This window comes from Crotalus tigris, unplaced genomic scaffold (assembly GCF_016545835.1).
Source record: "Crotalus tigris isolate CLP2741 ecotype Arizona unplaced genomic scaffold, ASM1654583v1 scf7180000018585.330925593:3314079, whole genome shotgun sequence".
NCBI lineage: Eukaryota > Metazoa > Chordata > Lepidosauria > Squamata > Viperidae > Crotalus > Crotalus tigris.
The window spans coordinates 306,193-586,920 of record NW_024097088.1 but is presented as its reverse complement, the minus strand read 5'-3'; the positions used below and the strand labels follow the sequence as shown (position 1 = coordinate 586,920).

General features: G+C 44.4%; 5 protein-coding genes and 3 long non-coding RNA genes across 18 annotated transcripts; 5 read left to right on the top strand and 3 right to left on the bottom strand.

Moving 5' to 3' along the window:
* Positions 1-56,371: 56,371 nt before the first annotated feature.
* On the bottom strand, positions 56,372-61,226 carry LOC120313146. Its single transcript, XR_005558067.1, has 3 exons — positions 61,178-61,226; positions 57,801-57,986; positions 56,372-56,525 (listed from the first exon to the last, which is right to left on the bottom strand). It is a non-coding gene; the product is annotated as an uncharacterized LOC120313146 (long non-coding RNA).
* Positions 61,227-88,532: 27,306 nt separating this feature from the next.
* On the top strand, positions 88,533-170,758 carry MAMLD1 (mastermind like domain containing 1). 3 transcript variants are annotated; one of them, XM_039354697.1, is made up of 5 exons: positions 88,533-88,715; positions 140,192-141,802; positions 166,206-166,409; positions 166,659-166,740; positions 167,679-170,758. In XM_039354697.1, exons 2-5 carry the CDS (start codon positions 140,249-140,251, stop codon positions 168,692-168,694), a joined length of 2,856 nt encoding a protein of 951 aa, XP_039210631.1. In that variant the 5' UTR covers positions 88,533-88,715; positions 140,192-140,248; the 3' UTR covers positions 168,695-170,758. The 3 variants fall into 3 exon arrangements, with proteins under 3 accessions (XP_039210631.1, XP_039210630.1, XP_039210629.1); XM_039354696.1 differs by lacking the exon at positions 88,533-88,715 and adding an exon at positions 89,120-89,418 and having other exon boundaries at positions 167,682-170,758; XM_039354695.1 differs by lacking the exon at positions 88,533-88,715 and adding an exon at positions 89,120-89,418.
* Positions 170,759-171,250: 492 nt separating this feature from the next.
* Positions 171,251-195,057, top strand: MTM1 (myotubularin 1). 3 transcript variants are annotated; one of them, XM_039354694.1, is made up of 15 exons: positions 171,251-171,390; positions 176,832-176,919; positions 177,068-177,140; positions 178,461-178,555; positions 180,308-180,418; positions 180,774-180,875; positions 181,419-181,502; positions 183,116-183,265; positions 184,748-184,936; positions 187,353-187,538; positions 187,678-187,884; positions 188,694-188,786; positions 189,867-189,980; positions 190,852-191,028; positions 192,803-195,057. In XM_039354694.1, exons 2-15 carry the CDS (start codon positions 176,854-176,856, stop codon positions 192,986-192,988), a joined length of 1,833 nt encoding a protein of 610 aa, XP_039210628.1. In that variant the 5' UTR covers positions 171,251-171,390; positions 176,832-176,853; the 3' UTR covers positions 192,989-195,057. The 3 variants fall into 3 exon arrangements, with proteins under 3 accessions (XP_039210628.1, XP_039210625.1, XP_039210627.1); XM_039354691.1 differs by having other exon boundaries at positions 192,800-195,057; XM_039354693.1 differs by having other exon boundaries at positions 171,295-171,390; positions 176,829-176,919; positions 192,800-195,057.
* Positions 195,058-196,029: 972 nt separating this feature from the next.
* Positions 196,030-220,561, top strand: MTMR1 (myotubularin related protein 1). 4 transcript variants are annotated; one of them, XM_039354687.1, is made up of 17 exons: positions 196,030-196,291; positions 197,160-197,265; positions 198,094-198,117; positions 200,548-200,598; positions 202,129-202,204; positions 203,469-203,563; positions 204,212-204,319; positions 204,783-204,881; positions 206,091-206,174; positions 207,723-207,872; positions 208,657-208,845; positions 209,345-209,530; positions 210,221-210,427; positions 211,306-211,398; positions 212,477-212,590; positions 214,963-215,139; positions 219,820-220,561. In XM_039354687.1, exons 1-17 carry the CDS (start codon positions 196,149-196,151, stop codon positions 219,976-219,978), a joined length of 2,061 nt encoding a protein of 686 aa, XP_039210621.1. In that variant the 5' UTR covers positions 196,030-196,148; the 3' UTR covers positions 219,979-220,561. The 4 variants fall into 4 exon arrangements, with proteins under 4 accessions (XP_039210621.1, XP_039210622.1, XP_039210623.1 ...); XM_039354688.1 differs by lacking the exon at positions 198,094-198,117; XM_039354689.1 differs by lacking the exon at positions 200,548-200,598.
* Positions 220,562-221,550: 989 nt separating this feature from the next.
* LOC120313136 lies at positions 221,551-225,679 on the top strand. Its single transcript, XR_005558066.1, has 2 exons — positions 221,551-222,426; positions 223,734-225,679. It is a non-coding gene; the product is annotated as an uncharacterized LOC120313136 (long non-coding RNA).
* Positions 223,402-251,385, bottom strand: CD99L2 (CD99 molecule like 2). Of its 4 annotated transcripts, none has more exons than XM_039354684.1 (12): positions 251,046-251,385; positions 243,843-243,908; positions 241,944-241,982; positions 240,960-241,052; positions 240,308-240,388; positions 238,452-238,547; positions 237,156-237,191; positions 235,642-235,707; positions 233,042-233,068; positions 232,018-232,137; positions 230,576-230,641; positions 223,402-229,177 (listed from the first exon to the last, which is right to left on the bottom strand). In XM_039354684.1, the coding sequence occupies exons 1-12, from the start codon at positions 251,110-251,112 to the stop codon at positions 229,110-229,112; spliced, it is 825 nt and encodes a 274-aa protein (XP_039210618.1). In that variant the 5' UTR covers positions 251,113-251,385; the 3' UTR covers positions 223,402-229,109. The 4 variants fall into 4 exon arrangements, with proteins under 4 accessions (XP_039210618.1, XP_039210617.1, XP_039210619.1 ...); XM_039354683.1 differs by having other exon boundaries at positions 240,960-241,055; positions 251,046-251,384; XM_039354685.1 differs by lacking the exon at positions 237,156-237,191 and having other exon boundaries at positions 240,960-241,055.
* A 9,923-nt stretch (positions 251,386-261,308) lies between these two features.
* LOC120313134 lies at positions 261,309-265,165 on the bottom strand. Its single transcript, XR_005558065.1, has 2 exons — positions 264,221-265,165; positions 261,309-261,903 (listed from the first exon to the last, which is right to left on the bottom strand). It is a non-coding gene; the product is annotated as an uncharacterized LOC120313134 (long non-coding RNA).
* HMGB3 (high mobility group box 3) lies at positions 263,138-273,924 on the top strand. The gene is given in 5 exon segments (XM_039354682.1): positions 263,138-263,296; positions 266,804-266,967; positions 268,224-268,363; positions 269,274-269,448; positions 272,286-273,924. Coding segments are annotated over 4 exon segments (618 nt in total). The 5' UTR covers positions 263,138-263,296; positions 266,804-266,817; the 3' UTR covers positions 272,439-273,924.
* Positions 273,925-280,728: the final 6,804 nt, after the last annotated feature.

Genomic DNA, 280,728 nt, shown 5'->3' with positions numbered 1-280,728 from the left:
TTTTAAAAAAATTGTTAACACTGAAATAGAGTGTGTGTGTCCTTTGCAAACCAACATACAAATAAAATAGAATTCATCCATAATTAAAATTGCACCGGTTTAAACATGTATTATATTTGCATACTTCCTGCTACAGCTTGTAAGTGTCTACAGTATTAGGATATGCGAATGCCAGTGCTGTTAACCAACACTTTTCTTTACAAATGTTAAAAGCAGTGGAATTCTTTTGTATTCTAATGACAAATTCTTCAAGGACAAGGAAGTCCAGTAAACACAGCCTTCTCTCTCAGTTGCAACGAGTCAATCTCCTAGGAGAATCCTGACAGTTTAGTAGATGTTTATCCTATTTTTGAGCTGGGGCCAGATGTTATCAAGGCATTTGGAGAAAGGGGTTCACCTTCATGTCAGATACATTTTTTATAGTCAACACCTCCATCTGGGCACCTTCCAGATGTGGTTCTTACTTCTGGAGATCTTCCAAATATAGAATAATAAGGTTGGAAGGGACCTTGGAGGTCTTCTAGTCCAACCCCCTGCTCAAGCAGGAGACCCTATACTATTCCAGACAAATGGCTGTCCAATAGCTTCTTGAAAACTTCCAGTGATGGAGCACCCACAACTTCTGGAGGCAAGCTGTTCCACTGGTTGATTGTTCTCACTGTCAGGAAATTTCTCCTTAGTTCTAGGTTGCTTCTCTCCTTGATTAGTTTCCATCCATTGCTTCTTGTCCTACCCTAAGGTGCTTTGGTGAATAAGTTGACCTTCTCTTCTTATGGCAGCCCCTCAAGTATTGGAACATTGCTATCATCTCTCTCCTAGTCCTTCTCTTTGTTAGACTAGACATGCCTAGTTCCTGCAATTGTTCATTGTATGGTTTAACCTCCTGATCCTTTATCATCTTTGTTGCTCTTCTCTGCACCCTTCCTAGGCTCTCCACATCTTTTTTGTATTGTGACCAGAACTGGACACAATATTCCAAGATTGGTCTCACCAGAGCAGTATAAAGCAGTACTATATTTCAAAGGCTACAATTCCTTGTTCTTGGTGAGACAAAAAACAAACCCAAAACCTTTATTATCCATAGTGATCTTCTGTCTGTCTCTAAGAAGTCTGGAATATATTGTCAGCATCGTCAATGGACAAAAGTATTCTTATGCAAGTAGGAAACAAGATATCTTTGCAGTTCCCTTACAGGTAGTTTGGCTGCGACTTGTAATAACCACTCATAGTAACCAGATTTTGAAGCTCCCAAGAAACTTTGTGTTACTGTATCCTCAAAGGAATTCTTCTTCAGGGGCAAGATGGAATATATTAAAACTGCGGCATAGGATGCAATCATTTTTATGTAATGGGAATTTTGGTTGAAATATATATTTAATCGTAACTACATGATCTAGAGAGCCACATACAAAACTTATTTTTTAAAGGTTATTGTATGTCTGTTTCTCTTCATCTTAGTTTATAGGGAGGGCTGTTAACCCGGAGGAAATGTCACTACTTATTCAACTAGCCTTTAATTGATTTTACTTTTAGATAGAAGAAAAGAAAAGGCAGATTGAAGGTGGTTTATTTTAAGTTGCACAAAAAGGCTAAGGTGATGTAATCCAAAGCGTGCTTCAAAAAAAACCAGCCACATTCTTTTAAATCTGGATTATGTTTTTGTGAACTGAATACCTCTTTGATCATTCTGTGCAAAATATGTAGTTGTTTTTCAGAAATGGTATATGGACTCTCCCAAATCATGAAAATATTTAGCTAAATGAATAGATGAACAAATGTAAATCAGTTTTGCCTTGAAATAGCATGTATCTTATTCACATGAATTCAATAGAATAAGGCCTATTGAATTCAATATAATATGCCTCTGAATTGTTAAGCTTAAAGTGTTAATTCTGTTTTATAGTAATATAATTTGCTAATGAAAACCAAATCTATGCTACATGGCAAAAACTGCTCATTATTTCCACATGTTGCTGTTAAAGGTTGATGGTAAGTGAGGTTCTTAAATATATTTTGGAAAACTTGTGATGCTGTTAATTTTCAAGAAGGTCACTCAAATTTAAGGAGATATCCATCCAATATCGCAAGAGATTATGAAATGAAGCCAGGATGGAGAAGGAACTACATTTTATGGGAAACTGTTGCATCTACCAAGATTTAATGAAGGTTACTCACCTGAATGACTTCATAAGATTGAATACATTGATGAAGATGTGGCTATCATTAATTGTAGTTCTAAAATATTACTTCTCCTGTAAGAGACAGTAAATATTTCAGTACCACTTGCCAGGAACCCAAATAGAAGATGGTTGCACATGTTCTTGTTGGGGATTTTCTGTGATCGTTTGGTTGATCATCATTGAAGAAAGACAATGGGTTTGATGAGTTTTGAATCTGAGACATCTTGTACTTTTTATCCAGATCATGTCATTTGCATTTATCCAAAAAGCAGAAGTGATAGACACCATGGATGGTGGCATTCGGTTTCAAGATAATGCTGCCCATTCAAAGACCCATATAGGTATCTAGGACGATTGCACTAATGATGTTCCTATTAACCTGGTAGTGAAACATCTTCAGGAAAACAACTAAGCTCCAAGACCACCAAAAAGCCAACATCTGGACCAATTTATATCTCCTGGATGAAGGGGAAGCTAAAATTTAGCTCCATCAATAAACAAGATTGCATAACGTAAGCTGAGATTTAGGATTCCTTATGGAAGACTGAGATGGATTGCAGTGGAACCTTCTTATCTCTGCTTAGTTTTTTTTTCCTTTTTTCATCTTTTCATCCCTCTAAATTCCTGTAAATTCTCTTCCTCCTTTTCCAGCTGAACTGAACATCGAATATAAGAGAGAAACGTTTAGAACGCAGGTCTGCCACAGACCTAATAAACATGAATTTGCCTGTTTTTGAATCTCTTCAGTGCAATCCTCACATTCCTGGAGATGCCAATGTGTTTGCTCACAAACATGTCGCATCTGTTGGAATGCCTGCTGAATTATTGACAGCTTAATGTTAGCATTAGTCACTAAAGCTTTCAAAAGAAGGCACAAAACAGTAATCTTCCCACCTCGTGCACACATTTTCTTGTTTTGGTTTTAAAAACAGTTATGTTTTTTTCCTGGGCATCTTGTTTGGAGACAGATGTATTTAAGGTTGCAAATTTGGCTACTGAAGATGAATTGGCCTTCAGATAGGATTGGCAAAGGTTGAATAGCTGCAATGGGTCAACCTTTCAATATCTGAGTTTTGATTCATTGTTTCTTGGAGTAGCAGCTGGTGTATAGACATAATAAGGTGGATGATGGTTAAAGTGGTGGATGAGAGCATTGGGTAGATTTTAAGCCTCTCTCCTTGCTGTTAAGAGACCATGCCACCATCTTGGTTTATATGGAGCAGAAAAACCAATATTGATCTCCTGGAGACATGTGTATCTGCTTAGCTGATGGTCTGCTTTTTGAAGTTGGCAAGGAAGAGAGTTGTTGGCGATGAACTCTGAAAATCCCATTTTAGCAAAAGGAGGAACAAGACGCTCCCAGAAGCCAATGAAAGCAAGAGGTTAGCATTTCATGCCATTCAACCCCCCCCCCAATTGTTTGATTTTCCTTTTCCCTATTCCTGGAATTGTAGCCTCTGGCAATAAATCATGGGGCTATTTTTTGTTGAGTACACAGGGTCTCTTATTCACTTTCCTGGCCTTCAAATAGCAGGCCAGTATTTCTTTCTCACGGATACTAGGAAATATAAGGCTACACGATTTGCAATTTGCTCAGGACCGCCAAAGGATCCCAGAATTGAGGAGGAGAGAGAAAGAAAAAGAACCTGATTTACATCAGAGTTTCCTGCAAAATCCCATCATTGATTAAGTACCATATTGGTATAAGCTTTTCCTATCAGTTCCTTCAGCAGGATAACTTATTTCTATTCTATTCTATTCTATTCTATTCTATTCTATTCTATTTTATTCTATTCTATTCTATTCTATTCTATTCTATTCATTTGCCAGTCCTGCAGTTAAAGTCTCAAACCGTTAGATGGTGCCCTTCTGTAGCTGTACTTTTTTGTTGGAATTTAAGCCTAGAGGTGTTGTATCTGGCCGGTCCTTCAACTGCTCAGCTTCTTCTCCTACCTTATGAGAAGCTGCTCAGCTCCACTCCTTAAGCACCATCTTCACATTACTGGAAACATTCCAAGTGAACTAAGGATGTGAAACACACAGCTTCCTTTTCAGTGACAATAAATGTAAGATAGCAGCCATGGACATGTCTGCAAGACCTGCACATTCCTTTGCATGCTGGCTTTAATGTATAGCACTGTATAACGTAATCAATATGTTGGTTTCCAGATGTTGGGCAAATACATATGAAAGGAAAAGAGAACCAACATGAAGAACCATAGAGAACTATAGAGAACCCAAAAGAGTGGTTACGATGTTGGGCTAAGACTGATCTTATTGGATCAATCCTACTTGTAGGTGGGTTAATACACATTATAAATGTCCGACATAAAACAGCTTTGCAAAAATGAACATTGGTTAATTCTCACTTAGCTTCTTCATTCTGAAGACCTCAATTGTACACCAGCCAGGATACTGTTCCCAAAGAAGTAGATTTCTCCTCCTCCGAAAGTAATAAACATGAACACAACCATTCTCTGTGTGCATCTTACTTTTTTGTGGTGGTGGTTGTTTTTACTTTTTGTGACCTACGTTATTTTACTCATATTTAATGCACACGGTCTCTGTCGCCACCTTCCTTCCTTCCATCCATCTGTCCTTCCTTATTTGCTTCCTTCTGTTATCCCTGCAGATGTTGTAAAAACCACAACTCCTGAATTCTCAGCTACAATTGGTTACTGGAGCTGGGATACTGAAAGTGGGCTGTACACCTGGGACTATCTCTTATTTTCTGATCGGATCACCTCTTCAGTTTCTCTTCCTGCTTCTTGGAAGACCCTGAAGTCTGTTTTGCTCTGAATGAAGTGATGGAAAGAAGAGTTAAAGAGACCAGTCAAAGCTGGACTCGTTCAGTCGCTTGAACGGCTCAGAAATTGAGTCTAACCATCTCAGCTTCAGTCACTTTTTGCTTCCAATTCATTTAGATTCAGATAATGTTCCGGCTTCTACGTTGGGTAAACATTAAATCCAGCAGGGTGTTCTTCGCCTTGTAAGAGTCCTGTTGTTGTTGTTGCCATTCTCAGCCTAACTCAATGGGCTGAGGAGTCGAGTGTTTGTATTCAGTTATTATCTTGAGGAACATTTCACTGTGACACAGCTGTCTCTCCCTCTCAGCCTGGGCCTGCGTGATACAATAGCTTAGCATCTACTTGGCTCTGAGGACATCCAGAGAATGAAGATGGAGACTGGAGTGGCATTGAGGCTGGCACTGTCTGTCCCTGGAGCGGATGCTGGATTGCAGGTGATGGGATTTGGACCCCTCTTTTCCTGTCTTTCTTTCTTAACGTCCAGCTTCTTTGGGGGAAAATTGATCACACATCTGGATGTCTTTTGCAGACCAAGTGGGGCATCCTTAAGAACAGAGATGGTTTTCTCTCAGCAATTTAGTTTTCATTGACATACTATGCTCTCTCCACCCTCTTGATTGCGTCTTACAAATTATATTAGTTAGGGCCCTCTTCCCCCCCCCCCCCGTTGTGTAGCTCTTTGTGGGATGTATTGTTAAGATGCTTGTTTTGCTTCTGAGGATACGTGGTTAACCTTTGGACAACCTGTGGCAAATCCCAGAGGATCATCTCTTGTCGTTCAGACAGATTAAAAGGTAGATTTGGAGAAAGGTCATTAAGTTTATATCAAATTATTAAAGCTGAACTAAAGTTTTATCCGGATTGGTATGTTCCCAGGCTAAAAAGGTATTTTAGCTAACTTTAGGGGATGATGAAATGAAGGAATGCAGCCAGAGGTTTGGGGAAAGGGAATATAGAACATAGAATCATAGGCTTGAAGGGATCTTTGAGGTCTTCTAGTCCAGCCCTTACTCAAGCAGAAAACCCTACACTGAGCTGTGGTGGCGCAGGGGGTAGAATGCAGTGTTGTAGGCTAACTCTGCCCATTGCCAGGAGTTCGATCCTGACCGGCTCAAGGTTGACTCAGTCTTCCATTCTTCCGAGGTCAGTAAAATGAGGACCCGGATTGTCAGGAGCAAAACTGCTTAGAGAGGGCTGTGAAGCACCGTGAAGCGGTATATATAAGTCTAAGTGCTACTGCTATGACTAACTCTGCCCACTGCCTGGAGTTCGAGCCTGACTGGCTCAAGATTGACTCAGCCTTCCGTCCTTCCGAGGTTGGTAAAATGAGGACCCAGATTGTTGGGGGGCAACATGTTGACTCTGTAAACTGCTTAGAGAGGGCTGTAAAACACTATGGAGTGGTATATAAGTCTAAGTGCTCATTGGTATTCCAGACAAGTGGCTGTCCGATCTCTTCTTGAAAAGATCCAGTGATGGAGACATGGACAGCAGCTAGCCCAGGGCCTTGCCCAACCTGTCTCTCACAAATGGGGATCACGTGATCCCAGGCGCCCACATTCCAATCACATGACCAGAAGATGTTGCAATGGTCATAAATGGGAGGACCAATTGTCAGACTTTTTTTTTCAGGGCTGTTGTAATACTGAGGTGGTAGTAAGTAAACAGGTGGAAAGTCATTTATAAGGTCATTGTAATTATATCATATATCTATAAGTATATATTATATAGTTATAATGCAACGTAACCTGTAGTGAATTTCCCTTTTAAACCCGTTTTGTGGCTTAGTGTTTTTATAAGGGAGCTGGTACTAAGCATATTCATTTACAATTTTCGCCTGCACTCTAAATACAAATGTGTCGCAGTTCTGTACACATTTAGAATAGTAAATATCCCCCCCATTTCCTATAAGTGTTCAAAGCAGTCAACTGCAAGAACCACATAATACAATATAATATAAACTCCAGACTCTTCACATTGGAGATAATGAGATTTATTATAAAACTAGACACGCAGCTAAGGAATTGGCTGATTATGCTGAATAAATGGGTCCATTTCGGAGCGCCTGGATTTCCATATGACTTGCTAATAAGAATCCTGCTTTTTCAAGGCTTTTCGAGCGACTCAAGCTAGTTAGGCTGATTTTCGTGGGTGGAGTTCAAAAGGGGAGCCTCTTTTTAGCATCCAAAATCTTGGTTAATATTATGAGCGAACAGAGGGGGTTTAAAAAATGGTTGGGGTGAGGGGTCAGTAGATATATAGACACCTTGGGAAAGGATTGGAAATTGATGATGGTTAAACTTCCAGCCCAGCAACCTGGTCATTATGGAAGATTCTTAGAAGTAACATGACCTTACATATTCTGATTACAGCTTCTTTTTTTCCTTTCTTCCTCCCTCCCTCTCTCTCCCTCTCTCTTTTCCTCATCCATCCATCCATCCTTCCCTCCCTCATCCTCCTTCCTTCCTTCCTTCCTTCCTTCCTTCCTTCCTTCCTTCCTTCCTTGCCACTTTGTTTTAGCATGCAGATTCTTCTTCATCCCTCAGGATAGCTGAACAACTGAGGTCAATTATTTTTTAGACTCTGCCACTTGCAGAGCAATTAGTCACCCATATTAATAATACAAGCAAGCACTTGTATTTTTGTGGAAAAGAGGTCTCTTTTGTAAATAAATTTGCTGGATATTCACCCGCTTTTCCAGAGTTCTCACTTGAGGCACAAATGACCAGGCTGTGAAGGGCCTAGCTCTCTTAATAAGTCCATAATGCTAGAGACGTAAAGAGACGAGCAGAAGAGGATGACAAAAATCAAGGTGCTTTTATTGAATACTCCATAGGAAGACTTCAAGTACCAGGTTGGGGACAAATCATGCTGGAGAACATCTGTTTGGTCATAAGGGCACATAAATAGTCCCCCCAAATGGTTTTGCCCATGGCTGTTGGCTTTTGGTGGTCTGGTCCTCCAGCTTCACACACCATTTGCAAAACTTAAAGGAAAAACAGATAATATTTAACCTTACAGTAAGGATTAGAGGTAGGAGAAGAAGAGGCAGAGTTAAACAGGTCATTAGCCTAGCATCATTAGTCCACAAGTCTTAAAAGTTGTCAGCTTTGGAGACCCCTGTTTTATAGGAAACCTTTGGTAACATTCCTGGTAAGCCATAATCCAGCCACCTTATCTATTTAACTAATTTCAAAAATTTTAGTCACCTTGTAGTTTCAGGACTCAGAAACCACATACGGTTAAAATTCAAACCATTATAAAGCATAATAATCCATTAAAAAGGTGGACTGAAAGCAGCAGAGGCAAAACCTTGCTCATAAAATTAGCCAAACCCCACATCGTGACAGGTGTGTTGAATTTCCTAAGAACGGCTAAATTAAGCAGGCTCTGCTTTTTTATGACTCTAAGAAGAGCCACATATGCCATTCATTTATCACGCAACACTGAAAGTTAGAAAAGTATATTATTAAATGGAAACTTCTATGGGTGAAGTCCATATACTAACGGAGGATGCAAACGGAGCCTTGGTGGGCTTAATTATTTCTCCAGTCCTGCTTGTTGACATTTTCATCTGCCATCAAAATAACAATTCTGTTTATTGCTTACTCTGACCGAATCCTTGTTGTCTGTCTTGTCCTATTTTTAAACAAGGTTTAATTACTGTTTTGTGCAAGGACTTCCAAGCATAACTCGATCCAGGACGTCCTCATTTAGCAATCGCTCACAGTTAGGACAATGATGGGGGGGGAAGTAACTTGGCTAGCAGCCCTCGCAGTTCAGAAGTGAAGAAGCTTCTTGGATGAGAAGGAAAATGCAAAGAAAATTCAGTTGCCTTTTGGAAAAAGCACCTTCGGTACAACCATGACCTGGATGACTTAAAATCTCCATAGATATTCCAAACTGGTTGAATGGGCAGCTGTCAATCAAAAGTATTTCACCTTCTCTTCTCTGATGGCCTATGGTGGTAATTTCATAGGACCAACACAGAAGAGGCCAAGAGGTCAACTGGTACCCTGAAGCTATCTGAAACTTCAGCTACAAGATTAACCTGCACTCCAGTGGTGGGATTCAAATAGGTGAACAACCAGTCCTCTGTGTGGATGCCGCTTCTGGAAGACCATTCTGGGCCTGGGCCACAAAAAATTAGCTACCAGTTCTGCCGAAGTGGTGCGAACCGGATGAATCCCACCACTGCTCCAGACCCATGGACCTCAGAGGCCAGACAGACCTATCCTTCAGGCCATCGGTGTTGTTCTACTTCCTCAGGATGCTGGCCACCTAGAACATCTGCTGTTCTTCTCCAGGGAGATGTCACATTTTGGTGATATTGCCTCTTCTTAGCTGGAGAACCCCCAACCAGCATTCAAGCTTGCCTGTTGCCTTTGGCCACACCAACATACCCACTTCCACAGACCAGGGAGTTGGGGGCAACATGCTCTGTCCTCACCAGCACATGCCAGAAATGCCCCATTGCATACACGCTTCACCCACGCGCTCCTATTGCAACCCCACAATCAAAAAAAAAAAAAAAAGGGAGAGAGCTGATAGGATACCAAAACAATGTGCTTCTTCTCACCGCTGGACATTTTCCCACTCCAGTTTTGCAGGTTTGAAGGGTAAGTGATTGTATATTATTTTCTCACCGAGGAAAAGAACATGCTTTTAGAAAAAATCTCACTTCTCTCCGTGTCTGGTAATGATACCACACAGTGCGCCTACCCTGACCTCAAGCAGAGCAGACAGATAGGTTACCCGCTGCCAGGGGCAAGGAAGCCTACTAGCACCGCATGTGCTCTTCAGACATTGATTACATATTGGTGTCTCTTTAGCGGTAAGTAGGCAGCCCTTCTAACCCGTAGAAGGACCCATAATGGTTAACTACGGTATATTGCAGGGAAGGGCCGTTATTGAAAGATGATGGAGAGTTTTCTGCAGTGGCTTGGCAGACACCAGGTCTTTTGGGAAGATCCTAGCATGTCAAGCGTAGGAATTGGTGGATAAGGAAGTGGAAGTTTAAGAAATCTGGGGAATTGACTTCCCGTTGATTTCCACAAAGGAAAGTTCGGTATCTTGAAATGGATATTTATACACGGGCACCCAGTGGAAGTGAGCGGAGAGGAGAAAAGGAGAAGGTGCCATGAGATATGCTGTAACCAAGACCTCTAAAAGGACAGATAAATAAAACATCTTCAAATATCTTCCTAGTGTTTCTCAATCTTGGCAATTGTAAGATGTGTGAACTTCAACTCTCAGAGTTTCCCAGTCATCTTAAAGTTACTAAGCTTGAGAAATGCTACTTTAAACCTTTTTTCCTTCCTTCCTTCCTTCCTTCCTTCCTTCCTTCCTTCTTTCCTTCCTTCCTTCCTTCCTTCCTGGCAACAATAATCTCAGGTTATATTCCAAATTAGTATGTAAATCCTGGACTTTTGTTCTTCACAATCATGTGTCACTCCTGCTAGTCTGAAGAACTAATTCATATTTTTCAGTCTATACTTTACGAGAGACAGGAATAAAAACATCAGGGTTTTGTTGTTGTATTTTTAGTTAGAGTGGCATTGGTCATTTCTTGTGAATTTTGATTTGCTTCCTTTTATTTTTTTTTCCCATTTGTAGACAAAATAGGCCTACACAGAGACACACTTTTTTCTCAAAAGAAAAGCTTTTTTCCTCACTTTGAAAAGTCTCAGTCACTGGAAATGACCGTTTCGTGTATATTAATAGTAATAACGTGTGTGTGGAAACACCTATTGAAATCTTGTTCCACAGGCGTAAATGTTATTTGTAGGATACTTGCAAAGCATCTGTCCTCTGGTTATTTTAGGATTGTCAGGATAGCAAGAAAGTAGAGGTTTACAAATCAGCTTTTTCTAAGTGAGACTTGAACAGGTTTTAACTATTTATTAATCTCTTTCTTATGCTTCACATTAAACAATAACTATCCAACATCTCTGAGGACTGGATAAGCATATAAATTTGAACAATAATAATAATAACATTTTAGAACTCAATCAGAGAAGAATCTCCCCCACAACAACCTAGAAGTAGCGATTGTCAATAAGAAAGACAAAAAAGTCTGGATAGTGGACATCGCAGTACACGGAGATAGCAGAAGAGAAGAGAAAGAGCTGGAGAAAATTGTGAAACACAAAGACCTGCAAATAGAAGTAGGACAGCTGTGGCCAAAGAAAGCAAAAATAAGACCAATAGTAACAGGTGCTTTGGGTGCAAATGGAGAACCATTTAAACACTATCGGTATTAACAAAAAATCACCATCAATCAATTGCAAAAGGTAGCGTTACTCAGCACGGCTTACATCCTACACAAAATCTTTAACACCAGACGACAACATCTGCATATCCCAAATCCTTGGCAAGGACTTGCCAAATACAATCTAAACATCTGGCTGACTTTGCAACCAACCATAATAATATGGCCTCCGTGAGATGACATGTGCTCTGTTCTTTAGCGCAGCAGCCCCCAAACTTTTGGGCACCAGGAATGTGTCAGCAATTTAATTGAATAAAAGACTTTGAGTCATCTCCACTGTCTTGGACAAGACTATAATTTCCAACAAAGTTTCAAGATGTCCTTCTTCGTATCTCTGCATGGCATCCATAGACCGCTTAACAAATGTCTCGCTTTGCAACCGAAACGTCGAGCTCAATTGTGGCCGTACGTCTAGGGCTACCGATGTGCACTTACTCTGCTAACGTAAAATGGCAAGGAGGAGGTAATAGCGTCCTCTTTATAACCTGCAATAGCTATTATTTGGGACAGCGATAAAAATCTCTTGTGGTTGAAAGAGAGTATAAGGTTGACTAAAGAACGGGCATGTTAAACTTGGAATGCAATCAAGGGAAGGCTTGTGGCCTTCCAGAAGATCATCAGCTGACTAGACCAAAGACAGAAGAGTTGGAAGGAGACTAGTCCTTCAAAAGCAGAGGTCCCCAACCTTTTGGGCACCAGGGACCGGTTACATGGGGAGAGGTTTTTCCGCAGACTGGAGGGGGGGTGGTTTCACCTGCCTGCATCTCACGGATGGGACTTTGCTTGTTTGTGCGGATCGCCTGCTGGCATGCCACGGCCTGGTGCTGGTCCACGGCCCGGTGCTGGTTTGGAGACCCCTGCTTTAGAGGGTAAATGCACGATTCACCAGTTTAAGAAGAAGACAATCCCCTCGTTCCTCGGTAACTACATCGACGCCTCAATATGTCCAAGCCGCTCTTGACCTCAACGATAGGGACTGCATCACATTTGCAACCCTGTTCGCTCTTGCTTTCTTTTAGTTTATGAGCCATTGCAAAGATGAAGGGCTGCTTGTTCCAAAACATGGGATAATAAAGCTGGGAAGTAATTTGTTCTCAGCCGTATCTGTGTGCTTGGGGGCAAAACGCAAGCCGACATCTTTGGCTGCCCTAAAACGCAGAGTAATGCCAGACAGCACTTAACAAGCAAAATCAATATGCACGGGGAAAAGGCAAGTTTATTAGCAGCAGCTAAAATGGAGGAAAGGATCCGAGATGATGCGGAGAGATGCAGGCCCCCATCCCCGTGGAAGGGTGCCATCTCAAGGCACGCACTCACCTCCCCCACCCCACCCCAAGTGAAATTAATTATTATTCAAGTCTCAAAATAATCTGCCTGAAGATTTGGCGGAGAGGATGGGGTGAAACACTAGAGGGAATCAAAGGGAGACCACTGCCAAAGAGAATCCACCCAGAGAAGATCAAAGGCGTCGGAAAGGTTAGCCTACCTGGAAGTCGCATTTTTAATTCTGCTTAAAATTTGTTTAAGGCAGCATTCTAGAGAAATGATCTATGCATAATTAAAGGTACAGCCTGAATTGTTTGGGCATCTTTGCCTGTGGCAGATCCTGGAATGAAAACTCTTTGCCTTTTGAGGAGAAGAGATATTTCCAGGGTTTTTTAGGTGCCTACATTTGGGAAGTAAAAGAAGCTGAATCCAGGAGGACCTGTTTTTCCATACATGTGAAATATATGTACATATTAAGATACACATAAAGGATGTAAAACACACACATGATTCTCTTGCCACGTGGACTTCAGAACCAGGCAGAGTGCCAGACCAGAGGTCCAGACTATGCAGGAAAGCCTCAGAGAAAACCCAATATATAGTGGCAGGGTGTCAGATCTAAGGGCTTCATACCCTGAACGGCACAGCCAAATAGCCGGCATTGTGCACAGGAACATCTGTACAGTGTATGGGCTAGAACCCTATCCCCGCAAGTACAGTCGGGATTCCACCGAAGGGTGTGGAGAATAACAGGACTAAGATTCTAGAGACTTCCAGATCGAGACAGACAGATGCTGGCCAATCAATCAGACATCGTGATAGTTGACAAGAAGCAGAAGAGACAGAGGTGAGGATAGATGTAGCAATGCCAAGTGACAGCAACGTCAAGAAGAAGGAGGGAGAGAAGCTGAAGGAGGAACTGGAGAGAATGTGGAAAGTCAAGGCCAAAGCGGTCCCTGTGGTGATGGGAGCATCAGGGCCTGTGCCTTCTAAGTTGGGACAGGGGCTCCAACAGATCCCAGGAAAGACATTGCAAAAGAAACCCCAGCATCCTTTCGGCTGATTGTCAAATTTTCCCATCTACAACTGAATTCCTTCCTTCCTTCCTTCCTTCCTTCCTTCCTTCCTTCCTTCCTTCCTTCCTTCCTTCCTTCCTTCCTTCCTTCCTTCCCTGCAGTTGGAGAGTTGGAAGTCTCTATTGGTACATACTCCTTCCTTGTTTGCATTACTCTCTCTTTGTGTCCAGAGGAACACAATCAAATCTCTCCTGTCCACCCAAGCACCAGAGCTACTACAGATATGAGTGAATGGCTTTTAATCTCAGGTGGAGCCCTTTTGGGGGTCTCCAGTTTATACCTGTTCCTGGTAGGTGTCATTTATGGATGAGGTGAGCCGTCAGCTATAAGAGGTGATGTTAGTTTATCGGATGCCAGCTCTCTTTTCCTGCACTGCATCTGTCAACTACCCATACTCTGGGCTCGGTGGAGACAAACATATCGGATTGTCATTCTTCTGCTTAGCCAACATTGATCTTTCGGCATGGTTAATGGGGACCATGTATCTTTTCTCACTGTTCTGTCTCCCTTCTCTAACCAGTTTGATCCGAGCAATTCATATCTGGCCTGAGTTGCAGTTAACATTCGGCATGATTTTTCATCCGTTGTGGCTTTGTTTACTGATGCTGGGCAAATGCCGTTGCTTTGTATTTCCTGCTAGCTGATCATATGTAAAGATAGGATGGCTGTTGACCTCGTTTTAAAAGCTCTCTAGTGGAAGAGACTGAAAAAGCTGATAATAAGCCGGCCCCATTATTCATTATGAATGGCAAAGGGCAGCGCCCTTATTTTCATGAATTTTACATCGAAATCAGCAACAATGATATTATCTCACTTTGATTCCAGAGGCAAATTCGTTTGGCGATTCCAAAACGAAAGGGTTTCTTATTCTTCTTGCCCTCAAGTTTGCTCACCAAACAATTAAAGGATTGTGGGGTCCTTGGTGCTCTCTGAGCTGGGTTGTTTTCTTGCAGATGTTTCATGACCCAACTAGGTAACATCATCAGTGCTAAAGAAAGAGGGGTGTGGGGGCGGGGAGGAACAGGAGGAAAATAATAACTGGAGTCCTTGGTGCTCTCTAAGTCAAGGACTACCTGTAAATCTTTTTGAATCAATTTGAAGTTGCAACTCGTTCTTCTTCCAGGATCATCTCCCTGACACCGGGATTGGTGAGGACTTCTCCTCTTCTCTTGAAATATGGACTCAGGATGGATGCTCATGTGAATTCACAATAGGAATTTTAACTCTCTGCCACTCCCCCGTCAGTGTGCATACCATAATAGTCTCTTGACTGCTGGGCTCTTGCCATCTGTTGGATGGCAAACAGCCCACTCTCCCAGCTTTTTTTTTTTTTCCCTCCTAATGTTTAGAATGTCCTCCAGACCATTTGGAGAAGTCATTTTTAAATAAAAAGCAGGAAAATGCCGAGAAAACAGAAGGGAATGTAAAATTATTCTCAGTAATGTGTATGTTTCACTTATGCTTAGTTGAGAAATCAAGAAAAGGAGAGCGTCTTTTTCCCCTGTGCTGAAAAAAATAGGTTAATTATTCGTGTTTGTGGGCTGGTCTTTGTCTTCTGTAGCTCAGCACAGGATGATCTCCAAAATATTTAGCATGATACCAAATCCATAGGTTTCCAGAGGACACATATTTTGTGATTTATAGTCTATTGTGGTATATATGAATGTATATAGAAGCCTAAATTGTCTCAAGGAACGTGCATCAAAAAGTGTGTTTTTTTATCAAGTTTGACTAAGCTATGTAGCTTCTTAATATAGCCACCAGATTAAATCTTGCTGGGTTCCATCAACAGAATCTGTCAGTACAATATGCTTCCATTATTCTGAGTTTATTATTCTCTCCTATAGATAAGAATCTAAAAGACACTTTGGATATTTGAACTTCTTGGCTATAATGGCTAGCCATTTTTCCTGGTCTTATTCATTTTTAAAAAATTTTGGGGAATTTATTTCCTAGTCCACATCTTAACCATGTTTGATCATGGCTTTGGAATCTTCCCAGGCAGATTTTAACTGAGGTTCAATCTTAACTATAGCATTTTTAATTTTCTTCTCCTTCTAACTGTTCAAGACAGGATTCAGTATTCATGTTCTCAAAGGACCACGCAACCTGAAGCATACGAGTGGATCTGAAAAATTGTACAGAGCTCATATACCATAGGGCTGTCGGGAATCTGCATAAAAGTAGCGCCTCTAAAATCTTACACAAGTTAAGATCTGATCCCAAAAACATACCTGGCTAATTCAGGAAGAGCGTGGTGGTAGCCAAGGTGTATTCGAGGTTTTACATAAAGAATAAAACCCCATGAAATGTGGGCTTAATTTTCAGAAGTATGTCCAAACGTCTTCTAAGCTTGTAATGCATTTCTTTAGCACCACACTAGAGACTAGATAAAGGAGATGACAGCTCATGACAAAACAGAATGGATGCATTTTATAATACCCATTTTTGTCCAGAAGACAATTGGGCTAACTTTAGATTGGTGCTTATTTTTCATCATCACAGCTTTTTTTTTTTTTTTAACACAACTGCTTTACATGGCAAGTATTTTTTGGGGGAATGCATGTTCACATGGAATATTGTTGACCATAAAAGGAAAAAAAACATGACTGAAAACTAGAATTCACCTTGACCCAGTAAGAACATACCAAGAGCCCTTCCATAGAAGGTTACTTCCCTGGTTTGGTCTTGATCCCTTGTTCCTATGACATCAGAAATGATGGAGACCTAAACTAGTTGACATTTCAGCTCAGTTGCAGTTGCATACACACACACAAACACACACACACACACTTTTCTTTTTGATACAGTTGTGTTCACTGTTTCATTTGGAGGATTATCTTTTGATATGAGTCCTTCTCCTGCTGACTGAGTTTTGGATCCTGTAAGGAATAAATTGGCATGGTGGCTTTCCAGCACTTTGCTTCACTTTCTTCCTCTTTGTCCCAAGTGAGGATGAGCAGATAGAGTGGGTAGCTGCTGTGGCATATTTAACGTCACTGCATCGTATAGTGATTTTTCACTTCACAATCTTTGCCTTTTCGATTAAAAGAAATGAAGAGGATCACAGATCGCCTTCTAGCTCTTTCTGAGGACTAGAAAGGGAAGTCAGCGTGGGGCGCAAAGGTGAATGTGAATTCAGATGAAACACGAATCCAAAATGCAACTAGTTAATGAACTGTGTGTAGGAGATGATCCAGCTAAACCGGAGGGAGGAGTCAAATGCGCTATAAGTCATGAGTCCCTTTGTACCCACAAGAGATCTCAGTCCAGCCCACCTTGAATGCCTTTCTTATCTCCCACTCATTTCTCTTGCCTGTTAGTTGGCCAGATTCTTGTAGAGAGCTTAAGCTTACAATAAATCTTTATGCCCATTTGAACTGCCTGACTGTCCTAATTTCCCCAGCCCTTGACACAATCTTTTTTAAAAAATAAAAAACCCAAACACCTGATTTACTATTATGCAAGAACCAAGGCTGTTTCAATATTATTTAAATTATTTAAATTATTTATATTCCATTTTTCTGAGCACCAATAATCCTAGGTGACAGACACAAGTAGGCTTCAAGTCACTTATCAAGCATTCAGAGTTATAATGGATTTCCTCAGAGGACATACTGTCTTCCCCTGTCTGAGTCCAGAATGTGTGTTTTTTTTCACAGAGGAGGGAAATATTTCCATTTTGCCACAACTTTGTACGGATGTTTGACGATTGATGTTTAAGCTGGGTTTTCGTCATCTGTTGCATCTACGGTTGCACAACATCTGGATGTGCTCATGTGTACAGGCTGAGCGTGGCCTTCAAGAGAATCCTTAGATCTTCAGCAGGAGGAGAGGAACTCCTTTCCCTCATCACCTTTCAGTGCTGAGACAGGATGGATTCTTCTTATTGATCAAAGACAGTTTGCAATGTCTCAAGGAGTCAGAAGTTAGAAATGGATAGAACTGGGACTTGGAGACTTGAATCTTTTCACCGCTTGTCTTTTCTGTCAAGTGAGTTCTGACGGCAAAATTGCCCTGGCTACGTGGTATTCTTAGAACTCAAGAAGGAAAGATTAAACATTTCTTTTAAAGCCTGTCACTAATGGAAGAAATGTTTACGAAGGGATTCACTTAGCTGAAGAAACTTCATTGTGCAAGTAAAGCCGTAAGTGTGATTGGTTGTTCTTTTAAGCAAAGGACTTGGGAACTAAGAGAAGTTTGGCTGTTTGGATACACCTGCAGGTTGGGTTTAAGAATGTGCTTTGTATTAGGGCCCCGTTCCACCACTCTGCAACCCCCCAACCCCACCACCACCTCCCTTCTTCTGATGATATTACCTATAGTAGTTGGGTCATGAAACCTACGGACGAAAACTGCCAAGCTCAGAGCACTCCGAGAAACCCACAAACCTTGGGCTTCCAATCGCTTGCCTGTCGTTCCCCTTGCTCTAACCATCCTTAGTTACAATTTGCATGGCTGCAAGTCCTTCTATGAAAGGGGGGGGGGCAGGCCACCAGCATGCTTGAACGAAGCTGACACGATGGCCCACGTTAGGGAAAAAACCATCCAGTCTCTCTGTCCTCGCGATTTATCATCCATTAGCCTAGTTTCGCACCACGGCGACGGTGGGTAGCCATGCCTGAGTATCAGAGGAGTTCAGGAATCCATCAAGCCCTCCTCTTGATGATCCGGGCCATAAATCAAGCGTAGCTGTGTCTGAAATCATTTTCTGCCCAAGCTAATACAGGTGTTTCATCCTTGTGTCGTATCAGGAGGGATGCGCAACCCGTGACTTTCTGCGTGCTGGATTGCCTCCCTCTGTTCTCCTTTCTGTGCCAAGATGGCAAAGCGTAATCTAAGCCGTCTGTTGGGTTCTCTTGAAGCCCCTTAAGTGGAGAAATCGATAAGGCCTGAGTAAGCATTGTACAATCAGACGGAGAAGGGTGCTCTTGGGCTGACAATGTCTTACTAGGGGTATCATCCACCAACATGGATTAGAAGCGGAAATAAAAAGCTTTTAGTTCTCCTTTGTCCACCCCTTCCTCTCCCTTCTTTCCCGCCTTCCACAAATAACTAGAAGGTTGTCTAGTTTCATGTCTTCTCTCCTTAATGTATATTTTCACCTTGGGGAATAGCTGCCTGTTATTGATTTAGCTAGGAAAAATATAACCCGGAATATATTAAACATGGTCGGTCCTATCTGAACTGGCAGTGCGTGTAAATTTCTAGCTTTTTAGCAGGGGAAGCAGGCCGTAACTGCCTTCGGTTTTCATCTTTACCGATAGATTTCTTTAAAAAGGAAGACATTGTTAGATGACTATTGATTTCTCCCTGCGCACAATTGTACCCGTGACGTGCCTTGTTCCAGCTTTTATGAGAAGGCTGTGAATGGGGGCGCAGGAGGGAGAGTCCAACGTCTGTGGCCAAATGTTGGGCTTTTACTTCCTCCCCACCCACTTTTTAATTAAATCACTTTCAGCCTCACTTGCTCACTGCCATTTTCCTGTGAAAGGCAGCTGCACGAGCCAGTGGTCACTCCAATATATATATATATATATATATATATATATATATATATATATATATATTGTTTCATTTAGGGGTTGGCTTGATAAGGTAAAAGATGGAGGGAAGATAGGCAGGTGGATGGATGGATGGATGGATGGGTGGGTGGATGGATAGTTAGAGATGAGAGAGAGAAAGAGAGAGATGATACATGGATGGATGGATGGACGGATGGATGGATGATTCGATAGATTAGATAAATAGAGACAGATGGAGAGAGAGAGAGGGGGGCAGGCAGGCATACGACAGATAGATAGAGAGAAGAGAGACAGATGGAGAGAGAAAATGGATGGATAAATAGAGATACTATGGATAGATAGATAGATAGATAGATAGATAATAGACAGATGAAGAAAAAGAAGGCAGGCAGGTAGAAAGACAGATAAAGAGAAAGAGACAGAAGAGAGATGATGGATGGTTAAATAGAGATAATAGATAGATAGACAGACAGACAGACAGACAGATATATACAGTAACAGCTTTTCAATATAGATCTTATTGGCATTAACTGTAAGAAAGGAAAAGCATGTTCAGATAATAGAAAGAAGTGAGGTTGCAAAGAGAAGTAGCGCTTTGAAGCTCGATAAGAAAGACTGCAGTCAGAGGGTGGAGCCCTGGAACTGAGTGGACTTGATGGGTCAACTTTAGAATCTGAGCCAGGAACTTCGTAACCTCGAGGCTACTACATAAACCAACTGATGTTGCTCCAGCTGGGGTCCTGAAAGTCTCTTTTTTCCTTAATTTCCAGTTATTCTTGGCTACGGAAGAGACCACGGCCACATTAAGGGAATAGCACGGTGTGTTCTTAATCATCTCACACATGCAAAGGCTGCCGGCACTCTCTGTTTATTTTTGTCATGTAACTGTCACCTGCGTTAGTCATAGAAACAAAAAGAAGCTGGCTTTTTTTTTCAGTCCTGAATCATCCGTTATTAATATTGCTTTCTGAAAATTTATTAGCACTCTTGGGTGGGTTAAACTGAGCAAAGGGCAGGCCTCAAGTCTGTATGTTTTAAAGGGGCTGCACGTTGATTTTTAGCATCAAGAATTCTTTTGACACAAGATTGGGGGGGGGTATTTCTTTTTGTGTGTGTGTGCCTTGAGAGTTGAGTTCGTTAAGTCTCCAAAATAGTATTCCTAAAGAGGGGAGATTTGGGTCCCATCTGGAAAGCCCAAAAGCTGCGGGAAAACCAGGCTGGAGATGTTAAATAAAACCAAGGCAACAGAAACAAGGATCCTGGCTCAGCAAATATCCTACTGTTTCTAAACCTGTTCTGAAGCCCTCTATCATCCCTCAAACCAAATAACGCAACTTTTCTCTTTTCGTTTTGTCCAACCTTTCAAGATGTTTACAATGCAGTTACAATAGTATAACCTGAAAACAAACCCAAGGGGTTTATTTCTTCCAGATTCATATTCATTTGGAAAGAAACTCCAGAAAGGATCCATAGCCCTTCAAGTAGGCGATAACTTTTTTTTATTATTATTAAGTACAGATGGTCCTCAACTTTCAAGCATTCATTTAGTGTCCATTGGAAGTCACAACGGCACTGCAAAAAGTGACTTAATGACCATTTTTAATACTTAACAAATATTGCAGCATCCCATTGTTCACATGATCAGAACCTGGCAACTGGTTCATATTTGTGACAATTGCAGGTGTCCCGGGATCATGTGACCCCCTTTTGTGACCTCGTGCTATGCCAAGGCAATGGGAAAGCCAGATTTAACGACTGACTTAACAACTGCAGTGATTCACTTAAAAATAAGGAACGGTTGCTGGAATTGGGTCTGTCCAATTTAATGAAGAGAAGGACGAGGGGGGACATGATAGCAGTGTTCCAATGTCTCGGGGGCTGCCCCAAAGAAGAGGGAGTCAAGCTATTCTCCAAAGTGCCTGAAGGCAGGACAAAAAGCAACAGATGGAAACTAATCAAGCAGAAAACTAACCTAGAACTAAGGAGAAACTTCCTGACAGTGAGAACAATTAACCAGTGGAACAACCTGCCTCCAGAAGTGATGAATGCTCCAACACTGGAAGTTGTAAGCAGTTAGATTGTGCTGGACACACTGTTGTAGTCATCAACTGGTGGAAAGAGGTCATCCTTGCAAAACTGGAAGCACGATCATCTCATCCATGGAGCAATCATTGACTTTCATATTCAACCACAGCAAGTTTAGAACATTGATGGAAGGATAGTTGCAATTCAAAGTCTGGCACCCAAGAAGAAATAACTTGAGTTTATACAAAAAGCAAGGAAACTTAGCTGAGGACTATTGGGAAGCTAGGACTGGGCTACTGATTTCTGAACCAAGGATGACAGAAGGAAAAAACTAGGAATAATGTCCAACCGAGAATGTTTGCATTGTACACTACCCTTTCTGCACGTTCAAAGGTAAGTCATTGATAGTTGTCTACCTTTGCTTTCCTGTTTAATCTAAAAGTCAATGTATCTAACCACAATAGTCTTTAATTGCTAAACTGTCTTCTCTATGAATGTTACAACTATTCCCTCATGATATATTTTCTCCTAGAGGTGTAACCTTTGTTCCATCAGTCAATGGCCTTTGATTCACAAACTGTATGTCTCCATTAACTGCAACATTCTCGGGGATGCTGATAATAGATATGTTTACACCTGTCCCCATTGGAAGGGGGATGTAGGGTGAAAGTGTTAGAAGAACACTCAGTTCCATTGCCATTCATACTTCTCAAAGGCTAAGTTCCCTGCATTATAAAGAGTCCTCTTTTGAGACATGGATATGCAATTTGGTCTAGTGGTTAAAGCACCAGGCTAGAAACCAGGAGATGGTGAGTTCTAGTTCCACCCTAGGCATAACAACTGGCTGGGTGGCTTTAGGCCAATGACTAGGAGATGGTGAGTTCTAGTCCTGCCTTAGGCATGGAAGCTGACTGGGTGACTTTGGGCCAATCACCAGGAGATGGTGAGTTCTAGTCCTGCCTTAGGCATGGAAGCTGGCCGAATGACTTTGGGGCAATCACCAGGAGATGCTGAGTTCTAGTCCTGCCTTAGGCATGGAAGATGACTGGGTGACTTTGGGCCAGTAACTCTCCCTCAACCTAACCCGCCTCGCAGGCTTGTTGCAGTTGTGGGGAAAATAAGAAGAGGAAAGAATACTAGGTATGTTCTCCACCTTGAGTTATTTATAAAATTAATAAAGGCAGGATTAAAAAAGTCAAAAAAATAAATATGCCCAGATTCGTTTGTACTCCTCTCTGAATTCCTTCTCATTTGCCAAACAATTCTTTGGCCAATTGTCCAATGGACCCCTAGCTCACCTTCGGTCTCTTACAGCCCTACCCAGAAGCTCAGATTGTCCCGCCTCTGGTCTTCTTCACTCTTAATAGCAGGAAACCCCTGGCTTGCTGTCGCTTGCCAGCTTTAATAGAACTGTCATTGGATCCTCTCCAGCTGTTGGTCTGCTCCCAGGTGTGTTTCCACCATGCTTTTAAGTGGGAAAATTTCTCCCAGCCTCTGTTCTTTTGCTTTGTACAAGTCATTAGAGAATCTTGGAAATTAGAACATTGTTCGTAATGATAGTTTCCATTTTCAGCCTGTAGTGAAGTAAATTGTCTCGGTCCCCTTGCAGCCTACACATTGACGCAGCAGTCTCTCTCTCTCTCTCTCTTTCTCTCTCCCCCTCTTTCTCTTTTTGCCTTTTTAAGTTCTAATTCTGATGTGTCACATCGAAGTAAAGCCCTAAAAATAATCCATACAATGCATGCAAACATGACGGAAAAGGAGAGACGCAAACACCAGGCTAACTTTGTTACACAACAGGGGGAAAAAAAATAGAGGCTTCCTATGGCCCCAGCTGACAAAGCAGAGGAAGACTCCTAGAAGATATGATAGACAGATAATCCTCACTTTACGATCGGTCGCTTAACCATTCAAAGTTAGGATGGGCGGAAAAAAAGCTATCCTCCAAGTTACAACGGCCACACCCTTCTGCAGTCACAGTGTCCTATTTCAGACAGTTGGCAACCAGCTCATGTTGACAACCAGTTGCAGCATTCCAAGGTCACAGGATCCTGATTTGTGACATATATTGTCAGTTTCCAGTGTCTTTTTCTTCCAGCGAAAAACACCCATTCCCAAAAAAATGGATTCCTTTAACAACTACATGGCTTGCTTAACTTGCTTTACGACTGCTGCAAAAGCCGTCATAAAATCAAGTCAGGTCACATCATGACCCACTTGATGATTGCAATGACTTACGACCAAAATTCTGGGCTCCGTTGTAGTAATTAAGTGAAGGCTATCTGGACATGGGTTTCGGGAGGTGGGGACTAGACTTCCGCTACTTTTGCTATGGTTCCACATATTTCGCTATTTTTCAAATATAGCCCATACACACCAATCTGAATGGCCAGCAATGCAGCCGGTCCTGAAGGTCAGAGATTGCACAATGCAGGGGATGTTATTGTAGGGGAAGGAATAGCCGAGCCTGGGGCTGGAGTTAAAAGAGGGATCAGCCTAGAATCCCTACATAGCCATAAGCGGACTAAATCCCATCATCTTGAATTCTGTAGACCTTGAATGTGAGTTGAGAAGCTCCCTGTGCTTCAGCTTTTAGCAATAAATCAGTTTAATTAGACATTCATGTATAGACCTGTTTTTTTTGCCCCAAATGATTATAAAGTCAATGGCAGGCTTAATATGGAGTCTAGAGTAATTTTATGGCTTTACGGTCTATTTGGAACTGTACCTGGAAAGAAATCCCAAACCAGAATAATATGGGGATAGGGAAGCTGTCTTTCAGAACTTGTGGGTGCTCCATCCCTGGAGGTTTTTAAGAAGAGACTGGACAGCTATTTGTCTGAAATGGTATAGGGTCTCCTGCTTGAGGTTGGACTAGACGGCCTCCAACTCGGTCTGTTATTCCGCTAATATGACAAAATGGATGCCCTTGGTCTTCTCCAGTTGTTTCTGCCTGATGTTTAGGGAGTTGCAACTGGCAACTCCGTTTAGGGAGAAGATAAAGCATGAGTTTGGTCTGCAAAAATTGAACAGAAATGCAGAGAAAGCTCTCTTTTCCCCCCTTCTTGCTTTGCTTTCCCTCTCTTCTTTTGATCTCAATCATCTTCCACTTGTTTGTCTATAATTATGTAGAAAAGAGGAATCTGGAAGGATTGCAGATAGTGCTCCCCCCTCCCCCTTCCTCTGGAGCTCAACCAATAAGCCGGTGGAAACACAATCCAGCTTCAAAAGATTCTACAAAGCAAAAGATGACATATGTTGCCAAAGGGTTCCCACCTACTCATTCAGGCATGAAAATATTTTGGAAGCCAGGATCAGCTTCAGGTTGGGAAAGTTAATTTTATTTTGCTGGAGAAGAGAAGGCACCACGAGCTCAATATCTTAGGTCAGTAGGGCAATAAGTGGTCTAGAGCTGAAGAAATAACCAATAACCCCAGTATCCAATTCCCGAAGATAGGATCTCAGATGAACTGAATTTTGATCCATTGGTTGCAACAGGAATTGCCCAAGTCTGATGTTGTGGACTGAGAGAGAGGAACTGGCCAAAATGATTCATTTGGCTTTCATACCTAAGACAAGACTAGAACTCCCAGTCTCCTGGTGATTGGCCCAAAGTCAACCAACTGGCTTTCATGACTAAGGTGGACTAGAACTCCCAGTTTCCTGGCGATTGGCCCAAAGTCAACCAGCTGGCTTTCATGCCTAAGGTCAGACTAGAATTCCCAGTCGCCTGGTGATTGGCCCAAATTCACTCAGTTGGCTTTCATGCCTAAGGTGGGACTAGAACTTCCAGTCACCTGGCGATTGGCCCAAAGTCAACCAGCTGGCTTTCATGCCTAAGGCAGGACTAGAATTCACCATCTCCTGATGATTGCCCAAAGTCACCTCACCAGCTTTTTTAGGCCTAAAGCAGAACTAGAACTCACCATCTTCTGGTTTTCTAGCCTAATGTCTCAACCATTAGACCAAACTGGTCTAGTTATTATGTGACATCAAATCATTGTGCAGTCTTAGCAACCACACAGACATTGTGGCCGGTCTCCAGGGTTACCTAGATATTCTGCAGATACAAGTTTGTTATTAGATGGATTTTCTTAATTACATTTGGGAATTCTACTTCTGCTTTCAAGCTGTAAATTAATGTTTGATACCCTTGTGTTCTGTATGAAAATGGAGAAAAAAGAAAAAAAACAGTATAATTGGATTACAATATGAAAATAAAAATTAGGTTACCTTCGCTGCAAAATTTGTCATGGTAAGGGGACATCTATCTATCTATCTATCTATCTATCTATCTATCTATCTACCTACCTACCTACCTAGCTATCTAGCTATCTATCTAGCTATCTATTACATTTATATGCCACCCTTTTTGCAGTTTGAGGCGACTTTTTGTGAGTGTCTAGTTTGCTGAGGATTGATAGCATTGTAATAAATTTGCTTGCCCCTTTCTGCTAGGAAAAAAAAAACCGAACTCGCCTTTTGATTTATCCATACCAATAAGTTTAAGGAAAATTATGTGGTCCCATTTACTGAAGCTTGAGGCTTCTGGAGTTTAGGATCAATCCTGTGTCTTGTTGCTAACCATCATCCACCTTCCTGAGAAACACTTAACCAAGCAGCAGTGAGACTTCAAGCACATCAATAAATAGCAGAGAATGGTAATGTTCAAAGGGTTTCATTTAGTCCGTTCTGAGAAACTCAGGGTCTGGTCTACTTGTAAGTTTTTGTGTGGGAGAAAGGAAGAATCTGTCTTAATGAGCAAAATCCTTCCCCCCCTTCCCCCCCCCAAAAAAGATAAAAAGTATATTTGCCTTAGATCTCAGAAGAGAGAAGGCAGCTGCCAGTTTTTCTTAGTCAACAGCCAAGTCACAGCAGATTTAGAGTATGTTTTTTGTTGCATATTTGTCACTGTACCATCTTGGAAAAAGATGATGTGGAAGGTATTTTTACAGCCTGGACAAATATTCGTGCTGTTCGAACCAGCCTGTTTTCTTGTAGATTCTTTAAAGAAAAAGAAAGAAAGAAATCTGTGCAAATGGCAAGGCAGGCAGGTGGTTATCTGTAGCATCTCTGTCGACTCTCCCCACCCCAATTTCCCTGAGAGAGAAGACCCATATTTCTCAAGATGAAAACGTGGGAGGCTGCTCCTTGCAGAGCGTGTTATGGTGCAGAGCCTCATCCGGGCCCTTCCATCTATCCTAATCCCCGTTTGCTTCCAAATAAGCAACATGAAATCCGAGAAGAAAAATATACTTAGAAATTTGCTTTAGTGTACTGCTTTCTGGCATGCTTCCCTACACCATTTGTAAAGGCTGAGGAATGTGTCCATAAAAACAGAAACTCAAGGGTGTCGTAGCTAAGGTCCATTGCAAGCTTCCAAGAAAAAATAAGAAAAGAAAAGAAAAAAAATCAGGAAAAAAAAATAAGAAGAGAGCAGTGCTGATCAGATCAGGGTATCAAGAGAAGACAATATTTCTAGCTCAGGGCTGAACTGTGGAGTCCTTGGTGCTCTCTGGGCTTGGTGGTTTTCTTGCAGAAGTTTCATTCCCCACCTCCGGAGATCATCAGTGCTACTGATGTTACCTAGTAAGGTAATGAAATGTCTGCAAGAAAATAGCCAAGATCAGCAGCTGTCCTGGTTTCTCCCATGGAATTTTGGAATTACATTTCTCTAATTAGTCCTCTAATTAGGAAGAAGACCTTCCAAAGCTAACGTCTTCCACACATGCTGAGCATCAGAATTCTCGTCCAACATCCAGAGATACTTCAAAGCAGGTCCTATGCACTTGACCACCTATATAGGCATATAAGGATTCTGGATGGTGAGAAATTGATATGTGTGTTAGAGACAAGGTTGTGTTCTCTTACAGGTCAAAGTCTCTTTCAAGCAGTCAGGATTGTGTTTAGCTAGTGAGTCCTGACTAATTTTCCCAGGCTCTTATCTGTAATGTTCCAGTCCAGAGGTGATATTTGTTCAAGAGAAAATTACACAGAGGGGATTTAAAGATCATCCTGGCGAAAATCCGTCAAAACAGCCAGCCGAAGGATTGTCTTCTGAGCATGAAGCTCAGGGGGACTGTTCCCTTTGCTCCATTTGCACTAGAAGTACAGGTATTGTCACAAATCTGGCACCAGATTCTCCAAGCAAAAATGGTTGCACAACACTAAAGCAATGGTTGTCCTGTCTTTCCTGGGAAATGACATTTATAATTTAATATATGTGGGACAAGCAAGCTCGGGGTGCTGCTGCCAAATTCAGCTTTGATCACAAACTTCCTTGAAAGCCAACATAAGAATTGTGGAATCATAGGACTGGAAAGGGACCTTGGAGATCTTCTAGTCCAGCCCCCTACCCAAGGCAGGATTCTTTATTCCATCCCAAATAATTATCAGAACCTTCTACGCAGAAATGCCAAACCTTTAATACATTTCAGTTCCCATACACCTAGAAGTGATTTAAGATTGCGATCATTTTCAGGGAGTAAACCTGTAAACCAACATAATCTATTGACTTAGAACTGGGTTTAATAAGGTTATTCATAGGCTCCTGTGTACAGATAATGAGAGGGGCAAATAACATCCATGCACTGTAACATCAGGCAAAGTGATGCATCTTCCTCACTTCTGATGTTATGGTGCTTATTGCATAATTGCAACATTTGTGCAGTCCTAAGAAAATACACCTGTCATTTGATGTCATTGTGGCTTGTAACAGATAGTTGCATCTCAGCCTCTAGGCTTCAAATAACATGCTTGATATTTCCTAAGAGTTGAATGATGCATATTTTTCAACACGTGGCTTAACCTCCAATAGGTGAATAGTCCTTTTTGGTGGTAGAGTCAAAATCAGAATTAATTCTATAACAATCTCGTTATGATCCTGCCCTAGCTGTCATTTATGATTGTCCTTCTTTGAACCATCCTCTAGCTATTTCTTGTCTGCAAAAGCAATTGTTCCAACTCTCTTCTGTTTTTGCTAGAAACCATTTCCCCCCCCCCTTATATCGCATTATTTATTTGAAGGAAATAACGGCAGTTCAGAACAAATCCTTAGACTAGCCTACTTCAATTGAGGTGCTCCAGAATTGAAAGGGTAAGACGTCCAGAGGGCTCAGCCCACACAAGGAACAAATTCTTGGAATGCTAGAAGACTAATTTTTAGGTATGTGGTGGTTTCTGAGCCGGAGAAAGCCTCTCTAGAACTGGTTTGCGCTTTGCACGAGCCGCGGTGTAAAATTTGGTCATGCTCCCTGAATCCGCTCGGTCATTTCGCAAGACGCGTTGAAATGTTTTCTTTGTAGACTTTCTTGTAAAGCTTTCCAATGCATGTTCTTTTTTTTTTCTCTCCCCCAGGTGTGGCTTTCGATGTACATTTGACATCGTGCCTTTGCTTTTTATAATGTTACCACCCAAGTCATGATGCAACTGCATCGTTCAAGTTAAACAAACATCTCCCTTATAAATCCTGATTGATCTGAAATGGCAGGGACGTCCAATCTCAACAAGCTGCCGTGCCAGGAAATGATTTAAATTCATTAACCCGTTTCTAATATACTGAGGGGAGGCACAATACAGCTAGTGGGAAAGCTCTCACTTTTCGACAAGGTTTAGACAGGGGAAGAGCCCAGGACATCAGAAACACATTTGGAAGGACTGGATTCAGGTCTACTTGGGCTATATTTTTGTTGTCTCGTGTGATTTATCCTTAGCTCTGATCCTGGAGACTACATCAGCCACCATATGGTTCATTGTATTTGCCTTCTTATGGCTTTTGATCATGGAGCAAATCTATCTGTCCGGTTGCTAAGAGTCAACAATGACTCGGTGGCCTGGTACCATCACATCATCAATGACTTTTGAATTCATCCTTCCCTGTTTTGCTTAACCTGTGGCTCCGTTTTGGCATCAATGTGCCTGGAGGGGATTCAGCAAGGTGGGAGGTTAAAAAAAAAGACAAACTGGTAGCCCCAAGAGGCTATAAAATGGGAAGGCTGTAAAAATGAAGCATGTTAATGTGACCTGTGATGTCCTTGATGCTCTTTGTGTTCGTAGTTTTCTTGCAGATGTTTCATTACCCAACTAGGTAACATCATCAGTGCTAGAAGGGAGTGTGGGTTCTAGCACTGATGATGTTACCTGGATGGGTCATGAAACGTCTGGAAGAAAACAGCCCAGCTCAGAGAGCACCAAGGACTCCACAGTCCTCCTCCTCCGCCGCCGCCTCCGCCTCCACTGCCTCCTCCTCTCCACACACCTCTCTCCCTTTTAGCACTAATGATGTTACTTAGATGGGTCATGAAACATCTGGAAGAAAACCAGGCTCAGAAAGCACCAAGGACCCCACAATTCAACCCTGAGTTACAAAGATTCTCTTCTATTGTTAACATGACCTTCAAACATTAAAACATCTTTGGAGGCATTTTTTTTTTTTTTTGGCCACTCCATGGGCTGTCCCAGCTCTCCATTCAAGTAAGTGCAAACACATCTGTTTTATTCGATGGCCATGGAGATTCTCAGTCATCCAGATCACGGTTGTCCCAGAGGTGCTTTCAAAAAGGCAACTGGACATTTTTCTTGAAGACATTTCCCTTCTCATCCAAGAAGCTTCTTCAGCTATAACTAGTAGGGAATGGGAAGGATTTACACTGTTTGCAGTCAGCCAGTCACGATGACTCTTACAGTCCCTAGTATTTGTTACCCTTTCTCTGAACTGAGACGGTTCCTGAAACACATTTGCAAGACTCCTGGTTCACTGGAATTCTCCCCTCTCTTTTTGAATTGACCAGAAAACCATAACTTGCTGGCAACCAAAGTCAACAGCAACTTTCTTTCTTCTGTTCTTGTTCTTCAATCCTTTATTATTAGTCTGTGACTAATTTCTACTTTCTTGATGGAAAATTGAAATGGAGAGTCTATATTCTAAAGACACTGTCGAGGATTTGCTGAGCAATTCTCTGTGATTTAACAAAAAGAATGGAACGAGCTCTTATTAGTATTATCCAGAATAGACTCTTTACCTAGGTGGAAGTAAGCTTAGAGTAAGGCCATCTGAACTAGCCTCCTCTTGTTGAGTATTAATTCCCTATGTGGTTTTAAAAGTACTTTTATTCCCTCCAGCCTCCCTGCTTCCCCTTTTGGCTAGCTTTGAGGCGCTCTGATCTCTTAAATGTAGGAAGGTATTAATAAAAGATGATTTAAGCAACATGATCTGAGTTTTCTTGACTGATTGTGTGAGGCAATGGAAAGTTTTCATTCTGGTGCTGACAACTTTGAAACTACTTAAAGGACTGAAGCAACACAGTTTTGGGGGAGTAGCTGAGTTCGGGTATCTTATTCCAAAGTGTTTATCTGTGAGGTTTTCTCTCCTTCTGCTAGACAAAATGCTTTGTGTCAATATACCCAAAATAAAAAGAATTCTTAAATGCTCTGGAATCCTAGTTGTTTTTCCTCCCATTACAGCATTATTCAGAATAACAGAGTTGGAAGAGACCTAGAGGTCATTTAGTCCAACCCCCTGCTCAGGCAGGAAACCCTACACCATTTCGGACAAATGGCTGTCCAGTCTCTTCTTAAAAACTTCCAGTGTTGGAGCATTCACCGTTTCTGGAGGCAGGTTGTTCCACTGGTTAATTGTTCTCACTGTCAGGAAGCTTCTCCTTAGTTCTAGGTTGCTTCTCTCCTTGATTAGTTTCCATCCGTTGCTTCTTGTCCTGCCTTCAGGCGCTTTGGAGAATAGCTTGACTCCCTCTTCTTTGGGGCAGCCCCTGAGATATTGGAACACTGCTATCATATCACATTCAACTAATTGTCTGGATTAGCCACTGAACTGATCCCCGAACACAAGCCCATTTCGGTCCACGTGCTTCCTCTCCGTGCCAGGTCAAAATCCATCCTGAAATATTTCCCCCTTCACTTTGATGGAAAAGAGATCGTGTTCAAATGTTGCTTCAAGAAAGAAAAGGGCCGGCTGGCGAAATTTGCATTGGCCGCCGAGTCCGTGCCTCTGCCAGACTTAAAAGATGCCTTTGGGAGAGTGTTTTGTGTGTGTGTGTCCTATCACTGCACAAGTGTCACTTCAGTTGACTGCAGTCTCTGGCTGAAAACATCTCAGATAAATCCCAGGAGAACCGAGGGCACAGTTTTTCCATGGTGTGTAAACGAGGAGGCTGAAATAGGAAGGAGTGAAACACCTTGTCGTCTACAGCGAGAAACACAGCTCCAAATATTATTCAAAAACAATCTAAAAACGTTCTCTGGAAGCCCTGAAACCTCCCTCTCAAAGGGAGAGAGAGCTGATCAGGAATTGGAGAAGAGGCAAACAACAGGCAAATCGCCAGCCTCCCAGTCTTGACTGTAAAACCGGATGTTGATACAGGATTGACGTTCTCTGTTCTCAAGACCAAAGTGTCCCATTCTCTGGCTGGGTGACTGTATTTCAGAGATATGCCCAGGCCATCAGCAACTCTTGCACTGCCTCAATCAGTAATCACATATTTGAAAAGTGATTTCACTCCTTTTTGATGGAAAAACGGTAGGTAGAATCAAACAGAAGACCACCTAGAGCACAACACCTAGAGGCAAACAAAGTCATTACTAAAAGCCAACATGAGTTTGTCAAAAATAGATCATGCCAGACAAATCTTATTGCATTCTTTGACCAAGTGACAAAATTAGTGGATCAGAGGAATGCTGTGGACATAATTTACTTGGACTTCAGTAAGGCATTTGATAAAGTAGATCACAACCTACTACTTGACAAGATAGAAAAATGTGGGGTAGACAGAATCACCACCAGATGGATTCGTAGCTGGCTGACCGGCCGTACTCAGCGAGTGGTCCTCAATGGAACTGCATCTATATGGAGGGAAGTGTGTAGGAAATTTGCAATCTTTGCTGCTAAGAGCACTACAAGTCCCAGATTTGTTGTTTCTTTGGGACTTTTAGTCGGTTTCAAAATTACACGAGCCGTTGCATCTTCTTACAAGGACTTTCTAAAGACGGAGTGAACTCTGTTGATGTTTCCTTAATATCTACAGAAAATTCTTTTGGGGGGGGGGCATTTCTATAACAGCTGCAAAGGCAGCAAGGCAAGGACTTGGAAGTAACTTAGGTGAGAGAGGTAGCCATAATGAGAAACGATTAAAATGAACTACGGTGAGCATTCTTGATTAAAGCTGGCTCGTTTCCCTGGTGGGTGAGATTTTGAAGGAGTTTCTTTTCAAAGGTGTTAGCTAAGCATCTGCACGGCCAGAGAAAGAAATCTGAAGTCCCCTGTATGAGGCGACCTAAACATATTCTATCTCTTTCAATGACGTTGCTTTTAAGAAAAGGAGCAGGCACACAAACCTGTTGCCCTTAGCGTTTACAAAACTTCGAGCACGCCAAAATCTCTCGGTCTCTGCCCATTTTGAATGAGGAATTGTTGTTGGTGGGAGATGAGATCACTTTGCAAAGCAAACCCGTTTCAATGGGATCCTGACAATGGAGAAAGAAAGGGAGTTTCCCTATTTGCATTGTGTGTTTTTCCCCCCCCCCCGTGCCCACTTCAGATAGACGGCAGGGTGGGGGGGGCGAGAAGGGGCTGAAAAAAATTCCATGTCTTGTCCTGTGCAAGAAAACATCCATTTAGAAAGATGGTGTGGATTCTAAAATGACAACAAGTGTCTCTTTTGTTGATTACTTAATTGGCCTGGGTTCCACCCAATGCTACTTTGCTTTGTCACTTTCAAGTATTTGCTGCATATGCTGGAGGTCTCCTTGTCTGCTAAACAAGCAAGAGGCAACGGACAACAAGGCACTCACACTGACAACTGAAGTCCCTTGTCTCGTCTCTTTTATCCTTCTACACTTCTTTCTTTTCTTCCTTCCTTCTTCCTCCTTCCTTCTCTTCTCTTTCCTTCCTTCTCTCCTCTCCTCTCCTCTTTTCTCCTCTCCCTTCCTTCCTTCCTCCCTCCCTCCCTCCCTTCCTTCTTCTTTCTTCTCCTCTCCTCTCCTCTTCTCTTTCCTTCCTTCGTTCCTCCTCTCCCTCCCTCCCTCCCTCCCTCCCTTCCTTTCGTGGTCAATTACAAGAAGATTTTTCTTAAGTATGAATAAAGCAAGCTATTTCCTCTTCTAGGAAAAAGGGGAGGGGGGAAGGAAGAGAACGCCAGCAGGAAGGAATTGATGATTCTGCACAAATCCCCCGCTGATCACCACTGCAGACTGCTGAGTCACTGATATTGTTTCTTGCTGATCTGTTTTTGCTGCAACCTGCTTGAAAACGTGGCTAAGGTTTAGGGAGTGAAGGGTGATATCACACACACACACCATCCTCCTCCTTATCTCCAAATTCCTGACCATTACGACTCTGTGGAGATTAAATTTTCCTTTTTTCACTCAGGGCACCTTTGTACTTAGCTACCTTCCTTCTCGCTGACTGCTGGGGAGAGTTTTATTGATGGAAATAACTCTGGGATGTAGAGACAAGTACCAATACAAGAGAATATTTGTATTGATCTGTGAGGTCCTTGGCGTTCTCTTGGGGATGATGGTTTTCCTGCGGACATTTCATTACCCAACTAGGTAACATCATCAGTGGGCCTTGTTCTTTTGGTGAAGGAGCAGCGGAGGGAGGCAGAACAGAGACGAGGGTAAGGAGGGTGTCACAATGTAAGTAGAAAGAGTTATCTTCTTATTCTTGCCCATTGGTATGGCCTTTCTCGACCTGGTGCCCTCAACACACAGGGTGGGCTTGTATTTCCACCGGCTTGATTGGCTGGAAATTTTGAGACTTATTCTCAACATAGTGGGAGAACATCAGGTTAGCTAACAGAGCAATGTGTTAGGCATTGTATGCTCATCCTAGGTACGCCCCTTGGGACAGGAGGGAATTATGTATGAGTCATGGTGCATAGTGGCTGAGCTGACTGCTGCAGCAAGAAGGAGCAATGAAGTCATGAGACCAAGATAGAATGTAGATTGCTTAGATAAGTGGTTTATCGTCAGCTCAGGCCCAGAAAGAACCCAGGTAAAATTCAGATAAGAGTCAGAAAAGCAGAGTTGAAAGGGATGTTTGAGGTCTTCTAGATCAACCCCCAATTAAGCAGGAGACCCTACACTATTTCAGACAAATGGCTGTCCAGTCTCTTCTTAAAAACGTCCAGTGTTGGAGCATCCACAGCTTCTGGAGGCAGGTTGTTCCACTGATTAATTGTTCTCACTGTCAGGAAATTTCTCCTTAGTTCCAGGTTGCTTCTCTCCTTGATCAGCTTCCATCTGTTGCTTCTTGTCCTGCCTTCAGGTGCTTTGGAGAAGAAGTTGACCCCCTCTCCTTTGTGGCAGCCCCTCAAATATTGGAAGACTGCTATCATGTCACCCCGAGTTCTTCTTTTCGTTAAACTGGATGTTCCCAATTCCTGCAGCCGTTCATCATCCACTGGTTTGCTTCCATCCACGCAGGAGGCTAATGATCAGGAAGCAAGCAGCTCATCAAGGAAGAGCGGGAGTGCAGAGGGAAAAGATCCCAGCAGAGGTTGTGAGCATGAGAAGAAAGCCAAACCAGGTTAGAGAAGTGAAGCTACACTAGACAAGATATTTTCCCCCGAGGGATGGTTTAGACAGGAAAAAGAAGCAAGCCCAGAAACATTTCATCTTGGGGGGAAAAAAAAGCCTTGCTGGAGAACCTACTGTGAGCTTAAAGACTGTCCTTTTCACCATGTGTTATTCCATATGAATTACCAAAATAGGATAAGAAAAGCTGTCTTGCAAAGCGAGGGGCAAACTCACTCTCTCTCTCTCTCTCTCTCTCTCTCTCTCTCTCTCTCTCTCTCTCTCTCTCTCTCTCTCTCTCTCTCTCTCTCTCTCTCTCTCTCTCTCTTTGCTTTGCTTTTTAACTTGGTTCTGGGGAGGGGAAGGAGAATTTTTCTTCCTCACTCTGTACCAAGGAATAGATGAAAGTTACAGATATGGGGTCTCTTGGGTGTGCAGAAAGCTGTAAAAGAGGAGTCAGGAGCATTTATTGTCCGTCCTCATTATGCAGTACAAGGGTACATCTACCTTTGGAGTCGTTGGTGCTCTCTGAGCTTGCTGGCTTGCTGGCAGACGTTTCATTACCTGACTAGGTAAGGTCATCAGTGCTGGTTAGTGTGGGGTTTGTTCCCTGTTGATATAGAGTAGCTTGCCTGGACAATGCTGGTGGTTTTGTTCCTGGATTAGAGTATTGTTAGAGCATTATCTCCTACTTAATGGTTTATCTGCTTATCTGGCTTTTGGCTATCAGAAAGAATGCGTTCTGGTCTTAAACAGGGAGGAAACTGTAGCCCCATCAGCCCTGATGAGGTTACCTACTCAGGCAATGAGATGTCCATAAGCAAACAACCAAGCTGAGAGTTTACCAAAGAGTCCATAGTTCAATCCTCAGCTACAGATATTCTCTTGTATTCATACATAACGATAAACCCAAAATGCACAATTATTTGTGGGCCAAGACAACACTCCAAGGCTAATGTAGGCCAGGAACAAAATTAAATTTTGTTTCATTTACATGGTCCTTCAAGATAGAGAAGCCTACAGTTATACCCCAATCGTGGATTTTCGTAATTTCTTCCTTCTACCTTCCGCAAGAATTGCAGAAGCCTTGACAGATCCTGGGGAGATATCTCCAAGACTTTTTGAAGCCAAGCACAACTTGGGACTTGAAGGCTTGCCTCTCCACAACGGACTTGTCTAGAATTTACAGTATAGCTTTGTTACTAAAAAAAAAAAAAAATCACTTCAGTATTGAGCATTGAATTCGATAAGAATCCATGGAAGTAGCACACCTTTTTCCCTTTCTGTGGATTCCTACGTCAGTCAACAGGGAATGACGTTGCTCCAAACTGTTGGAAGAAACTTCACAGTCATCCCTTCTCCAGTCAACATGGAAAGTTCTTCAGAAGAGCAGGAGGAAGAATATCTGACAAAGTCAAGACAGAGACAAGAAGGATTGTGCACGTGGCCACTATAAAATATGGTGAGAGTCGCCACTCAATTAGAGTGTTAAACTGAGGTGAGGCAGTTCTAGTGAGCCCGTAATAAAGAGCCATGCTATTTGAAATCCAGAAGGATACCCTGTTTGGCCAATGTTGGATGCTAGCAGATGAGAAGAGAAGCTGGACTCCCAAGAGGAACAGTAAGAATGTTCTGGCACTTGTGTCTTCCCTTGTCTGTCTTTTTAGTCTCTTTGTTTCCTAGAATCGCCACCCAAGCAAGCAAGCAACCCTACCACAGAAGCTGTTGACGCTGCTTCTGAAGTAGCAAAGTTCTAATTAATACTTCCCCATGCTATCATTAAAAAGGCTTCCATGTCAGCCATCTCTGGATCATCATCCTTATCAGAAACAGGAGAGGGGAAATGCAAATGTGTTGTTATTTATAATACATAACAGTCAGATGCATTTGTAGAATAATTACATCTGCTAGCTAACTTGACCTTAGTCAAGTCAGCTAGCATGAAAAATCAAAACAGCACCAGACTGAGTTAAGGGGGAGGGGAAGGAGAGAGAATTAAATTTTAATCTAAATGTTAATTTTTAAAATGGATGTGCAGTTAGGAACTACTCTAACAAACATTTCCACTGCAGAGTATAACTATTCTGGTCTAGATCTGTATTTTAGAGCTTCTAGTATTTAGCCTACCAGCTAGGGGACCAATCAGGAAAACATATCTGTGTGGTTGCTAAAGGGGCGACATCAATAGCATACAATTCACCCAAAAATATAGTATTTATCCTATAGAAAATGTCTTCATTGCTGTCTATTTTTATTGCTGTTCCAGCGTACCGTGCTCCATAATCTGTTGGGAAACTGTTACCAGTTAATGAACTTTTACAAAGCATTTTATATAAACCCTATGAATTGGATTTGATCTTGTTTACGCAGTTGTTCCATAAAGACACACCTCTGAATTAACTCCTGGGCTAAAGAACTATAATCTAATGTTCTCCCAACAGATGCCCTCCAGAAATAGATCCTTGTCTATGACCTGTACCACCACTCAAATTAGAATCATAGCATCCCAGAATCGTAGGACTGGATGGGACCTTAGAGGTCTCCTAGTCCAGCCTCCTGCCCCTGATCAATATGGCAGTACTCGGGTTTGGTGTATTTCTAAAATTAATTTTCTAAAATCATAGGTGGAGTTGTAATTGTGTTCACAATGTCTCTTCGTATTTAGAGGTTGTAATTTGTGCATTTGGTTCATTATGTTTTGTATGAGATGCTCGGTGTGAAAGTATGGATTTTCAATCAAAAAGAAATGAAGCATTAGCCATAGTTTATTTTATGTTAGCATCTTTGATATCACGAAATCAGTAGGAGTGAAAGAAGAAGAAAGAAAGAATCTCTGGTGGGTTTCCTTCACGTCCAAATATAGTGTGCCATAAGCCTCGTAATCATGGCCAGTATGTAGCGAGCACATTCAACATTGGGAAAACTGGTCAACATGAAGCTTACAGTATGTAGGCTTCCCACATCTGGGAAAGCTGGTTTCTAAAAAACAGTTGGGTTGCGTTCACTTTCTGTAATTTATCCAACTCATAAATTAGGACAGAAGAGCTGAAGAAGCTGAAGCTCAACTGAAGAAGCTTCTTGGACGAGAAGTGAAATGTTTTCAAGGAAAAAAAAACCTCAAGAAAGTCCAGCTGCCTTTTGGAAAAGCATCTTTGGGACAACCGTTCTCAACCATTGAGAATCTCTGTAGACCTTGAACTTCTTCTCTTTTCTGTTCCCTTGTCTCATTCACCTCCAGGGGTCTTCATGGGTAAGCTCACAAGAGCTCATCCTGAGATGATTCCTCCATCTCAAAAGTTCTTCCGAACTTGGTTGAGATGAAGGAGATCCAGGAGAATCTTCGTGTTGTAAGCTGAACCAGACCACACCAGATTATACAGCCTGTGCTGGATAATTGTTAAATGGGACAAGAGGGCCGGAAAGTGCTTACTTTTCTGTTTGACCCCCTCCTGCCTCCCTGTTGGTTGTAGGATTTTGCCGTCTTATCAAAAGCAAAATAAGCTACGCAAATCTCAGAGAGAGATGAATGCAATCACCTTGGCAATCTAATTAATAGATTCCACTCTTCATCCTTTATAATCAGAGCATGGACTAGGTAACTATCAAGCTGTGGGGGAAATAAGTTCTATCTTCTAAGTAGGGTGGGGTTTTGGGGGGGGTTGTCATTTCTGTGCAGGATAATTCACACAAGCATGTGCTTATTATCTGGTGGGTGACTTAATAAGGTCATTACGGATTACATGTTATGGGAGAGACTGTTAGTAAGGAAGGACTAGAGGAGCTTTGATAGCAGTGTTCCAGTATCTCAGGGGCTGCCACAAAGAAGAGGGAGTCAAGCTATTCTCCAAAGTGCCTGAAGGCAAGACAAGAAGCAATGGATGGAAACTAATCAAGGAGAGAAACAATTTGGAGTTAAGGAGAAAATTCCTGACAGTGAGAACAATTCATCAGTGGAACAACCTGCCTCCAGAAGCTATTAATGTTCCAGCAGAAGTTTTTAAGAAGAGATTGGACAGCTATTTGTCTGAAATGGTATAGACTCTCCTGTTCCAGCAGGGGTTGGACTAGATGACCTCCAACGTCTTTTCCAACTCTGTGTTCTTGTAAGCACCCCCTGCTTAGTCCAAAGTATCCTTCACATCCTCTACACCATTCAGTCCAAGAAGAATCCAGATTGGTTGGCAGCATCATGGTTTAAATACAAGCCACATAAAGCCGTTACTTGACACACAACAAGCAGACTGCCTTAAGCTTCCTTTCACCCTTCACCAGAATGTTCTCATAAGAAGCGCATCATGTTGATTTTGGTCAAATGAATTTTTTTTAAAAAACCGTCTTTGCTGGCAAATGTAGTTGTGCCCAATGAATTATATGAAGTGTTGCAACATGTCCTGCACTGGTGTGGCTGTTTTGATGGGCTGCAGTTGTTTTCCTGGGCTTGGCAGGTCAGTCCGTCTGCTTTCCAACTGTGTGTTTGTGTGAGAGAGAGACAGAAACAGAGACAGACAGAGAAAGACAGAGAAAGAGAGAAAGAGAAAGAAAGAGAGAAAAAGAGAAAGAGGAAGAAAGAGAGAGAGAAGGGAAACACAAGGTAACTGCAGAACTAGATGAAGCCATGCATTGGTGCATCGTTGTCAGCCAAATATAACATAAATGTGTCATTGTAGTAAAGGATAGACATTTCTTTCTCACAATACTCAGGACTGTTCACCCAGAGATGAGTCATAACTTTTCAGTGGACCATCAAAACAAGTTGTTCAGCGTTGTGAGCCAACAGCATTCTAGCCAGGCCAGAGAGACTTTGTTCTGGTTGGGTCATTGCTGGTGCATTTGGCTCAGTGTGGTGGTTTTTGTTTTTGTTTTTAACCGTGCACACAGTTTTCCTTTCCTTGAAAATCCATGAAGCCCCAATACTAAATTCTCCATAGCACCCGAGGGCAATTTTTGAATCAAACGTGGTCATAGGTGGGGATGAACTGTTTATAACTTTGTCTATAATTCCAATCCAGGACCTTTCAGAAATTTCAGGGGGGGGGGGAAGTAGGCAACATTTTCTGAAGAATAACAACCGATCAACCGTCTGCCTGTCCAGATCCCTCGATAATGTTTATTCTTTTCCTTTGCACGGAATTTAAATGTATATACGGGCCCTTTTTAAATACCCCATCATAGCATACGCCAACACATTCAGGCTTAATACTGTGGCTGATAAAGAAGCTACAATCATATTTGCAGAGTCTGATGCCTCCACGGAGGCGATCAAGCAAGTCTCTTGAGAAAATATAAGTCCCATATCAGATTATGTTGTGAAAGGGCTGAAACTGGTAAGCTGAACTCAATTAGAGCCCCCATTCGCTCTGGGTGTGCGTGTGTGTGTGTGTGTGTGTGTGTGTGTGTGTGTGTGTGTGTGTTAGTCAGAAGGAACCGGTCCAGCTTTTCATCACACAATTGTTTCCTTAAGCCCATGAATATAAGAAACATTAAAATGTAAGAAAAATGTCATTTGGTACAAAACACGCCTCTGTTAGAAACAGAAACTTTGGATTATCATTAGAAGGGATTTAGCCACACAATCAGCTAATAACACACAATAGGGACTTGTGTGGTGATGCCAGGGAGAGGGCCAAGGGCTGATTAAATTTGAGTGAGAAATGTTGAACATCTGAATACATCGCTGGTTGATGTCGATGCTTCAGTTCCTACCTAATTCTGTAGCATGATCGTACTTTGAGAATTCTTTGCTATTTAAGAAAAGTAATGGACTAACTCTCTAGCAGCCAGGATCAAAATCCTACACCAGTTTTTCCTTTATGGAAATGAGCCCTGAACTTTGAAGAAGCAGGATAGAAAGAGGATAGATGTGCTGAAGCTTTGGTGTTGGACAGCAACGAGCTGCAGGGACTTGGAGGTAGTGTTGAAGCTGGACCATTGGAAGATCTGAAGATCATCTGGAGAAGGTCTGTCGGTGTGGTTGTAAGGTTAGAATTAATGGCACATAAATGTCCAGGAAGATTCTCAGATACCCAGGTCATGGTTGTCCCAAAGGTGCTTTTTTTCAAAAGGCAACTGGACTGTCTTGTTTTTCTTTGAAGACGTTTCACTTCTCATCCAAGGAGCTTTTTCAGTTCTTGAGTCCAGTTGCCTCAGTCTAATGTCTTAAACATGACATTCTGCTACTCTCAGCTCCAGTATCTTTCTATACAGTTAGTGTGGGTAAGTCTCAATTGCAGAAGGGCTGGGGAATATGAAAAAGATAATTTCACATCCACCACAACCACACTCAGTTGCAACAAATTAGCAACATTTTGCACTTCTGTCCGGTTCTTTTTATGAGTGTAAAGAGTTTAAGCAGGGGGAAAAAAAATTCGCAATATGTAGATTAATTAGACAGTTCCTTTATTAAAAAAAAAAATACATGGGAAAACGAGTTGGAGAATATAATATAAAACACAGCAGGCTTTGACTTTCTGCCTGAAAGCAGTTTTTAAAAAATAATAATTAAGACAGAAAGGAACAGCACATGATATTCGGTGCATAAATCAGAGACATTAAAGGCAAATATTTGCGAGAAGATTATGATGAACTGAGAGTTAGCTATAAAAATGAATTTGAGATGTTAATTTAGCTGAACGTGAGCACTAATCACTCATTCGGCCTGCATCTAACTCTATGGCTATGCATAATGCCAGTGAGAGGTGATTGTATTATAACAACCTTTTTTTTCCCCCTCCAACACAGAACTGGAAAACTTCTGCATCTTCTTATCTCCAAATTCCCTTCCACGCCTTTATGTTTATTAGAAGAAGCGTTCAAGAGCTATATGGAATATAATAAATTCATCTGGGCTCAGTGGATGGATAGAAATCTGCAGGGGATTGCTACAGTCCTGAAGGATCAAAAGAAGAAGAATGGTACATTGAGGGAATATATTAGGAAGACCAATGATTGCAGAGAAGATGAGCTGGAAGAAGAAGGGAGTCTGTATTTAGAAGAGTAGCAATAAACAGGGAAAGAAGCCCTCAGCTTGAGTGCCAGAAGGTAGAAGGACCCCACCTTCTCTTCAAGGACTCATTAAAGGAAGTGTTTTGTCCCTTGCTGCCCCATTTTATACCAGTTGAAGCTTCTGGATAGTCTTCAAGGGAAGCCCCATGTAGCGAAGGATTCATGAAGATTAGCTCCTTTTTTGAAAAGTGTCTTTTGGAAGAGCAACCTAGACTGATCAAGGGAATTCTGGGAAGATTATTGTCACAACAAACTTAGTAGCTACAGCTATTTAAGACCCGTTGCCCTGGATTTTGGAGGAAACTTGTAACCATCCTGTCAATCTCTCTTCTCTTTTATCTGGAAAATATTTTAATTGTTTAGAAAAAATGAACTGCGTTAAATAGTTAAATAGAAACTGGTCATTCCTGTCAAACGTATTAGTCCTCTCTTGAAATGAAAGAGCTGGTCAATAAGGTTTCCCCTATGCTGACAGGAGACTACAATTCGGATTCATAATTAGTATGCATCTTCCTCTAGTAGCGATGATTTCATCTATTTGTACTTGATCATTTTGACCAGCAGAGCTCCTTGCAATGTTCACCTCTTATCCTCCACCGTATGTTAAAAGAAATAAAATCCACATTTATTTATTTTTTTTTTACCATATGGAATCCTGGGCATTTTTTTGAGCAGCCATCGATGACAAACAAAAGCTTCATTAGCAGCCAATTAATGTCTCCCTTTGTGCAGAAGACAGCAAAAAGGAAAATAAAGGGGTCAGCTCTACAGTCGGCCTCCCCCTTGAGATTCTCCATGGCTTCAAAACTCCTGAGACACTAAGTAAGTCAGACACTTAAAAATGTCTCCGGGACATGGAAGCAGAGTTCACTGAGAAGTCACTGACTGTTTTCATGGTGGTGGCTCACGGAATTACAGAAGTAGACATAGGCGCTCCTATCAGCATGTCACAATCAAGACTCTGCTCCACTTTCTGTGTCGAACTACATTTTTCTATTTGCAATCAAGTAGGAGAATAAGAAGGAAGAACAGGGTTAGTGTTTAAATGTGCTTTTTCCTTTCGTAATGTATTTTAAACATTCAGATTGCCTCGTTACAAAAACACACACCCTCCCCCCAAAAAAACGAGGCAAGCTGTTCACAATCTGCCAAATCTGGAGCAGCTTTGAAAGAGTGATGGTTTTCAGCCCAAAGGGGGAGGCAGAATCCAGCTCTTGTGTCCTAGCCTGGCATTGATTTACCGATGAAGTAGCTATGAACCGACATGTTGGATTTAACCAGGCTCAAAAGAAACAATGGCTTGTTTGGGTTCAGATGGTGGGTTGGGAAGAGGTTTTGATGGCCTTGTCTCCAGAACAGGCAGTCTTTGACTGATAAGCACCAGAATTCCCGTTGTTAAGCTGTGGGAAGTCAGCCCCCCCCCAGAGAAGGAAATATTAAAAGGGCAGAAAAATATATTTCCTCGAGGGATCTTAAAGAGGCAGAAGAGCATGCTCAGTTTTCTTAATAGCCCCAGGTCTCCCTCCCCCAAGCAGAAGCCAGCTTTGTACAAATGCAGATGTAAACCATCCAGGAAGGTTGGAAGCCCCAGCTAGAAGATGAAGAAGACAAAGACACCTAAAATCTACATACCCCACCCAAAGTCTAAGACAGGACATAATAGGATTAACCCACAGATGCCAAAGGGCACACCCAGACACAGGTCAAAATACATGACACAGGAAATACAAAGCCTCCAAACAGGAACAGGAAGCAACTCCAAACAAAAGGCTCCAGAGGGTATAAAAACCCACTCCCTACATGTGCTCAGCCCTTTTTTTCCTCTTCTCTGCCAGAGCCATCTTTGTGTCTGGCTCTCCTCTTCAATAAACTGCAACCTTCTTCCTAACGCAGTTGCCATGTTTATTCCCAGCTTGGACTGAACCACGATGAAGACTTTTCTTCCAACAAAGCAAAGTGATTTTATGATCTTTTTGGCAGAGTTATTAAGCTGATCCCTGCAACTGTTTAAGTGACTCACATGGTCAATCAATGAATCTGGCTCTCCCCATTGACTTTATTTGTCAAAAGCGAGCTGAGGAGGCTGTGAATGGTGATCACGTGACCCTGGGACACTGCAATGGTCATAAATACATAACCAATGCCAAGTGCTTGAATTTGGATCATCTGAGCCTGTGGATTCTGCAACAGTCTTAAGTGTGAGGTCCTCCTCTCTTTGGTAAGGGGGGTGCTTTGTTTCTCTGTTCCCATATTTGATGTTTAAGAGGATTTAGAAGAAGGAAGATGGAAAGAAAATGCCAGGTGGTTCTTGGTAGATGGACCAACGGTGGGTCTCAACTGGAGATTAGGAAAATCCAACTATCTATGGACATCAGTGGAAAATTCAAGGGAAAGTGTCTTCTTTCCCTCCTAAGTTCATAATCAGCTTTGTGGGGAAAGTGTTTAACAATAACAGTATAATGAATTATAGCAGTAGATTATTTTTTCCCCCCTGAATGGGACTTTATCAAGAGATTTACAGAAAACACTAACTGATCCTTCGGGTTTTGAAAACTTGGCATTTGGTTTCTTGCTTGTGTTCAAAAGCAATTTAGGAAATATTACCATTGGTAAGAAAGAAGCCCCCAGAGTAGTCATACGTGAAGACTCACTGGGACTTGCTTATTTGCCAAGGGAACTCTTGCAGTAAAAAATATTATAAATCTTAAATAAGTCTCCAAATGGTGAAGAGGAAGAAAAAAAAATAATTATCAAGCTAATATGTAAAATCCTTAAAGCATTGAGCGATTGGCAGTCTTTGAAAAGAATTCCTTTACCTATACTGCGATAACCCTGAAGGATATTTAATTCGCTTGGTTCAGCAAATTCTGACTGAGGCAGAATCCAGTAAATATCTCTGCGTTATCGCACCATGTTATAAAATTATAGCGTGTTTCAAGACAAACAATAATAAGAATACATATTGCTGTAGATAGTTCTCCAGAAGACCTTCCTTCCAATTGTACACCCTAACCAATTTTTATTCAGTCTAACAGCTATTATAGTCGCGCCCAGAGTAAGATAATAATTTCTGGTTGATGATCTATAATGTTCCCAAATATTCTGGCTGACAGATTTTATAGTGCCATAAAATTATATGTTTGATCTGGGTTTAAGGCATTGGGTGATTTGGGTTTGTAATCTGGGGTTATGGCTTGCTACCTTGCATGAATCTTGGCACTGTGTATCCGTTTATTTTAACCATGGCTTTAGCTATGATTGGCTCAGTACCGAACACACATCAGAGCCAGCTTTGCATGTCAGCAAAGAAACTGTGGCTTGTTTGGCTAACTCCTCTTTTCTTGGATAGGGGATTCTGGGAGTTGAAGTCTACAGGTCTTAAAGTTGCCAAGATTGGACACCCTTGGTTTAAACTATATTCAGGGGGTATGTACAATCTGCAAAGGTATGGAGACCTTGCTTACAGAATGTTTTATTTGTATTTATTTATTTATTACATTTGTGTGCTGCCCACCTCACCTATGTTGCTTTATGTGGGGAAAAGCACCTGATTTCTAATATTTTCCCCCTTAGGCTGTGAAAGCAGGCCCCACATTTTTTCTGTTTCCATCCCAGAAGATCCAAAGATCCCCAGAAAGAGCTCCGCCTGCATTTATTTCTGAAATGTTAATGTATCGTAGAAGCTCATGCTTTTGTTTATGCCAAATCACATATGGCCAAGAGGTGAAATGTTGGCTAATTGCAAATTCTGATGTGTCCTATAAAACTCGGAGACAAGGTCACTTTGAATTAAAACTTGTAATATTTTTTCAGGTGGTGCCTTCCATTGCGTTCCGTGTAAACAGTTGATATTAAACCAAACCAGATGTCCTCTTTTCCTAAGTATTTTTGCAAACTCCAGTGCAAACAGGCAAATTGAGCCAACTCTGTTATTAAAAAGAGAGATCCTTACCCTGGATATAGGGTGTTCCCTAGTGAAGAAGTACTGAAACGACAAAATTTTCCGTTTTGCCCTTCTTTCAGGAGTTCAGATCTTCCTAGAAGTAAGATGCTATCAAACGAGTAAATGTTTCCTAAATCTGTTGCTTGGTAACACATCATACTAATGTGGTATATTTATTTGTGGCTATTGTGTCTAAAAACTGATCGTAAGTCAATCATGACTCGAATATCCATGTTTTACTGCTCTCAAGGTCACAATCAACTAAATGTGTCTTCCCCCAGCACATAGATCAGAGCATTGCTGGCTGTGGAATTCTGGGAGTTGAAGTCCACATGCCTTAAAATTGTCAAGATTGAGAAACATTGACATAGATCCTTGACTTGACAATCATAATAGAGCTCAGAATTACATTTCTATGTTGTGGCGATCATTAAGCAGATCACTAAGTATTAAGTGTTTCAACACATGGAACTATAATAGTCTAATGCAGGGGTAGGCAACCTTGGCTCTTTTATGACTCGTGGACTTCAACTCCCAGAATTCCTCAGCGTCCTTCCTTCAAAGAAGTCTCAAACTCACTGGGGAGGAATTGTGGCTTTCCAGAGCGGTTGATGGACTTCAACTCTCTCAGGCAGTGTTTCTCAACCTTGACAATTTTAAGGCATGTGGACTTCAACTCCCAGAATTCCACAGCCAGCATTGCTGGCTGTGGAATTCTGGGAGTTGAAGTCCACTGGCTGTGGAATTCTGGGAGTTGAAGTCCACATGCCTTAAAATTGTCAAGGTTGAGAAACACTGCTTGAAGTCTGACTTCTTCTCTGTCAATCTGCCAGCTCAGATTGTTAATTAGTTCCCCAACCTCTGGCGAACCATAGGGCCTCATCACCTCTGCCTTCTTGTCATAAATCTCCAGCTTTGATCCCGCTAATTATAACACCAGAATCTTCACAGGATACCCAAATATCTCTACTTGGGTTGGAAACTTGAGGGGAAAAAATAGTGTGTTTGCACTAACTATGTTTGCACTAACTGAAATCTTAATAGTGCTTAACACTGGTGGTTAGTTCGGACAGCATTCCAGAGTAGATCAAATGGAGGAACTTAAAAAAAAAAAAATCAAGTATTGCACAGAGTCATGTTTTGAAGTCTGATTAACACTTTATTGTCAGCATAAGCTAGGCTGTTTGGTGAAAGTATAAAAACATTTGTTACTATTTCGTAACATCTTTTGCAATGTTTTCTCTCTCTTCTTGATATATTTCCCTGTTGTTAGACAGTGAGTTTGCTTTACCTTTTCCTTCATGGCTTTAAAATTTCAAGCATCCCAGATGTGGTGCCTCACAAGACTTGAATATGCCCCTGACAGAAGTGTAAAACATCACCATTCATAAAGCATTGTACAAAGGGACTGGTTGCAGAAACCCCGTTTCTTTTCCCAAATTGTTTGAGGGAATTTATTCTTCAGCTTGACAAGCTAGCTTTTTACACCAGCGTTCTTAAAATACCTTGTGTTTGTCAGAGTGCCCAAATACATCTTATGTATCTCATTTTGCAAACCAGCCCCGTTCGAACATTTAGGTCCTAGGGCAGAGTAGCCCCCAGTGGGTTATAAATCACAGCTGGAATGTTGTGATTTGTTTCATTTCCTCCTCTTTATGTGTATGTGCTGCACTTCTGATCCTTATCATTCTTCCTTTCCCACCCACCCACCCCCAAGTAGTTATTTCTAGTCCTAAAAAAGAGATCTGGATTCCCATCTTGGATCAGCTATGGTTGGCTAAAAAGACACAAAGCACCAAAAGGAGAACTGAACCGCATCGTGGTTTAATCCAGCCGGTACTTTCAGATCTCTTCTAAAATATTTTAGGAACCCAGAAATTACCTTACATTGAATGGTGGACCATCTCAGGTCTTAGATTTTGCGATCCTAGTTTTCCCTTTGATAAGCGGTGTGTGTGTGTGTGTGTTGGCTTATTTTTTTCCCAATTCAAAACAGGAAGAATGAACGAGAAAGGAAAATACACTTGAATTTCAGCTTCGCAGTTTTGCAAAGTCAACTTGATCCGCCGACTTTCTTCCACGGAGTTTACAAAAGGGTTGCTCAGAAGAGGAAGTTTACAAACTGTCCCATTCAGGGGTTGTTTGTATAGTGGCATTCTTGATCTTTTCGATCCTGGGGATCTGTTTTCCTCCAACTGGCAGTTGCAAGGAATTCCACAAAACAAACCAGCCTCACTTTAAAAAAACAACAGCAGCCCTCAGATAGTAAACACTTCTGCCCTCCTGACAAAAAGATTTCTCCCGGTCACTGAAAACTATGTTCTCATAACAGAACACCACAAATATGTGCGTATTTGTGATTGCATGTGTGTGTGTGTGTGTGTGTGTGCTTATTTTTTCCACCACCGGAGGATTTCTCAAACTCCATAGGTCTTTTAGAAAATTGATAGAAGTCCTTTAGATCAGAATACAATACAGACGATCCCCGAATGGCCAAAATTGGCAACTAGGTTGTTAAGTAAAGCAGTCACTAAGAGAATCTGCTTATGATCTTACTTCAGCCTCCCTTTGCTTTGCAGGCCAGCCGAGGGTCATAAAGGTGAGGACTGGTTCTAACGATTCTTTTTCATCATCGTTGTACTTCTGAAGAGCTGCCAAACGGGGCAGTCACTAAACGGGGCAGTCGCTAAACGAGGACTGTTCCCCTTTGTGCCCTTGTATGCATGAAATATGGGGTGGTTTGTAAACAAAACTCATTTTTATCTGAATGCAATCGTATTAAAAGGGTTGGTCTGACAAAGATCGTGACAAGACATAAATGAGGAAATTACCTCATGTGATGAAGGATAAACGAAGGTCCTGTTTGCTGAGGCTTAAGGCTGAGGCTCCCATCCTTTCATTCTTTCCACAATTGCTCTCCCTTCTCTTATTATTATTATTTTTTTTTGTTCAACTCCCCTTAAAGCTATTTATTTTATAGCCTTGGAGACAGAGTATCTTGGGAGATGGAGCTGCCAAATGCTTCTATATTAAATGCCCATCTCCTCAGCGGATCTGGAGAGCTGCTTCCTTCGTCTCCTCGAAAATTGAAATTTCTCCTCATCTCTGTAGTGGGGCAGGCTGAAAGCTTTGACTTGGTGGGGATGAAAAGTAGCCATTATACTTGACAATTCCTGATTAGGGAGGAATTTCACTCCCTATCCAGGGATTTGAAACAACTCAGAGTGGTCCTCTTGCTTTTTATCAGCACCATTCGCCGGCTACATTCCGCTCAGAAACTGTGTGTGGAAATGTCCAAGACATGCTTGAATGGGCTATTTTTTTTTTCCTCCCTGTTTCTTGTTTCATTTAGAAAATATAAAAAAAACATATCTGGCAAAGAAGACCCATCCTGCTCTTTAATCATCTCTCCTCCAAATGGCAAACTCAGTACAATAGCTTGGCACCAAAAACATAAATTTAAATTACCCAGGTAATTCACCAGGATGGAAAATATTTGATTTGCTCCCGTCTTAGTGCTTATTCATAATTTTTTACATATGCTCGCATGCACCATCCCATACATAGGTAATCCTCGACTTACAACAGTGGCTGTGACCATTTTATATACTTACGACCATTGGAGCAAGTCCTTGGTCCTGTGATTCACATTCAGATGGGAACAGGTAGTATATCCTTTTTTCTTTTTTTTTAAGAACTAAAAGGATTTGAATGAGGGATCCTTCCACGTGGTTTTGACAATTCTGCCCACTCCGGAAATGTCCCTCCCACTGTGGGCTTCCCCCCAATAATCACTGGATAATTTGAATGACTCGGTTTTAGTTTTTGACACTTGGGAGTTTTGTCGACTGTGTTTTATTCCCACAGTCTCTTTCCCCCTCTGTGTTTGCCACTGAAACGAACTCTCCTTTTTTTGAGTGCTAATTTAAACATTTCATCTGCCAGGGCTGGTTCTTCTTCTTCTTCTTCTTCTTCTTCTTCTTCTTCTTCTTCTTCTTCTTCTTCTTCTTCTTCTTCTTCTTCTTCTTCTTCTTCTTCTTCTTCTTCTTCTTCTTCTTCTTCTTCTTCTTCTTCTTCTTCTTCTTCTTCTTCTTCTTCTTCTTCTTCTTCTTCTTCTTCTTCTTCTTCTTCTTCTTCTTCTTCTTCTTCTTCTTCCTCTTCTTCTTCTTCTTCTTCTTCTTAGCTGGCATTTCTAAATTGGCTCATTTATCTTCCATAAATTAATGTAGGGTCAGGATTAATTAGGATGAAAAATGTGAGGAGCCACCGTGTAGCATGGTTGGAACAATAAATAACCAATTGCAAGCATCATTTTTCTGCATTATCACTGGGGTGCAAAATCTGCTTGGTGGAAATATCAGATTGTAGGTAGCTTTCTGTCTCTGTTTTGTCTGACAGATTTTTCACCCGTTGCTCTTTGCCTGAATGTCTTAGTTTGGGTGGCGGAAGGACAGGCCTGTTTTGTGATGGTAGGAAATAAACCATGTTCTACCGTCACCGTCTCCTGTCTCACACATGTAGTCCCTCCCTGACAACCATTCATTTAGCACTTGTTCAAAATTGCAACAGTACTGAAAATAGTGACTTATGTCTCTCCTCGCACCGAAGACCGTTGAAGTATCATCTTAGTCATGTGATCAAAATTTAGGCACTTGGCAGCTGCTGATGTTATCTAGTTTAAGTATTGAAACATCTGCAAGAAACAACCAAGCTCAGAAAGCACCAAGGACCCCACAGTTCTCTTCCTATTCCTCCTATTCCTCTTCTTCTTCCTCCTCTTCCTCCTCCCCCTCTCTTCCTCCTCCTTCTCCCCACTAACACTGATGATGTTACCTAGTTTGAGTATTGAAACATCTGCAAGAAACAGCCAAGCTCAGAAAGCACCAAGGACCTCTTGGTTGGCAATTGGCATAGATTTATGGGAGTGGAAGTCAATCTAATCTAATCTAATCATCTAATCTCTATTGGACAAAACTATTGTTAGAGACCAAATCTTGGATGGTTTGAAGCAGCTGAAGAACACACAAGGGTTTCCCCACTCCACCCATCCCTGAATCGGTGCAAAAAAAAAAAAATGTTGCTGTCCCTAGGATCTCTCATTTCGAAAAAGAGTGCCCCAAACACCAGAAACTTGTCTGCTCCATTTCTTGGTCAACAAGGTTGCAGTGAAAGATGTGATCATCCAATATCTCTAGTGAGTTTGTTTGCTCTAAACTTACATTTTGGTCTCCGTATTCCTAATCTAACCCCCATCAAATACCTTGAATGTTAACCGTTATATGGATAATAGAGCTGTTATTTATCTATCACAAAGATCACCCTGGCTATCTAATTTTAGAAGCTCCAAAGGTACTTAACTCCCAGGCTCCCAGGAGAACGCTGTTCAAATACTCAAATAATGGAGCAAAAATAGGCAATGTTCATCCTTCTGGTCCTATTTGACTAAAAGGTGGGCTAACTGCCTCTTAATTAAGTGATTAACTAAATGTATAGCTTAACCTTAGTCCAACTAACCCATTTTTCCTAAGGTGATATATTCTCTTCTTTATTCTGCATCCGTGTGCCAAGTCATAAGCAATGATTCTTTCGGCTGTGAATTCAAGGATTTTTAATCAAATACTTCTGGAGCACAAGGTTAGAGAAACTTATCTTCTTTTTCATGTTCTCTCTCTCTCTCTCTCTTTTTTTTTTTTTAAAGTCTGCCTCGCCTCCCGTAGCAGAAATGATACCTCTCTGAAAGCCACAGATTATTCTTTCATGTTCTACTTGTGAGAAGAGTTAGAAAACATACAGCATATTTTGTTCATTGGGAGGACTTCTTGTTGACCTCTGCTGTGTATTTATACAAAAGATCCCTGGAGGATTCTCCTCTTACTTCCCTGCACAAGCATTTCTAGAGTGGAGCAGAAAAATCCTGCTGATGGAGCTAGGGACTCAAGAAGCTCTTTAAAGCAACAACAATAACAACAAACAAATAAAAAATGGCATTAGCATCTGCAAGTCGTCCCGAAATAAAGGCAAAAAGACAGTAGATGCCTTCTCTAATTGCAAGAAATGTTACAAATAAAAAACACAGTTTTTCCGAAAATTGCCGGGGCCCTCGACCTGGCAATCAATTTACTCCCTTTTCAATGCAGAATTTGACAAGGATGATTTGTTTATGCTGTCACATAAATCACTCTGAGTAAATTAGGCCTGCCAAAGTTACTTTTTCAGCGCAAGACCGTCTGCTGCGTTTTCCCTACACCTGTGCCTTGCAGGGAGCTGTTGGAAAGAGTTTGGGAATCCAAAGGAGAGTGTGATCTTTGCAACGATGAAATAACTCCGTCACTGAGCGGGACATTCCCTGAAATTCATCGAAACGTAGGCAAGGAAACATTTTATTTTCTTCGTGCGAAAAAAAAAAAACAACCAGCGTGGAGCTGGTGCTAGGGTTAGGGGAGAAGCACAAAGATCCTTTAGCCCTTCAGATGTTGCTGCACCACAAATTCCTACATTTTGGAAGTTATTAAAGATGGAGCAACAACAACCCTGTGAGGTGGGTTGGGCTGGGAGAGAGGGACTGGCCCAAAGTCGCCCATCTGGATTTCATGCTTAAGGAAGGACTAGAACTCACCGTCTCCTGGTGATTGGCCCAAAGTCGCCCATCTGGATTTCATGCCTAAGGAAGGACTAGAACTCACCGTCTCCTGGTGATTGGCCCAAAGTCGCCCATCTGGATTTCATGCCTAAGGCAGGACTAGAACTCACCGTCTCCTGGTGATTGGCCCAAAGTCACCCATCTGGGTTTCATGCCTAAGGCAGGACTAGAACTCACCGTCTCCTGGTTTCTGGTCCAGCACCTTCACCACTACACCGCACTGGCTCTTTTGTCTGCCCAGTTTTTATTGTTTTTATGGCAGTTACACCGGGTATATTTTAACTGGTGAGTCTCTGAGAGTCTTCGATCGCAACAGGATAAAAAAGCGAAAAAGAAATTTTGCAAACGGGTCTCAGAACCAGCCAGGCTGCTGGGAGTTGTAGTTCAGCAATTGGGAAGCATCAGCTTTGGGACTCTTCGTGCCTACGGAGGCTGGAGTCAGGTGGCGGATAGCAGCCGGCCCATGATGGATTCTTCCTGCCAAAAAGAAAAAAAAGGAAAACTTTTCCTTCGCCATCCAAGGTTACAGCCTGTGCTTTCGGCCACCGTCCTTGGAACGAGGCATTAAATAAAGCGAGGCTTTCCTGCTAGGGTTGAATCTGGAGGTCAACCGGCAGCCCCGGCGCCTGATTTCAGAAACCTGCAAAAGGATCAGGGCAGGATGGAGAGCTGCTGCCTTCTCTTCTTCCTCGTCTGGGTTGTTTGCAAAGGGGAAAAGAAGGCGGTGGTTCGACCCTGCCCGCCACGAAGGAAAGGTGGGCGAAGAGGGTGGGAATCGCAGAGACGGCTAAAATTTATTTGTTTATCTATTAATCCATATGCTCTCCCTCCCCCATCTCGCTAGAATGTAATCTGACCCCAGAATTAACTTGGATCAGATGCACGGGTTCCCTTAGCGAGCGCGAGATTCACTCAGCCACCGCAGCGATTCACACGGAAAAGTTCGTAAAAATTGGGCCCGGCTCACTTGACGACCGCCTTGCTTAACAACAAAAAATGGTGGCCTCGGTTAGGGTTGTTAGTCTTGGACTCCCTGTGCTTTAGTGGGTGGACATAAATAGATTGCCAGTGCACAAACACCATTTGGTTCAGGCTCAGTGAATGGGGTGACCTGATCAAGCAGATCCAAGTCAACTTAAAGCACTAACTCAAAAGAAGAAATAATGCTAGGGATGGCTCCAGACCCAGCCTCTTGCTTCGTCTCTCTCTCTCTCCCCATCCCAGGCTTTCATTTGCTGCTTTCCAATCCACCCCTCCTACCTCTGCCTATTTCCTTCCTTTCTCCCTCCCTCCTCCCCTCCCTCTCCCTTTCTCCTTCCTTCCTAATCCTTTCTCCTTTCTTTCTTTCTTCCTTCCTCTCTCCCTCCCTCCCTTCCATCCTTCCTTCCTATCTTCCTGTTTCTTCCTTCTTTTCTTCCTTCCTAATCCTTTCTTCTTCCTTTCTCCCTCCCTTCTTTCCTTCCCCCCTTTCATCCTTCCTTCCGTCCTCCCTCCCTCTCCCTTTCTTCCTTCCTTTCTTCCTAATCCTTTCTCTTTCTTAACCCTTTTTCCTTCCTTCCTTCCTCCCACTCCCTTCCTTCCTTCCTTCTTTTCTTTCTTCCTAATCCTTTCTCTTTCCTCCCTCCCTCCCTCCCTCCCTCCCTCCCTCCCTCCCCCTTCCTTCCTTCTTTTCTTTCTTCCTAATCCTTCCTTCCTTTCTCCTTCCTTGCTTGCTTCCTTCCTCCAACGGATGGCATTCAGCACTTAAGAGACCTTCATGATGGAGTTCATTTGATCAAAGCAGGCCCAATTTATGGCTCCTGCTCCCTGGAGCCTATTTACTTTGCTAGGATTATGATTTGCTGTTGTAATATTGGAATGTCAACAGAGAAGCCAACGAAAAAGGGATTTGATCGATGGTGTGCCAGGCCTCTGGAAGAGCATCACTTTATCAACTTCACCGAAGATCTTCTCTGACCCCCGTCCTCCCTAGTCAAAGGGATCGTTTTTGAAGTCAGGGACACAGTGCAAACAAAAGATTTTTATTGTTGTTGTTGTTGGTTAATATTGACCCTTAAATGCATTTTTGGTCATTAAACCCACAGTAAAATTCTGAGTTGAAATAGCTTGTTATTCACACTATATTTCTTTTTACCCCCGAGACCCAAAATATTTGCATACATTCTTTTACAGTCAAACACTGGAAAGAATGAAACAGAAACATCTTAAAAATAATTCAGAAGCGATGGGCAGGCGCTGAATAAAGCAATGGATTGGATGCCTGGAAAGAAGCAATTTTGGTCTAAAAGGCTAATTAGTGTCCGTTTCCGATCGCAGGCAGGGTGGGGAACCAATGGGGCCAGTTCGCAAAATTGCAAAAAGTTCAGATTCCGTAATATCTATTGGCGAAAAGTTAGAAAGTCCTCATTTTATTTATTAAATAAGTTTATGTGGCTGCCCAGCTCATACCTAGATATCCCTGGGTGACTTACAATATTTTAAAAATCCACAGCATAATAAAAACCCACACTCCACCTGCCATGGCAGCAACAATACAATCACATCTGTCTCCATTCAGGATCCGCAGCCCCCCTGGCAAAACCACATTTTCAGAGCCTTACATAAATTCAACGGGGGGGGGGGGCAACCATGCTTCAGGAGAATGATATTGCATAAAGAAGGAGCCACCACTAATAAGGCCTTTTTTGTGATACTATCAGATGTATATCCTTAATTAATGGAGCCCATAACATACCCTGTCTTCTCAACCTAGTAGACCGGGTGGATGTAATAGGGGTTTTTAAGAAGAGTGATAGGAATAATTCCAGACAATATGCTGCATTGTATGAGCAGTCCTTATTTATAGCACCACTCTGCAAATCCTTTCTCATCCTAGATAACAAATACCTGGCTTCTGAGATTTAGTTACTATCTGTCCCTTGTTTTGATGGTGGTGAAGTCTTCTTCCATGTTATTGTTCCTCCAACGATGCGGGAGTTGATTCTCAGACTCACCGGTGCATTAACAAAGGTTTTCAAGGATGGACTCACACAGGTCCTAAGGTGGCCATTGCTATCTTAGGGGTTAATAATCCTGCCTCAATGCCTCATTATTATTAACACTCCATGCAAACCCTACCAAATAAACACCCAGGAAATCTTAATAGCCTCAACCAACACCAGGAAATAACTCAGCTAAGTAACTCGTTTGCAAAAGAAATGTCCAACTGTTGCTTAGAAAATCTGAACTCTTTGGCATGATAAAAAAATCAGCTCTCCTGATTCAGCTGCTGGGGAACTTTGAAAATTGCAACCTGGTCCATCTATTGAGTGAAGTTGGAGGACGTCGGCTTAGGACAGAGAAATTTATTTATTTATTTATTTATGAGACTTATATACCGCTTTAAGTGCAAGCACTCTCTAAGCGGTGTACACCAGTAAGCAATGTATATATATATTTACATTGCCCCCAACAATCTGGTCCTCATTTTACCTACTCCGGAAGGATGGAAGGCTGAGTCAACCTTGAGCCGGTGAGATTTGAACCGCTGACCTGCTGAACACAGTCAGCTAAAGTGGCCTGCAGTACTGCAGTACTGCACTCTAACTGCTGCGCCACCTCGGCTCAAATGCAAAAGTGAAAAGGGAGCTTGGAACAAATACATTCGTGTGGTGATGCATAAATGATCTAGAAATGACCATGAGCGGTTTTAATCTTCCTGGGGACTGATGAGAGAGCAGCATATAAAATGTTGTGGGAACTGATCCTCAAATATATCAATGCCTCAGCCCAGTTCTTGAGAAGATTTCAGAGCAGTTTGGAGACAAATGCCTGTGGCGATCCTCCATCGTCCAGGTTGTCCCAAAGGTGCTTTTCAAAGGGCAACTGGACTTTCTTTGTTTTTTCTTGAAAACATTTCACTTCTCGTCCAAAAACTTTCTTCAGTTCTGGAGCTGAACTGAAGAAGCTTCTTGAATGAGAAGCGAAACTTTTTCAAGAAAAAAATAAAGGAAGCCCAGTTGCCTTTTGAAAAGCACCTTTGGGGCCTGGAGACCAAGTAGATCTGGTTGTCCAGATCCATCAGAACGGAAGATGATGCTCGAAGCAATCTTCTCCTCCGTGTAGGTTTGCGGAGACTCAGTGAACAGATTTTGCTCGGTGAACGGCTCCTCGTGTGTGACTAATCCACCTCCTCACAGAGATTTCACACTTTATTCCAACTGGATTCTTCTGTTCCGTATCAAACAACAACAGCCAGCGCTCATAATTCACCCCGGTTTTCTGAAGTGGTGAGAAAAGCAAATGATTCAATAAACATGTTCCTTTTATCGATAGCACGGTGTCCAAATGTCCTATTTCAGAATGACAACTGACTTTAGCATTATCTACATATCCGTGTGTGTGTATGCATGTCTGTGTGTCTGTGCCAATTCTACAGAAATGTCATAATGCAAAGCAAGTGAGTATAATTTTAGCCCAAACCCCACTCTTTTGCTCTCGCCCAGTCACCTAGCATCCATTACCAATAAATATTGACCCTAACAGACTCAGTTGTCGGCAGCCACTCGCTGCCAAAGGGTTCCTCCCAATCGCTGCCAGGTGTGGAATTAATTTATCCCGTGGACCCGCCCACAGAGACGCTGCCGATTGAATTTAAATTAAGATTTATTCTAAACGGGCCCCTGCCAGTCATAACAAAACAGTGACAAATTAGCTTATTCCACAGTTGACATATCATATGGAATTAACATAAGCTACAAACCTGCCCGAAGTGAAATTTTCAAAGGTCACGGATTTAACATCGCACCTTGCTTATAAACACCACACACATCGTCTTACAGGTAAGGGGAATTCAACCGTTTGGTATATTTTATTATAAGAGAGTTTGTTATATACAGCACTGAACAGACTGGCAAGGAGAATATTTATACAAATCTTCCTGTTTGGGGAAAATCAGAGTCTTTTCATCAAGGAGAAGCTTCTCCAAGGTGTGAAGCTCTTAACATGTTAGGAAGTTGCCTGAAATACGTTGCGTTGGCAAATTTTGATGAGCTCACCGCCGAAGCAAATTTAGTGAGAATGCAAAATTGCCGTTTTCATTTTTGAAAAGCGCAACTTATCATTTGGGGAGCAAAGCTTAACCTGGAAAGATTTAGGAATGAAAATCTAAAAATAAAATATCATCCATTTGTTCATTGGACTGTATATTTATTCGATTGGCAGATTGCCCCTGCATTGGCTTACTGATTTGAGTTGGGTTTATACGCTTCTCTCTCTCTCTCTCTCTAGTTGTTTGGGGATAATATATAGACATAATGCCAAACATTTGTTTATTTAAACCATCTTCCTTCCTTATGGTCAGTTGGGTGTTGCATAATTAAAATTCCATCCAGTACAGTAGAAACATGACAGCCACTCTATAAAATCCTAATAAGAGAACTTAAAGGGGTTACAGGTATCACGAAACAGATCAATCCATTTCAATGCTGCTTAAAGAACAGAAAAGCTACTCAATTTGGCTTAGGGCTTGGGGAAAAGATTAGAAGGCTTGTAAACCTTTCTTATGTAATCCAGATTTAGGGCAAACGGGGGAAAAGCGTGCAATTTCCTGCTTTCGGCCTCAAAAATGCTTTCAGCACCAATGGGTCATTTGGGGTTGAATCTCCTCCAGCTTCAAACCTTGATCTTCTCTGCTTCCCTCTTCCAGTTTCCCAACCTTGTTGTAGGCATTGCTTGGTCCTTCTGCGAGGAGAGACAGAGCAAAGATGAGTTTTTAAGACTTGCAGGAGGAACCAACTCCACCTCTTTCGTTTTAGGGAAGGAGTAATGGAATAGTTTGAGGAGGCTCCTTCAACGACACAGTAATGTTCTCCTTCCAACTCTTGTGTTCTTCTCTATGATTTCTGTCAGCTGGAAGACTCTGAGGTAAAAGATACGCTAATCTGGAGTGTTTGGGGGTTATTTCAGTTAGGCCTTGATGGAGCTGGCAAGGCTGCCCCTGCCCCCTCCTCATAAATCCCAGTAACATTGCCCTAAAGTTCTGTTCGAGTGTAAATAACATTAGGAATGAAAGATTGGAGACACAAAAATGGAGGTAAACTTGGCCATTCTGCCTTATCTGACCTGACTTGACCTTACTAAGATTGAGACTACAACACAGCAAGATAAAAGTGATGAGGTACTGTGATTTATGTCAGTTGTGCTACTAATGAAGTCAGCTGCTCTCTCCAAGTTTTCTTTTCCCATTTTTCTTCTCCTGTCTGGCTCAGGTTTTCAACGGTTCCCCCAGTTCTACAAGGAGAAGGCTGCAGACCAATCTGCCAGCAACCTCTCCATGAAATGTCCATTTTGCTAAGAAGAAAACGCAGTCAAGAAGTTTTCCAAGATAAGCGTGTCCCTGTGGGATTATCCCTGCCACCTCCCTGGCTTCCCACACTCAATCCTAAAGGGAGACTCTGGGAAGGGGCTGTCCCCACTGACCTATTTCCAGGAAATGGAAATGGCAAAATGAATGAGAAACAAGAACAGCAGCCAACTCCAGGACATTTCGCCATAAACAAATAAGCTCAAAAATCAGCACACCTTTCAAGCAGCTAAGAGTTAGACAACTCAGCCATGTTTTATTGCAAGAGGGGGAAAAAAAGGTTTGGGGAAATGAATGTGGGAGATTAAGGACAGAATGGCACCGGCTGTAAGGGGCCAATGGGGTATAGCTAGAAAGTTAAGGGTCCCCTGTTTGTCTGTCATTCTGCCTCCTCTGTATAATAATAATAATAATAATAATAATAATAATAATAATAATAATAGGCTCCTTGGGTGCAATCCCAAAACAACTGGAGCACCACTTGAACACCATTGGCATTGACAAATTCTCTATTAGTCAATTGCAAAAGGCGGCCTTACTAGGAACTGCTTCCATCCTGCAACGATATCTGTAATACCATCAAACATCCACATCTGTCTATCCCAGGTCCTGGGTAAGGACTCGATAGGTAGACAAAATGCCAGATCCAGTCTGAACATCTGGCTGACTGTGTGATGATCCAAAATAATAATAATAATAATAACAACAACAACATCTTGACGTTGAATTTTAGCAGTGCCATCCAGCAAGGCCCAGAGATCCATGGGGCAGTTTTGGTGGTCATTGAGGTCAACAGCTAAGATTGCCCTCTGCTCTTTCTGGCAGCCAATGGCCATTTCCTTTCATTTGAGAACAAGAAGCCCCAAATGACGCAAGCTGTGTCTTTAAACCTGGTGCTGTTCTTTGTGTTTGCTGTTGTAAGGCAGCCTAATCATAAATTTCACTCCCTGGAAGAATCCTAATTTGTATGCACCGCAACCCATAGAGTAAAAATCAATTCAGATTGCAATGACTCTTGTCAGGCCTTGTTAAAGTGTATCAAAATTGCTGCGTGAAGACAATAAATAATCCAGAGGACATTATTTGGGATGGGGCTGGGGGGGCTGGGGACACAAACAGGATAATTAGGATTAAAAATCCAGCTGTGGATTTGGGGCCAGGGACCACCGTGAACAATGAATGGCTATTGTGTCATGGAAGGCAGCAGAGAGTTTCCGAGCAACGTGTCTATGGAGATCCTCAGTCATCACGATGGTCCCAAAGGTGCTTTCTCAAAAGGCAACTGAACTTGAGCCATTGCTGACCTTGAGCTGGGATTGGCTTGGCTTGGCAAAATTTACCGGCCATTTTCAAAAGTAGCATCTCCTTTGCGCCAACTTGAGTTTCTAATGGCCATCTAGGTAGGTGCATGCATCTTTGGGTACAGGAGGGGTGTCTCGTGGTCTTTTTTTCCGGGATGGTTTTTGGACTTTCCACATTAATATTAGCCAACAATCAAGAAGTAAACAATACAACAATCGTGGAACTACCAAGTCAGACAAGAAGCAACAGCCTAATCAAGGAACTACCAAGATCTCTACCAGCAGCCACTTGCATATAAGCAAGGAGCAAACTGACTCCCTTCTAGCACTGATGATGTTACTTAGTTGGATAATGAAACACCTGCAAGAGAACTACCAAGTTCAGAGAGTACCAAGGACCCCTCAGTCCTCTTCCTCCTCCCCCCTTCCTCCATCCCCACCACCATGCAAACCCTACTCCCTTCTAGCACCAATGATGTTACCTACTTGGGTCATAAAACATCTGCAAGAAAAGCACCAAGCTCAGAGAGCACCAAGAACAGTCCTCCTTCCTCCTCTTCCTCCATCTCCTTCTCCTCCCTGCACACTCCACTCCTTTCTAGCAATGATGATGTTACCTAGTTGGATCATAAAACATCTACAAGAAAACCACCAAGCTCAGAGAGCACCAAGGACAGTTCTCCTCCTCTTCCTCCATCTCCTTCTCTTCCTCCTCCCTGCACATTCCACCCACTTCTAGCACTGATGATGTTACCTAGTTGGGTCATAAAACATCTGCAAGAAAACCACCAAGCTCAGAGAGCAGCAAGGACCCCACGCTTCCCGGTCCCACCTACAAACCTATCCCTTAGGACCCCCTGCCCACCTGCTCACAACCTCCCACCGAACCTGCTTAGCTCTCAGACTCAACCACGTTCCACTAGGTGCTGCCCTCCCCCAAGATTAATCACGGTTGAATTAATTTAATTCCGCCAGCTTCAGCCAACATCCCCTCTGCATTTAACCACTCTCCCCACTCCTGTGACAAGGCACAGTTTCACACAGTGGCTGCAGCGGGGGGGGGGGAGTCAGGAAAGGAGAGGATGGTGCTCCACGAAGCCCATTATCCAGAGAGACTGCAATTAAGTGCTACAGGAATCTGCCACGAACAAGCCCAGCTTACTACTATATATCAGAATGTAAATACAAGTCTGGGCATTAATAAAACAATAAGTGGAATGAATAATTTACCAAGGCTTGCCTTTTAAAGAGAAAAAGACCAAGATTACCATTCCAATTGGGCTGCATTTTTTTCCCCTCCTTCTACCTCCAGCCATGCTCCAAAGAATGGCACACTTACCTGGCCCTCCCCTCGCCATAGCCAATTAACACGTTTCCCAAACCGAATTTAGGCGCGCCTCCCTGCCTCCCTGCCTCCCTCCTTCCTTCCTAATGAGGTTTTTCTCTCCCTGCTGTCTTGATGCAAAGCTTTATACAGTATGAGTGTATTCATATGGTGCTTGAGTGTGTTATCTGACCTTGATTGGTGTTTTGGGAGCCAGTTAAATAGATTACATAGAGGTTACCTTGACAACTGCCTTTGCTGATTTAGCAACGCTGTTCGGTCCTGGGCGCAAGATTCTCACGGTGGAATTCCACTGACTTCGTATTAATCATTAACACGATCTTCTGCAGAGATTCTGCCCAACTGGCGAAAGGAGGGTTGCAATTTTTATTTTTATTTTTTTTTCCAGCAGCAGTAAGAGGAGGAGGGTAAATACCACACATCCTCCAATGCTTACAAAATCCTGAAAAGTTCATTTATCGACTTAAAAATGGAGGTGCTCTTTGTGTGTGTGTGTGTGTGTGTGTGTGTGTGTGTGTGTGTGTCTTCTCAATCACTAACCTGCTTTTGAAAGGAAATCAGAAGGATCAACCCGAAGTGTTGACATTAGAGCTTCTTTTCAAGTCTACCATGAGCTCTTTTCAGGTTGTGACAAAGGGACACAACCGCAGATAGGCCCAGGAGCGGAGACCCACTGAGTCTTTTGCTTACATGTCAAGCAAAGTTTAGAGCAAAGATCAGAAGGTTGCAGTCCTTAAGCCCATCCATTTTCCACCTGAATAGAGCAGATGAGACACTGCCAGCTCTGTCCAGATGTTGTGGATACCTGCTTCCACAATTGTCAGTCAAGTCAGCATGCTAACTAAGAATTCTGGGATCTGTAGTCACAACTTCTCAAAAGATATCCCCGAAAGATAAGTTTCCAGTGGGAACAAAATGAGAGGAACAGAAGGAGCAGGTGAGGAGAGCTTTTCTCCACCTGATATCTTGAAGAAGCTAGCATAGCTCTTGACCAACTGGAAGAGACATCAGATAGATGGAGATTGGCCAGTGACACAAATTACAACAGCAGCTGCCAATTCATCACTTGTCACCAGACATTTTGCTCCAAGTGAGCTAGATTTTGGGGAAGAGAGGGTGCAGAAAGAGAGATTTTTGTCCTCTGGTGATCCTTTCAGGCTGTTAGAATTCTAACAAGACAATTATTCCCTGTTTTAGAACAGCAAGAGTTCAAATGCATGTTAACCATTACTGAACGAATGTATGGGGACCACCTATGTTTCCAGAGGTTGCAAGGCTGCGATGGGCTGCAGATTTCCAGCTCCTGAGCCAGAGTTAAATACCGTGTACAGAAGCAACGGGTAATACCACGATATTTGCTTTGGTGACTGAAGACTCTGCTCAGCAGATCCAGCAATTGTGTTTGCTTAGAGAGTGATTTATCTCACTTCCCTCTCGGTTAGCAGAGAGTTCTCCTTCTGGGTCAAGGTTGAACACCGTGCAGTGCAGACAAGCCAAGTTGGCACTTTGATATTCTACATAACGGCCAGGCCCAAGGATAAACAAACAAGTCAATTTTTTTTTAGTGCTTCAGAATAGGATTTATTGGCATTTGGGGAGGGTAATAATCTTCCCGAGAACAAAGAAAGAGGACAGCTGAGAAAAAGAAAAAAAAAGGAAGCCCAGCAAAAGAGAAATCGGCAAGTCTTCTGTTCGTGGGAATGAGCACCCAGGCATACTAGATGAGATTTTTAAAAGGGGGTTTTCCGATGCTTTGGCTGGAAAATAAAGATCACTGAGAAGAGACTTTAGAGCAGTGGTTCTCAACCTGTGGGTCGGGACCCCATTTGGGGTCGAACGACCATTTCACGGGGGTCGCCAAACAACGCAGTCCGCCATTTTCCCCCCTTTTTCTTAGCTGTGCTACTCCCTTTTATTCTATTGGCTTTTGAAAGCCAATAGAATAGACTCTCTTGAATAGAGTCTAATTCTATTGGCTTTCCAAAGCCAATAGGAATTGTCCAGGCTGTCTCCGCCAAAGTCCCATTCTGCAAACGGTGCTGCACCAGTTGAGTAGTCCTCGACTTACGACCGGTTGAGTAGTCTTCGACTTACGACCGGTTTGGGGTCACGGCATTAAAAAGGTTGAGAACCACTGCGTTAGAGCAATACACTCCTTCCTAATGAGGCTCTAGGAATCAGCTCTGCGGTCTCCCTTTACGCTGGAGGATGCCCACCTTATCTCACTCGCCAGAACTGATGGGCTCAAAATCATCCTTGATTGCATGATTAGGTGCTGTCAAATCAGGGTTGACTCTCAGCCACCCCATATAGGAAGTCCTCGGCTTACAACCATTCATTTAGCGACTGTTCCAAGTGGAGAGAAAAAAACACCACTTATGAAAGTCACAGCATCCCACGGTCATATGCATAAAATGTGTGCACTTGGCAATCGGCATGCATTTAGGACAAGTGCAGTATCAGGGGGAGGGCACTAGATCTCCATCTGCAATCTTCCCAGTTGGCTTCCAATAAGACATGAGAGAGGCTGGATTTGCTTAATGACTGTGCGATTTACAGCCAGGATGATGTACTTAATAATGTGGCAAAAAAGGTAATTGAATCGTGCTTAGCAATGGAAGTGCTGGTCCCAATATCCCAAATTCTGCCCACATCCTGGAGTCTGATCTTGATGGGGCTCAAGGTTGACTCAGCCTTCCATCCTTCTGAGGTTGATAAAATGAGAACTCGGCTTGTTAGAGGCAAGATGCTGACATTGTGAACTGCCCAAAGAATGCTGTAAAGTCTAAGTCTATGTAAGTCTAAATGCTATTGCTATGGCTAAATGTGGCTATAAGTTGGGGATTACCTAAAGATAGATTTTCTCCAGGACAATCTGTCCTTAACATGATCGTTCAAGTCTTCCAGTAGTCTTCCACCACCATTACAAATGAGTCATCCACCTTGGCATTTGTTGGTCATCCTCTTCTCTTTCTTTCCAACTTTCCCAGCATTAGAAATTTCTCCAGAAAGCTAGGTCTTTCACTGGTCACCAAGGCTGTCTTCAACAGTAGGTAGGAAATAAGCACAATGAGTACCAAGATCCATGTCAAGCCAGGAAGACAAGAATTAGTGGCCCACATTCAGGGGACAGGAGATACACGGGATCATTCCCCATACTTGCCGTTAAAATAATAGACAGTATTCTCTACAAAAAGGATCACAGGATCCATGTCAGGAGGAAGCTGATGTATCCCCAAAGCTGGTTTGGGATTCAAAACATGTTTGTAAGTAAATATTACCCCATCAGTTGTTTTGACAATTGCATAAAGCCTTGAAGGACACATTTGTGTAACTCATAGCTTCAGGAACAAATGCCCCACTTTTCAAACCAGCCATCAGCTACATAAAACTCAGAAAGCCAAACTGTCCATTCGTGGAACTTCAAGTTACAGATCTGAATTTCACGAGAGTTGCCAATTATTTTAGATCCTGTATCAAACCGGATGACCGAGAAGCTTGAAGACCATCCCATGTTTTCTTTCGGAACGGTGATGTCCTATGCTGCATTAATGGAGTAAACTACGCAGGTTTGTCCAAATACAGGAATGATTGCAGGAGTATTCCTTTTGGAGGGGGGGTGTCACAAAATTTGGTCGTGTACCTTTGCAAGCCACAATTTTTGGCTAATTCTTATTATTTGACATGTCAGGGATGGGATAAATATCATGGCGATATTTTCACGGAGAGACCCTTTTCCTTCCCCCACTGTACTTATTTCCTTCCTTTGTTTTCTCAACGTGACCTTTTAGGTAGAATAAACATGTTTTGATGGGAACTTTGCTGTAGTAGGCGTACAATGATCTTTGGCCCTTCGTATGGTGTGTACTGCATAACCTTTGGGGAAAGTGTTGCCCAAAGTAATCCATCATGAGTCAGTCTTCCAGATTTAATGGCTGTGACTCTCCAGCAAGCATGCAGTTAAAGGTGCTTCAGCAATGTTGGGTTCACTAGAGACCACAGTCTGGTTTCTGGGGAAGGGGAAGTGAAATATCTCAGAGGAGTAGCTGAGAGAGGCATTTCGCACGGCTAAACATGACAGTGTGAGAAAGCAATATGGAACAATCATGTTCCATCAAAATAGTTATTCCCCAACAGATCCAGGCAAGATTCCTTGGGCATCTAAGCCAGCAGTGTAGAGGGCATAAAGAACGGGAACTCAAAGGACAGGCAGTTCTACAATAAAGGTAGATCTACACCTACATGGCCTTGGTTTCTTAGTCTGGTCTACTTTATAGGGCTGACAAGCATGAAGGAGACTGTAGCCATCTTGACCTCCTAGGTGATGTGGAAGGACGTAGTATAGAGTTACAGGAGAGAGGGTTTTCCCCCCCCCCCAGGAGCAAAGAGGCAAATCAGCTTAGAATCTTTCATATGCAGAAAGAGATCCAAGGCAGACTCTCCCTAATGGAGTATATCTACTAATTAGGTAGATTTGTACTTTAGTCTGGCAAGATTCCTGTCTGTAGGTGAGCAACAATGAAGAAACTGCTCTGAATGTCTATGGAGATTCAATCATCCAGGTCACGGTTGTCTCAAAGCTGCTTTTTTCCAAAAGGAAACTGGCCTTTCTTGATTTTTTTTTCTTTGAAAATGTTTCGCTTCTCATCCAAGAAGCTTCTTCAGTTCTGATGCTTTCAGTCCTGAATGCCATCTTGAGAACCGAAGAAGATTCTTGAATGAGAAACAAAACATTTTCAAAGAAAAAAAAAAAACCCAAGAAATCCAGTTGCTTTTTGGAAAAAGCGACTTTGGGAAAGCTATTCTGAAATAACTCCTTGTGTTGGTCTGAATTCCTTGTGCTTTGATTCCATGGCGGACCTTTTTATTGTCCCTCTTCTTCTCCTAGTACAGCCAAACAATCCCATCTTTCAAAGCATCTCTGGTGCCTTTGTCTAGGACTGGTGCGCTTTTGTTTGAAGAAAGTGTTACATGGGTCCTAGTTTGAAGAATAAATTATCTTTTAATAGCATGCTCTTCCTGCCCAGTATTGGTCAATATGCAACTTCAAGGCTAAAGTTCATCCAGAGCCAATAATTGCTCTGAATTGTAATGTTTAATGTGACAGAAGAGTAGCATGAAGGACTGGCTATGCTACCTGTATGGACTTTCCAACTTAAATGAATGTGAACTTGAGTGACAGGCTGTTCAACGACCAAGGATGTTCCTTGGTCCAGGAGAAGGTTGTGCATCTTTCTCCAAGGAGAACCCTTGATTTTCTACATCATTTAAACATCTGCTGCTCCCCAATAAGCTTGGGACTTGGACATATCACAATACGGAAGAGAAAGGGATCTGACAGTTGTAACAGCAGCTGAGAAGAGCAGAGAGAAGGAGAAGGGAGAAGGGAAAGGAGGAAACACCAAAATTAGATGGTTCTGATCTAGTCCATAATAAGTTTATAATTATTCTTCTAACGCTTTTCCTATAGAATAAATGGAGCCTCTTTCCCTTGACATATTGGAAAGCAGGTTGTGTTGCTTACAGGCGACGCTTTTGGGCAGATTTTCAGCACAACATTTTGGAAGCATCTAAGAACGTGCCTTCAATCTTCTCCAGCTTTTCAGCAGAATATAAACATCATCCAGTGCCTGGACATTTTGAGGATCAATCCCCAATGCTCCTAGATGATCCACATCATTCTTGACTACCAAGAAGCAAGTATGCTGTGGACCGTTGCACTACGGCCTTCACCGCATCTAATTTTATGAACGCTCCTTCTCCCTATTTCAGTGATTATATCCTGAACATCTCTGCAGAGCCAAGCAAAATTAGAAACAGTCTCTCTCTCTCTTCTGACTAGCAGCTGTCAGGAATTCTGAATCGCAGAAGCAAATCTAGGGCTAAAAAAAAAATCCGCATTTTCCCATGAAATCTTGTTCTCTTTGGTGGGTTGTCCATAGTATTCCTGCTTTGGTACAGTCTCTGCTGTAAACCCGTAGGCTGCCAATCTGATTACGTTTTATGACTTTGCTTTCTTATTCAGCATGATTTATTCTCAAATTAGGAAGTAGGCAGTTCTCAGGAGAAAAGAGATGTCCTTTGACCCCTTTGCCAAGTGTGGATTCTAGAGAGCAAATGTAGGCTTCTGTGAAATCTTTAATTATCTGGAGCTGGCTGGTTCCATAATCTGGAGACGGTAGGTAGCTTCCTCCCAACGAGACTATTTGATTCTGGTGATTCACAAACATTGTTTACTGGGCATCCATTCAAAACATGTCACTATTTCTTATTCACCCACAAAACTGCAGAGGTGGGTCTGTACTTGCTGCAGCTGTGATCTAACCAGCTCTGTTTTCTTTGAAATAATGCTTGTTGAAACCATTACTCACTCCCGCTCAGCTGCTCTCGCAGTTCTTGCTATCCCAGGGCAATGCCGGAAGTTTTAGTCTTCTGCAACTGAGCACCACAAGGCTGTCCCGACTTCTTCTAAGACCACATCCATATGTAACCTCAACAACATGTTAAATGCATAATTTCTCCATCACATTTGTCTTTATTAAGCCAATTGCATTCCCGGTGTTAATTCCCTAAGTTGCTGGCTGCCAAGCTGTGCGTCTTTTTGTTTGCAGATGCGAACTTTTGCCAAAGCTGTCCCTCCTTAAAGACTGAATCTTCTTTATCTTAATGTCTCTTTAATAAGATCAGCCCCACCGGTGGTTTCATAAGCCTGCTAGTTTACCTGTCCTTTGGTTTATGACGGTTTCTTAATCTTGCTTTTCGAAGCAGTTTGCCCGAAGGATCCACCGCAAGACTTAACAGACCCACGTTCATCATCAAACTGGTGTTGGAAAAGATTCCTGAGAATATCATGGATGGCCAAGAAAACAAATCAATGGATCTTGAAACAAATCAGTGCCAAGTTTTCACTCAAGGCATTAATGAACAGAATGTCTCTGAGAGGAAGGTATATTTGTTTGATTTCCTACTCCTCAATCATCTGATCATTTCATCCTTCACATCTACCTCTTTGTCCAGAGTAGTGACGTGATAGCCATGTTCCAATATCTAAAGGGCTGCCACAAAGAAGCAAGGCCAACCTGTTCTCCAAAACAGGCAAGAAGCAACGGATGGAAACTAATCAAGGAGAGAAACAACCTAGAGCTAAGGAGGAATTTCCTGAGAACAATTAACCAGTGGAACGACTTGCCTCCAGAAGTTTTGGGTGCTCCAACATTGGAGGTTTTTAAGAAGAGACTGGACAGCCACTTGTCTGGAATGGTAGAGGGTCTCCTGCTTTAGCGGGGGGTTGGACTAGAAGACCTCCAAGATCCCTTCCAACTCTGTTATTCTATTAGTTTGCCCTTTCTTTTAAAAAAGGTCCTACTTTGAGTAATTCTGCAAGCTCATGCACACCATTTTTTTAGACCTTCCAGAGTCTGCTAGTGAGATCCTACATTTCTCTTGCTTGCCTCATTTAGGGCAGAACCTCACCAACTAAAGTCACAGACCGGTTCCAAATTGTCTATACAAACTTGTAAGTAATGTGGGGGGTGGAGAGGAGGGAATTAATAAGTAGAAAAGAAATAGTATCATTCATAGTGAAAAATATTCTTTTCCTTTCCCAGGAGGGATGGTTGTGTAAGGTGTGGAGCCGTGCACTGGGAAATTAAAAAATGCAAATTAAAGAAATGCAAATGTCGAACCAGAGCAAAAACCACTTGCTATGTTGCTCAAAGAGCTGTCTCAAAGAGCAGCAAATTAAAGATTGCTATGTAATCACATTTTATATCTCGCCTAAAGAAAGCAAATAACCTCTTCTCTAAATGGACTGCTGGAACCATCCATCTGCTTTTGATACTGGGGGCCAATTACTGGTGAATAACTAATATTGGGCTTCATGGTCCTAACCAGAATAATAAAAAATATATATATTAGCTTCCCCTCTTCAATCATGTTAGCTCCTTAGCTCCTGACAATTTGCAGGGATACACTGAGGACATGAATATTTTCATTTAAAAGGCTAAGTTGCTTGATGCACACATTATGGTCTAATGATTTAGGAGAAGTTCTCCTGCTTTCTGCATTGGGAGCTTTTGAAAGCTTTCTGCCACTAAAACCAATAATGGTCCTGGCCCTCATTAAAACGGTCGCAACCGGAGGTGCAGTACAATCATTGGAGGATCTGAAGTTCATCTTTTAGCATCTCCTCTGCCCTCCGGCTGCAGAGAGGGATATCAATTAAGTAATCCCCCCCAAAAAAAATTAAAAAAAAAAGATCTCAGAAATTTTTGAAAGTGGTCACTAAAACCACAGGATCCATTCTCCAGTTCACGAATCCAATTTCAAGCATCCTCAACAATTGTTAATTGTTAGAGCAATTAACCAGTGGAACAACTTGCCTCCAGAAGCAGTGAATGCTCCAACACTGGAAGTTTTTAAGAAGAGACTGGACAGCCATTTGTCTGAAATGGTGTAGGGTTTCCTGCCTGAGCAGGGGGGTGGGACTAGATGACCTCCAAGATCCCTCCCAACTCTATTATTATTATTATTATTATTATTATTATTATTATTATTATCATCATCATCATTATCATCATTATCATTGTCATCATCATCATCATCATTATTTTGAAATATGACGAGGCCCATTTCTTGCATCTGGGATCTTTCTCATTCCTTCCGTCCAGAAAACTCCTGTCGTAATCCTCAACTTACGATCACAGCTGGGGCGAGGATTTGTTGTTAAGCAAGGCGGTTCTTAAGTCAGTCACACTGGATTCAATAACTTTTTACCACGGTTGTTAAGTAAATCACAGCTATTAAGCGGCTCATGTAGTCATTAAATGAATCCAGATTCCTCCATTGATTTTGCTTATCAGAAGCCATCTGGGAAGATTGCAAATGGAGATCGGGTGACCTTGAGGCACTGCAACCATCGTAAATCCAGGCTAGTTGCCAAGCACCCAAATTTTGATCGTGTGACTGCGGCAGTCGTAAGTGTGAGGACGAGTCATAAATCATTTTTTTCACTCCCGTTATGAACAGTCACTAAACGAACGGCTATAAGGACTAAGACGAGGGCTGCTTGTATTAATGGCTTGATGAACAGCTATATCAACAGCCAGAAGGGAACGGGGCTGGCATCCAAGAAAGGCAGATTTTTTTATTTGTCTGTCACCAAAATCAGCTTCTCCTTTGGGGGGAGAAAAAAAAACATCAAAAGCAATTTCTTTCCCATCATATTGAAGGAGTTTGATAGCAAGAAAGAGGGGAGAGAGAAGCAAGAGAGATTTACTGGCCCAACGCTACTTTAGTCTCTTCCAGGACTGTAATAACAGGATCTGCTTGGATCTTCAGCCTCGAGTTGAAAACGATCCCTTTTGAAAGATCTACTACCGTGACCAGAAAATGTAATTTCTTACATCCACGTTTTAATTAAAAGGAAAGAAAACTGCCCCACCGTGGCTGCGTTACAAGTTTACAGTCCACTCTTTATTTTAATTAATCAGTCCAAGCTGATAAATCAACAAAGAGGGTCTAAAAAGTGTGGGCAAGTCTGGCAAATTAAAAGAGCTGAAGTAGGAAACTTAGCAAAATAGATAGCCAATAAATGCAGCATTTAAACCATTCCCCGAATGCCCATATGGATGAGCGATGCTAATCGTCTCCAAAAGAAACAGGAAAGAAAGAAAGAAAGAAAGAAAGAAAGAAAGAAAGAAAGAAAGAAAGAAAGAAAGAAAGAAAGAAAGAAAGAAAGAAAGAAAGAACAATTGGCTGTAGGGGTATTTGCCTGTATTTGCCATTCTTTAACTTGGAGCTGAGAAAAAGAGAGACAGATCCCTGACTGACATCTGACATCTTTGGAGTCCATGACTTATCAGCAATAAACGGAAGGTGCACGCTGCTCTTTGTCCGTAGCATTATTGGTTTATTTGCATTCTGCTTTTGTGGTTTTTACAAATCACACAAGACAGGGAACATATCCAACATGTTTTTTTCTCTTCCTGTTTTCCCCACTTCAACAACCCTCTTAGGTGGGTTGGGCTGAAAGAGGCAGACTAGCCCAAGCCAGCTTCCATATCTAAGGAAGGACTGGAACTCACAGTCTCCTGGTTGATTGGCCCCAAACCACCCAGCTGGCTTTCATGGCTAAGACAGGACTAGAACTCACCTCTCATTTTGGCAAAGAGTTCCGTCTTCCTCAAATTCCTCAGAAGCATAGATCTTTTTCTTGCCTTGGATGAGCTTGAGGACCTCCCGCGTTTTCATTAAAGGAGGCTCATCAAATTTCCTATCGGTATTCTCGACAGCTCTTTGTCCTCCTATTTATGTAGAACTGGAGTCTAAGTTCCCTTTGACATTTTAATAACTAAATGGGGGAGGCCACTTGCATTTTTAATGATACCTCTGATGTACACGCTGCAGACTTGAAACCGATCCAAATTGTTTCCCCTCAGAAGCTCCCTACACCATTCCATTCCTCTGAACTTCAAACACTTCTCATTAAAACACACACAGTTGTAGTCACTTACAAGCATGCCAGCTTCACCAGCAAAGCAGACTTCATTCACACTTTTAATGTCTGGGGTCGGGGATGCGTTCCTTAAACAGGTTGTGTCTTTTCTTAAGGCTAAACCAGGGTATGTGCAGAAGAGGGGTGTATTTTATCCACTTAGAAACAACGCTGCATTCCTATTCCTTTTTTTTGGGGGGGCAGTTCTGCTGCAAGTGATCTGTCTACATTTTGGAGAAAGAGGAGTTAGTGTTTGAGGGGAAGTGAAGGGAAGGGAGGGAGAAAAGAAGGGAGGAAGGAAGGGAGGGAGGGAGGAGAGGAGAGGAGAGGAGAGGAGAGGAGAGGCAATTATATTTTTTCAAAAAACTGTTCCAGAAATTGGGAAATTGGAAAGATGAACTTGTAACAACTTGCTACTAGTCGATCAATGACGTACATAACATCTTTTTGTACCTCAATACTGAATAAATCTAGGTTTGTTGATGAAAAGTAACAGCAACTTTGCAGACGTATAAATAGTTTTCTCTTTTAGTTTTTTATTTACAGTAGATTTATTTTAGGTTTTTATTTAGATTTGTTTTGGGTTGTCACTACAGTAATTTGCACTGGGAAAGTCCAGCGGGTACTAGACAAAGACCAAAGAGGCTGGATTAGATACTCTGCTGTTAACAGTGGTGATAAAATGAAGGGAGATTTCCATACAGGCTACTTTGAGCTCCTGGGGAAAAAGTGAGAGAATATTTTTCTGAGACTTGTTCCTCAAATTTTCAAGTTTTCTTTTGCTTCTTTGGGGAAAGAAGCTTCAAAGCAGTCACTTTATTTTTAGGGGCTGAGCAGGACAAAAAGGGGCTCCCCCCCAAAAAAAAAGTATGACCATTTATCAATTTTAAAAATAATTAAGTAGAAGCTAAAAGAATTAAGGCTGTAATGTGTAACCTTCCTCCAATGTGGACTGAAATCTTTCCAAATATCAATTAATCGCTAATCTAACATGAATTTCTTCGCGGCTTCTAGTGCATTATTAATGGGCTGGTCACCCTGAGATGAAAGTAGAAAAGCAATTAAATCTTTTTTCTGCCCTTGCAGATATGGCTGACCTAGTGCATCAAAGTAAAAGAAGAATAAAAATGATAAAAAGATTTAAGAATTAAAAAAAAAGAAAAGAATCCCACAAGGAAGCAGAGATATACCTTCTCTGGATTGTGAGGCGACCTTTAGATTTGCAACAGGTGTACAGAAACCCAAATATATATTTTTCTCCATTCAATAATATATTTTGCCGATTTGATTTTGGTGTCCCCTTCCTACAGGTAATCCCCGATTTACAACTGTTCATTTAGTGACTGTTTGAAATGACAACAGCACTGAAAAAAGAGAGGTATGATCATTTCTCACACAAAGATTGCAACATCCCCGTGGTCATGTGATCAAAATTCAGACGCTTGGCAACTGGCATGTATTTATGACTGTTGCAGGGTCCCGGGGGATCACATTATCCCCTTTTGTGACCTTCTGAAAAGCAAAGTCAGTAGGGAAGCTGGATTCATTTAGCGACCGTGTTACAAACTTAAAAACTGCAGTGACTGACTTAACAACTCTGGCAAGGAAAGTTGTAAAATGGGGCAGCACAAATTTGGGGTTCAGTCGTGACCATAAGTTGAGGACTACCTGTATTTAGCGAGCAGTGCTTGGCTTCCCTGCTTCTTAAAGAGAAGATTATCCGATATCTCTTAAGAGAAATTGATCCGGTTGTAAAGTCAAAGAAGAATTTAACCTTGATGGCATTTTGCTATTTTTACATGAAACGTTTAAATTATGTTCAAGGTTGTTGCTTGGTTGTCGTTGCTGGTTTTTTTTTTTTTTTTGCTTGTGTTGTTTAACTCATCCACTGTATTGCCCCATACGATGGGCGAGAAAAGTCTGACTTGATTAATATTTCAGAAAGCGAAGAAATCCTATTAAATCCATAGGGCGAAGCTATTTCAGTTCACAGCTAATTATGGCTCCGCTCAGAAGTTTTACAAACAAAGAAGAAGTTAGAGAAGAATTGACACAGCCTTAACTATAGTCCTGTGAATGGAGCTAGTGTGAAATTGTTTGGAAATAGTCCTCCCAAAAGAGAATCTTTCATGAAAAGAGATGCCAGCTGCTCCCTTTGGAAATGTTTATTTCACCGGCCTACAATAAAAGTAGCTGTGGAAGAAATTCTACTCGTCTTTATCAAAGAAACAAAAAAATAAATAAAAATCTTAAATCCTCACCAGTCCCGAAACCAACATGGAGGGCAAAACTTTGGTTATTTTGCTGATATTAGTGTCATTCATTTTAATTGTTTGTTTGTTTGTTTTTTGCTTAAAACTTCATGATCAGGACATAATTCATAAGTTATCACTGACGATGTTACCTAACTGGGTCATGAAAACTCTGCAAGAAAGCCACCAAGCTCAGAGAGCACCAAGAACAGTTGTTGTCATCTTCCTCCTCCTCCTCCTCCTCCTCCTCCTCCTCCTCGTCCTCCTCCTCCTCTCCACACACCCCACTTTCTTCTAGCAGGGATGTTGTTACCCAGTTGGGTCATGAAACGTCTGCAAGAAAACAACCCAGTTCAGAGCATTAATTGAACACTGCAGGTATTAATTTAGTAACACGGCTGTTAAGTAGATCTGTGACACTGCGACCGTCATAAGTATGAACCAGCTGCCAAGCATCTGAATTTTGATCACATGACCGTGGGGGATGCTGCTGCAACGGGCGAGTGAAAAAACGTCCTGAATGGCTGTAACTTGACAACGACTTGAAGTTCTTGGTTTTTGCACTCAGAACTGGGTGAAGCCACTGAGTAAGTCATAACTTCCACTTAGAGGTTGTGATGGAGACCTCTGTGAATCTTTGGCATCAATTCGAATTCACAATTCTGTTGTGCCAGTGAGTCATTGTCCACTTAGTTTGCGGCTTGTCCTTTTGCTCTTAGCCTGGATGTTCCTTTGCACTCGCTGAATCTGAAATCTCTCTATTTTGTGCCGCCATTGAACCGCCATCGTCTCTGGATTCATTATCTACCACCGTTTTGGTGCAAAATATAAATCGTGGGCTGGGCATTTCGGCCTGACCCGAGGCCGTCCTCTAACGTTCCCATGTGGCTCTTCCAACGATCGTCCATCAACGTGCGTAGAAAATCTCCTTTGTCCCACGACAATCTCCAACGGAGCTGTGGAAATGTTTCAAAAGCAGTTATAGGGCTGGCATTTAAAAGGTTTGATTGAAAAACCTTAACACCGCGGTGACTGAAGTGACCTTAAACTCGGCAAAAGGCATCCCATTAAAAAGGGGAATTTGATTAAAAAAAGATCACACGGAAGATCAGGCACCTGTTTTCTTTTTTTTCTTTTTCTTTTTTTTCCAGCACCACCACCGGCCTGGACCTCAGCAAGAAAGAGATCCTGTCGCTAGATAATTTTGGAGCAAATCTTTCATGATGTTTATGTCATGGGCAATTTCTGCGCTGCTGACAGCTGTTTTGGAGGGTCTGATCCACGGTCACATTCGTGTCCCCCTCATGAATTCTTGTATCCTTGTTTCATTCACACAACACACACACACACACACACACACACACACACACACACACACACACCTGTGCGCACCTGGTTAAAGAATTGGGGAGAAGTGGTTTTGCTGCCTTTCAGAGGCTGAGACCCCTGGGAGGATGAGAAAGAATGCACAATTGCAGCTAGGAATCTAACTCATTATATCAGCTGGTTAACTGGCCAGCTCTTTAAACCTGACAATCTGTTATGTCAGCTGTCAATCAGTTGTGGCTCAACATATGTTCCATTTGTTTGCTTTCGTTTTCTGAAAATTGATTATTTGGAAGACTGTCTTGTCCTGGGGTGCAAATTACATGCCCACCATGTATTTATTTGACTTGTTGCATGATTAAGGGAGAGCACCCATTCTCTAGTTTTCCCTGTAGATTGATTGATTAATTGATTACATATCTAGATTTGGTGTCAGGTGGCCAAGGCCTCCTCTGACCTCATTTTATCCACATGACAATCCTGAAAACATTGTGTTCACTTTGTGTTGCTAAACCTTTAGAACGTTTTACAACCTGTGTGCAAAAGGAAGTTTGGAAGAAAGATCTTCCATGATGCACATCTGGAACTTTCTTTCTTTCTTTCTTTCTTTCTTTCTTTCTTTCTTTCTTTCTTTCTTTCTCCTTTTCCTCCCTTTCTCCCCCAAGGACATCCCAGTTCCTTTGGGGCAGAGTGAAAAACAATATTTTCCACAATACTCCAGGGCTGGGAAGCTGAAGAGAAAGCTGAAAATAGTAAACAAGGACATCTGAAATGCAGTTGAGCAAATGAAAAATGGGGAGGGGGGGAGAGACCTCTATTCCTATAATAATTTAGACAGATCAGCCATCGATAAACTCATAGAAATAACCGCCATCTACTTACCATTTAAAAAATACAAGCCAAAATCAAGGAAGGATACCAACAACCCTGAGTTACCCCTCTTTAAAGCCAACATCCAGGCAAGGTATTAACTAGTTTGTTTCTGGTTTGTTTACCAGCCAAGACTGGCAGAGCAAAGAACCAGCCAGGAAACCTCACTCCTCCATCACTGATGCTATTACCTAACTCTTCCTGGCCTATTAATTTTACTCAGCCTACTGAGTTATTCTCTCTCTCTCTCTCTTTCTCTCAAATCTCCTGGGCTCAGGAACAAGCAGAACAAATGAGTTCCAAATCCTACAGGGAAGACACTGCTTGGGAAGGGACTAGCTGTTGTCCCCAGCTGGTTCATAAAGGTATAAACAAAGGTAGGAAAGGAACAGCAGGGAAAATGTTGACTTCATGATCAGGCTGTCATAAAGATGTTTGGGATCATCCAGGGTGACCAGCAGCTCTTAGGACGACATCTACTTAGAAGTAAACCCAACAAAGGTCAAGAAGTCTTCTTCTAGGTAAATGAAGGTGGATGTACAGCTTGTTTCCTCTAGGATTATAATATTCCCAGAGCTACAGAAGGTTTATGAGTCATAGTAGCCTGAAAGGTGTCCTTTTTCAATTTCCCAATACCTGAGCTAGAACGGCCAGTGTGAGAATTTGGGGAAGTTTTATCCAATACACCTGTATGAGGCCAGCTTGAGAAAAGCTGAACAAGAAGGTGGGTAGAGTTCAAAATCAACCACCAGGGATGACTGCAAAAGGCTGCCAGACTCTGAGCAGAAAATTCTGAACTGGGAAGTCCATCTGCTGGCGCAAGGTATCTTCTGAGATGTTCTCATTATGTTTTAATGGAGGTCTTCAGCAAAACACATGTTTGGCATGCCAAAGATTACCAGGGTTGAACTCCAGCCTGAAATCGCACAGCTCGTTTGACAACGAGTGATCACAGCCTTGAACGCCAGGTCCAAGGGTCCTTCTCAGTTGAAGCCAGCCTCCTTCACTCTCCTCTTCTCAGCAATGAGGCAAACGCTTTGGTGGGAGTGGTAAATATCCTTTTGGGAATGGAACCGATTGAACTCAGTGACACAGAATTCTCAAATAAACATGGTCAGGATAGTGTGGCCAAAACTCTTTAAATTCTTTCCGAAAGGTATGCACGGCTGTTTAATAATGATTAAAACACTAATAATTTGTTCAACTTGGATGGATGGAACATGGGTCCACACCTCACCATTTCTCGCTTGGTCATCCAGGTCGCCTTGCAGCCAAACTAATTAATAATAGTAATAATAAAGTTGGAAGGGACTTTGGAAGTCATCTAGTCCAACCCCCTGCTCAGGCAGGAGGCCCTTTATCATCCTAGACAAATGGTTGTCCAATCTCTTCTTTAAAAACTTCCAGTGTTGGAGCAGTCATAGCTTCTGGAGGCAGGTTGTTCCATTCATTAATTGTTCTCACTGTCAGGAAGTTTCTCCGTAGTTCTAGGTTGCTTCTCTCCTTGATTAGTTTCCACCCCTTGCTTTTTGTCCTGCCTTCAGGCGCTTTGGAGAACAGCTTGACTCCCTCTTCTTTGGGGCAACCCCTGAGATACTGGAACACTGCTATCATGTGCTCCCTCATCCTTCTCTTCATTAAACTAGAGAGACCCAATTCCAGCAACTGTTCCTTATATGTTTTAGCCTCCAGTCCCCTGATCATCTTTGTTGCTCTTAGTTGTGGATCATGGATTATCATGCGTCTTGAGTTAATGTTCCCCTGACAAGGAAGATGGAGTCCCTGGTCTGCAGGTAGTCTTTGACTTACAGTCATAATTCAACCCAAACATTCTGTTACTAAGCAAGAGAGTTAAATGAGTTTTGCCCCATTTTATGACTTTTCTGGACATAGCTGATAAATGGACCACTGCTGTTGTGAATTGAATCTGGCTTCCCCATTGGCTTTGCTGTTCGAAAGATCCCAAAAGGGGATCACATGATCCCAGGACACTGCAATGGTCCTAAATACGACCCTGGAAGTGCTACGAGGGTCCTAAGTGTGAAAAACGGGGTCATAGCTCACTTTTTTTCCCCCAGTATCTTCAGACAGTCACTGAACGAAAGGACTGCCTGTATTTAAGTTATAATGATAATTCTAATTCTTCCTCTGATAAGAAGTCCCTCAAGCCATCAGCGTGCTGGAGAAACAGAAGCTGCCTCTCGCTTCTCCTGCTCAGTTAGCTGCATCCTATGGGGTTCTCCTGACTTGATCTACCAGATCAGAGAGAACCCTTTTGATTTTCCAGTGGAAATACTTTTGTTCCGAGCCAGCCTCCTTCTGAGAGATTTAATCTGCATCGTTCACTCGGCTTCCTCTGCTGCATTCAAATCGCGGCCCCGATGAATGCATTTAACAGATATTTCCTCTGTGGGAGTGCACACACGGTGGAAGATTAACAGGGAGGACTTCTGATGTTTCTCTTCCTGCCCAACCGCCCTGCTTTATTCCTCTCCCCAGCTCCACCCAGCAGAGATGGTTGGCATCCATCAACTCAAAGGGATCAAGGTGTCCCCGTCTGCCAGCTCTCTACTCCATAAACAGACACAGGCACACACACACATACACACACACACACACACACACACAGTGGCAAAACTTCAGTTTATTCTTTTAAAACCCTCAGCCGTAGAGAAAGCAAAGAATAGAACAGAAAGAAATTTTAGAATAAACAGCAGTGAAAAAAAGCTATTCTGCGCCCAGGAGCAGGGATTCAGAACGCAGAATGGCAGAGTTGGAAGGGACCTTGAAGGCCTTCTAGTCCATCCCTTTGATCAAGCAAGGGACCCTTCCAAAAAAAAAAACCACACACACAAGGTGGTCATTTATTACCTTTGGTCCAGCAAAGAGGTTGACGACAGATTAAGTTTAATTAAGATTAAGTTCCAATGTCCACATCTGGAGCAATGCAAGCAACCAAAATAAGGCAATGATTACAATTAGGAGGGATTTCTCTCCCCCCCTTGCCCCCCTCCCCATCAGAAAGGATACCGAACAAAGCTAGGCAATGCAAGAAGCCAATCTATATTTAGATTTAGGAAAATGAGATCACATGGAGATATTTTGGATACCGAATCTCAACATTATCTTGCAGACCTTCAAAGCCACTGGACGGGGTTGGCATTTGCACCCAGAGATGCTCTGAAATCAATCTCTCCATTCATCGCCCGAACATCTGCTGAGCTTGCAAATGAATCCAACTTTGTCCGGCCCTTTCACAGAGCCCTGTTTTTGCCAAACAAATTATTTCTCTCTTTCCTTGCTGGAGAGATGTTGTGGACCCAGCTTCCTTGGGACTCAAGCTGAGTTCTGTTCCTTCCCTCTGACCTCAGTGTCTGTGAACGTGGTGCCACCAACTGCCTCCGTGCCCCATTGAGCAGCCCTTTGGGGAGTGGGAGGCCGAGACGGACTTGGAGACTGGGGATCCACAGCACCTAAGCAGGTGAAGCTGCTGAAACCTGGGGCAGGGTGGAGAAGGGAACTGATGGGTATTAGGGACACCGCGAAAGGAGGGAGCCCCAAAAGCTTGAGGTGTGTTTCAGTACCGTTGAACTGCAAGGAAGTCACAAGACATGGAGATCATATTCTTATGCATATTTTCTCCTTCTCCTTCCTCTCCTTCTCCTTCTTTCTCCTCTTCCTCCTTCTGCTTCTCCTTTTCCTTCTTCTCCTCTTCCTCCTCCTCTTCCTCCTCCTTCTTCTTCTTCCTCCTCCTCCTCCTTCTCCTCCTCTTCCTCCTCCTCCTCCTTATCCTTCTTCCTCCTCCTTCTCCTGCTTCTCCTTCTCCATCTCCTCCTCCTCCTCCTCCTTCTCCTTCTTCTTCTTCCTTCTCCTTCTGCTTCTTCTCCCCTCCTCCTCCTCCTCCTCTTCCTCCTCCTTAGCCCTTGGAAATGTAGAACTTCACTGGCATTTGAAGACAAAACCTTTTCCTTTGTTCCTTTCCTTGTTAGCTTTGCATTTCATCAAACTCAGCAGCAGACTAGCAGCCAACCCTGGCCCCCAGTAATCAACCCATCTGGGGCTAACTAACTTCTTGACCCACATACCTGGGCACATAGGTTAGAACCATTTCTCAAAAGGCCAACAGGCTCTCGGCTCAGATCTTAATCCAGGCAAAAGAACCCTGTGCCCCTCCCATCTCAAGCACACCAAGATATAGATAGATCTTCTACACATCTGCTTGAATTCCCACTCTAAGATAGATCTGCCTCCCCCCCCCCTTCCCCCAGGTTGTTCTATTTCTATTGTGGCTTTTGTGAAATGTGAACACAGCTTCTTCTTCAGCTGATGCCAAAGGCAGGCGGTGGTTCTCCTGACACGGACAACTGACCCAGTGCAAGGTGCGTGAGCATCAAAGAAGAGCAGTTGATTTTTGAGATATTACCCCCTTTTTTTGGGACTGGTGGGGGGCTAGCTCCCAGCCCACACCTTCCTCAAATACACAATAAGGACTTGTCAAAGACTGAAAGCATAAATTTTATTAGCACCCCTTCCCTGTAGCTGGAGCAGCCGGAATAATCTCCTTCCAAGCGGGTCAAGCCAATTAGCGATATAACGTAGGACAGGTTTTATTTAAAAGGGGCTCTAATTAAAGTTTTGATACAAGGCCCCTGCAAACCAAACAATCTGTCTTTGAGGGATGCGTATTATCTAGAAATTGATTTTTAACTTAAGCTCTAATTTATAGGCTGTCCCCTTCAATAAGCGTGATTCCTTGGGAGATATTAAAATCTCTTTGCCCCAGATAATTTAGCCCCCCTGTTTCACTAGGGGGGAAAGATGCTTAAAACAAAGCAGATGAGAGTCCTTACCCAAGGATTCCAACAGGCACGTCGATCCATTTGGGGGCAGGAATACGACACCTATAGAAAATCTGGATCTGTGCATGAAATCCTTGGCAGATTTCCTTGTGCCTGGAGTTGGATATGCAAAATGAACCTCATGGATCTATAAAAACTGGGGGCTTTCTTTTTCTTATGGTGATGAACTCAGTAACCCTTCTAAGAACAATCAGGATGTGCTTTCTTGCAAATATTCAAACTGGGTGCGAAATAAGAATTCGGTGTTCACTTGCACATACCATCTTAAATAAGCATGAATTACTTAATTTAATTTGGGAATCCAAGAACTGCGCATCGGTCCTTGCGTTAGCAAAGTCGTTATTTGTTTAAAACATTTATCTACCGATTTGGGTCCCCCAAAATCTCAATAAAAAAGGAAGTTAGCCACGAATAAAAATGAAAGATGAACTCGCGAAATGAACCATACAAGAATTGCGTAGAGAGGGGGAAAGGCACTGGCAAAAAATAAATAAAAATTCACAGCACCATGAATAAATAGTTATGAATATTTGCAGAAATCAAGGTTGAATATTCTTCACAGCTCACTTGTCCTTTAGGAGAAAAATAGGTCAGTTCAATAGGATTTCACTGGATCGTGGCTGGAAGGAGGAGAGAGAGAGACACACGGAGAGACAAAACGATGCTGCATAAAACCTGAAGGGCAAATTGTAGGAGGAAGGAGTTCCTAGGAATGAAATAGTAAGCTGTCATTTCCAAAGAGATGTCAAAGAGGGCTCTCTCTCCCAGATCCAGGAGGTCGGCTTAAGTTGTGGCTTGCCGCACTGATTAAAACCGGGAGCTGAGTGCTAATAATGTCTTAGCAAAGGGCAAATGACTCTGGTCTTTTTCCAGGGACATCACAACCCATAACTTGATTTGGAAGTCCAGAGGCTTCACAAAACACTTAACCAGCACTGTGATAAAGTGGGGGAAGGAGGTAGATAATTAAAATAGGAGGGAGGGAGGGAGAGAGGAAGAAAGGGAGGAAAGGGAGGGAGGGAGGGAGGGGAGGGAGGGAGGAAAGAAAGAAAGAAAGAAATGGAGGGAGGGAAGAAAGAAAGAAAGAAAGAAAGAAAGAAAGAAAGAGAAAGAGAAAGAAAGAAAGAAAGAAAGAAAGAAAGAAAGAAAGAAAGAAATGGAGGGAAGAAAGAAAGAAAGAAAGAAAGAAAGAAAGAAAGAAAAAGAAAGAGAAAGAAAGAAAGAAAGAAAGAAAGAAAGAAAGAAAGAAAGAAAGAAGGAAGGAAATGGAGGGAGGGAGGAAAGACAGAAGGATGGAAGGAAGGAAGGTATGGTTTTCATACATGATTGCTACATATACGACCGTGTGCATATAGTACACATCATGACCATGTCGTTCCCCGTGTGCTGTTGCTCCCCAACCAGAATTCACCCGCATTTTCCTTCTGTGCTCAAACACGAAACTTTGACTGCCCTACACAATGTCGAGAGCATTACACAAGAGGATCGATGAAGCGGCCTGTTGCTGGCCAGTCGGTCTTAATGGAAGTTTGCTACGATTGCCTTGCAAGTTATTTTACACGTGGCATTAATAATTAACTTCGCTCTGGACCTAACCCAGGGCAGAGTAAAGTGCATTTAAGTGTCATTGATTTCTTTGGGATCCTTTCCACTCGCCACTTCCCCTGCCCTTTTCCGGAAGTTGGCTGCCTGGGCTGGGGAGGGAAAAACAAAGGAAAGAAATGGGTGTGTTTCTCTTTTCCTTGCTCCAAATTCTTGAACCGACTGAGCAATTACCGTCAGTTTTCCCGGGGTTGTGATTCATGTGGCTGCGTGCTGTTTCTTTGCCCTCCTGAATTTAGCAACCACCAAATAAACACTACGCAAAGTGAAAACAGACGGCACAACTTGTCCACCCACAGGCGTCCAGGTTGCCAAATGTCACAAGGGCAGCTCACCCGCCGAGCCTGAGTTTTGACTGAGGTCTGGTTACCCAGAGGACGTGGAAAAGATCATTTCACAGAGGTTGCAGTTTGGCTTCCCTTGGATGTCCCTGTGAAGACGTTCGATAGAAGAATATCTTTTTTTTCCCCCTTCTGCAAATGTTTACACTGAGGGGGAGGGGGATTCGAATTCAGACCACAGTACAAACTCTTCACCCCAATTTAAATTCTTCCTGTAACTCAGAGAAGGTTCTATCCCCACAACAGCCTGGCGAGGTAGGCAGAGAAAAAACTGGGTCAGCAGGATTGGTATTAAAAAAGGCGTTCCCCCAATTTACATTTAGTCCTTGAATTACAACCATTATAGAGCCTGCCCGACACCCTTATAACTCGTGACCGTCATAAATTGGGTCACCCATGTGACCAACTGACGTTCATGACCTTTTTTGTTGCAGCTGTTAAGCAAATCAATGGTTTACCGTGGGCCGTTTTTGCGGAAAAGTAACATGTTGCTGGTTTTCTGCAGAACGGTCATTAAAAAGAGCAGTCATGTTCCTGCGGGATGTTGCAAACAGCCATTATTCAGCTTGGTGACTCAGTGCCCAAAGTGTGATCATGTGACTACAGGAGGGGGTCAGCCGTCATAACTTTGAATCTAGGTCGTAAGTATCTCTCCCCTCCAGGGAGGTTTTTTTTCATAACTTTGAACAGTCTGCCAAACAATGGGGTCGTAAGTCCAGAACTGCCTGCACTGTAATTTAATTCTTCCAGCGCGGCCCTTTTCCGTTGGGTGCAAATGAAAAAATCCCCACCGATTCGGCCGTAAGCTGCTCAAACTAGATTATGCTTTTTGGTCCGGTGCTTTTAAAGGCGAGGTGTGTGGCCATTTGGGAAAAAAAAAAAACACCGACCACTTTTTAAAAAATTGTTTTATTATTACCCATAGAGGAAGTAGGCCGACAATAGCCAGGAGACTTTAAATCTCTGGAAATGTTTGGAAAGTTAGAAATCATTTAGAAATCATTCTTTGTGAGCCCATCTCTCTTGGAAAGGGGGTGGGAAAAAAGGTCAAATGACAAGATTTCCCCGGCTTCCTGGAATTCTTGCATTTTTTCACTGTGAGAACATGGTATGTGCGCCTGTGCTGCCTCGGTTTGTGTGTGTGTGTGTGTGTTTGTGTGTGTGTGTGTTTCAAAGCTTTCTGCTGGATGCTTCCTCTCTGACATGATCCCGGGAGAATGCCTCAAGCATGAGCTAAAATAATTCACCCGGCACCTTAGAATAGAATAGAGCTGGAAGGGACCTTGGAGGTCTTCTAGTCCAGCCCCCTGCTCCAGCAGGAGAACCTATACCATTTCATACAAATGGTTATCCAATCTTTTCTCTAAAAACTTCCAGTGCTGGAGACCCACAACTTCTGGAGGCAGGCTGTTCCTATGACGGCTGCAGTGCCCTGGGCTCCGCTGGACACAATGCAATCTCCTGGAAAGGTAATTAAATACTCTTATCTGAGCATACATGATGTATCTCAGGCTCCTTTGCATCTGCAGCAGCACACAAGGACTTTTGTTGCGCTGATAGGATTAGAGTTGGTCTCGTCCCCCCACTGCAGTTTAAAAGGGGGAAACACAATCGGCAACGGTTGTGAATAAGAGGAAGCCAGAAGCTTTATCTAATTGGGAGACACTTGCAAAATGATTGTTTTGGGTTGTTCTGCACTTTCTAAAAACAGAGGGGACCACATCTTCAACATCTTGCATTGCTGATAAAAAAAAAATAACATTGGCCTTTGCAGGTGTCACAATTACTCTAGGTCAGACATGTCAAACACAAGGCCCGGGGACCGGATGCGGCCCACGAAGTGGTTTCATGTGGCCCACGAAGCCATTCTGGAAACAGTGAGGGCACGGCCCCCTCTTCATTAAACTAGACATACCCAATTCCAGCAGCCGTTCCTGATATGCTTTATTTCCTCTCACCCATCGAAAAGAGGAAAGGAAGGGGACAGCTAAGCCCCCAAAGTAGGAAATTCCAGATCCAGCTGCCCTTGAGAAGGTCCTTCTTCCTTGCGTAGTTCCAAAGCTGACCTCAGCTATTTGAGGAACATAGAACAGACATTCTTCTAAAGTCTTTGGCTGGTAGATTGTATCTCAGATACAGTATTGATCTGCTTTCGAGACTGAAGGGTAGAAACCAGCAGTTTAAATTGAGCCTTAAGCATCAGCCAGGTGCCAACGAAGACCTGGAAACAATAATATCCAACCGACTTCCTGGTTGTGTAAATAACCAGCAACAACCAAAAACCCTGGCTGTGATTTTGTTCTGCCTGCGGTCTTTTGGCTTAGCCAGTTGAACACAGCCAGTTCATTGCAGTTTATGAAATCAGTGGAAGAGAACAACTGTGGGTTAAAACTGAATTGTGGAATCCTTGGTAGCTCTCTGAACTGGGTTGTTGGCTTGCAAACGTTTCATAACCCAGCTAAATAACATCATCCATTCTTCTACCAGCATTGATGATGTTACCTAGTTGGATAATGAAACATTGCTAAGCCAACCACGAAGCTCAGACAGCACCTAGGATTCCCCTGTTTGTGAAATACGCCAGGGTCAAATAAACCATGATTTAGCCCAAGGATAGGCAACCTTGGCTCTTTTATGATTCGTGGACTTCAACTCCAGAATTCCTGAGCCAGCTATGCTGGGATACCACCCAGGAGTTGAAGTCCACGAGTCATAAAAGAGCCAAGGTTGCCTACCCCTGCTTTAGCAGAATGGGTGATCCAGACATAAAAGGCTGCTTAGGATCCCATTATTTCTTTGGGGCTGGGGGTTGGAAATGAATGAAAGAAAGATGGCTGAAGCAGCAACTAGCAACCATGATACAACAGTAGCCCAGGAGTTGCAACTGAGCTCCGATCAAAGATCCCAGCAAGCTAATCTAACTGACGGGCTTTCATCGTGTCCCTGGCAATTAAATCACAGGTAACCAAACTACCCCACTTGCTTTGAAGAAATTGCTGCGTATTGTTTTCAAAATGGCTTTCTTCCAGCTAAGATAACATTCCATCAGAATGACGGAAGCAGCATACCAAGATGCTGGCGCAGTATATTGCTGTTTGCTTCCCGCACGGGACTGGCCCTGAGCTCAGCCAAATTTGCATTTTTAGGTCACGTGCTCAACTTTGGGGAAGCAAAGGTGGGTGGGTGGGTGCGCAGAACAGAATGAACCCGTCCTAGACTGTTTCCGTTTTCATTTATTGTTAAATTTTATTTTATTATTTTTATAAATGACTCGGGGGGGGGGTGAATATATCTAATACTCCTTCTATTTTCCCCATAACCAGCCCAGCAAGGTGGGTTGCGTTGAGTGAGCGATAGGCCCAAAGTCCCCCAGCCAGCTTTCATGCTTAAAGCAGGACTAGAACTCATTTTGTCCTGGGGATTGGCCTCAATTCACCCAGCCAGCTTTCAAGCCTAAGGCAGGACTAGAATTCACTGTCTCCTGGTGATTGGCCCAAAATCATCCAGCTGGCTTTCATGTCTAAGGTGGGATTAGAACTCACACTCTCCGGAATTTATTTATTTATTTATGAGACTTATATACCGCTTTAAGTGCAAGCACTCTCTAAGCAGTGTACACCAGTAAGCAATGTATATATATATATATATTTACATTGCCCCCAACAATCTGGGTCCTCATTTTACCTACCTCGGAAGGATGGAAGGCTGAGTCAACCTTGAGCCGGTGAGATTTGAACTGCTGACCTGCTGAACACAGTCAGCTAAAGTGGCCTGCAGTACTGCACTCTAACTGCTGCGCCAAATTCTAGCCTTAACCCAGGTGCCTTAACCCAGGGCTCTTCAAACTTGGCCCTTTGATGAGTTGTGGACTTCAACTCCCAGAATTCCTCAGCCAGGCATGCTGGCTGGGGGATTCTGGGAGTTGAAGTCCACAAGTCATCAAAGGGCCAAGTTTGAAGAGCCCTGCCTTAACCCATCTCTCTCTTCCTCCTCTCCCTCCTTCTTCCTCCTCCCTCTCTCCCCCCCTCTCTCCCTCTCCTTCCCTCCCTCCCACTGTCAGATGATGGTGGTGGTATCCATTCAGCTGTGTGTGACTCTTGGTGATCCTAGCAATCCCGTCTACAGGGCTAAGCAGAGACGTCCAGGGCTAAAGGTTCTGCCCTGTTCAACCTGAGCAAAGTAAATGTTCCTAACCTTGTTTTGGGTGTGAGAATTTGCTGCTTGAACAGGGCATAGAAAACCCTCTGCCATGCCTCGTATGTGAAAGATGCAGTGGGGAGTCTGCATGTTTAAAAAAAAATGTTTTGGCGGGGTCTAAACGAAGCCCAGCCAATCCTGGCTGATCCTAAAGGTTAAGCAGGGTTGATCTGGGTTAATTCCTGAATGGGGAACTTTGAGAACATCTGCAAGACAGGAAGAAACTTGAATGGAGAGTCCAGAAGCAGGGACGAGCAAATACTTTTGTCTCATCCAGAAAACCACACGGAGATGTCCGTGAAATCTCCAAAAGCTCCATTTGACCCAAGGGAGAGTTTACTTCTAATGAGGAGAGATTAAAATGAGCGGAAATCGTTTGGTTGGCGTCTTTTTTCCCTTTCGTCTACAGCTCTCCAGTCACAGACGGCTTAAACGGTGATAGTACTGCTCAAAAATAGTTCTTAATGAAAAATCTTAACGCCAAAAGAGGAGGGTGACAATATTATCCTTAAAACCACAGCATGAGCTTCAGCGGTGCAGACTTTCCAGAAAACGGATCACTTTGGGAGAGAGGACACAAAGATTTTAACAGCGTCATGGCACCAGTCCCTGGTAAAGGATCTGAGCAACCGGAGCTGCCTTTTTTAAACTGGTGAGAAGAATCATTTATTTATTATTATATAATGACTTACAGCACTGATGTTACCTAGTTTGGGGAATGAAACATCTGAAAGGAAACAAGCAAGCTCAGAGAGCACCAAGGACCCTTTGTATAATTATTTGTTTATTTGGAGGACTTAGATAAATAGATAGACAGCCCGGTGACTGAGTTGGCACCCAGCATTCAACCCTAACTCGCAGTTCACAGACTGTCAACCGACCCAGCACACTAACGCTGTAGAGTTGTGTGCCTGCTATTATCACAGCGAAGGTTGCTCTCACTGGTGTTCTGGCCCTTGAACCCTTTGCCACTGCTTTGGCCTTGAGAGTTGATCTTCTCCAACCAAGTTGGAGATCCATCTCCTGCAAACGCCCCCCAAAAGTCCCAGATCCAGGTAGGCCATGTCCCATGTGCCACAGCATCCCATGGACAGTTCCTCTTTCTTCTACCGGGCTGGCTGTTGGGCAGACATCCACCAGGGAGGGAGCCATACCTAGGACAGCAATTACAACCAGACAGGGGTCAAAGGCTTGGTTTTCTTGTCAACCTCCTCGGGCAAGGCTTATGGGAGCTGGAGTCCCAGGGCGCTGTCCAGCCGGTCAGGATGGGATCCTCTCCTCCCAGGGTCCTCAGCCCAGGCCTCCTGGAGTTGCAGGCACAGCGTAGCCCGCAGGGGACGCGCTTCCCCTTTCGCTCTCGGCGCCCCCGGGTTGCGTCCAGGAAAAGGTCCGGCTCTCCACCGAGGAGGAGGCGGCGGCGGCAGCGGCGGCCGGATCCAGAGGGAGGCGAGAGGCCAGGCTGGCGCAGCCGGTCCGGGGAGTTCGCCCGGGTCCGCCCGGGCAGACCGTGAGTAAGCGAGTGAGTCGGCGCTCGCCCAGCCAGGAGGAAAGGGGGTCGCGGGCTGGCTGGCTGGCTGGCTCGCTCTCGGCCGGCTGCGCGGACTTTGCGCCGAGATCCCTTAAAAATCCCTCGCTCAGGATGGCGGGTCGGCGCAGGCCGGGAGTTGCGCGGAGGAGGAGGAGGAGGAGGAGGAGGAGGGGAGCGGGGGAAACCAGGCGCAGCATCCCACCTCCGCTAGCAGCCGGCCGGTCCTCGCTGGTCCAGCCGGCCGGTCGGCGGGGCGCAGCGTCGCCTTTAAGGCGGGCGGGGGGCGGGGGCGCGGGCAGGGCAGGGGGCGGGGGCGCCGGCCCCGCCCCGCCAGCTGACGTCGCCCAATGGGCTGCCGCGCCGCTCGCCCACTCCGCCCCCCCCGGCCAGGAAACGGGGGCCGGCGGGGAGCGCCGAGCGCCGAGCCAGACAGCGGCTCATTAGCCAAGCCGCCGCCGGGATGAACTTGTCGGGGACCTGAGGCCGGAGCCGCGCCGAGCCGAGCCAGGGAGGGCCACGCCGGAGCCGGGAAGGAGGCAGGCAGGCAAGCGGCAGGGCCCGCGCCTCGCGCCCCTCCGCCGCCCGCCCGCCCGCCGCGCTTCCAAGTGGATGTCAAGCGCTGGGCGAGCGCCGCTCCAAGATGCTCCTAGTTTCCCCGCGGGTCGAAGCACCACGCATGGAGCCGCACCTCACGGTGAGCGCGGGGGGAGAGGGAGGGAGGGAGGGCGGGGGGGCGCGGCGGCCGCTCTGCCTTCTCTCGTCCCGGAGTTTCATTGTATCTTCGCAAGACAGGCGCCCCGCGGGGGAGGACGAGAACCGGGGGGGGGGCTCGGCCAGCGGTCTCCACGGCCTGCCTCCCTCCCTCCCTCCCTCCCTCCCTTCCTTCCTTCCTTCCCTCCTTCCTCTCTTTCTTTCCCTTCCTTTCCTCCCTCCAGCCCTCCCTTCCTCTCTTCCTTTCACCTTCCCTCCTTCCTCTTTTTTTCCCTTCCTTTCCTCCCTTTCTCCCGCCCTCCTTTCCTCTCTTCCTTTCTCCTTCCTTCCTTCCTTCCTTCCTCTCTCCCTTTTCCTTCTCTCCTTCCCTCCCTCCCTCCCTTCCCTTCCCTCTTGCCCCGGGGTCTCTGGCTGCCGGCGGGCTGTTTCTTCGCTCCGGGCCGCGGCGGGGGCTCGGAGACGAGAGGGAAGCCACCGGGCGGCTTCTCGGAAAGCAGGCTCGTTCCGGAGCGGGGGAAGGGCAGGGCCGGCGGGCGGGCGCGCTCGCTCGCTCGGCGGAGGCAGACAAAGTGTCGCTGTCTCGGCGGCGGGGCCGGTTGGGGAGCAGCGGCAGCAGCTGCCGGCGGCGGCGGCGGCGGAGGCGACCGAGCGGGGGAGACGCGCTCCTGACTCGCTCGTCCTCACCCGCCTCCCCACGCAGGAACAGGGGTGCCACCGCCCCCCCACGCATTCCCCCCGCGGGGCACCCGGGGCAGAGACGGTGGGCTCGACCTCCCCCCACCCCGCAGTTCTGGAGCCCCCCCCCACCTTCGCCCCCGCTCCCCCTCCCTTCAGCCTGTCACGAAGCTGCGTGGGGGGGGCGAGAGGGTGGAGAGAGGGGCAGAGATGCGAAGGCGGCTCTCAATGGTGCGCGGGGCTTTGAAACGCGGAGCCCGATGGGTCCGGGCTCCCCTTTGGTGGGGCGGGTGGTGGGGGGGGTCCCGCAGCCCTTCCCCGCGAAGCGAGGGGGGGGGGAAAAGCCCGGTTCCCTTTATTCCGGAGGAAAGGCTGGCTGCGCAGAAGGGGCTTAACGGGCTTCGCGGGAAGGGGGAAAAAAAGGTGTGTGGGGGGGTCGGTAGAAGTCGCGCGCCGAGCCGAGACTTTTTTTACCATGAGCCTTTTGCAGCCGAAGAAAGAAAAAAGAAAGAAAAAAAAAGGGGGGGGTAAAGCTTCCTTCTGTGTATGAGGATGCCCCTCCCCCCCCTTGGCTGCTTCTGAAATCTTGGTGGGTCTCTATCTTTAAAAGGGTTCTTGCCCCCCCCTCCCCACGCGATCAGGACCCATCCTGAAATCCCCACGGGGCTGTTCCCCCCCCCCGTCCTTTTCTAAAGGGTGAAAAGGTCTGAATCAGAAAACACACACACACACACACACCCCACTGCCATCCTGGTAAACTGCTTGTAGGGGTCCACATCTGTTTTCTGTTCCTTCTGCTTGCCCATCTTCCACCTCCACGCGGGTGGTGGTGTGGGGAGGGGGGGGGTTGAAAATAAAAAATAAATCAAACTTCTTTTACAACTCGATTGGAAACGCTTCTCCCAAAGTTCCTTAGTTGGCTGCTTTTTTTTTTAATTTTTTTTTTTTTTGCGTTGTGGTGAATTTGTCCTCCTCCTCCTCCTCCGTCTCTTTCCACCCATGCTGACTCATTTCTTTAACAACCCCCCCTCCCCCCAAAAAAAGTATTTTGATTTCTCAGCCAGTGATTAAGAGGTAAGGTTGAAGGAGCCACTTTGCAGAATTAACAAGGGCCGCGTTGTTGACTGGAGACTTCAGCTGTCTCTCTTGTTTAACCCACGGGGGGGGGGGAGGAGGAGGCAGGCAGGCAGCCAGTCAGTCAGTCAGTCAGTCGGTGGCCGCTTTGCTGGTTCTCCTCCTGATTGATTAATTGCAGGGGATCTCTCTTCTCTTCCCCCCCCCCCGAATTTGCCACCCTGTCTGCAGATGACCCCTCCCCAGTTGAGACTTTTGGAGAGGGGGAAGGGGAGGGGAACAGTGACTCTGCTTTGGGTGCCTCCCCCCCCCAGGCTGGTATCACACAGCCCTGTTTTTTGTTATCCCTGCTAAGGGTTGTGTGTATTTAGGGGTGGCTGTGTAACCAGGGTGATCAGGAGGAGAGTAATCCCAGAAGGAGGGGGGGGGACACGAGAGGAGAAAGAGGATGACAGTTCCCCCCCCTCCCTCTTTCTTTTCAGAGTGCTCCTCCTGCCTGGAATAATACATTTTAAAAGCCGCTTTCTCTCAGATGCTCCTTCCTGCAGGCTGGAGTGAGGAGAGAGGGAGGGCAGTGTGTGTCTTCATCCTGGCATTGGGACCGGGAGATTAATAGGTTGTGGGGAAGGAGGGGGGGGTCTCTCCATTGCCAGCCTCAGCTTGTGGGTTTTCCCTCTCGCCAACTTGCCGAGGTGTGTGGGGGGAGGGCTCCGACTCCTTCCCAATTCTCTCTTTTTTTTTTTTACAATTGCAAAGAAAGGGAGCAAATTCTTTCAAGAGTAATTTGTCAATACAGGTAGTCCTCCCAGTTACAGCTATTCGTTTAGTGACCGTTCAGCGTTATAACAGCACAGGAAAAAAAGAGCTTTGGGATAGTTTTTCACACCTACAGCCATTGCTGCAGCATTTCCCAGGGTCACGCGGTCAAAAATCCAGCCGCTGGGCAAATGGCTCATATTTATGACGGTGGCAGTGTCACCTGATCCCCTTTCCTGGGAAGCAAAGGCCACGGGGAAGGCAGTTTCCCTTCACAGCCACGTTCCTGACTTAACCGCTGCAATGATTCACTTAGCATCCGTGGCAAGAAAAGGGGGCCAGACAATTGTCTTGCTTAGCCATGGAAATGCTGAACTCGGTTGTCATAAGTTGAGGATTACCTGTAAATAACCTTCCCCACCCCCCCCACCCCCCTTACTCACCAGAGATAAACTGTAGCCCTGGACACGGCCCACCTGAGTATATTAAGGGTAGGTGAGATCTTCTGTCTGTGGGGTCTGCAAGATTAGAAATTAGCAAAGGGCCTCTGTGTGGTAGAGTTGCTCAACTGACCTGTGTGTATTGGCAGGATGGGGGGGAGTTTGGCTTACCTGTCCAATAACCTGTTCAGAAACAGGTTATTGGACAGGTGTGGAGAAGGGCAGGTGTGTCTGGGTTCCAGCGGCCAGGTAGTTCTGGGTGTCAACAGAGAAGACCAAGTCAACACAGAAGTGATTCTTTCATTTGGCACCAGTAAGAAGGGAATTGTCCAAGGGACTGCTCGGACTCCAAAAAACTAGCCAAGCGTGTCGCAGGGAAGGAAGGTGGGTGAGCCACTTCAGCATCCTGGGCTAAACAAGCAGCTATCTATTCCAAAGAATTAGAAGCTTCATAAGAGATGGAAGTGCCTCCTTTTCCTGGAGAGCAGTGTGTATCTCAACCTTGGCGACTCGAAGATGGGTGGACTTCAACTCCCAGAATTCCCCAGCCAAAATGGATTCTGGGAGTTGAAGTCTTACACCATCAAGGTTGAACTAAAACACATTGGTTTAGTTAGGGCAATCCTGAAGCTCAACAGAGACTCCAGCCTGGTTTCTATTCCTTGATCCCAAAATATGGATTTTCTGTCGAGAGGATCATTAAAAATGAGGGCCGGTGGTGCCTCTTCTAATATGGGCTGTTTTTAGACTGTCCTCCACCCACAAGATAATTCCTGTGAGTGGAGATGTAGCTGATCTGAACAGCTACTGCTCAGAAACTTGGCTTTTCCCCCTCGTAAGGAAATATGTTGTTTTCCTATTATATAATTCTTTCATTTTTCTATGTTTAGCTCTTTAATCTCTGATTAACTCCTAATGCATGTTAGTTTTGGAACTCCTTTAGAGGTGGGAGAAACAGAACAGTCAAACAGTAAGTGGCCTACTAAAACAGGTTTGCAGGTTGAAATAGTTCCTCAGTCTTTATATAAGTGACTACCTCAAATCTTGATATAAAAGAGAGGATAGGAAAGCAATGTTGGGTGTAAACTCACTATCCTTGATAAGTAGTAAAGAGGGCGCATGATAAAGTTGCTGGATTTGGCCCCCAGAACGGAGTGAGAAGGTATGGTTGACTTTACATGGAAGGTTGAGCCATTATAGGATTGGCCAAATGTTAGCTTAGAATGCTGGGTTAAACTAACTGTGGACCAGGACTGGGGGGTGTGTGTGAAACCAGGGCTGTATGGAATAGGTGGATCCATTTATCAAGGAAGGCAGTCTTCGAATTATGACTACAATTAAGCCCAAAATTTCTGTTCTTAAGCGAGACAGCTGCTAAGTGAGTCTTGCCCCTTTTTACGACCTTTCTTGTCGCAGTTGTTAAGTGAATCACTGCAGTTAAGGTTGTTAAGCAAATCGGGCTTCCCCCAATGACTTTGCTCATTAGAAAGTCACAAAAGGGGATCACATCACACACACACACACACACACACACACACACACTGGGACACAGCGACCATCATAAATAATGAAGCAGTTGCCAAGCATCCGAATTTTGATCACGGGGAGGCTGCAACGATTGTTAAGTGTGAGAAATGGCAATAAGTCACTTTTTTTCAGTGTTCTCGTAACTCCAAACCGTCACTCAATGAAGTGTTTGTAAATCGAGGACTAACTGTAGTTTTCAAAGGAGTGTGTGATTTCTAGCGACAAGTTTAACTCTTCCGAGAAAAACTGATTGCATGAGCCAAGACAGATGAAGGCGGTGAAAGAATCAGATAATAAATGGAACCTGTCCAGGTTTTAGGATGGGTTCCCCTGAGAAGGACATGACAAGCTTAAAGTTGGGGAGGAATTCTAAGAAAGCTTCAGGATCTCTTTTATCTCCTGTATTCACCAACTTTAAGGATTTATATCCCTGTTTCCTGGACTGATGGCTTGATTTGATCCGATTCTTATTCAAGCAAGTTGATCCGGCATCTCCTTCAGAGATGTCTGGGATAGACAGTTCACCAAAGGCAAGATTTCTTGCAGTGGTTGAAGGCTTTCAAGAAGAGACTGGATTGCCATTGATCAGATATGGTGTAAGGTCTCCTGCGTGGGCAGAGGGTTGGACTAGATGACCTGCAAGGTCCCTTCCAACTCTGTTCTTCTGTTAGTTGGTCTATTTCAGTGTTTCCCAAACTTGACAATTTTAAGGCATGTGGACTTCAACTCCCAGAATTCCACAGCCAGCGTTGCTGCTGTGGAATTCTGGGAGTTGAAGTCCTCATGCCTTAAAATTGTCAAGTTTGGGAAACACTGGTCTATTTGGTCCCATACCACGTTAGAGAGCTCATCATTTAGAACAGGGGTCTTCAAACTTGGCCCTTTTCTGACTTGTGGACTTCAACTCCCAGAATTCCTCAGCCAGGCACATGTGTCTGGCTGAGGAATTCTGGGAGTTGAAGTCCACAAGTCAGAAAAGGGCCAAGTTTGAAGACCCCTGATTTAGAAGAACTCCCCAGGATGACCCAGTGCTCATTAAGCTCTGAAAACAGAAGCGCTAGAAAGCTTGTTGAAGAATGTGTGGAAAGATCTCGGGCATCTTCAGTCCAGCTCTGTTTGGACGCTGAGATGAAAGTGCCAATCATTCTTGGGGGTGCCCCGTTTGGAAAGGCAACAGATCATGATTGGGTACACATGAGTTTTGAGTTTGGAATTCCTCCAGCGACAGGAAGGCTTTGGTTGGCAACCACGGTGTGCAGATGAGCGATTGGAAAAAACTGGGTGGTGGAACGTTGCACCTCCAGAAGGCTGTGCTTGTCTTGTTCCTTAACATAAAAATCCCGTGGGTGTTCAGAAGACCACGATATCTTTCCTTCCTGTTGATTGCCTGAGCGGTTCCTCCCTCCCCCCAAAATTCTTCAGCTCCAGAATCCCCCAAGGGTGGACTCAGAAGACAATTCCCAACCGCTTGTCTTTGGGGCTGTTTACTTTGGCTGCTTCTTACGCTAAAGCCTAGCTGGTTTAACCATGGTTTGCTGACTAAACCACAGGGACAGCTTACTCAAGACCAATCAAAGGCAAAGCCATGATCATTTTCCTGCGATGTCACCGTCAGCCTCCATGTGGAGAGGACAGCCCTTTGATGGATCCCAAAAGTTTGCTTAAGCTGAAGGCCACCGTTCTTCTCAAGAACTTGAGAGAGCGCTGGTTAGCTTAGGCACTTGGGTGCAGCAAGCCTTCATAACTGTGACTCCACAATCCATCAAGTGCAAATCAGGGTCTCTCCCTTCACCCCTCCCCCCTTTTTAAGTTCCCCCTCCTCTTTTTCTTTGTGCTTCTCTTCTGGAGCAAGATTATTGGAAACTAAAGCTGCTGAACAGAGAGATGGAACATATGGTGCCTCCATAAGAGAGGCAACTAAAATGGTCTTGAATCTGGTGGAGTGACCAGCTGTTGGTTGCCAGCTAATCAGCTCATCCCTTAAAGAAACAGTGCTCGCTCTCTTTTTCCCCTCCCCCACCTTCTCCCCTTCCCCCCCAGAGCTAGATGATTTCTCGTTTGCATACTAAAAAGATCCCCCCCAAGAACAGGAAGGTAGTGACCTTGCCTCCTTCTTTGCATGCCTTTCTTCTGCTTTGCACCCTCCTCTCCCCCCTGCCTCATCCCGCCCCAGATATTTGGGTGCAGAAGAGGGCAAAGGCTGAAGGCTGGTAATGGATCCTCTGATGCAGAGGTCCTCAACCTTTGGGGCACCAGGTACCAGTTCCACGGAGAAAGATTTTTTCCATGGACTAGAGGGGGTGTGGTTTTGTGTGCTGCCTGCATCCCGCAGATGGGGCTTTGCTTGTTTGTGCAGACCGGTGCTGGCATGCCGTGGCCCGATACCGGTCCACAGTCCAGGGGTTGGGGACCCCTTCCCTGATGCTTAGGAGTCAAATTGGTAGGTTTTTCCACAGGGGCAAAAGGCAACGGGGTTTGCGTCAAGGAAAAGGGAGGATCTTTTTTGAACACTTTATTGAATCGAATACTTTACTTGGCCGGGTTTGATTAGATCAGGGGTCTGCAACCTGGACAACTTTAAGACTTGTGGACTTCAGCTCCCAGAATTCCTCAGCCAGCTCTGGCTGAGGAATTCTGGGAGCTGAAGTCCACAAGTCTTAAAGTTGTCCAGGTTGCAGACCCCTGGATTAGACACACAAAAAATTTGTCTCTGGTATAGAAGCACTCGGTGCAATGCAAAGCAACAGAGAGAATATACTACAGCCACACTGTAGGGGTTAATATACAGGTCGCTCTTGATTTCTCACAGATTGTTTAGTGACCGTTTGATGGCACTGGAAAAAAAAAGTGACCTGGGATCATTTTTTCATACTTAACGACCGTCGCAGCCTCCCCCGCGGTCACGTGATCCAAATTCGGATGCTTGGCAACCAACTCGTATTTATGACGCCGCACCGTTCTGACAAGCAAAGTTGACGGGATTCACTTAACGAAACACTCCCCCCAGTTACTAACTTAGCACCTGCAATGATTCCTTTCCAATGATAACCGGGGCGAGAGCAGTCGTAAAACGGGACAAAACTCACTTAGCGACAGAAACGTTGGACTCCGTTGTGGTCGTACATTGAGGACTACCTGGGCTTTAACGTAATAGAGAGGGTTTGCGTCAGGGAAAAGGAAGATCTGCTTTTGGGAGGCAAGTGAATGAAACACCTGTAATTTTGGCTCTTTGCACCGTCCGGTCGGTCTGTTCTCACTCACTCACCCCCCCCCTTCACGGTGCAAGGATTATTTCAGCCATAATAAGTGAAGACAGCTGTTTCTTGTAGTTAGTCCTCCCAGTGCCCCAGACGGGGGAGAGAGAGTTGCTACTCAGCAGCCTTGACTGCTCCAAGGTGCAAACCTTACTTTTAAAAGTGCAAAAGCTCACGGCCACTTCCCCCCCCCCCTCAGCCAAGCCTTGCAATTAGCCCCTTGTCAATAGCAGAGATCGGCTTTTATCCAGCCATCTTGTCTGCCTGCCAAGCCACACACACAGAGAGAGAGAGAGAGAGAGAGAGAGAGAGAGAGAGAGAGCTGCATACGCCTTGAGAAATCAATTGCTCAAACTCTCAAGAGGGTTAACCCAGGAAAACCAGGCTGGCTGGACCCGAGATGAAGCCAACTTCCTCCAGCTTTTGGCAGGGACCATCCCCACCGCCCCTCCTTTTCCACCTCGATATGTTTGTAGGGAAATAACAGTGACTCCCTCTTTTTGGTCTGTGTGTGTGTGTGTGTGTGTGTGCGCGCGCAGGGGGGGGAATCAATTTAGAGAAATTAATGGGTTCAGAAGCAAGAGAGGAGCAGAAGTGACAAGGATATTCCATGTTAGGAAAACACGAGCAAAGGGCAATTCTGATGTTTTCCATGCTGCTGCTGACGTTGGTGGTGACACAGCTGTGTAGGCTTGCAGCCGGTCGCAACGCTTTTTACACTCAACCAGGAAGTTGTTTGATTGCTCAGGGTTGAAAAACAAGCATTAAGGCGGTAGACATGAAGAACGACAGAACTCCGAGCAATGTTGGCATTCCCCCCCCCCTCTTTTTTTATTTCAACTTTGGGAAAGGAAAATAAAACTCTTTTTTTTTGAGCTGCTAAAAGAGAGAGGGGGGGAGGGAGGGAGGAACAGAGGCAACTTTCAAACTCTACTTGAGTCATGGTGACCCATGGAATGCAAGGAGGTCAACGTGATGCTTCTCTTCCACCTTCAGATGACCACACGGGTTCAACTGTTAAAATGAGTAGTACAGCTAAAAACAAGACACACAACCAATCGGGAATTTATGTGTGTTTTTAGGTTTTGGTCCTTTATCCCTTGAGCATCCTCCAGTCGTTTGGGTCATGAGTTGCCCTCCGTTGGGCTTGGGAGAAAAATCACTCAACTAGATATTAAGGTCGAGCTGTTGAAATCTAACCGGTGTCTGTACTCCGTGGACTTTTCCCAGGCTAGTTTGTAATACCTTGTCCATTCATTTCAAGCTGGCATAATTGACCTACAGAGAGTCCTCCATTTACAACTATTCCTTTAGTGACCATTTGAAGGTACAACGGCATGGGAAAAAACAGGGTCTTACGAGCATTTGTCATACTTAACAGCCATTGCAGCATCTTCATATGGTCACCGGGCCAAAATTTGGTGGCTTGCCAAATACTGATGACGGTTGCAATGTTCCCAGTTCATGTGACCCCCTTTTGTTGACCTGACAAGCCAAGCCAATGGGAAGCCAGATTCATTTTAACAACCATGTTACTAATTTAACGGCAGTGATCCCCTTAATGACTGTGGCAAGAAAGGTCATAAAACGGGGGCAAAGCGTCACCTGACAACTCTGTTTGTTTAGCAACAGAAACGTTAGGCTCAGTTGCCACGTCAAAGCCAGTTCCTTGAATTCTCAAAATAAACATGGAGATTCAAACGTTGGGGTCCCCCAGCTTCAGGTGTTTGTCTCTGTTGGAAAACGTCTGTGGTTTTCTGTTGCGAACCTCTGCAGATTCTGAATTCATTTGTTTATCCTCTGGAGTGGAGAAGTGCTGAATTTCCTCTGGCGTCTTCTAGGGCAGAGCAGCACCCGCTGTTTGGAAACAGGTCTGTCTTGACTGGGATTGCAAAAGAGCAGGAGAGGAAGTCCATCTGCATTTAAAAAGAATCTCCCGATTCCAATTATGTTGCTGTTTCCTCTCTGGCTGCTATCGGGAGAACTATGAACCTTGAAAAGTGTGCAAAGACCAGGGACGTGAAAATTACCCATTCTTGGCTAACTCGTTGGTAGGTCAGATCTATACAACAGTTCATTTATTGACCCTTCGAAGTTACAGCAGCACTGAAAAAAGGGACTTAGGACCAGTTTTTACACTTGGGACCCTTGCAGCGTCCCCGTGGTCATGTGATCAAAATTCAGGTGCTTGGCCACTGACTCACATTTAAGATGGTTGCAGCGTTCCTGGGGGGGGGGTGGTCACGTGATCTCCCTTGGCCATCTTCTGAAAAGCAAAGTCAACGGAGGAAGCCAGATTCAACTTAACAACTGCAGTGTTTTACTGACTTAACAACCGTGTCAAGAAAGGTCACCAAATAGGGCAAAACTCACTTAGCAAAGTTTTCACTTAGGAACAGAAATTTTGAGTTCCTTTGTGGTCGTAAGTCAAGGATTGCCTGTACTATAGTTAGATCTATTCAAAGAAGGCAGTGGTATTCTTGCAAAACAGTATTTCTCAAACATTAAAGATGTGTGGATTTTAAGTCCCAGAATTCTACACTGTCTGAGGGAATTCTGGGAGTTGCAGTCCACGGGCCTTGAATTTTGCCAAGACTGACCAATTCTGTTCAAGAGACTTCTAGCTGGCCGCTGGTTTATTTAAGGAATGAATAACATCCTACTGCTAACTTTTTCTTTCCTCTCCTTTCCATAAAGACCATTATTCCTTAATTAGTCATTAGCAATCATGGTTACCTGGTTTTCCAGAATAACCTGATAGAAAAATAATAACAAATACATTTCAGATGAAAAGGCTTCCAACTATTTTATATCAATAATGATTTTTTTTTTTTAAAGAGAGAGAAGAGCTTACATTATAAGGAACATGCTTTCTAGCCCCCAGGCTCTGGAGCAATTATTTTGGTGCCATAAATGTTGATATGGACGTAATGGATCTTACTAAAAAAAAAAAAAAATCTTATCCAAGCAAAAAAACGCCGGGTGTTTGTTGAAGCAGATAGAATGCTGAGTCTGAATAGACAGTCCCATATGTCGACGGACGACGCCAAGTTGGTTACCGTAGTTCAGCACAATGCCACCCAATTCTCTTAATAATAATATACGCCAGTGCTATTGACAGATAACCAAGGCAGCGCCAGTCAGCTGTAAAAAAAAGGGGTGGTCTCTTTCCTTCCCAGTGTTTTTATATGGCTCTTTAAAAACCTGTGGGGTCCACGTTGCTGGGAAATTCTTCCCTGGTGCCGTTCGGAAACGTGCATCTTAAATTTAAAGGAGGCTGGCAAAGATATCTGATAGAATTCTGCAGCTGGGATCCAAACACCAAGTGGTTGTCCATCTGTGGTGGAGAAGCAGGGCTGAATTAGGTAGAATCCTTTAGCTCTTCTTTTAAATGGGACAATGGGGTGTCTGCGGGTGCCAAAGTGTCTTTTTGGCAGTGGAGAGATAGAGGGGTCCTGGCAACGTTTGAAAGCATGTTGGTTTGGCGTCTACGTTGCCCTACACTGGATTGCGGTGGCTTTGTATCCTTCATCAAAGTTATCCAGATACCTGAGGGGAGAGGGAGGAAGGAGGAGGAGAAGATCTTTTTTTTAGTTGAGAAAGTACCATTATCATTGAGAAGATAGCCTTGGGTGTCGGGGAAGTGGGAATCCAGAAGAATGATAGGTAGATAAAGGAAGAACTTGGCTTGAAATGAGAGGTTGAAATGACTCCCTGTTGCCATATTTGGGTGAAGGAGAAGATGAGTGGAGGAGAGGGAGGAGGAGGAGGAGGATTATGGGGTCCTTGGGGGGGTCTCTGAGCTTGATGGTTTTCTTGCAGACATTTCATGACCCAACTAGGGAACATCATCAGTGCTAGAAGGGAGAGGGGTGTGCAGAAAGAAGGAGAAAAAGGAGGAGTATTGTGGAGTCGTTGGTGCTCTCTGAGCTTGGTGGTTTGCTTGCCGACCTTTCGTGACCAAACTAGGGAACACCATCAGTGCTAGAAGGGGATGAGGTTTGCTCTCCATTTGTATGCAAACCCCTTCTAGCACTGATGATGTTGCCTTGTTGGGTCCTGAAACATTTGCAAGAAAACAACCAAGACCCCGACGGTTCAACCCTCAGCTACAAATACCCTCTTCTGTTGGTGCAATCTTACCTACCAGTGGGTGATTGAATATGGCCGTTTCTGAATGCTAGCAATCCTAGACAGAAGGCAAAGGATACTCGGAGTTGCAGCCAGGAACTCTGGGGATGGCTGCAGATTCCCCCATGCTTGCTCAAAGCAATGTCTGCATGTTTCCTTTTGAAAAGAAGGGACAGAGTTTTCGGGTTTTCCCTCCCTCCTTAAACCACAGTCTAGCCAGTGCTCATCTCAAATGTCAAAGATTTGTGGTTAACCCAAATGGAGACATGGTTTGGCTCAATTCATTTGGTGAGAATTAGAAGGGGATAGGAGTTGCCTGTGATCGTTGCTAAGGCCAACATGCTAAACTCTGGCCTGTTTAACCATTGCCTGTTGGTTAAGCCACGGCTGGCTCGATTAATGCAACACAACAAGACTAAACCAAGCAAATCCCATTCAGAGTGAAAGCAGGGGTGAACCCAACCCTGCCATGTGAAAGGGGATGTTAAATAGTGTTCCTAAGATACCCCAAATTGGTAGGGTTTTTTCCCCCTTTGAATAATGACACACAGAAACCTCGTTGCCTATGAGAACAGGGTCCCCTAAATTGACTTGAAGATTTCCACGGGCATTAAAATATTTTCAGAAATCTCCCAAAGGATGCCTATTAAGTGGAAACTCATTGAAATTACCAATAGCGACTGGTTGAAATGCCATTAACATCATTTTTATTATATTTTATTAAATTTGTATGCCCCCCATTTCCCCTACAAGGTGAATCCGGGCAGCATAGAAATAGTATCATTCCACGGTATTGCTTTTAAATAACTCAGGTAGCCCTTGAGTTAAGTCCGTTTGTTCAACAACTCTGTGGAAGCAAGGGAATCTATAACCAGTCCTCAAAATTCAATAAGATTTTCTCATAAGTGGTTTTGGGTTAACGAAGGAAAAAATTTGGAAAAGCACCAAGTTGGAGGCAGTTTCTGATCTAAGAAAGCTGAGCAGGGTTGTGATGGTCAAAGGACAAAATAGTGGGGGCCCAATACTGAATATTTACACAAAAGTCCACAGTACAAGTAGTCTTCAACTTACAACCACAATTGAGCCCAGAAGGTATGTTGCAAAATAGTGGGGGCCCAATACTGAATTTTAGGACGTCCCTTGCCGAAGCGGTGAATGCTCCAGCCCTGGAAGTTTTTAAGAAGAGACTGGACAGCCATCTGTCCGAAATGGTGTAGGGCAGGGGTAGGCAACCCAAAACACTCAAAGAGCCACTTGGACCCGTTTCCCACCAAAAACAAAACACTGGGAGCCGCAAAACCCTTTTGATATCTAAAATGAAGATAACACATATATCCTTTTTTACCTTTATTATAGGTGTGTGTATGTGTATGTGTGTGTGTGTGTGTGTATGTGTATATGTGTGTATACACACACACACAAACATATACACATTAAAAATAAAAGTAAAAATATGACTCTTGGGAATATCCATACTATTAAAACAATGATCACCAAGAGAATGCTTTAAGAGAATAAAATTACATACACACACAGTTAAAAAAAGGATATATGCAGTGTTATCTTCATTTTAGATGTCAAAAGGGTCTCTCTCTCCCTCCCTCTCTATCTTGGTCTGCCACTCCTCTTCCCCCTCTCTCTCTCTCTCCCTCTCTCTCTCTTTCTCTCTCTCTCTTTCTCCCCCCCCCTATCTGCTGCTCACCTGGCAAGCTTCAAGCTGTTGTCCAACAACCTCCTGAGTAGGCAACCTCGTCTCTTTTATGACTCATGGACTTCAACTCCCAGAATTCCTGAGTCAGCCTAGCTGGGCTAGCTAGCTCTCTCCTGCCCTTCCTACTTCCTGCTTCCTTCAGAGACGCAGCAAAGGGAGGAGCTCCGCCCAGAAAGTTTTTCAGCTCCTCGGAGAACACTGTGAGTGCACTCTCTTTTACACATACACACACATACATATAGAGAAGCAGGGAAGTGCAATTGCCTCTCTCTGTCTCTGTCTCTTTCTGCAAAGGCAGAGGAGGCTGGGAGCCACAGGGGAAGGCTCAAAGAGCCGCATGCGGCTCCAGAGCCGCAGGTTGCCGACCTGTGGTGTAGGGTTTCCTGCCTGAGCAGGGGGTTGGACTCTATGACCTCCAAGATCCCTTCCAACTTTATTATTATTATTATAAAACCCTGTAGTTGTTAAACTAGTGAACCTGGTTGTTACGCGATTCTGGTTTCCCCGTTGACGTTGCTTGTCAGAAAGTCACAAAAGAGGAACACTGCAACCATCACAAATATGAATCAGTTGTCAAGCATCTGAATGTAAACCACTTGGTGGGATTCGTAAGTGTGAAAAATGGGCCCAAATCATATTTTCCACTGTAACTTTGAACGGTCACCATCCAATCTGTTGGAAGCCGAGAACTACCTATAGTTGAGCCCAGTTTGAAGAAGACCTGTTTCTCCTCATCCCAGGTGCCCACTTCCCTTCTTTAAAAGGCTGCTATTAGGCGGCCAGCCTACAGAACCAAGGGGGGGGGGTGTTGTTGTATAACCTTCCCATCATCGTCGTGCAACTTAAAGCAGAGCTTCCGTGTTTCTGTAACTCGTGTGTGTGTGTGTGTGTGTGTGTGTGTGTGTGTGTGTGTGTGTGTGTGGCTTGGTTGCATCTGCTAGGAACAGCAGGATTTTTGCTTGCCAGCAAAACAGGAAGCAGGCTACAAACGCACCAGGATGGAGGTCAGAATTGATCGCTTGCTTAAAGGCGCGTGCATTTTATGATCGCTTTCAGCCGATGCCCCATAAGTTGTTTCAATGAGATTCGGTGGGGTTTTCATTCTGCCACAATATGGGGGTCTCCTGGCATGGACTCTCCAGGCTGAATTGGGGATTGCCTTGCATTGTCAAGCAGGCCCGGCGAGGGGCTGGAGGCGAGAAGAGGAATCCTTTTGGATTCCAGTGCTGGATCTCTGGATGTTGGGCTTCAACCTGAGATGGAGAACTAGACTTGGCTGTCTGGATCAGTGCGTTCTCTGAAGCTTGCCTCAAACTAGTTTGGATAAGGCTGTTACCCGGAGTCTTGTCTCACCTGTCAAGGACACATGAAGAGGTGCTTTTCCAAAAGGCAATTGGACTTTCTTATTTTTTTTTCCTGGAAGACCTTTCGCCTCTCATCCAAAAAGCTGCTTCAGTTTTGAAGAAGCTTCTTGGTTGAGAAGGCAAAACATCTTCAGAGAGCGGAAGGAGGGGAAACTAGCAAACAAACAAAGATTGTTTGAACCCTAACATTAGTTTCTTTGCTCCTTTGCCATGAAGCCTTTCAAGATTTTTTCAGGTGAATTGCTTTAAAGATCTGCAGAAGTTCTCCACATCAAGAGAAGCCCATATGAAAATAATAGAAGGCACCTATCACGCATCTGCAATTTAAAGTTTAGCCAGTAGAATATGAACAGTAGCAGGGACAGATAATTTAACCAGTTAAATTAGCAGCCTGTCTTCTCTTCTGCCTCCTTCCTAGAGCAGCTCACTTAGCCAAGAAAGTCAAATCAACACTTTTAACCACCAGGGATGTGTTTACACAATCAGTTATCTTGGGTTAACGATGCTTGAACTTGCTTCGGCCTCTACTCTAATCGGTGTACATGTTTATGGGGTGAATCAGAGGTGAAGAGAAGGGTTCTCTTTTGCCAAGATCAGCACCTCAACACGCTTTTCATCTAACCTGGCCTATTATAGTCCTGTAAATATTATCACAAGGCTCTTTGCTCCCGTTGCAGTGCCGAGATAATTTGTGAATGAGTGTAAATGATCCAGAAGGTTGGCAATTGAAATATCTTGTTTGAGAAGAAAAAAAACAACAAAGGTGGACTCAGTAGATACCATATCCCCCCCCCCCAATAAGACCGGGTCTTATATTAATTTTTGCTCCAAAAGATGCATTATTTTTCAGTTAGGTCTTATTTGGGGGAAAATACAATACTAAATGTGCCTGTCTATCTGATGATTTTAACGGGTTTATTTTGGGGGTAGGGCTTATATTACGAGCATCCTGACAAATCATGCTAGGGCTTATTTTTAGGGAAATACGGTAGTTGCAGTTGAACGGCATGAATGGGTTCTCCACTGAGCTTAAGCCATGATTTGGGGAGGCTCTGGCTTGTATATTAAGCTATAATGAGCTAACGAGTGAGTACACATATTGAGCTTAGTCATAAATAAACCAAATGCAGGATGGCTTAGCAAAAGAAGCCAGTGCCCAAACAGTGGTCCAACTATCTTGTTACACCGTGATTGCTTTTGTTTGGCTTTGCCTTGCTGTGTTCTGTGCACCAAGCCAGTGGTGATTCACCAACAAACCTCAATTAGGCAAGATATGGATTAGCATAATATGTGACCTTGGTAGCTATGTCCTTTGATATCCTGAGGTTCCTCAGAAGCATACATTGAATTCCATCTGCTTGATGACAGAGGAGATATTTTGATTAAGCAAGGTCATAGACGAAGTTCCGTGCCTACCAGCATCTCCAGAAACAAGCCTATACAGTTCCCAATGATACTTGCAGACCAACTTTTCCTAATACAATGGACCTCAGCTCCCATCATCTGTAGGAAAGTTTGCTGATGTATTTTGGGGGCAGCAGTGGATAAAGATAGACAGAGCATTATTCACTGGTCGTGATGGCTCAAGAATTCTAGGCATGGACCATTATGGACTGTAAGGAGCTCTGAAGATCAAGAGGTGGTCTTGATCTGGCTTCACAACTCATATTGAGCTTTAATATGGGAAGGGGTCAACTGCATTCACATGTTATGGTATGCCATAATGTTGTTTTTCTTGTTTGGGGTTTAGCTATGGTATACTCAACTATCTGGTTATACAACAAATCATGGTTAACAAAATTGTGGCTTTGTGTTCTCCTGAGAACACGGGCATTGCTGTTTGGGCATGTCTAGCATCATACACACATAGGGAAGTGCTCTGTTGTACACATAGGATGCTAAACCAGATATTTTTAAAAAACAAAATCTCCATTCTGTATTATATAATGAAGGTAAACTCATTTAAAAATAAAACTTTTTAAAAGTCCCCCAGGAACAAGAGATTTGGGCCTCTAATCTAAATATATATAGCAACATGCATGTATGGCAACAGCAATATACAGCATTCTATAATTATACCAGTAGTTTTTCTGGTTTGACTTTTTCAGATTATAATATAGTTAAGTGCCTGCTCTTATCGAGAATATAGTGAAGACGTCAGCATTTCAAAAGAAAGTTTGGAAATATTTGTTAAAGGCTTAACATATTTGATTATTAGAAAGGTCCCTAGCATTTTTAACAAACAACAGAACAGGTGTCTCAAAAGAAGAAAGAAAAATACAATATACAGTTGAATTTGAAGTTAGGCACTTTTTTTGAAGTCAAGGTTGTCATGGTCTCTGGTCAAGTCAACTGAATCCACTTGAAAGCAGTTTTACTGAACGGTTCTTATTGGTTGCTCAATTTTAAGGTCGTTCCTGATCTCTGGGGTACCCCAGTCTCACCATCTGGGGTTTAAACCAGGAACCATGGAAGAGAACACACACATCTTTGTTTTAGATTTAGTGTCTTCTTCTTCTCCAGTGTCCAGAATGTATGAAGACCATCTGCTCCTCCTCTTTCTCCGGCCTCCAGTGGCATCTGCAGCTATGAAGTTTAGAAGCAAACTTACTGAAGAAGTAAATAAATAAAACAGCAAAGTTATTTAAGAGGTGAATGAATAAAACTGGAATGCTTGATAACTCTAGGCTAGGCCAACAAATCTCAGGATAGTTAACTGCCAACTGTTATGATGAAGGTGTCTTAGGAGGTTACCAGCCATTTAAGGCTTGGGTGCTGCTTTGTTGCAATTTAGCTGATGGAAAGGGTGGAGAGCCAACCGCTTAAATGGATTTTTGATGTCTTCCCTTTATAGCTACATCCCAAGAGGATTGATCAAAATGCCTTGCAACCACCTCGGTGGCTTTGTGTTTCATAGCAAGTTTCACGGGCGGCTTTGTGACAAGGTTCTGGATTTACTAAGCCTCTTGTCTGTCAGGGATTAATTTAACCTCTAATTACTACATTTTCTTCACAGTTTGCTACACATGAGCATGTTGTAACAAAAGCCCAAGGAGATATGTGGTCTTATTTAGTGCTGGCTCTTGAAATTAATTTAGGAGGTTTAAAGCTGGATGCTAAAATATTTATGCTGAAAGTCAAATGTAAAATATATACATGTACGTACATACATACATACATATATACATACATACATATATGTGATTTTGTTCTCTAATGATGCTGGCAGGAGTTGGTTAAACAGTCTCTTCTTATCTTGTGGCCACAGGTCTGTTTATTTGTTTCTTTTTTCCTTTTCTGCCCTCTTGAAGGGAAAAAAAAACTGTTCACTGTTTGTTTTCATCAGGTTAACAGTTCAGGATGGCTATTTAAAGTTTATCACCATTGCTACATTCTTTTCTTTTCCTGCAACTGCTACACTTTTTTTTATTTTTCTGCAACTGCTACATTCTTTTCTTTTCCTGCACCTGCTACTTTTATTTCCTTGCTAGACCTGGTGCTTCTTTCTGATGGGAGGATTTGCACGTTTGCAAAGTGGGAGCCTTAAAATTGGGCTTGCAAAGGGTTGAAGCCTCACGGCTGAAGTCTGCTTGCCTTAGCAGCCGTTGTCCCTCATTTAACAATTGCAGCAAAATTCACTTAACAACTGTGGCAAGACAGGTCATAAAATGGGGCAAAACTCACTTAGCAATTTTGGACTCAATTGTCATAAGCAGTGATGGGATTCAGCCTGTTCGCACCAATTCGGCAGAACCGGTAGCCAATTTTTTGTTGCCCGGGTCCAGAATGGACTTCCGGAAGCGGCATCCACGCAGAGAACCGCTTGTTCGCATTTTTGAATCCCCCCACTCCTTCCTTCCTTCCTTCCTTCGTTTCTTTCTTCCTGTGGTGGGATTCAGCCAGTTTGCACCAATTTGGCAGAACCGGTAGCCAATTTTTTGTTGCCCAGGCCCAGAATGGACTTCCGGAAGCAGCATCCATGCAGAGAACCAGTTGTTCACATATTTGAATCCCATCACTGGTCGTAAGTCGACTGACTACATGGATTCTCATTTGTGAACCACGGTTGGCTTAGCACGTTGCATAAACTCCATCCATTGGACTGTCTTGCCGATTGTGGTTTATTTAAAAAACTAGCCTAAAACAAATCAAGGCTTTGGAAGAGCATGCCAGCAGCAGAATATGGCTTTTCTTCCCGACTGTATTGTCTTAATATTCGGGAAACCAATGGAAGGGAGTGGTGAGCTGCTTATTCTTCCTTTAAAAAGAAGGAAAATAAACTTGGGAATGTTTCCCAAAATTGCATTGCGCAACTGTCTCTCCCTTGCAATGGAAAGCACAAGCGACAGATATATTTTCAGATTTGCATTTCAGGGACTGGCTTTAAGGGGGAAAATTTGCCCCAGGTGGTTGGGCTAAGCAGGTTCCCCCCCCCTCACTTCCCTATCCCTCCACTCAGCCCCTAAAAAGCAATCTTCCTATCCAGTTAGATAATTGTTTCCAAATAGTGGATCAGATACTCGTCTGGTACAGCCTGCCTAAGATTCCGAACAGATAGCGAATTTAATTCAATTTTGCTCTTTCCAGCTGCTGCTTGTCTTCCAGTGCTGGTTTAAAACACTGTTATTTTCTTGGCAAAGCCCTGCATCCCTTGCAAAAAAAAAAACCCACAACTCTGTGCCCCTTCTGCAGTCAGAAATGCAGGCCGGATCCGGGCTGCTGAGGGTGTGTGACTCATTGCAACGGAATTCTGTTTCTCCTTTGTCAAAGTGTAATTTCACTGCAAGAACAGCCACTGGTTTTTGGTTTTTTTTTTGGTTGTTGTTGTTTTCCCCTCCTTTTTACCCTTTCTTCTTTGGAGAACTGGTTGGGATCTTTAATGGCATTTAGAGCCTGCTGGGTGCAGAGGGAGAAAAGCAAACACTGCGACTTGCGCTCAGTTTTTAGAGCAGGCTTGCTCAGGACTGGTTCAAACCTGAGGTCAGCCAGTTACTCAGCATCCGGTTTGCTTCCTCTGCTGAAGGGATTATTTAGAAGAAGGATCCTCGTTTAGGGGCCTGGGGGAGACTGATGCACGTTGGGGGGGTCACCCTAGCAAAAACGACAAGCGCCCCAAAAAACAAAAGTTACAGATTTGCAAAAAGGCTATCCGTGTCGGCCAGATCCAGCCAGATGGGTCAACCTTCCCAGGTGGACCAGATAGGAAACCGGACGAGGTGATCTAATTCTGCTTCAGCTCAAGGCTGTGTTAATAGAATTTTGCAAGTCTGAGAGTGCAGGCGGTCCTCGCTTTACGCCCACGATGGAGTCCAAAACTTCTGTTGCCAAGCGAGACCTTTGCCAAGCAAAATTTTGCCCCACTTTATGACTTTTCCTGCTGCAGTTGTTGAGCGAGTCGCTGCAGTTGTTCACTTAGTGACACGGTTGTTAAGTGAGTCTGGCTTCCCCTTGGACTTTGCTTGTCAGGTCACAAAAGGGGATCACACGACCCCAAGGACACTGCGACCGTCGTAAATATGAGTCCATTGTCAAGCATCCACCTCACGGGGCCGTGAGGATGCCGCAACGGTCCTAAGAGTGAAAAGTGGTCATAAGTCCCTGTTTCAAGTGCCGTTGTAACTTTGAACAGTCACTAAGCGAACTGCTGTTAAGTTGAGGACTGTCTGTACAGGTCTCTCGCTGTCTTCTGCTGAAAATTTGATGTGGTCTCTTCTGAGTCTCTTTCTCCCGAGTTAGTCAGCTGTAGGTGATGGCATTTCTTATCTGACCCATTGCTAAGCAGCCTCTTTTTCCCCTTCCCAAGGTCACTTGCCCAAACCATTAATTAAATGCCAGCTCCCCTGGGCTGGTGACCTTCCACAGCATGGAGCTTCAGCTAAGCGGCCCAAGGCCACACTTGGAATCCTGCATCCAGTTTTGGTCACCACGATGTAAAAAAAAATGTTGAGACTTTAGAAAGAGTACAGAGAAGAGCAACAAAGATGATTAGGGGACTGGAGGCTAAAACATATAAGGAACGGTTGCTAGAATTGGGTATGTCTAGTTTAACAAAGAGAAGGACGAGAGGTGACATCATAGCAGTGTTCCAATCTCTCAGGGGCTGCCATAAAGAAGAGGGAGTCAAGCTATTTTCCAAAGCACCTGAAGGCAGGACAAGAAACAACGGGTGGAAACTAATCAAGGAAAGAAGCAACCTAGAACTATGGAGAAACTTCCTGACAGTGAGAACAATTAACCAGTGGAACCACCTGCCTCCAGAAGCAGTAAATGCTCCAACACTGGAAGTTTTTAAGAAGAGACTGGACAGCCATTTGTCCGAAATGGTGTAGGGTTTCCTGCCTGAGCAGGGGGTTGGACTAGATGACCTCCAAGGTCCCTTCCAACTTTACTACTATTACTAAAAAGTGCTGGAATTGGCTAATGTCTAGTTTAATGAAAAGAAGGACCGGGGGGGGGACACATGATAGCAGTCTTCCAACATCTCAGGGGCTGCCCCAAAGAAGAGGGGGGATCAAGCTATTCTCCAAAGCAGCAGAAGGCAGGACAAGGAGCAATGGATGGAAACCAATCAGGGAGAGAAAGCAATCTAAAACTAAGGAGAAATTTCCTGTCAGTGAGAACAATTGACCAGTGGAACAACCTGCCTCTAGAAGTTGTGGGTGCTCAAACACTGGAAGTTTTTAAGAAGAGAATGGACAGCCATTTGTCTGAAATGGGTATAGGGTTTCCTGCCTGAGCAGGAGGTTGGACTAGATGACCTCCACGGTCCTTTCCAACTCTAATTCAGACGCTTGGCAGCCAACTCGTATTTATGACGGTGGCAAGTGTCCTGGGGGCGCAGGTTTTTCTTTTGCGACTTTCTGATCAGCAAAGTCAATAGGGGGAAGCTGAATTCCCTTAACGGCCCTGTTACTCAATAACTGCCACGATTCGCTTAGCAAGAAAGGATGTAAAATGGAGCAAAGATCACTTAACAAATGTCTGGCTTAGCGGCGGAAATTTGGGGGCTTCGTTGTCATCGTAAATGGAGGACCGCCTGTATATAAATTGCGGGTCTCCACAAAGGATGCCTTGTTGGCATTTTCAAATCCACAGCCTGTCCTTTGGATTGCCGAGATCCTTGATGGAAAGAAAGACTCCGAGATACGAATTCCACCAGCCGTATTTGGGGGGGAGGGTATTTGCCTTTGCTTAAGCCACCCTTTGCATTTTTTTTAAATCCTGCTGCTGCAACTTAATGGGAGGGGAAAATGGTGTTTGCATTTTCCTTCCCCGGAGAGAGAGGGGAGGAAATCAATTCTCATGAATGCAGCCCGTGTGTCGTGCCTTTATCACAGCTGCAAAAGGGTGTGGGTGCATTGTGTGCGTCTCATTCGTCCGTCATCCATCCAGAGAACCAGGAGCTTCACTGCTCTTTCTGCTAAAGCAGGGGTCCCCAACCCCCCCCGGTCTGTGGAGCGGTATCAGGCCGCAGCATGCCAGCAACCAGTCCGCACAAATAATCAAAACCCCATCCATGGGATACAGGTGGCACACAAAACCATGCACTCTACGTTCCGTGGAAAAACCTTTCTCCACGGAGCTGGTCCCTGGTGCCCACAAGGTTGGGGACCTGTGTGCTAAAGGATACCCACACAGCCAAGCCTTTAGACCGTCCTGACTTCAAAGTCCATCCATTCCTTCCTTGCCCTACTACTCCTACAGCCGCTGTAGGCGTAGTAGATTGCTCTGCCTGGGTTTTCCACATAGTTGGGCTTTTTTTTTTTTTTTTTTAACCTAGCACTCTAGAAAACCAGCCGGACAGGCGGGACAAGTCGGTGTGGTTCAGCTTGCCATCAGGGGGTGTTGTTTGAAAGCGGAGTGCCGCAGAATAGCACCCAAAAACACGTGTCTGGGGTGACCTTGGCGGCATCCTTCCCATCCTTGCCAGACCTGTCATCCGTTCTGAGCACCGGCTGACCCGTCATCCGCAGCTTGGCTGGGTGCGCGGAGCAAATGAGGTTAATGAAGTGCACCACTTGCCAGGCATCCCGAGCATGTTCTTCTCTCTCCTCTGATCCAGAAGCTCAGGGGAGGTGCTTCACTCTGGGCCCATCTTGGCCCCGGATGGGACGGGACGGGACGGGATGGGGGGGCTGCCAACCATCTCCCCTCTTCAGACCTTCAGCAAGCACAAAGAAAGAAAAAGACAGCTGGTGCGCAAAGCAGATTTTTCCTCCCTATTGTTACAAGAATATGCATAGGTCCTTGACTTACGACCGCAATTGAGTCCAGAATTTCTGTTCCGAAGCAAGACAGTTGTTAAGTGAGTTTTGCCCCATTTTATGACCCGCTTTGCCACAGCTGTTAAGCGAATCACTGCAGTTGTTGTTAGTAACACGATTATTACATGAATCTGTCTCTCCTCCCTCACCTTGCTTGGTCGCAAAAGGGGATCACACGTCCCCGGGACACTGCAACGGTCGTAAATGTGAAAAACGGTCACCGGTCACTTTTCTCAGTGCCGTCGTTACTTCGGTCGCTAAACAGACTGTTGTAAGTTGAGGACTTTTTAAGGGGTGGGAAGTGGGGAAGGGTTGTTGGTCTTCTGGAATTTGCTGGCTGGTTGGCCGGAAGTCAAAGGGACTTAGGTGAGATTCTTTTCAGGGAGGAAGAGCTCCTGAGGAAGGCCATGTGGCCACCTGAGAGGCCTGGGATAAAACTCTGGAGAAAAGGCAGAATGCTGAGGCTACAATTTAGAATTTATAGCCAACGTGACCATTGGTCCTCACCACCCAGAATCCTGGAATTCCAGAGGAACACGTGGAGGCGCATCCTTCTTTCGCTGGAAAGACCTGCAGGGCTGGAGCTGTTGATGGGATCACGAGTCTCTCATTACGACGGGCAGAAGGGCAGAAGTGATGTGATGACATCACGCGGGTAGGTGGGGCTTCAGGCTGTTTGGGTGATGACATCAGACGGGTAGATGGGACTTCAGGCAGTTTGTGGAATGACACCAGGCAGGTAGGTGGGGCTTCAGGTTGTGTGATGACATCATGCAGGTAGGTGGGGCTTTGGGCTGTGTGATGACATCATGCAGGTAGGTGGGGCTTCGGGCTGTGTCATGACATCATGCAGGTAGGTGGGGCTTCAGGCTGTTTGTGTGATGACACTAGGCAAGTAGGTGGGGCTTCAGGCAGTTTGGGTGATGACATCACACAGGTAGGCAGAGCTTCAGGCTGTCGGCATTTCTTTCATGGATTCAGAGCTTCTCGGGCCACCAGATGTGTTTGGTTTCCCATTGGGAGTTGGTAGAAGATCAGCCTCATCTCTCTGGGTTTCAGTCGTGCAGCCCCAGGAATTCCAAATCACAGGTTGTTGTGCCTTGAAAGAGTATGCGCTGGTGACTTCGTGCACAATTTTCTTTACAACAGTGTAACAGGTGGTTTTTGTTTTCTGCCAGAATGAAAGGGTTTCTGCTGTGTTTCGGAGGCCAGGCCTGATTTGCTGGACGCTACCCTAATTAACCACTAACTTTGCAAATGGTGCATGTCAGGGCTTTCACCTGTCTGTGAGGTCTTGGGGTCTAAGGCAGGAAAGTTAGCAGGTGACGATTCTCCTTGGATCAAAGACCACTTAACAGTAGTAATTAGTAAAATTCATTACTAAAGTAGTAGTAATGAATTTTCAACCCCTTCTAAGTATGTCCAGACCTTGTATTTTCTCAATGAAGAACATTGAATAATGAATAGCTGCTTCTCCTTCTCCTCTTCCTCTTTGGTTTCAAATCCAAGCAGTAGATGACAAGGCAGTACTCAAGCAAGAAACATTCATTTTGGGTCTGTGCTACCTTGCAGTTAGAAATTATTCTTGGTGATCTGGGGACTTGAAAACTTCAGAGCCAGGTGTGTCCAAACTTGACACTTTAAGACCTGTGGCATGCTGGCTGGAGAACTCTGGGAGTTGAAGTTCTCGAGTCTTAAAGTTGCCACATTTGGACAGCCCCTGCCTTAAATCTCTGTGTTTCCATATTTGGAATTGGGATGGATGGAGATCTTAAAAATTGTGCTAGCGGGTGAAAACTCTGAAAGAGGACTTTTTAAGAAAAAACAGTGGCTATTATAAAGAAAAGAGCTGTTAATGTTGTTATTAATAGGAAAACAATTTGGAAGTGATTAAATAACTTTTATTATGAAGAGACGATCTAGAAGACTGAACTGATTATTTTCTGGCGGGCTTCGCCAGCAATCAATTTTTCTTTCTAATGTTCAGTTGCTTGCTAATTGCACTGATTTTTATGAAAAATGCGGACAAATCAGTTACATATTTTAGTACATTTGAACCCCTCCTTTTTTTGTAGGGTGGCGATCTGGTCCCTCTAATCACATTCACTGTTTTCCTTTTAAGTGTTTGCAATTTAGGACAAATTTTGCTTTTCTGATTTGTTTGCAGGCAAAGAAAAAAGGGGTTTTCTGCAACATTTGGTTTGCGGGGACTAATTGGCACCCGAAGCGTGTCTTTATGTGGGAAAATTTCCATTGAGTTTTGGAAAACTTTCTAAATTGGTCCCTTTTTTTTTCTTTCTTTCTCACACCTTTGCTACAGTGGTGATAACCATGTGAAAAATATTCATTAACTGCCATATTTGCATTTGCGGCAAACATGCTGTCGTTGTCATTCTCGTTGCAGGCAGTCCTCAACGTACGACCGCCATGGAGCCCAAAATTTTGGTTGAGGAGTGAGGTAGTTGTTCAGTTCATTTTGCCTCACTTTATGACCTTCCTTGCCACCTCGTTAGGTGAATCACTGCAATTGTTACGCTTCCAGCTTCCCCGTTGACTTGCCTCGTCGCAAAAGAGGATCCCATGACCTTGGGACCATTTCAACCATCATAAGTACAAGCCAGTTGCCAGTGCCCACATTTTGATCCCATCACCCTGCGATGCTGCAACGGCCATAAGTGTTTAAAACAGCCCTAGGTCATTTTTTCCCGTGCCGCCGTAACTTCGAATGGTCCCTAAGTGAACCATTCCAGGCCGAGGACCATCTTACTGCATTGGTTGTAAGTGCGAGGACTGGTCATTGGTGCCCTTTTTCAGGCCACTAAAACGGATGGTGGCAAGGTGAGCGCTCCCTGCCCTGATGTGATGAAACTGAGAAACTGCTGGAAGGGAAATGAAATGGGGGGGGACGTTTTTCCGGGGGAAAATAATCCCAGGCCCGCCTCACTTGAAGGGATGATGCGGAAGAGACGTCCCCATCGGGAAATTAATGGGGCCCAATGCCCGTTTTCAAAAGATGCCCCGGACTTTGCCATTCCTTCCAAGCCTTTCCAGAAACCATGCAAAGCGCAAACCCGAAAACTCTTTTCATTTGGCTTTGTTTATGCCGGTGGTGGCTGAAATGGCTCCTGTCAAATATCCTTCTCTCTCTTTCCTAAGGTCCACATGCCTGCCAGAGTAAGTGGCTAAATCCTGCACGAGGGAGCCGTATCGCGGCTCTGCCTCGCTCGCTCGCTCGCTCTCAGCTCACCCCCTTTGAGGATCAGGTGGGCAAGAAACATTTTGTTCAGATTTGAACCTCTCCTAGCAGGGTTCAGCCAGGTGTTGCCTGCTTTTTTTCTGCAAAAGGAAATAGCACAAGGTTTGCCCTGGCCAAAGGCATCCACAGAGGCTTGGCAACAGGCGTGTGGTTGTAGCGACCCAGGTTCCCCTGATTGCCGTTGTGATTTTGCCAGCCAGTTTCTGCCAAGCAAAGTCAATGGGGAAAACTGGATTCGCTTAAGGACCGTGCGTGTTTCACCTAACAACTGCAGGGATTGACTTAGCCAGGTGGTAAAACTCACCCTGCCAACAAAAGTGCGTATAGTCCAGGCCATGGTTTTCCGAGTTGCAATGTATGGCTGTGAAAGTTGGACCATAAGAAAGGCTGAGCGCCAAAGAATGGAGGCCTTTGAACTCTGGTGCTGGAGAAGACTCCTGCGAGTCCCTTGGACTGTCCTAAAAGAGATCAACCCCGACTGCTCTTTAGAAGGCCAGATCCTGAAGCTGAAACTCAAATACTTTGGCCACCTAATGAGAAGGAAGGACTCACTGGAGAAGGGCCTAATGCTGGGAAAGATTGAGGGCAATAGAAGAAGGGGACGACAGAGAATGAGATGGCTGGATGGAGTCACTGAAGCAGTAGGTGTGAACTTAAATGGACTCCAGAAGATGGTAGAGGACAGGAAGACCTGGAGGAACGTTATCCATGGGGTCGCGATGGGTTGGACACGACTTTGCAATTAACAACAACAACAAAACTCACTTAACAACCTGATTGGCTTAGCAATAGGCACTCTAGACCCACCGACATTGTGTGTCTTTTGAAGCCTGCAAGAAGAAATTGCCAGGTGTTCTGACACACCAATATATCTTATCCCTGACATGTTACCTCACATGTGGTCCTCGACTTAGAACCGTTCAGTTAGTGACCGTCTGGAATTACAACAGCACTGAAAGAAGTGACTTACGAGCATTTTTCACACTTGACCGTTTTCGCATCCCCTTTGGGTCACGCGATCAAAATTCGGACGTTGGGCAACTGACTCCTGTGTCCTGGGGCCATGCAAAGCCCTTTTGGAAACCTTCTGACAAACAAAGTCAAGGGGGGGAGGAGCCAAATTCACTCAACGGCCGTGTTACTAACTGAATAACCGCAGTGACTCCTTTAACAACTCTGGCAACAAAGGTCATAAAATGGGACAAGGCTCCCTTTAGACCTTTCTCACTTTGCCACATAAATGTTGGGCTCAGTGGGGAAGGCAAGTCTAGGGCAAGGATAGTGGACTTCAACTCCCAGAATTCCTGAGCCAGCCACTCTGAGGGGAAAGGGAAAGGTTTCCAAGCTGAGCCATGCTGGCTCAGGAATTCTGGGAGTTGAAGTCCACGAGTCATAAAAGAGCCAAGGTTGCCTACCCCTGGTCTAGGGCTAACTGTACAACTTTCAGCCAAGGAGGGCTACTGTCTCTTTAATAAGCAACAATTAAGGAAGCTGAGCCAATGTCACACTGGGTGACTCACTGTGCTGAAACAAGTTCAGAAGGCAGCTAGAGCAGTGAGCAGTTTTCTTGCCTTGCTGAATATACGGTTTAGTTGCTGGAGGCCAAAATGAGCTGGCTTGGGAATGGCGAGCTGCCTTAGACAAGAGGCCGAATTTGGACAGGGGTTCTTAAAAGCTGGACAGAAAGTATTGTCCAAGAATTAAAATCTTGTCTTGATGCGGAGGTGGTTGGTGTCCTGCAACTGGAACCTGGTAAATCTTGGTACCCTGCAAGGGTGGACAGAACAACCCAGGTTGGTTCGTAAAGAAAGAACCTCTTTCTTATGGCCAACCTCTTAGTCTTCTGGAAGATGTCCCTGCCGAAGTCCACACTCAACAATGCTGTGGCTTTGGCTCAACTCCTCTCTCGCCATGCAACCATCTCTTCTAGAGATCTCTCTTCCACTGTGGGGGGGGGGTTACTCATCCCAGAGAATAACACATGACTAGAAAAAGCTGCCCCCTCTCCCTTTGTTTGGAGATGTGGAGAAAGGAACTGTGTTAGCATTGTCGTCTTCAGAGTCTCAGTGTTGAACGTTGAGAACCTGGCATTCCATCGATGGTCATTTTTGAAGGAACCATCTTTTGTGGCTGAGACGAGTTCGGGGTTGACTTCTGAGCTGGCATGGGGAACAGGGTGGAGATGTGGTGAGACAGGAGGAATGTTGACCCTTGGGATAGGTGGCTTTCGAGGGTTGTGAAAGAGGGAGGAGGCTAGGAAGATGAGGTGGGCTCCTCAGCTGATTTGACATAATTTTATCCCCTCTGATGTCTTTTCTTGATGGACGTGCGTTATACCTCTCATACTAAGAACTTCAAACACGCAAAACTGGGGCACTGGGCGGAGCGAAGTGTGATAATCCCATGGAGATCAATATACTGGTTGTAGTTAGACGATTCCTTGAGGCTGTTTGTTCTGCATCCTAAATAGGACAATCTCTAATTGTTTTCTCTCCTCCTGGATTTACAGGTTGGATTTCCACTCCGGCAACGGTGGTGCTAGGAACAAAAAAATAAAATAAAATAAATAAAAATTAGTAGCAGCTAGCACCAGTGTGTGTTGTAACAACAGATTAATGTTCCATTAGATGGCATCTTAAGGCTTTGTCGAAGCAAACAATTAGGAGGATTCAAAACTATCGGGGATGGGTGTGTAAACGTTGAGCAGCCTTGCCTCAGATGCTGTGAATCACATATCCCTGGTGGGTTCTCGCCAATCCAGAAAGAATGCAAAATCTGAGAAAAAAAAAAAGAAATGCAAAGGGGGGGAAGGGAGCGGGGGCTGGACAGTAGATGAGGGCTCAGTGGAAATAAAATGCATCCCAAGGATTGTGTTAGGCACTTCCTGGCTAGCCATATTACCCTGCCAGCTTGTCTAATGGGATCCTCCGATGTGATTGTAGCTTGCTCTGACCTACTTTTTCCTTGGGTCCAGCTGCTGTCAGCAAACATCGGTGCTAGAAAGTGGAAATAAACCCTTGTCGGAGGAAAGCTGGCCGCTGTTCCCCTGCTATTGGCATTCGCTTTATCCCCCCCCCCGTTTTGATAGCCAGTCCTCTACTTATAAGAGTTTGTTCAGTGACCACTCAAAGTAACAATGGCATTGAGAAAAGTGACCAATGACCACACATGCTCCAACACTGGAAGTTTTTAAGAAGAGACTGGACAGCCACTTGTCTGAAATGGTATAGGGTTTCCTGCCTGAGCAGGGGTTTGGGCTAGATGACCTCCAAGGTCCCTTCCAACATTATTGTTGTTATTATAAATTATTAATTAGACGTGAATCTCAGTCAACTTGAACATTCAAGTTGGCTGGCGCTGATGGTTGACACGGGTTGCTACCAGCATCCTAGGTGTCAACCAGGTACCTCCTTAGAATGTAAGATGTTCCGAGTAGTGCAGTTTTTTGTAGCATTGCTGGAGTTATTGCAGGAAGCTGCAGTTTCTTGATGTATTTTGCAAAGTTTTTGGACATAGTTCCCAGTGCCCTGATGACAGTGGGTACCACTGTTACACGTTTCATCCATAATCGCACAGTTTCGATGGCCAGGTCGCGATATTTTGTAATTTTTTTCCAGTTCTTTTTCTTCGACTCTGGCATCTCCTGGTACAGCGATATCAATAAGCTGTATGCTTCGGTTCTCTACAACTGCGATATCTGGCGTGTTGTGTTCCAAATAGCTATTTATCTGTATTCGAAAGTCCCACAAGATCTTCACCTTCTCATTCTCAACAACTTTTTTCCACCCTAAGTTCCCACGACTTTTCGGACACAGGCAAGTCGTATTTTTTACACAATGCCCAGTGGATTAATTTAGCAACTCGGTCGTGTCTAGCTTTGTAATCAATTTGCACAATTTTGCTGCATTCACAGATTAGATGTGAAACAGTTTCAACTTTGCCATTGCAAAGTCGGCAATTTGCATTGTCAGTGGGTTTTTATATCTTCGCTTTCATGGCATTAGTTTGTAGTGCTTGTTCTTGAGCATCCAGTATTAAGCCTTCCATTTCTTCTTCTTCATTATTATTGTTATTGTTATTTTATTATTTTATTATTGTTACTGTTGTTATTGTTATTATTGATGTTATTATTGTTATTTACGGTCGTTGCAGCCTCCCCCTAGTCAACGTGATCAAAATTTAGATGTTTGGCCATTGACTCACATTTACGACAGTTGCAGCGTCCTGGGGTGTGTGTGTCACATGATTTCCTTTTGCGGCCTTTGGACCAACCGAGCCCACAGGGAAGTGAGAGTCACTTAACCAGCCACGATTCACTGCACAAGGGGGGGGGGCAAGCCAGGTCGTAAAAGAGGGCCAAACTCACTTAAGCAGTGTCTCGCTTAGCGACAGAAAGTTTGGAGTCCGTTGTGGTGCCGAGTCAAGGACCAGCTGTATTTGTTTGTTTTGCAAATACCTTCCTTTTTCTCTCTTTGCCTTTTGGGGCCTGTCATCAGAATTGGAAATGAATGAGGAATGATTTTTTAAAAATTATTTTTATTCTGATTCGGTCCAGGGATGGGGTAGAACCAACTAGTTCTCCACCCCCCCCCAAAAAAAATAATTACAGGACCGGAAATGAACCTGCCCATGGTTTTATTTGCAACAACCGACGGTTATGTGCTGATTCAGAAGCTTTGCCTCTTTTCTGCTTTTCTGTGCTTTCTAGATTTTGAGACAAGCCATCAGGGATATGATTCATAGCATCTGATGCAGGATGGCTAAATAAAGATTTATAAACAGCTCCCCTTCCACTCATTTGAATGTTCCTAATCACTTTGCTTTAATGAAGCCTTAAGATGCCATCTAATGGAATACTACTCTGTTACAGGAGAATATTTGCTGCTATTGATGTTTCCAAAATGAGGGCAATTAGTGATCAGTCTAGGGCCCTATGTTTCCCAAGCCTTGGCAACTTTTAAGATCTGTGGGCTGTAATCCCAATTGGAAGTGAATAAGGAATGTGTTTTTATTATTATTATTATTATTATGACTTTAAGATCTGTGGACTTCACCTCCCAGAATTCCTGGCTGAGGAATTCTGGGAGTTGAAGTCCACAAATCTTAAAAGTTGGCAGGTTGGGAGACCCCTGCTCTATTATAGACCTATCTAGAAAACCAGCGAGACCTGCTTAACGCTGTGTGAATGGATCCAAGTGCAAATTCTGTGTCTCCATCATTCCCTGGATTTTGTGGATACTCAGGTAATAATGATGATGAAGAGGAGGAGGAGGAAGAGGAAGGAAGAGGAGGAGGACTGACAAAGGCAAGCAAGGGTAGTAGTAATAGGTGCCTTAACAATTGGAGCACCACTTGAACACCATTGGCATTGACAAATTCGCCATTAGTCAATTGCAAAAGGCAGCCTTACTAGGAACTGCTTCCATCCTGCAACAATATCTGTAGTACCATCAATACATATCTGCCTATCCCAGGTCCTTAGTAAGGACTCGATAGGTAGACAAAAATGCCAAATCCAGTCTGAACATCTGGCTGACTGTGTGATGATCAACAACAACAACAACAATAATAAAGTTGGAAGGGACCTTGGAGGTCTTCTAGTCCAACCCCCTGCTCAGGCAGGAAGCCCTATATCATTTCAGATGAATGATTTCCAATCTCTTCTTTAAAATTTCCAGTGTTGGAGCACCCACAACTTCTGGAGGCAGGTAGTTCCACTGATTAATTGTTCTGATTAATTGAGGTTGTACATGTAGTTTCAATAAGTCCCCCCCAAAGCCCCCCCATTATACTAATGCAAGCTGTATAGGCTTACAATAGTTCCTTTACTTAGCAACAAGAATTGGGGCTCCGTTGTCGTAAATCAAGAACTACCTGTTATGATCCTTTCCAAAATTTTAAGCCTCCCCCCAGGTCTCCTCTCTAGGGTCATGCAGCTTTCCGATCAGAGAGGGAGGGGGCAGGCCAGTCTCCCTCCCCCTCCCCATCTGTTTCTCCTAAGAGCCCAAAGGAGAGTTTGCTATTTGGTAAATGGGTTAATTTGATTCATGGAGCAAGTAATGGTAATCCGTATTAATCGTGCAAATGGGTCCTTAATATCCAAAGGGAGGGACTCTAATTAGCAGGCTGTTGTTAGTTTGGATTCCTGGCATGTCTGGGAGCGGAAGACGTCCAGCCTATTGTGGGGATGACCCAATTTATCATTTCTCTACAAGCCGGGTGGAGTTTGGCACGGGCAGTTTTGCACTTGCTTTTTGCACTTGCATTCGGTGGGCCTTTTTTTTTTTAAAAAAAAATATTAGAGCTTTTCGTCAATAGACCCTCCTCTCCTCCTCCTCCTCCTCTTCTTCTTTTCCTCCTCCTCCTCTTCTTCTTTTCCTCCTCCTCCTCCTCCTCCTCCTCCTCCTCCTCCTCCTCCCCCTCCTTCTTCTTGGCCTCTTTCTTTCTGAAGTAGAATTGAACCTTCTTTGCGTTGATTTTGCAGAGTTTTGTTTTTCTTCTTCTTCTGGGTGGCAGGCGAGGGGGAAGCCTGGAGGTGTGCTGGTGTGCTGCCTCTTTCAGCAACCTAGTTCTATTTCTTTCTGTTTAACGTGGATGGGGGATTCTGGGAGTTGAAGACCACCTCTCTTAAAAGTTGCCAAGGTTGAGAAACGCCATCCTAGAGAGAGGGAACAACATCTGCACCAGGAGGATTAAAAAAACAAACACATCTCCGATCCAGCCTGTTATATCAACTGAAGCTACCTCTGACTAACACTTTCTCGTCTTAACGCTCGGGTAAAACCCAGCCCAGCCCAGCCCTGCCTGCCACTATTTTTAGTTGCCTTCGAATCATTTGCTAATTTCCCATCCGCCGAGGTGGCTCCCTTGATATTTGTTGCAGGGCAGATGTTGCCAGCGAGATAGACAGGGACTCCGCACTCTGCTCCTTCTACTCCTTTAGTCTTGAGCGCTGTTGTTGGAAGACAAAAAATATTTAGAAATGGGAATGTGATCTTCTTTTGGGTTTCACTCTCCCATCCATCCTTTCTAGAAACGGTCATATATTTCGCAAAGTCTCAGGGTGGTGTCACGATACGTCCAGGGACAATATTGGCAGTCCTCCTTCCTTCCCTCTCTCCCTCCCTCCCTCCCTCTCTCCCTCCCTCTTTCTTCCCCTCCCTCTCTCTTCCTTCCCTCTCCTTCCCTCTCTCCCTCCCTCCCTCTTTTCTCTCTCTCTCCCTCCCTCTCTTTCTTCTCTCTCTCCCTCTTTTTTCTTTCTTTCTTTCTTTCTCTCTCCCTCCCACCCTCTCTTTCTCTCTCCCTCCCTCTCTTTCTCTCTCTCCCTCTCTCTTTCCTCTCTCCCTCTTTTCTTTCTCCCTCCCTCACTCTCTCCCCATCTCTCTCTCTCACTCTTTCTCTTTCTTCTCTCCCTCTCTCTCTTCCTTTCCTCTCTCCCTCCCTCCCTCTCTCTCTCTCTGGGAAAAGCCAGCTGAACTTGTTTTGTGTTAGAGAACCCTTTGTGTAGCCTCCACGGTTACTTGAGACCAACCGATCAAAGCCTTCTCAAATAACCTGCAAAAAAGAAATAATTCTTTTGTCTTGTGGGAGAGTCTGGGCGGAGAGAAGTCAAAGAACCAAAGTGGCTGAGTCTGGCAAGCTGATCTTTCAAACCTCCCTGCTAAGCAGGAAGCAAACCCATTCCGTCCCCTTGTTTCTCCGTCTCCCTGGTCTCCCAGAGAAGGGTGTCAAAAGCCAGGGCTGTGTTGCAAAAAGGAAAAAAAAAATGGTCAGGCGGGGTGGGTGGGGGGCTTCCTGCTTTTTATGCAACCTGATGCAAAAGGATTTGCTTTTACAATCCATGTGGGAGGCAAGAAGAACCTGGAGGACGTCTTCACGAGAGGCCCTTGCATGTATTGTAGCAAGACGAAGGCCCAGTTTTCCACTGGGCTTTCAGCTCTCCAGCAGCCGATGGGCTAGCAAAAACCCTAGAGACTTCATAAAAATAATTCCTTGGGGGCGGCTTGCTTCAGGTTTCAGAACAGAGACGACGATGGGGGGGGGGCCTCCCGGCAAGGAAAAATCCGCATGTTCAAAAGAGAGGGGTTTGAAAGCAACTCTTTCAAAGTTGAGGGTGGGCAGGAATGAGGTAGAAAAACAGAAGCCTCTGTTGTGGGGGCATTTTGCCCAAGCCAAACAAACTGGCAGGGCAGGCTTGGGTTCAAGTTATAAGGAGGGTTTTGCAATGCACGCTGAATTTCAAAGGTATCCAAAGCAGGCGCCTTGGACCGTGTGGGCAGCAACCTGGGCCTTTCTGTTTCCTGCTTGAAATGCTCTCCCCCCCTTCCCTTCCCTTCCCTTTCAAAACAGTGTATTTTCAGTGCAAAATGGTTTGCCTTTTAAACCTTTTGCAGCTCTCTAGTTAAACCAATCAACTGCAAAGGGCAATGTAAGTCACTTGGTGTCCCACAGATGTTGGGATGGGGATGCTGGGAGGCAGGATCAAAAATAAGAGGCTAGTCCTTTTGACCATCCCTTCTGCAGGCAACCGGTTACAGCTATCGCATCTGCTTCAATCCATCAGTCAGAATAGAGCTGGAAGGGACCTTGGAGGTCTTCTAGCCCAACCCCCTGCTCAAGCAGGAGACCCTATATCACTCCAGACAAATGGCTGTCCAGTGATGGAATACCCACAGCTTCTGGAGGGAAGTCGTTCCACTGGTTAATGGTTCTCACTGTCAGGAAGTTTCTCCTTAATTCCAGGTTGCTTCTCTCCTTGGTGAATAGGAATGGAATTGAATGGAATGGAATGGAATGGAATAGAATAGATATTGGAATATAGAATAGAATAGAATAGAATAGAATAGATATTGGAATATAGAATAGAATAGAATAGAATAGAATAGAATAGAATAGAATAGAATAGAATAGAATAGAATAAAGATGGAAGAGACCTTGGAGGTCTTCTAGTCCAGCCCCTTGCTCAAGCAGGAGATCCTATACCACATCAAACAAGTGACTGTCTAGTCTTTTCTTAAAAACCTCCAGTGATGAAGCACCCACTCTCAGGAATTCTGGGAGTTGAAGTCCACAAGTCATAAAAGAGCCAAGGTTCCCCATCCCTGGATTAGGAGAAACATCTGGGGTATCTTATTTCCTGCAAACAAAAAAAGGAGATTAGAAGCCTTCATGTTTTACAATCTTTGGCTTGCTGATTCGAATTCATTTCCCCACTCCCCATTTTCTAACTTATTTTTTTTATTTTTTATTTGCTTTAACAAGCTCTTTTTTTCCCGAGCTTTTGGTGTGTCTGGCCTCCAGCTGTAATTATTTATCTCCTCCCCTTGTATTTTGCTCCGGGCAAGAGATGCCTTTTAAGCCTAGACAGATCTAGCAATTTATTATGAATTATTAAAGCTTTGGACACCCATCGGATCTGTTCAGCTTGTCAGCATTTTTCTTTCTTTTTTTTCTTTCTTTTTCTTTTTTTCCTTCTTCTTTCCTTAATATTCTTTCAAGGAACGCCGGCATTAAGGAAAAGCAGGGTTCTCAGTTAAGACAAATAATTGATCTTTAACCTCGTCAGAGTAGAACTGCAGTTATTTAACATGTTTGTGTGTGTGTGTATGTGTCTGTGTGTGTGTGTGTGTGTGTGTGAGAGAGAGAGAGAGAGAGAGAGAGAGAGACATCTCGGCATCCTCCCCCAAAAAGCTGGGTTTGTGTCCAGCAGGGAAAAAAAAAAAGGTTTATTTCCAAAGTACTGCAAGCTCCCACTTCTCTGCTTTGGCACTTTTTCCAGTTAAATATCAACTTAATTAGCTTCTTGAACTGGAAGCTAATTTGGCTGGCTGATAAATTGCTGCATGTCAACTGCAAATAGGGTTGGAGGGTGGTGGAAATTGGGCCTCTTCTAATTTTGTGGGTGCGAGTTTACCCCGGGAAGTGGAAATTGGGACCCTGCAAGGGGGGGGTCATCACAGCCCAAAGCGGGCAGGAGAATCCCCACAGCGGTCATGCACCCCCAATTTGCTTTCCTACTACTATAGATGGGCAGGTTTGCTCGGCTCATGTCTAGCTTGAAGGCAAAAAAGGCTGTAGTGAATGTGTAATTTCTAAGTGATTTCTGATGGGGAGAGATCACAGGAACGGGGAGGTCTCCTTCTCCAGGAGCAGTTTTCACAAAAGTTGTTCCCCTTCCCTTGTATCCGTGAACCCATCTGGCTCCCAGCCATTTTATCTGGCTAGGTAAAAATGGCAACAGGCAGTCATTTCAATCTCTCGTTTTAAGCCAAATTCTTCCTTTATCTACCTATCATTCTTCTGAGTTCCCACTTCCCTGACACCCAAAGCTATCTTCTCACTGATAATGGTACTTTCTCAGCTAAGTTCATTCTTCTCTTTCTCCTCCCCAATTGTTCAGCTCCCAGAATTCCCCCCCCTCCCCAGCCAGCATAGGAATTGAGGTCCACAAGTCTTAAAAAGTTGCCAAGATTGGACACGACCTGCTTCGTACGAAGAATGGCTGCGGGACTTGGGTTTGACTAGTCTAAAGAAAAGAAGAAACAGGGGAGATATGATAGCAGTGTTCCAGTATCTGAGGGGCTGCCATAGGGCAGAGGGAGTCAAAGCACCTGAAGGCAGGACAAGAAACAATGGCTGGAAACTGATCAAGGAGAGAAGCAACCTGGAATTCAGGAGAAACTTCCTGACAGTGTGGACAATCAACCAGTGGAACAACTTGCCTCCAGAAATCGTGGGTGCTCCATCACTGAAGATTTTTAAGAAGAGACTAGACCAGGGGTAGGCAACCGTGGCTCTTTTATGACTGGTGGACTTCAACTCCCAGAATTCCTGAGCCAGCCACGTTGAGGGGAAAGGGAGAGGTTTCCAAGCTGAGCCATGCTGGCTCAGGAATTCTGGGAGTTGAAGTCCACGAGTCATAAAAGAGCCACGGTTGCCTACCCCTGGACTAGACAATCACCTGTCTGAGATGGTATAGGTTCTCCTGCTTGAGCAGGGAGCTGGACTAGAAGACCTCCAAGGTCCCTTCCAGCTCTATTCTATTCTAAAGGAAGGTCATGCCATGAAAGGTGCATCTTGAGAAGAAAAACTCTTCTTTGGGATCTCCCCAACAGAGCAAAGTGGGAACTTTCAGGCACTGCTCCTCTTTCTCCTCCAGAGAGCTTTGCTGAACTCCAGAATTAATAGAGCAGAGACGAATTGGCGCTTAAGGAGAAGTGCACCAGCTTCCTTCCTGTTTACAGGACAGAATTAGAAAGCCCTGGGCAGCGAGGTAACGTCATTTCACATAACCGAGAGGACTCTTCTTCTAAACGCGAGAGTTGTAATAAATGAAGTGAGCCTGAGTTTCCAGCCAGCCCCTTCTTCTCTCTCTCTCTCTCTCTCTCTCTCTCTCTCTCTCTCTCTCTCTCTCTTTTCAATTTACCTTCTCAGCGACTTTTCCTGGGGTGTACCAATGAGAACGTGTTTTGATCCATTTAATGCATCAAATGGGCTTCGCATTTTGCACGGACATGTTTAGCAAATGGATGGTGCTACCCATCTCTCAACAAATGACTCATAAAACACTCCGTGCCTGAATAAAAACAGGCTTTTAAAAATGCCAAGGTCAGCTTGAAAAATGAAAAAGATGAATTAAAACTGAACTATAGATACAGGGCCATGGTCTCAAAGGTGCTTTTTCCAATAGGCAACTCGACTTTCTTGGTTTTTTTTTCCTTGGAAAATGTTTTGCTTCTCATCCAAAAAGCTTCTTTTTTTTCAGAGGAAAAATCCAAGAAAGTTCAATTGCTTTTTTTTTTTTTTTTTTGAAAAAGCACCTTTGGGACAATCATGACCTCAGAGGATGGAGCATCTCCATAGACACGTACATAGGGCGCTGCTGGAAATCATCTTTCTAAAAATGATGTGTGACCGCTAACAAAATATCATGACATTGTGCCACCTTTCAAATTTTAAGAACCCTCTTTCTTTCCCAGTTGGGAAACTTCTAGTTTGATTAAATTTGGAGTAGGGAACATCTGATCTTCTTGAAGAATAGGAACCCAAGAGATCAGGATACGCCTGGAGGATGGGGAAAAGGAAGATAAGATGAGACTATTGGAATGGATTCCATTTCTTGATCTTTGTCTTCTGAAGGATCCTTAACGCTCTCTGAGCTTGGCTGTTTCCTTGCAGACGTTTCAAAACACAAACTATCATTTGCATCTTTAGACCAGACCATCTTCTGATGGGTTGCCGTGTCCCAGACTCAGATTCACTTACCAATTTATCCACCAGATAATTAACAACTGTGGCAAGCCAGGTCGCAAAAATGGGGCAAAAACGCCTCACTTCACAACAGAAATTTGGGGCTGAGTTGTGGATCTTGTAAGCTGAGGACCCCCTGTATTTGACCTTTAGTATTGCAGAAGGCTCCTGTTCATACTGTGCTCACTCCAGGCACAATTGATCAGGTTCCGATGATCTTATAATCAGATATATTCAGTGGTGGGATTCAAATAGGTGAACAACCGGTTCTCTGCGTGGATGCCACTTCCAGAAGTCCATTCTGGACCTGGGCCACAAAAAATTAGCTACTGGTTCTGCCGAAGTGGTGCGAATCCCACCATTGGATATATTATGCAGAAACCCAGCTCTTTGGAAAAAGGCTCTGATGCCGGGAAAGGTGGAAGGACAGAGAGAAGAAGACAACAATCCGCAGTGAGGTAGATGGACTCAGGTAGAGGGCACAATCACCTAAACCAGCGGCCACTGACCTTTTGGGCACCAGGGACCGGTTCCGTGGAGAGAGGTTTTTCCACGGATCAGAGGGGACATGGTTTCATGGGATGCCTGCATCCCATGGATGGGGCTTTGCTTGTTTGTGCGGACCGCTTTCTGGCATGCTGCAGCCCAGTGCCAGTCCATGGACCCTGCACTGGGGACCCTTGTTCTAGGTGGCGAGGAAGGTGACGATTCAGTTCTGGTTTGGTTTCTCACATCTCACGGACCACCTTTATCCATCTGTCCTTTGGCTTTATTGATGGCTCGATCTGGAAGCTAGGGAGTCCCCTCAGCTTTTTTCTACCCCCCCCCCCCAAGAAAACACAGCAGCCACGTTGTTCTCTACAGCCGCCCGGCCGTGTGCTTTACATATCGGAACAATAGCAATAGCTCTGCGTCTTTTGTCCGAAAATGTGTGTCCTTGATATAAAGATGACATCAACCCCCCTCCCACATTTGTTATCTGATTCATCCCTCCCTCCCCTGCACGGTTTGTCCTGCGGAAAAGGGGAAGTTTTAAATTGTGAGCAGTTGTGCAGTTCCTCTGCAGGGTTAACATGGCTCCTTGTGTGGGGCCTTTTCCTTCGTCCCAGAAAACAGATGTGTCTGCTGCCTGACCAGATCGATTTTGTTCCTTCGAGTTGCTCTCCCCCTCCCCATGCTGAGTAAAGTCATTTCTCTGGGAGCCTCAGGGTGGTTTTTGCAACCCTCCCCAATCCTAACATGCCATAAAGGTAGTCCTTGACTTATGACTAGAAACCAGGACCAGACCTTTCCTTGCTAAGCAAGGAGGTTGTTAATTGAATCATACCTGATTTTACGGCCTTTTTTTTGAGCCACGGTGGTTAAGTAAATCAACGTGGTTATTAAATGAATCACACGGTCAGTAAGCAAATCCACCTCCCCCCCCCAGTGACTTTGCTTGTTGGAAGCTGGCTGGGGAGATTGCAAATGGAGATCACGTGATTGCAGGATGTTTGCGACTGTCATTAATATATGCCGGTTGCTAAGTGCTCGAATTTTGATCCCGTGGCGACGGGGACATTGCAGCGATTGTAACCGTGAGGACCGGTGAGTTAGCTTTTTGAGTGCCGTTGTAACTTCAAACTTTGATGACGTTCACAGATGACAATGGCAGGACCGTAGGATGCCACAAACGGCCGTAAATAGAAAGGTTGGTTGCAAAGTGTTTTTTTCCCGATTTTCATAACTTCAAACTGTCGCTAAACGAGGCAGTTGGCAAGGGATACTATCTGTACTGCTGAAAATGGGATATATTCTTCTGTGTGCTTAATTGATAGTGCCTGCCGGCCATCTTGCCTCATGAAATTATCTAGGACGGGTCCCCAACCTCTGGGCCGCAGCATGCCAGCAACCGGTCCGCACAAACAAGCGAAGCCCCATCCACGGGATGCAGGCATCCACACACCCTCTGGTCCACAGAAAAACCTCTCTCCACGGAACCAATCTCAGTTGCCCGAAAGGTTGGGGACCTCTGATCTAGGATTTTGTCAGAAAGGAACCGTCTCTCTTCCGAAGATTGTAGAATGGAAGCTGGCAGAATCTGAAGCTCACCGTTCCAGCCTTCCTTCCTCGCTCCTCAGGTTATTTCTATTTTCAGCAGTGACCTCAGATTCATAACCCACACTGTAACGAACTCGGGCACCATTGTGGGTACTTGCAAAACAGATGAATTTGGTTTTCTTTTTTTAAAAAGCAAAAAAACAGGTCTTCCTCCTCCATTCTTTTCTCAGCTGTGATCTGAATGAGATAATATTTTAATGTGAAACAAGGAAGAAAGATTGAAAGGAAGTGCTTTGACATTGTTGTATTTTTCAGAGCAGTGAGTGAGTGAAGGAAGGAAGGAAGGAAGGAAGGAAGGAAGGAAGGAAGGAAGGAAGGAAGGAAGGAAGGAATTGGATCCTGCACAGTGCTAAAGGAGAAACCTAAGATCGGATCCCATTGTAATGCCCCCTCCCCATTTCCAATGGACAGCCTCTCTCCTAGCTGATGCCTCCCAGATATTTTGAAATGCAACACAATTCATCCCCAGAGCAGTTGCAACAGCTGGAAGCCGTAGTCCTCCCCCTGCTCTGAAGGGTGCCAAGTTGGGAGAAGATTGCTGGGGCAAGGCCCTCCCCAAACTGTTCTGACCCCTTAATGCAATGGTTCCTCTTTATCTCTTTATCCCACGGGGGACCATTTGGGCCTTCAGACTTCCTAACTCATCTATGATGTTCTTCAGACAGTATGCTGTAAACGGCAAGAGAATGAGAGATTAGCAAAATGCTGCCTTGTTGCTCTTTTAAGAACCTCTGCAAGGATCCAGCCAGCTCGTTCAGCATTTTGTTTTCCCTTTGGAACAATGGAGGGGGTGGCATCGGTATTTTGCGAGCGTATTAGAAGGGCTCCGTCTGATTTTTCACACTAAAAAGAGAAAACGAACTCGGGCAGATCCTGGCATGCGTCTCTCACAGGGAAGGGAGTTAAACCTTGGGTGGATTAACTCCCGTCTTCCGGCTGGAATCCCAAATTTGCTGCCAGCCGTGATGCATTTATGGGCATCCAGTGTTCTACCAGCGTAGAACGCATCTTTGGCCATTTTGGGTAGCATCTTGGACAGAAGATGGCAATTGTCTGTCTTAACTTTCGGGAGGCACAAAGGGATTCTTACAGGGCGGGGCGCAGGGAGAAATGTCAGAATGGAAAGCCCACAGCAGTTCTTTCATTCTAAGCTAAATTATCTGGAGCTTAAATGTCCTGACCTTTTAACAGTTGGTTTGTTCTAGCCATAATCTCTGGGTTGGGAAAGGAGAGGGAACTTCCCAGTCACCCTGATGGGTGATTCAGAATATATGCCTGATTGTGTTTTGATGAGGAAAGAAAAGTGGAGAGAATGAAACATCTGGAGAGGTTGCCCCAACGTGCGTTTTTTCCAAAGGCAACTGGACTTTCTTGGGTTTTTTGGTTTTTCCTTCTTTGAAAACATTTCGCTTCTCATCCAACGAGCTTCTTCAGTTGTAACTTTGAAGAAGCTGCTTGGACAAGAACCAAAATTTTTCCAAAGGAAAAAAACAAAAACAAAGTCCAGTTGCCTTTTGGGGAAAAACCACCCTAGGGATAACCATGATCTGGATGATTGTCCCATCTTGAGAGGTTTATCACTGCTAGGATGGAAAGATGTTTTTGACATGGTCACTTTTGGGAAGGTGCAAAAAAGACATTGGCTAACTCGGTAAGCCATGAGTTCTTCTCCACATGGTTTGTTCAACAAATTGCTGTTTAGCCCTGAACCATGGTTCAGGAACCATAGTGGCTGGATTACAGAAGAACGTATTGTGATGTGCCGATAGGGGCAGGCGTCTTAGACAAGGATTGGGTGGCGCACAACAGGGCTTTTATACCACAATGGAAATATTACCTTAAAAGAGGAGCACTGTCTTTGGTTCCCAGCTTCACATTGCATGCGTGCAAGTGCGCATAAACACATACACAAATAAAGAAAAGATAAACATTGCTCTAATGCTGAAAGTCTCATGATTTACTTATTTATATTCATATTTCTGAACCGCCCCTCTCCCTGAAAGAGGGGCTCTTTATCATGTGTCCAATGAGGGGTCCTTGGTGCTCTCTGAGCTTGGTTGTTTTCTTGCAGACGTTTCATTATCCAACTAGGTAACATTATCAGTGCTAGAAGGGAGTGAGGAAACAGGAGGAAGAGACCTGTGGGGTCCTTTGTCTCTCTTTGTGTGTGTGTGTGTGTTTTAAAAAAAGACAGTGACCTTGAGCTTTACTGCGAATGTCACACATTTTGGAAGTAAGGTGCAGGAATAGGGTTGGCTTTTTGAATCTGACTTTAAAAGATGGTGTTAAAAAATTAAAATTGTAATTTTTTAAAATCTTTCTGTTATATTTTTGTCACTTTTAAGCACCTGTGGGGTTTTTGTTGACAATGTATCCAAGTAGGATGCAACGATAGCGTTGTTCCAATATGTAAGGGGCTGCCACAAAGAAGAGGGAGTCAAGCTATTCTCCAAGGTGCCAGAAGGCAGGAGAAGAAGCAACGGATGGAAACTAATCAAGGAGAGAAGCAACCTAGAACTAAGGAGAAACTTCCTGAAAGTGAGATTAGTTATTCAGTGGAACAACTTGACTCCAGAAGTTATGGATGCTCCATCACTGGAGGCTTTTAAGACAGCCATTTGTCTGAAATAGTATAGGGTTTCCTGCCTGAGCAGGGGGCTGGACTAGATGACCTCCAAGGTCCCTTCCAAATGTGTTATTCGAAGTTGTCTCCGCTTTCCATCCTTCCGAGGTCGATAAAATGAGGACCCAGATTGTTGGGTAATATGCTGACTCTGTAAACCACTTAGAGTGGGCTGTGAAGCAGTAGGTAAGTGCTATTGCTATTCTGTTCTTATTATTCTGTTGTTATAGGTTTTTCTGGGACACAAAGGTATTTGCTGTACAACATACAGTAAATCTCTGTCTAAGCCAACTGAAAGCATCTTGCTGGTTTGATAGGAGCTAGAATTTCACAATAATTAACCACTGGGAGTCTACCAAATAATCCCCCAGTGTTTGACTTTCCAAGAGCGATCAAGGTTAGAGCTATTTTTTTTTTACCACTATGGGCACAAGTGTGTCTTTTTTGGGCCAAGATCCAAGAATGTTTTGCTCTCTGCAATACAGTGCCCAAGAATCCTTGTGTTAAAGACCACAAGTTGGGTTCGGTTCTTGATTCCAGGACTTCTGAATTCAGAATATCGTTGTTGTTGTTGTTGTTGTTGTTGTTGTTGTTGTTATTTTGCAAGATTCAGCTTAAAATGCAGCATTTAACTTAAATCAATCAGCGGTCACTTTGTTCATTTAATGCAGTGGTTTGGAACTGGTTTCCAAAGACTGGGCTGAGCCAAAATATATCATGGCATCTATTTTGTTTTGGCTGAGCATGTTGTGTGAACCTGGCCAACGGTGGTTATTTCAGCAAAATAGGGTTAAATAGATCAAGGCTTAGTGTCCTAGGTGAAAACAGCCTACATTGAATTTGATGCCTGAAAGGAGTAAAGTGTTGTAGCGAAATGTTTAAGGCTGCAGGTAGAACATCACAGCAACATCAGATAAAGCAGAGAATGGTTTGACCTACATCCATGACGATCTTTCTTTCTAGATCCTAATGTCGTCCAGCAATGGTTCATTCCACTCACGAACTGAGCTGATGTAGACCTTAGCAACAATAGCCTGGCTCCCTCTAACTCGGCCGGCTTTTCAAGACAAGTTACACAATCCCAACGGAGTTGGAAAATAGCAGTATGAGCTGCTGCTCTGTGAACTTTGTGTGAACTTTCTGGATGATAAGCTAGTGAGCCCAGTTTGTTCTGAACTTTGAACCCTTCAGAGATGGAATTGAGTACGTCTAGGTTAATGAAAAGAAGGACCAGGGGTGACATGATAGCAGTGTTCCAATGTTTAAGGGGCTGCCCCAAAGAAGAGGGGGATTGATCTATTCTCCAAAGCACCTGAAGGTAGGACAAGAAGCAACAGATGGAAACTAATCAAGGAGAGAAGCAACCTAGAACTAAGGAGGAATTTCCTGACGGTGAGAACAATTAATCAGTGGAATGCCTTACCTTTAGAAGCTGTAGGTGCTCCAAGACTGGAGGTTTTTAAGAAGACGTTGAACAGCCATTTGTCTGAAATGGTACAGGTTCTCCTGCTGGAGCAGCGGGTTGGACTAGAAGACCTCCAAGGTCCCTTCCAACTCTGTTATTTTGTTATGCCAGAACATCCAAGCTCAGAGAGCACCAAGGACTCCACAGTTCAACCTTGAGCTTACAAATATTCTCTTCTGTTGATGCTAGAATAGTTGGTTATATGAGGAGAAACCATATTCATCATATCTGAAAATGGGTTCTTCTAGAAGTCTTCTGTGTACCCTGTTCATCTCAAGATGTTCAGATTGCAAGATGGGGGAATCGCAACCGGTGGGAAAGAGCCTGCCTTGGTATAAAATGCCATATGCCAGCCCTGTCCCTTCAAAGCAATCCCGATGGAGTATGTCTGCTTCTCAGTATGCTTGGATCATCACAAGGAATTAATGTGGTCTAGGAAATTGGGTTAAAGGAAGCAGAGAATCTTGAAATTAATGCACTTTAAGAGAAGGTAGCAGAAAACGAGACCTCCAAGCATCAGAGAGAGGGGTAAAGTGAGGCACCAGAGATGGGGGGAGGGACATAAATGGGAGATTGATCTTGATTTTGAGCCAGAAATATGGGGGGGGGGAATGAGCTTTGCAGCTAGAGAAGAAGAAAGAATTGAGGAGGGGGAAAGGAAAGGGAGGGACGGTAGAGCCTTTCTTTCTTCAGCTGTCAAGCTAATAACACTTGTCAGTAAATGAAATGTGAAAGTTACAACAAAACAATATGCCCAGTGTGGCTGCTGTTAAGTCCTTGGATTACTAATTAAGACACATCCTTTGCAGAGGTTTGGCATGCCGAGGCAACTGCCATTGTCTTGATCTTTACAAACGCCTTCGTCACAGATGCAAATTTGCTGGCTTTGTTCTCCTCTGTTGAATCGCCAAGGTATTTACACCTGCTGGCGGGATAAGAGTTAGGGTGCAGTTGGGTAGGTGAATAATATCGCTGAGCCCAAAATATTCTCTGCAGATTTTTTTTTTAATTGTTTTTCCTAGGCAGGACAGAAAAAAGAGAAAGTGTGTTTTTTCCTCCAGTTTCTGCAGGAGAAATTCCTTACAATAAATTTTGCTGAAGTCTGACAATAGTAAAATCTGAGAATCTCTCTTGAGCGCTCTTTATTAAATCTTAAGAAAGGGATACAGATTAAAAAGAGGAAGCTAGACAGAGGGAGGGATTGGTGAGGAAAGGTGGCTACAGGTCGAAAAAGTCAAGATGGCAGTCACACCAGTACAATTAAAAAGTCCACCCCTCCTTTTTTTATGTGTGATGCTTAAAAAAAGGGTGGAATTTAAAAAAAACAAACAAACCCTAGGCTTCATTTTCTTGTCTTCCTCTAAGTTAATTATTTAATTGCATTTTAAAGCGCAAATAATACATTATAGAATATAGATAATAACAGAATGAAGTAGTATTTATACAAGAGAAACTGGAAACTGTTAACATTGTGATGATTAAGATCAATTAAACCTTTAAAGATGAGAAAGAAAATTACTTCAATGTGGTTTCTGAGATATTAACAAACGTCGGCTTGCTTAAGTTATGCAGTTAACGCAAAATAAGAACTTGATAAAGAGCCGTAAAGGGGATGACAGTGTTTTATAATATGAAAAAAAATAGATTTAAAGCAAAAAAAAAATGGATGGAAGATGGGTCACACCCTTTGTGGGTATCATCTTGATTTGTGAGATATGTAAGCATGGGAGAGGAAAGCAACATTCGCCACCAATAAAATAAGTTTAAAAACACCAGCGGTGAGATTTGAAACAAAATTTAAAGTACTTGAAACCGAGATACAGAAAAAAACAGAAAACTCTTTTTATTGGCAAAAGAAACATTCAGGAAAGGGCTTAGGACCAGGTAGCACAGGGGTCCTCAACCTTGCTAACTTTAAGACTTGTGGACTTCAACTCCCAGTATTCCTCAGCCAGCTTTGCTCTGGGAGTTGAAATCCACAAGTCTTAAAGTTGCCAAGATTGAGGACCCCTGCCTTAGCAAATGAGACTGAAAGAGAAACGGGGTTGTTTGCTTCTTAATCGAAAGGTGGGAAATGGTAAGATTTTGCTCTTTTAGAAGCTAAAAACGGCAAATAGTTTATAAAAAATGCAAGCTGAGAATGTGAGAAAGCTGGCTTATGATTTAGACAGAAATTTAAAATTAAAAGCAACTCCCAACAGGACCCCGCGGTAGGATTTGTTTTGCAAAACGTTTCCCCTCTTCCCCTTAACTGTAAATTATGAGATGTCCCACCACGTTTATCTTCGCCTTTCTACTAAATCAGATCAGCTTGAGGAACACATTCAGGTTGGGTGGAATTTTCATTTAGACCAGGGGTGTCCGACCTTGACGACTTTAAGACCAGTGGACAACTTTTAAGAGCCGTGGACTTCAACTCCCAGAATTCTCCAGCCAGCCATGAAGTTCACAAGCTGCCAAAGTTGGACACCCCCTGGGAGTTGACGTCCGTAAGTCTTAAACCCGAAGATGCTTTTCAAAAGGCAACTGGACTCCCTTAGTTTTTTCCTTGAAAACGTTTCACTTCTCATCCGAGAAGCTTCTTCAGTTCTTCTGAAAGAATTCCAGTCTTTTGAAAAGCAACTTAGGGACAATCATGACCTGGATTATTGAGAATCTCCATAGACCTCAGTCTTAAAGTTGCCAAGGTTGGACATCCCTGGGAGTTGAAGTCCACGAGTCTTAAAAGTTTCCATGGTTGGATACCGCAACCTCGACTTAGAAGGAGGAGAATCTCCTGATGGAAGCATGTTGAAATTGAAGAAAGATTTCTCATTCCTCCTGGGTGTAACATACTTGGAGACTCGTGTAGCTGTAACTGGCTGCTGAGCTGGTCTCTTTTTGCCCTTTTTTTGTGCAGAAGTTATGCAAGGCAGGATATGAATTAGACTGGAGGAAGTGACAAGGTCTACAGTCATAACTTTGAGAAGGCATCTATCATTAACTGTTCTGAAAGCTGTTCTCCACTCTGAAAGCTGCCATGTTCCATATGACTTACATCGCCAAATAAAGGCCAAAGGCTGATTGTTTTTGGCAGCTGCTACTGCAGAGGTCCCACGTCTAAGGTTTCTCCTCCAGTGCTTGCAACCCAAATCCAAATTATACCTTATGAGGACTGCTTATAAGTGACTTCTTTCTGCCCAGACATCACCTTTTTCCCCTTGGCTGTGGATTCAGAAAGCTCCCGGCACACTTTGGCAAGTTAAAGCAAGGCTCTTGGTGACTGGCAGAATGCAAAGCTTATAAGCAAACTGATTTCATTTGGGGCATCACATTTTCCAAGCTACCTAAAAACTGAAGGAAGGTAGGATAAATGAACTTGGGAGGTTTGTAAAGCAAGGTTAATTATGTCTTGCACTACTGTAAGGGAGTCCTTTATGTTTCCCATAATTGGTGTACATCAAACTTTTTTTTTTAACAGCTGAGTTTATCTGAAGCTAAATATCATAAGGAAAGTCCTTTAAATGTTTTAAAGTGCTACATAAATTATACGAATAGAGGAGTCTTCACAATTATCTCTTTAGTGCCTTCTTCTTCTTCTTCTTCTTCTTCTTCTTCTTCTTCTTCTTCTTCTTCTTCTTCTTCTTCTTCTTCTTCTCCTCCTCCTCCTCCTCCTCCTCCTCCTCCTCCTCCTCCTCCTCCTCCTCCTCCTCCTCCTCCTCCTCCGGAATCACTTAGATCATTTCCAAAAACTAAATCTAGATGCTAAGCTTTATGGTCTAATCTGATCTAATCCCATTGGCCCTGTAGCTCATAGGTTTTTGAATCTTCTTCTTCTTCTTCTTCTTCTTCTTCTTCTTCTTCTTCTTCTTCTTCTTCTTCTTCTTCTTCTTCTTCGTCTTCTTCTTCTTCTTCTTCTTCTTCTTCTTCTTCTTCTTCTTCTTCTTCTTATTCTTCTTCTTCTTCTTCTTCTTCTTCTTCTTCTTCTTCTTCTTCTTCCTTCTTCTTCTTCTTCTTCTTCTTCTTCTTCTTCTTCTTCTTCTTCTTCTTCTTCTTCTTCTTCTTCTTCTTCTCCTTCTCCTTCTCCTTCTCCTTCTCCTCCTCCTCCTCCTCCTCCTCCTCCTCCTCCTCCTCCTCCTCCTGAATCACTTAGATCATTTCCAAAAACTAAATCTACATGCTAAGCTTTATGGTCTAATCTGATCTAATCCCATTGGCCCTGCAGCTCATAGGCTTTTGAACGGGAGGACCCAACAATAATTAAATTTGGGGTGTGTGTGAACTGGCAGGCTTTCTCAAGTAACCCCCGGAGACCTGTTCTTCTTTTTATTTATTTGAAAGTCATCTTTGGACACAGCAGGAAGTGTAACGTCTGATTGCATTACAATTCCTGGATCCCCAAACCCCTGTGTAACTGAGGGTCACGTCGCTATAGACGCTAAATATGGAGTTCGTGTGTGTGAAAACCTCTTCAAAAGAGACACTCCTTCATGCTGTTGTGCATCTAGTTTCTCTCCTTTTTTGAAACTGTTTTGTTTGGGGGCCCTTCCAAAGTATCTATAGCTAGGTAGAGTCTGTTTAGATCACTCCGGCTAGCATTGTTGTGCTTGGATTAGAAAGTATGCGGATTATTTCAAACGCTCTGCCTGTAAGGAATGTCAGATTGTTGATCTGTCTCCCTATGAACTTAATACTCTTCGTTAGCTATGCTATGCCAGCTTTGGGCCAGGTTTCTGTACAAGCGTTCAGTTGTTTGGATGAGAAATTAACTTTGTGCAGAAAAAGAGGATGGTATGTCCTCTAAGAGCCGAGAGCCTTCTTCTCTGTTGGAAGAGTTCTTTCCTTAAAAATATATTCATAAAACAGGAAATGATAACAATTTCTCCTCAAGAGATTGAGGTCTCTCTAACAATGGGGATAGTAAATCTGGAATAGAGGAAAGAGGCGAGATTGAACCCGCAGCAGATGTGAGGAAATGCTCTCACAGGTTTGGGACTTAGTTTCCACAGTATAGCTAAACCATGGTTTGTGATGTAACCGGCTAAAAAGCAAAGCACACACAGCCACACAGGGACTTGGCAAATGGGTGAAGCCGAGCTTTGGTTTGTGTGCACGGGGGTTGAAGTCAAGGCTAGTTGCTTGGGGAGCGTTTGAGAAGAGATTAAAATCGGGTTCACCAAAGTTTAACCAAACCGCTTACCTTTAAATTATCCATCCCCAACGGTTGCTGTTTCCGCTGATTGGCCTTTGCAAGTTTGTTTGTTTGCTTGTTTATATTCCACCTGTATTATTTTAGAAATAACTCTAGGCAGCAAATGCACACGATACTCCTTCTCTTCCTCCTATTTGCTCCACAACAGCCCTTTGAGTTGAGAGAGGGAGGGACTGGCCCAAAGTCACCCAGACAGCTTTCATGTCTAAGGGGGAACTATAACTCACTCTCTCCTGGTGATTGACCCAAAGGCACTCAGGCCGCTTTTGTGACTAAGACAGGACTAGAGATCCCTGTCTCCTGTGATTGGCCAAAGTTACCCAACTGGTGTTCATGCCTGAGATGAGACTAGAACTCTCAAGTCTCCTGGTGCTTGGCCTAAAGCAGGGGTCCTCAACCTTGGCAACTTTAAGACTTGTGGACTTCAACTCCCAGCTTTGCTGGCTGAGGAATTCTGGGAGTTGAAGTCCACAAGTCTTAAAGTTGCCAAGGTTGCGGACACCTAGCCTAAAGTCACCCAGCTGGCTTTCATGTCCCAGGACTAGAACTCACGGTGTCCTGGCTTCTAACCTGGTGTCTTAACTACTAGACTACACCAGCTCTCACCATTAAGCAAAGGTTGTGCTACGAAGTTCAGCGTTTCCTGCCTGTTTAATAAAACCCCTTTATCTTGCAGTTACAGGGATCCGTGAAGAGGAAAGTAGAAGATGACGCTTCGCCAGCCTCCGGCGCCATGCCCGACATCCTCTTCCCCAGTGAGAGTAAACGACTTTGTCTTGAGGATGTCACTCTTTCCATGGGTCCTGGGACCAATTCTGTTTCATGCCCCGATATGCAAAGCTCTCCATTCTCGGCCAATCACGGGAGCTCCACCATGCCCGGACACGGAATGCTCCTGGAAAATAACCACATGAACGGGAGCGGGATTGGGTCTCCGTTTTCCGTCCCACCTAACGCTGAAGTTGGGCAGAAGGGGCCCCTCGGGAGCCATTATGGCGACAAAGGGAGCAACATGCATGCTGTGGACCAGGAACTGCAAGATTTGTTGGAAGAGTTGACCAAGATGCCGGACCCTTCCCCCAACGAGCTGGACCTTGAAAAGATCTTAGGGAGCAAACCTGAAGAGCCCATGGGCAACCTGGCCCACCCTCCCACAGCCATGAACAGCTCTTCCAAGTCTTCTCCGCAGGCCGCCCCCTTGGAGAACCATCTCCCCAACAAAGATTTTTCTCCTGGATGCAACCCAAGCGGTGGGTCCCCGCAGATGACGTCGTCTTCTGGAGCCAGCTACTCCGTTCCGTCTCAAAACAAGGCTGTTGCTTCGCCCATTTCTTCAACTACAGCCAGCAAGGGCCAGACTCAAGCCATGCATATGTCTGGGACCAATTGGCACGCCCAGCAATTGAAGCACTTAGCCAGCAAGCAAGCCCCAACGTCCAAGCCCCCGACGCCAAACTGGCCCACCCTATCTTCTCAAGGTCTTTCCCCTCCTTACCGGCAAGGGTCTTCTCCGCACCACCAGCCCTTCAGTCCTCAAAATGTCATGATCTCCAGCATGACTCCTAACGGCCTTCCGGGAAGCAATATTCAGAGTCCACAGAATCCTCTGCTGTCAAGCATCACGTCTAACAGCAATCCACCCGGAGGTCTGTCTCCTCCTTTCGGGCCAGAGAGACTCTCCAGTCCGGTCCTCAACCAGCAATCTTTCAGCCCTCCAAACTCCATCCTGCCCAACATTTCAGCCAACAGCATTAAAAGTTCCCCGAACCCTTTGGGGCCTCCGAATGCTGGACCTTCGCCCTACAGGCCAGAGAAGCTTTCTAGCCCAGCTTTGCACCAACCACCTTTTAGCCCTCAAAGTACCTTGATCCCCGCCCCCACCCCCACCAGCAACCCCCCCAACCTGCAGGGTTCCCTCTACAAAGCCATGCCCTCCGCCCAGTCCAAGAACATGAACGTCATCATGACGCAGTCTTCCAACAGCATTCAACCGGGGTTGGGGAGCGAAGGTCCCGTGGCCCAGGACCAGTTTTCCTTCAGCAATACCAAGCCCCTCTCCCATTTCAACTCAGAGACCCCCCCTGCCCAGAAGATGTCGCCGATGGCGTCCAACTCGGGGCAGCAGTCGCTCATGCATTATCTTCAGCAACAAGCTGCAACTTCTCCGCAGTCCCAACAAGTCAACAACAACCAGTTCCTTCAGCAGCAGCTGCGGCAGTTGATGCAGCCCTCACGGATGCAACAACGGCACGTCCAGCCGTCCCCGCTCTCCTCACAAGTGCGACAGGTAAGTCTGTACAGGGGTGGCTTATGTCCTTTGTCCACCTCCCAGAGTCCTTCCCCGTTACTCCTCTTTGCCGATCGCTTTGGTGAAGAAGGTTTACGTAGCCAAACCTTGCAGGTGTGCGTTGAAAGTTTGACTTTTTTGACCCTCCTTTTCCAGCTGGCAATTTTGCCTGCCTCCCTTTTAGAGTCCTCCTCGCCCCCACCCCTACTCATGATCTTCCCAGGTTAGCGGTGGCCTTTGGCAGGAAAAAGTTGAGCGTTCCTGATTTAAATCCAGGAAGCCCTCAACTTACAACCACAGTTACTGAGCCCGGAATTCCCCACTGCTAAGCAAGGCAGTCGTTAAGTGAGGTTCGCCCCCGTTTGATGAACTTTCTTGTCGCAGTTGGTCAAGGAAACACTGCACTGGTTCAGTCACACGGTTGTTAAACGAATCCAGCTTCTCCGTTGACTTTGCTCGTCCGACGGTCACAAAAGGGGATCACGCGACGCCCCGGGACACTGCGACCGTTATAAATATGAGCCAGTTGCCAAGTGTCTGAATTTTGATCACATGACCCCCTGGGCATGCTGCAACGGTCATAACTCACTTTTTTTTCAGTGCCGTTGTAACTTCCAGCGGTCACTAAAGGAATGATTGTAAGTCCGAGGACTACTTGTGTGTCTGTATTTTATTTATTTGTGAATAAATGAGATTCATCGGCCGCCCCAGTCTGACCCTATTCCGAGCAGCTTAAAATACAGATGTAAAATACTGGAAAAATCATAAAATCATCAGAAGGAGTAAGAAACTAGGAGTAAGAAATGAAAATTTAAGAACCAGATCAGCGTAGGAGAAGATTGCCAGCTCCTAACAAGGTCTATTTTAAAGGCTCATTTAACAGAGATCACAGCCAGGACCATATGAATCTCAGGGGGAAAAGCTGCTCCAGAAAGGGGCACCATGACAACAAAAATATGTGTGTGCAGCAATGCAACTTTTGGCAGAAGAGTAGCGACTTGCCTCTATTCTGAGGATCAGGTTACAATAGATTGAAGAGCTTACTAAAGCAGATTGTGGCTTGGTTGTTAGCTTTAAAGCCTTGGTTGAACTTCTCTGTGGCCATTTTGGATCTTAATTCTGAAATTGGTACAGTCTGTTGTTTGGACTGTCTGTCTGTGTCTCGGTGAAAACTCTTTGAGTAGGAGAAAAACATGATTATCTCTCCATTTGCCTGGGCTTACTCAGTAAACTGGCGTAGGTTGTATTTACCTAGAAGAAAGACTAAGTTACTGTCTCATCTTTGTTTGGGGAAAGTGGTTAGCACTTTTTTTTTTTTGAAAGGCTTTGAGCAAACTGTCTTTTCCAGCTTTGTCCAAATAAAATACAAATTCTTTTTATGGTTATAAGTTTTGCTTTGGAAGAGAGAGAAGGCACCTGGCCAATATCACCTGTTAAGAGTCGGAAGACAAAAGTCTAAAGTCAACAAGCACATCCTCTTGGTTACAAATTACTCCGACTATCCCAAAACTACATAGTACCTTAGCTTGACAAGCTTGGGATGGATGGATGGATGGATGGATGGATGGATGGGTGGGTGGGTGGGTGGAGGGAGGGAGGTCCTAGGAAAATATTCAGCCTGGGTTTCCATAAAGGGTGTAGGGTGCCAACCTACAGGGATCATTGTGCATCCGGAGATTAAAACCTGGCTGTTAGACCCTCAACAGGGTGGGCAACCGCTGCCCGGCGAGCTGCAGTTGCAGAAGCCAACTGAAGTAGGAAGGAACAGCTGCTGAGCTGTTTCTGCCCGATGCGGTGATCTTCTTTTCTGTAGGGAATCTGGTTACATGCTCAATAATAAAGCAAAGGCTTGCTGGAGGCAAGTTCACTCCGGGGACCAGGCTGGCAAGCAAATGATTAGCATGGAAAGCCCACTGCAGGGAAACAGTCTGTGAGAAAGACTAGAGTGTTGGGTGTCAGGCAGATGTCTGCATTGCAATCAATCAATCAATCAGAATAGAGCTGGAAGGGATCTTGGAGGTCTTCTACTCCAGCCCCCTGCTCAAGCAGGAGACCGTAGACCATTACGACCAGTTATTTAACAACTGGACCTGGATGCATTTGGCCGGCTGAAGAATTCTGGGAGTTGAAGTCCACAGGAATTAAAATTGCCAAGGGTGGACACCCCCTGCTGTAGAAAAAGGGCAAGTTCACAGGTGCTCAAGGCTGGAGGATTTATGGTGCCTTCCGCTGGGGGGTAAAAATTCCATTTATTTCCTTTTCACAATTTCCTCTATTTATGCCGGTGCGAAGAGCGCAGGAATGTTTTCTTAGAGCAATAAAAGTCTAAGTCTATTGTGATGATAAATACAAGAGGACTGAGGCTATTCGCATTTTTCAAATCAGTTCAGTAAACTTATTAATGCCTGGCTGGTTGGTTTTTTTTATTATTTATTTATTAGGGAAGACTTATAACGTTCATTATGTCAAAAATGACAGGCCTGCTCTGGATTTTATATCGTTGCTTAAGCCATCTCTAAATAACAAGCCAGTAAAGGATCAGGGCAATTCTTTTAAAGAGCTTTAATGACATTTATCACCAACAGTCATTTGCCTCGGCGGAAGGACCGACCACCTCGGCCACGAAAGGAATGTTTGGGTTCTGGCTGGTACCTGGACTTGTCTCTATAACCTGTCCTGTCAAGTGAGCACTCCTGTTTGGGAGCGACCGGTCGGTACGGTTGTGCCGACTCTGTTACAGCCCCTGCCCGAAAGGGCTGCCAGCGATGGTAAGGGGTGAACCGTCTTGTGGACCTCTTTGCCACATGGGAGATCACCTTTTGCTTCTGTTTATTTTCAACTAAGTACAGGGGCATTCCGAAAGCAAACTGTAGAGAGATAAGTAGATTATTGCCATTCTGGTGATCTTAACAAATTTTTCTTCCTATGGTTCTTCTTGGGAGGGAAGATTGGAAGGATCTGTTGATTAATTGCTTGGCTGGGGGGAATCAACTAATTATTCATGAACAACCTGCCTCCAGAAGTGGTGAATGCTCCAACAGGAAGAGAATGGACAGCCATTTGTTTGAAATGGAGTAGGGCAAGAGTCTTCAACCTTGGCCACTTTAAGACTTGTGGACTTCAGCTCCCAGAATTCCTCAGCCAGCTTTGCTGGAGTTGAAGTCCACATGTCTTAAAGTTGCCAAGATTGAGGACCCCTGGTGTAGGGTTTCCTGCTGAACAGGGAGTTGGACTAGATGACCTCCAAGGTCCCTTGCAACATCATCATCATCATCATTCATATGTTGATACAAGGTTTTACTAATTTTTAAGAAAAAGGAGAGGCCTCTTAAGGGAACGTCATAAAGAGCATCAAAACTATCTGATTTTGCTTAGTTTTCATAAAGTTAAGCAAAGTTGACTCTGGTTGTGATCTGGTTGAGCGATGAGCAGGAAAGCTCAACCGTTTTTCTTATCATTGGCAAGAAACCCTGTAGGGTTGTGTCCACAAAATGATTAAGAGTCAAGCTTGGGTTGAAAGGGGCTTTATCTGGCCCTTAATTACCCTGAAAATGCCTATGAATTCATTCAGTTAACTAGCAAGGGGTTTCTTTAAATGATGTATCGATGTCTTCATGGCTGGGTTTATTTAACTGCTGTCGTTTCACAAGTCTTTGAAACCGACCGAAGACATTTTGATCGACGTGATACCTTACGAAATGCATTGAGGCTTAGATGCTATGCTCTTTGGACACAAAGGCAGAATAGAAATAAAATGAATACTTTTTTACAATATGAGTAACTCTGGAGGTTCGAAAGCAATGGTGAAAATTCTGTAACGCATGGGACAATTTAGCAATTCAATTTAATGTTTTAAAATAAATTCTAATTTTTTGCCCTTCCCATTTCATTCTGTCCCTCCTCCTGCATCCTTTCTCTAATGATTCTATCCCGTCATTTCTTTGATATTAGCATAGCTCTTTTCCCGCTGTGAGTTGGCCGTAGCGAGTTGGCTGCGGTGAATTGTCCTAGACCCCAAATTATAGGCTATGGATATTAAACACCAGGAAAAATTTGCAGGTTTCTTATACGGATGCTGGACTGGATTTCTTGATCTTCAGGGATGTCCATAACTCAGAAATATCGGGATGAGGGCCTCAATGCTACAATTGAAGCTTGGCCTGGTGTATGCAACATACCTTGAAAACAATAACAGAAAGAGCTCCAATCCTAGTTTTGTAGCGTTCATCTTGATCTTCTTGACCATGCTTTGCAGATCCCTCTGATCTTCTTTGATGCCAAAATGTCACCCCAGCATTTTTGAGAAGATGCAGGATAGCTTGCTCCAACTAAAATGATCTCTTGCAAGGTCTTGAGGATGTTAGGGTCTTTGATGTGGCTGCTGGCATGAAAAGGGACTGATCTGAAGTAGCATAGGTGATTTGGAAATGCTTGGGTGGAGAGACATCCTTCATTCCAGAGGGTAAATCGCATTCTGACCCAAAAAACAAAAACCCAATAACAATCCTGAGGATGCTTTCAGTTCCCATTTACTGGGCCACTTCAGTGGATCAAAAATTCAACAGGGGAAAAGAATGACATAAAAGTGGGATATGATGAACAGAAAAATCAGGAGAAACATCCTTCACCAAAGCCTAAAATCCCTTGCAAGTTGAACCAGAGACTGTGAAAGTGAGTTTGCAGAAAAATTAGCAGAGTTGGAAGGCACCTTGGAGGTCTTCTAGTCCAGCCCCCTGCTCAAGTAGGAGATCCTATATCATTCCAGATGAATGGTTGTCCAAATTCTTCTTAGAACCTCTAGTAATGGAGCACCCACAACTTCTGGAGGCAAGCTGATCAATTGTTCTCACTTTGTCAGAGAATTTCTCCTTAGTTCTAGGTTGCTTCTCTCCTTGATTACTTCTCCTCCTACAAGTTCTCTAGGTTGGGCCTATTCCATGTGTTAGAATAACACGATGAGGCTCACCGGTGTACATTCTGGATCAGTGAAGTCACTCCAGACAGGAATGTGGTTTAGTAATTTCCACTACAGGTTGGATTCTCTGATGACTACTAGCAAGGAATTCATCTCCCATGATGAATCAGGCACTTGACAAGAGAAATTAGTACTCTTGATGAATCAAGAGGACGTTGCCTTTTAATCCCTTGTTATCCTCCGCCATGTGAGGTCCCCGCCCGCCCGCAGAAAAAGGTGCAAATTGAAATTTAAATCTGGAGAAGGTAGAAAGAGTAACGGGAGTCCATTGCTTTCTTGGGGAAGTCTGATGTGGTGGCAATGTCTTGTGTTTGCGTTTCCCCATTGAAACATAAAATGAATATTCCAAATGCTCCATCGGCTTCCAGCATTCACTCTCACCCAGAAATAGCAGCTGCTGCTGTTATGGTTATAGTGCTCTTTCTATTGCCATGCACTCCCCCAGTATTAAATAAAACGCGCATTATTGTATTAACCTTTCTTCCTCTTTTTATGCTCACCTGCTGTGTTTATGTATGTCTCCTTCATCCTTCTGTCAATGGCAATAGACTATGTTCCTTAGCTCCTTATTCTCAAGACAGTCCTCTGAGGCGGTCGGTAATTTGGGGGTGTTTGTTCCTACCTTGGCTCTCCACCATCTTCCCCTAATCACCACTTCTCTACACTCTTTCCACAGTCTTGACTTCTTTCAAGCGGGGCCCCTTCTCTTGCGCGCAGGCATTTTGCAAATGTGAGTCAGATTGGCCTCGTTCGTCTCCCACTCAGTCCTCATCCTGGAGCGTGGCAAGCATTGCACAGAGAAAAGAATGTGGATAATAGCCAGGAAGAGGATAGAACAATCAGCAGAAAGTGGGGTTTTGTAGCGGGTCCAGGAACGTGGAGAGGGAAACCGCCGCTGGAGGTGGACCATGGGGGAGAGAGATGGGTTGCACGAGCAGGCGCGTTCTTTACGTGTCTTTGGAAACACATTTTAGAGACGTGCGTTTGCATTCCAAAGACAACTTTCTTGGACCGGCCTGTGTTTTCATTCCAACCACTCCTATCTTACATCTGTCTGCAGCCCAGCCAGACACTTCATCAAAAATGCCTCTTTCCCTGGGACAACGGGGAAATCAGATCTTGTCTAATCTCTCTTCATCTGATGCTCAGAGCCTTGATTGTTAAACATTGACGAGGATCGATTGGGGCAGGGCGGGGTGCATTTCAAGTTGTAGGAAACCTGGGCACTGGAGGATGCGCACTCTGTTGAGCGGGAAGGTGTTCAAAAGGCCTATGGTGATTGAAGAAGAGAAAACAGTTTGCAAAGAACCTACTTGGAGAATCAGGACTTACTAGAACAGCTACTTTGAACCCTGGAATGCTAATAAGTGCCAACCATCAACATCCCTTCTAAGACCTGCTGTGCTCCGTGCCTCATTCTCTTTGAATTCATTTGCATTCTTTCCTTTTTTTTTTAAAGAAAGGAAAGCTAGGAAAGTACCATCTTCAAACAAAGAATACCACCAGCTCAAACTGAGGGCCCCAGCAGCATTCTTAGAAAATCAAATTGGAAGGTGGTTATAAACCAAGGTTTAACTTGGAAGGAAGCCCTGGGGTAGGTGAGGGAGGGGAGGGGAGAGGAGAAGGAACAGGGGAAGAAAGAGAAGCAGAGATGAAAGAAAAGCGTCTTGGAGGCCGAGAACAAGTGGTGAGGAGCAGGCTCACCCCTCGGTCTTCTAGGAAATGGGTATTTTGAGACAGGCCTGGCTTGTAAGGTACGGATATCCTTAGTGTGTCCTCAAAATTCCAGAAGAGCTAGTGAGAAGGCGGTGTGGTTGAATTTAAGAATTCTTCTTGAATGCAAGCTGTGAACTTGAGTCCCTCTGGAGTCTAGAATGCTGGCTGCAAGTCCTTTTTTGTCCACATTCCACTAGACTGATTTCATTGTGTAACAAACAAATTAGAGGTGGTGTTGAGGGATGAAATGGCTGCTCGTGCCTTCACTGGTCAGTGAGGTTCCACACATCTAAGTTGGTTCTTTGGGTTAATTTTCATAGGACGTTCCTAGTCAGGGGTCTCCCAACATGGCAACCTTAAGACTTGTGGACTTTAAGACTTGTACACTTCAGTTGAAGTGCATAAGTCTGAGTTGAAGTCCACAAGTTTTAAAGTTGCCATGTTGGGAGAGGCCTGTTCCAAAGTCTAGGTTGAGAGATTGAAGGAACTCAATACATTTTTCTCCTGAAAACGACAACTACAGAGGAGGATGTGGGAGCTGCTCTTCAAATATCCCAAAGAAGGTGATGACAAATTTCCTTTTCATCCCTTTCCACATGCAAGGAAAAATTTGAAGAAAGCAAGTTCTGACTGAACCCTTGCTAACCATAAGAGTAAGTCAACAATGGAATCAGAATCTCTTTTTCTCTAGATGCTCCCAGGCAGAAGCTGGATGGTCCTTTGTTAACTTTGCTTTACTCTGGATTCCTGGAACTGGGCAGGGGATCAGACTAAGTAGTTTAAATGGCTCCTTCTGTGGGGTCTTCTTCTTTACTTCCTCTTTTATTGTTTCAGATGTTGAGGGAGAAACAAAGTTCTTGGTCTTGCTCGTCTGCCAGACTCAACCATTGTTAATTGAGATTGCTGTAGTGTGTCATTGATGTTCTCTCTCCTTACCCTTCCACTCCTCTCTCCGCCTACTGCCGCCAACAGCCCCCAGATTTTCCTAGCCGGCACGCACCAATTCTGGAGATTGAAGCCCAGACACATTGGCTAGGGCAGGGGTCCTCAACCGTGGCAGTTTTAAGACTTGTGGACTTCAACTCCCAAAATTCTGGCTGAGGAATTCTGGGAGTTGAACACCACAAGTCTTAAAGTTGCCAAGGTTGAGGACCCCTGGGTTAGGGAATTCTGACAGTTGGAGCCCGGACATCTAAAATTTCCTAAGATTGGGGGGAGGGGGGAGGCACTGCCTTTGCAGTACTCCCCCTTGCCTCTCAGTGTGTTCTTATATAATGTATGGTCTACAGGTAGTCCTCAGCTTACGATCACAATTGAACCCATTTTTTCTGTTGCTAAGCAAGACGATTGTTAAGTCAGCTTTGCTCCAGTTGACCACCCTTCTTGCCACAGTGGTTAAGTGGATCGCAAAAGGGGATCCCGTGACACCCCACCCAGGACACTGCGACCATCATAAATCCGAGTCGCTTACCCAACGGTCCGAATTTTGTCCATGTGACCGTACGGATGCCGCCGTGATGGTTAATGTTAAAAACATTAAGTCCTAAGTCACTTTTTCCCAGTGCTGTCATAACTTTGAAGGGTCACTAAACAAACAGTTGTCAGTTGAGGACTATCTGCACTTTAGATGGGCTCAACACTTTAGACCTGCTGCGCTGTAAAATCCTGCTAGGAATTTAAGTTTTGGATGTTCCTTTGCAAGAAAGCGCTTAGCAAAAAAAAAAAAAAGGCACCTCTTTTTCTAATGCTGATTAAGCAGATGTTTTTTTTTTTTTTTTCCCTGTTATGCTATGACTTTCCCGCCCCGGTCAAGCTGATAACCGAAGTTGTCTTCATCAGCCAAATAAATTCATTGGGGCTGGGGGAATTCCCCCCCCCCAGCGCTCGTGTGCTTTGCTGAACAGGGTGCCCCACTTCACACGTCTTGCCATATGCTGTTGTTTATAATCTGACTCCCCTTAGCCCGATTCCCTCCACGACAAAGTCCCACCCCCACAAAAAAAGTTTATAACCGTCGGCTTTTATTGCAATGATGTATGAATTCGGCGTAGCCTCGGATCAGGCAAATCCCGGGAAGCATTAGCTCTGCTTAAGATCAGGGATCTCCTGGATTTCCGAGTTGTGTAACTATTGACAAAAATAATCAAAACTGGGAGAAGACTCTCTCTGTGTGTGGGTGGGTGACAGTTTTGTTTCTTGCAGCCTTAGTTGGGCATGGTGTGCAATTTTTTCCCTTTCCTCTTCCTGTTGTCGTGCTCATTTTTTGTTTTATTTTTTTAAAACCAATAATGCGCTGGGATATTCTTGTTTTCCAGTGTAGCTTCTTGAAATAACTTTCTGAGGAAAGTGAACTGAGTTTCTCTCCCTCCCTCCCTCCCTCCCTCTCTCTCTCTCTCTCTTTGTCTGGGCATTTTGGAGAAATTTTCGTGTGTGGGTGGGGGAAAAACAAAGCCCCATTTGTGAGCAGGAACTGGCATTGTTTCTCTGAATGGGGAGCAGACACTGAATTCCCTTCATTGAGTTCCTTCTACATCTGCAGCTCTGGAAACAGATGTATCACAGTTTGGCTGCTAATACAAGGGGGAGCAGAACCCCGTGAATAAACAGCCCTGTTCAGTCTGGGGTTTTTTTGGTTTTTTTAAAAAGCACTCTGTTTGGTTGCGTGATGCTCACTCTGCAGTTTAGCCGATGCTAAAACCAAGAGCATGAAATAAAAACACCCCATTTGATCCTCTCTTTGTGTTGCATCTCTGGCATTTTTCTTAAATAGGGTCCAATCAGGAGGAAGATCAATTAACTTGTTCTTGGGAGTTGAGCTTTGCGGCAAAATACGGTATTTTCCAAAGCAGCAAAACGCTTCTTCCTCTTTTTGATGTTGTTCCAAACAATGTTGATTTTTTTTTTCCCCTTCCCCTCCCAGCGGTAAATAAACACATTTTCGGTATTCCTTCCAGTCTGTAAATGCTTTTGGGTGCTGATGGTGTTCAAATCTGAAAACATCCACTGGATAATTGCATATTAATGGAGAGCTGGTCTCCTCTTTTCCCCAGGAGAGAATCAGTGTCTGTTACACTAACTCAGAAATAGCCCTGATCAAAGCTGAATAGAGATTTAATTTGGGCAATTGACTCAGTTCTTTAGAGTTCCCTTCAAGCTCAATTAGGGCACAAGTTCAACTATTTCTGGTTATTTTTCCTTTTCGGCATTTTGGCAAACGGGCCAGCCTTAGCCAGGAAGATCAGAAGGAAGTCAATTTGGAGGTAACCTTATGCAGATTTTTACTTCCAAAGCCTGTGATGAGCAGGTCTATCTGCCAGGGGATTTTCTCTCCCCCAAACTGGCCATTGTCTTGAAAATCAGATTTATTCCTGCAGCTGGGAAAGAGAGGGGACTGTGTCTCAGCAACCCCAAAACCCAACAGTTGGGGACAAGGATTTAATCAGGAGTCCTCTTAAAAGACATTTGCACTTGAGGGTTATGGCTTCGTTTTTTTTGCTTTTCATCCACCGTCTCTTCTCTTGGGGTTTATCGATACTCCTTTTCTACTCATGAATATATCACAATCTTTGTGGCAGAGGAATTGCCCTGAGCAAAGTGTGAGAGTGCTAAAGTAGAAAACTCATTTTACCTTCTCAAAAGAAGGGGGGAGGCGCGTCTTAGAAAGTCTGCAAAGTCCTTTGTTCAGAAAACAATGGCTCCGTTGGTCAATTCTGTGGGCTTAATGTCTGTTTTATTTGGAGATTTACTGCCCTATTTTGTGCAGAATTTGTGCCTGCCAAGGATTATTGATTTTCACTGAAGTGAGCAGGACTGGTCAGCTAAAGTATGCCGGATTTTATACCCTTTTTATGGACTGTGTTGACTAGGATATATTCTGTATATTCTCAGACAGATCTCTGAGCAGGCCTTGAAATACTTTAAGAGTGGCTCCCATTGAGAAGTTGCCATTAATTCCCAATTTTAACAGGACAGGGGGGGGGGGAAACATTATCTCTGCCTTTAATTGATTTTGGGTGGGTGGCTAGGTTGTGTTTTTTAAATCAAAGTTAGGTTTTTTTTCTCCCCAGTCAAATTAAATCCTGCCCACCTATTTTGGCTAAGTATGGGCCTTGTTTATGAATGGAGTGTTAATTTTGCCTTGGGCATTATTGTTTGTTTCTTGTTATTGATCTTGTCATGCTTTGCCCAGGATACTACTTGTTTTGGGGCAGGTCAGAAATATTGCAAAACAAACAAGCAAAAGACACACATTCACGCACTACACACAGAGGGATAATAGATACACAGAAATATTGCAAAACAGACAAAAGCACATACATAGATTTAGCCGCAGAGAATAAAAACATTGCAAAGCAAAGAAATGCACATATATAGATACAGAGAAATATTGCAAAACAAAAACACACTTATAGAGATATAAATACACACAGCCAAAATATTGCAAAAACAAACACACACATACAGAAACACAGAAAATATTGCAAAACACACACACACACACACACACACACACACACACGTAAACACACAATTTCTGTTCATAAAGAGGCACCACTAAAGAGCAAAGCTCCTCCTCCTGTTTCCTGTACACATTTAGTGGTGCCGAAGAGATGATAATAAAAAAAGAGGATCCGAACTCAGCAACTTCAGCCTCTGCTCCCAACATATGAGCAGGTGAAAACATCTGGCATCTTGGCATCTTAGTTGATCTGATGCAACCGCTTTTGTTCTGGCCAGCTGTGGCTCTCAATGATTGTGCGGGTGTGGAGGGCTGATAGGGGACCTTCAACATTTCCAAGGTCTTGGCTTCTCTTGACCTTGAATGATCAGAGTTCCCAAAAGATGCTACCTAGTTGGCTAATGAAGTGCCTGCAAGAAAACCACCAAGCTCAGATAGCACCAAGGACACCATAGTTTAGGGGTCTTCAAACTTGGCCCTTTTAGGACTTGTGGATTTCAACTCCCAGAATTCCTCAGCCAGGCACACTGGCTGAGGAATTCTGAGAGTTGAAGTCCACAAGTCCTAAAAGGGCCAGGTTTGAAGACCCCTGCCAGAGTTCATCCCTGAGCTACAGATAATCTCTTCTATAGTAGCAAACTGTTTTCCATCTAGTTGTTGCTACCTATATCTCTCCTCACCCTGGCCATGTTCAACAATGTGGAGTCTGAGCAGTTTAGCCTTTTTTTTAAAATTAAACTTGTTGTTGTTGTTAGTTGCAAAGTCGTGTCCGACCCATCCGATCCCATGGACAATGTTCCTCCAGGCCTTCCTTTCCTCTACCATCTTCTGGAGTCCATTTCAGGTCACTCCTACTGCTTCAGTGACTCCATCCAGCCATCTCATTCTCTGTCGTCCCCTTCTTCTATTGCCCTCCATCTTTCCCAGCATTAGGCTCTTCTCCCGTGAATCCTTCTTTCTCATTAGGTGGCCAAAGCACTTGAGTTTCAACTTCAGAGTCTGGCCGCCTAAAGAGCAGAATTAAACTTGATTGAGCATTAAATTGCTTTGAATTGTCAACAGCCAAACAACTGTGCAAGGAAGTCCACTTTTCAGATAAATAAAATGAGTTTGACTTCTGAAGATCTAAATGTTAAGAAATTGCCAGAACATGGAGAAGAAGCCCTTTTTAGTCAATCCCAGATCTAATAATGGAATAAACTGTTTTTTGGTGGCTAAAATGGATAGTTTTTATATACAGAAAGGCCAACGATTCTTTGCCGGTACCAGAAGCTGGTCAGGTTTTTTTGGAAAAGTTCAGTTTGAAATTCCAGAGAACTTAATAAATCATTGTGGATCAGGAATGGGCAATCTGGTGTCCCCCCTTTATTTTGGCTTCAACTCCTTTCAGCCAGCATGGACAATGAAAAAGTATTGTCCTGGCTGAGGTCCAAAATACTTAGATGGCACCAGATGGCCACCTCCTGTTGTGGACATGATTGGAGCTAGTTGAACATCTGCCTGTCCCTGAACATGGCAGAGAAAGAGGAGGTGAAGAATTCCAGGTTGATATGGAATAATCTTTAAGAAGAGAGCGGGCGGTCATTTGTCTGAAATGGTATAGGGTCTCCTGCTCAAGCAGGGGGTGGTGGACTAGAAGACCTCCAAGGTCCCTTCCAGCTCTGTTATTCTACGTTCTAAGATTGAGAAATACTGGTTTACAGGCGATGGGTTGTGATATTTATTATTTAGGGTAGATTTTTCATTCACCCAATGTCATATTTATGCTACTGAGTTCCAGCCGGATTCACAATTACTCTTTGCTATTGTAGTGATCTTGTCTTCTGATCTTGTAACCCCCCCCTTTTTTTTTTTTTTTAAAATAGTGTGGACACCTGAAAAGTTCTCCTTTGTCCCTAGGGAAACGTGCTTTTTTGCTTGAAGGACTTGCCTATTTTTAACCAAAACAAAACGGTTAGTGATTTCAAGAGTTGACTCTCAGATTTGAATTCCCCATCTCATTTATTAGGTTACATTCCCAGGGTGAATACTCTATGCAGGCTTGGAGTAAGCATTACATCATCATCGTCACCATCGTTGGCCTCCAGGGATGACTGGAAGCATGGTAGAAGCATACTGAGGTCACCAAACAAGCAGGTTGACACTGTCAACTTCTTATGAGAGGCAGGATGGAGCCATGTAAGCGTGAAAAACTTATTGGAAGCTTCATGCACTTAGTTTCCCTCTGATTTCCCAGCCATATTTCAAACTACAGTTAGGAGAGAACTTGTGGGGCCAGTGGGCTGGGATTTGCACCCTTCTTCTCTAGAAATCTCCAGAAATACTCTAGAAATGTATGGTGTGGGATTTCCACATAGAATATGAATCTGAAATAAGAGCTGGTTTAGTGAAAGCTGATGGGACAATAAATGGGTTAGTTGGGCTATAAAATGTCCTAGGACTCCAGAGACCAGCTTTAATTTCATCCCATCATTTTGGAGAACCTTTTTTGTAGCCTTATCCTCCTCCTCCTCCTCCTCTTCCTCCTTCTCCTCAATTGTTAGCCAAACTGTCTGCCAACTTTGTGTGCGTGTATACATGTATTGCCTCTTTTTTTTTTTGTTGTTCTAAAAAATTCTTGGCAAGTCCAGCATTGTATATACAGTTTCTGTTTCTCTCCCCGGAGCAGAACAAAGCTTTCAACACAGCACATCTCCAGAACTTCTGACAGGAAACCGTTTTAAAAGGAGAACTGGAATTTGGCCACTGTGTCGTTAAGCAGAGGGACAAAATATTTTCCAGAGCCAAAGAGTCTTGCTAGTTTGAATGCCACCGGGTCTTTTTTATTATTATTATTTTTTACTTCGAGTTTGTCACTTAGTCTCTCGGCTACAACTTTGTATGTCAAAAGAATACGGGAGATGAAACTTCTGTTGGCGTTGACGGAGAGAAACATTTTAAGGTGAATTGCCGCTTGTGCTTTGATCTTCAGGGACAGCCAGGAGGATGGGATAATCCTTATTTGTATTCCTTTCCTTTCCCCAGTATGGCAATCAAGATGAAATGAATAATGCCTTATATTGCATCATTGGACTTTGTTGTTGTTCAAACTTAGCTTAATTGTCACAGGGGGAAGACTTTCCAATAGTTACAACGAATGAAGGAGGATTGCATAACCATTCCGGTCCTTTTTACGGTCTCAAAGAACCATCACCCTCAAGTTGCAAATGAAGTTTGGGGGTGTGTGAGAATTGTAGAAGAACTTTTGTTGATGCCTATGGATTCTGAGAACCATAACAATTGAGTTTCAGAACATGCCCGCCAAAAGCTGGACCTGAATTTGTGGTGTGTGTGTGGGGACTGTCAGAGAAACTTCTTTAGATACCTGTGGACTCCTGAGGATCATAACAGTTGAGCTTCAGAACATGCCTGCCAAAAGCTACACACAACATATTTTGTGACCCTTGGCTGAAACCAATCAATCTTCTACCATAGTTAAAATATGAAGAAGATGAATATGCTATCATCTGAAACCACAAGATTTACAAATATCAACACATTAATTTCTTGTTCTGGAGTTTCCTCCAATGAAAACCTGCTGAATGTCTTTAAGCAATCCAACTGGGGGATGCCCAGCTCACATCAGCCTTAGCCAGTATGATCAATACAGAGGCAAAGGATGATGGGTGTTGCGGTCTACCCACGTCTGGAAAGTCATAGCAGTTGACCTCTTCTTGGAAGAATCTTTTGAGGGAAAGACTGATTTGGGGGAGGGAGTATTATCCCTGCATAGTTCTTTCAATTCTTTTATCTCCTTTCTTCCTTTTTTCATATATTTAATGTTGGGTGGTGTTTGTTTCTTTCCTCTCTCTCTCTCTCTCTCTCTCTCTCTCTCTCTCTCTCTCTCTCTCTCTCTCTCTCTCTCTCTCTCTCTCTCTCCCTCCCTCCCTCCCTCCCTCCCTCTCTCTCTCTCTCTCTCTCTCCTTGTGGTTGGTGGCCATCAAAAACTTGGAATGGATGCAGTGATTTGTTGGCGGCTGTGCCTGGTATGATTTAAGTGAAGAACACTGCAGACGGCGCACGTTTGCCAGAGGTTAACCTTGCTTAATAGAAGCTTCCGTCCTCTTTGCCCGATGTGCCACCAACGCTTGCATGAAGGAAGCGTTGACTCGAGTGAACCCCTTCCATACATAATTCATAAAGCCAGGATAGACGTCTGCTTCTCCTCAAGGAGATGAGGGAACACTGGGGTTGGTTCTAATGCTGGAGCCCTCAGAACATCTCCAGAATAGATTGGCCTGCAAGGGATCGTCCTTTAGAAGCCACCTCTGCTTTGAAACTCACATGCAGGCCCCAGAAAGCTGGGTTGGGGTTCTCTATTGTGGTGATGTCTCTCTGGCCTGCGAGAGTGGAGATCCTTTCTGCATTTGACATCTTGGGCGCAGAAAAACTCAGAGTTGGCCGTGTTTCTTTTTCCTGGAGAGTTAAAGATCCCCTCAAATTGATTGAACCGGACTCCTGGAAACGTCATGGACCTGTCCGTTTGGTTGTCCTGCCAAGCAGCTCGTCATCCCTGCCATCACACATGCCACTTCAGCTGATGCCTAAGCTAAGGTGGCGTTGGTCAACTTTGCCATCTTGAAGACGCCTCGACTTCCGCTCCCAGCATTCCCTAGCCAGCCCTCCCCGCCGAAGTATAATGAAACACAATCCTGGGAGCTGGGGAATTCTGGGAGTTGGAAGTCCAGACTTCTTCCAGTTGACAAGGTTGAGAAACCCTTGCCTTAAGCGTTCATTTATGAATGGTTGAAGAGGTTTCTACCCCAGGGGTACCCAGACCTGACCCTGCTGAGTTTCTGGAGAAAGGGAAGTCATGGAGCTGGGGGGGGGGCTGCATCCAATGCAGAAGGGTTAATCTAAAAAGTGGGTTGGGAGGGTGAAGGATCCAAATGAATGGAATTGCCCTTCATATCTTTCCAGCATCCCTTTCTTCGCTGTCCGATCCTTCTTTCAAAGCAAAGGCAGATCCTGTTGGCCAAAGATTCACCTACATTAACCCAGAGCCGCCTTACCTGGTGTTTTAAGACCAGCTGAATTTCTTTCAAGCAACATTGCTGGGGAAAAGCCCAACTCACCTCAGCCTTAGCCAGGAACGAACAATACAGAGATAGAGGATGATGGATGTTGTTGTAGACTCCCAACATCTGGAAAGCGCGACATGAAATGGCAGGGGCCACCTGAGACCCCCCCGGCAGCCAGTGGCCAAACTCACCACTGGACAGATGGGAGGATGTCATAGGGAAGGATATAGTTTGATTTGCAAATTGGCCCTTTGCGTTCCTCGCTCTCTCACGGTTTTTCGAGGGGCATTCCCGGGGGAAAACGGGATGGGTTTGCAGAGAAAAGGATGGAGGAGCTCCAGGCGAAGAGCTGACCTATAACTTCTCCCCCCCTTCCCTCCCCAAGCAAGTATAATGAAATATAATCCTGCTTAGCTTCCAAGCCGAGACCTCCCACCTGCTAAGATCCACTGAGGTTAGAAATGGCAGGAGGAGATTCTGTGTATCAGTGGAATTTATACAGCGCCTCATTCCAATAAAACCTCACATACTTAGGGGCATCCATAGGTTTCCAGGGGGTTGCAAGATAATCAATAATCAAATTATCTTGATAATGAATAACCAGATAAATCGGGGCAGCCATGATAGGCGAGACGATACAGTTATATGATTATACTCTTGTAGTTTATTATGTAATTACAACAGTAGTCATATAAGCAACCGTATGATCTCGTATATCAAGACTGCCCTAATTTATTTGATAAGTCCTTGTACTTTTGTGGCTATGTTGAGCTCTGGAATTCTGCAATTGGTGCAAGAGAAAATAAACCAGAGAATTCTTTTCAAATCCATTTTTCCCAACCTGTCATCTACCAAACTCCCAGAACTGAAAAATTGACAAAATCTTCAAGCATTTGGTCAGATTTGAATGAGTTGGGGAAAGACTGCCCTAAATCTAAGCCTGGAGGGGGGGGGGAATCTTAAAGTTGGGAGAGAGGCACCTTAAAGGTCATTTATCTCACTCCTAGCTTGCTCCAAGATGAAAGCACTGAATGCACCGTATCAATCGTTATTATTATCAATCGTTATCTCACCACTGTGGACCACTTTGTTTGATAAGAAACATTAAGAGGTTAGTCCTTAAGACCTAATTAACATTAGCAAACCAACCTGCATTTCTTACGGGCATAAATTAAGGTCACATTTTGCAAGTGGACATTTCCTGAAGAAAAGATGGTTCGGGCGGCTAATCTGAGCTGTTTTTTATAACATTTGCATTACATGGAATTTTTGGCTGACTGCACTGTTCTCTAGGCCTGCCTCTCTCCACCCCACCCACCCCCCCCCAATTTGGGTGGGCTTCCTGGCTGTGCATCATTCAAACTTCCTGGAAAAACAAAAAATGTGTCCCACATTTAAATGACAGCTGCAGTCATGTTAACAAATTGCAGCAGTGTGACGTAGTGGTTAAGGCGTGTGGAACCTGGCTTTTTTCCAGTCAAAGCCATGGAAATTCACTGGATAACTTTGCACCGGCTCCTCTCAGCCCAATCAGTCTGTGTTTCTCAGCCTGAGCGTTTTTTTTTTAAGATGTGCGGACTTCAACTCCCAGAATTCCCCCCTTGCATGCCATCAACAAACGCACAAATGCATCCTCTCTCCTTACAACATCTAGCTAGAGGGAGCAGAGGCGTTTTTTTGCTCTCCCATCAGCTGCAGCCGAAGGAAGCAAGCGGCAGGGCTGAGCATTCGAGTGGATCTCGATAACCTTGGTAGTAAAAGTTCATTATCCAGGATTGCACCCAGGAGAACCCAGGTCATAAACCCCCTTCAAGCCTAAAAGGAAACAAACGGCTGTTTGGAAAGAAGGGGGGGGGGAAGGTCTTGAAGACAGATGGGGAAGCAATCGACTGAAGTTATAACTCAACCAGCAACAACCACTTATTGGTATATCACTCACGATATGTCAGTTTGGAGGTTTGCAGGGGAAATATAATGAGCCAGGATTTTCGTCTAAGTTGCCGCTGCGTGTTGTGAGAGCAGAAGACCAGAAGCCAGATTGGAAAGCAAGATTAGGATTTATGGCGTCTAGGGGGAAAAACACAGGTGGGGGGGGAAAGGAGGGCTGCTTTGAACCCTCGTGTCTTCCTGTTTACCCAGCTGATTTTTTTTTTAAGAAAACTGTACTGAAAAGGGTTTGAAAGCTGCATGACTGGATTAATTGATTGCTCAAATTCTATCCATTTAGATTTTGCCTAAATTAGCCTTCCTTGACAGATAACATTCCAGATATATAGGTAGTCGTTGGCTTAGGACCCCAATTGAGCGCCAATTTTCAGTTGCGAAGGGAAGACCTGTGTTAAGTGAGCGTTGCCCCTCTTTACGACTTTTCCTGCCACCGTTATTAAGTGAATCACTGCAATTGTGAAGTTAGTAACTCGGCTGTTAAGCGAAGACGTCCTTCCCTGTTGACTTTGCTTGTCGGAAGGATCACGATTCTGCGACCGTCATAAATACGAATCAGTTGCCAAGCGTCTGAATTTTGATTATATGACCAGGGGGATGCGGCAACGACCGTAAATGTGAAAAACCGATCCTAAGTCATTTTTTTCTGTGCCGGTCAGTAAATGAACTGTTTTAAGTCGACCGATTACTTATTTGATTGATCGATCGATGGATCGATTATGTGACATCAAGTAGGTGTCAACTCTTAGATTTTCCACAGGGGGCTCTGTTCCCATCCTAGATCTTCAGGGTCTTTTACTGGAGCCCCCATCCCTGGTGTCAAGTCCCCTCACCCCAAGAAGCTTGGCCAATCTTCATTAGAGAAAACATACCAAAATAAGGCCCAGTTGACGGAGAACTGAGCAATCACGTTCAGCAGAAAGAAAACATTACAGTCAGAAGTTCTGCAACTGAAAACTTGCAGTTCTACTTAATTTGGGGAGCGTGGTTCATTCTTCACTCTGTCAGAGAATGGGGTGGGGTGAGGGAAATATTCCACGGGTTGCCTTTTGCCCAAAGGAATAAGCATTGCGAATTATCCTAGTTGCTTCGTTCAGCGAGTAAATTTTTTAAAAGGAGAAAAATGACCACACACCAACTTGGTTCATCGGTCGATAGCCTTAATATATATACTTCATGCAATCTGGCCTGGCTTTTAAATTTGCAAAAGCAAATCAGCTTCTTTGGAAGCGTAGCAACAGAAGCGTTTATGTGCACATAACAAAACAGACACAGACACACACACGCACACACACACACATGTTCCTTAAAGCTTTGATGCTGTCTTGGTCACGTGGGAGTCCCTCGCAGCTGTTTCCCTTGTTTGTCTCTCTTTTTGGTCGAAAGGGGAGGCTACAGTTCCCACTAGCGGCGAAAATGAAGAACTTTTCGTTGTTGTCTTCTCCGAAAACACAATCTTGTAAAAAACTCTGCAGGATTCTCTTTCTCTGTTCTCCTTATTGGGCAATATTATTGTTCTTCACTGCACTGAAGCCTTTTGGAAAGTGGGGGGGGGGTTAGCAGTCCGTTCCGTTTTCCTTATCAAATTTTCTTCCCAAACTCTTTCACATGGGGAGGGGGGCTTCCTGAAAACAAAAAAAAGACTCCCAGATTTCTCCCTTCCTCAACAGTGGTGGGGTAGGAGTTATGGACAGGATGCTTTGATATAATGAGAGTCATTTGATTGCTGAGCTCGGCCTTTATAATTTCCCACGCAGGTAGCCCTCGGCTTAGGACCACAATTGACATTTCTGTTGCTGAACGAGACAGCTGTTAAGTGAGCTTTCCTCCATTTTACGACCTTTCTTCCCACAGCTGTTAAGTGGGTCACTGCAGTTGTTAAGTTAGTAACACAGCTGTTAAGTGAATCTGGCTTTCCTGCTGACTGCTTGTCAGAAGTCGCAAAAGGATAGTGCGACCGTTATAAATATGAGTCAATTGCCAAGTATCTGAACTTTGATGACATGATCCACTGCTGCAGGGGTTATAAGTGTGAAAAACAGCCATAGGTCGTTCTTGTCAGTGTGGTTCACTTATGGATCTTGTAATTCACTTAACAACTGCAGTGATTTCAAATAGAATAGGAATAGGAATGGAATAGAAATAAGAAAGAAAAGAATAGAGTAGAATAGAGTAGAGTAGAGTAGAGTAGAGTAGAAAATAGAATAGAATAGAATAGAATAGAATAGAATAGAATAGAATAGAATAGAATAGAATAGAATAGAATAGAATAGAATAGAATAGAAAGTAGAGGAATGGAATGGAATGGAATGGAAATAGAATAGAATAGAATAGAATAGAATAGAATAGAATAGAATAGAATAGAATAGAATATTGCAAGTATACCAGATGGACGGCAAAGAATCTGTCGCAGAATCAGGCAGGCCTGCTATAAATACTTTGAAACCTCCTCCCAGAGGGGAGCAACAGAAAGAGACCGTAAAGTGGGCGTGTGGGATCTCTAACAAAGCTTTGAGCTCTAAGCACATGTAAGCGCTTATAAGCAGCATCCTGGATACCAGGAAACAAGAACTGGCCTGCACACACCGTTCAAACACAGGGCAAGCCGATTGAAACCTCCGTCGTTCAGGTGGCTCTTTGTGCAGCCCGCCGATACTTATTCTGAGCCACCTCCGACAAATATCCACAGGAGACTGGATGTCAGGAGGAGAGAAGAGGGAGTGAAGTGGTGGGCGTAGCTACAAAAAGAGAATATTAAGGCAGATGAGAGGGCTCTTGAAGGATCTGAAGAGGGGTTAAACTGGAAGGCCACTGTTTACCGAGCTCAAGGTACACAAGGATGGTGTGAGGTTTTCAAATTGCAGGTGCCCATTGAATGTCAAGAGGAGATTTCCTCAAAGTGACCGTGGAAATAATATATTAGCCATGTCTTCGGTATTGACGTGAAGACAGGGAAACGGACCGGCCAGGCACTGTCCAGGCATCAACCCACATGGAAATACTTCGACCTGCTGCCAATTTCTGAAATATTTCATTTCAGAATAAGAATCTCAGTACCGATGAGGCCACGGGGATTTTTGGCATCCATCGGATGTCCCACTGGGTTGCCTTCTGCAGCCTGACTCTGAGGAGGACTCCAGGACTCAGCGGTAGCAGCTGTTGGCTTTGTAAGCAGGACTGGAGTACCTGGCCTGGTGGCTGCTATCATGAACGCCTCACACAAAAAGCAGGTCAACATCTACTTAACAAAGGAAGCATCTTGCAGCTTCGCACAAACTCGTGTGGAATTCACGCCGTTGCGCAATCATAACTTTGCTTGGGACCAGGGAGCTGAATTGGCCGCCCAGATGGTGTAGAGATAGTCACCAGGATAACATTTTTTTATTTTATTTTTTTGCAGCTGTGAAGTGTTGACTCTTTGCAGGGCCACAAAACTCTTGACTGCTTTTGTGGGATGGGCAAACACACACACCCTTTAGTTTCTTCCAGTGAATCAATGCAGTTGCGTTGGGTCAACTCAAAAACTGAATCAATTTCCCGGATCGTCTTTGATTAAAAACGTCTACTAAGCAAAGACCAGGAGGGAGAGAATTCTCCAACGATGCTTCTTACTGTGCAAATGTCGCTCTGTCTCTATTCGCCTCCCGTCCTGCTTTGCTCTCCATAAACACAGTCCAAAGTTTCCGGGCTGACTTCCTGTTTTCCTCATTTTGGTCTGGCCCTTGTGATCAGATGTCCAACGGCAGTTCCCCCCCCCCCGCTTCTTGGTGGCTTATCTCCTGATAACACCACCTCTCAAACAAAGGATCCAGCCTTCCATGTGCCAAACAAAGGAAGTGTGGTCCTGTTTCAAACAGTCTGGCTATGCAACATGTACGCCAGTAATAACAAGGGATCATCAATAATGTAGAAGGCTACAGGAGACTGGTGAATTTTAAAGCAGATGGTGGACAAAAGGTGGATGGTGCAGTTGGCCCCCATGCCGGACTGTTTTATAAATTGGTGTGCATTCATACGTTACATACATCTCATTTCCACTCTCTGGAAAGTGTCAGAGCAGAAGCATCAGTCATTCTTTCTTAAGCTGGAGGGATCATGGAGAATTGTCTCCTGTGGGTTCTAGGTAGATTGTAAAACAGACCAATGAATAAAATTATCTTGTTGGACAGAAGCTTTTGCCAGTTTGGGGTCTCTGGCCGATGACCCAAGTATGCATCTCAAAAGAAGGCCACCTGCTGTCTTAATTCTTAATCAAAAATTTCCAGTGAGAGCAATTTAGTACAATTGTTTGTTCTTGGGAAGTGTAATAAGTAGAGCGGCTCTAGGTAGTGTTTCTTCCTCTTTTCTCCGTGAAGGATCATCAGATTAAAGAGAGGATAACTTGTCACTGTTGAAGGAAGGAGCTGTAAAGGGATGCTGAAGGCTTATCTTCAGCTCTTAGGTGAGGGAGCCAGCGTTGTCTGGAGATGCTTCTGTAGTCATGTGGCTGTATATGCCAAAGATGCATGGAAGGCTGTTACTTTCCCACTGAAGTGGTTCCTGTTTATCTGCTCTCATTTGCATGATTTCAAACTGCTATGTGGCAGGAGCTGGGCAAACACAAACTTGTTGGTAGCGCCTATTCTTTCGCTTTCTGTCTTAGTGCCTGACTCCTCCTTAATGTTCAGAGAGGACCTGTTTTTTGTTGTTGAGGGTTAGGAACTGAAACTACATTGGTGTTCAGTCATTTTCTTCTTCTTCCTCAGATTGAGGGAAAAGATGCTTTTGGTTTGCTTTCTTCAAGAAGAAGAAAAGGTTAGTCAAGTTCTGCTGGGTGGTGCCGGCTGACCTGTCTTTTGAAGGATGGGATGGCCCAAAATTGTGGACAAATCTCTCCTTTTTTATTCTGCTATCCTTTCTGAAGTTCTCTGTCTTTCTGGACTTCCTACGATGAGATCAGATTTCCAAGGAGCATCAAAGCTACCAAAGAGGTTGCCAAATGAAGGAAGGATTAGTCATATCAAAACCCAACCTTTGCAGTTGCATCTCCTTGCTTCCTCTAAAAATAAACTCCAAAACGGCTTTGAAGGAAGTCTGAATATCAATTAGAAAAACAGAAAGTTCTCTTCTGAGAAAAGAGAATGTTCAATGAACTCCAGGATAGATTTCTTTCAGGGTTGCCTAAGTAGGGGCCTCGACAAATGTCTTGACCTTGAAAAGGCTACCCAACATGGGCCATCAAATTGTTAATTGTTAACATGACAAGGAAAAGAATGAGCATATCGCTATTAAATATAATGTAATTAGCAGCAGGCATTCTGCTCTCAATTGTAGTTATAAGTCAAGGACCACTTGTAGAGCTACTGGGTCTGTCCTGGGATAGCGTACCAAGGTCTCTAGAAGTCTTGATGGTCATCTTCCTCTTTAGATTCAGCAGAGCATTGTAGGAGAAGAACAGGCACAGCTGGAGGCGGAGTGAAATATGTCATTAGCCTAGAATCCCTATGTTTCCATAAACAAGGAGCACGGTGGCTCGCCTGGTTAGGACGCTGGATTGGAGGTTAACAAGCCCACGTTGGAGACCCGAGAGCTGCCATGGGCAGGATTGAGCTCTTGACCTTTGCTCCAGCAATTGCCAAGGACATGAAAGGCAGCCCTGTTAGGGAGCTGTCACTGGCTAATCCTTTCAACCTAGAAGCATCTCGATGCTTCTGACACCAGTGCAATTCCCACAAATATCTGAGTCCAGCCCATCCTGAATTCCATTGACCCATATCTGGTTAAAGTGTTGAACTTGACTTGACCAGATTCTTGTGTACAGGCAGTCCTCAACTTACACCAGTCCGTTTAGTGACCGTTTGAAGTTACACCACCACTGAAAAAAAGTGACTTAGGACCATTTACAACCGTTGCAGATCCAAATTCAGACGCTTGGCAACCGGCTCGTATTTATGATGGTCGCAGCGTTCCATGGCGGTGGGGGGGTCACATGGCCCCCTTTTACAACCGTCTGACAAGCAGAGTCCATTGGGAGAAGCCAGCTTCAGCCGCGCCCCTAATTTAACAAGTGCAGCAATTCGCGTAACACCTGTGGCGAGAAAAGTCGTAAGCTGGGGCCAAGCTCGCTTAACAAATGTCTCACCTAGCAACGGAAATGTTGGGCTCCGATGAGGTCGTTAAGTCGAGGACTCCCTGTGTAGGCTTGAATGAATTTGCTATGCTGCAATCTGACGGGGAGGGTCCTGATTCTTGGTCTTCCTTCTCTTCCAGGACCAGACGCCTGCTGGCATCGGCGCTCGAATGCAGGAGCCAGGAGTGCCCGCCAACTCAGGGTCAGTGCCTGCCCCGGCTCCGCCCTTGGTGAATGACTACACCCTGAGAAACCAACTCCTAAAACAGCAAATTATGAGACGGCGGCAACAACAGCAGCAGCAGCAACAACAACAGCAGCAGCAACAGCAGCAACAGCTCCAGGTTGGTTTTTTTAGCATGCTGGCTGGGGAATTCTGGGAGTGGAAGTCCACCTATCATAAAGCGGGTGAGGTTGAGAAACACTGATATAGAAGGAGACCAAAGGCAGATATTTAAAAAAGAAAAAAAAATTCCAGGGAAAGTTGCATGAATCTATAGCTGGAAACGGGAAGCAATTATTTTTACATGCATTTGCATTGCAAAGGAAATGGGCCTTGTGTGGACACAGCTTTTTGTCGTTGTTGCTCCTAGGAAAAGCAGAGGCATGGCATGATGGGCGTGGCGACTGAGCAAAGGAGTCCCTTTGTGGGCCAACAGATGAACCAGTTTCCTGGTAAGAAGGAATATTCAGCCACCGCGTGTAATTTTTTTAAAAAAGGAAATGGTTGTGTAAGTTGCTTGCACAGGTTTAATGAACAGAACAGAATAGGTTTATTGGCCAAGTGTGATAGCACACACCAGGAACTGGTCTTCCTTATAGAAGCACTCCGTATACAGGTAGTTTGCTTATCAGAAGATCGCAAAAGCGGGTCACAGGACCCCAGGATTCTGTGACCGTCATGAATGTGAGTCAGTTCTCAAGCATTCGAATGTAAATCGCATGATCCTGGGGATGCTGATCCTGGGGAGAATGGTCCTAAGTCACTTCTTTTTTTTCCCAGTGATGTTGTAACTTTGAACGGTCACTAAATCAGCTGCTGTAAGTTGAGGATTATCTGTACCTGCTAAACAACACAGATAATAATAATAATAATAATAATAACAACAACAACACCCCAGACTTAACAATTGTTGATAAGAAAGACAAAAAAGTCTGGATGGTGGACGTGGCAGTGCCTGGAGACAGCAGAATAGACGAGAAAGAACTGGAGAACATAACAAAATACAAAGACCTCCAAATAGAAATAGAAAGACTGTGGCAAAAGCAAGCAAGGGTAGTACCAATAGTAATAGGCTCCTTGGGTGCAATCCCAAAACAACTGGAGCACCACTTGAACACCATCGGCATTGACAAATTCGCTATTAGTCAATTGCAAAAGGCGGCCTTACTAGGAACTGCTTCCATCCTGCGACGATATCTGTAATACCATCAAACATCCACATCTGCCTATCCCAGGTCCTGGGTAAGGACTCGATAGGTAGACAAAATGCCAAATCCAGTCTGAACATCTGGCGGAATAATAATGATAATAATGATGATGATGAGTTTGAAGACATGACTCGCGTGCGTCTGTTCCCTCGCTAACTCGAGATCCTCTTGTTTTTTCCCAGCAGTCTCACAGTCCATGGCGACCGACTGCAGCCAGACCATGCAAGGCCCTGGCTCCACCCACCGCCTGATGCCTCCGGCCCAAGGGATGCTGCAGGGCACGCTGGCCTCTGGCCTTGGCCCAGCCGCCGTGAACCAGAGCAGCGGAGCGATGGTGATGATCCCCCACAACCCCAACAAGCAGCCGGCCATCTTCCCCCCGAATTCCGATTTCAACCTCCCGCTCCGAGGAAGCCAGAACTCCTTGGGCATGACTTCGGGATGTCAGACCGTCCACAGCCATCCCGCAGCCCGGCCAGTGATGGCCGCTCCCACCTTTGCCACTGGGACTCTAGTGACCCATTCTTCTGTCCAGCAGCACTTGAGGCAACCAGCCATGGCCAGAATGCCTGCCATCTATTCGAATTCCTCCGCCCCGATGTGGACGCCCACGGTCATCCCGAGGATGCCCACTCAAAATCCGATGGAGGCCACCTTGCACCAGTTCTCCAACAACCCCGTCTTCTCCAAGCAGAACATCAGGTCAAGCATCCCCAGCCAGCCCTTTTCCCACCAAGCTGGGCCTCCGCCCAACCAGATTGTCCCCGGGATGCAGGCCAGACAGATGCAAAAAATGAACGTTGGACCTTCGAACCAAAGCTTAATCCCTCCAAATAATCAGAACCTGAGACACAGTTTAAGCAGAGGCTCTTTGCCAGCCACCATGAATGTTCTGAAATCAATGCCCCAAGGGGTCTCGGGATTCAACCAACTCAACGTTGGGCCACCCAGTTATCCAGGCCCGGCAGGGCAGTCCTCCATCACGTTCAACCGGATGAACGCTCCTTTGGAGTTATTGCCGCAATACGACTTTGTACCACAGCAGAGCAACGCCATGCTACCCGGAGCGTGCAGCGAAGTTGACTTGCTTGACTCTTTGATGAAGAACAGTGTTGGCACTGATGAAGACTTGCTAAATAGTTTGACATTGCTAGACGATATTTTGGGGCAGCACGTTCAGAGTGCCGGACATGTCTGATTCTCGAGAGAAACGGAAGGAGGTGTAAATAATTTGCAGGATCTGAAACGGAACCGAAGCAGGGACAAAAACATATTCTAAATCTTCTTTCTTTCCGAATCGAAAGAAAAAAAAGATGTATACTTGGCTTAACTTGTCCTCTGGGTTTTGTTTTAGTTTTCTTTTTTCAAACGGCCGTGTACATATTTGAATATTTTGTAAATTATGTTTTCCTAAACATTAAATATGGAAGTATTTATACTTCTTTGCTGGACATTGTAAATACCTTATAGACTACTTTTTTTCTTATATTATAGGAATTACACTTTGGTCTAAATATGCAAATATTATTGTTAGTTCCAGTAATACTGTGTATTACAGCATCAAATATTTTATGTTTTGACATAACGTATGAATGAGGGGGTGCCCTGGAAAACAGAATGAACTGAAAGAACAATTTGCAGTGATTCTTACTTCCCTCCTCCTTAGTGCAAATTGGATAAATCCCCATTTTTTGATCAGCCGCCAAAACAGCTTCACAGAATAGCTCCGTAGGACAAGCTCCTACATGAAATGAAAAAATGTTGTTTTTGTTTTTTTCACCTGGGGGTTTCTTCACGCAGTGAGTATCTCCTCACAGCACAATTTTAAGGGGACGCAAAATTTGGGGTGGGGTGTGGCACACATTGGGAACCCTTTGAGTCCAATCTGGTCTGTGTAAAAAACGCATGGTGGGAACGTTCTCCCCAAAAACCTGATTGCTCCAAACTAGCCGATCCTGGAAATTGTAAAAAAGAAAAATCAATTTCACAAGAATATTCCATGCTCTCTTCCAGCCCTCCCTGTTTATCCTTCTCTTTATTTGTACACCTGCCTCATTTTTGTTTTTGTTTTCTAACAATTCCTGTGTTGTGCTACCTCTTAAGTAAAGACACCAGTGCTTCGTAGTTTCCCCTCTAATTACTTGGCCTTTCTTTGTTTTTGTTTTGAAAAAAGAACCTGTTGAAATATTAGGAATCCCAAGGCAGGGACACCATTGAACCTCTGGGGTCTGCACAGCCTTTCCTAGAAACCTCGAGCAATGTGTTTGTATGTGTGAAGAAACCCCATGAATAATATCCAAGAGAGGTAGCTTCTTTCTTCCCAAATGCTCATCAGCAAGGCTCCCCCCGTGAGAGTACAGGCAGTCCTTGACATAGGACCATAATTGTATCTGTCCGTGATAATTGTATGACAGACATAAAACTCATCTTTGCGGCTTTTGTTGTGGCAGTCATTAAGAAAATGTGGTTGTAAAGTAGCCAAACACCACGGTCTTTAAGCAAACCAATGTTTTCTTATTGGTGTGGTTTTGCTGAAAACCGGATGTAAGTGCCAGTTTTCAGGGAAAACCATCCTAAAATACGACCATGTAAATAAGCCATAATTGTGGCCGTGTTGCTGAGCATCAGATCAGCCTATGACTGCAGAAGGAGTCACCATCATCAGACCTTTGAATCCAGGCTGTTAGGATGAGTCGTAACTTTGAATGGTTGGTAGTCAAGAACTACCAGGAAGCAAGACCTGCGGATGTTGTGGTTACACCAAGCTGCCGCTGGAGAAATCATCAAATGTTGGTCTTGAGAACGCATTAAAATGCCAAGGCTATTTTACAAAATTATCTATGCCAGGATGCCCAGATCTAAAAACAGTTGTCTTTCTGATTTGCCCACCTCAACCATGTATATTTGTAGCATACCAATGCTTTGTTCTTGGCTCCAAATGATGATGATTACTTTTTGTATTCTGTTTTTAAAATACAGATTCCCCCTCTCCTGCCCCAATTCCCCGAGATAAAGATGTCGATAAAAACACAACATAACTTAACTTTGGATGTTTTTTCTTTCATTGTATATTTAAAGAGTCTGTTTATCAAAAAAAAAAAATCCATTGTACTGTACACTTCTTCAAAAAAAATGTTCCTACTTTGTGTAACCATATTTTAATAGCCAAACTTCCTCCTTCATTTGTAAAATAACATTCATGTCAAATACACCAAACTGTTTTTTCCTTCATACCATAATAAACTGCCAGAGAAAAATTGCACTCACTGAATGTTTTCGGTTATTTGTTTTGTAAAAACTGGTTTTTTAAAGATAGATGAATGAAAGTTGGATGGATGGATGGATGGATGGATGGATAGATAGATAGATAGATAGATAGATAGATAGATAGATAGATAGATAGATAGATCAGACCAACACTTGCTTATTCTGCATTGCAAGCTGGGATTAAAACCGTCCAGGTTTTGGGCTGCAATGCAGAATTTTAGCCAGATGTGTGCATGGGGAGGGGGAAGCTTCTGCGAGGACTAAACGGGGTCACCGCAGGTGCACTGCATCTTTTTGCAGACAAATCCCACCGGACCGGGCGCCCAGGAGCCATCTCCTCGTCACGACCCAAGCCGACCAGCTCTTTTTCCCCGCCGCCTCGTAGCGGAGGGAGCGCGAGGCGAACTACAATTCCCAGCGCTCCCCGCGCGAGGGCGCCGAGCGCCTTTTCCGGCCGGCGGAGAACTTCATCTCCCGGCGTGCTCCGCGCGCGGCGCTCGGCTTGCCCGTTCGCTCCCTGAGCTCGGCGGCGGCTTCCTGTCAGCCGCCGTCACGTGACCGAGGCCCACGGCGGCGGCGGGGAAGGGGGCGTCGGTGAGGCTGAGGCGGCCGCCGGCGGAGCAGCGGGTGAGTGGGCGCCTCGGCGGGACCGCGGGCCCGGCCTACCCCGGGGGGAGAGGCAGAGGGGGCCGCCGTGGGAGGCTTTTGGGGTGGGGGAGTCCTGGCAAGGGGGCAGAAGCCGGGCAGGCCGCCGGGGGGGGGGCGGCTCCCCGCAAGGAGAAAGCCAGCCTCTCGGGGGGGGGGGCTTCGCCTTTCTCTGAGGCGCTACCTGTCCAAAGGCAGGGAGGACGGGCTCACAAGAAATGGGGGCGGGGGTCTGTTGCTTTGCAAAATAATGTTTATATATGTATGTATGTATGTATGTATGTATGTATGTATGTGTGTGTGTATGTATGTGTATATGTGTGGTCTGTGTATGGATAGATAGACAGACAGATAGAATGTAGATATAGATAGATATTAAACATAGAAATTAGAAAAATGATAGAGATTAAATAGAGAGAAATTAGAAAGAGAGATAGAAGATAGAGATTAAATAGAAAGAGAACTAAATAGGTGGAGATATATATAGATAGAGAGAGAGAGAGAGAGAGAGAGAGAGAGAGAGAGATGATAAATAGATAGATGATAGATAGATAGATTCATTCCTTATACAGGGAGTCCTCGACTTACAACAGTTCGTTTAGGGACCATTCAAAGTTACAACGGCGCTGAAAACATTTGGGCCGTTTCTCTCACTTATGACCGTTGCAGCCATCCCCGCGGTCACGTGATCAAAATTCAGATGCTTGGCAACTGAGTCGCATTTATGACGGTTGCAGTGTCCCGGGGGGGGGAATGTCACGTGATCCTCCCTTTTGCGACTTTCTGACCAGCAAAGTCAATGGGGAAGCCATTAATGGGACTAATTTAACAACTGCGTTGATTTGCTTAACAGCCCTGGCAAGAATGATCGTAAAATGGGGCACAACTCACTTAGCGACATAGATTTGGGGCCAAGTTGTGGTCGTAAGCCGAGGACTGCCTGTATACATCTTACTTAGGACGATGCTTCCCAAAGAGAGGCCTGAGGGGAGACCCCTCCAAGACCCTCTCGGGGGTCCTGGGAGACAAAATGATTTTGCACCCGTGTTGGGACAGAAAAAAAAAAACCATATTGAATATCCCAGGTCACCATGGTGAGATGCAGTGGGGGTCTCAAAGACGTCCTTTTTAACTCTTTTAATACAGCAAATATTGAAAAATATTAACAACGATGTCAGAGTCACTCGACAGAAGGATGGGTGGCATGTAAAATAAATAAAATAAATCTGGTACGCATCCTTAATCTGCATCTCTCCATCTCATAGCGCACAAGAGTTGCTTCACGTGTTCCTTTTTTTTCTAATTGAGTCAAAGTGCCCAGTTGGGCAGAATAACAAAAGTTGGAAGGGACCTTGGAGGTCATTTAGTCCAACCCCCTGCTCAGGCAGGAAAGTCTACACCAGGGGTAGGAAACCTTGGCTCTTTTATGACTCATGGACTTCAACTCTCAGAATCCCTGAGACAGCCATGCTGAGGGGAAAGGGAGAGTTTCCAAGCTGAGCCATGCTGGCTCAGGAATTCTGGGAGTTGAAGTCCACCAGTCATAAAAGAGCCAAGGTTGCCTACCCCTGGTCTACACCATTTCAGACAAATGGTTGTCCGATCTCTTCTCAAAATCCTCCAGTGTTAGAGCATCCACAACTTCTGGAGGCAAGTTGTTGTAATCTAACTGGTAAACTGCAGCCATGAACGTGGACCCAGGCTATCTTTCTTTTATATGAATGAAATTTTATATGGATCCACCCTACATGTAGAGTTTCTGCTCTGCTCTTTGACTTGTTTGGTTTTGGGGCTTGCCTCCCTGTGATAAGAGGGCAGCGTGCTATTGCCGTGAAATCTGTGCCGAAAGGATCCTCAGCGTGGTTTTTCTTGTATACTTTCATTAGTCTTGGAGAGGGTGTAGATTGCATCCATATGCTTGTGCTTGTGTTCCCTCTCGCATTTTCCGTAAAGATGAAGGAGGCAAGGAATCTAAGCCTGAAGAGGTATGATGGAAAGCAGTGTTGTGAGATTGTGTTCCTGAGTGATTCAGCATTGGAAATTAAGCTGTGTGGAGGGAGTGAACTTCTGTACTTAGGAATGCTGTGGTGTTAGAATGACTCACAGTGTTCTTACTTTGTTTGCTTTCTTGTGTATTTATGATGACATCAATGTAGCTGCATTTGAAATTAATACATCGTATAATATTCCTGTAGCATTGACACTATATTATATTCCTGTAGCATTGATACTATCTCAGTATTTCTGCCTCCAAGGAGATAGTCAGACAGCATGAATGGTCTATGTGCCTGACTAGTTTCCAAGTGTATGTGTGTGTGTTTGTGTGTGTGTTTGTTCTCATACAGGGCCATCTTTCCAAGTAGTTGTTATGCTGTGGTCTCCACAACTTGCAAGCCAAGTCAAAGCAAGTGTTGTTCTTAGACCTTTCAGAGTAAAGTTTACTAAGACATAATTACTATACGCAGGCTGGTGTGGTAGCTTCAGCTTCTTCTGTTTTTACTCTACAATGTTTTGTTTCTTGGGGGAGGTAACTTGATATCCAAAACAAAAAAAAATGCCAGGATGAAAAACATGGCTGTGTTTTAAACAACAGAGCACAGGAAGGGACAAGCACTCCCTTGGAGTTGCTAAAATGCTATTTTGAGGAGGCAAAAAAAGGCTCGCTCAAACTTTTATTTTATTTACCAGGCCTTCAGGCAGTTTTCGGCTGCAGTTATCAAAATCAAAAGGATTTACTGATCTGTTATTTACGTTCAGCTTCCGGTAGAATGCTTTTGTGCGCTAGTGTTTTAGGACTGCATGCCGAGAAAAATCCCATTTTGTTTTAATAGTTGAAAATACACCCATAAGTTTTGTTTTAACAGTTGAAAATACACCCATAAGAAGCACACTTCTTAGTTTTCTCCTTGAAAAGAGAACATTTTCTGGACATGCAAGGGCTTTCCTTCCTTTTTATTGGATAGTCTTTAATCAATGCCATCTCCCTTGCAGAATAATGCTCAAGTTACTGGAAAGAAAGCCTGTGGGGTTGAGCCTTGCTTTTAACCACTGAAGTAGGAGCTTCTGCAAAATCTGTGTGAAAAAGCATCCAGTAACCCCTTTATTTATTTATTTGACATGGTTCTATCCTACTCACTTCCAGATAAGCCAGCCTGCAGCGGTTAGCTTTCTTACTATAATTAACTCAGAGTCATCCCTGATCTCAGTCCACATACGCTTAATATAGGCTCAATTATAGACAAATCTTCGAACACAGCGTTTGTTTCTCTGAGCCAGAAATGTCTTAGAAGAGGACTCTGCACCTAAAAATAGGGACGGTGGAAGCAAGAAACACGGCCGCTAAGTCTACGAATTTTAAATGGTGTTCTGGAAACAGTCACTGTGCCGATAACAAAATGCAGGTAGTCCTCAACTTACGAACACAATAGGGGGCCAGGATTTCCATCGCTAAGAAAGCTGGTTGCAAAGTGAATCAAGCCCCATTTTATGACTGTTTTGGGGGGCCATTGTTGTTCAGCAAATCCTTGCCATTGTTAAGGGAATTGTGTAGCCATTAAGCAAACCAGGCTGTCACAAACGGAGGTCACGTGACTCTGGGAGGCTGCAACCCTCGCAAACACAGGCCAATTGCCAAGCATTTGAATTTTGATCTTATAATTTTGGGGACACTGCAATGGTTATAAATGCAAGGTCATAAGTCCCTTTTTTCAGAGCTGTTGTAACTTTGAATGGTCACCAAACGAAGGATGGGGGGGGGTTAAGTTAAGAACTATTTTGTATATATGAATCGCCAAGCAAGCCACACATCCCCTTATTAAAAATCTAAAAGGTATTATTTCAGAAATTGGAGAACAGCGCAGTGTCAGTTCCAGATTATTCTAGTGTCCTTTATCCCCCTCTTCCCTCCCCCCCCCAAAAAAAGTGGCAGCCATCATAGGAGAACATGAATTCGAAGAGGGAAAGTTATTCTCTCTTCCCTCTTTTGGGTTTCAGTTTCATTATGTAGAGAACTGCTGAGGGGGGGGAAAAAGAGCAGAAATGAAATAAGGTCACAGCAGTCAGGACGGTATTCAAACTGGAGGCTGGCTCTGTTTTTCCTGAAATTATTTCAGCCCGACACCTCTCCCTGATCATAGGTCTTAGGAGAGAGCTGGTTTTCGGGGAACAAACCTCCCCCCCCCCCAGCCTCTAAACCTGAAAGATATGGCATCTGTCTCCTTGTTTTGGGCTCTTTGATATCTCTTAATTGTCTAATTTTCTCCCTAAGATGTTCACACGGAAAATTGGAGGTTGGTACCATTCCCGACACATCACGTATAGACTGTTTGATTTTATGCCCCTACATTGTTTGGCTCCTGATTGACAATCCCAGGGAGAGTTGCGTTTCCGAGGCATAACCACACATTCATCCTAAAAAGATGGGCCAGCCCTCCCGTGCAGATCTTGCCAAGCCGATAAAGAGGTCTCACTGGGCACAATTTTTGTGTGCGTGTGCGTGTGTGTGTGTGTGTTTTATCAGTGGCAATGCAACTTTCGTCTGCGTGAAGGGCTGCTTTATATTCCAGAACATTTTGACAGCATCCTCATTTTTGCTTTCCGGAGCTATTCCCTGAATTAATGCAATGCTTTATGTTTGCAGCGCCTGCAACTCCCTTAGACTCCACGGACTGCACAAGTTCGGTCTGCACCAATTTGGGACCTGCATTGTGTCCCCACACTGTGCTAATGCTAGAAGGTTTTTCTCTACCTGAGCACATTGATTTCTGCTGCTCAGCTGTTGTAGGGGAAAGCTAATGAATGCAATACAGAGAGTCCTCAACTTACAACAATGGCTTTGTAGCCAGGGAGAGAAATTACTCTTCGTTCAAGCCATCAGTCATAAATGGCATCGCAATTGGGCAGCTTTATCAACATTTGCCACACTTCCAATTTAGTCCCGTAATTTCCATTTATTTTTTTGGGACAGAGCATTTCATTCTTTTCCTTTTTTGGGACGGAGCATTTAATTTGCAAACATGGTTTGGTGCTGACAACAGATTTTTTTTTTTCCTGGTATCTTTTCACTAAGTTAAAAACTTTCTGTCTTTTTAACCTCCTTTCATCTAATAGAAATTGGCTCAGCTTCCGTTTTGCCTCCCATTTTGCACTGGCCTGGCTGACACCCTGTATTGAAACTAAACATTTAATTTTCCCAAGTATCTTTTTTAGGAGGAGAAAGGGACACTTAGGAGAGGAGCAACAGCTTTTGTCCCCATTATTTTTGTCAGCCTTCTGTTCCCCTATAAAATGTTGTAAAGGGGAACCCCTGTTTGAAATTGCTGGTGTGTGTGGTCCAACTAAAATCAATGTCTCCTCTGGGTTGGGTCTATATGTCCCTAAGAGAGATTTGATTTGACCTCTTACCGTGGCTCCTTTCTCAGCAGAGTTTCCCCGCCATTCTCCAGCATGGCCTCCTCTTCCTCAACACCTCGGTGCAACTCAAACTCTTTGGAAAGTGCCTCCATTAAAAAAGTGAGTGTCTTCCCGGGCTTCTTTGAGATGAGATATTTGTTCAGTGTTAACAAGTTGCTGTCAGAACTGCTCTGTGCGGTTTACACCTGTGGGATCTTGCCCTCAAAGCAAAAATCCCGATGTTGACCTTGTTATTTCTCCCTCTCAGCCCGTGAAAGACAGAACTAACTGGGAACACAGTGAAGAAATTCCTCGTCTGCCAGGGGAAACTAGAGTCACAGGTAAACACAGAGTCCATAGGGTGCACAGGTAGACCTCGGCTTACAACCGTTCAGCACCTGCTCAGCATTACCACAGCAATGGGAAAAAAGTGTCTTACAAACAGTCCTCACACTTACAACCGTCACAGCATCCCCAGTCAGGGGATCAGAAATTAGGCGCTCGGCAGCCAGCCGGTGTTTATGACAATTACAGCATCATAGCTCATTATTTGTGACCTTCCCAGGCAGCTTCTGACAAGCAAAGCCAGTAGTGGGGAAAGCGGGATTTGCTTAACACAGTGGTTCTCAACCTTTCTAATGCCGCGACCCCATAATACAGTTTCCCATGTTGTGGTGACCCCCAACCACTTATACATCACCGGGTGCCAGGGGCGTGGCCAAAGAAAAGGGGGAAAAAATGGCGGACAGCCTTGTTTGGCGACCCCCGTGAAATGGTCGTTCGACCCCAAATGGGGTCCCGACCCACAGGTTGAGAACCACTGGCTTAACAGACTTGCGATTCGCCTAACAACAGCAGCAAAAAAAAAAGTCATAAAATTGAACGCAACTCACTTAACGGCTGCCGTGCTTAGCAACCGAAAATTCTGGTCGTAAGCTGAGGGCTACTTGTAACCACTCGCTCCCAAACCCAAGTTGCTTATTTCAGAAAGAATAAAGCGATGTGCTGTCTAAGGATAACATGCCTGAATCTTATAGCTCCCTGGTATAGCTCAGAAATAACCATTCAGCTAGATTGCTCTGCTTTTGTTGCATTTGTTGCGTGTTTGGAGCATATTCAGAGTCACTTTGGGTGGAGAGGGATCCATTTCGAAAGGATCTTGTCGATCCTTCACTATAGTCAAAAGAGGGTTAGGTTTTCCTCAAGAGTCGCACAAAATCCCTTTCATTTGGCCAGGGATCCAGAAGTAACTAAATTTATGTCTTCTCCCTAAAACTCACAAGCATATTTACAGTTTTACTTTCATTTTATCTGCCACAATAGCATTCGAGCCTTTCCATACGTCCTCTGCTAATCAGTGCTGCTGGAGAAATGGGCCTTTTTAGAATTTCAAAGGCAAATTCAGAAAATTCTACTATGCTTTAGTAACAAAGAGGAATTTCACATTTTTCTTTAAAAAAAAATGTCTGTGCGTGCTTGCCTTTTCAGCTGTGAAAAGGTTATCCGAACTACACTCCAGTCGCACAACACAAGATCCTCCGTTAATGGTAGTTCATTTCACTTCTGGGTTCCCCAGTAATCTCTGCCTTTTTTTTAATCTCATGTTATTGTCTCGATTGCCTTGCCGTATTTTAAGTGCAAAGCTGCTCTTTCTTTCACAGACAAGGAAGTCATTTACATGTGTCCCTTCAACGGTCCTGTTAAAGGGAGAGTCTGCATCACAAACTACAGACTCTATTTGAGAAGCGTGGAATCGGTAAGCAAACTTTACGGGCCTGCTGTGTGTTGGAGGCAACTGCTGGGATGGCTTCTCTGCCAGGTTGACCTCGGCTGAGTGGCATTTTGCAGTTGGCGAGGTAGTTGGTACCTGCTGTTGTCAGATTCAGAATTATGACAGGTGTGTTCATAAGGCAGTCCTAGGCTGCACTAACAGAGGGATAGAATCAAGATCACATGAAGTGTTAAGACCACTTTATAATGCCTTGGTAAGGCCATACTTGAAATACAGCGTCCAGTTTTAGTTGCCACAATATAAAAAAAAGAGGTTCAGACTAGAAAGAGTGCAGAGAAGAGCAACAAAGATGATTAGGGGACTGGAGGCTAAAACATATAAAGAAGGGTTGCAGGAATTGGGTATGTCTAGTGAAAAGAAGGACTGGGGTGACATGATAGCAGTGTTCCAATATTTGAGGAGCTGCTACAAAGAGTCATAGGGTCAAACTATTTTCCAAAGCACCAAAAGGCAGAAGAATCAAGGAGAACGGCTTCCCTCCATAAGTTGTGGGTGCTCCATCACTGAAGGTTTTTAAGAAGACATTCATTCATCTGAAATGGTATAGGGTCTCCTGCTTGAGCAGGGGGTTGGACTAGAAGACCTCCAAGGTCCCTTCCAACCCTATTATTTTGCTATTCTGTCCACCTCCAGTGATCTGAACGGAGTAGGAATCGATGGCTTGTTTTCTTCCCTGGAAGGAAGTTAGCTCAGCCTGGTAACTGGATGGAAAACAAGATTCTCTAGCTGTGCACCAGATGCTTTTAAGCCAAATTCTCCCTTTCAATCCAGGGCTTTAGACATGTGTTTTTACTTGCCCACAAGTGCATCAGGATTGCAAAACAGATTAAGGGCTCTGGAGACCAGGTTTTTTAGCCTGATGCTATCTCTGAAGCTGTGAGTCACGAGTCCCTTTGCGGTCTCCTGGCCAAAGCAAAGAATGGAATAGTCCAATGTATTGTCCAGCCCAAGGGACTCTCACCCACCCTCTGTTTTTCTTGAATTCTGAAAGCTGTACAACTAATCCTCGACTTACAATCATAATGGAGCCCACCGCTTAGTCGTTCTGGTCATTAAGCAGGTCATCCCATGATCCTGGCCAGTTTTCTGAGCTTTTTTGCAGGGAATGTAAAGGAAAACGCCGCAGTCGTTAAGCAAATGCTGCAGTTGATAAGCGAACCAATTCACTAAGGCTTTTTTTTGCCAGAAACCAGACATAAGTGTCCATTTCCAGCAAAAATCACATACATGGTTGCCAAGCTCCCTAAATGCTGTCACAGGATCGCGTTTTGAATCGGGGTTGTAAGTAGCTCTAGGAAGATCCGTTGTAACGTCAAACACTCACCAACTAGTCATAAGCTGGGGACTGCATGCGTTTCTCTTTTTATATCCTCCTCTGATGACTAGAGTGCTAGCTGAGATACAGGGCAGAATTTTAATTTTTTAAAGGTCAGGTCTCTTGAAATTTCCTGGGATTGTTATAGTTGCAGTAAGTAGCAATTTAGTAGATATTTATTAAATGCTTCATGTTGACGGCTGTTTTATACTGATGCTTCTTGCCTCAGTGGCCCATTAAGGCTGTTTTTGTTTTTTTTTAATCTGACAGCGTCCATCCCACTAAATTGATACCTTTGTTAGCTTTCAAGATACAAAGTGTTTTATGACAAATAGAGGTACGGAAATGCAATCTGTTAAGAATCCTCTTTTAACGTGATCTTGACCTTTTTATCTATTCAGGATCCAATAGTGGTATTAGACGTGCCTTTGGGGGTTATTTCAAGGATTGAGAAAATGGGGGGCGCTTCGAGCAGAGGAGAGAATTCGTACGGATTAGATATTACCTGTAAGGTGAGACATCAAAATAACGTTGATACTTTCTTACATGAGATAACGTAACCAAGAGAATTGAAAATAAGGATTTTCGCCACAACCTGTGAGGTGGGTTGGGCTGAATTTGAATAGAGTTCTTAAAAGCAGAAAGGGTGGCACCCCATGTTCTTGGTAGGACCAAAGTCTGCAGTTAGACAAGTAGATATTGTGAAAGAAAGGGCTACGTTGCCCATCTCTGACTTAAAACCTCACTTTTCAGTTCAGAAAACTGCTAGTGCAAATTAACCTAACATTAATTCTTGACTGCATGCATTCGTTTTTATTTTGGGTTTTTTTTAAAAAAAAATATGTGTGGGTTTGTTTTAAATTGTAGGATATGAGGAATTTACGCTTTGCTTTGAAACAAGAAGGTCACAGCAGAAGAGATATATTCGAGCTCCTGACAAAATACGCTTTTCCACAGTCGCATAACTTGGTAAACTCTTTTGAATTTATTGCGGGGGGGGGGTGTGTGGTTTGCCTACAGTACATAAAAGCAAATTTGGGAATTGTTTTCACACTTGACTCTTAGCTTTGCTGCCTGTTCTGACAGTGTTGTGTACAACTAAAAACATTTAAAAATGGCAAGGATAAAGGGAATACGGTATTTTTCCTGGATTCGTTAGGGTGTTTACTAGTAGGTGCATACTAGTTCAAAGTTAATGGTTGAGTTCAGGCCTCTTACCTGAGGTGGGGGGGGGGAATGACTTCTCTTCCTAAAGGATGTAATTTCCTTTTTGTTTTGGCTCTTGTCAATGTTTTGTGACATTCTTCAAACTCACAAGGTTCTCTCCTTTAAAAGGTAAATTCTCTTTGGCTGTATGTTTCTCTTGAATAAAATAAAAACACGTTTCCATTGGGAAAGTTAACCCTTTTGTGTAAAGAAGAATGTAGGTCAAGCAGATTGTTTGGCATCTTGAATCTGCTCTTTTTTTCCCCCTGGCATTCCATTTTCTAATTTTTCTTGTTATCCTTCCAGCCTTTCTTTGCTTTCCTGAATGAAGAGAAGTTTGCTGAAAGTGGCTGGCTGGTTTACAATCCTATGGTTGAATACAGAAGACATGTAAGCTCATTTTTTTTTTCTCTTCTCCGTTGCATTCCTCTACCCTCGTTTTTCAGGTTTTCTGTATATTTTCTTTCTCTTCTGTGGCCAAATTGAACTGAGAGAACAGAAAATAGGCAGCGTGTTATTTTTTGTTTTTAAGATACGACAAAATCAAGCAAGTGAAGTGGGATGGATAAATGATTAGGAAGGTAGATGTCTGCGCGTCATCTGGAACAGATTTTTATAAAATAAAACCTTGACGTTCTGTATTACGTTGTTCTTTTTTTTTTTTTAACCTGGTATGTGTTATAGAGGTAAAACATTTGGTTCAGGCTTGAAGACAAGCGAGAATTCAGATCAGCAAATACGCCGGTTTATTTATTTATTAAATTTATATGCTGCCCATCTCACTGTGCCAAGCAATTCTTACATGTAAAGAGATGGGTGTTATCCATTTTATTCATCCCATTTGTTACGAAGGAGAAATTAAAGAAAAGGACTTTGTCTAGAGACCTGTAAGGTCATCTTGTCTTGAGTGATTAGCTTTACTGTCTGAGTACGGAAGCTTCTCCAATGTCATTTATTCTTAAATTTGTAATAAATATTTAAAATACAAAAGGAGGATATTGGCTTGCCAGATGTTACTGAGCTACAATTCCCACCAGGTCCCGCCAGCCTTATGAATGGTCAGGGAACCTGGGAGTTGTAGGCAGACGTTGGAGAAATTTTGAATTCCTTTAAACTGGAAACCAGCACTGGAGCACAAATGGGTTTTGCTGATTTATAAACAAAGACAAGTCTAAAGGGAGGAGAGGTTATAGTCCCTCCTTAAAGTGTATGCAATTTGCAATAAATTCGGCAACTCTCTTCCACCCAGAACATCTGACTTCCCACCCATGTTGTAGAGGAAGGTGCTTCCCTGGGGTTACGCTCCATTGCTATTTTTAGTACTCTTTTGGGCAAGTCTTAAAAAAATTATATTTTTTCCTGTAGAAGAAAAGAGTTTCTGTTTTTTTCAAGAATGAATGTCAGACGCTCCTGTATGTATTCTGGTATCAGCTAATCAGAAAAAAAATATCTGGTGTTGCCAAGCAGGCTTACAATTGTTGTTGTTAGTTGCGAAGTTGTGTCCTACCCATCGCGACCCCATGGACAACGTTTCTCCAGGCCTTCCTATCCTCCACCATCTTCTGGAGTCCATTTAAGCTCACACCTCCTGCTTCAGGGACTCCATCCAGCCACCTCATTCTGTGTTGTCCCCTTCTTTTGCCCTCCATCTTCCCCAGCATCAGGCTCTTCTCCAGTGAGTCCTTCCTTCTCATTAGGTGGCCAAAGTGCTTGAGTTTCAACTTCAGGATCTGGCCTTCTAAAGAGCAGTCAGGGTTGATCTCCTCTAGGACTGACCGTTTTACAATAACATTAATAAAAACAGGGAGGAAAAACTCACCGGTGTTTTGTCTCAAACCTCCCATCTGTTACTCTGGGTCCCCAACCGTAGAGATACTGGTGGAAAATTGATGGGTCGTTGCCACCCTGTGACCAAAATAATGCACAAATTGTTCCTCTTTGCTGATTGTCATCTTGTTCCTATGACAAGAGAGCCTGCAAAGATCCTCTTGGTTCTTTCGCAGAGTTTGCCTAATCTCCAGTGGAGGGTCACCTTTCTCAACGAACACTACGCACTCTGTGACACGTACCCATCGCTCCTGGTGGTGCCATATAACGCCACAGACGAGGATCTCAAGAAGGTCTCCGCTTTTCGATCCCGGTGTCGAATACCGGTAAGTGACGTCGGCTATAAAGATGGACCTCTGTGGTTAAGGGTGCAGCAGAATGATCTCAAATAAAACCTACGTTTTCAGCATTCCGCAGAAAGAATGACATCAAAACGGAGTTAGTTTTCTTCTCTCTTGCAGCTCACTATTCCATTAGCTAATAACGGATTGCTAAAGGAAATTTTAATGTACCATGCTTTTGATCCCTCATAACTTTATCAAGGATTATTTCGGAGACCTGTCAGCACCAAGAATTGGAAAACAATAGAACAGAGTCTTTGTAGCTCAGGGTTGAACTGAGGGGTCCTGGGTGCTCTCTGAGCTGGGTTGTTATCTTGCAGACATTTCATGACCCAACTAGGCAACATCATCAGTGCTAGAAGGGGGTGGGGTTGTGGAGAGGAGGAGGAGGACTGTGGGGTCCTGGGTGCTCTCTTGAGCTTGGCTGTTTTCTTGCAGACATTTCATGACCGGATGTAGATGGACAAACAGAAGCCGGGGAAGGAAGTCAAAAAAAGGAATCAGCCTAGAATCGTTACATGTCCATAAAGGATCCCTGTCCAGCCCCCCCCCCCAATTCCATTCATTCTCATCTAGCGCCAATTTAATGCCAACCATTGGTGACTAGGTTCTTGTGTATAGCTTAACTGGAATTTAAGGTGTGGTCCCTGATCCTTCACATCTGACTAGGAAACACCATCTTGGGCTTCGTTCCCCGATTATACACAGGTATCCTTAACAATCACAATTGAGCCCCAGAATTTATGTTGTTAAGTGAGACATTTGTTAAGTGAGTTTTGCCTCCTTTTAGGACCTTTCTTGCCACAGTTAGTGAAGCATTCGACACAGTTGCTAAGTGAGTCTGGCTTCCCAGCTGGTTAGAAGGTTCACCAGAGGGGAACACATGACCCCAGGGACACCGCGACCATCATAAATGTGAACCAGTTGTCCAGCATCCGAATGCTAATCACATGTCTGTGGGGATGCTGCATAAAAGGGTAAAAAAAGCAGCTGTAAGTCCCTTTTTGGAGTGCCGTTGTAGCTTGATTGTTGTTGTTAGTTGCAAAGTCGTGTCCTACCCATCGCGACCCCGTGGACAATGTTCCTCCAGGCCTTCCTGTCCTCTGCCATCTTCTGGAGTCCATTTAAGCTCACGCCTCCTATTTCAGTGACTCCATTCAGCCACCTCATTCTCTGTTGTCCCCTTCTTCTCTTGCCCTCCATCTGTCCCAGCATTAGGCCCTTCTCCAGTGAGTTCTTCCTTCTCATTCGGTGGCCAGAGTACTTGAGTTTCCACTTCAGAATCTGGCCTTCTAAAGAGCAGTCGAGGTTGATTTCCTCTAGGACTGACCACTTTGATCGCCTGGCAGTCCAGGGGACTGTTGTGGCTTGTAACGGTCACTAAATGAACTCTCGTTAAGTTGAGGACTAGCTGCATGTTGTGGAAAGCCGCCAGGCTCTGAGGGAATATTTGCCTTGCTCCCTTAGGTGCTGTCCTGGATCCATCCGGAGACCCAGGCTGTCATCACCCGCTCCAGCCAGCCCCTTGTGGGCATGGGTGGGAAAAGGAACAAAGATGACGAACGGTATCTGGAAATCATAAGGGAAACCAACGGCCAGCTGTCCAAACTGACCATCTTCGACGCCAGGCCCAACGTCAATGCCGTGGCTAATAAGGTATGCAGCCATCCTCTTGCTGTCGAGACGTACGCCCTTTTCAGTGATGCTGCTTAACTCAGCGGTTAGTCCTCTTCCCGGTCCTCTGGAGATCTCCAGGCACGCTGAGTCAAAGAGCGTTTTTTGGCTCAGCCTTTTGAAAATGGTCATTTTTAAATACATCCAGAGATTTGGAAAGCGCTAACGAGAGGAACGGCTTGAGACTTCGAAAAAACGCTTCCTGGATGTTTGACAGGCAAGGAGCCCTTTTATCCTGCCTGGGCAACATTAGCGGTTGACCAAGCTGCTATCGTGTCGCCACAGCCCCAGAATCTGCTGGGCTGTGGGAAGAGTGCAACTTCCTGCTAACAAGATTTAAAGAAATAGCTCCACCCTATTTACATTCACAGTAAATTCCAAGTGACTAAAACTTTCAATAAAGCCACCGGAAAAAAAATCATCCATCAATTAATTGGCTAGTTCATCTTCCTCCCCCGTTGCTAAATGCTTGCTTAAAACAAGAGTGCTTTGGCATCCTCACAGAGGATAAAAGCATTCAGTTGTCTAATTCTTTAAAGAGGTAGATGACTTCTGAAGCAAACAGTTCCTGCCCATTCTCAAGGAATAGAAGGATTCACGGGGAAAATTTGATTTAAAAGGTATACTTGGGTGTGCATACTTGTTGTGTTCCGTCTGCATTGTTTGCCATATCCAAGACTGGGCCTGGAAAATCACCCCTTTATAAAAGCGTTCTTTCAAAAGTCATCTTGACTTAAAACTTGGGGAAAGTTCAATGCTTGTAAGCTGAAATGCAGAATTTTTCCTCTTGTTTATGAGAAATCTAGTGGCTGCATTCCTTCCCTCCTGCTTATTCCCTTTGCTTTGTTGTTTCTCCAGCCACACCCAGGATTACTCAGTCCCTTCCATAGCTAAAATTAACTGTCTCAGTTAAAATTAACTCTCTCCAGAAAGGCAGAGAATATCAGCTTCTGGGCCACATGTTTTGAATTCTGTTGAGATTCAGAAGCGCTCTCACCTAAATTTATTTGAGTTTTTAATCCCATCTTTATTACTTGAAAGCAAGCCAAGGCAGGAAATATAACTAATATGCTTTCTTTCTCTTATTTTCCTCATAACGACAACCCTGTGAGTTGGCTGAGCAAAAAGAGAGGGACTGGCCCAAAGTCATAAAATAACTTGGCTGATTTAAGTCTGATTTGGGAAATAATTTTGGAAAGTTTTGCTTGGAGGTTTTTGGAATTTCACACAATGCGTACTTCTTGTCTTGTGTTCTCCAGTCCCGTGGAACAGTTTTAGCAGCTAGATTGGTTGATAAAGGTTATGAAAACTTTTATTTTCTTGTAATGCCTTTTACTTTGATGAAGTCTGTTTGGCAAAGAAAAATAACAACCTTCATGCCGACATTTAAACTTAAAAATATTTGATTAGGGGAGCCTGGATTCCTGGTGGGATTAGAGGACCCTCAGGCTGTGATTAAATCAGTACTCGCTGGAGAAATGATCGTGTTTCATCACGCAGGCTCTGTTAGAAAGTCAGTTTTTGTCAAGGTAGAAGGAAATGGCTTTGCCATCACTTCCTCTTTGGGGAATTTTTGAATATGGATGTTTGGATGCTTTTAATGTAGGCATTTCAAGGACCATAGAGTCACCCAGATAGGTAGCCTACAAATAACTACAGATAGTTCTCAACTTACAACGCAAGATTTCCATTGTTAAGCAAGACGGTTGTTAAATGAGATGCCCCTGATTTTATGGCATTTTTTTTTTGCCCTGCTTGTGAAGTAAATCACAGCAGTCGTTAAGTGAATCGCACAGTCGTTAAGCAAATCCAGCTTATTTAGCTTGTCACTAGCTCACCAAGAACAATCCTGTCATCCTGGGATGCTGCGGCCGTCGTAAATACAGGCCGGTTGGCAAATACCCAAATTTTGACCACTTAATGACTGTTGTAATGCTGCAACAGTCATTAAGTGTGAGGACCCATCATAATCCACTTTTCTCAGTGCTGTTGCAATTTTGAACCAGACCAATGCTTGCAAAGTTCCACATTAATATTAATTAATTAAGTTCCATATTAATTGATGCATCGGAGCCCACCAAGGTGATGCTTGCATCTGATCAGAGCTGAAGGACGATTTCGCCCTGTGCTTGGACAGCGAGATCACCTAAGCCGGGGGTTCTCAAACTTGGCCACTTTTAAGACTTGTGGACTTCAACTCCCAGAATTCCCCAGCCAGTCAGTCATGGAGAATTCTGGGAGTTGAAGTCCACAAGTCTTAAACTGGCCAAGTTTGAGGACCCCTGATCTAAGCCCTTGGGATTTATTTATTTATTTTGCAAGCCTGCCAGTTGTGTTGGGAATGTACGCCGACGGTTGTCTGAAGGAAACTAAAACGCTCACTTCCTCTTGCTCCAAGGCAACTGGTGGTGGATATGAGAGTGAGGATGCCTATCCCAACGCTGAGCTCATCTTCCTAGATATCCACAACATTCACGTCATGCGGGAATCGTTGAAAAAGCTCAAGGACATCGTCTACCCTCACGTGGAGGAATCTCACTGGCTGTCAAGCTTGGAGTCCACCCACTGGCTGGAACATATCAAGGTACAGGGGAGGCTCGGCGGGCTTTCCGCAGGCCGATGCCACGTGGGCCTGGGGTCCCGAGTTCTTGAATTAAACCAGCAAGAGGGGGGGCGGGTCCTACCCCACCCCTCTCAAGTTTCATTCCCTGCTTCCTTGTCAGCTGGTTTTAACGGGCGCCATCCAGGTGGCCGACAAAGTATCTTCCGGAAAGAGTTCGGTCTTGGTACATTGCAGCGATGGTTGGGACCGCACCGCCCAGCTCACCTCTCTGGCCATGTTGATGTTGGACAGCTACTACCGCACCATTGTGGGTTTTGAAGTCTTGGTGGAAAAGGAGTGGATAAGTTTTGGGCATAAGTTTGCCTCGGTAAGAACCAAAACAATTACCCAATTTTTCAAAACTGATTCAATCCGTTTTGTTTAAATCTCGTTTAAACCGGCACACGTTGCCCATGCAGTTAGCCTAGTGGCCTGCATTGTGAGTAAATATCTTGCGTTAAACTGCCGTTTGTCAACTGCCTGATAATGCCAACATTGCTTTGAGATTGAAAAGGTGGACACAATGGCAGGCCAAGTCTGATGCTCTTGTGTTTGTGGTCTTTGTTTTCCCAAAGATGCTTTTTTTTTTTTTCAAAAGGCAACTGGACTTTGTTTTGGAAAAAAACAAGAAAGTCCAGTTGTCTTTTGAAAAAGCACCTTTGGGACAACCATGACCTGGATGACTGAGAATCTCCATAGATGTCTTGCTTATGTTTTCATAAAAGAACATTTTACAGCAGGGGTCCCCAACCACGCCTGGCTGAGGAATTCTGGGAGTTGAAGTCCACAAGTCGTAAAGTTGCCAAGTTGGAGACCCCTGTTTTATAGAGTCATGTGGAGCTCTTTCCCTCTGGTTGTATTGTTGCCTGAAACTTTGATTTTAAGACTCTTGCCATATACTGCAAACATCCAAAAGTGACATGTATCACAAATAACTTTTTTAACCACTTCAGTTAGAAAATGATATACTGAAAAAAAAAACTCAGTCTAATTTAACTGGGTTTCTTCCTTTACTTCATTCTGTATAAGGGAAGTCAGTTTGTTCACAAAAGCCCGTGAAAGAGTTTTCTCCTTCTAAAGCAAAGCTAACTCGTTTGATTAGAGCCAATCTCGTTTTTCCTTCCTTTTTCGCTTCAGAGAATTGGTCACGGAGACAAAAACCATGCGGATGCTGATCGGTCCCCCATCTTCCTCCAGTTTATTGACTGTGTGTGGCAAATGTCCAAGCAGGTAAGCTGCATTCCTTAAAAATGGTGAAGATTTAATTGGCTCGGCTGTAATTTAAGTTACTAGTGTGTTTTCTGGTTGGGATCTAGGCGCTGTATGAGGACACAACACCACACAGCAAGATATGGGACCTGCCATGTAATCGTAAATGCTAGCCAGTCACCAAACACCCCAATTTTGATCACCTGGCTGTGGGGAGGGGCATTGCAGTGGCTGAAACTTTGAGGTGCAGTCATTACTCCCTTTCGTTTAGCACCATCATAAATTCAAACAGTTGCTAAACAAATCGTTGAAGCCTGAGGACTACCTGAAGTACCTGGAATTCAGAATGACCTTGTTGCCTACCCAATTTTTCACTATGAAGAAGGCACTTCCCAAATGCGTTTTTTTTTTAATAGCACTAGCACTTATATACCACCTCACGATGCTTTACAGCCCTCTTTAAGCAATTTAGAGTCAGCTTATTGCCCCCAACAATCTGGGTCCTCATTTTACCGACCCAGAAGGACGGAAGGCTGAGTCAACCTTGAGCCAATCAGGATCAAACCTCTGGCAGTGGGCAGAGTTAGCAATAGCACCAGCACTTATAAACCGCTTCACAGTGCTTTACAGCCCTCTCTAAGCGGTTTACAGAGTCGGCATAATTGCTCCTCCAACAATCTGGGTCCTCATTTTAGTGACCTCGGAAGGCTGAGTCAACCTTGAGCCGGTCAGGATCGAACTGCTGGCAGTGAGCAGTACGTTACCCTGCAATACTACATTCTAAGCACTGCCTCACCACGGCTCCTTAGATACATTGTAGGGATCATTACAAAATTTTAATTTCTAACATTCCCATAATTATTTTTAATGTTACCAGCCTGAAATTGGGTTATTGTTGAGGTACTTCATACAAGCAGCTAGAAGCTATATGTTTGTATGATAGAGGGTGGTGAAATGTAACATTGAAGCAGCTTTGAAAATAACTTGGAAACCAGAAATAGCACGAATGATAAATAATTTGGACTCTATTCTACTTAGAATGGTTGTTTACATTACTTTGTATCTTATCCTAAACTTTGCCTACTGTTTCTTTTTTTCTAGTTTCCCACAGCTTTCGAATTCAATGAACAATTTTTGATTACTATTCTGGATCATTTGTACAGCTGCCGCTTTGGTACATTTTTGTACAGCTGTGATTCCATAAGAGAGAAAGAGGTGAGTTAACATGTTGGTGATACAACATGGAAGCTCTACTACATGTTTGCTTGCATGTCCAGATCTAGTAGCAACTTGGGGGATAAGAAATGGGTGATAGGACAGTGGTAGGAGGAGTCATAAATACCATGTAAGGGGACGGTGTTCAGGTGGATGTTTCTACATGCAGCTAATCCTCATTTAGCAACCACAATTGAATCTGCAATTCCTGTTGTAAGCTGTGAAGTGAGTCATTATGAACGGGCAGGGCTTTTTGCTGGAAATCCATTAAAAAAACATCTGTATGAGTTGCAGGACGCTGTAGCTGGTCATACGTGCAAGCCAGTGGCCAATGTGGGTATGGAGATATAACTTTGAGGATGGGTAATTTTGGTCATTAAGCGAGCAGTCATTAAGCAAGGACTATGTATATCCTGTTTGCATACGTCTTAGAATTGGGTTGCCAAGTCATACACAATTACAAGATAAGATCATCTTTATTGTCATTTTTTACTGTGAGCACACTGGCCCGCGTTAAAAATGGAATTCTGTTGCCTGCTCTCAAAAGAAAGTATCTGTCTACCCATATACATACATAACATACATATATACATGCTATATACATATATGTGTTAAATTTGGATTGCTTGTTCCCATATTTAGGCCGACTGGGTGCATCATAAAAAACACTTAAGATACATACATATAAATACGTACAAATGTTAATATTATTATTACAACTAACCAAGATGGTGTGAATCTGAAGAGGGTTTTTGAATATGTATTCTCCAAATACTGATGGAAGACGAGCATCGTGTGAACTGTGCATGCAGCCTGGCTCCATCAGACAGTGGTTCCTGAAACCGGTTCTGATTTGTTTCTTTGCTTGCAGAAACTGAGCGAGAAAACCTTGTCTCTGTGGTCCTTGATCAACAGTGCAAAGTCAAAATACACCAACCCCTTTTATACGAAAGAACTGAACCGGGCGCTGTACCCAGTCGCCAGCATGCGCCACTTGGAGCTTTGGGTTAATTACTACATTCGATGGAATCCACGGATTAGGCAGCAGGTAAAGCTTCTCCGCTGACTTTAAAAGCAAATATGGCATAGAGAGTTATAATCTCTCTCTTTTTTTTTTTTTTAACCAAGCACACCCTTAACAAAGCTGTTATATGCCAAGTCACATCATCCGTCTCTCTCTATTCTGCTGTCCCATATCTGGTCTGGCAGCCCTTTTTAAGGATCAGGATCAACGGCTAAAAATGCAGCCCATCCTTGTGACTGTGTCCGATTTATGACCTTTTAGTGGGGCAGTCATAAGTGAACATTGGGGAATTAAGCAAGCACTCTGGTCGTTAAGCAAACACTCGAGAAGGGTGTTTTTTTTTTCCCGGTTAGGAACTAAAAGTAAAGGCCAGTTTCCAGCAAAAATGTAAAATGCGGCCATGTGGCCGTGGGATGCTACAAACAGCTGCAGATGGTCCTGGCTATAAGGGGGGCTCGGCCCTCAGAACTTAGAATTGGGTCATAAGCAGCTTTTTCAAGGTCCATTCTATTTCCCAAAAGCTGCTGAGCGCCGTCATAACTCAAGGACTGCTTGTAAAGCAAAAGCCAAGTTTTTACTTCACTATCGAACCCCCAAGTGGACTTAAAGTTGCTCTTCCCTTGTTTTTGTGACTCGATGGGTAACACCTTTTTGAAAGCGGATCTGCTCCGTGGGAAAAGATGGTCCACGGGCGGCGTTTCTTCTCAAAATTTGGCTCAGAGCTGAAGGAGAAAAGAGCTGCTCTACTCAACAAGGGCAGCTTTTGAGAAAAAAGCTGCCGGAACAAAGTCAGCTGTTTCTTTCCTGCAATGGGCCTTTCAGGCTGTTGACAGCAGGCCGGCATCGGGGAAGAAAGGCCAGCGTGTCCTCCTGGCTTAATGTTGGTTCTGAAGATGTTTGCGGGACTCAAAAGGAGCAATTTGAAAGGGATGCAGAGCAAGACCTGAGATTACTGGAGAAAAACAGCGTTAGGCAAAGGCTGTAGCGACCAAGAATGTTTGAACTAGGAGCATTAAGCCTTTTAGGGCAGGTGAATTCCTTAGGCCCCCTTTATGCTTCTTCAGGGTGGGAGGGCAAAGGCGTATTGGATAAACTCTCATTTAAAGGACGGGAAAGCAGAGAGGGCCAATGAGATGTTATGCTTCGAAAAATCCAATCAGTGCAATCTGTAATTCGTACACAATTCGCTCTTCCCTCTAGTACGACTTCTGGTTTGTTTTACGTAAACCCCTCCCTTTGTTCCATTCTTGTTTACCTTGCAAGGGGTGCCGCAAACCAGATTCCTGAGTTTGGCAGCATACGCCGAACCATCCTGGCTTATTCCAGGATACTACAGCTAGTTCTTGGCTTACAACCATTTGCTTAGTGAGCTGTTCAAAGTTAGAACAGCACTGAAAAAATAAAAATCACCATCAGTCCTCCTGTTTATGACCGTTGCAGCATTCCCACAGATGATCAAAATTTGGGTCCTTGGCAGCTCGCATATATTTACTACGGGGATTGCAGCGTCCTGGGATCCCGTGATCGCCAAAAGCTAGATTCGCTTAATGATCATGTGATTCACTGAGAAGCTGAAGCTTTCAAAAAAAAGGCAGAAAATCACAGCAGGAATCAGCAACATGTTCACCGTTAAGCAGCCCTCTCTGTATCCTGGTTAATGCCCTTTATCCTTTTCTTACTTGTCAAAATTCATGGAATAAATGCATTGGGAGTGTTGGGAAGTCAGTTTCTCCTGGGGGGGGGAGTTGTATATGGCCAAACTCTTGTCATTTTAAGACCTTTTCACTTTGTTTAGCAGCCCAACCCAGTGGAACAGCGTTACATGGAACTTCTAGCCCTGCGTGATGATTACATGAAGCGGCTGGAAGAGTTGCAAATCACAAGCAACCCCAAATTGTCCAATTCCTCCTCCTCTTCCTCTTCCTCCTCCTCCTCCTCCTCCTCCTCCTCCCAGATGATGTCGCATGTGCAAACTCACTTTTGAAGGAGAAAGAGAGAAGTGTCACTCTTTTATCCGAAAACGGTGCTCGTTCAGATGTGCGGGACACGAAAGGAAAACTACAATGCCTTATCTGAAGCTTCTTCCAGAACGCTTGCCCCTGCGGAGAGTATCTGAAACCAGGGGAGCTTTTTAAAAGTGGATTTACGTGCCTTTGGAAATCTTTCGCCGGGGAACATGCTATCCCACTATCCTAAAGCGTTGTTTTGTTCTGTTGTCGTTTACTTTGGAGCATCCAAATATATTTAGCTAGCGGTTTCAGTACTAATTGCCATTTGGGGAAGAAGCGTGATTTCATTGTCCATCTCCAGAGTGTTACCTCGCTGAGGCTTAGCTGCATCTCCGTCTGGGTCAGCATGGACCTTCTGAATCACCCGTCTATGCGGGTGATTGGAGAGGAGAGTTTAAAGCTAGACCACTTGCAAGACAGTCTGGCCTCAAGGAACAATTCTCCGATCAGAGGCCATTTTTAATGCATAAGGTGACAGCATTCACAACAGCGAGCAACCAGCAACCGAAAACTTTCCTGAACACGTGTGCCTGTTAAGCGATAGCCTTATCTACAGAGCAGATTAACGTTTAATTTTTGAAATGAAGGGAGGTGTTTGTTGCATGTGTGCGTGTGTGCGTGAGCATAACTGTGTGACTGACATTCTATAATAGATTTGTCTTTCCTGAAATACATTAAAACAATTTGCAGAAAGTTTGTGCACTGAAAAAAAAACTTAAATCAGGGGTAAAACAACTTGGAATTTTCCTCCTGATGCTTTGCACTTTGATTGCTATTAGCCCCAGATAATATTGCTAGCAGCAACAGATTGTGTGGAATATCTGGAGTCCACTAAGTTGTCCGATCCCTACATTTAAAATTTGCAGGGTGGGGCTTTTTTTTTTTTTCCTTTTTGGTCATTGTGTTGGTCTTCTGTCAAATTTTATGATTTGTTCCTTTCAGGAATCTTTTTAAAGCGTAACTTAACTGAGCACTTGTATAATCAGCACAACCCCTGTGACTTGATCTTTTAATACCTATTTTGCTTAGGATATAAACTTTTAAAGTGGTATTTGGTCATTTCAGAACAACTGAAACATAGGATTTGTGAGGACAGTTTGTAGCTAACATGATTTATTTTAAAAGTATTGGGATGGGGGGGTTACCATGTGTAAATTACTTCATATGTAAGTTTTGATCTGCAAATTATAAGGCAGAAATTATAGGATAAATGTGTAAATTAAGGATAGGAAGTCTTTTCTGTAAAGTGTAAATAATATGATTCTAAAGTTTAAAGTCAAACTCCAAAATATTATAAATTTCTTAGTTTTAGAGGACATTGGAATATTTTAGGAATAGTATATTTTCAGTATAAGAGTAAATGGAGCACATTAATAGAATAAAATTGTATACTAAGAAATTTGCACTATTTCTTCAGGGATAGACTAAAATACTTAGTAATTTCAGCTAGCTAGAGCATGAATTATTTTCCTTTTTCATGTTTGTCCTCTAAAATATCATTCTTTGGTGATGCTTTGGTCTTCTACGTTTTATTGCACCTATCAATGGGTACTTTGCTAAAGGGAAGCGAGTTGGAGAAATGAAATATGTAACTTGAATCACAAAAAACTCAGACGTAACCCATCATTCTATTTTAAACGTTAGAGCAGAAAACCGAAAAGCTACGCAGACTCAAACATAACTGTCATTTGCTTGCTTGAAAGTTATAAGACATCTCATTTTTTCCTTGCTACCCTAAAATTTTGTGTTGGTGGTAAATCTACAAGAAATACTTGTTTCCTTTGGACTGGGGTGAATGAATTAAGACACGTTTGTTTTTACAAAGTAAAACACTATAGCTGTCAACCGTTTGGGGGAGGAAATTAAACTAAAGGGGTTTAAAATGCCTTGCCTTTTTCATTACTTGCATTTCACCAAGGCATTGCTGGGTCTTGATTTCTAGAGAATTTAATGTTGTTTGGGGGAAAAATGTAACTTGGTGAAAATGCTCATTTAAAAAAAAAAGACTGGCTTAATTCATATGAAATAAAAATCAAATCACTTATTTTTTTTTTTCTGATTTCTTTCCTGTAAGTTATACACTGGCTTGGGGTGGGGGGAGGGCATCAGTCCCCTGGATTTGCTGATTTAGGATGGGAAAGGTCCAGGATACGCATTCCTTGCGCGGCTGCTGCCCTTAATTCCTTGCTGGGGGCGATGGGAGTTGAAGTCTACCGATTTGGAAAGTGGCAACAAGGGTCACCGTTGACATGCAAAGCCGCCAAGGAATCCAGTATCCCGTGAAGCCATCATTGTCCCAACCACAGCTAAAAGCATAGGAGTGACCAAAACGAGGCGAAGGCACACGGGATGTGGAGTCCCTCATGACCTTTTTGCCTAAAAATGGGAATATAAGCATTACATCCCACACCAACATTGTCCATTTCCCCCAGCTTGGCACAAGCACTGTCCATTCCCCAATTTTGCATACCCACCCTTGCACGTTTTCCCCTTCTGCACACCCACTTTCCCATTCCCCAGCTTGGCACAACCTTTCCCATCCCAGCTTTGCAGACCCAACCACCTGCTCAATTGGCCCCAGCCTTGCCATTCCCACCCCCGCACTTCTCCAGCTTTGCACAGCCACTTCTGTTCCCCAGATTTGCTTACCTACCCACTTCTGTTCCCCAGCTTTGCACACTCACCCTTTCCCAGCCTTGCACACCCACACATCTCTATTCCCCAGACTTGCACACTTCGACTTCCTCCTTCCCCAGCCTTGCACACCCACACACTTTTTTCATTGTCCAGTCTTGCCTTCGCACTCGCTCTTCTTTTTCCCCAATTTTGCACAGCCACACTTACACTCCTTAGCTTTGCACACCCACATACCTCCATTCCCCAGCCTTGCACACTCGCCTTCCCCATTGGCCCCAGCCTTGCACACCCACACACCTTTTCCATTCTCCATTCTTGCACTCACACTCGCACTTCCATTCCCCGGCCTTGCACGCCCGCCCTTTACGCCTGCCCCTCTTCAGCTTCGGCGTCAGGGCGGCGAGGAGGCCCGGCCCGGCCCGGAGCGCCTGGCGCGGCCCCTCCGTCTCCGGCCCGGGCGCGGAAGAGGCGGCGGCGGCGGCGGCGGGCGCGCCCAACATGGAGGGCGGCAGGCCGGTGGCGGCGCTGGGCGTCGGGCCGGGGGCGTCGGAGCCCGGGGTCCCGGCCCGTCGGCCCTCCCGCCTGGCGGCCCCCATAGCCGCAGCCCCGGCCTCGCCTGGCGCCGAGCAGCCAGCCGACAGGTGAGGCGGGCCGGGGAGGCCGGGCCTGCGAGCGCCGGGCCGACTCCAGAACCCATGGCGCGCAACCGGGCCTGGCGGGGGTCGCCCTCCTCTGCCGGCCGCCCCCCGGGCGGGGCAAGATGGGCTTTGTGGTCGTCCGGGGCTGGCATGAGGGGGAGAAGGGGAAGCGGCTCTGGGGGGGGGGAGGAGGTGCAGAGTGCTGGAGTTGGGCCTCTGGGCATGATGAGTTTTGTGGTCCCCCGCCGGCAGTCTGGAGTTGGCATTGCCTTGAGGAGGGGGGGGGTTATAGCCCAGAGCAGCTGGTGGGGGGGTAGAGGGTCGCTGTTTGGGGAAGGTTGATGGGGCTTGTAGTCCAGGTTGGTGGGGAGAGCTCTTTGGGGAAGGTTGATGGGGCTTGTAGTCCATCTGGGCTGGGAAGGGGGGGCTCTGGGGTGGGCATGAGGGAGAGTTGGAGAAAAAGGCTATTTTTCAAAATGCTCCTTTTGAATGTGCTGCCTTTGTCGGAGTTCACAAAATAAGGCCAGGTGGTCCTCGGAGTAGGACCACCATGGAGTCCAACATTTCCCTTGCTAAACCATAGTTAAGTGAGTTTAGTCCCATTTTACGATCTTTCCTGCCACCGTTGTTAAGTGAATCACTGCAGTGCACTGCACCCATTGACTTTGCTGGGGGGAAGGTTGCAAAAAGGGATTGCAGGACCTCCGGGACATGGTTGTAAGTTTGATAAACTGTCATAACTCACTTTTTTCAGCGCACTTGTAACTTCCAACAGTCACAAAACTAATGCTTGTTGTACGTCAAGGAGTATGTGTCTAGCTATAAAGCCGTTTTTAGAAAGTCAAAATACCTGTTCTTTCTCCTTTTCTAGCCCTACAGGGTCCCACGTTGAGTGGTGCAAGCAACTCATTGCTGCTACGATTTCTAGCCAAATTTCAGGCTCTGTCCTCTCGGACAACGTATCCAGAGAATACCGGGTGAGTTTTTGTCTTAACTTATTTAATGCATCTCGTCAATAGTACAAATCAAGGCCAAAATTTATGTCGCTAAGCGAGACATTTGTTAAATGGTCTCCAGTCTGAGTCAAACTCTGCCATTAGAGTTCCTGAAAAATTATATTTACTTCTCGCATTTTGTTAGGATGGTACAATCAAGAACAAATAAATATACAATGATGAAATAGCATTGAGACCATAAATGTTAGTCCTACGTTTGGGTCTTGTTAAATTAATTACCTGACTGAAGGGATCAGAGCTTAAAGAGTTGCCTAAATTTATTCAGGAGTCTACCCAATAGTGGTAGATTATTATTTAATTATGCAGAATAAATCTGAATATTTCAGTGCTGCTTGTTTCCTGAGAATAACAAGTGTGGAAGGAATGAAAGTAGTTGTGCATCCATGTTAAAATCTGCACCTTACCTTTGCTTTTCTTTTAATGACAGTTTTTTAAAAAAAAAAATCAGTGAAATAATTGCATTTTTTAAATACTATTATCCCAATTATGCTGACTAGATATTTCACTTTCTGGTCTTGTTTATGCTTCTGATTCTCTTGATATTTTTTGTCAACACCTACAAAAAATTAAGGGATGAGATTCCACAATTTTGGGGATAGAAGGGAAGGACGGTTGGTTATTTGAAGATCCTTGATTCATTCATCTTGTAATTCATCAATCTTGTAATAAGTGGCCGTGTAGATACAGGGTCCTCACTGGGCTTCTGAAAACATCTGAATGAAGGTGGCTTTGCCTAAAATCTATTTCAATCTATAATTTGTTGGATAATATCTGTATTTTAACTAACAGGTGTACAGGAAGCCCACCATAAGGGTAAGAATATATGTGGCTATCAGCAAGTTAGACTCTTTCCTGTTTGTGTATTTTTTTTTTTTTCTGTTGTGTTCAGAACTTGATGTGCCTTGGTGTTTGTTCTTCTTGACTTCATTAATGATCGTTTTTCAAGCTGCTGGGCCATCTCGCTACGCAGCATAACAGCTTGTTTGCCATGGAAGTGTTACATATACATTCCAGTTTTTTGTGAACGATAAAAATCAGAGTAGGAGTGTGCATCTCTTTCACTTACGTTGGAAAGGCAAGGAAAGGCAACGTACGTTTTATCCTATTAATTTTGACAAAATGGATCCTCCCAGCTGACACTTACATGCTGTAGATTGCAGGGGATAATATTTGCAGCCGTAAGGCATGCAGCGTGCTCAAGTGGTTGGAAAGAAAAGTCTAAGGGAAACCTTAATTTAGTCTGTGTGTCAACAAAGAGGCCAATTCATGCCTCCGTTTACACAAGCTTGATTGTCAAACTCTTCGGAGAGGGAGTCTAACTCAAGGATCTGAGGTGGTTACCACTGCAGTGGCTCCCAGATTGTTAAAACAGATTCATTTGGTATCCCTAAGGTGCTTTTCAAAAGGCAACTGGACTTTTGTTTTTCCTTAAAAAGGTTTCACTTCTTATCCAAGAAGCTTCTTCGGTTCTGCTGAAGCTAGTTGGACGAGAAGCGAAGTCTTTTCAAGGAAAAACAAACTCCAGTTGCCTTGGGGATAACTATGACCTGGATGACTGAGAATCTCTATAGGGATTCATTCTTTTTTGCTTTGCTTTGCTTTCCCAGAAAGTGCTCCTCTTTCAAATTATCAAATAGACAAGCAAGAAATGCATAAAAAGAAGGAAAAAAAAACCTGGACTACTTACTATCTGCTTTAACCATACAATAACTACGATTCATATAGGGAACCTTAAAATAAAGTATCAAGGTGGAAACCATTGCCACAAAAATACTGCTCTAAGTTTTTATTTGTAAAAGGCAAGGTTTTTATTTCAGTTACATATTGCACAGTGTTCACATTTTTTTTTCCTCATCTCCCTATTTGATTGTTAAGCCTTCAGCCAACTCTTTCTAGCTTCTTTTTTCTTGCCAGATCTTCTGCTAAATCCCAGGCACTTCATCTCTGACAGACAAGACTTAAACACAGCAGCTCAATTCTGCTTTTTTAAATAATATTTTAAAAGCGCAATCTACCTTAACCTTCTGGAGTTGGCTGCTGACTATTTGAAGATCAAATGAATACTGCTTTCCGAATGAAAGAGACCTAGATGAGACTAGCTATGGAATTTATCCAGGTTTTTTTTAGTTCCCTAACAAAACATGGACATTTAGGTGGACAGAATAAGGAGACATTCAAAGCTGGGGAAAGAGAGAGGTCTGGTCAAAAGGACAACCCTTTCTGCAGCTCTAGAGCAGGCATCACCAAGTTTGCCAACTTTAGGACTTATGGACTTCAACTCCCAGAATTCCTCAGCCAGCCATGTTTGGACTTTGCGACTCCTGCTCTAGAGGAAGCTCTTCAAAGCTTTCTGCACCATGTTTGCTTTCAGACAGGGGTCTCCAACCTTGATAAATTTAAGACTTGTGGACTTTTAATTCCCAGAATAAATTCCCAAATTCTGGAAGTTGAAATCCACCAGTCTTAAAAGCTGCCAAGATTGGAGATCCCTGCTCTGAGACCTCAGTTGACCTGGAAGTAAGTTCTCAAAGGTGTTTGAGGAACAGCGATATAGCATCACTCATGGATTGACACAGCTCTGGGAGGTGTGCAGAATCATTTCAAGCTGACATTTTAATTAGGCAATCGGAACCGGTTGCCGCCAAAGCCTGGCACATTGCCCTGAGCGTCGCACAAAATCTCTGTATTAATCAGACAGTTGCATTGCATTCTTAGCAAAATTGCTTCAATGGAACCAAATGAGGGAAGGGAAACGTCATTGTTTAAACTTCAGATTATTGCATGGTTTCTGTTTCTGCTACCGAGTTGTGCTGTAATCCGTTTTCTTCTGTTGTTTTACGCATGCGGGCTACTTTTTCCTCTGCATTTTGCCTTTTTTTTCTGTTTGAAAGGTTAAAGATTTCTCGTGTCAAAAGGACAGGACATACTTGAGGTCGAGGCTGCCTCTTAGAAGGGCAGGAATGCATGCGTTCCTGTTCATTCCTTTTTTGTTTGTTTGTTTGTTTTGTTTTGTTTTAACCAAAGTAACCGGTTTCGTAGGTGCCAATATATATAGGCTTTACTGCATTAGATTTAGGAAGGTGTGAGAAAGCTGGCCAAGTGCATTGATGTTAAAGTATCTACTGTTTCTTTTTTGCAAAAAAAAACAACAACCCAAAAACATTCTGTCCTTTCACCTATTCTGTGCATGTTTTTTCCTCCTCTCACTTCTCTGCTTGCCACTGCTGCAACCTTGCAATTCAGGAGATTCAGGATGGACGCAATGGTTATCCTTCTGACGCAGAAGTCGATCAGGTTTATATTTATACTCCTATTTCGTTCCCTAACTTAACAGCCGGTCTTTTCCTTGGGGCGTTGGAAAAGGGCAAACGTTTTGGGGTTTTCTCAACCTGTTGCTCAAGAGCTTGACAACCAAACAGAGAAGTTGAAACACGAAAACACAACAAGGGCTGCGAATTTGAAGACCCCAGCAAATAAATTCCTGCCAAATTCCTGGGGGGGGGGGGTTAACCAGGGCTAGCTAGCCTGACTCCCCAAGGGACTTTGAACTTTTGAGTAGATCTGGTCCTCGACTTACAACCATTTGTTTAGCGACTGAAGTTACAACGCCACCGAACAAAGTGAGTTATGGCCGTTTTTCACAGTTATGACCGTTGCAGCATCCCCAGGATCACGGGATCACAATTCAGACACTTGGCAGCTGGCTCAGATTTATGACGGTCGCGCAGTGTCCCAGAGTCACGTGATCCCCTTTTTGCGATCTCGTGACAAGCAAAGTCAATGGGGGAAAACCAGATTCACTTAACAGCACTGTTATTAACAACTGCAACGACCCACTTAACAACTGTGGCAAAAATGGTCATAAAACGGGGCGAACGTCCCATAGCTGTCTCGCTTAGCGATGGACAATTTTGGGCTCAACGATAGTCATAAGTCGAGGGCTCCTTGTAGCCACGAGACAGAGAGGACAGCTACGGGTGTTTGAATTTTGCCATAAGGTCCCGGAAACCTTCTTTCCTCCATTATCAATTCCATACGATGCTGGTAAGAGGGTATCCTGGCATCTCAGGATGAAAGAGGGACCGTCTTCCAGTACACATTTGATCTCTTAAGACTTCTAGCAGGTGAGGAGCCCTTATGAAGCTTGACTAAACAACACTGCCTCCCTTTCCCGAAGCCTTTTAGATCCGTAGGAGCTTACAACCTTTGTACACGCTTCTGGGATAATCAGTCTGACTTTGGTGTAAATGTTTTGCCACTCAACCCTTGTTGCTTCGTCAACGTGTCATCAAGAGCAAAGCCGTCTGGGCTCGTGAATGCTCTGTACAACCTGGACAGATTTAACCTGCCTTGATGAAGGCCCAGAGATCTACGATCGGCCACCATGACACCATCTCCTCACCTACCCCTGCTTGGGAATCCATTCCCTTCCGAAATCTTACATCCAGAAAGACTTTCCTTTGCAATGAGGTGTACCACATGGGTAACTTTAGCATAACCCCTTCCTCATCCCGCTCAACGAAAACCCCGCTTAGCCAGATCGGCCGTAGCCGATCACAGGACCAGAGTAGTGGTGGTGAACTGGTACCCAAGTGGCAGGATCCTGTGATCTCCTGGCTCCTTGTCTGTGCAAACAAGTGTCTCCCCCACCCCCCACCCTGTCCCCTGCAGTGTTGACGTGATCTGCTTGGAGAAAGAAAAAAAAAAGCTATAATTTGTGTGGCTTCTGTAACTTCCTAGTCCAAGCAACTTGCAGTGGGTTTTCCGCTGAAAGCTGTGCAGATGAGACCTGAAATTTAATTTCTGCCTTTGGATCTCTGCCAGGCATTGAGGGATGGAAACAAGCTGGCCCAGATGGAAGAAGCACCGCTCTTTCCGGGAGAGTCCATCAAAGCCATTGGTAAGTGGGACCCTTAAAAGATGCCCCCTGTGTCCTAGTGGGCGGCTAAATGTCACAGGCTGGCATCTCCCTTGCGGTTTGATACCTTCCAGAACGCGGTTCGACTCGGCTGCAAGATTTCATCTTGAATCCTTAATCCCTTCAGCCCAAGCCAGCCTCTCGCCATCGCTGAACACAATAGGCGGATCCGCCTGAAAAGAATTTTAATTACAAATTAACATAGAATTAAGCAAGCCCTGAGATGGATGTCTGGAGTGTAATCCCACAGATACTTAACTGCTCAGCAGTTTCACCTCCCATGTTTTGTTGTAGGTTTTCTTTTTTAAAAAAAATTGTGATAATGTTCCGATACTTTGAAATGAAATGCTGGCCATCGTCTCTTTTCCTGTCTGAAAGTCCACTGAAAAATTAAAGGTAAAGCTGAATGTCTGTGGTGATCCTCCATCCTCCAGGTCAGGGTTGTCCCAAAGGTGCTTTTTCCCAAAAGGCAACTGGACTTCCTTTGTTTATTTTTTCTCTTTTGAAAATGTTTCATTTCTCATGCAAGAAGCTGAACTGAAGAAGCTTTCTTGCATGAGAAGGGAAAGGTTTTCAAAAGAAAATCCAGTTGCCTTTTGGAAAAACACCTTTGGCATAAAAGTGAGCTGGTTATAATGCATTTGCTATTTCCCCAGACTGACTGGCTGGGGAATTCTGGGAGTTGAAGGCCACAGGTCTTCAAGTTTTCCCTGGCTGGAGATTATTTGCTCAACAGTGATGGTAGAACAACATAATACTAGCTATAATAGTGTACTTGCTCTGTAGTAATATCAGAAATAGAAAGCCACTTATGTGGAAGGAAATAAAAAAATATTTAAGGACTGTACCAGGCTCTTTCATTCCATCCATATTTTGCATGGATCTTATATACAATTAATGCATATTTTGTATACAATTAAAATTTAAGACATCATCTGTGCTTAAATATTTAATTGTTTGAAATGGGAATCCCTGTGCCTTTAGCGTTTCATAAAATTGGCATAGCTTGGTCTTTCTTTTTTTTTTAACTTTCCTACTATAAAAATACAAAACTGTAAAAGGAAGGGCCATGGAAGATTTTTTTTAAAAAAAACCCCTTTATTGTACCTTGCCGTGCAAAAGGACTTTATTCCACCCATTAATGCCATATTCAAATTGGGATTTGAAAGCTGAGGTCATGTCTTGCGTGAAAGAGTGTTCAATAAAGGGATGTAAGCACTGATAAAGTGTCACCTTTTTTTCTCAGCTAAAGATGTGGTCTATATCTGTCCATTCATCGGAGCCATCAGTGGCACGTTGACAGTGACGGATTACAAAATGTATTTCAAGAACGTTGAGAGGGTGAGTCTTCGTTCCGTTATTGCCCATTTTGTGTTTTCTTTCCAAAGCAGTCTTTCAAGCTTGGCGATTTCAAAAGGCATAAACTTCAGCTGCCCCGTTAAGATGCCACGTTTGAGAAACATCGTTCTAGAGCCTTTTTGCTCTTAACACTTTTTGCCATCCAAAATTTATGAACATATAAACTAAGGATAGAGGCCGCAGTGAGCTGACATGTCCTGCCACCATTAGAATTAGAATAGAATAGAGCTGGAAGGGACCTTGGAGGTCTTCTAGTCCAGCCCCCTGCTCAAGTAGAAGAACCTATACCATTTCAGATATGTCACTATCTAGTCTCTTTTTAAAAACCTTAAAAACAAGAGCTTAGGAAAGAATGGATCTTGTGATGGGATAACACAAGACCTCTCTAATTATTTCAGTCTTGTTTACCCTTTTGCTCTTTCTCTCTTGCTTTTAAATCCTTATAAACCAGGAAAACAATCATTTCTAGATGAGTGAAAAAAACCACGAGGGAAGCAAAATAATATTGGTTTTCAATGTTACATGATGAATCCATTTTGTCTTGTCCTAGCTGTTAGAATGTTAAATATTTACCCGTGGTGCGTTTTTAAAAACTTTTTATTTTTATTTCTTTTTCACTCAAAATTTCAGGATCCACATTTTGTGCTTGACGTTCCCCTCGGAGTAATAAGTAGAGTTGAAAAGATTGGAGTCCAGAGCCACGGAGACAATTCGTGCGGTATAGAGATTGTTTGCAAGGTACAGGTTGGATATTGAGGAAGTATGTTCAGCATGGCTGGCTCAGGAATTCTGGGAGTTGAAGTCCATGAGTCGTAAAAGAGCCAAAGTTGCCTACCCCTGACCTATACCATCTCAGACAAGTGATTTCATGTGCTTCTTTTTCCATCTTAAAAGAAAAGGCTGGAAAGAATCTCATTTTGTCAGGGAGATGTCCGTTCCTTGTTTTGGGATGGTCCGATCAACTTATCAGTTTGTTTGTTGCGATCCATTTGAGCACCAACTTCACCAAGCTGCTCTATAGCTATTGTCCTAGAAATCAAAAGTTTAGGATGGAATTCTACTGTGCCCACGGCATAAATTAAACATGATATTCTCTAGCGAGAATCGCCAATGCAAAATGCTTAAAGTTCCATCTTTGTAAAGTGCTGTAATTTTTTTTTATATACAACAAGTCAGACCTAAAGATCTCTTTTGACAACAGGATATGAGAAACCTGCGGCTCGCTTACAAACAGGAAGAGCATAGACTGGAGATTCTTCAGAACCTGGTTACCCGAGCGTTTCCTCTTTCTCACGGGCTGGTAAGCATCAACAAAAAGTTCCTAGCCATGGGAAAACACACGAGGAAGAGCGAGGGAATCTAAATATACTGATTTTTTTTCATAATCACAAAGCTTAAAAATATTACAGATGTCAGTACAGTAGATTAATTTTGCACATAACAGCTGCGGGGAGAATAAGGTTTCTGCCTTGAGTGGGAATAGGTTATGCCAGTTAATGATTTCTGCAAAAAGGAACACAGGTAGTCCTCGACTTAACGACCACAGTGGAACCCAAAGTTTCTGCTGCTAAGGGAGACAGTTGTTAAGTGAGTTTTGCCCCATTTTACAACCTTTCTTGCCACAATTGTTAAATGAATCACTGCAGTTGTTAAGTGAATAATAATAATATTAATAATGTTGGAAGGGACCTTGGAGGTCATTTAGTCCAACCCCCTGCTGAGGCAGGAAACCCTATATCAGGGGTAGGCAACCTTGGCTCTTTTATGACTCGTGGACTTCAACTCCCAGAATTCCTGAGCCAGCATGGCACAGCTTGGAAACCTCTCCCTTTCCCCTCAGCCTGGCTGGCTCAAGGAATTCTGGGACTTGAAGTCCACCAGTCATAAAAGAGCCCAGGTTGCCTATCCCTGCCCTACACCATTTCAGACAAATGGCTGTCCAGTCTCTTCTTAAAGACTTACAGTGTTGGAGCATTCACAGCTTCTGGAGGCAGGTTGTTCCACTGGTAAATTGTCCTCATTGTTTGGAAGTTTCTCCTTAGCTCTAGGTTGCTTCTCTCCTTGATGAGTTTCCATCCGTTGCTTCTTGTCCTGCCTTCAGGTGCTTTGGAGAACAGCTTGACTCCTTCTTCTTTGGGGCAGTCCCTGAGATATTGGAACTTGTAACACGGTTGTTAAGTGAATCGGCCTCCCCCATGGAGCTTGCTTATCAGAAGGTCGCAAAAGGGCCTTCTGCAACCGTCATAAATACGAGTCAGTTGCCAAGCCTCTGAATTTTGATCACGTGACCACGGGGATGCTGCAGTAGTCGTCAATGCGAAAAACGGTCATAAGCCACGAACGGTTGTAAGCCAAGGGTTACTTGCAAAGTTAAAAATGAGTTTGAGTAGTTCAGTTTGCTGGCAGGTAGCACCATTCCTAATTCTCAGAATTAAATCCCTGTAGGGGGATCCCAAAATGAACTTCAGTGACCCCCTAACCTCTTGTGCTTTTCTTTCCTTGCATCCAGCCATTCTTTGCATTCAGTTACAAAGAGAAATTTCCTACAAATGGTTGGAAGGTTTATGATCCGGTGGCGGAGTATAAAAGACAGGTAAGTCCGATAGGTTTTCATGTTTTGAATATCACCCAGCATCGAGCGTTCTGCATAGAGACACATGCACCCCTAACACATTTGCAATAAAACGATGCCCTCCCCGTTGTATTCTTTGGCCACGTAGACCAAGTCCTTTTCTTCATCCCAGGGAGGATGTAGAACTCTTGAACCGAAGTCTAGAAATGACGGGTTGATGGATGAATGCTCATAAATTGGAGCCAAAGTTTTTGAACAGACTGGGTGGAAGGTCTATCCAGCTTCAGATGGACTCTCTTTGAACCTCTTGGTCCTTAGTTTCAGATCCTTCTGGCCTCTGATCCCTTTGCGAAGGCACAACTACAAGTATCAAGAAGAATAATAACTGTAGCTCAGGGTCAAAATGAGGGGTCCTTGGTGCTCTCTTCCAGATGTTTCATGACCAAACTAGGTAACATTGCCACATTAAGTAACTTGGTTATTAGATGACCAGCATTGATGATTCTGCCTGGTTTGGTCATGAAACATCTACAACAGGGGTAGTCAACCTTGGCTCTTTTATGACTCATAAAAGAGCCAAGGTTGACTACCCCTGAATTCTACAAGAAAACAACCAAGCTCAGATGTCTATGGAGATTCTCCATCATCCAGATCCTGGTTGTCCCAAAGGTCCTTTTTCAAGAGGCAACTGGACTCTCTTGTTTTTCTTTGAAGACCTTTCGCGTCTCATCGAAGAAGCTTCTTCAGTTTTGAACTGAAGAAGATTCTTGGATGAGAAGCAAAACCAAGGAAAAATAAGAAAGTCCAGTTGCCTCTTGAAAAAGCACCTTTGGGAGGACCAAGCTCTGAGAGCACCAAGACCTTCTCAACTGCAAGTATACTTTATCAATTTAGAGGGGTAAAATTTATCTAGTAAGTTTGTGCATCTTTTCATTCATCCAGGTACTAGGTACTTCAAGTTAAAAACAGCATGAAAGCTAATCCCGTTTCTTCCTATGAAGTAGAAACCATGTGAATGGGTTGATCGGTAGATCCCTATCTATTTCATTTATTAAATGTATAGGCCTCCCATCTCACCATCAAGCAATTCTGGACTTATATTATGTGAACTGCATAAGCTTTTATTACAAAGGCGCATATACATGTTCTAGTTTGAAGGCTAAGCACATATAGGCAATAAGTACAGGCCCAAGGAACATACTGTTTCTCTAACTATAGGAAAACGATCATAATAAGTATCTACATTTGAGTGTCAATTCTCTGCCAAAATACTCAAGATTGTTTACAGTATACAATAGAGCCAAATGGATACAATACATTAACATGATGCCTTAAGAAAAGGGAAAATAACAGGTGTAAACGTGTTTAATATACGCACCAGAAATTTCAAACTTTAAGCTGTGTTCCCAAACATGCTTGCATTTGTGTAATTTTAATCCAGAAAAAAAAATCAGCACTGTACTTAATTATTTATCACAATTCGGTTATGATTCATTCCTCGGGGATTCCACAGTCAGTATGTCATATCAGAATTTGATGTATATATAAAAATGTTTTGTTTCAATGCAGGGTTTACCCAACGAGAGCTGGAAAATATCCAAAATTAACAGCATGTATGAATTTTGTGACACATATCCTGCCGTTCTTGTTGTGCCAACCAGCGTCAAAGACGAAGATCTCTCCCGCGTGGCTGCGTTTAGAGCGAAAGGCAGAGTTCCAGTAAGTAAGATTCATACTCAAAACTGAAATGTTGATGTCAAATTTCATCGCATCCTCATACCGTAGCCGACGTGTTTTCAGGAATGCCTAATTTGAGGAAGAAAATAAACCAGATCTCTCTCTTGAAGGCTTTATGCTGAATCTCTATTAAGGAAATCTGGGTTGAAAGAAGACACAGTGGGTTTTAAAAGTGGAGGAAGAATAGTACTTCAACTTATATACTGCTTCACACTGCTTTACAGCCCTCTCTAAGTAGTTTACAGAGTCAGCTTATTGGCCCCAACAATCTGGGTCCTCATTTTACCAACCTCTGAAGGATGGAAGGCTGAGTCAACCTTGAGCCGGTCAGAATCGAACTCCTGGCTATGGGCAGAGTCAGCTTGCACTGCTGTATTCTAACAATTGCTCCACTACAACTCTATCAAGAACTAAATAGAAATTTCCAGGCAGTTAGAACAATTAAACAGTGAAACAACCTGCCTCCAGAGGTTGTGGGTGCTCCATCCCTGGAAGTCTTCAAGAAGAGATTGGACAGCCATTTGTTTGAAATGGTATAGGGTTTCCTGCCTGAGCAGGGGGTTGGACTAGAAGACCTCCAAGGTCCCTTCCAGCTCTGTTATTCTGTTCTATTCTTGCTATTTTGTATCTGATTGCTTCCAGTTGGTTAATTGCCTCTTCTTAATATATCCCATTTAATAGAGCAGATGTCAGCAAGGGCTTTATTTATAAGTTAGTTGGTTTCTTTCTCTTCTCGCCCGCCCTCCGATCTCTGCTCTTAATCTAGGTGTTATCCTGGATCCACCCAGAGAGCCAGGCCACCCTCACCAGATGCAGCCAGCCTCTCGTTGGGCCGAACGACAAGCAGTGCAAAGAAGATGAGAAGTACTTACAAACCATCATGGATGCCAACGCTCAGTCTCACAAGCTATTCATCTTTGACGCCAGGCAAAACAGCGTTGCAGATGCCAACAAGGTAGGAGTCACACCAGAGGAGGAGGTTAAAGGAGCTTCAGCAAGCCAAAAAAAGCAAGCTGGTTTAAAAGTAAAAGGTCAAATTGTCAAACGCTTTCTATCATATATTTATTTTTATCCCACTGTATTATTTTTATCAATAACTCAAGGTAGTCAGCGTACTTAATACTCCTCCTATTCGCCCCACAACAACCTGTAAGGTGTTTGGGAGGAGAGAGAGAGTGTCCCTGGCTCAAAATCACCTAGCTGGTTTTCATGCCTAAGGCGGGACTAGAACTCACCTCCTGTTGCTTGGCACGCCCAGCCAGCTTCCATGCCTAAGGCGGGACTAGAACTCTCTCTCTCCTGGTGATTGGCCCAAAGTCAACCAGCTGGCTTTCATGCCTAAAGCAGGACTGGAACTCACCATCTCCTGGTTTCTAGCCTGGCGCCTTAACCACTAGACCAAACTGCTTCTCAGCGTAACGCAGAGGAATGATGGGAACCCACTGTATTTTCAGGCCAAAGGCGGCGGGTACGAAAGCGAAAGCGCCTATCCCAACGTGGAGTTGATCTTCTTGGAAATCCCGAATATCCACGTGATGAGGGAATCGCTGCGCAAACTGAAAGAAATTGTTTACCCCGTCATTGATGAATCCCGGTGGCTGTCCAACGTGGAGAGTACACACTGGCTGGAATACATACGGGTAATTGATGGAAAGTGGGGCCACATTGTGCTTATGCTTCCCTGTAGGCTGCCTCAAATCTCCACCCGGAAAGATTTTTATATCCTATCGAAGTAATTATTTTAGAGCAGAGGGGTCCAACCTCGGCCACTTTGAGACTTGGGGACTTCAATTTCCGGAAGCCTCTAGTCAGAACAGCTGGCTGGGGAATTCTGGAAGTTGAAGTCCACAAGTCTTAAAAGTGGCCAAGGTTGGACACCCCAGTTTTTAGAGCAGTGGTTCTCAACCTGTAGGTCGGGACCCCATTTGGGGTCGAACGACCATTTCACGGGGGTCGCCAAACAACGCAGTCTGCCATTTTTTCCCCCTTTTCTTTAGCTGTGCTACTCCCTTTTATTCTATTGGCTTTTGAAAGCCAATAGAATAGACTCTCTTGAATAGAGTCTAATTCTATTGGCTTTCAAAAGCCAATAGGAATTGTCCAAGCTGTCTCTGCCCTGCTGAGCCCGCCAAAAGTCCCATTCTGCAAACGGTGCTGCACCAGTTGAGTAGTCCTCGACTTACAACCGGTTGGGGGTCGCGGCATTAAAAAGGTTGAGAACCACTGTTTTAGAGAGTTGAGCATCACCAAGATGCCTTTTTCTGACAGAATATCCTGCACCGGAAGATTTTTAACCTGGGTGGGTTTTTCTTCTCTTTTTTTTCTAAAAGATGCTTCTTGCCGGAGCCGTGAGAATAGCTGACAGAATTGAGTCGGGCAAAACCTCGGTGGTGGTCCATTGCAGTGACGGTTGGGACCGTACTGCTCAATTGACTTCCTTGGCGATGCTCATGCTGGACAGCTATTATCGGACCATCAAAGGCTTTGAGGTCCTCTTGGAGAAGGAATGGATGAGTTTTGGCCATCGCTTCGCCATGGTGAGTGTCACGCAAGCCGGAAAGGAAATCTTGCAAGGATTTATTCTGGAAATTCAAAAGGGTAGCCGTCACGCCAAAGATCCAGTGAAAACACTAAAGAGGCTGATCTCCATCCTGATTTTGGTTTAGCACCGTGAAACTTCCTCTTCAGTTGTCTGTGGAGATTCTCCATCATCCAGGTCATGGTTGTCCCTTTTTCAAAAAAACAACTGGACTTTCTTGGGTTTTTTTTTTCCTTGAAAAGGTTTTGCTTCTGATCCAAGAAGCTTCTTCGGTTGAAGTTCTTCAAGCTCTTCTGTTCAGTTCTTCAACTGAAGAAGTGAAACATTTTCAAGAAAAAAAACAAAGAAAGGCCAGCTGCCTTTTGAAAAAGCAGCTTTGGGTTCGTCTTGGGTTGGATTCTGAGGCTTCCTAATTGCAGTTAAGAATGCTGGTCCCTTTTTGCAAGTGTTTTCCATCCACTGCTAACATTATACGCCAGACCGGGGCATTTTATGGTTCTCAGGCTACATCCAGCCCTTTGATTGTCGCTGTCCAGCCAGCATGGATTGCTTTTATTTTGAAGATGACTGCTATTTTTTTTTTCAAATTTACATACATGCATGCATGTATGCCTATGCACCTTCACAGTCCTGTTGGTTCAGCCTTCTGCAAAAATTCCAGTTTCTCATGTGGCCCCTTGGGAAAACTAACTGCCCACCCCTGTTCTACATCAGTGGAAGTTGACTGTGTCCATCATTTGCAGGCTAGGTTCCTACATCACAGCAACTTAATGGTGTTTTTCAGCCTTGGCAACATTCAGATGGGTGGACTTCAACTCCCAGAATTCACCTGCTTTCTAAGTTCCTTTTTTGTTTGTTTGTTTCCCTCTGCTACAGCGAGTCGGTCAAGGGGATGACGATCATGCAGATGCTGACAGATCTCCTATCTTCCTGCAGTTCATAGATTGTGTCTGGCAAATGACAAAGCAGGTGAGAACTTACATATTTATTCATTTATTTTCTACTTTTTAAACATATTTCTGTTGCCATGCTCAGAACAGCTCTTGGAAGTAACATAGAGTTAGACTATTTTTCAAACAGAAAAACTAGAGTGATTTTGTAGTCTTTTCTGCTTATGATGAGCTTATGATAAACTTGTTCCTGAATCTATAAACTCATTTTTCTTCTCAATTGCTGCCATCCTTTGTAGCTCTGTGGTCCAGTAGCCAGTTTACATATCAAAAGCATCTAATTGATGTGTGCAAACTCTTGAGATTTGCAGATTCAGAACCAATTAATAACGAAGCTTCTTTTTCTTAAGGCTCTGAGGATATTGTTTATATTATAGAAGCGATAGTACTTGAGCTCCTGAGTAACTTTGTGGAAAAATTCTAATCTTCGTCTTTCAATTCAGCTCATTCCTAAATAAAAGTAATTCTTGGAATTACTAATCAAATGTTCTTAGTTGTGTTTTTATAGTAAGGTGCTCAGATAGGTACCATATGGGAGTTATAAAGGAAGCTTTATTTGAAAAGGGTCCTGCCTTCCCAACATCCTCCCATCTCTACCTCACCTCCAGCGATACCTGGCTTCCTAAGATAGGGAAGGTCCCTAACCTCTTGACCTTTAAGAAGATTTTGAAGCCCTGTTACTTTTCTGCTGGATGTTTGGGCTTGGAGGACAACATTTTGCTTTTATTTGTTTCTGATCGTCCACCTTGTCTAAATTAGCGAACAATCAACACGATGCCACAGAGCAATAGAGTTGCAACTCATCAAGGATGGATGATAGAGAACGTGCCTGAATTGCTTAGCACCTTCAAATCAAAAGAGATCTGTTGTTGATAGGGGGGGGGGAAGGATTGGACTAGGTGACCTCCAAGATCCCTTCCAATTCTGTGGCTGTTACCGTAACCGAACGGCGCTAGCCTAGTTGAGCATGTTGTAACACTCCTGACACCCTGTGTCTTTTTAACTCCATAAAAATCTGTTTGCTTAAATGAAAAGTGGATCTGCCTTCTACTAATGGGGGGGGCGAGGAAAAAAATTTAAATGTATTCCCGCTTTAGTTTCCAGCAGCGTTCGAATTCAACGAGCTGTTTTTGATCAGCATTTTGGATCATCTTTATAGCTGTCTCTTTGGCACCTTTTTGTACAACTCCGAACATCAGCGAATAAAAGAGGTAAATAGTCGGTGAACGTGATGGTTTGATAAAAGACGAAAGATATTCCAGGTTAATTTTTTTTCCTTTTGCTGTAGACCAGGGATATCCAAGCTTGGCCACTTGAAGGCCTGTGGACTACAACTCCCAGAATTCCCCAGCCAGCCATGCTGGCTGGGGAATTCTGGGAATTGAAGTCCTCAGGTCTTCAAGTGGCCAGGTTCTGACACTCCTCCCGCAGAGTTTGAAAGGATTTCAGTGTTCATCTCTCACTTTGCAGCACCAAATGCCACAAACACAGCATTGAAGTCTTTGATGGGAAGACAATTTCTGCCCTTAAGAGCAATTAACATTTCTAGCTCAAATGACAAGCTTAAGCGCATAATCCGACACTAAAGGTTTTGGGTTTTGGACGTCTACATTTGGCTCAGACATGTACCTCCTTTTGCTCTCAGGAAATCCATAAGGAGACTTCAAGTGAGAATTGAACACTTAAATCTTTTCAAGCTCTACAGCAGTGGTTCTCAACCTTTCTAATGCCGCCACCCCATAATATAGTTCCCCATGTTGTGGTGACCCCCAACCACTTATACATCACCGGGTGCCAGGGGCGTTGCCAAAGAAAATGGGAAAAAATGGCGGACAGCCTTGTTTGGCAACCCCTGTGAAATGGTCGTTCGACCCCAAATGGGGTCCCGACCCACAGGTTGAGAACCACTGCTCTACAGGAAGAGTATCCAAAGCCCTCCCAAAGCTTCTGCTAGGTACCATTTCTCCTCTGTTTTTGAGAGGAGGCGGGGTCTGGCTGAAATACCTCTGCTTTAGGTTGTGTTCGAATGAACACAATCAAATTGCGTAGCTGCACCACAAGATGGAGCTGAGTTACACAGCCCCACCAAAACCGCCTGCCTGTCAGCCAGCTCCCTCTCATGAATGGATAATCTAATGCAGTTCCCTCTTTTTTAAAAAAAAAAAAAAGGAAAGGAAGGAAGAAAAAAGATAAATGCAATTTAAGAGGCAACTGTAGTGCAAACAGATGCTTGATAGCACCGGAGGAATATAAAATTGCGAGAGGAATCCAATAACGGATTCCGATTCTGAACCCTTGATTTAATAATGGCTGTAAAGGGAAGATTGGGCTTGACTTAGAATTTTAATAACCCTGTTAAACGTAGCCATTTAATTGCAGCCACAATATTTAGGTAGGTATACGGATTATACCTTTTTTTTTTTTCCCCCTACACTTCATTGCTTCTAAATTCTGGTATTTGCTGACATCCAGACAATTTCATTTTTTTTTTTTTTTTGCTTTTGATCTTATTTGACAACCACCCTGCCCGCAAACTGACATTCATTCACTGCGACATGATGGCTACCCCAAGCTCGTCATTTACCAGACATGCCTAAATATTAGTAGATGAATTTCCCAAGAAACGCTAACCTTAAAAAAACACAATTGCTTAGTATTCTCAAATAACCCTTGCCCGTTTTGTACTGACCTGGGAACCACAAGTAACGGCTGAGAATATTCTATGCAGCCAGTCCTCAGTTTAACACCACAATCAAGCCCAAACTTTCTGTTGCCAAGCGAAACAGTTCTTCAGTAAGTTTTGCCCCTGTTTTACGACCTTTCCTGCCACAGTTGTTAAGTGAATCACTGCCCTTGTTAAGTTAGTAACACTGCTGTTAAGTAAATTTGGCTACCTCATTGACTTTGCTTGTCAGAGAATCACCAAAGGGCATCGTAGGACTCCAGAACCGTGCCACCGTCATAAATATGAACCAGTTGCCAAGCATCCAGATTTTAATCACGTAACCATGCGGATGCTGCAATGGTCATAAGTGTGAGAAACAGTCATAAATCCCTTTTTTTCAGTGCCATTATAACTTTGAACAATCACTAACTGAATGGTTGTAAGGACTATCTATACACAAGAATCTGATCAACTAACGATCAGTAGTAAATTGGTGCTGGACAAGGGCCAACAAAGGGGGTGGGGCTGGACTTGAATCTCTTGTGGCAACACAAGGATTCTGAACTGAGGATGCACTTAACTCTGCCCTCCTATAAGCTGGATCGTGGGAAGAGGAAATTAGGGAAGATCTAGGAAGATAAGATTTAGGACAGCCGCTCCCTAGAATCCCCCAGGATGTTTCTCTTAAAAGAGTATTATAGGTTTATGCTGGCAAGATTCCGTCTGTAGAATATTTGCAAATAACAAACTATACTTCGACTGGATTCTTTTAACGACGTTCTTGGGCTAGGCCTGACAACCTCTCTGATGCCTGCTTCTCTTCCAGGAGAAGGGAGCTGGCCATCCCTCTTTGAGTTATAATGCAGCATAATTTTTTTTGCAAGCCTACCCCTTCATCACCTTGTTTGTTTTCCTCAGGAGATAAATACCAAGACTGTCTCCTTGTGGTCCCACATCAATAGCCAGGTGGAGGAATTCAGTAATCCTTTCTACGTCAACTACAAGAACCACGTTCTCTATCCAGTAGCCAGCTTAAGTCATTTGGAATTGTGGGTCAACTACTACGTACGTTGGAACCCCCGAATGAGACCCCAGGTAAGCTTTGCACGCGTGTCCTGCAGTTTGCGTGCCTTTTGCAAGTTAACACTGAGGAAACAGGATAGACCAGTGGTTCTCAACCTGTGGGTCGGGACCCCATTTGGGGTCGAATGACCATTTCACGGGGGTCGTCAAACAACGCAGTCCGCCATTTTTCCCCCCCTTTTCCTTAGCTGTGCTACTCCCTTTTATTCTATTGGCTTTTGAAAGCCAATAGAATAGACTCTCTTGAATAGAGTCTAATTCTATTGGCTTTCCAAAGCCAATAGGAATTGTCCAGGCTGTCTCTCCCCTGCTGAGTCCGCCAAAAGTCCCATTCTGCAAACGGTGCTGCACCAGTTGAGTAGTCATCGACTTACAACCGGCTGAGTAGTCCTCGACTTACGACCGGTTGGGGTCGTGGCATTAAAAAGGTTGAGAACCACTGGGATAGAAGCATGTAATCCTGAACGAACTAGAAATCTTAAAGAGTTTTGACTACATCGTACAAGTGATCAAAGGTGTGATTGACAGGAGATTGGATCTGCTGGACTTCCTTTCTCTTCCTTTCATCTGGAGACGGCTCAGGACATAGTCACTGTGTCATTGTTATTAAAAACTACAGAGAGAAGTCATAACTCTTGGTTGAAAATGTGAGGATCCACTGCACGTTCTTAACATGGCCAGATATGTAAGAGAATTCCCTTTCCCCTTAACGAACCTTTTTCAGGAGCCAGATTCCAAGATTTGAATCGTAAGCACTTTGCATTCCGTCTCTTACCTTTAGATTTGTTGTTGCCACACCAGAAAGACATTTTAGGTGCAGAAAACTCACAATCGCTAATTGCCTCCTAGGACCTATTAAGAAGGTTCATCTGGTTGCCAGCTCGGATTATGTGTTTGTGCTGACTCTAGTTTTCTTTGCTAAAATAGTAGCTAATGAATAGCGTCTCAGCCCTTCTCCAGAATCCCTTAACATATCCTGTGAATAAATCGTTCTCAGCCTCTCAGGGTGGATGCAGCTTTGGAAATCAGCTTGCTAAAAAAAATAATAATATTTTTTTTAAAAAAGTAAAATTGCAGGAAACGTATGCTGTGCTTAGATGGGAGATGTTCTGATCAGCAGTTACAAGTCGGGTGCCAGCTAATGAGTATGCCACTCTGCTGTGGGATTTTGGCAAAAAAGCAACTGACTGCAGATTGTTTTGAAGGAACCACAATTTGGGAAGGAAATGTTTTATCAAGACTGCTGGGAATACAGCCTTGTGTGGAAAAAGCTTTTGGTAGGGAAGGCCAGACACAAATGTACACTTAGATTTTAAATAATAATAATAGATAAATCAGCAAACTGTTCTAAGCTTCTCCCCCTCCAGATATAAAAAGCTTGGTGCTGAAGTATAAATAGATAGTGTAGTCCACATTTCATTATCAATTATTCATACAGATATTAAAGCCATCTGTGATAGTTCCTGAAATAAACATGGATAGATCTCATGCTGGGCCTCGGCCAGCCAAATTTAGGTGATCTGCTTGTTCCTTCCAAAGCAAACCATGAAAGAATGCGGTCTTAACCACAAATCAACCCGAGGGGTAGGCACCTGGGGGTGTCCCATACTTTAAAACATCCATCGTAGGAACTGAGGCTCCATCTCAGTTTTTCCCCTGAATACTTTGAGATTAAACTGAGAAGATGTTTCTGGAGGACCACATGGAAACGTGGCCCCCACCAAGCCAGCTGCCCAAGATTGGCAGCTCCCACATCTTGTAGTGATGGTTGTTGTAGAGGGGTGAAGTGTGTGCTGATGCATCTGAACGTTCCCTGGCGGGAACCTTCTGCATGAAAAGGGCGTGCACAGTGTTGAAGAAGAACCCAAGGGAACAGACCCTGCTCCCTTCTAGCCCTGATGATGCTACCTAGTTGGGTCATGAAATGTCTGCAGAGAGCAGTGAGGACCCCAAAGGACCCTCAGGTTGATAAGCTTCCCACTGAAAGGATCTTCCCACTTTACATCATTCAGTGTTGCAAACCCCAAACCCCATAAGCCATTCCTTACTGGAACGGCCCTCTGAAACTAGAAGCTGGTTTGAGGATGGAAGCTTTCCAGTCCTCCATAAGCTAACTTGGGAATAAGCTCTCTTGAGAGCACACATGCAGTGGATTATCTGGAATGGCTAAAGCTCTGTTAAGCAGAAAGGCACGCTGGCTGAGGAATTCTGGGAGCTGAAGTCCACAAGTCATAAAAGGGCCACGTTTGAAGACCCCTGATGTAGATCATGGTGGGGCCAACCCACCTCATTGATATCAGTCCCATAAATGCAGCCTTTAAGGCAGAGGCGGGGGAACGATGGCCCCTTGATGACTTGTGGAGTTCAACTCCCAACATAGCTGGCTAAGGAATTCTGGGAGCTGAAGTCCACAAGTCATCAAAGGGCCAAGTTTGAAGACCCCTGCTCTTGAGTCAGAGAAGCACATTGGTATTTGATCCTGCCCCGTGGCAGTACAGAATCCTGCATGCTTTCCAACGCCTGTGCCAAAGTCAAATCCCCCCCCCCAGAAGGCAAAAAGGGAATAGCCACAGTCAACTCCCCCCCCCCAAAAAAAGGCAAAAACACCCATTGTCTTTCTGCCTTCAAGGGGTGGGTGATTGCTGGGTGCACAGTTCTGTTCCATTCTAACGCCATTCCATGTGGGTGGGACCATCTCGCAGCATCAAAGAGCGGGGTTAAAATAGTCATTTCATTCGACAGATGCTTTTCTTCCTAGGGGAGGAGGGAAAAAAAAAGATTTAAGGCCCTGCAGAAGCGACACATTCATTGCAGAACAATTTCTCTTTGAATGGGTGTCCTTGAGCTAGCAAAGGGACGCGGGAAGCCTGTATAGAGTTTGGTTCCATACGGTTTAGAACAAGCCATGCCTGAAGTGCATGGCGGTTATACCACCTTTTGCGCTTCTCCTTGTGGGTGTGCGTGTTGTTCTCCCCCCCCCCCCCGTACCACACAATGCTGGAAAAGAGGAGGGGGAAGAGATGCCATCTCTTTTCTCCAGATGTGTGGAGAGAAAATCCCCATTAAATGGTGGCAATTTGAAGCTTGCATTAGTTGTGAGACAGAAGCTGCGTTAGCAAAACGTAGTCCCTTTGCGTGGTTTTATATCCTGCCCACTGGGCAGCCGCGTAACCCGCCTATTTGTGATCTACAGGTTAGATTCTTATAATTAGCTGTGCTGGGGGAGTAATAGAAACCTTCTTAATTAAGCACCTAATAAATCCCGAAATGAAATCCACTGTGCTTACCAGCCAGATTCAGAACAAATCCTTACTGACTCTCTCCAGTAGATGGGAAGCATCTTTAAAACCCTCGTAATTCGCAGATTTTATTCATACGTTTCTAACCAAGGCTGATTCCCAGCAGCAGCATTTCCACAACGGGCTAAATTTGAGTGGCTTTTAAGCTTGGGATGTGTGTTTGCCTGTGTGCTTGTGTATGACGTGGTGTGTTTCACCAACCTAATTCCTTCAATTAATTTATGCCGCAGTATATTGTACAATTTGCCAGAAAGACTGGTAAATTCAGCCACAGGATTAAATGTAGTGTGTGAATGCAGCTGCTCAGCCCTCAATGGCAATAACTACACACGCACACACACAAACACACCTAGCTTTCCAATGCATGCATGAATATTCAGTAGCTATGATTCCACACAAGAGCAGAATTAAGACACAGAAAGCGAACAGCTGTCTCCCAGTGTTCAAACTTCCGTGAACGAGCTCCTTCTTAAAAATAACTAGCTCAGCCCTCTGTGATCAGGTGCCCTTCAGAAGTCTTCACAATTGCCCACCAGACATCCATGCAGCAGGTAGGAAGGGCTTATCCATCCCAGAAGGCCAAACCTTTGTCACCTTGAATTAGTCATACATCAGGCTTCCTGCAAGGTAATTTCTACCTTTGCAGCTGAGGAGTTAACCTTCCTTTCCTCCCTCCCTCCCTTCCTTGTGATTTGTTTTTTTTTCCTCTTTCGAATCAGCAAGGCATTTCTGTGTTTCTTCTAACACTTTTAAAACAGCGTTTGTCGACCTTTGTGGCTTTAAGATACGTGGACTTCAACTCCCAGAATACACCAGCCAGCTTTGCAGTGCCTGGGCTTGGGTGACTCCCTGCAACAAGAAGCCCACCAATTCGCTCTTTTCGAGCATTGGGCCACTGTGGAAAAATATATAGATATAAACAGGGCTTTTTTTTCTCATAGAACGCCCAGAACAGAGTTCCAGCACCTTTTTTGGATGGAACCTTGTAGGGTAGGCAAGGTGGGTTGTATGACGTGTGTGAGTTCCAGCACCTTTTTTTTTTTTTTAGAAAAAAAAACACGGGATATAAATATATAGATATATAGATATGTATATGTGTGTTATGTATGTCTATGGGTAGATATATACTTCTTTTGAAAGCAGGCAACAGAAGTTCATTTTTAATGCGGGCCAGTGTGCCCACAGTAAAAAAAAAAAATGACAATCAAGACTTGTTGTTATTAATTGCGAAGTCGTGTCCGACCCATCGCGACCCCATGGACAATGTTCCTCCAGGTCTTCCTGTCCTCTACCATCTTCTGGAGTCCATTTAAGCAATCAAGACTATCTTCTCTTAAACCTTGGGCTCTGGGCTCTTCCAAGGCCAACCCAAACCTGCCTTCCGTTCCCACAGATGCCGATTCACCAGAACCTGAAGGAACTCCTGGCCATCCGAACGGAGCTGCAAAAGAGGGTGGAGGAGCTGCAGCGGGAAGCCACCAAGCGTTCCATTTCGTCTTCCTCCGAGCGAGGCTCCTCTCCCGCCGTCACACCGGTCCACACTTCCGTCTGACTGCCCCCCCCCAGCCGAGGCCACGAGGTTTACTACAGACATGTTACCTGCTGCCAGAAACCTGCCCTCCCTCCCCCTGGTGTAATTTGGGGGTGTGGAGGGCAGAGGGGGGGTGTTCGCCCCCCCTTTCCTCGGTGTGTGTTACAGTAAAGCCAAAAGTATTTCCTTGCAGTGTCACGCTGAAGAGTGGTGTTGGTTACTTCTTCCTTTTTAATCTGTCCTTTTTAAAAAAAAAAAAATGTTGAGCGTCGTAGGGATGGCCAAACTCTTTACTTCTTGTAGCTTGCAGCAAAACCAGGAAGCCTGTCGATTGGGCAAGCGATGATGGAGGCCGCATTGCAACGTCGCCTCCCACGGAAAAAAAAAAAACGTACAAAGTTGACTTCGTGTCCGGGAAGTGAAACCTGTCCGCTTTCCTCGGTACTTAATACATGGTGGGTGGGTTTTTCAGAAAAGGGGAAAGCAAGCCACAGCCAATGCTGTATTTTGGGGCACAGCTCTGATGCACTTTGAAATGGATGATTTTTTTTTTTATTATTCCTATAGCAGTTGTATATTTTGAATAAAGATGTTTTAAAAGCAACGAGCGGGATTCGTCGCTCGGGAGACAAACCCCTCCCGGTTGTACAAGGAACCGTTGAATTGGTGGATTATTGGATACGATTTTTCACACGTACTTCCTGCTCCCTTTCCAAACGGAGACCACAGAATTGACTCGATTCTAGGCAGTCCTCAACTTACAACGGTTCATTTAGTGACCGTTCAAAGCGACGACGGAGCTGGAAAAAAAGGGACTCGGGACCATTTTTCACACTTAGGGCTTTTTGCAGCAACCTCCTGGCCACGGGGTTGACATTTGGGGGCTTGACAACTGACTCACATTTATGACGGTTGCCGCGTCCCCAGAGTCACGTGATCCCCCTTTTGCGACCGTCTGACAAACAAAGTCGAGGGGGAAACCAGATTCACTTCACAACCAGGTTACTAACTTAAGAACTGCTAACAAATGTGGAGGGGAAAATTTGTAAAATTCGGGCAAAACTCACTTCACAAATTTCTCACTTAGCAATACAAATTGTGGGCTCAGCTGTGCTTGTTTTTCATTTATTTTCCAGAGAGTTTTTTTTTTTCCCCAATGGCCTTTACCCCTTTCTTAGGCATCTAAATAGATGAATTGCAGATGGACAGACTTTGTTTAAAAAAAAAAATAAACCAGTGTCTGCTATTCTCTCTCTTTCTCTCCCTCCCTCTCTCCCTGGACCGCAAAGGGGTCTTTGCAAAGCCAAGCCACCTTTAATGTAGAAAGCAATCTTTACAAGTGATTTAGAAAAGAGCAAATTGTAACAAAGGAACTAAATAAAAAGTCCTTACACGCGTTGGCATTTTTCTGGGTGCTCTGAGACACTCAAAGCTACTATCCCAAGTGTGCTTTTTCAAGGGGCAACTGGACTTCCTTGTTTTTCTTTGAAGTTGTTTCACTTCCCCTCCAAGAAGCTTTTTCTGCTCTGAAGAAGCAGCAGCTGAAGAAACTTCTTGGATGAAAAGCAAAACGTCTTCAAAGAAAAACAAGGACGTCCAGTTGCCCCTTGAAAAAGCACATTTGGGACAGTAGCTTTGAGTGTCTCATGTTTTTCTGCCTTTTCTCTTGAGCAACTCGACTTCTTTCCTAAAAAAGCATGGCTTCCCTTAGTGACAAGACGATGAGTGTCTTGTCACAATCTTAGAGCCAGACAAGTCACGAACGATGGGTTGCTTAGTCAAGATTGCCCATCCAACATGTTGCACAGCTGTTGAGTTCTGTCTTAAAGTAGCTTGGACAAAACCATCACGGGAGAGGGGGAGAGGTGTTGACAGTGGTAATGCCCTAACTCTGCATGTCATTGATCAGGAAAGCTGGTTGGAACTGCTATAAAACATGGTCACATAGTTTTGGCCACACTGCTGAAGTTTGGCAGCGCACTTATATGAAAAATCTACTTTTGTCGCTCAGAACAGGCAAAACTTTCAAAGGGAACTCCCTTCCCCCTGCTCCACCTCCTCAAATGGGGAAGTTCTCACCTACTTTGCAAATTCACACACTGAAATTGCCCCACCCCATTGAACTGGCACAGATTTCTCATTTTTACTGGCAACTTTAAGACTTGTGGAAAGCTGGCTGAGGAATTCTGGGAGTTGAAGTCCACAAGTCTTAATGTTGCCAAGGTTGAGAACCCCTGCTTAAGGGATCTTGACTTTCTCTGACCCCAACCCACCTCCCAGTAGTGAAGCTTGAAACAGAGGGAGGGGTGCTGATGATTGCCAATTTCTCATCCTTACTCTCAGTATTCAAGACCACGCGTGCACGCAGCGTCCGCCTGGAGATTCCCCCACCCCGCTCACCTGTTTTACTCAAAAGAGGAAGCTGCAAACAACTTCTGAATCAAAGATGCAACAAAATTCTTAAACTAGGTGCGTCCTTCACCCCTTCCCTTCTATAGAGGGTTGCGCTGCAATACTTGTCAGGACAGCTTACAAAAATGGTGCTTTCCCCTCCCCAAGAGGTTTCCCCTTGCCTCTTATTACGATGACGTCCCCTTGACATGGAAGTTGTGCAGTAAAAAGGGAATACAGGCAGCCCTCGACTTATAGCCGTAATCGAGCCCAAATTTCTGTTGTTAAGCGAGGCAGTTAAGTGGGTCTTGCCCCCTTTTACGATCTTCCTCGCCCCAGTTGTTAAGCAAACCGCTGCAGTTGTTCAAGTTGGTCACCTGGTGGTTAAGTGAATCTGGCACCCCCATTTATTTTGCCTGTCGCAAGGTTGCCAAAGGGAGAATCACGTGACCTTGGGACACACTGTGACCATCGCAAATATGAACCAGTTGCCCAGCGTCCAAATTTTGATCGCGTGACCATGGGGAGGCTGAAACGTCCGTTAAGGCTGAAAAGCGGTTCCTAAGTCACTTTTTTCAGCGCCGCTGACTAAATCAACTGTTATAAGTTCCCTGGACTGCAAGGCGATCCAACCGGTCAGTCCTAGAGGAGATCAATCCCGACTGCTCTTTAGAAGGCCAGATCCTGAAGTGGAAACTCAAGTACTTTGGCCACCTAATGAGAAGGAAGGACTCACTGGAGAAGAGCCTGATGCTGGGGAAGATGGAGGGCAATAGAAGAAGGAGACGACAGAGAATGAGGTGGATGGATGGATGGAGTCACTGAAGCAGGAGGCGTGAGCTTGAATGGACTCCAGAAGATGGTAGAGGACAGGAAGGCCTGGAGGAACATTGTCCATGGGTTGTAATGGGTCGGACACAACTTCGCAACTAACAACAAGAAGTTGGGAACTACTTGTGTCCCTTAAAGAGTGCAAGATTGTTTTTTCTTTACATGAGAAAACAGGCTGCATGTTGTGCAAACCACACACACAGAAGTGACACAAGGACACCGTTTTGTTCACAAGTCTTTTTTTTTCCATTTATTTATTTACTTTTTCCAGTTTTGTACTTCAGCATTCAAGTTCGGATAGCCATCCCCCCGTAATTCTTATATGCACTTTAGCAAAATGAGTCTGCCTTTTTTCTTTTTTTTTTCTACATTTTTGACAACATAACTCGCAATTTTCAACTGGGAACAGATCCTTTCTGTATTAGCCAATGGTATGTATGTATTGCTTAAATAAAAGCTTTCGCTTCTTTGGATACGCCGTCTCCATTTTTAATCGGTCGTCTCTGATCTATTTTTCCTTCCCACTTTTCTCCCCACCCCCCTTTTTGTTTTAGCTCCCTTTTCTGCTCTTCAGTTCTACCCTTCGGATGAACGCTAGTTCCTACCGCAGCAGTAGAGGCCAACGAACAAACCAGATACTGCCAGTTGTACGAGAAGGAGACAACTGACACCGGTCCACATTTGCCAAAAGAAAATGCCAACAAGAAGGAGAGAAAGGTAAAATCTAGGCCGCTTCTTTAAAAAGTAGAAGTGGCTAAGTTCCTCCTAGCATTCTCCTAACAGGAAACCTTTTTTTTCCTCTTCTCTAATTAGATGTTTCGTTTTGACTACCAAGAACACGCGTTGCATATGAATTTGGGGCACAATATGTGGTCTCTACATATATATATATACATCTTTGGCCTGATGGAAGACTTTTATAAACGCCTGTTATCTGTCTGCTCTGAACATCTGGCTACGCTTACATGATGTGGCCTTTCAGCTCACAGATCTGTTTTAATTACCAATATAAAAAAGCAGAGTAGAAAAAATGGAAACGGACCCACTCCCCCTTCCCAGAGGTGTGGTACAACACAGCTGGCACTGCTACAGAGAAGTTTAGCCAGGAAAAAGCCAAACATACTGTTGGTTGAATATACAGACAATGGGCAGAATTCCTCAGCGGGGAAGAGGTCATAGTTGGGTAAAGGAACACATGCTTTGCATGCAAAAGACCCCTGATGTGGATCCCTGGCATCTCTCGACTTCCCGAGAATGGCCCTAGCAAGTCAACACAACCGCCTCGATGCACAGAATCTTAGGCTTAACTGTACGATCTACACATGGGGTTTTTCTCTCTTCTAACCTTTGGGTATTTCAAGCGCAATAGAGTTGGTACAGAACGGGACAACTCGCCACAGCCAACTCATCGTGGCCAACAACGCGAGACAACACAACCAATAAAAATAAAATAAAATGAATTTCGACGGAACCGTGACCCATCATCAAAAAAGAAAAGTCAATCCAGAAATACAAGAGTGAACAATATTTACGGAGGTTCTCGGTCCTCCAGATCATGGTAATCCCAGAGATGTTTTTGTTTTTTCAAAAAGCAACTGAAGAAGCTTCTTGGATGAGAAGTGAAACGTCTTCAAAGAAAAACAACAAAGACCAGTTGCCTCTTGACCTGGATGATTGAGAATCTCCGTAGACGTCTTCAAGGGAAAACAAAAAGTCCAGTTGCCTTTTGAAAAAGCACCTTTGGGAGAAGAGTTACAATAATTTCAAGGAAAACAGGGTCACCAATCATCCAAGTAACTGAACGGAAGGATTAATACAGCATTGAATTGACCCATGGTGATTTGGCTGCAGCAAGTTGTCCTAGACCCAAGTTGGTAGACATCCTGCTCCGCAGTAGGATTTTTGAAGGTCTGAAGGGCAACAGGGCTGGGTCTTCCTCAGACAGCCCTTGCTACTCCTTCATCCTCAGCCTTGGTGGCCTGGAGACAGGAACCCCGTGGAGACTTTGTCTGGGCCATTGTTGCTCAGGGAAAGAACTAAACCAGGGCACAAGAACTTAAGTCTTGACTTTTGGGGAAGACTGCGCTGTTGATCATGGTCTGGGGAGGCAGTAACAGTCACTGTTGCTCTTTGCACCTGATGTTAGGTAGTCCTTCCATTGGACTATCTAAAATTTACATTAAGGCATAACCATTTACCAAATTCATACAAAAAGACTTTGGGGAAGGGAAGTACTTCACAGGTTTATCAACTGCCACATCTTGAAAACCTGGTAGCTTTTGTTCCTTAACGTAACACTCGGGACAATTATTTTTTGTTTTGGTTTTTTTGTTCATAGAATCTGCAATACATAACATTTTTCAAACATCTATGTGGGGTAGCGGAATTCCTCCGAGACACAGTATTTCAAGATGGAGATCAGTGGCAGGACAGCAATAGAAAGACAACGAAACAGACAATTTTTACACCTACAGTAACGTTTCCCCATAATTGGCTGAAAGAAAGAAAGAAAGAAACTTCCACCTAGGTGAGAAAATGATTTCTAGTCCAAGTACAGCCACCATTTCCCCACTATTTTATCTAAAGATGCATCACTATAACCCTAGTCTAATGTTTGATGTACTTGACTTGTCCTTTAAAAAGAGAGACGGTAGTTGGAAAGAGGCTGTGATGTAGATTCATCTGTGTGGTTGAGTTTCCCCTGGACTTTTCTGCTCCATAAAATTTGGAAAACAGAGATGCAAGACCAGACCTCACTTTCTAGTACCTAGAAGCCACCTCAAATATGGAGAACCTTCAACATTATTTCCCTACGTAGCTCTTGGTCGAACAGTGAGTCCTTCATAGGAGAATCCCTCCGTAGCAGAATCCCATCAAAGAAAAGTCATCTCAGTGGCTTCCTTAAATAAGCTGCAGTCCTCCTTTGATTTCCTCTGTTGACCCCCCCCCCAAGTCCTAATTTAACATGGGAGGAGATGGGGTGGGATAAGAGAATTTAGTACGTCCAAAATATACACATTTCTTTAAAGGTCTTATGCTTGTGGAGTGCAAATTATGAAGCTAAACCAAACCATCTGGACTAGCATTTATAACCATCTCATATTGACGCTCCACTGAAATCCATGGGATTCACCTCCATCATGGATAAATATGGGGGTCTCAGGATAACATTTCAAAAAATTTCCTTAAACCCCTATAGATACAGCTGGTAGTGCTCCCGACATTAAGAGATTCACCCAGAAATTTCCGTGACATAGAGCAGCATCCATAGAGGGTCCAATGTGCCTCAATCAAATGAAGTCTTTTGATCTGGTGGGCTCACAGAATGTGGTCAAAAAGCGTCAGTACGGCAGGTATGATTCTGTCCATTCTTTTTTAAGTACTGTGACTACCATCTGGGCTTTTTTGACCACACCATGTAAACCTCTTCTAGCTCTGATGATTACCACACTGAAACCTACCAGAAGAGTCCCCTACAAACATCACAAAGGATTAGTTTGAAAATGAAATCTGAATTAGGTATTTCACCCACATTTCCCTCCCCCCAACACCGTGTATACATATCATGGACCGATTACATGCACTAAAGAGAGAAAAAAAATACTATAACCTTGCATGTGAAAATGTACACCTTGCTACAATGGTGAAATGCACGGCTAATAGGACTTAGGTTGAGAATGACCAACATGGGCCAACATTTAAGCTCATTTCTTGCTCAGCTCCGCAGTAGAGGGCTGTTGCTGCTCCTCTGGGCTAGCACCGATAGTGGTTACAATCAAAATTGTCCCAAAATAAGGCTAGAAAGTCCCCTTGCTTCACTTCCTCTGGTGCCCCTGCCGAATATAACAATAAACTGGGGAGCCAGCTAAATTTAAGACATATCAGGGATCAAGGTTTGTTTAGGGAAAAGAGTGAAAACAGCCATGTGGCCTTTTTCTGTGAATACCCGTTTCCCCCAGAATCATCTTTGTACAACGATGTAGAGCAGAGATGTCCAACCTTGGCCAGTTTAGGACTTGTGGACTTCAAATCCCAGAATTACTGAGCCAGCCATGCTGGCTATGGAGTTCTGGGAGTTGGGAGTCCACAAGTGTTAAAGTGTCCAAGGTTGGAAACTCTTGGTGTAGAGCTAGAGTGGTCTTCCCCTTCATGAGTCAAACAAAAGGAGAACATGAACAGTAGCAAGGATCTTACCACTGTTCTTAGGTCTCCCCTTGTGGTTTATTACTGAGGCAAGGAAATTAAGCCCAACTAGTGACTGCGTAGGCACAGTGGGAAAATCAACTAAGTTGGTTTGATATGAACAGGATGGAGGGCTGATGGGAACTGCTATCTCATCCTACCCCCATGGATGGTTTCATCTTCCCAGAAATGGCAAAGCAATCTTGTTCCTTACTTTCCTCGGGAATATCCCAGGAATCAGGCCAATAGGAGAATTCACACCCAGGAAAACCCATCTTGGCTAGCAACTCAGTTCCAAGTGGTCTTGTTCTCAGGGTTTTCCTAGGAGAAGGACCTTGAGGCTTTCTGATGTACCAAGAGGTGCAAACAGAAGAGTGTCCTCCATGTATAGGAGGAAGTTGTAAAAGTCAGGTTCCATCTAGGTTAGAAACTCAAACGCCCAACATCTTCTCTTCTCCTGGAAAAGGACCTTCAAACACTGGGCTACTGAATAAACATGGCTGCCCACAATCCAGCTGAGCTCAGATTTGAGACCTTGGGGAAACACCAGGCCTGAAGTATGAATCAGTGGGATGTGATGACCCAGCCCATAAAATACCAGAAGAGAGATGCTACTCGCTGGAGAACATTTGCACCACCAGACCTTGAAAACCTGAAGGCGCAACATTTCAAAATAACCATCGCTTGCATTTCCTGAACCCAAACCACCTCCCTTTTCTGGATTTTAGCCCTCTAATTCTGTACTTATCTGGATGTCTCCCTTCACATTGAACTCCAGTATAGGGTTGGTATGCAAGTGAATCATCACACTCCTTGGTACACCCTTTCCCCCCCGCCTTGAGCTGTTCTCTTGAAATTCAAGCTTTGGAGCCTTCTGCAAAAAGTTGGAGAAAACCACTACGAAGCTGGCAGCCCATGCATTCTGTCCAAATGGACCGGACGGGTCAGCACAGCACAGTACAGCAGCCTAACAAGTGAGGTCCAGGTTCCACTTTAGCCTCTTGCTGTGTATTTACACAGGTCCCTGGTCCTACTCAAAGCAAAACAACAACTGAAGATGGTCCATAGCTGAAGTGAAGCCCAGTTCTGTGGGGCTACGGTGTCTTCTTGGCCCGACCTATTAAGACTTTGCATGGGTCTTGTTCTCTCTTGAAGCCTTTCTCCTTCCTCAAATAGCTCACCAGGACCTCGGTGGAAGTGCTCTGTGTAACCAAGAGCTGAACTTTGGCTAAAACTTTCCACCTAGTCTATTTTGGGCTGGTCATCTACAGGCACTTCAACTGTTCTCACCCGTTCTCTGCTACCTTCTCTCCCCAACCCCGTCCCATCAAAATGTCATTCATGAACATCTCTACGTCTACCATGAAACACCACTTGGAAGAACCTTTGCATTTCATATTCAACCTGACCAAAGCTCGGACATGACCCATGGCAAATGTAAACCTACGATTCTTCACAAAACGATATATTTAAAAAATAAAATAAAAATAAAAACCCGAAAAAACATTATTATTATTTTTCAACCAGTCTACAAGCCTAACCACAATAAAGAAGCCTGCCCTAGTCAGGGGAATGCACATTTAAATAGCTTTGGAATCCAAATTAAACGTTTTGTAAAAGCTAAATTACAAATTAGGTGAGAGGAGTGTGTGCGTGTTTGTGTGTGTGTGTGCGCGCGCTCTTGTGTGTGACATGTTTTGTTTTGTTCTGTCAACAATTGGTTCTTTTTAAGCCAAAGAGCTGAGATTTCAGACTTTTGCGTTTTCTTGAGGCGGTGGAGCTTCTGCTGTCTGTGGTTCTAGGACAGAATATTTCACTAGGGAAGAAAAAAAGAAAAAAATTAGCCTGGTCTTCTAGGAAAATACAAAACACACTAACTTGCTGCAACTATATAATTTCAATGGCTTTGCAGTTGTAGAAGCCCACCTTATATGCTCTCTCTCCAGTTGTTCTGGAGGATGCTATTGATCGGTGTTGCTCAACCTTAGCAACTTTTAAGATGCATTAACTTTTATCTCCCAGAATTCCCCAGTCAGCATAAATACAGCTGTAGACACATCAGTTTGTGCTATTACTATCTCAATGAGCTAGGAAGTATTTATAGAATTGCCTGGCTGGATGGCTAATACAATAGAAGCATCATTTCTTGTAGCAGGTAGTTGTGAAATTCCAGAACAGGGGCAGATAATCTAGTTCTCTCCAGATGTTTCAGCCAACAGTGCCACAATTGCTTGCCCTGCTGTTGAGTATTAATGGTAGTGAAGGTCCAAAACATCTGGAGAGTTTCAGGTGACCTGCATTTGTACTAGAATTGCTTTCCATGTTATATTAACTTGCTTCCAGAGGGATTCAAGAGCCAAGCTTGCCAACAGATGGAAATTCCATTCATGGGAGATCCAAACTCAAATGAAAAATGAATTTCCTGACACGAGAGCCATTAAACACTGGACTAGCCTGGCTCCTAGAGTTGTAAAGGCTCCATCACTGGCAGTTTTCAAGCAAAGTTTTAACCATCATTTGGGGTCTGAGAATTCAAGCCCCGGACAAGGGGCTGCACCAGAAGACTTCTAAGGTCTCTTCCAACACTAGGCGTCTACAACATGCATATCATTAGAAAAGAAATATTTTGATATTCCTGAATTGAGTACTCCTGGGTCACCAAAGGAGTCTCATATTCTTCCTTCATTCGTAAAAACAGTCACAGGACCATTTCAGTTATTTACACAGCCACACAACAGCTTCTAACGTGGTACATTTCTCTTATTTTCCATCATGGACATACCCAGCATTTGGATACACCTTGGGACTCTTTTTTTTGTGACATAATCTCTACTGGAGACCACATACTTCTCAGATGTTTAGATTCCATTATGAACAGAGAGCTGGCCCCTTCCACGGTTGTGGATTTTACAGGCTGTAAGCAAGGACAGACAATGTGATGGGAGGCTTGAGTGGGAAGAGGCAGGACACCTTGGGAAATCCAGACGAAGGCCTGAAGACCTACTAAGAGCTTACTTCCAGCAAAACCTTCTGAAGAAGCCTAAGACATCTGAGCGGAAGCCCGAGTTATACTTGGAAACAAAAAGGACAGTTGCAACTTGTGGTCTACACAAACATGCTGCAGCTCTCCTCCTGGGCTGTCACACCAAAGTTGGGACACAGTGTGTCACCCTTGTGACATGGTGTGCACCCTTAAGGACACGCACTGACTCACCTTGTGGCTCTTCGGTCACCACCGCTTCCATGTTTTCTCCTTTCACATATTCTGCATTCAGGCCCTCTAAAAATAGCAAAGAGCAGAAGAGACTTGACACCCAACATTAAAACTGGCACAGAAGTTGTGAGACGACTGAAGCTTACGCAGAAAACCAGAAGACACGTCTAGTAAGTGCTGTCCTGAGAGACACAGCCAGGATAGCAACGAAACAACCCTGTGGTAGGCTTCCTTCCCCTAATTTACAGCATAAGATTAAATCTCTATTTGCAAACTCATTACACTCCTTTTAGATGGCTGCAGCACCCAACAGAGGAAGAAAGAAATGGAATACTTTTTGCTCCATTTGACTAAAGGGCAAACCAAACAGAGGTTTGGGTTTCAAACGGTATTTTTTTTATGCTCCTTCTCTGACATTGTTTGTTTTTTAAACCTCCAACTTGAATTCCAAAACAGGTGAGGAATTCATGATGTTGATGAGCTGTCACGCCCAGCGTGGCCTACAGTAGAGACCCCCAACCTTTTGGGCACCAGGGACCAGTTCCATGGAGAGAGGTTTTTCCATGTCTGGAGGGTGCGTGGTTTTGTGTGCTGCCTGCACCCCATGGATGGGGCTTTGCTTGTTTGTGCAGACCAGTTGCTGGCACGCTGTGGCCCAGTACCGGTCCACGGATGGGGTTGGGGACCCCTGGCCCATAGGACTTGACAGCCTCTTCCCAACCTCACCTAAACAATTTCTCCCTCTTTCTTCCTTTAAAATATTTGCATTCATTCCTGCTTTTTTTCCCCTTTCAAACAGATCTAACAAGTGAGATCAGGCTTGGACCACACTAGGAAGAAACTGGGAGCTGGAAATGAGTAAAATCGCCTCCTTTGCTTGTTTCTGCCATTAAACCAGGCCAAAACAGGGCATCAGAAATGCCACATATAAGCCTCACTGAGAGGCTGTTTTACCCCATTTCCATAAAAACGTCCCTTCAGGAGCTGCTGTGCATAGCTGTGCATCCAAAGTCTGACATTATCCCAGCATGCCACGTCTGATGGCTGAAATTAATCCTCCGTTATAATTAACTTTAATTTCCTGTTGCCTTTTCAGGGCATCTGAGTGCCGCCTTTATCCAACGCTTTTCTAGACCTAAGGATGTTCCTTCTGGAGATTGTGTATTTCTACGTGCACATTACAGAGAACACATTCACATGTACAAACATATGCCCCGCTATGTTTAATGTCCTTTTTTCGTCATTTTTATTATAGATTTATTATAGATTATAACAACGGTCAATGAGAAGAGCCAAGTCAACAAAATCCCATTGCGGGCTTTGTTGGAGAAGAGATTGAGACACCCCCCCCCCTCTGGGTAAAGCAACTGGATTTTGAGGGATCTTTTCACCAGGAGTCAGATCTCCTGCATGGGGGGGGGGGAGAAATTAGAGACACTTACGTTGTATGCTAAAGCAGAATTTCTTTTGCTGGTAGGAGATGTAGCTGCTGACAGCACCGATTAAGGCCATGGCAAGGCCACTGACAATGCCAGCAATTGTCCCGGTTTCCACCAGGGCACCTGTAGAAATGGAGGACAAGTTGAACGTTACGGATGATGATCTGCATCCTAGATGTTTACTAAAAGTCCCCACTAAGTTCTTTTCTCCGTTCCTGCCACACCTCTGTTCTACTATGTCATTATTTTGGCTATCAGGTGAATGGACCCACTTCTGAAGTCTTCCCCCATCTGACAGTCCATGGACTCATTTGCTGTAACTCTCAGGATCTCCAGCCTATAAGACCAATGGCTACGGATAATAGGAGATCATTCAGATGTTTCTAGAGAGACCAAGTGGGATGATCCAAGCTGGGATTGTTCTATAATCTATTCTTTGCACAAGCATCCCAGAGATTGCTTCATACTGTCAAACCATGACTTGGCCAACGAGGACAAACTTAGCTCTTCAAAGCTTCTTCTTTTTTGCTCAACTCAAGGCAAATAATTGACTACAGTCGAAAGGGTGATGATATTTCTGCATTTGCCCTGCTCCGTTTCTAAGAAAACCACCAAATGCCCACGTGAGTGTGTCTGGTTCTCCAGGAGCCCCTCAAAAAATGGACCAGGTCAACTGGGGTCATGCAACTCTTAGGCGTTGGGTTAGAAGCCGTGGAAGAATTGCAGAAGGAGCTAAGAAGGAAATCCATGGTTATCTTTAGTTTAAAAAACAAGGGTGGAAAAACAGGGGTTCCTGAGCTTCGAGGTGACCCCTAGCTGAATCCCCACGCTCTCATAACAGGTCAGGCCAATCTCTGCTAAAAGCCATCTAGCATTTCTCTGCAGCTTGGTGCCCGGGAAAGACAGAGAGGGGGCTTTAAATGGGACATTTGAAAAGGCCAGAGATCAAGGGAAATCTTCACCCTGTTTCAAGTTTTGCTCCATCGTTTGAAAAGAAGCCGAGACTGCCACGAGCATCCTTACTTACCGTTATTGTAATCACTGTCGCTGTCTCCTATACAGAAGAATAAACAACGAGCAATCATTAAACCCATAACTAATGAAGAACACGCAACATTTAGGAAGTGTATGCCCTAAAAGTCTGAAACAAGTTATGGATCTTCTCCCCTTTATAGTATAGATACAGGTGGCCCTTGACGTATAACCACAATTGGACTGGACTGGAGGCCAAAATATATGAACAGCGGTTGCAGGAATTGGGGATGTCTAGTTTAATGAAGAGAAGAACCGGGGAGACATGATAACCATGTTCCAATATCTCAGGGGTTGCCACAAAGAAGAGGGAGTCAAACTATTCTCCAAAGCACCTGAAGGCAGGACAAGAAGCAACAGATGGAAAGTAATCAAGGAGAGAAACAACCTAGAACTAAGGAGAAATTTCTTAACAGTGAGAACAATTACCGGTAATCAGTGGAACAACTTGCCTGCAGAATGCTCCAACACTGGACGTTTTTAAGAAGAGACTGGACTACAAATTGTCTGAAATTGTATAGAATTTCCTGCTTGAGCAAGGGTTGGACTAGATGACCTACAAGGTCCCTTCCAGCTTCTATTCAATTCTATTCAATTCTATTCTATTCTATTCTACGCTACTCTACTCTATTCTTTCACATTGCTAAGCAAGGTTGTTGTTAAATGAGGTAGACACTATTTTACAATCTTTGGGGGAGGGGGTTGCCACAGCTGTTCAGCAAATCCCTGCAGTTCTTAAGTGAATCCCTGAAGTTCGTTAAGTGAATAGCAGAATCGGGAGATCTTTGTTTTAAAACCCTGCAGATTTCCAGCGGCGATGACACGCCTGCCCTACATTTGTCTCCGTCCAAATCGTCTCCTTGAAATACAACTGATTTACACCTTGGAGTTGAAAGCAAGGACGAATGGCAGAGAGAAGCCCCTGCCGCTTCTCTCCCCCCCCCCTCCCCAGTTCCTCAAAAGCCAATTTCAAGCCGCCCAGGGGGTGCCGAGCTAAACAAATAGATAAATAATCAATTAATCAATCCTGGGGCCATTTTAATTATCTCCTAATATGTTGACGAAGGAAGTTGGGTGCCGAGCCAAGGCTGTGCAAATCCCAGCCCCGGCGCGCGAGCGCGTGCAGACACTCGGCTGGCCCTCGTATTAATTAAGCAGCTGCTGCGTCAGTAGCAATAAATGAGATTGATTATAAATTTAGCACCGTGCGCAGTCAAGAAAGTGGGTGCGGTTTGCGGAGAAATGAAAGCTTTGTCTGCACATTTCTGCCCACTGCAGCATAAGCAGTAATTTCCTCCCCCTCCTCCATTCTCTAATTGGAGAAGGAAAACACTCGAGTGGCTTGGAAGAACGAGTCCTTTGTGGTGGTGCTCGGCGCGGCCATCGGAATGCCTGCGATCTGGAGCATCTAAAGCCCGGAGAAAGCCGGTGCCTTATTTTACACGTGGGCCTTAGTTTCCCACCTTTCACCACATCGGATCCGACCGCATTCAACGGCAAATTAGCAGAACAAACAGTTGGAAGGGATCTTGGAGGTCTTCTAGTCCAGCCCCCCCTGCTCAAGCAGGAGACCCTATGCCATTTCAGACAAGAGGCTGTCCAATCTGTTCTTAAAAACCTCCAGTGTTTGGAGCACCCACAACTTCTGTTGGCAAGCTGTTCCATTGGTTAATTGTTCTAACTGTCAGAAAATTCCTCCTTAGTTCTAAGTTGGATCTCTCCTTGATTAGTTTCCATCCACTGCTTCTTGTCCTGCCTTCAGGGGCTTTGGAAAATAGGTTGACCCCCCCTCTTCTTGGGGGCAGCCCCTCAAATATTGGAACACTGCTATCATGTCACCCCCAGTCCTTCTTTTCTCTAGGCTAGACATACCCAATTCCTGCAACCGTTCTTCATATGTCCCCTAACCATCTTTGCTGCTCTTCTCTGCACTCTTTCCCGTACAGAAAGGACTCCGGTGAATCCAAGCAAGATCCCGAAAGCTGGAGAGGACCCAATGCCTCTCTGGTGTCCCACCAAACACCTTCCAGACAACTTCTCCAGGGTACCAATGATTTGGGTGCAGTTCTGTGTTTAAGGTGCTTTGCACCACTGTTCCTTCTCTGCCCACCATAGCGGGGGCTGTTTGCAAAACGGGACACGCCAGCGCCCGACTCCTCCTCCACCCGACTGGCTCCAAATGAAAAGACAGAAAGGATCACCCTTAGGTTTCCTTTTCAGAACAGCAATCAATCCGCAGCTGCCAATCTGTAAGCTGAGGGCCTGTGGATCTTATCCAAATCTTTGCATGCGTCGTCTTATTAGATCACAGACATGGATCTTCTGGGCTTGGAAATTCTTCACAGGAGGTTTTGCAGCATCCACACCATCGTGTGATGAAGAGGTTGGACTATAAGACTTGTAATCCCTTTCCCTTCTTATTCGGATCAAAATCTGGGGGCTTGGCAACCAGAAATTCTGGTCCCGATTGTGCTTCTAAATTGAGGATTGCCTATAGAGCTAAACTTACAGCTTTCAAGATGTGGCCGAGAGCAAACCCCCCCCCCCAATATTCCTCACGTTTCACTACAGTCAACCCAGCACACAGAAACCCACCTTTCTTCTTATCAGGCTGATAACCTCCTTCATCCACGATACCAATCAGGTCAGCATCCGAAATCCCTGAGAAGTCCAAGTAAAATCCACTTATTTAAAATTCCACATTGGTCTTTTTTTTTTTTTTAACCACTCTAACCAAATTTACTCTACTTTTTTTTTTAAAAAAAAGCCACGAGTAAAACAAGAAGAAGAAAAGAAGAAAAGAAAAACGATCCTTAGATTGAAGCGTATGGGTTAGTAAAGGAGTTGTTGGCTGGAACCAAAGTTATAAAAGTGATTATTTTTTTTGGCGATGTTAGTTATTCTCTAATCCAAATCCAGAAATGCAGAAGAATAGATTTTTTTTTTTAAAGTGAAATGTTTTAACCCCAGAATGTTTACTGCTTTATTTTCAGGCTTTCCATCTCCACCTTCATGCCCTTTGCAGGATCTGGCGCAACGTATCTCATATAATTGAAGACGCTTCTCCGTATCATTCATGACAAGGACACTAACAGGAAGGATAGCACCGCACGGAGGAATTGGAAGGCATCTTTAATTTGACTTTGGCTTTTATCTGGTCTGGAGAACCATGATCTACATTATTGGGAAGATCTGGTCTCGATCCATGAGAAAGCATTTGCTCGTTCAATGCCATCTGGACACATCTGAATGGGGCACCTTCTACAGATGTTCCACAGAGATTCTGTGGAGCGCCAGCAATTCCCACTCAAGACCAAGTGAGGCCCACAAACATTCATAGAGATTTTGAACCCTACTTTGGACCCCCAGCTGCAAATGAAGGTAAGCCCAAGAATGGGATGACTGATGGCATTTGTAAACTTGTCCAGAAATGGAAACCTCTGGAGACATTTAAAAGCATTTCTGTGGGAATCCTAGTACATCGTTTATGAGCCAGTTTTTTTTTTTTTTAATGAATGCCTTCAAAATCCTCGGATTAAATTAAGGGTCACAAAGGGTTACCTTAAGGTCTATATTCAGAGGTCTTTGGTTCGCTTGGGCACAGAGGTGATTTATCCCTTCCAATGATAAGAAGGGACACCAATTCCCAAAGTTCTTACATAAAAATACAAGGCCCTACAAGTAAGAAAAAGCAACATGGCAGACAGACGGCTTTTGGGCCAGTTTACTTCCTGCTGTATATTATTTTTCTGTCTGCAGAGGGATTTTGCTTTCGTACTAAGATGAATTCAAAAGCCGAAGCTCCTGCAGGCAAGACTGAAGAGAGATTCCATCTTCCCTGACCATCAGTCCTGCTGGCAAGCAGAGACAGATAGCCTGTGTAGGATTTTTAGCAGGTTAGAGTGGACAGAGAATTCACACCATGCACTGGTGATAGCCAGTTGGAAGAGCAACTGCTGGAACCATCTCATGCAAGAAATAACAGTTCCAGTGCATTTTATTTATTTTATTTTTAAGGACTTTATTCTTATTTTCTACTGGACTTAAGAAGAGAAGGGTGAGCAAAGGAAGCCAGGTGAGACAGAGGAGATCAAGGAGACGCCCCTTACCAGAATTTCCACCTCTTCTGTCTCCACCTTTTGAGCCTGGAACAGGATTCTTTATTCATTAACTGATCATGGAAAATAGCAAGGGGTTGATTTAGGCTTGGGAACCAAAGCACACGGCAAAGGAAAGCGAGAATTCAACCTGGAGCAATAAAACAACCTGCCAATATATCTTTTTTGTAGCATTCCGGGGGCCGGGAGCTGTTCTCTTTTCAAGCGTTCCTGTAAGGATTTACAGGTGGACTTAAGACTGGTTTCTAAGCTAAGGCGGACCTCCCAGAACTACGTCTAATCCGGTTCTGACGTTCTGATGGCCACCACCCCCATCTCCATCCCTGCAGTCACATGACCACATGCTGGGCCCTTTGCAGCATCATTGTATGGCATTTTTGCCCCAAATCAGCATTTATTTCTGGTTTTCAACCCAATCAGCTTTATACCAAACAACTGGTTTGTTTCATAACCTCTGCATTTGCTTAAATGAGCTCAGCAAGATTATAAAATGGGATCAATCACAGGGGTGTGCTGCTTTAAGACCATCGTGACTAATGGCCGTAATGGGCAGGATCCATTGTAGTCCTAAGTTGAGAACTAGCTGTATCTAATTAGGAAAAGCAAAGCTGAAAGGGGGGAGGGCGGATGGCTGAATACTATAAACTCCTTCGGCTTCTAATGTCTGAGCAGGGAGGGCTTTCCTTCTGCTGCAAAGTCTGCACCCTCCAGAGCTGTGTTTCTCAACCCTGGCCACTTGAAGACATGTGGTCTTCAACTCCCAGAATGCCATGCTGGCTGGGGAATTCTGGGAAGTCTATATGTCTTTCAACAAGGTTGAGAAAGACAGCTTTGGAGCCATCATGTTCCCCTTCCATCTGGGATCTGATTCCATCAACAGCATCCCATCACGTCCATCACCTCTTGAACATCCAACCACCTCCTCCATCAGCTTGATGGGAACCAACTTTCCCTGGAAAGGTTGGTGCAGCTGATAGCCACCATGATATAACTGATACTCTGTATATAATAGAGGTAGTAGTCGTCACCTTCTTGACTATTTCAACTCTCCTCTCTTCTCCGCAGACTTTCCCACAACTGTCCTCAGTCTCTTCTCAACACCTACAAGAGCTGCTACCATCCTACTTTAACGAAAATGCAGTCTCTGCCCAGCAGGTGAGCAGATCTTCAAGGCTTTGGGTTCCCATTGGCAGCTGTTCTCCCCTCAACTTCAGTGGACACGTGGAGAGAGAAGGGAGGGTGTCGAAGTCTATCTTGACCAAGAAAAAAGCAGAATTATCAACGTACCTCCACCAGGATTTCCTTTAGGTGGTCCACCCCCAGGGTGTCTGTCATTTTGGTCATCTAAAGCATCGGATAAGTCGAAATCCATTGGATCTTTCGCTACAAAATGAGCAGATCGGTTGCTTAGGGCTGTAGGGTTTCTAGCATCCCCATTTTTTTCCACTGAGCAAGACCTGACCTCTTAGAAGAAGTAAGAAAAGGCTTGAAGACATCTACCTAGGATTCCCACAGGTTTCTACACTATTTCCCAGGCATAGTTTTGCCCATCAGTTCAGGTTGAGTTCGATTTGATGCATGTGATGGTCACGCCCTTCGATACAAGACCAGCCATTCCCAACCCACTCATCTCCAGGTGTCTTGAGTTACAATCTACCACCAAGATTTCAGCCAGGGGAGAATACCAGGCCTTACAGCCAACTCCTCTACATGTTGAGGGTCAGAGTTGGTGAAGGCTTTTATAGAAACCAGACTGCATATCAGGAAAACACATACATCAAAGAAAGAAGTCTGAATCCCCAAATTCAGCCTGGGAACCCCAAATCCTCAAAGGCTAGTTACCTAATAGATTGTCTTCTCCTATCATCTGTCTGTGTGTGTCTGTCTGTCTGTCTATCCACCTACCTACCTTCCTATCTACCTTATCTCTCTCTCTCTCTCTCTCTCTCTCTCTCTCTCTGTGTGTGTGTGTGTGTGTGCTAACAAAGAATAAAGAGAGAACTGGTATAGCTATTTCGAGTTCCTTTAACTCTCTTCAGCCAGACTTACTCTTCTGAGATTCGAACCTGGGCTTATCTGCATGTTAGGCAGTTGTTATAACCTCTAAGCCACAGGCTCTCTCCCACTCTGTTAGCTATCAGGAGAGAGACAGGCGACTGCTGCTTGTGGATGGCTCTAGATCAGTGGTTCTCAAATAGTGGGGCGGGCCCCCCAGGGGGGGCACGAGGCTCCGTAAAGGGGGGCTCGTTTGACCTCGGCAAATACTGTCATATTGGACGCATGTGACACACGCAAAGGACCCGATTGGATAGACAGACACGCGGGGGGGCGCGAAATATTTTCTTCTTCCTAGGGGGGGCATGACAGAAAATAATTGAGAACCACTGCTCTAGATTGAGCTGATACAGGCAAAAGAAAAGAAAAAGAAAGAAGATTTCTTTCTCCCATATTTGGGCTGACAGGGTGCACATTCAAGGTAAAATCTCCTTCCCCTGTCTCTCTCCTGATAGCTAACAGTGTATATACACACACACACACACACACACACACACACACACACACACCTATCTTACCTTACCTATCTACATACCTACCTACATTATCTATCTATCTATCTATCTATCTATCTATCTATCTATCTATCTATCTATCTATCTACCTACCTACCTACCTACCTACCTTCCTTCCTATCTTACGTATCCTATCTACCTTATCTACCTACCTACATTATCTATCTATCTATCTATCTATCTATCCATCCATCCATCCATCCATCCACCTATTACCTACCTTCCTATCTATCTTACCTATCCTATCTACCTTACCTATCTACCTACCTATCATCCATCCATCCATCCATCCATCCATTCATCCATCCGTTCCCAGAGCCCACTCTTATCTTCTACATATTGTCCTGCCACACGGGAGAAGGCAGAGAGAATAACTATAGTAAGGAGAAAACCTTTTAAGTGAAGACATATCTGAAGAACCCTCCCAAGCCCCACTCCGTTCTCTTTCCAATACCAGATCAAGCTTCTGCTCTTCATCCCACTTTCAGTTCTTTGGATCCTCAAGGTAGCAGCTCTTGTCTTCCAGATTTCTAATGGTGCCTCTGAGGTTTAATAGTGGTTAAAAAAAATTACCTGAAGTCTTTTTGGGGGGTGGCTTCGTAGCTTTGGGCTGCTTGGTGGTGGTGGTGTGGGGGATGTTCCAGCGGCCATCGTCTGCAGATGGGAGAACACAGACCCGTCAGCCCAGCAACTAACTCACTCCAGCCCTCCCCAGTCAGTTGCCTCACAAATAGGTCTGGCTGCAGTTTTTGAGAGCTGAGACCAAATGCAGGCCAGATTTAAGTTGTGTGGTTCAACCTTCTCAACCCCCTATACCATACGTTAGGGAAAACAGCAAAGATTTTGCCCAGCTCCTTCCCCCAGGATAGTTTCCCATGCTGCCTATCACCTGGTGGCATCCCAGCCAAATTCCAATGAAATCCAATCCTACTTGGATGTTAGGGAATTCTGGCTTTGTTAGGCTCGATTAGAAGCTGGCTTGTGGACTGTGGCCATCCTGTTTGTATTGCAATAACAACATCCGAAGGAAGGAAGGAAGGAAGGAAGGAAGGAAGGAAGGAAGGAAGGAAGGAAGGAAGGAAGGAAGGAAGGAAGGAAGAAAGAAAGAAAGAAAAAAAAAGAAAGAAAGAAAAAAGAAAAGGAGGGAGAAAGGAATTCTTGGCCACCAAATGTTCTACTTTCACCCCATTCCGTGGGGGGGGGGGGTGGCCCAGGGTGTCCTTACCTGGTTTCCGTGGATACGGGCTGGTGGTGGCCTTTGCAGGCCTGGTGGTTCTCTCCGGTGGGGAATCAAAGTAATCCGACAGATCGAGTTCGCCTGCTTGAGAAACAGAGGGAGATCGTCAGAAGGGGTACCTGCTGCAGGTACCCCTTCTGACGTGTGTATGTGTGTGTGTGTGTGTGTGTGTGTGTGTGTAGCACCACTGCAATGAAATCCCCCCCCCTTTTGTTTCTATCTGCACCTCGACATCATTCGCACACCCCAAACGGGCAGAACTGGCACGTAACGCCACAACTCTCTCAAGTGCTGGCGTGGGATTGTTCCATTTTATCTTCCAAACAGCCCTCCCAGATAGGCCACTGTCAGGATGACAAAAGGCCAACGTCCCATTAAAAGACAAAGATGGAGGATACTCCCCCCCCCAAATGAAACGCTCAGCCTGTACAGGCAGTCCCTTGACTTAACAACAGTTCATTTAGTGACCGTTCAAAGTGACGACGGCACTGAAAACAGGGGCTTCTGACCGTTTTTCACACTGGTGACCTTTGCAGCCTTCCCTGTGGTTCCACATGATCAAAATTCAGATGCCCGGCAACCGACTCAGATTTATGACGGTCGCAGGTGTCCCAGCGTCTTGTGATCCCCTTTTGCGACCGACAGTCAAGCAAACTCAATGGGGGAGCCGGATCCACTTAACAACCCTGTTATTAATCCAACAACTATGGCACACACAAAAAAAAGGTCGCAAAAATGGGGCAAAATTCACTTAACAAAAGTCTCATTTAGCAACAGAAAGTTTGGGCTCCATTGTAGCCGTAAGTAGAGGACTACTTGCGTTTGCAACTTGCTTAAATTGCTCTTTGGCAAGAAAGAAAGGGGGTTAAAAAAAACCCCAGCAAATTTACCCTAACTTGCTTTAAAGCCGACAGTCACGATGGCTGGGGGTGATGGGACTTGTAGTTGATTCAAAGAATTAAGAAAGCTAACCTGTGCCACCTGAAGTCTTCTTGGGCGGCTTGTGAGTAGCTGGGAAAGATAAAAAGACAGAATAAATGACATTTTTGTTCTATGGAGAGGCCAACCAGCCTGAGCCGACACTGCACTCTTAGCTGGGTTTACTCATAAGTAAGACATACACAACCTCAGTGTGGCTACCTCTGTAAAGTGTTTAGAGCAGGGCCATCTTGATCTACAGTTAAAAGCTCAAGGAAACAAAGTTGATGCTATTAAAAATTTAAAGTTTAAATTAAATTTAAGTTTCTAAACATTGGGTGTTTGTGGAAGGAGAATGGTGAGTTTCCATGTCATCTGAAGCTCTAACTCTGTTTCTGGGCTTCTGGTTTCGTAAGAGGATTTAAACCGTGGTGATTTCTAAACCTTGGTTTATGCTTCAGCACAAACAAGCTGAATTTGCAGGATTAAACATGCCCCAAACCCGTGGTCTGAAATCCCACCCCAAAAGCCCTTCCTGGCACAGTTCCAGGCCACCTGATTTCAGGAATCACAACACAACACACAATTCAAGTTGCATTCATGTCAGTGACTGGGAAACCCTTAATGGACTTTTTGCTGAAAATGGGAATAATGAAGTTATGATTTACAGGTTTGGCGATTAGGAAGGGTAGAATAATGAAAGACAGCAAGCGAGGGGATAAAATATACATGCATTTATAACCAATTAATACACTGAGAGCTGCTCCTTTATATCTTTCCTTTTTTCTTTTCTTTATTACCATTTACTTATCATTTTACTTGTCTTTTTTCTTCATACTTGTATTGTTTTTAACTCTAAAAATCTGCTCATTTTTAAAAAATGTTTTCAGTTGCATCCTTTAAAAAAAAGGGGGAGGACCCAAATCCTTCCCCTCCCCATCCTGGCATACTCAGGCTCCACCCAGATATCAAATAGCCCCACCCACTTTGCACTGTGGTCCCGCCCACCCTGTCTCTTGCCTTATCAAAGGACAGGACCTTCCAGCCATTGGCTTATCCGTCACGATTTTAAAAAGAACGTAGCTTAACCTCGACAGACAAATCCAAGTGACGGAGCAGCGAGTAAATCTCTATTTCTAGGCCTCCCGGTGGAAATTCTAGAACAGGCTTTAAGACATTGGCCAAATAAATAAATAAATAAATAAATAAATAAATAAATAAATAGAAAGCTTTTGCTTTCCTGCAAAAAAAAAAAAAAAAAGAGAGAATAAATGAAATGACTTTATACAGATCTCGGAAACAGCAAGTCTGGGGCCTGTCCAATTTGATAATATGTTTTCAAGCTGCCCGGTTAGGACATACGATTCTATTCATTAGGGAAGACTCCCTGCTTTAGATTTTGTCTTTGTAATATTTTTTTATCTAAACGCTTCTTTTTCAGTTTGGCCTTTTCCTTTTGTTTTGTTTTGTTTTTTTATTGTAATTGAGGGAACTGGGCTTGCCAACAAACCCTTCCGATTACTAATAATTAAAAAAAAAAAAAGTAAAGGAGTCCGCTGCGGATTTTACTCCGCTAGTCGTTGCCGACTTTAGGGGCTGGTGCTCATCCCCATTTCAAGGCCATTGAGCCAGCATTGCCCCAAGACATTTCAGCGGTCACGTGACCAGCATGTCGTCACAGAGCGCTGTTGCCTTCCCACCAAAGTGGTATCTATTTTTCTACTCGCATTTGTATACTTTCGAACTGCTAGTTTGGCAGGAGCCGAGGCGAGGACGGGAACTCACTCTGTCCACGTGGAGCTGGGGTTTCAAACCTGGGCTGCTGGCTTTCCAGCTGACAAGCCCATCTCTTAACTGCTAAGCCACCGCACCACCCCCTCCAATTCCTAATCTACAGCCAATATTCCCTCTACCCACGATATCCACACATGGAGCAATGGGGGCCATACTTACGCCTCTTTGTGGGGAGGATATCATCCAGTGCGTCTGATAAATCAAAGTCTGAGTCATCGGCGTATCCTGGGGACCAAAACAGACAAACCAACCGGTGAGTAAGGTTCTCCTAAACAGCTATTCAAAACCCAACAGGGGACTTTCCAAAAGGTTACCATTTGGTGCCAGATGAGAACGCAAACAGAAGGCCCACATCCTCAAACGACAGATAGTCCTCCGCTTACCGCCACAGTTGAGTGCAAAAATTTATGTCGCTAAGCGAGACAGTTATTGTGAATTGTGCCCCATTTTACCACCTTTCTCGTCACAGTTGCTAAGTGAATCACTGCAGTTATTAAGTTAGTAACACGTCTGTTAAGTGAATCTGGCTTCCCCATTGACTTGGCTTGTCAGAAGGTCGCAAAAGGGGATGGCCTGACCCTAGGACAGGGCTTTTCAACCAGTGGTACGGGTACCACCTGTGGTACATTGGCACCTGGCAGGTGGTACGCGACCATCCTAGAAAAGGGGTAGCAGGGGAGGGGAATGAGCTGAACCGGTGGCAGCACTGTACAAGTCTGAGTGAGAGATGGCTGGAGCTGCAGGGCTGTCAGGGCTCAGCAGAAGCCCCAGGATCAGCACCAGGCTCCAGCTGGAGCTCGGCGCTGATCCTGGTGCTTCTGCTGAGCCCAGAAGAAGCGCCGATCGACTGAAATGTTGCAGCCTCTCCAGGATCTTGTGATTTACATTCAGATGCTTGGCAACTGATTCATATTTATGATGGTCCCAGTGTCCCAGGGTCATGTGAAGTGACCAAAACCTGCTGCAACCACCCAGCAGATGGGGGAAATAAAAATCAAACACCCCCCACCCCACCCCCGCTGCCAATCCTCCACAGAAATGCTCACAACAATGAAAACCTCGGACAGGAGGAAGAGCGCCGCTGGGCGGGCAGGCAGGGGTCTTGCTCGAGTGTGGCTTGGGGGGCACTTTTTCAGTGGCACTGTAACTTCAAACAGTCACTAAGTGAATTATTATAAGTCGAGGACTACCTGTACTTTTGGGGGGGTCATCAGGTTTTTGACCCCTTGCTAGGCGACTGGTGGCACTCGGATGTTGCCATATCCTAAAAGTGGTACAATGGGTGAAAAGGTTGAAAAGCCCTGCTCTATAGCTGCAGGCCCTGATTCCATTTCATCAGGGAGTAGGAGGAGGAGGTCTTACAGCATGGCTTCTAAAGCAGTGGTTCTCAACCTTTTTAATGCCGCGACCCCCCACCGGCTGTAAATCGAGGACTACTCAACCGGTCGTAAGTCGAGGACTACTCAACTGGTGCAGCACCGTTTGCAGAATGGGACTTTTGGTGGGCTCAGCAGGGCAGAGACAGCATGGACAATTCCTATTGGCTTTTGAAAGCCAATAGAATTAGACTCTATTCAAGAGAGTCTATTCTATTGGCTTTCAAAAGCCAATAGAATAAAAGGGAGTAGCACAGCTAAGGAAAAGGGGGAAAAAAATGGCGGACTGCGTTGTTTGGCGACCCCCGTGAAATGGTCGTTCGACCCCAAATGGGGTCCCGACCCACAGGTTGAGAACCACTGTTCTAAAGGATGCTTATGACCCAGCATAGGTCAAAAAATATTTCGGACAAGTTTAATTAAGTTTAAAGGCACTCAAAGGGACAAAGTCTAAATGGCACAAAATCACTGTTTATTTACGTTTACGACATACTCCCACTGGAACTTAGCTGTGGTTTTCTTTTTCCCAAAACAACCCAGTTGAGTCACAAACCTTGGATAAAAAGGTTACCTTCACATACCATTTTAAAACCCAGTAGAAATCGACCCGTTTGAACAGCCACACCGCCTTCCCTAAGGAACCCCAGCATTGCATGGGAGGCTACAAAACGATCAATCCTAGCCCCCAAACCTAACCCGGTCCCCCAAATGCTCAATCCACATGTTTTACTCAAAAGATCAAAGCAGCTTGGGCAACTTACTCCCCCAGTGCTAGGCCGCCTTACCCGACGCACTCAGTTTTAATTAAATGTAAATTGGAGTCTAATTTAAGTTTCTGTCCTACTTTCATCCGTGCCATTGTCCCAAGTCATGCCATCAAAAGCGTGAATGTGACCTCCACCGGAAAAAACAAAAATACCACACGTCCCTAACTGTATTTTAACACTGTAAAGAGAGAAAGAGAGAGAGGGGGGGGGGAGTGTGAGTATTTTCCCATATAATGTTTAGAGAGGAGAAATTTACTTACAAATTACTCACTTACAATGCAGTCAAGTCAAGTAACACTTTGAAGAAAGGATGTTTTTTTTTTAATTAGGGTTTTTTTTTCTCCCCCAACCACACTAGGTTTAAGACTAAGGAGACATGAAGCTTTTATCTCGAGGTCAGCTTGCATCAAAGAAAAGAAGGAGTACTCCAGAACAATGCATAAATGTCCTTCATCAACAGGCATTTTCATTTGAATAGTTGTATTGTTTTGCGGAGCACTCAGCACAGCGCCAAGAGACCCATTGAGAACCACCTATTGAGTGCCTTTGGACCAGAGGTGACCACCATCAGGTATGATCTCAGTAATCATTTTATATTTTCTGTGTGGTTTTCTTGGTTGTTCTTTTTTTTTTTACCATTTTTTTTCTCCTATTCAGTTTTACTTGATGCCCTAGGACAGGCAGAGCTGGGAGGTGGAGTTAAACAAGTCACTAGCCTAGAGTCACTACATTGCCATGAATGGTCCATGTCCTCTTGAATTCCATTGGCTCTTAGCTGGTGCCAATTTAGTGTTGAACGTTAGTTGAGTAGACTCTTGTGCATAAGCCTGAACAGCCTATGTTCTGAATTGCAAATTAACGTGTGGTCCTGATTCTTTGCACCTGATGATGCCACGGTCACTAAAGTGATCCTCTGCCCGCAGCTTCTCCCCTAGATCTTTGCTGCCCAACATACAAGGCCTGTTTAGTTGACCTGGGCAGATGGGATGACCTTACTCCTCGGGTGACCCTACTGAGAACATATTCTCTTGGCATACCATCCCAATGTTCTTCACTCATCCTTCTTAGGAACCAATGGTGAGACAGGACCTGGAATGGGGTGGAAGCTCCCCTCCTCTATTGCTATAAATACAAATGTAGATTGGAATTAATTCAGCTCCTGGCTGTGTGGCTAGAAAAGGCTGACTCCTGCTGTGAATGGACAGAAGCCTTAAGCCTGAATTAATGAAAACAACAACTTATCCTTCTGCCCTCTGGCTGAACTGTGATTGAGGAATTAAGTTTAACAATGAAATGGGGCACTCCAATTTTGCGAATACAAAAGGGACCCCTCCCCCCACACAGACCCTACTATCACCCACCCACCCCTTTCCCTGTATCTGAACTCCTCTCTGACATAAATATTCTTCTCCGGGTGTCTCTACACACATTAAAAGTGGCAACATGTATCTGGTTAATTTCTGAAAATGGTTTTTACTGGACAAAAGATTTAGGGTGGAAAAAAAAACACACAAAGAGAAAAACAACACACATGGAGAAGATTTAGGTCAAGCCATGGGATTATGTCTCCCATGTAGGGATGAACAGACTTTTTCTCTTTCTTTTTTAATTTCAATTAAAAAAATTGACGGGGCATGTTTGGGTTTAGTAGAGTTTCACAAACGATGGTTGAATCACACATTCATTTGTTAGATTTATCTTCTCGCGTTCTCAGGAGCCAAAGGCACAATAGGTGACATCTATTTTTCCCACAATCCAGTGAGGTAGGGTGGGCTGGTCAATAATGACTGATCCAGAATCCTGTTATCTTCTTCCATAGCTGAAAGGAGATGTGGGTTTCCTTGGTTCTTCTCAATCTTTTAACATCTGCTAATGTAGTATTGGAAGAAAAGTGTTCATCATGGTTCAGTCCAAGCCAGGGATAAACAACATGGCGACTGCTTTAGAAAGAAGGTTGTAGTTTATTGAAGAGGAGAGCCAGACAGAAAGATGGCTCTGGCAGAAAAGAGAGAGAAAAAGGGCTGAGCATATGTGGGGAGTGGGTTTTTATACTCTCTGGAGCCTTTTGTTTGGAGTTGCTTCCTGTGGCATGAACTTTGACCTGAGTCTGAGTGTGCCCTTTGGTATTTCTGTGTTAATCCTATGATGTCCTGTCTTAGAGTTTGGGTGGGGTATGTAGATGTTAGGTGTCTTTCTTCTTGATCTTCCAGCTGGGGCCTTCATCTGCATTTCTACAGAGCTGGCGTCTGCTTGGGGGAGAGAGACCTGGGGCTATTAAGAAAAACTGGGCATGTGTTTTTGTCTCTTTAAGATAGTAATCCTTTGAGGAAATGTATTTTTCTGCCCTTTTAATATTTCCTTCTCGGGGAGGGGGGATGACTTCACACAGTAGCTACTGTGTTGTATAAAATCAGATTCATTCAGTTGGCCAGCGTACAAAACATTTATGAAGACAAACACGTGCCATGCTTCTGCAAATGATGGTGGTTCTATAATCAGGTGTCACCACCACCAAGTAGGTCCTGTTCTGAATCAAAGCCTCTAAACCAGGTTTCCTTTTGATCTCCCCGTCTCCCAAGAGATGAGATGTGCCAAACTCTTCATAAATAGCTCTTGAACATCCTCTGTCCAGTCACAAAACTAGAACCACAAGGCTGATTATGACAGCAGATAAAAGAGGATTTACAATATCATTGAACAAACACATCCAAATGGAATGTGACAGCCTAGTATTGTTTAAGACCTTATAACCTAATCTCCACAATTGCTTTTGTAGCAAATTAGGTGGCCCAGGGCTTCTACAAGAATTGTGTAATAGTTTATTTCAGTTGAATGGCGAGTTTCAAACACATTGTATTTCTTTTTGTTTCCACCATTCCTGGAAAGCTGGCTACTAAAAAAAATAATAATGACTATTTAAAAAAGCAACAATTTAAAAGCGAACAACAGAACAATTGTTGGGATAAGACATAAGAGAATAGTGTTTGGTGAATTGTGAGATCAAATGCAAGGCAAAGTAGCAGGATCCTGGAAAACCATCAGGGGCAAGATTAGGCAATTCCATAGACAGCTGGAATTTTTTTTGTCTATTTCAATTGTTTGGACTATTCTGTATATGGTACAGTAAACACCCCAGACATAAAATGACAGCAGTAAAGAAATGAAATATGAATTCTTCCTCCTCCTCTTTTCGGTCTTCTTCTTGGTCTTGGTCATGGTCTCCTCCTCCTCCTTGTATCCTTCCTTCCTTCCTTCCTTCCTCACCATACATTCCTGTGTACATTACCATTGTCCAAAATATTGGAGAGATGGTACCCTAGCTGAGAAGTCAGACCAGCCAATAATCAATCCCTTTTCACTGGTCAATCCTTTTTCAATTGAAGCTGTGCAACAAATACATTTCACGCAGCATCTTTTTGGTGTAACAAGCCCTTCCTTTAAACCACTTTTTTTTTTTAAATATATGTATATATTACCTATGCAGTTCTTCCTTTTATGTGGCAATTCCTCCACCTCCTTCCTCCCCGCCCCCCATTTCCAAAACCAAAGGAATGCTTTGATTATTCCCTGGAGAAGTTACTTCCCCGTGCCTTCTTCCTTAAATCTTCTTCCCTCGGGACATCTGACATTCTCCTCACCTTCATGTTCTCTCCACCCAAAAAATAAATCCACCTGCTCGTGTTCTTGCTGCAATCCTGACCCTTCTTTTACCGAGAGGTGAACCTGGTTGCATCCTTAGGAAGGAGGATTCCTAGCATGGCCGCCCTAACCTGGATAAATGAATGTTCCATGGGGTGTACATCAAGAAGGAGCGGTCAACAGACAGGGATAGAGAAGGGGGTGTGACCCGCTAACAGAAACCACCACAGATTTGCTCCTTCCAGGCTGCAGTTTTTGCCCAAACGGCTGATGCACATGGCTCCCCAGAAGGACTGCAGCATAAGCCAGGTTTTTCTCCCCCCACCACGCAAATGTCCAAGTCTATTCTTCCCACACTGGCCAACCTCTCTGCTTCCATCTCTCCTGCAAGAAAAGGACCCCTCCTATTCAAGAGAACAGAAATCTCCCTTTCCCCAGCCAGGAAACCACCCGTCCAAAGGGATTTTCCCAGCCCTTAAAGCAAGCACCCGAACCCAAAACCCAGTTCTGTTCTCTTCGCCACAGAAAAGGAGCCCCAAATTGGTGCCTTTTCTCTGGAGGAACCTTCCCCCCCCCCCAAGCTAGGGGGGACCCACCCCCCCACCTCCCGCCAAGCTCTGGAAGGGTTTTCCTATTGTTCTCCTGTAAGGTTTCCCTGGAAAGACAAAATACTGCAGGGTCGTTCTCCTTGGCAAGGATGATAGCAGAAGACGGTACTAACCGGCTGGTTTTATTTTGCAAAACGCTAAGCCGGGGGTGTGTGCACGGGCGGTTAATTTTTATTTTCCCCAAGCGACAGTTGGGGGGCGGGGGGGGGGAGAAATCCCACCGGGATGTTGCTACACCCAGAATCTAGGATACCGAACTCGGCTTGGCTATCCTGTTTTTCCTCCGGGATTGGAGAGGAGGTGGCTGAGCAACCTGGGGAGTGGGGGGGGTGTCACGCCCTTCCTCCCCCCCCCACAAGTCTCCGTTTCTTAACAGGTCCCCTCTCCTTCCAACCCACCCCCCCCGCCTTTCCCCCCCTTCCAGAATGCCCCTTTGCAGAGAAGCTGCGGCAATGCGCCATGCCTCGCCAGGCGCCCCCCCCCATCGTCCCCCCCCCGGGCAGCCCGAGCTCAGCACCATTGGCCACAATAGAGTTAAAGGCGGGGGGGGGGGCCTCAGGGCCTTTGCCAGCGAGGAAAGCCCACCTCCCCTCCCACCCATCTCCATTCCCAGGGATCGCGCGCAGGCCTCGCCTGCTACACCCTCCCTGCGCCCCCCACTGCTTTTTTTAAAGGGGGGGTGAAGAAGATAACTCTACCGATCTTCCTTCCTCCCCCCCCCCCCAAGGGCCCAGGCCTAATGGCAGCTCTCCCCCCCTCTCCTGCCCCCCCTCTCCTGGGGGGAGAGGGATCATGCGCAATGATGCCCCAGCCCAACCCAGCCGAGGATGCCCCCGATCTGCCCCCCCCAAGCCCCCGGCCAGTCGAGGAACCCACCCAGGGCGGGGGGACCCCGAGAAGAGAGCCCAGGGCGGGGTCACAAAGGCGATCGCGGGCGCCCGGTTGCAGCAGGGGCGCCCCGGGCAGGCTTACCTCGGCCGCTCAGGGCGACGGCGAGGAGGAGGAGGAAGGCGAGCAGGCGGGGGCGGCTCCCGGCCATCTGTGTGTGCGTGGGTGTGTCTTGGCCCGGGTGGGTGGCTGGGTGGGCGAGCGAGTGGGGCGCAGGGCCGGGCAGGGCGCCTTCCAGGCGGGCGAGCGGGGCGGCGGCGGCAGCTTCTTCCTCGGCTGGAGAGGGACGGAGGCGGCGGGCGGAGCGGCGGAGGGAGGAGCGCGCCGGCCGGGCACGCGTGGAGGGGGCGGGACGTGGCGAGGGCAGGAACGGGCGGAGGGGGCGCCGCGTCTCGCCTTGGCTGCGCTCGGGACCCTCCGCTGCCTGCGCGCCCCGGGGCCGGGCAGCTGGGGGGGGGGAAGGGAGGGAGGGGAGGAAGGAGGAGAGAAGGAAGGGAGAAGCTTTTGCAAAGGCCCCGCCCCCTCTCGGCCCGCCACCCCCCACCACCCCCACTATCATTCGTGCCCCCCCCCGTCTCGCCTTTCGGCCCGGAGCGACTCCGCTTCTTGCAAGGGGCGCCCGCTCGCGCTTTGACCCCTCTGCCTTGAACCCCCGCCTGGGAAGTGGCGACTGCTCCAACCCTGGAAGTTTTTAAGCAGAAGCTGGACAGCCGTGTAGTCTGAAATGGTACTCTAGGGTTTCCCGCCTGAGCAGGGGGTTGGACTAGATGACCTCCGAGGTCCCTTCCAACTTGATTATTGTTCTTGTTAAGAAGAATAAAGTCAACTGAATGAAAGTCAACTGAACATTCAAACTGGCTGGCGCTGAAGGTTGACACGGGTTGCTGCCAGCATCCTAGGTGTCAACCAGGTACCTCCTTAAAATGTAACATGTTTGGAGTAGCGCAGTTTTTTGTAGCATTGCTGGAGTTATTGCAGGGAGCTGTAGTTTCTTGATGTATTTTGCAAAGTTTTTGGACATAGTTCCCGTGCCCTGATGACGATGGGTATCACTATTACACGTTTCATCCATAATCGTGCAGTACTATTATTATTATTATTATTATGGATTAACGCACAGTCAGCCAGATGTTCAGACTGGATTTGGCATTTTATCTATCGAGTCCTTACCCAGGGGCTGGGATAGGCAGATGTGGATGTTTGATGGTATTACAGATATTGTCGCAGGATGGAAGCGGTTCCTAGTAAGTCCGCCTTTTGCAATTGACTAATAGCGAATTTGTCAATGCCAATGGTGTTCAAGTGATGCTCCAATTGTTAAGGCACCTATTACTACTACCCTTGCTTGCTTTGTCAACGTTCCTCCAGGTCTTCCTGTCCTCTACCATCTTCTGGAGTCCATTTAAGTTCACACCTACTGCTTCAGTGACTCCATCCAGCCATCTCATTCTCTGTCGTCCTCTTCTTCTATTGCTCTCAATCTTTCCCAGCATTAGGCCCTTCTCCAGTGAGTCCTTCCTTCTCATTAGGTGACCAAAGTATTTGAGTTTCAACTTCAGGATCTGGCCTTCTAAAGAGCAGTCGGGGTTGATCTCTTCTAGGACTGACCGGTTTGATTGCCTTGGAGTCCAGGGGACTCGCAGGAGTCTTCTCCAGCACCGTAGTTCAAAGGCCTCAATTTAAGATATGAGGACTTCAACTCCCAGGATTTCCCAGCCAGTCCACATAATGAAAGTATCGGCAGTGATATCACTAATCTGGCCCGGTTAATCAAGAAAAAAAAATACATAAATGATTCCAAGTTTATAGAGTCAAAACCACATCGCGCAAAACCAGCTTAGCCAAAATGCTAAACCATTATTTGCTTACCCAGTGTTCCAGTCACCCAACAGGCCACATCATAAACCATGACCTACCAGGTTTACAAAACCACAAGATTATTCAGCAAGCTGGCCATGTTTTTTTGCTAACCCCAATCTTTGTGCTTGATTGCAAACTGTTATTAGGTCCATTCTTTGCGCCTTGTCTCTTTAAGCACATTCACTGTTGAAGGCAGATTGCCAAACAATGGCCTTTAATATACATATTGAGTGGATGGGGTGGACAGAGTCCAGCAAAGCCTTGACATCTTCCGAGCCAACCTTTTCTATAGGTATCAGTGGCTGCCGTGAATTTATTACAATAATTGTAAGCTGTTCTGAAATGGTATTTTGTATCGTGTGGGGTCCTATTTCAGCCAGCCGATTCTGCTTCCACGTTACCTATTGCCATAAACAAAACGCAGAAAGGAGCAATGACAGGCCACGCTAATTTTTAAAAGGCAGGAAAAGTTGATTTACTGCCCAGGGAGCCAGCTAATTGTGGTGTTTCGCTATTAACTGTATATGTAGATCGATACCTAGCAAAACTCTGAAAGGAGGTCCCGTTTTATATCTTTTAATGCTATCCAGAGATTTCTCACCAGTCCTGCTATCTTGCAATTAACATACGTGCTTGCCAGAAGTGGAATCAATTAAAGCTATCCAGCTGAAAAAAATTAAAATGCTGTGCTAAGATGGATCGCCCTGTCACGGCAAACCAAATTTGGATTTTTAAGCGCAGTCAGATTGGGGCTAAATGGATCTGTGTGCCATGTTAAATTCAGCCGGCACTAACACAAGAGGTGCTGTGTTTTCAAACATGATCTCTGAGAACCTGACTAAATTAAAAACAAAACAGAAATGGGCTCTGCCTTCCATTATCCACTTTAAAAAATAACATGAGGGACAGCCAACTTTTTCTTCCAGACATACTTGCGCTTAAACCGGCGTGCGGGTGATTTAAAAAGATCCAGGTTAACTCTAAGAGGAGGATCGAACCAGGATAAAAAAATAAATTGGGTTTAAGTTTGGGCTGAATGACAATCTCAATTAATGTAATGGTTACTGCAATTAAGCTCCACGTGTTTAATTAGGAGGAAGGAAGGAAGGAAGGAAAAGGAAAGGAAAGAAGGAAGGAAGGAAGGAAGGGAAAGGAAAGGAAAGGAAAGAAGGAAGGAAGGAAGGAAGGGAAAGGAAAGGAAGGAAGGAAGGAAGGAAAGAAGGAAGGAAGGAAAGAAGGAAGAAAAAATTTAACTTATGACCATTTTTCACAGTTACGGCCTTTGCCTCATCCCCTCGATCACGTGATCAAAATTCAGATGCTTGGCAACTGTTTCATACTTACGGCCATTGCTGTGTCCCTAGGTCACGTGATTCCCCCTTTGCCACCTTCTAACAAGCAAAGCCCATGCGGACGCCAGGTTCATTTTACAGCCAGGTTACTGACTTACCAACTGCAGTGATTCACTTAACAACTGCGGTAAGAAAATGGGGCAAAACTCACTGAACAAATGTCTCACTTAACAACCGACATTTGGGGCTCGATAGCGGTCGTAAGCTGAGGACTACCAATACAAGAGCAGACAACTTGTAGTCCTCCAGAAATTACTTGGAGTCGATCCCCAGTCCTTTTGTGTCTGGCCTGGAGCCCTGCTCCTTCTCCACCACTACTCTAGAGAGAGATTGAAGAGTGGTAGGAAAGACAAGGGGTGTGTGTATGTGTGTGTGTGTGAAAGAGAGAGAAAGAAAGACAGAGAAAGAGAGAGAAAGGGAGAGAGAAAGAAAGAGTAGAGAAAAAGAAAGAAAAAGGAGTGAGCAAGAGAGAGAAAGAGAGAGGGGGGGGGTTCAAAGAAGAGGCTGTCAGCTCTGCAAAGCCCTGCATTTGTTTTGTGGCCGCTCAGCACTCTGGCAGAGTTGCTGATGTGAGCAGTGGAGCGCATGTCTCAGAATACAGAGCAGCCCCTTCAAAGGGAGGCTGTGAGATGACTCGCAAGGGGATGTCTGGTGTGCTGCAACCTCCCTTGTCTTCCTTTTATCCCCCTTCCCCTTTCCCTGGGCACGAAAGAGAGAGGGGAGGTGGGCAGGGAGACGCAAGGCGGTAGCCGCTCCACTTAGGGCGAGGAGGTTTGCAGGGGGTTCCCCTCTCTGACCCCTGCAGGTGTGACTTGTGTGCCAAAGAGACTCTGGGAAGTGCCGCCACAACCACCTGGCCCATGCTGAAAGAGTCTGCCTGAGCTACTCCTGGACGGTTCTGGGTCCAGGGCTTGGGATCACTGGGGCAGAATGGCAGAATTTGCAAAAAGGGAAGTGACCCATGTGGAGGGTCCCTCACCTGTGGCACATTTGGAGCCATAAGATGAAGCAAAACTCTTAGGGCAGGGGTCCCCAACACCTGGGCTGTGGCACCGGTCCACACAAACAAGCGAAGCCCCATCCGTGGGATGTAGGCAGCACGTGAAACCATGTTCCCTCCGGTCCGCGGAAAAACCTCTCTCCACAGAGCTGGTCCCTGGTGCCCAAAAGGTTGGGGGCCCTCTGCCTTAGAGCAACACAGGTAGTCCTCAACTCACAACCATTTCTTTAGTGACGGTTTGAAACAAGTGACTTACAACCAGTACAACCGTCGCTGCCTCCCCACGGACACATGATCAAAATTCGGATCCTTGGCAACCGGCCTGGATTTATGATGGTCACAGCATCCCAGGGTGATATGATCACCCTTACAATGAGCAGACTGAACTGGCAATGCTCGTCCCAATTGCGGTCGTAAGTCCAGGTCTACTCGTAATATCCGGTGTAAAGCCAAAATGCAACCGGGAAATCAACAAAATCTCCATTATAGAATCTGTTTTGGCACTCTGTCATTGTGGTGTTGGATATTTTGGTTTTCGGGGGGGGGGCAAAATCACAATTTGGTGATGGCATTTTACCCCACTTATAAAAGGCATCTACAGGTCTATTTTTTAAATTTTAGTCTCATAATTTTTGTTGAAAAAGGATTTTACACAAGATTAAAAAAATACAGGAGCCCAAAGAAAAAGTAAAAGAAGGTACAAAAATATAAAAGTAAAAGAGAGGAACAGTAAAAAAAAAAAAAAGCAATTTCTGTCTTTCTTTGCAGAAGTCACAGGCGTGATTATTAACCTTTCTGCCTTCCTGAATTACATAATTTCATTCCGTTCCTCCAATTTTTTTTCTCTTCTGTTGAATTGCGTCCAATCCTCAGAAACGGCCTGGACAAGGCCCTGCAGTTTTCTTGAAAAAGTTTTTCAAAAGCGGTTCACCATTGCCTCTTTCCTAGAGCTGAGAAAGAGTGACTGGCTCAAGGTTACCTAACTGGCTTTGTACCCAGGGCAGGTCCAGAACTGCCAATCTCCCAGTTTCTCAGCTGATGCCTTAACCATGACACCAAACTGGCTGAATCTTCTTCCTCTAAGCAACCCTTTTTAATCAATAAATCCCCAAATCCCCAATTCATTTTTATCCATTTTCCGCACAAATCTATAAAGGCGCTCTAATCTTTTATAAAAGTAGCTATGGATCTTTCCCTAGACAGGCAAGACAATTTCCTCATTTCAGCCAGTGGTACCCATCTTCACGGCCGCATGAAAGCCTAAACGGATTCTTATAAATCTGTTAAATGACTTTTAAAACGAGACACAAAGCCGCGCTTTCATTTGGGAGGAGAAAAAAACACATGACTTTCCATCCTATGCTTTTTCTTAAACGCATTTGTTCCCAGCAGAACTTTTATTTATTTAGTTATTTATTTAGTTATTTATTTATTTAAAAGACGCTTGGCCACAAATTGTAGCAAAAAAAAAAAAAAACAAAAAAAAAACAACCGGTGTCTCTAATCTGAAAAACAACAAAACTCACAAAAACAGCCAGGCAGATAACCAGCAGGCATCACCACTTTCTACACACGGTCCATTGTGTTCATCCAGAGTTTCGTCGAGAAGGAAGTCGCTGTGTTGGCATAAGGTTGCGGGGTTGGTACAACAACTAGGCAAGGATCCTGTGATTCATAAGGACGGCATGAACCTTTAGAGCAGGGGTCCCCAATCCCTGGCCTGTGGACCAGTACTGGGCCGCAGCATGCCAGCAACCAGTCCGTACAAGCAAGGAAAGCCCCATCCGCAGGATGCAGGCAGCACACAAAACCACACCCCCTCCGGTCTGTGGAAAAACCTCTCTACAAGTAACCGGTCCCTGGTGCCCAAAAGGTTGGGGACCTCTGTTTTAGAGAGAGAGGAAGAAAAAAAACCCACAGGGGGCAGAATCTTGCTATGTGAAATAAATAACATGACCCCTGCTGGTCAAAAGGCAGAATGGAGAAGTGCCATAGCCAAATTTAATGGTGATATAACTCAGTTGTTACACAGGGGACGGGTCACCTTGAAAACAGGCCGAGTGATTAGCAGTTAAAGCACACAATGTACAACTTCAGTAGACATTGTGGCTTATTCCATGACTGTCTCCAGACCTCATTGGAACATCGGCTTCCTTGCTTAGTTGCTTCCTAGAGGACTCCACTCTTCTTTCCCTTGTGGCTTTCTTGACAGGATACTCATCCCAGTTAATTGTCATGGTTGTCCCAAAGGTGACCTGCAAGACTGAGAAACTCCATAGACATCTAGCCATGCACTTTGGGATGAACATCCTTCGAATGGGACAGGAGCATGAACAGATTTCCAGAAAATATTGCAGATGACAGGAACCATTAGCACTTCAGTGTGAGATGCAGACAACACAGGCTCATCCCCAACAACCTGTGCCTGTCTTCAAGGGACCCAGGACAGAAAACATCCTGCAACCAAGAAAGCTCCACATCCATTTGCGCCACTCAGATGACCCTGAGGACACAGGTAAACCTCCAAGTGGCCTCAACAACTCTCTAAAAGAATGCAAATGACCAACTATCTGCAAGGAGTATAAATCCTCCCATTTCCCCACCATCCAGTCAGAGCTGAAGAAGCTTCTTGGATGAGAAGGGAAACTTCTTCAAAGAAAAACAAAGTCCAGTTGCCTCCTGAAAAAAAGCACCTCTGGGATCCCAATTTATTCTAGATTTATCCACCTTGTGTGTTTGACGTGTTTGACCCCTCCCTCAGGCTCAGCCTGATCATCTCCTACCTCTTCCACAAAAAACAGCCCAGTTGCCTTTTTTTGGGGAGGGAAAAAAAAGCACCTTTGAGACAACCATGATCAGCATGAGTGAGAATCTCCACAGACATTTGAAAAACCACAATTTCCTTTTCACTGGATTGCACAGAGTTGCCTCGAAGTGGAAGGCATTTCATAGAAAGCAAGGCCCGCACAGAATGCAAAGCTAAACTTTGTGTGATGGGAGAGGAAACGTATTGTTCAGAACTGAACCTGTGTCAATGTCTTTTTCTCATGAAAAATTGTCTCCCCGATTTCTGAGCCTTTGAGTGCTCCAGTCTCATAAAGCCGAGCGTGGCAAGCACCTTCTCCACGATCGTCAATTGTTGTATAAGGAGTCCATTGAACCGGTGACCTTTTCTCATCTCACCAGCGTCGTCCCGTGGCAAATATTTGTGGGCACCAAAGGAATGTTTCCCATCAACAAGAGCAGGGTTGTGGCAGGGTGAAAAAAACCCAAACTCAAATCAGTTTTGAAACAAGACGATGTGGGGGAAATTGACTTGAGGATTCCAAAGGGGAAGGTCGAAGAAAACATAATTCTATATTTTAGTCCTGTGGTGCGTCTGTGTTTCTCTTCCTTCGTGGCTTGAGTGCCCAAGAGCAACCAGAAGGAGCCGTAGAGAGCATATTCTTAAGAGCTAAGGAAACATTTCTGAATTTTTCCCATACAGATTGTCCTTGACTTAACGATTGAGCCCAAAATTTCAGTTACTCACAGAGACATTTGTTAAATGAGTTTGGCCCCATCTGATAACTTTTCTTGCCACAATTCTTAAGTGAAATCACTGCAGTTGTTAAATTAGTAACCTGGTTGTTAAGTGAATCTGGCTACCTCATTGGCTCTGCACGTCAGGTCACAAAAGGGGATCACGGGACATTGTAACCATCATAAATACGAATTTTGATCACGTGACCATGGAGATGCCACAACGGTTGTCAGTGTAAAAAAAATGGTCATATGTCACTTTCGTCAGTGCCACTGTAATTTTGCACAGTCACTAAACCGTGTCCTTGTTTATAATGGGCGAGCAAATCCGAAGCTGGTGGGATTAGGGGATCCCTGTGAGATTTTGTCCGTGATTTCAAATGAAATGAGATGAACATTTTATTGGATGCTTTCAATCCGTATTCAAACTTCTTTTCCGGTTCGCATAAGAACTAGAGTCATGTCCTGCTGGATCGGAGCTCGGCCTATCAAGTCCAGCAGTCGGGTTTCCAAGCAGACCATTGGAAGTTTCACTCCCAACTGGGGGACTGCAAGCTGAGGTTTTTCTGTATAAGTTAGAGATGTCTAGCATCTTTTCTCTTCTTTTTGGATCTGGGAAAGCCTGTCTTCAGATCCTTGGCAAAGTCAGCTAAAGGGAACCATCTTTTCAGATCTCTGGAAGGGCTGTCGCTAGCTGGGATCAATCACTCTGGTTCAAGCAGAACAACAGAATGGCTGGTTGCTTCATGGGATTTGCCTCTGCAAATTCACAAGACCAATGGCTGGGATGCCTTTCCGACTGGATCGCCAATGTCTGATAACAGATATGGCACAAGAAGAAGAAGATTATTGGGAATGCATGTTCCACCAGCAGGGCCTGGAAAAGAGGGTGAAATTGTTGGCCTTTTCAGCACCTGGAGCTGTTCACCAAAGGAGACTTGAAGCACTGAGGTTCCCCATAGAAAACCATGACACTCTGTTATACTTAATCCTTCAAGTGAGGTCAACCTAGAGATGCTCACTAGCTTTCAGGTTAATGGAGAAGCTGGAAGTGATGGACCAACCAAAGTTAATTTTATCCTTTCTTTTCTGGGGGTCTGGCTGGATGACGTTTTTTTTCCCCTTTTACTGGCTTCCCCGTTAACTCAGCTGGTCAGAAGGTTGCCTAAGATGACTACACCACTTTGGGACACAGCAATGGTGGTAAATATGAAGCAGTTGCCAAACATCTGAATTTTGATCACGTGATCTTTGGGATGCCAACTGTGAAAAACAGTCCTAAGTCACCATTGAACGGTCACTAAACAAACTGTTGTAAACTGAGGACAGTCAGTACTGGATGGCAGCAACTGAGTGTCAATTCCAAGCTTATTCCCAATTGATTGTTCAAGGGAGTTTTGGATGAAAGCATTAACAATCCCCTGCCAGGACCTGTTAAATGCACGTGCAGACGGTCCTGTTAAAGTTAATCAAGACCAGTTTTGTTTGTGGCCTGTGGTTGTGCAGAAGGTCTAAATGGAACAAGTGCTCTGCCCCTCCCCCCGTTGAGTCTTAACAGACCTCTATTTAGTGAATTCTGGGAGTTGAAGTCCAGACGTCTTAAAGTTGGCAAGGCTGAGAAATATTTGCATTAGTTTGACGATTTATGCCTCACTAATAGCTCACTTACATCTTGAAAACAAAGCTGTCATTAATCAAAGTCCAGCCTTCCGCCTTGAGTGGAGAACCAAATGGCTCTTCCCAAAAAAAAAAAAAAATAAAATGGGGGGGGGAAGACACATTTGCCACCTTTTCCACCAGGGCAGCTCCTCAGATTTTGAACAATTTCCCAAGGCAGAAATTCAACAGATGTCATTCCATCCTTTTCCTGGGAAACCGGGGCCTTTACTGCTAGATAATCATTAGCAGCAAAGCAAATACAGCTACACTGCTGTAATTTCCCCGTCTCCCCTGACAGACTAAAAATAGAGGTAACAATCAGAGATACATTAAAAGTGGGGGGGTCTCCCTAAAAAAAAAAAGTCTACTGTGTCATTCTGCATATATTAGAGATGCCTTACATTCAGCTATGTTTGATCCACACAGATCAAACCATTAGTTTGACATGGAAAATCAAAACTGGAGAAAGGCACAGAAGAGGCCTTGTTTTTAATGTAGCCATGTCCCTTTCTCCTGATTTAGCTACGGCATTCCTAGCTCCAATATTCTTTAGTCTATGAGTGTACATTTTAATACATTTAAATTTACTTGGAAGACCCTTCCTTCTTTCCCTTTTTCCTTCCTTCCTTCCTTCCTTCCTATCCTTCCTTCCTTCCTAATCTGGTGATGACTCCATGCCCCTTTGTTTCTTGATAGTTTCTTCTCACACACCAATGTTTTTATTGTTTGGTCTACGAGTGTACATTTGTGTACATTTAAATTTACTTGGAAGACCCTCCCTCCCTATCTTGTGATGACTTTCAGGCCCCTTTGAGTTGTCTCTTGATGTTGCTTCACATCCCAGCTTTTTTATTCCTAGAAACCTTGTACCTACTCTACTGATAACTCCTTAAGCACTCTTAAGTACAGACTTACAACCACGATCAGAATTTCCATTGCTAAACCAGGCAGTTCTTCAGTGAGTCAGGCCTGATTTTATGAGTTTTGTTATGTTTGTTAAGCAAATCATATGAGTGTTAAGTGAATGCAGCCTCTCCCGTTGATTTTGGTCTTCGGCAGCCACCTGGGAAGGTCGCAAGTGGTGATCACGTGACTCTGCAACTGTCATAAATCCAGGCTGGTTGTCAAGCGTCTGAATTTTGATCATGTGACCATCAGGATTCTGCGCTGGTTGCAAGAGCGAGGATCGGTCACAAGTTCCTTTTTTCAGTGCTGTTCTAACGTCAAAGCTGTGTTTCCACTTGTTTGGGAAGTGACTGGGACGGAATGGGGATATTAATTAGTAAGATTCAGAGAACTGGTTCCTTGCAGGGGAGGGAGATGTGAAACTCTTATGGATGCGGGTATTAGAAAGAAGTCATGATTTAAGCAGAAAAATCAGGATCTCCTTGAAGTCAGTCTAATTCCTGTCCAGTTTTCTGGGGCCAAAATAAAATCCCTTCAAATAAGAATCTGTTCGAAAGCTCAGCGCAGAGATCTTTTTTTATTGGTGGCGCTGTCTTTAAAATTTAGTCCCGTTACTCCCCATCTCAGCCAGCCTCAGCGGGTTCTGAGAAGAGAAAGAAAAAAGACTGTGAATGTCACATTAAGCCCTTCAAATCATGCAAATACATTCACGGCTGCGATATTCTGAATCTTTATTTAGAAGTAAGCTCTGCTGAATTCAGTGAGACTTGACTATCAAGGCCACATGCCCTGGAGATCAAACAGGGCACTTAGTGCATCTTGCTCAGAAGGTCAAGAAATAACACAATTGGGGATTAAAAAGCCTTAGTGTTTAGGAGTTGAAGTCCATATATACTTCCCAAGGTCGAGAAAGTCTGGTTTCAAAGATTTAGGTATAAATGCTCTTCTTAAAAACCCCTTTTGGGGTCACTCACCCCAACAGTTCCAGCAGACTGGACAAGCTCCTTTGAATAGGAGTGAATCCTGACTAACTGGGGTTTCCTCTCTCTCTAAGTCATCTCTGTTCCAGATCCGGGTTCAGATTCAGAATCTCGGCACTCACACAACTTTTGCGAACTCCCCAACGCGGGTGGCTCCAGCATCCTCTCCCTCCCTCTCTCTCTCTCCCCCTCCCTCTCTTCCCTTCCATCTCACCCTCTCTCCCCTCCCTTCCTCCCCCCCACTCTCCCACTCTATCTCTCTCCCTATCTCTTCCCCTCCATCTCATCCTCTCTGCCCCCTCTCCCCCTCTTTTTCCCTCCCTCTCTCCCACATCCATACTATCTGTCTCCCCCCTCTCTCCCTCCCTCTCACACACTCTCTCTCTCCCCCTCGGTCTCTCGCCTTCTCTCTCCCTCTCCTTCTCTCTCTCCCCCACTCTCTCTCTCTCTCCCTCCATCTCATCTTCTCTCCCTCTCTCTCCTTCTCTCTCTCTCTCTCTCTCCATCTCTTCCCTTCCATCTCGTCCTCTCTGCCCCCTCTTTTTCCCTCCCTCTCTCCCACATCCATACTATCTGTCTCCCCCCTCTCTCCCTCCCTCTCACACACTCTCTCTCTCCCCCTCGGTCTCTCTCCCTCCATCTCATCTTCTCTCCCTCTCCTCTCTCTCCATCTCTTCCCTTCCATCTCGTCCTCTCTCCCCCTCCCTCCCTCCCTCCCTCCCTCGCTCTCCCCGGCGTCGCTGCGCCGGTGTGTGTGCCTACCTGGGGCCGAGCGGCTGTTCTTTTTGAATGAATGACTTGCCCGCTCGCAGCCAATGGGTGCGCGCCGCTGCTTAATATTCAGCAGCGGCCGGGCCAATGGGCAGGCGAGGAGGTTGTTTTAAACGGCAGAGCCCCGCAGCCAATCAGGCCGCTCTCGTAGGCAGCCAACGCGAGGCTGACCAACAGCGGCAGCAGCAGCAGCAGCAGCAGCGAGGAGCGCTGAGTCTTAGCGCGTCGTGTGTGCGCCTCGCTTTCTTCCTTTCGCGGCTGCCGACGTTCACGCGAACAATACAGGTAGGTGCCCGGAGCCCCGCTCGGCAACTTTTTCCCGGGGGCGGCAGCTCCCCGAGCCTCGCCTCGCCCCTGCCCGGCCGCGCCGCCTTTTATTTCCCACCCCTCTCTTTTTCCCCCCTTTCTTTCCCCCTTTTTTATTTTTGAAAAAAAAAATTAAATATAATGTATGTATTTTTGCCCTACAAATACGGGATCGATTTTTTTTCCTTCCCTTTTTTTTTGCAGTCCCGGCTTTTATTCCTCCGCCTCTTTTCCCATCAACTTTCTTACTGTTTTTTTTTCTTTCTTTCTTTCTTCCTTTCCCCCCACCCGCCCTCTCTCTCCCTCTCCCTCTTTCCCCTAATTTTTAAAGGGGCGAAAAATCCGATCCGTCCCGGGTCGGGCTGGCACGGGAGTTTTCTCCCCCGCCTCGTGGGGGGCTCTGGACGCGTGTGCGGGGTTCGGGGGGGGCTAGGAATTCTTCCGGGGGGGTTGCCTTAATCTGCAGTGTGTGCGCGCGTGGGAACGTGTCTGGCTGCCCGAGATCGTGCTCTCTTTCCCCCTCCGTCCACGCACCCACGCGCGTATCCCTCCCCCCCCGAGGAAAGAGCCGCGGAGCATGGGTTTTCCGCGGCTCCTGCTAGCGGAGCGTGGCTGGTGCAGCGGCGGCTGAAGCCCGCATGGGCAGGAATCCGGCTCCGGGCTGGGCTGACCCTGCGCTTGCCCGCCTCGCCTCCGCGTGTCTCTCGCCGGCCCCGGGGGGGGCCAACGGCCAAGTTGCCCGCCCTGCTGTGTATTCTGCATTCATAACGGCTTTTCCCCTTGAGCATCCGACCGGGGAGAAGTCCTTGCGAGTCCCGGGGAGAGCGAAATAACCCCCCCCCATTTCCCCCCTTCCCGCCTTTGTCGTTTTTTCCCCTCCGCCGCCTCGGATCGGACCCCGACCTTTCGTTTCCGCCTCCTTTTCTTTTCCCCTCTCGGAAAAGGTCCTTTTGGCCGCCCTCCGTCCGCCGCCAGACCCCGAGTCGACCCTTCCTCGCGCCTGGGCTGCCGCCGTAGGCTTTGCTGTGTGCGCCTTAATATGGCTGGCGTTACCCTAGCAGACCTAAAGGAAGAAAGACGGGCAGAGACGGGGAGGGAGAGCGACGCGGGGGCAAAATCCGCGGAGGGGGGGGGCCCGAACCCCCAAACCTTTCTCCTCCGCCCCCCAGTCTTTATCTCTCTCCGCTCATGCCCTTCGCGGGCCGCTGGGGGCCCGCGAAGGGCTTTTTTTCCGCCCTTTCCCTCCCTTCGGCGCGGGGAATGAGGCTTGTAATGGCTGCGCGCTGCCTTTGTTAGACAGGCGATTGCGCTAAGCAGGGGGAACGGCAGGGAGTGTGTGAGGGGGGGGGAGGCCGCTTTCCGACCGCTTTTTCGGGACCCCCCCGGCTTTTCTCCGCCCCGCAAACGGGCTGGTTGGAAAGAGCATCGCTTTTTCTACCAAACGAGCCGGGTCCGGGCCGGCTGCCCGCCGTGGGTGCCCGACCCGGGGGCTGAATCGGCAGAGACGAGCGCCGGTGGCTTTGTTAAGCCCTTCCAGCAGCTCGCGGAGCCTTTCGAGAAGCCATTTTAGCGAATGGGGCCGTGATGGGCGAGGGGGAAGCGCTCCGCTCTCGCGCTCTCCCAGCCTTCGCCAGCCGGGCTGCCTGCGCGAAGGGGCCAAGGAGCCCCGGCGGCGGCCCCCCGCCCGCGCCCCCCAGGACCCCCAGGGCCCGGATGGCCCCCCAGCAGCCCCCCGGGGCCCATTTGAGCGGCACTTTCTTTCATCAAGAAGCGATTCACAAAATGGAAGGTGAATTATCGGGACCGGGGAAACGGGCGCCGGGCTGCTTTTTTTTTCGCCCCCTTTTCCACGGCGCGCCCGCGAAAAAAAAAGACAGGCTCAGCCTGGGGCAGGTTCCCCGCTAGGGTGGGCGGCTTAAAGCGGGTGGGGGCGGGTGGGGGGGCTCTCGGGGTCCACGTGCCCCGGCAGTTTCTCCACTTCCCCCCCCCGCAGCAAGGGGGGGGAAATATATATATATATATATTTATTTTCCCAATGACCTTGGGGTGGAGAGGCAGGGACGGAGCGGAACAAAAATCCCGTTTCTTCTGCTTTGAAACTTTTGTGTATGTGTGTGTTTGGTGTGTTTTGTTTGTTTGTTTTTTTACAGATTGTGGTGGTGCGACAAACAAGATGTATATATAGAACTGGGGCACGGGTGGTGTGTTTTTTATTATTATTTTTAAATGCAACTTTTGCAAAACGGGGGGGGAGGACTTTTCCTGGGGAGGCGTGCCGAGGTAGTATGTTTTTTTTTCTAAAAGGATTTTCAACTTTTTGCTAACGCGGGATTGCAAAGATTTCCCCCCCCCCGTCCCTCCCCAGCTGCTCAGGCAGGAAAAGGGAAGAGGGTTTAATCGCCTCCCCAGCTAAAGGAAAGCTGCTTCTGCCCCCTCCTTCAGGAAAAACAAAACAACCACTCTGCTCTCTTTTCTTGCCCTGGCCAATCCTTTCCCCTTTACAGGAAACTTGTAAGGAGATAAAAAAAAAATCCTCTTCCCAAACTTCGCAAACAACTGCTGGGCTGACCAGCCTCTTAATGGCCACCAACCTTTTAATGACCCACAATCTCTTTGGATACAGCGGCACTGCAGTCCTCTGATGTGTGCAATAATTGGGGGGGGGGAGATCTTTAAATGGGATTGAACTGTTTTCCAAGGATAAGAGAGAGGTCGCCTGCAGCTATCTTGACATGGGAAGGTTGAAGTTCTCCAGAAGTTTATACCGGAGTGGGTGGGCCGGCCAGCCCTAGCCTACAAGTCCACAAGTGGGCACCCATGTGTTTAATCTCTTGAAATATATTCTGGCTTATTTCTGGCTGCTTTGCACTTGTTTTTTTCATGAGTTGTCAGTAGAGAGTTAGGGTGGGACATGCCATAACAGCAAAAGAGGCAGAAATTAAGATTTTTTTAAAGGGGATGGATGGACTGCTAAAGGGTTGAGCGTGATGGGCATTTTCCCGAGAAAAGCATATTTAAAAAATATTTCCCCATTTCTTGACCAATTGAAGGGCTGCAGGGTGTGTACAGGTAGTCCTGGACTGACAACAGTTTGTTTAGTGACTGTTGGAAGTTACACCGGCACTGAAAGAAGTGACCTGTGACTATTTTTCACATTTACAACCATTGCATGGTCCCCATGGTCACGTGATCAAAATTCAGAGGCTTGGCAACTGACTGGTATTTATGACAGTTGTAGGATTCCAGGATCACATGATTCCCGTTTGTGACTTTCTGACAAGCAAAGTCCACGGGGAAGACAGATTCACTTAACAACTGGGTTACTAACTTGTCAACTGCGGGGATCCACTTAACAACTGTGGCAAGAAAGGTCCTAAAACGGGGGAAAAAAACTCGCTTAGCAAAAGAAATTTGACACATATTATCTTGGCTGCACAAGGGAATGCAAGACTGATTTTAAACTGTGAATTGTTCTTTGCTTTGAAGTGTTTCCTTTAAAAATGGCGAAAGGCGACCCCAAAAAGCCGAAAGGAAAGATGTCCGCTTATGCGTTCTTTGTGCAGACCTGCCGTGAAGAGCATAAGAAAAAGAATCCAGAAGTTCCTGTCAACTTTGCAGAGTTCTCCAAGAAATGTTCAGAGAGGTGGAAGGTATGGTCTCCCTAGAATAGATTCTGGTGCTTCCCTCCCTGCTATTCCAAAGATCTTCAGGATAGCTGGCCAAGTAATTCATCATCTAATACACTGATACGCTGTCCAACTTCCGCTGAAATAAATTTCAAATTTCGCCCCCTGCGTCCTCAGCCCTTTCCTTGCTTATTTCAACTTTCTCCTGTTTGTGGCCTTAACAAAACTGCTTCCTTGTAATCCTATTTTTGATGGAGTGGATTATGATATGGGCACCGTGTCCAGAAGGAGATTTGTGGGTATTTCCGTAGTTTGCTATGCCACCGTGGCAATCATTTTTGTGAGGGGGGGGGCTTCCACTTTGGTATCAACATTTTAGATGTGCCCATGAAAAGATGGCCCAATTATTTTGAACAAGACTTCTGAATTTCACCCACATCTGTTTGGTTTTCTTTTATTACAACTGAATTCGTAGTTAGGGTTCTGATGCGACAACACTGCTCTCTCTGTTGAAGGTGAGAAATTCTGTAACAATCTAAATCAACTTCATACAACACATACAACTATAGTTGATTTGGCTACACTAAGCTATGGTTTCTGAACAGCAGTCCCTGAGTCAAACCAAATGGACTTTGTCGTGTGATGCATGAACTCTACTCAGTTGTATGTTGGCTTGTTTCTCTGGAAAGAGAAAAAAATCTTGCTCACTGGTTTGGAATACTGACATAACCCATATTGAAGAGATGGTTCTTCAGCTTAGTTTTTTTTAGGACTCATAGAAAAGGATTTTTATTGATCACGGCTGAAGACCAACCCAACTGCTGGTGGTTAAATATATCTTAGCCAGTTTTGAGACTGTGTTGTTAGGTGGAGAGCTTCACATTGCATCTTCCCAAAGTTCTTTTTTGAGCATGTGGAAGACAACTGCAGTAGCCATTTTCCATACTTTAAAACGGCTGCATTCCTGGCTGAGGAATTCTGGGAGTTGAAGTCCACAAGTCATAAAAGGGCCAAGTTTGAAGACCCCTGCTTTAAAGCATGGTGGGTAGGCCGCATCCCCTTACACTATATTGTCTTTGGGAGATTGGATCTGAATCGCAACCCTTCGTTCTACCAAGGTGCTTGGTTGGTGTCTCTTCTGATGCTAGAAGGAGACCTGAAAAACCCCATCAAAGGGTTTTTCTCCCCAATTCTCACGGTGGTTCTACCTACTTTGATGACTTCATTTAGAGTTGGTGGGTGTTTTGGGTATTTTTTTAGGATTCTGCTTTGTCTTTCAGACCATGTCAAGCAAAGAGAAAGGAAAATTTGATGAGATGGCGAAGGCTGACAAAGTACGATATGATAGAGAAATGAAAGATTATGGTCCAGCAAAGGGGGGGAAGAAGAAGAAGGACCCAAATGCACCCAAAAGGCCGCCGTAAGTAACCACCTCCTTCACTCCAACCCTCTCCATTCTGATCCTTGGCATTTTCAGAAGCAGTTGAATAAGGCAGGGGATGGATATAGCAGGGCGTTCCTGAACTGTATCGCAACTTGACGAAGCTGCTCTTTAAAGAGATTGCAGCGTTTAGCTGATGTTTGCACTGGTGAAAGCTAGCCAGCTGGTAAATAGCGGTCATAGCTGGGAGTTTTTTAAATTCTTCCAGTCCTCCTAAACTTTAAAAAGCCTGAATCGTAAACTTGACATTTTTGTAATGAGTAGCTGATAACGACAATTTGCAGCCTGCTTTGATGAATGGGCTCTTCTGATCAATCCTCAGATGTTTTTGAGTTTTCCAACAGGAAGATAGAAAGGGCATTATGATATTCTAAATCACTGCAGTTGGGTTAGCCTTATTAAGGGATAGTTCCTCAAATCCTGCCTGTTTTCTTTCTTTTTTGAAAAAAAAACCACAGATTTAAAATGGAGAATTCTCAGATTTCTAAGATATCTGTATCTTACCTGGGTTAATATCAGTCAAATTATCATTTATCCTGCCCGCTTTTATTGGGATGTTGACAGCTGTTTGGATTTAGCTTTGCTAAAGCGTGTGGACTGCAACCTTTCTTGAACATAACCCTGATGTGTTGGGAGTTTTTGATTCGGCTGTGAAGATCAGACCTGGATCTTTGGCCAAGTCCCGGCTGGTCCTTATTAGCTCCTTCTGACGTCTGTGTCAGAAACCAGAAAAGAGGCGTGCAAGCTTGAGACTCGTGCATTACAATTGTGTGCCTCATTACAGGCAAATCACTGTAGCTCCTTGGTCCAGCTACCTCACCCTTGTTTGCTTCCAAGCTCCTGACCCTCTCCCGTTTTCAGCTCTCCTGTATCTTCTCCCTTCCCCAAGGTCTGGATTTTTCCTCTTCTGCTCGGAATTCCGTCCCAAAATCAAGTCCACCAATCCAGGCATTTCCATCGGAGATGTAGCCAAGAAGTTGGGCGAAATGTGGAACAACCTCAGTGACAGCGAGAAGCAGCCCTACAACAACAAAGCTGCGAAGCTGAAGGAGAAGTAGGAGAAGGTAGGGCTGGGTTGCTGTTGCAGCCTGAAGGAATTTTGGGTAGCCTTGGTCCAGGGAAAAGGTGATGGCCAGGCTGGGGCAAGCAAATACATGTACCCTTCTTGATTTGGGGAGCAAATCTAAGAACACGTGTGCACAATGCTGGTTTAATCACTATATTTTGAGGTCCCTGGTGCCCTCTGACCTTGGTGGTTTTCTTGCAGACGTTTCATTACCAAACTAGGTAACATCGTCAGTGCTAGAAGGGAGTGTGGTTTGCTGCCACCCTATATACCAGTGGCTTGCTCTGTCAGTGTTGGTGGACCAACAGTCAAGAAAACAACAGTCTAATCAATATTACTTCCACCAAAAACTTGATCGGGCAAGCCACTGGTATATAAAAATAAGAGCATACCCCCACTCCCTTCTAGCACTGATGATGTTACCTAGTTAGGCCACTAAATGTCTGCAAGAAAACCAAGCTCTGACAGCATAGAGGAGCCCACAATCCTGAGCTACAAATATTCTCCCCTCTTGGAATCATAATATTATATTGTATATATATAGCAGGTGGTCGTGTTCAATATTCCGAAGTGAAGCAGAAATGGCACTTCGAGTCCGATAGGAATGTACTTGTTGCCTATTGCGATGATTAACGGAGCACCCAAACCAGATCCAAAGTCTGTTTCAGGTTTATATCCAGACAGAGCGCCCTTCTAACAGAACGATACGGTAGACTGGCATTTATTGCCCTTTGTATTCTGCTTTTCCTCCAGGAGTTCAACCAAGCAAGTGAAAGAGGATTGGGTTCTTGATGTTCTTCAAGCTTGGTTTTTCCTGCAGACATTTTATTACCTGCTTAGGTAACCTCATCAGAGCAATGAGGGAGTGGTCTTGGTTGAGGTGTGGCTTCTTCCTCGATTAGAAGATTGTTTCTCCCTTGATCGTTTATCTGGTGCAACTTTGGAGTAGCCTAGAGCAGGTCCTCCCAGCTGCCAACACCCAGACAAGCAGGAAACAGCAGCAGACAAATAATCATGGAAGAAACCACACCCCAGCTAAGATGGGCAGGCCAAGTTGAATGCTACTCCTCCCCTCTGCTGATGATGTAACTTAGACTGGTAGTAGAACACCTGCTAATCCACAGGAAAGCATCCAGGCTGAAGGAACACCAAGCACTCAAACTGTTCAACCTTGAGCTGTAGATGTTTTCTACTGGATTCCATTTTGCTATTGGAAATAGGATGCTAGACTTGGAAATTTACAAAGCATCCTGAAAGAAAACAAGGCCATCATGTTTATTGCTAAGAAAACAAGAGGTTGGCATACTATGAAATCACCAGGTGTCTGGTTTAACTTCTACAGATAGTCCTCAACATAGGAGCACCAGTGGAACTGGAATTTTGGTAGCTAAGCAAGGAGGTGGTTAAAAGAATCATCCTGTGACCGATTTTATGACCATTATCACCCTGGTTGTTAAGCGGATCCAGCTTCCCCTGTGAACTTTGCTGGTTGGAAGCCAGCAAAACAAGCAAAGCCACAAATTAACAATTGTGTGAATCCATGCCAGTTGCCAAATGCTCTGGCTTTCGATCCCATGCCCAGGAGATAATGGCAGTCATAAGCATGAGTCGGTTTCCAAGTGCCCCAATTGCGATCGTGTGATAGTGGTGGTACGACACTCGTAACTTTGAAGATCGGTTGTAAGTCGTTTCTTCTGAGGATATAGCTTCCAAGCGTCATTAAATAAATAGTCGTAAATCAAGGATTACCAATACCTCTGTAATTTTTAGCTGTCCAACAGACGCATCAGTAGCCTTTAGGATATTTTTTTCCCCCTTCCTAAGTCCGAAATGTTTTAAGTCATCCTGTCTCGGATGCTTCAGGCAGGTAATGTGGCACGTTTGTGACCTTTAACTGACTTGAACTCCCTAAATTTAGTGAAAATAGGTCTGATATATGAAGACCGTTTTTGACCGTTGTTGCTTCCTCCCAAGGTCTGCCAAAAGAATTAAGCCATTAAATGTACTTAAAAGACGAACCTTCGGTTGTAAAAACAACAACATAGTATCTGTGCCTCTGTTTAATGCTAATTATGTTGACAAAGCAAAGAGGAGACCCTAAAGTTCTCCTTGTGAAGTTAAACTTTCTAAGTATCTTCGTTCCTCTTCTGTGTTTTATTTTGGGTTAGCTAGTTAGCAGAGCCTCTGATTGGCGAGTGGCTGGCGAGCATCAGTATCTGGCAACTTGTGAAAATTCAGGCAGTTTTTTTTTAAATTAATTTGTAATATAAAATATAAAAGAAAACAGTAGGAAAATAGGGGAGGGAAAAGGGGAAGAAGAAAGAAAAGGCACTGACTTCAGACTCCTTTTGGTGCAGTAGAATAAGATACTAGCATGAAACCTCAACTTTTAACTTGTACGTAGTAACATAAACTAGCCATGTCTATAACAACAAACCTATCTAATCGGTAAAACCCAAAATCAAAGTTTTATTTTTCCCCCACCTACCTCAAGCATAAAGCCCAGAAGCTTTTCCAAGTAGAAATAAAAGTAATTGTGTTATTTTTTTTTTTTCCTTTAATCAAAGCAGTCAATTTAGCCATCGCTGCTAACTCAATCAGCTTTTGCAGCCATTCCTCCATTGTGGGAATCAAAGGGTCCTTCCATTTCCAAATTCAAGCAGTTATTTTTTTAAAAAAAAAACTGAATAAAGGGTGAAGATAAACAAGCCACAGCCTTGGCTCGGCCAATAAACCCAGGTTTAATTTGTGGCTCTTTCCCTAAACCAGCCAGAATTGCAGATGCCCTGTTGGTGCTGCGGAAGAGAACTAAACTTTCTCTGTTTGATGTCACAGGATGTTGCAGATTACAAATCTAAAGGCAAGTTCGATGGAGCTAAGAGCGCAGCCGCTAAAACCGCTGCAGCTGCCCGGAAAAAAGTAGAGGAAGAGGAAGACGACGACGAGGAAGAAGATGAAGACGAGGAGGAGGAGGAAGATGATGAATGAGAAACTGTACAATCCTTGTTTCCATGTGAATACCATAGAGTAGGGGAAACACCATTTGGAAAAGAAAAGAAAAAAAAATCTGGCACCTCTTGCTTGAGATGGTGCCTTATTTGCCCTTTATTCAGATTTACCACCCAAATTTGGTTTTTTTGATCACAATACTGTAGCCTTTTTGGAAGTCAATAAATAAAAAGCGCTCGGGGGAGGAAAGAAAACGGCAGAAACAAAACGAAATAATAACCATTGTAACCTGGTTTACATTCAGTAGCTAGGGATCCTCTTCCAGGGTCCTGACTCTGTAACAAAGTTGTACATATTTCCAAACATTTTTAAAAACAAAAAGGAAGAGGGGGGGAAAAATAGCAAATGGAAACAAAAGACGCTCTCGTGTTCTCCTAACTCTGTGCACTTTTTTCCTGTCGGTGTAACAAAGCATTTACAAATGTTTCAAGCATCTTATTTTTTAATTTGTAAGGTGGTGTTTAACTATATGGTTATTGGCTAGAAAAATCCTGGGTTATAAACTGTACATATCTATAGTTTGTAAAAACTAGACAAATTCTTGTAGTTCATGCTTTGATGACCCCTGAGAAGGGGGGGGAATGGCTTTAAGGGAGGGGGGGGAAAGGCTCTTTGTGGGTTTTCCCTCCCCCCCCTCGGAAAAGGCCGTGTCTCAAAGCGTGGACCACGAAAGTAGATCTAATTTACACTACAGTGAGCGTACATTTAGCTTAAAAGTTGTCTTTCTGTATATAGTGAAATAGCATTCTGCAGCCATCCTTAGTTATGAAAGAAGGGGGGGGGATTCAGCCGGCATGAGATAAAACAAGAAATTGTATGGATTCCTTTTTTTTTTTTTTCCTTTTTTCTTTTCCTTTTAGTTTAAAGCCGGGGTAGTTTTTCAACCAGACCTGTAAGTCTCCTTCCGTGGTCAGCTTTAAAAGTGAGGAGAGGGCGCAGAAGAGTTCAAAAACACCTCTGTACTTAAAAAGAAACGAAAGAAGAAGAAAAAAATAATCGCAACAAACATTACGTTGGTTTTTTTTGTATGTTTAGAATGCTGAAATGTTTTTGAAGCAAAAATAAACAGTATTACATTTTTAAAACTTCTTGACAATATTCTAGAGTTCCTGCTTTTAACGAGGTTATGTCTTGAGCCACAGCTAAAAGATAAAAAGACGATGGCGGACGCCACCGCTTCCACCTCGCAAGAACGGCGATTAGGATGGGCAGTTGATCTGAGAAAAGACGGCCACGTGAGCGGGTTTTCTGATCAAAGACACTATGCAAATTTGAATCTTTATTACTTGAAAAAAAAATCAAACGCTAAGGGAGTACGTTGCGGCGGTGCAAAGCCCGCCATTTGCAAAGGTAGGTGACTAAAGGAAAGGAGAGCAGAGATTTCTTTATAGATGTGTGTGGGGTACATTCATGGCCCAAATGCTATGCTTTGTAAATATTAAAATGTGCCTTTTTTTGTCTTGTGTTTCAACTGTCATGGCGTTTTTTTCTTTCTCTTTCTCCATTGAACTCCTTCCCGTAGTCCGCTGGTTATGAGACAAGGTGAGGGAGCCTTTACTGTTGTGTTGGCCTGGGTCTCCACGAGTTCAATGGCATTATGGGGAGGGAAGACCCTTCTGCTTTGTTACGGTTGCCTTAATTTCACTAGCAAGTCAGGGAATGCCTTCCATTGTGACCTTCAAGTTTCCAGAATCAAATAACGTGATCTGGAACCCAGATTTTAGAGGCATCTAGTTTGGGTGGGTAGAATGGATGTGGCTGTCAGATTCTTTGGTTTGGTGTACCACAGCAGGTTCAGCCCAGTCCCCTTGCATCTGTAAACCATAGTTTACCAAGCCAGTTTGGTCTAATGCAGGGGTAGGCAACCTTGGCACTTTTATGACTCGTGGACTTCAACTCCCAGAATTCCTGAGCCAGCCATGCTAAGGGGAAAGGGAGAGGTTTCCAAACTGAGTTGAAGTCCACCAGTCACAAAAGAGCCAAGGTTTCCTACCCCTGGTCTAATGGTTAAAGCATCAGGCTAGAAAACCAGGCGATCATGAGTTCTAATCTGCTTTAGGTGGGTGATTTTGTATCACCAGGAGACAGAGTTTTAGTCCCGTCGTAGGCATGAAAGCCAACTGGGTGGTTCTGGGCCAATTGGCAGGAGACAGTAAATTCTAGTCCCACCTTAGCCTTGAAAACTGGCTGGCTGGCTTTGGTCCAATCACTCATTCTCGGCCCAGCCCAACTCACAAGGCTGTTGTGGGAACAATAGGAGGAGTAAGCTATTTGGATAGCTGTGCCGCCTTGAGTTTTTATAAAGCTGGGATACAAATAAATTATGGCTCAGCACATTTAACAAAGCCAAATACGGTGCGACTCACAACAAGCCCCTTGGCAACGGAAATCCTGGTCCCAGCGTTGCTTGTAACTCAAGACTACCTGCAATGTCTTGTGGGATTCCAAAACCATCAAATGAAGTGGTGGTAGACTGGCAGAAGAATCCACAAGGCTTTGAAAACGGGGAAGGTGATAACGGGTTTTTATTACCACTTTTTTTTTTCACAGTAGAAAAACTTCCTACCTGGAATGTTAGAATTTATTTAAAAGGTGGATTTAAAAAAAACAACAACCAGTGACACTTCTATAAGGAAGGACTAACACTTCCTAATTTGTGTCTGCCAAAAAAAAAAAAAAAAAAGACTTTATGCTTACTTCTGGTCTTGTTGAAAGAGGTGAAGTTTTTTTTTTTTTCCCCCTTAAAACAAATCTGTAAAATGTCACCCCTGGAGCTGCTTAAGCAGCTCCAGAGCTGTCATCCAAGCCAGAAAGGAAACAGGTTCGAGTTGTAAGGATCTAAGCAGGATTTAAGGGGCACAGAACAGTCCCGGAGCAGAAGTTGCACTGAATGGAAAGATGGAGTGTGACAAAAAAGGCACCTTGCTCAAGGCAGACTGTATGGTGGAAACGTATCATTAGTCCTTGAAATGGCACGAGTAGTACATTTTGGCCTACATTTGGCTTTACTATATAAACTTTAACATTCTACACGGGAACATAAAAATACAGAGACATATAGAAACGTGAATTGGCAAACAGTCCTTGACTTACAACAATTCATTTAGTGACCGAAGTTGCAACTGCACCGAAAAAAGTGACTTATGGCTGTTTCACGCTTAACGTCCCTTGCAGCACCCCTGTGGTCACGTGATCCAAATTCAGAGGCTTGGCAACTGACTTGTATTTAGGACGGTTGCAATGCCCCCCCCCCCAGGGCTCACGTGATCTCCTTTGGCGTCCTGACAAGCAAAGTCAATGGGGGAGCTGGATTCACTTAACAACTGTGTGACTAGCTTAACAACTGCAGTGATTCACTGTACAACCGTGGGAAGAAACGTTGTAAAGGAGGGCAAAACTAATGTCTCAGATAGCAACAGAAATTTTGGATTCAAATTGTGGCCATCAAGGACTACCTGTATGAAAGTAAACATCTAACCTAAAAAAATATACAGGTAGTTCTCGACTTTAAGCACACACACGGACAAAATTCTGCGAGTTGAGGTCCAAGCATCTTAAAACTGCTGAGGCTGGGAAACTAGCCCATCCCTCTGGGTCAGTGGTGGCGAACCTATGGCACGGGTGCCAGAGGTGGCACTCGGAGCCCTCTCTGTGGGCACGCGCGCCATCGCCCAGTCCTAGGCTTTCAGCTGGGTTTTATAAAACCTTTTTGCTTTAGGCCTCCGCCGCCACATGCAAAAAAAAAAAAAGGTTCAATCAGTCAATTTCAACTTTTTGCAGGGAAAAAAATGATCTTGCAAAGTTGGAATTGATTGATTGAACTTTTTAGTCCCACCCAGTCTGCCGTTACCACCGTAGCCACGCCCACCCAATGGGCCACACCCACCCGGCACCCAAAGATGCATAAGTGGGTTTTGCATTGCAGTTTGGGCACTTGGACTCTAAAAGGTTCGCCATCACTGCTCTGGGTGGTTAACAGGTTAATCATCCCTCTTGATTCAAAAACCAAAACACCTTTGCAAGCTGAAGTTAAACCTCCCATTGATTTAGCTTCCACATCCTTAATTGTTGCCCTTAGCAATTGGTCTTTTGCAAAAATCCGCTTCCGTTTTGAATTTTGCCTGGGTTGAGCCTTTCATTACCTCTCTCTCTTGCTAATAATACATATACAAAGATTATTCACCTTTGCAGAAAAGATGTCTCTTGACCCAGACTAAAGGAATTGATTTTTATTTTATTTTTTTTGCAGGAGAAAAGCAGATGGGTGGATTAGAAAAGGAATATCACTAAACCTGTTGCCGGTGAGAAGCTCTTCATTAGAATACTTCTGTGGATTGAGTAGAATCTGCTTTGGCCCTGCCTCTTTCTGATCTCAGATTTAAAAGATGGACATGGATCTCAAAATATATCCCCAGCTCCCTTTCTTTAAAAGAAACTCTCTGGATTGAATCTGGAACTTCCAGTTTAGGGATCCTTCCCCAGATTAATAAAAGCAACGGGGAGTTAGAAGGGTATAGAAGAGAGGGCCTGTAGTGTCTCTTAATGCTTTCCTTGCAGACCTGGTTGTCCCAGAGGAGATGGCATGGAGTAACTCTGTGTGAACCATCGTTCTGGCTTGGGCTTTTTCCAAATAGTTAACTGACCGTGTGGGCTATTGAGCAGGGGAACTGCCTGCCTCTTGGAATCACCAAAGCTCCATCGTTGGAGGTTTTGAAGCCAAGGTTGAACAGACATTGATCCCAGATGATCTGGGAAGTCCTATTCTGGCCAGCGAGTTGAGAAAAGGAACCCAATGACTCTAGGATAGGCAAGACTTCGAAGATCAAGCAGTTTAATGTTTGCATGTTTCCCTTATTTATGACTGCTAGCATTTCATGGGAAAATGAGGAACTAAGGTTGGGCTTGCTAGTTTTCCACATGCAAGGAAGCTTGCTTATTTTCAGTGGGAAGGTTTGCATCCTGCTTCAACCAGAGATAAGAAAGCCATCCTTCACATGGCTTCATGCCTGTCAAGAGAAGAATATCTCTTTCCCAGGATCTGCAGGGTCACTCTGTGAGAGAAAAGGGAGAAAATTAATTTGTAGGAAACCCTCCTTGCTGTGGCAAAGTTGTCTAACAAACCCAGATCCTTTCCTTGCTTGCTAAAAGGTCCAGGAAGAAGAGACTTTGATAAAACCAAGCCGACGCCACCAGAGGCAAGAAAGGGGGGGGGGTGTTAAAAAAAAATACTGCATATGGTATGTGTAATGCCTTTATGAATTAGGTCTTTAATAATTTATATCACCCGTTTAATCCGTGGCATACAAATTATCCCTCTCACGTGCCACGCTGACAAAGATAAAAATGGAGTAATCTGAGCAGACAGTAAGAGCACAGCAAAAAAAGATCAAAGGCCACAAACAGGATCAGCATAAGTTATTGCAGCCAGAGAGGGAGTTGTCTGCCTCCTGGTGCAACTGAAGGCAATTTGGTCTCTGCATTTTGCACGCGGGTCCGAAAAGTCACTGCAGCGCAGGGACAGAGTGCTCCTTCTGTCTTTTTGGCTCCCAGACTTTGGAATTTCTTAACTTCTCTTCCTAGGAAAATAATGACCCTTGGGGCATTCTAAGGTATGCCAAATATATATATATATATATATCAACAACTTCTAACTGCAAGTCTTCTCCATTTGCTGAAATGGATCTTTCCATCGCCGCACACGATTTACATGAAACTAAGAATGTGGGATTGTTTTGCCATCTTCAGGCAGCAGCTGTAAATTGCAGGTGACCTTCTGAAGATCTGGGGGGAGGGGGGGAAGTAAGATGGTTGAGAGGGACCCTGATTTGAGAAACAAAACAGCAGGAGAGACCATGTGGCATGTTCCTTATCCTGATTACAGGTGGTCCCCATTTAACGGTGGTTTGTTCAATTTGAACTCACGCTTGGTCAGTTTGAACTTGCCATGAGCCTCAAGGAGAGGGTGTAGTGATGACCTGTCCTGATGGCCATCACAGCGTCTTGTGGTCACACAATCATGTTTTTGTAACCTTCCCTGCTGGCTTTCCATAAGCAAAGTCAATGGGGAAGCCGGCGGGAAGTCTCCAGTCTCCAGACCTGAATTCTTTGCTTAATGTTCCCCACAGTCTTCACTTAAGAGCAACAGGGACTGCCATTGCTAAACCATGCGGTCACATGGTTTTTCGACTTATTGCAGCATCATTTAATGCTGGAGTTGCTGGTCCTTTCAGCATTGTTAAAGAAGGACCACCTTCGAGTCCACCACACCATTGAGTTACATGGTCAGAACAGCCTAAAGTAAAGGTAGCCATTCTACCATTACTGAGCGGGTGACTACTCTATCCATTCAATTCTATGGAAAAAGTCATCTCTGCCTGACATTGGTGTGGGACTTAGTTGCCATTGACCCAAATAAATACAAACAGTATTACAAACAGATGGTAGCAGTGGGTTCACTATTGCTCGGATATCAGCTGCTGCTTATAGAATATAGAAGAGAAGAAGTTACTAATTTACTAATTCTAGAACTCTCTGCAATAGTTATCCACTGATAGAGATTTGGAAACAAGAGTAGTACTGTACACAGAATAGTACACGTGTTTGTGTATATATAGTTCTGTATGTGTGTGTGTAAATATAGGTATATATGTGTATGTGTTCACAACTCCCATTTGTGAACTTTTTTCTGGTAGATCAGAGTAGCACAACTGAGAATATTTTTCAGTTACAATCAAAACATTTTTCAGGATTTGTTGTGTACTAAAGCAAATTCTTAAGCTAGTTTGTGAGTTGTTTCTTAGGTGTGTGATTCTAACCTAGACCTTGTGGTTTGTAAACTTGGTTTATGACAAACCTCATCAATTGTGGTTTAAACCATGAACCACGATTAAACATACTACGGTTTCCTGAGAAAATGGGAAAATAGCATATAATGTTGTTAGCATATTTCTGATGCTCACAAATGTTTTTTGCAATGATTTGATATTCTTTCAAGCCAACTCCAGGTGGGGGGAAGAAGATGTAACTTAATTAGCACCAGATAAATTATAATTTTGCAGTTTATTTTTTTTTAAGGGGATATACCCACCTGGGAAGATATTTTCGGATGACCTCTGTTGGGGTTTTTTGCAAGTCTCCTTGTCAATCAAACCTTCCAGGAGATTTGCACTGATTCAGAAATGATGATGGGGAGGAAAGGAATCAGTCCAGGGAGAGAAGAAACTCTGGATTGGCAGGAGAAACAGGCCAATAATTGGTTGGCTGGATGGAGAACTTGTGGCTAAATGAATTTCTGCTGAAGGTTTTTGTCATTGTGATGGTGTTTAATATCTTCCAGAAGTCATGTTTCTCTAGCACAGTGGTTCTCAACCTGTGGGTCGGGACCCCATTTGGGGTCGAACGACCATTTCACGGGGGTCGCCAAACAACGCAGTCCGCCATTTCCCCCCCCCCCCTTTTCCTTAGCTGTGCTACTCTCTTTTATTCTAGTGGCTTTTGAAAGCCAATAGAATAGACTCTCTTGAATAGGGTCTAATTCTATTGGCTTTCAAAAGCCAATAGGAATTGTCCAGGTTGTCTCTGCCCTGCTGAGCCCACCAAAAGTCCCATTCTGCAAACGGTGCTGCACCAGTTGAGTAGTCCTTGACTTATGATCGGTTGGGGGTCGCGGCATTAAAAAGGTTGAGAACCACTGCTCTAGCAGGAGGCACAACAAAGACACACATGCGGCATTCTTGATCACCATCCTTAATGAGGTTTAGGTGTCTGTGCATGGGGAGTTATAATCTTCCCCATGGCTGGATGTGTCTGCATCAAAGATCAGCAGAACATCCATTGTTTGGGCAATAAAACAAGAAGCCTGTTTTTGCAGACTCTTCCATTTCAGATAAGAAAGGAAGCCGCTGTGTGACACAAAACAATTGTGTCTTGATCTGTCCTCCACCCACCCCCAATTCCAAGGCAAATAATCCTTCTAACCCTTTTTTTTTTACTTTATTTTTTTCTGGGGAAGCTGGAGTAGTGCAAAATTGATTTTCTGTCTTGTTTGGGTAACAGATGGCAGATGGCTACAGTCTGCACCAGAATCAATACACAGAAGCTTCTGGCTGTCGTTTTTTTCCCCTCCAATATGCTGGAAGAAAGCGTTTAAAAGAAGCTTCTAAATTCACTCTTGACCCAAAGATCTTACTTAACTGGCTGATGTGCAAAATTAGATCGCCGATCCTGTTGCCCTGCCCTGCGCCAATCCAATCTTCTTTGCAAAAATGGC

Bases quoted from the DNA above. Each gene is read 5' to 3' on its own strand.
- MAMLD1 (XM_039354695.1), top strand. From the start codon at position 89,365: ATGCTCCTAGTTTCCCCGCGGGTCGAAGCACCACGCATGGAGCCGCAC. The intron at 141,803-166,205 runs GTAAGTCTGTAC...CTTCTCTTCCAG, and splicing joins TCTCCTCACAAGTGCGACAG to GACCAGACGCCTGCTGGCAT. The intron at 166,741-167,678 runs GTAAGAAGGAAT...GTTTTTTCCCAG, and splicing joins ACAGATGAACCAGTTTCCTG to CAGTCTCACAGTCCATGGCG.
- CD99L2 (XM_039354683.1), bottom strand. From the start codon at position 251,112: ATGGCCGGGAGCCGCCCCCGCCTGCTCGCCTTCCTCCTCCTCCTCGCC. The intron at 241,983-243,842 runs GTAAGTATGGCC...TATCTTTCCCAG, and splicing joins TATCCTCCCCACAAAGAGGC to CTACTCACAAGCCGCCCAAG. The intron at 229,178-230,575 runs GTGAGTCAGTGC...TTTCTTCCCTAG, and splicing joins GGTGACCGAAGAGCCACAAG to TGAAATATTCTGTCCTAGAA.
- MTMR1 (XM_039354687.1), top strand. From the start codon at position 196,149: ATGGAGGGCGGCAGGCCGGTGGCGGCGCTGGGCGTCGGGCCGGGGGCG. The intron at 204,882-206,090 runs GTAAGCATCAAC...CCTTGCATCCAG, and splicing joins TTCCTCTTTCTCACGGGCTG to CCATTCTTTGCATTCAGTTA. The intron at 207,873-208,656 runs GTAAGTAAGATT...CTCTTAATCTAG, and splicing joins GAGCGAAAGGCAGAGTTCCA to GTGTTATCCTGGATCCACCC.
- MTM1 (XM_039354691.1), top strand. From the start codon at position 176,854: ATGGCCTCCTCTTCCTCAACACCTCGGTGCAACTCAAACTCTTTGGAA. The intron at 180,419-180,773 runs GTGAGACATCAA...TTTAAATTGTAG, and splicing joins GATTAGATATTACCTGTAAG to GATATGAGGAATTTACGCTT. The intron at 187,885-188,693 runs GTAAGAACCAAA...TTTTCGCTTCAG, and splicing joins TTGGGCATAAGTTTGCCTCG to AGAATTGGTCACGGAGACAA.